At 42.7% G+C, this 243793-nt stretch overlaps 1 protein-coding gene and 1 pseudogene across 4 annotated transcripts; both read right to left on the reverse strand.

Moving 5' to 3' along the window:
* Positions 1-119411: 119411 nt before the first annotated feature.
* Positions 119412-230077, reverse strand: HUNK (hormonally up-regulated Neu-associated kinase). 4 transcript variants are annotated; one of them, XM_061627827.1, is made up of 10 exons: positions 229802-230077; positions 189549-189841; positions 175276-175331; positions 172683-172818; positions 169409-169536; positions 148134-148263; positions 140552-140720; positions 136286-136366; positions 124599-124770; positions 119412-123225 (listed from the first exon to the last, which is right to left on the reverse strand). In XM_061627827.1, the coding sequence occupies exons 1-10, from the start codon at positions 230060-230062 to the stop codon at positions 122558-122560; spliced, it is 2094 nt and encodes a 697-aa protein (XP_061483811.1). In that variant the 5' UTR covers positions 230063-230077; the 3' UTR covers positions 119412-122557. The 4 variants fall into 4 exon arrangements, with proteins under 4 accessions (XP_061483811.1, XP_061483813.1, XP_061483812.1 ...); XM_061627829.1 differs by lacking the exon at positions 229802-230077 and adding an exon at positions 193471-193583; XM_061627828.1 differs by lacking the exon at positions 229802-230077 and adding an exon at positions 190706-190804.
* Positions 215626-216713, reverse strand: LOC133385736 (elongation factor 2-like; annotated as a pseudogene).
* Positions 230078-243793: the final 13716 nt, after the last annotated feature.

Below are 243793 nucleotides of genomic sequence, written 5' to 3' on the forward strand. Positions count from 1 at the left end.
CACCGAGTATGATGCAAACTAAACCATTGTGGGGCAGTTAGCCACCAGCAATGTGCTCTTTGCCTCAACCTGACAATAAAACATGTAAGCTGTAGCCCATGAAGGACTCCGCTTCCGGCTCATAAAGGAGCTCACTCCTGTCCCATAAAGGACCCCGTTTCTCGCCCACGAAAGAACCAAGTTTTCACTCCAGCACCAAGTATGATGCAAGCTAAACCATTGTTGGGCAGTTAACCATCAACAATGTCCTGTTCTCCTCACACTGACAATAAAAGTTTAAGCTGTGGCCCATGAAGGACCCCGCTTCTGGCTCATAAAGGACCCCGCTTCTGGCCTATGCAGGAAACAGGTTTTTCCTCCAGCACCAAGAATGATGCAAACTAAACCATTGTGGGGCAGTTAGCCACCAGCAATGTCCTCTTTGCCTCAACCTGAAAATAAAAGATGTAAGGTGTGGCCCATGAAGGACCCTGCTCCTGGCCTATAAAGGACCTCGCTTCTGTCCCAAAAAGGACCTCGCTTCTGACCGAAGAAGAAAACAGTTTTTCGTCCCAGCACAAAGTATGATGCAAGCTAAACCATTGTGGGGCAGTTAGCCACCAACAATATCCTCTTGGTCTCAACCTGACAATAAAAGATGTAAGCTGTGGCCCATGAAGGAGCCTGCTTCTGGCCCATAAAGGACCCCACTTCCGGCCCATGAAAAACCAGGTTTTCACTCCAGCACCAAGTATGATGCAAGCTAAACCATTACGGGGCAGTTAACCATCAACAATGTCCTCTTCTCCTCACCCTGACAATAAAAGTTGTAAGCTGTGGCCCAGGAAGGACCCCGCTCCGGGCCCATAAAGGACCCCGCTCCGGGCCCATAAAGGACCCCGCTCCGGGCCCATAAAGGACCCCGCTTCGGGCCCATAAAGGACCCCGCTCCGGGCCCATAAAGGACCCCGCTTCGGGCCCATAAAGGACCCCGCTTCGGGCCCATAAAGGACCCCGCTTCGGGCCCATAAAGGAACTAGGTTTTCACTCCAGCACCACCTATAATGCAAGCAAAACCATTGTGGGGCAGTTAGCCACCAACAATGTCCCCTTTGCCTCAACCAGACAATAAAAAATGTAAGCTGTGGCCCATAAAGGACCTTGCTTCTGGCACATAAAGGACCCCGCTTCTGCCTTTAAAGGAAACAGGTTTTTCCCCAGCACCAAGTATGATGCAAATAAAACCATTGTGGGGCAGTTAGCCACCAGCAGTGTCCTCTTTGACTCAATCTGACAATAAAAGATGTAAGCTGTGGCCCATGAAGGACCCCGCTTCTGGCTCATAAAGGACCTCGCTTCTCGCCCTTAAAAGAACCAGGTTTTTGCCCCAGCACCACGTATGATGCAAGCTAACGCATAGTGTGACAGTCAGCTGTGGCCCATAAAGGACCCCGCCTCTGGCCCATGAAGGACCCCGCCTCTGGCCCATGAAGGACCCCGCCTCTGGCCCATGAAGGACCCCGCCTCTGGCCCATGAAGGACCCCGCCTCTGGCCCATGAAGGACCCCGCCTCTGGCCCATGAAGGACCCCGCCTCTGGCCCATGAAGGACCCCGCCTCTGGCCCATGAAGGACCCCGCTTCTGGCCCATGAAGGACCCCGCTTCTGGCCCATGAAGGACCCCGCTTCTGGCCCATGAAGGACCCCGCTTCTGGCCCATGAAGGACCCCGCTTCTGGCCCATGAAGGAACGAGGTTATCACCCCAGCATGAAGTATGATTCAAGCTAAACCATTTTGGGGCAGTTAGCCACCAGCAATGTCCTCTTTCCCTCAAACTGACAATAAGAGATGTAACTGGTAGGGAATAAAGGACCTTGCTTCTGGCACATAAAGGACCCTGCCTCTGGCCCATGAAGGACCCTGCCTCTGGCCCATGAAGGACCCTGCCTCTGGCCCATGAAGGACCCTGCCTCTGGCCCATGAAGGACCCTGCCTCTGGCCCATGAAGGACCCTGCTTCTGGCCCATGAAGGACCCTGCCTCTGGCCCATGAAGGACCCTGCCTCTGGCCCATGAAGGACCCTGCCTCTGGCCCATGAAGGACCCTGCTTCTGGCCTATGAAGGAAACAGGATTTTGCCACAGCACCAAGTACGATGCAAACTAAACCATTCTGGGGCAGTTAACCATCAACAATGTCCTGTTCTCCTCACCCTGACAATAAAAGTTGTAAGCTGTGGCCCATGAAGGACCTCGCTTCTCGCCCATAAAGGACCCTGCATCTGGCCCATAAAGGACTCCGCTTCTGGCCCATAAAGGACCTCGCTTTTGGCCAATAAAGGAACCAGGTTTTCGCCCCAGCCCCAAGTATGATGCAAGCTAAACCATTGTGGGGCAGTTAGCCACCAACAATGTCCTCTTGGCCTCGACATGACAATAAAATATATAAGCTGTGGCCCAGGAAGGACCCCGCTTCTGGCTCATAAAGGACCTCGCTTCTGGCCCATAAAGGAACCAGGTTTTCGCCCCAGCACCACGTTTGATGCAAACTAAACCATTGTGGGGCAGTTAGCCACCAACAATGTCCTCTTTGCCTCAACCAGTCAATAAAAGATGTAAGCTGTGGCCCATAAAGGACCTTGCTTCTGGCACATAAAGGACCCTGGTTCTGCCTTTAAATGAAACAGGTTTTTCCCCAGCACCAAGTATGATGCAAATTAAACCATGGTGGGGCAGTTAGCCACCAGCAATCTCCTCTTTCCCTGAACCTGACAATAAAAGATGTAAGCTGTGGACCATGAAGGACCCTGCTTCTGGCCCATAAAGGACCTCGCTTCTGGCCCATAAAGGACCCCACTTCTGGCCCATAAAGGATCCCACTTCTGGCCTATGAAGGAAACAGGTTTTTGCCCCAGCACTAAGTATGATGTAAACTAAACCATGGTGGGGCAGTTAGCCACCAGCAATCTCCTCTTTCCCTGAACCTGACAATAAAAGATGTAAGCTGTGGACCATGAAGGACCTCGCTTCTCGTCCAAAAAGGACCCTGCTCCTTGCCCATAAAGGACCTTGCTTCTGCCCCATAAAGGACCCCGCTTCTGGCCTATGAAGGAAACAGCTTTTTCCCCAGCACCAAGTGTGATACAAACTAAACAATTGTGGGGCAGTTAGCCACCACCAATGTCCTCTTTGCCTCAACCTGACAATAAAAGATATAAGCTGTGGCCCATGAAGGACCCTGCCTCTGGCCCAAAAAGGACCTCGCTTCTGGCCCATAAAGAAAACAGGTTTTTGCCCCAGCACCAAGTATGATGCAAACTAAACCATTGTGGGGCAGTAAGCCACCAGTAATGTCCTCTTCGCCTCAACCTGACAATAAAAGATGTAAGCTCTGGCCCAGGAAGGACCTTGCTTCTGGAACATAAAGTACCTTGCTTCTGGAACATAAAGGACCTTGCTTCTGATCCATAAAGGACCCTGCTTCTGGCCTTTGAAGGAAACAGGATTTTGCCACAGCACCAACTACGATGCAAACTAAACCACTGTGGGGCAGTTAACCATCAACAATGTCCTGTTCTCCTCACCCTGACAATAAAAGTTGTAAGCTCTGACCCATAAAGGACCTTGCTTCTCGCCCATAAAGGACCCCGCTTTTCGCACATAAAGGACCCCGCTTCTCGCACATAAAGGAACCAGGTTTTTGCCCCAGCACCAAGTATGATGCAAGCTAAACCATTCTGGGGCAGTCAGCCACCAACAATGTCCTCTTGGCCTCGACATAACAATAAAAGATGTAAGCTGTGGCCCAGGAAGGACCCCCCTTCTGGCTCATAAAGGACCTCGCTTCTGGCCCATAAAAGAACCAGGTTTTCGCCCCAGCACCACGTATAATGCAAGCAAAACCATTGTGGGGCAGTTAGCCACAAACGATGTCCTCTTTGCCTCAACCAGACAATAAAATTGAAAATTTTTAATTATGTTTTATTGTGTTTTTGTATTTTGACCTGTTTTATTGTGCTGTACACCGCCCTGGGAGCTTGTTGCTATGGGGTGGTCTAAAAATGAAATAAAACAAATAATAAATAAATAATAAATAAAAGATGTAAGCTGTGGCCCATGAAGGACCTTGCTTCTGACACATAAAGGACCCCGCTTCTGCCTTTAAAGGAAACAGGTTTTTCCCCAGCACCAAGTATGATGCAAGCTAATCCATTGTGGGGCAGTTAGCCACAAGCAATCTCCTCTTTGACCGAACCTGACAATAAAAGATGTAAGTTGTGGCCCATTAAGGACCCTGCTTCTGGCCCATAAAGGACCTCGCTTCTGCACCATAAAGGAACCAGGTTTTCGCCCCAGCACCAAGGATGATGCAAGCTAAACCATTGTGCGGCAGTTAGCCACCAACAATGCCCTCTTTGCCTGAACCTGTCAATAAAAGATGTAAGCTGTGGCCCGTAAAGGACCCCGATTCTGGCCCATAAAGGACACCGCTTCTGGCCCATGAAACAACCAGCTTTTCACTCCAGAACCAAGTATGATGCAAGGTAAACCATTGCTGGGCAGTTAACCATCAACAAGGTCCTCTTCTCCTCACCCTGACAATAAAAGTTGTAAGCTGTGGCCCATGAAGGACCCCAATTCTAGCCCATAAAAGACCCTGCTTCTGGACCATGAAACAAGCAGCTTTTCACTCCAGCACCAAGTATGATGCAAGCTAAACCATTGTGGGGCACTTAACCATCAACAATGTCCTCTTCTCCTCACCCGGACAATAAAAGTTGCAAGCTGTGGCCCATGAAGGACCTTGCTTCTGGCCCATAAAGGACCTCGCTTCTGGCCCTTAAAGAACCCTGCTTCTGGCTCATAAAGTACTTCGCTTCTGGCCCATAAAAGGACCGGGTTTTTGCCCCAGCACCAAGTATGATGCAAACTAAACCATAGTGGGGCAGTTAGCCACCAGCAACGTTCTCTTTGCCTCAACCTGACAATAAAGGATGTAAGCTGTGGACCATGAAGGACCCTGCTTCTGGCCTATAAAGGACCTCGCTTCTGGCCCATAAAGGACCTCGCTTCTGGCCTATGAAGGAAACAGGATTTTGCCACAGCACCAATTACGATGCAAACTAAACGATTGTGGGGCACTTACCCACCAGCAATGTCCTTTTTGCCTCAACCTGACAATAAAAGATGTAAGCTGTGGCCCATGAATGACCCTGCTTCTGGCTCATAAAGTACCTCGCTTCTGGCCCATAAAGGAACCAGGTGTTCACCCCAGCACCAAGTATGATGCAAACTAAACCATTGTGGGGCAGTTAGCCACCAACAATGTCCTGTTCTCCTCACCCTGACAATAAAAGTTGTAAGCTGTGGCCCATGAAGGACCTTGCTTCTGGCCCATAAAGGACCTCGCTTCTGGCCCATAAAGAACCCTGCTTCTGGCTCATAAAGGACTTCGCTTCTGGCCCATAAAAGGACCGGGTTTTTCCCCAGCACCCAGTATGATGCAAACTAAACCATAGTGGGGCAGTTAGCCACCAGCAACGTCCTCTTTGCCTCAACCTGACAATAAAAGATGTAAGCTGTGGCCCATGAAGGACCCCGCTTCTGGCCCATAAAGGACCCCGCTTCTGGCCCATGAAAGTACCAGGTTTTCACTCCAGCACCAAGTATGATGCAAGCTAAACCATTGATGGGCAGTTCACCATCAACAATGTCCTGTTCTGCTCATCCTGACAATAAAAGTTGTAAGCTGTGGCCAATGAAGGACCCTGCCTCTGGCCCATAAAGGACCCTGCTTCTGGCATATGAAGGAAACAGGTTTTTTCTCCAGCACCAACTATGATGCAAACTAAAGCATTGTGGGGCAGTTAGCCACCAGCAATGTCCTCTTTGCCTCAACCTGACCATAACAAATGCAACCTGTGGCCCATTAAGGACCCCGCTTCTGGCTCATAAAGGACCTCGCTTTTGGCCAATAGAGGAACCAGGTTTTCGCCCCAGCACCAAGTATGATGCAAGCGAAACCATTGTGGCGCAGTTAGCCACCAACAATATCCTCTTTACCTCAACCTGACAATAAAAGATGTAAGCTCTGGCCCATGAAGGACCCTGCCTCTGACCCATAAAAGACCTCACTTCTGGTCCATAAAGGACCCCACTTCTGGCCTATGAAGGAAACATGGTTTTTGCCCCAGCACTAAGGATGATGTAAACTAAACCATTGTGGGGCAGTTAGCCACCAGCAGTCTCCTCTTTGACTCAATCTGACAATAAAAGATGTAAGCTGTGGCCCATGAGGGACCCTGCTTCTGGCTCATAAAGGACCTCGCTTCTGGCCCATGAAACAAGCAGCTTTTCACTCCAGCACCAAGTATGATGCAACTAAACCATTGTTCGGCAGTTAACCATCAACAATGTCCTGTTCTCCTCAGCCTGACAATAAAAGTTGTAAGCTGTGGCCCAGGCAGGACCCTGCTTATGGCCCATGAAAGAACCAGCTTTTCACTCCAGCACCAAGTATGATGCAAGCTAAACCATTGTGGGGCAGTTAGCCACCAGCAATGTGCTCTTTGCCTCAACCTGACAATAAAACATGTAAGCTGTGGCCCATGAAGGCTCCGCTTCTGGTCCATGAAGGACCCCGCTTCTGGCACATAAAGGACCCCGCTTCTGGCCCATGAAAGAACCAGGTTTTCACTCCAGCACCAAGTATGATGCAAACTAAACCATTTTGGGGCAGTTAGCCACCAGGAATATCCTGTTTGCCTCAACCTGACAGTAAAAGATGCAAGCAGTGGCCCATGAAGGACCCCGCTTCTGGCTCATCAAGGACTTCGCTCCTAGCCCATAAAGGAACCACGTTTTCGCCCCAGCACCATGTATGCTGCAAGCGAAACCATTGTGGGCCATTTAGCCACCAACAATATCCTCTTTACCTCAACCTGACAATAAAAGATGTAAGCTGTGGCCCAGGAAGGACCCCGCCTCTGGCCCAGGAGGGACCCCGCCTCTGGCCCAGGAGGGACCCCGCCTCTGGCCCAGGAGGGACCCCGCCTCTGGCCCAGGAGGGACCCCGCCTCTGGCCCAGGAGGGACCCCGCCTCTGGCCCAGGAGGGACCCCGCCTCTGGCCCAGGAGGGACCCCGCCTCTGGCCCATGAGGGACCCCGCCTCTGGCCCATGAGGGACCCCGCCTCTGGCCCATGAGGGACCCCGCCTCTGGCCCATGAGGGACCCCGCCTCTGGCCCATAAGGGACCCCGCCTCTGGCCCATAAGGGACCCCGCCTCTGGCCCATAAGGGACCCCGCCTCTGGCCCATAAGGGACCCCGCCTCTGGCCCATAAGGGACCCCGCCTCTGGCCCATAAGGGACCCCGCCTCTGGCCCATAAGGGACCCCGCCTCTGGCCCATAAGGGACCCCGCCTCTGGCCCATAAGGGACCCCGCTTCTGCCGTATGAAGGAAACAGGATTTCGCCACAGCACCAAGTACGATGCAAACTAAACCATTGTGGGGCAGTTAACCACCAGCAATGTCCTTTTTGCCTCAACCGGACAATAAAAGATGTAAGCTATGCCCCCTGAATGACCCCGCTTCAGGCTCATAAAGAGCCTTACTTCTGGCCCATAAAGGAACCAGGTGTTCGCCCCAGCACCAAGTATGATGCACGTTAAGCATGGTAGGGCAGTTAGCCACCAACAATGTCCACTATGCCTCAAACTGACAATAAAAGATGAAAGCAGTGGCCCATGAAGGACCCGTCTTCTGGCCCATAAAGGACCCCGCTTCTGGCCCATGAAAGAACCAGGTTTTCACTCCAGCACTAAGTATGTTGCAACCTAAACCATTGTGGGGCAGTTAACCATCAACAATGTCCTGTTCTCCTCACCCTGACAATAAAAGTTGTAAGCTATGGCCTATGAAGTACCCTGCTACTGACCCATAAAGGACCCTGCTTCTGGCTCATAAAGGACCTCGCTTCTGGCCCTTAAAAGGACCAGGTTTTTGCCCCAGCACCAAGTATGATGCAAACTAAACCATTGAGGGGCACTTAGGCAGCATCAATGTCCTCTTTGCCTCAACCTGACAATAAAAGATGTAAGCTGTGGCTCATGAAGGACCCCGCTTATGGCTCAGAAAGGACCTGGCTTCTGGTCCATAAAGGAACCAGGTTTTTGCCCAAGCCCCAAGTATGATGCAAGCTAAAACATTGTAGAGCAGTTATCCACCAACAATGTCCTCTTGGCCTCGACATGACAATAAAAGATGTAAGCTGTGGCCCATGAAGGATACTGCTTATGGCCCATGAAAGAACCTGGTTTTCACTCCAGCACCAAGTATGATGCAAGCTAAACCATTGTGGGGCAGTTAACCATCAACAATGTCCTGTTCTGCTCATCCTGACAATAAAAGATGTAAGCTGTGGCCCAAGAAGGACCCTGCCTCTGGCTCATAAAGGACCTCGCTTCTGGCCCATAAAAGACCCCGCTTCTGGCCTATGAAGCAAACAGGTTTTTCCCCCAGCACCAAGTATGATGCAAGCTAAACCATTGTGGGGCAGTTAGCCACCAGCAATATCCTCTTTGCCTCAACCTGAAAATAAAAGATGTAAGCTGTGGCCCATGAAGGACCCCGCTTCTGGCTCATAAAGGACCCCGCTTCTGGCCCATGAAAGAACCAGGTTTTCACTCCAGCACCAAGTAGGATGCAAGCTAAAACATTGTGGGGCACTTAGCCACCAGCAATATCCTCTTTGCCTCAACCTGACAATGAAAGATGTAAGCTCTGGCCCATGAAGGACCCCGCTTCCGGCCCATAAAGGACCCCGCTTCTGGCCTATGAAGAAAAAAGTTTTTCGTCCCTGCACAAAGTATGATGCAAGCTAAACCATTGTGAGGCAGTTAGCCACCAACAATGTCCTCTTTGCGTCAATCTGACAATGAAAGATGTAAGCTGTGGCCCATAAAGGACCTTGCTTCTGGCACATAAAGGACCCTGCCTCTGCCTTTAAAGGAAACAGGTTTTTCCCCAGCACCAAGTATGATGCAAGCTAAACCATTGTGGGGCAGTTAGCCACCAACAATGTCCTATTTGCCTCAACTAGACAATAAAATATGTAAGCTGTGGACCATGAAGGACCCTGCTTCTGGCCCATAAAGGATCTCGCTTCTGGCCCATAAAGGACCGCAGTTCTGGCCTATGAAGGAAACAGGTTTTTGCCCCAGCACTAAGGATGATGTAAACTAAACCATTGTGGGGCAGTTAGCCACCAGCAGTCTCCTCTTTGACTCAATCTGACAATAAAAGATGTAAGCTGTGGCCCATGAAGGACCCCGCTTCTGGCTCATAAAGGACCTCGCTTCTGGCCCATGAAACAAGCAGCTTTTCACTCCAGCACCAAGTATGATGCAAGCTAAACCATTGTTGGGCAGTTAACCATCAACAATGTCCTGTTCTCCTCACCATGACAATAAAAGTTGTAAGCTGTGGCCCATGAAGGACCTCGCTTCTCGCCCGTAAAGGACCCTGCTCCTTTCCCATAAAGGATATTGCTTCTGCCCCATAAAGGACCCCGCTTCTGGCCTATAAAGTAAACAGCTTTTTCCCCAGCACCAAGTGTGATGCAAACTAAACAATTGTGGGGCAGTTAGCCACCATCAATGTCCTCTTTGGCTCAACCTGACAATAAAAGATATAAGCTGTGGCCCATGAAGGACCCTGCCTCTGGCCCACAAAGGACCTCGCTTCAGGCCCATAAAGAAAACAGATTTTTGTCCCAGCACCAAGTATGATGTTAACTAAACCATTCTGGGGCAGTTAGCCACCAGCAGTCTCCTCTTTGACTCAACCTGACAATAAAAGATGAAAGCCCTGGCCCAGGAAGGACCTTGCTTCTGGAACATAAACGACCTTGCTTCTAGCCCATAAAGGACCCTGCTTCTGGCTTATGAAGGAAACAGGATTTTGCCACAGCACCAAGTACGATGCAAACTAAACCATTGTGGGGCAGTTAACCATCAACAATGTCCTGTTCTCCTCACCCTGACAATAAAAGTTGTAAGCTGTGGCCCATGAACGACCTCGCTTCTCGCCCATAAAGGACCCCGCATCTGGCCCATAAAGGACCCCGCTTCTGGCTCATAAAGGACCTCGCTTCTGGCCCATATAGGAACCAGGTTTTCGCCCCAGCACCACGTTTGATGCAAGCTAAACCATTGTGGGGCAGTTAGCCACGAACAATGTCCTCTTTGACTCAACCAGACAATAAAAGATGTAAGCTGTGGCCCATAAAGGACCTTGCTTCTGGCACATAAAGGACCCTGGTTCTGCCTTTAAAGGAAACAGGTTTTTCCCCAGCACCAAGTATGATGCAAATTAAACCATTGTGGGGCAGTTAGCCACCAGCAATCTCCTCTTTGCCTGAACCTGACAATAAAAGATGTAAGCTGTGGACCATGAAGGACCCTGCTTCTGGCCCATAAAGGACCTCGCTTCTGGCCCATAAAGGATCCGACTTCTGGCCTATGGAGGAAACAGGTTTTTGCCCCAGCACTAAGTATGAAGTAAACTAAACCATTGTGGGGCAGTTAGCCACCAGCAATGTCCTCTTTGCCTCAACCTGACAATAAAAGATGTAACCTCTGGCCCATGAAGGACCCCACTTCTGGCTCATAAAGGACCTCGCTTCTGGCCCATAAAGAAACCAGGTTTTCGCCCCAGCACCAAGTATGATGCAAGCTAAACCATTGTGCGGCAATGAGCCACCAACAATGTCCTCTGTGCCTCAACCTGACTATAAAAGATGTAAGCTGTGGCCCATAAAGGACCTTGCTTCTGGCACATAAAGGACCCCGCTTCTGGATTATGAAGGAAACAGGTTTTTGCCCCAGCACCAAGTATGATGCAAACTAAACCATTGTGGGGCAGTTAGCCACCAAAAATGTCCTCTTTGCCTGAACCTGACAATAAAAGGTGTAAGCTGTGGCCCGAGAAGGACCCCGCTTCTGGCCCATAAAGGACACCGCTTCTGGCCAATGAAACAAGCAGCTTTTCACTCCAGCACCAAGTATGATGCAAGGTAAACCATTGTTGGGCAGTTAACCATCAACAAGGTCCTCTTTGCCTCAACCTGAGAATAAAATATGTAAGCTGTGTCCCATGAAGGACCCCGCTTCTAGCCCATAAAAGACCCTGCTTCTGGCCCATGAAACAAGCAGCTTTTCACTCCAGCACCAAGTATGATGCAAGCTAAACCATTGTGGGGCACTTAACCATCAACAATGTCCTGTTCTCCTCACCCTGACAATAAAAGTTGTAAGCTGTGGCCCATGAAGGACCTTGCTTCTGGCCCATAAAGAACCCTGCTTCTGGCTCATAAAGGACTTCGCTTCTGGCCCATAAAAGGACCGGGTTTTTGGCCCAGCACCAAGTATGATGCAAACTAAACCATTGTGGGGCAGTTAGCCACCAGCAATGTCCTCTTTGCCTCAAACTGACAATAAAAGATGTAAGCTGTGGCCTATGAAGGACCCCGCTTCTGGCCCATAAAGGACCCCGCTTCTGGCCCATGAAAGAACCAAGTTTTCACTCCAGCACCAAGTAGGATGCAAGCTAAACCATTGTTGGGCAGTTCACCATCAACAATGTCCTGTTCTGCTCATCCTGACAATAAAAGTTGTAAGCTGTGGCCAATGAAGGACCCTGCTTCTGGCCCATAAAGGACACTGCTTCTGGCCTATGAAGGAAACAGGTTTTTTCTCCAGCACCAAGTATGATGCAAACTAAACCATTGTGGGGCAGTTAGCCACCAGCAATGTCCTCTTTGCCTCAACCTGACCATAAAAAATGCAACCTCTGGCCCATTAAGGACTCCCCTTCTGGCTCATAAAGGACCTCACTTTTGGCCCATAAAGGAACCAGGTTTTCGCCCCAGCACGAAGTATGATGCAAACTAAACCATTGTGTGGCAGTTAGCCACCAGCAATATCCTCTTTGCCTCAAGCTGACAATAAAAGATGTAAGCTCTGGCCCATGAAGGACCTCACTTCTGGCCCATAAAGGACCCCACTTCTGGCCTATGAACGAAACAGGTTTTTGCCCCAGCACTAAGTATGATGTAAACTAAACCATTGTGGGGCAGTTAGCCACCAGCAGTCTCCTCTTTGACTCAATCTGACAATAAAAGATGTAAGCTGTGGCCCATGAAGGACCCCGCTTCTGGCTCATGAAGGACCTCGCTTCTGGCCCATGAAACAAGCAGCTTTTCACTTCAGCACCAAGTATGATGCAAGCTAAACCATTGTTGGGCAGTTAACCATCAACAATATCCTGTTCTCCTCACCCTGACAATAAAAGTTGAAAGCTGTGGCCCATGAAGGACCCTGCTTATGGCCTATGAAAGAACCAAGTTTTCACTCCAGCACCAAGTATGATGCAAGCTAAACCATTGTGGGGCAGTTAACTATCAACAATGTCCTGTTCTCCTCACCGTGACAATAAAAGTTGTAAGCTGTGGCCCATGAAGGACCTCGCTTCTCGCCCATAAAGGACCCCGCATCTGGCCCATAAAGGACCCCGCTTCTGGCTCATAAAGGACCTCGCTTCTGGCCCATATAGGAACCAGGTTTTCGCCCCAGCACCACGTTTGATGCAAGCTAAACCATTGTGGGGCAGTTAGCCACGAACAATGTCCTCTTTGACTCAACCAGACAATAAAAGATGTAAGCTGTGGCCCATAAAGGACCTTGCTTCTGGCACATAAAGGACCCTCTTTCTGCCTTTAAAGGAAACAGGTTTTTCCCCAGCACCAAGTATGATGCAAATTAAACCATTGTGGGGCAGTTAGCCACCAGCAATCTCCTCTTTGCCTGAACCTGACAATAAAAGATGTAAGCTGTGGACCATGAAGGACCCTGCTTCTGGCCCATAAAGGACCTCGCTTCTGGCCCATAAAGGAACCAGGTGTTCACCCCAGCACCAAGTATGATGCAAACTAAACCATTGTGGGGCAGTTAGCCACCAACAATGTCCTCTTTGCCTCAACCTGAGAATAAAAGATGTAAGCTGTGTCCCATGAAGGACCCCGCTTCTAGCCCATAAAAGACCCTGCTTCTGGCCCATGAAACAAGCAGCTTTTCACTCCAGCACCAAGTATAATGCAAGCTAAACCATTGTGGGGCACTTAACCATCAACAATGTCCTGTTCTCCTCACCCTGACAATAAAAGTTGTAAGCTGTGGCCCATGAAGGACCTTGCTTCTGGCCCATAAAGAACACTGCTTCTGGCTCATAAAGGACTTCGCTTCTGGCCCATAAAAGGACCGGGTTTTTGCCCCAGCACCAAGTATGATGCAAACTAAACCATTGTGGGGCAGTTAGCCACCAGCAATGTCCTCTTTGCCTCAAACTGACAATAAAAGATGTAAGCTGTGGCCTATGAAGGACCCCGCTTCTGGCCCATAAAGGACCCCGCTTCTGGCCCATGAAAGAACCAAGTTTTCACTCCAGCACCAAGTAGGATGCAAGCTAAACCATTGTTGGGCAGTTCACCATCAACAATGTCCTGTTCTGCTCATCCTGACAATAAAAGTTGTAAGCTGTGGCCAATGAAGGACCCTGCTTCTGGCCCATAAAGGACACTGCTTCTGGCCTATGAAGGAAACAGGTTTTTTCTCCAGCACCAAGTATGATGCAAACTAAACCATTGTGGGGCAGTTAGCCACCAGCAATGTCCTCTTTGCCTCAACCTGACCATAAAAAATGCAACCTGTGGCCCATTAAGGACCCCGCTTCTGGCTCATAAAGGACCTCACTTTTGGCCCATAAAAGAAGCAGGTTTTCGCCCCAGCACCAAGTATGATGCAAACTAAACCATTGAGTGGCAGTTAGCCACCAGCAATATCCTCTTTGCCTCAAGCTGACAATAAAAGATGTAAGCTCTGGCCCATGAAGGACCTCACTTCTGGCCCATAAAGGACCCCACTTCTGGCCTATGAAGGAAACAGGTTTTTGCCCCAGCACTAAGTATGATGTAAACTAAACCATTGTGGGGCAGTTAGCCACCAGCAGTCTCCTCTTTGACTCAATCTGACAATAAAAGATGTAAGCTGTGGCCCATGAAGGACCCCGCTTCTGGCTCATGAAGGACCTCGCTTCTGGCCCATGAAACAAGCAGCTTTTCACTCCAGCACCAAGTATGATGCAAGCTAAACCATTGTTGGGCAGTTAACCATCAACAATATCCTGTTCTCCTCACCCTGACAATAAAAGTTGTAAGCTGTGGCCCATGAAGGACCCTGCTTATGGCCTATGAAAGAACCAAGTTTTCACTCCAGCACCAAGTATGATGCAAGCTAAACCATTGTGGGGCAGTTAACTATCAACAATGTCCTGTTCTCCTCACCCTGACAATAAAAGTTGTAAGCTGTGGCCCATGAAGGACCTCGCTTCTCGCCCATAAAGGACCCTGCTCCTTGCCCATAAAGGACCTTGCTTCTGCCCCATAAAGGACCCCGCTTCTGGCCTATGAAGGAAACAGCTTTTTCCCCAGTACCATGTATAATGCAAATTAAACCATTGTGGGGCAGTTAGCCACCAGCAATCTCCTCTTTCTCTGAACCTGACAATAAAAGATGTAAGCTGTTCTCCATGAAGGACCCTGCTTCTGGCCCATAAAGGACCCCGCTTCTGGACCATAAAGGACCCCGCTTCTGGCCTATGAAGGAAACAGATTTTTGCCCCAACACGAAGTATGATGCAAACTAAACCATTGTGGGGCAGTTAGCCACCAACAATGTTCTCTTTGCCTCAACCTGACAATAAAAGCTGTAACCTCTGGCCCATGAAGGACCCCACTTATGGCTCATAAAGGACCTCGCTTCTGGCCCATAAAGGAACCAGCCTTTTGCCCCAGCACCAAGTATGATGCAAATTAAACCATTGTGGGGCAGTTAGCCACCAGCAATGTCCTCTTTCCCTGAACCTGACAATAAAAGATGTAAGCTGTGGCCCATGAAGGAGCCTGCTTCTGGCTCATAAAGGACCCCACTTCTGGCCAATGAAAAACCAAGTTTTCACTCCAGCACCAAGTATGATCCAAGCTAAACAATTGCGGGGCAGTTAACCATCAAGAATGTCCTGTTCTCCTCACCCTGACAATAACAGTTGTAAGCTGTGGCCCAGGAAGGACCCCGCTTCTGGCCCATAAAGGACCCCGCTTCTGGCCCATAAAGGACCCCGCTTCTGGCCCATAAAGGACCCCGCTTCTGGCCCATAAAGGACCCCGCTTCTGGCCCATAAAGGACCCCGCTTCTGGCCCATAAAGGACCCCGCTTCTGGCCCATAAAGGACCCCGCTTCTGGCCCATAAAGGACCCCGCTTCTGGCCCATAAAGGACCCCGCTTCTGGCCCATAAAGGACCCCGCTTCTGGCCCATAAAGGACCCCGCTTCTGGCCCATAAAGGACCCCGCTTCTGGCCCATAAAGGAACTAGGTTTTCGCCCCAGCACCAGGTATGATGCAAGCTAAACCTTTGTGGGGCAGTTAGCCACAAAAACGTCCTTTTTACCTCACCCTGACAAGAAAAGATGTAAGCTGTGGCCCCTGAGGGGCGCCCCGCGACTGGCCCCTGAGGGGCGCCCCGCGACTGGCCCCTGAGGGGCGCCCCGCGACTGGCCCCTGAGGGGCGCCCCGCGACTGGCCCCTGAGGGGCGCCCCGCGACTGGCCCCTGAGGGGCGCCCCGCGACTGGCCCCTGAGGGGCGCCCCGCGACTGGCCCCTGAGGGGCGCCCCGCGACTGGCCCCTGAGGGGCGCCCCGCGACTGGCCCCTGAGGGGCGCCCCGCGACTGGCCCCTGAGGGGCGCCCCGCGACTGGCCCCTAAAGGACCCCGCGACTGGCCCCTAAAGGACCCCGCGACTGGCCCCTAAAGGACCACGGTTTTCACCCCAAAACAAGTATGATGCAAGCTAAACCATCATGAACTACAAGAAAAACAACATGTCGTCGTCATCAGCATAAAAATCAACTGTGAAAGTAACAATTATAATAACATCAACATCATCATCAACATCAAGGCAACGTATAGATAAATAATAATAATAAAATAATAATAAACAAGTCAACTCACCAGCTTCAGCATCCTGGCCACCATGTCGGGTTCAGCTTCTCCGAAAAGATCTACGTGACTGCAGGAGCAGCAACATCATCATCAACATCAACATCACATCATCGTCATAGTTGTCAACATTGTCATTTACATCAACATCAACATCAACATCAAGAACAACATATCATCATCATCAAGAACACATCATCATCATCATCGTCATTGACATCATCAATATCAACCTCAATATCAAGGCGGGGTATAAATAAACTATAACATACTCATCATCAACATCACCAACAACGTCTACAACCACCCCATGAACATCATCATCATCGACAACCACAACAACATTAGCATCAATATCATCAAGATGAATAAACTATAATAATAATAACATCATCAACTTACCTTTGCAGGCTCACCCTCATCCAGCAGGGCGGCGGGTGCAGCTTCTCTGAGAAGATCGTCTTTGTCATCAACAACAGCATTAACAACATCAACATCAGCATCAACATCGACATCAACATCAACAACACGTCATTGTGATCGTCATTATCATAGTCATTGTGATAGTCATCAATATTGCCATCAACATGAACATCAACACGTCATCATCATCATCGACTTCAACATCAATATCAACATCATCTGAAACAATAACATCTTCAAGAAAAACATCATTATCAAGAACAACGCATCACCGTCATCGTCAACATCAACAATAACATCCTCAACAAAAACATCATCATCATCAACAACAACACGTCACCGTCATCTACATCAACATCAACATGAGCATCATCATCAACAACATCAAGGCGGGGCAACAACAACACGTCATTGTCATCATCATAGTCGTTGATATCCAGATAATCCATTTCATCCAGGAATCTCTGGAGCTGGGAGGCCACCACACGCTCTATTACCTTGCCAAGAAATGGAATGTTGGACACTGGCTGATAATTATCCATTATAGAGGGATCCAGGGAGGGCTTTTTCAGCAACTTCCTTACAACAGCCTCCTTTAGGCATACTGGAACTCTGCTTTGTTGTAGTGACGTATTAAACACTCCTCTCACCCACTCGGCTAGTCCCCCTGTGGTGCTTTTAATGAGGCAGGAGGGTCAAGGGTCTAGCAGACATGTGGTGGCTCTCACCTTTCCAAGGATCCTGGCCACATCCTCAGGCTGTATAAATTGAAAGGAATCCATTATTATTGGGCAAGCAGAAGCCAGAGGTACATCCCCTGAGACTGTATCAATAATAGTGTCCAAGTCGGAACGAATCTGAGCAATTTTATCTGCAAAGTGCCATGCAAATTCTTGACAGCGGGCTGTTGAGTAGTCTGGTATTACCCTCTCGAGGGCCAGAATGTAAAAGACACCTGACCACTCGAAACAGCTCTGCTGGACGGCTCCCTGCATACGCAAACATGGCAGAAAAGAATAATTTCTTTGCTGTCCGCACTGCCACGGAGTAGGCCTTCAGATAGGCTCTAGCCCATGTTCGGTCAGACTCACTCCGAGTCTTCCACCAATGTCATTCTAGTCCCCGTCTTATATGTTTCATCACTGCCAGCCCACCGCCAGGGGGCTGGTTTGGCTCCCCTCCATAAGAGGGGACACTCAGGAGCGATCATGTCCACTGCCCTGGCCAACATCAACATCAAGATCAACATCATGAACATCAACCCACTCACCAGCTTCAGCATCCTGGCCGCCATCACCATTGCAGGTACTCCGTGGATTGCACTCGTACAGCAGGGTGGAAGGTGCAGTTTCTACAAGATCGACGTGGCTGCATCAACAACAACATCATCAACATCAACATCATCAACATCATAGTATACTGGCAAATCCAGAAGTGCAGGGTCCCCTCATGATAGTCATGCCATGGGCCCTTGCTCGCTTGCTCTCGGTTGTTGTCTCCACACTCCTCATTCCTTCCCGTGTGTGCCTTCTCCCACAATAACAAAAGTTCCTAGAAGCCAATCAGCATGGAAGGGGAGCGTGTTAGTTACTGAGAAGAGACTTCGCAGTGGCTCTTACCTCCTTTTCATTCCGATTGGCTTCAATCAGCAGGAAAGAACAAGGAAGCATGTTAGAAGATTCTTCTCAATGGCCAACACACTTCCCTTTCATGCTGAATGTCTTGTAGGATGCTGAAGACATAGGGACCCTGCTCCCAAAAAGGTATGGGGTCTAAGACCCCCTGAGGCCCCATATGAATACATCCCTGGTCTTCAGTATATGACAAAAGCTGTACAGTGAAGGTGCTAGACACACCTCTACAGGGAGAGAATTGCACAACTTAGGGCCTGCCACAAAGAATGCCCTTTCCTGGGTCACCACCAAACATCTGAGGGTGATAGAACTACCAAGAGGGCCACTTCTGCCAATCTCAACACCCTAGAGGGTCTGTAGGGAAGGAGATAGGCCCCAAATATCTGGAAGACCAAGGCCCTGTTCACACGTTACTGTCAACGAGTGTACAGTCTGGGTACCTGGGTATACAAGTAGCTGGGCTGTACACTCATACAGTTATTCACATGTAACATTCAACCAGTGTACAGTCTATTATATACACATTTGCTGCCAGGGAAAGAAAATGGCTTCAATGACACTTATTAAATGCACTATTGAAGCAATTCCCTTTTACTGGCAACAAGGCAAGGCATGCTGGGTTTGTTATACTTCCTGAAACTGTTTCTTGCCAAGGGGTGCATTCAATAGAAAGTGTGTTGGCAGAAACAGGAATGTAGTTTTACTCTTTTCATTTTTCCTGCAGATTCTTAAGTTTTTAAAATCAAAACACCAACTTTTAAAAAGAAAATACTAACCTGTAACTATCATAATTATAGTTATTAAAATATTGCATTTTTCATTGCCTGTTACTAGAGTATGTATGGGTTTTGATGTAGGCTTTCATGGAACAATCCTATACATGTCTATACAGTCCTATAGAGATCAATAGAACTTACTCATAGATAAATGTGTGAAAGTGCAGACCTAAATATATTGAATATTTATATATGAAAATATTTTGAGGGGGCTGCAACAAAGACAAGCTGCTTAAAAGATTATGAACTGAAACTATTCTTCCAACATGGTACACCTGATTCTTTCTTCAGGATATCATGTGTTTTAATACACAAAACTGCACTCAGAATATAATTGTGGGAAAAATTCTTTATCGATTGGGATTTCAAGCCTACTGCTCCCACTGTAACATACTCTGTCCCCTGGAAAGCCTTTCCTGGTATTTGGGAAACAGGAAAGCTCTGGGCTGTAGTTTTTCAGTAGAAATGTTTGTAGCTCAGTATCAAAAAGTGATCATCAGTATCTTTTTTTAAGATCTATGTCAGTGGTTCCCAACCTTTATGAGTACGGGACCCCCTTTATAAGCTCAAAATGTTTTGTGACCTCCTCCCTCCAGGAAGGCAACTTGGCTGCCAGGAAGGAAGGGGGAAAGCGGCCTTTCCTTGCAGCCTTGCTTCTTTTTGCTTCACAAAAAGCCCTCTGAGTAAGGACATCATCAGTAGTGCTAGTGTGAGGAGAAGGCAGTCAGCAGTAGTAATTCCCTCTTCTTTCTGGTAGCTCCACCTCAGGCTCCTTTGGTGTCTGCCATGTATTTTAGAGGCAGATGCCTGCCTTTGGTGCGCCTGAAAGATGCTCTAGCACTACAGCAAAACTCCTCCCTTCTCATTTGGAGTAAGGAGGAGGTGTCATCTGCAGCGGCAGTGGGGAGCAGACAATGTCCAGGGAGTGAAGTCTTTTCAAAAATAATAATAATTTATTTATTTACTGTTTGTAGCCCCTTCCGGATTACTTCACACACCCCAGGTTGGGAACCACTGATCTATGTCATAATTATACAGCCACGAGAGTGGCTGTATACTACAGCCAGTGGGGATTTTTCACACTCCGCAATGTTAAATTGAAAATACCCCCCATGCCATTCTGATGCTTCCCATAAGCTCATTTCAAAACAAAACCTTACATAATTTAGTCCTGAACTCAGAAACGCTTGCTTAACAACACTGTCAATTTTCATGGCGATACACAATACAGTCAAGAGAGAATAGACAGTTCAAAGTGTAAAAGGAGAGAGAAAAACCTCAGAGCCCTTTTGGACTTTTTTCTCTGAGAGTTCTCATAATCTGTTGAAATTCATTAAAACTCAGCCATGTTCACAGAGTACCTGTAATCCTAATGCTGACGTTGCCCCATACTCTGACCTTCATCTATTGCAGTTTAAAAGTTGAAAAAAATGCCTGGTTGATTTTTAATTAATTTAAGAAATTTTGGCTGGAAGCCTATTATAGCGCAGAGCATGCTCAGTAAGAACCAGCTGTCAGTGTTCTAAAAGCCTCACAGCTGCTGGGCTTGGCTAGGCTAATAAGAGGGCCACACCCACACCAGACTTGATTTCACTTGAGTCAGTCATGGCTTCCCTCAAAGAATCCTGGGAAGTGTAGTTTGTGAAGGGTGCTGAAAGGAGGCACCTATTCCCCTGAAAGAATGGTTAACAGTCAGCCACTCTGATTGAAGGTCTGTGAGGGGAACAGGGCGTCTCCTAGCAACTCTCAGCACCCTTCACCAACTACACTTCCCAAGATTCTTTGAGAGAAGCCATGATTAGCTTTGAGCCATGGCTTTGAGAGAAGCCATGATAAATTCTTTTAAATTGTTTTTCAAAGATGTGTTTTAAAATTTGTATATTTGTTTTTAATGTTTTTAGTTATTGTAAACCGCCCAGAGAGCTTCAGCTATGGGGCGGTATATAAATGCACTAAATAAATAGATAAATAAATAATGATTATCCAAAGTGTAATAGAGGCCTGGTGTGGATGTGGCCAGGGACAGCTTTGTTTTAAATTTGGGTGGGAGGTAGGGTTGCCAGGTTCAGGGCCTGAGACTGATCCTGTATCTTTAGTAGAAAAGAAAACCAGCCAAGTGCAGGAGTTCTTGCAACAATGTAATGGGAAAAACTACAAGGTAGAATTCTCCCTTCCCCCTGCCCAACTTTGAAAGATACAGAAGACATCTTGGTTGCCAGGCCCAGCCTGGTCAGTTTTACCTATCCTAATCATGATTGCATAGGAGTATATCCAATTCAACTCAATCATACAAATGATCTACCTTTTCCCTCCTTCCCTTTCCTCTTCCTTCTTCCGCCTCCCCTGCCCAGTCCATCCCTCCTCCCTGGTCAGTTTTACCTATCCTAAGCATGATTCCATGGGAGTAAATCCCACTGAACTCAATAAACATGCAAATGACCACTGCCCTACAAAGTTGTCAAAATGCAAACACAATTTGGGTTGGTCTTTCATAGTCCAATCCACTTGCTGTGTAGCTTGGAAGAATTTGGTAACATGTGCCTCTGAGCATATGGTGAGTGGTGGCAACACCTGTAATCAGCCCAAATAATAGAAAGAAGATATGTCCTGTGCTGATCTTGTTTTAGCCGGGAGGAAGCAACATTATTAAGACAGCTGATATAGTTCAGATGGTCACTTTAAATATGTCTGATTTACTTTGCAATTTTAGTGAAGTTTCCTATAGGAAATCATTTTCTTTTGCTTTTGTTTCTATGAATATGTGAAGTACAGCAACGCTTTGCAAAATTTATACTAAAAAAACTCCAAACATAATTGTGGAATAATGGCACTGACTTCTGCAAAATAGTCTCCAGTGGACCTCGGAAGTGTCTCAATTTGCACAAGATAAAACAGTGGGAGGTGAAATATATTCTAGCAAAATGCTAGGTGTGCTCTATGTTTTTAATTGATCGTGAACACCTTGCCTTAAATAAAGTGGTTTAAACATAGCAGGCTGAAAACATGCATCCTCTTTTTTCCAACAACTAGAGTCCTTGCTAAAGTAGCAGTATATTGTAATCCCTCTGATGTTACATTAACCTGCAGTTTCAGGTCCAACTGTTAATGCACCCAAAATAGAAACAGACCATAACCTCCAGTTTGAAACAAAAAAGGCTATCTTCATCATCATATGACATTGACCAATAAAAAGGCTTTGAAATTAATACAAATAAATTTGATACAGATTTCTAGGATGAATAATGAGGGAAATAAAATTTTCTAGTTTAGATTCTCTGTAGAAACATTAGTAACACAGGAAAGAAGCAAAGTAAGAACACCACCAACAAACATACAAAAATATAATTCTCCATCTTTGGAGATGGCAGGTGTTGCCACCATTCACCATATGCTCAGAGGCACATGTTACCAAATTCTTCCAAGCTACACAGCAAGTGGATTGGACTGTGAAAGACCAACCCAAATTGTGTTTGCATTTTGACAACTTTGTAGGGCAGTACAATATATCAGAGAGGAGTTCAGGTCTCCTGCTCCCCTGGTGCATTCACTATAGCTGCCCAATTTCCCTGCTTTTTAAAGTTTGGTCGAAATATCTGTGGGCTATAGGTACATTCTTAAACCGCAAGGTTTTTTGCCTATTAGTGAATTTAACTCTGTGCATATATTTTGTGGCTTGCTCTGGTTGGTGGATCTTGGGTTTTTGTAATAATAATAATAATAATAAAATCAATACAAAAAACCTGAAGTCTAACTATCCTGATCTAGAGTATTAGATCCTGATCTAGTCTAACCATGAAGTATAACCATCCGAACCATACAGTATTTGCCACCCTGGGCTCCTGCTGGGAGGAAGGGCAGGATATAAATCAAATAATAAATAAACAAACAAAACATTACAACTCTACAAGGCAGGTTTGTGTTACCATAAAACCATGTGATGCAGCTACTTCTGACAGCAGTTTCTAATGGAGGCAGCCATTATCATGTGTTTGACCATCGTGTGTGTAATTTTGATGCACGACACTTGACATAGAAGGTAAGAGCTGCACAGAGATGAGCAAATCCACAATTTTTCTCCTCAATTTTTGGATACACAGTAGAAAGGTGACATTGCTTTTTTGAAAATGCCTTCTTTGGCAATGTTTTGAAGAGTCTTACCTCTGCTATTGTAGTTTCATTCTTGCAAGCACACCTTTGAACCATGCTACAACAACCCTGCAAGGTAGGCCTGTGCCCATACAAATGATTTAGTGCAGGGATGGCCAGAAGATAGACTGTAATCAACTGGTAGATCCCTGGGAGATTTGTAGTCAATTGGCAAGTGCTTCTGGCTTCCAGTTGTTTAACAATAGCAACAAAAGGGCACACATCCATTTGGAAATTTGACAACTGAAATTAAGAATACTTGTGGAAAGTAGGAATAGATCTATGTGTGGAAAGACTGAGCTCATCTCAGTTCTGATAACCCTGTGCTCAGCAGCTTCGCAGAAAAACCATTTTCTTTCATACTAGACGTATGTCTTTTGCAGCTGGCTGCAGTTGGTGGTTCTTGAGGTTCTAGTAAAACGCAGGGTGGATCCCTGACTCTGTAATAGCAGTGCTCTCTCAGTAATGGCAACATTGCCACTCACTGAATGAGACAAGGTGCCTGCAAGTTCAGAGCTGGTGACACCACCATCCTGCAGCACTTGGGCACACACCTGCAAGCTTGTGCTGCTTTCCACCAAAGTACCCCCAACTTGCCATCTCTCTGCCACTGCCATTCTCCCCCCCCCGCATACTTTGGACACATAATGAGAAGACATGATTTATTAGAAAATATAATAATGCTTAGAAAAACAGAAGGAAATAGAAAAAGAGGAAGGCCAAAGAAGAGATGGATTGATTCCATAAAGGAAGCCACAGACCTGAACTTACAAGATCTGAACAGGGTGGTTCATAACAGACGCTCTTGGAGGCCACTGATTCATAGGGTCGCCATAGGTCGTAGTGGACTTGGAGGCACATAACAACAACAAAACTTGGCTACATTTCTCTTTCTTGACCTTTAGGAGGAAACAGAAAGCACACAACAGAATTTACCTTACCATTGATTTCAATAGGTCTTAAAAGACCAAGGAAGAATAGTATAGTGGGTAATTTATATTGATTTATAGATGTACTGTAGTGTACAAGTTCTGCAAAGGCCAGTGTGGTGTAGCGATAAGAGTACTGGGCTAGGGCCTGGGAGACCTGGATTCAAACCCTCATGCGGCCATGAAACTTACTGGGTGACTTTTGGGCTAGTCACTTTCTCAGCCTAAACTACCTCATACAGCTATACTGAGGTGCTGTGTGTACGTATGCCACACTGAGCTCTTTGCAAGAAAGTTGAGACGTAAAGGAAATAAGGCATTAAATAAGATTAAGGCTACAATCCTTTGCATAATTACTTGAGAAATTATATATATAATTTCTGAGCAATGTGTTACCTAGCCATTAAGTTATTTTATTACTGCAGTTGTGATAGCAACTATTATTCATTACCTGAACAGGGGGTTAGAGCAAGTTTTGGAATCTATTTGTGGCACTATCCTGAAAAGTAGGTGTACTAGTAACAAGCAACAATAAAGTCACATAATGACACATTGAACATTTAACAGACATTATAAATTTTATAATATTTATTGATAAATCACCTAGTATTTAAAGGAAAGGATTGAATTTAGAAGTTAAAGGCTGTAATTCTATATTCACTTTCACTTCAGGAGTAAGCCCCATTAAACTCAGTGGGACTCACTTCTGGGTAAACATGGCTAGGACTGGACTGTTTTGTGAGCAAACACATAGGCAAACTCCCCTCCCTTTCTCTGCCCCCCCCAACTGTTCCTTTTAAGGGGCTAGAATCCTAATCCTTCTTACCTGGGAGTAACTCCCACCAAACTGAATGGGATTTACTTTAGAGTAAGCATGGGGTTAGGATTGTACTAGGAATGTAATCAAACTTAATTTTGTAAAAATTAACAATGCAAGTCCTTGCCTAGCTCTAGCTTCTCTGACAGAACATTTTCTTTTTTTAGGCAATCCTAACTCCACTTACCTGTGAGTAAGCCCCATTGAACTAAGTGAGACTTACTTTTGAGAAATGTTTTTAGAATTATATTGTGAGCCCTCAGGATCTCTGCCCTTCTCCCTCTTCACTAGCTTTCTGATTACTGCTTCCTTCTGCCCTTCTCTTTCTGACAAGTCTCTCACATTTTTAGTCACTCCATTTACCTGGGAGTAAGCCCCACATTTACTTCTGAGTAGCCCTTTTTAAAATTCAAATGTGAATTCTCCAAAGCTTTCCCTCTCCCCCATTTTTTCTCCTTCCTTCGCTCAAACTCAATCACTGCCACCACACAGAAGCACTGAACTCAATGGGACTTACTTCTGAGTAGACTTTTTAAAAATTGCAGTGAGTCCTTCAAAGCTCCCCCCCCCCCCCGGTTTCCCGCCTTTTTCCTTCCCTCAAACTCATCAGTTGCTTCCGGCTGTTCTCCGTTCCCTCTTTCTTGCGCTTGCCTCCATTTTAGTTTTACTCCTCTTTCCCGCTCCGTGATGTTTCCTTCAGCTCACTTCTGATTGGCTGCAGCTGCTGCTGCTAGAACAGAGGCTCAGGCTGTCACCGGGGAGAAAAACTAATTGCTCACAATCAGCTCCACGTGGACAGCATGCAGGGAGAATCACCACGGGAGCAGAAGATGTCTTTTTTCAGGGTACCTGTACACGTGGTGATTTTTGAAATCACCACGTGTAGACTCTTTCTCAAGAGCAGCTGTACCCAGGTACAGGTGGCTTCTACCTGGGTACAGAGTAACGTGTGACTATCCCCCAAGTCATTTAAACACAAGCATAAGCACCTTGCATCAGGCCCAAAAAGAACCATAGTCATCATCCTTCCAAAAATGCATCACTCTTGACCACTGAAGTCATACCATCTAGGGCTGATGGGAGTTGGAGTCCAACAACATCTGGAGGACACAAGGTTGCCTATCCCTGGCCTCAGAGAGATGCTCCAACCTAGAACTCTGTGGGTGACCACATGGGGGCACATGTGCACAGCGATGGGGGCTCCCCATTCTAACCCCTGGGAATCCCTCTGCCTTCTGCATCAATAGATTTCTACTAAGATGCGGTAAGGCCCAGGTTGAAAGTCTCACTGCTAGGAAGCAAAGGCAGAAAAATACCATCCCACAGTCCCACCACTGAGGTCACTCCCCACTGTAAAAAACAAACTGGAGGGGGAGGAAGAGGGGGATCACTGCAACATTCAAATTTCCTGAAGCATTGTACCCAAAGATATCCCCACTGCGCAAGTAATAATTTGACATTCAGCTCCACAGGCCATCTTGGCCGAGCATGTAAACATCATCATTAAACAGCCCCACCCTCCCGGCCTTGTGTCATACAGGTTGTTTCTCTAGTCACGGATCTGCAATCCCAGCAGTCACCAACCCCGTTAAAACCATCGCGGTGTCCTGTTGGCCTTTGCAGAAGCTGAATTAAACATTAGCAACTCTATTTGGGTCAGCCTCACGTTCCTATATAAGCAGAACTCTTCCAAGGAAAGAGAAAGGCTGCCTTTGACCAAGCGAGACATCCACTTACCAGAGACAGAAAGGACATTTGGTTCCTGACTGAACAATTAGGATAGCCTTAGAGTTGAACGAATAAGGCAGCTTTGGTCTGGGAAGAACGGGTATTAGCCAGAAGATGATACAGGGCAATCAGTTAAGACCAGGTTGAACACACGGCAACCACAGCAGAATTAAGAGTCTGTTCTCCAGCTGATTTTTGGTTTTGCCAAGAAAAAGCTGAGTCACACACTTGAGAAAAGCAACCTACCTTGTTCTGAGCTTCTAGGATTCTGGGGGCCTATGTTGATTGATCCTTGTTGGAAACTGGCAGCCCTCCAGAAGGTTGCACTACAGCTCCCATCATCATCACCCCTACCTGCTGGCCATGCTAGCTGCTGGGGCTGAGGGCCACTGGAATCAAACAACACCCAAAGGGTCCCCCACTACCTCTGGCATAGGCAAGATGAAACTAGATGGAGTAATGGCCTGGCTCTGTAGAAAACAGCTTTCTATGTTTATTATAATCATCATAATCATAATATAATTTATGTCCCAGCCTTCCACCTGAAGGAGCCCAGGGCAGCAAACATGAACAAAACAATTCATCAGAAAAAATAAAAGCACACTAAAAACATTCTAAATTGCCATTACAGTTAAAAAGATTCCAAAACACTGTTCCTAAAAAAAAACATCAAAAAACATTCTTTCAGCAGCGACCTTTGGGTTGCCAGTAAAACTCCAAGGGATGCCTTCAGGGTCTGGGGTCCCAGTTACAGAAGATATAAAGTTTCACCAAAGTACTCACCCAAGGACAGCAGGGTTGCAGATGTAGCACAGGCCAAACAAACCAAGGTCAAGCACAGCCCAGAGAAACAGTTTAGGTCCAAATGTGATCCAGAGACAAAGCCAGGCAACACTGCAAGGTCAATAACACAGGACATTCAGGCAAGACACAATTCAACAAGGCAGGAAGACTAACCACAAACTAGAGACCAGAAACCTGTGTTGCTTCCAAAATCTTAAATGTTCAAAGGGGAGGCCTTATATCCTCTGGCATTCTAAACCACACCCGAACCACAGCTGCAGATAGTGGAGGAGTATCAATCAGAGCTCGGAAAAGTTACTTTTTTAAAACTACAACTCCCATCAGCCCCAGCCAGCCTGGCCACTAGACTGGGCTGATGGGAGTTGTAGTTCAAAAAAGTAACTTTTCCAAGCTCTGGTATCAATTATTACTTACTCACTCCTTACTCATGAGTAGACCATCACTCTTCAGCCTGGACCCAAAGGTTCTTGCACCAGCACTCTAGAGCAGCCTTTCCCAACCTTTGGGCCCCCAGATGTTGCTGGACAACAACTCCCATCAGCCCCATCCAGCATGGCCAATGGTCAGGAATGATGGGAACTGTAGTTCAGCAACATCTGGGGACCCAAAGGTTGGGAAAGGCTGCTCTAGAGGATGCGGGAGGCAATTCCATAAGAATGTAAGAAGAGCCTGCCGGATCAGGCCAAAAGGACCCATCCAGTCCAGCCTCGTGTTCTCACAGTGGCCAACCAGATGCCCCAATGGGAAGACCGCAAGCAGGACCTGAGCGCAAGAGCACTGCCCCCCTCCTGTAGTTTCCAGCAACTGGTATTTGGTAGCATACCACCTCTGGCCATGGAGGCAGAGTGTAGCCGCCCACCCCCTCCTCTGATAGTTCCATGGGTTCATCATCAGGTATCAACCCAAAGGGGCCCTCAAGAGGGCCATCAGCATTGGATTCAGGGTGGGGCTGCCTGCTCCCCAAGGTCCTCAATCTGTGGAGTGTCTGGTTCATCCTCTGAGGACTCCATGTCTGGTACCAGGTCAGGGCTAGGCATGACAGATCCTGGGTGTGAGGAACATGATGCACAGCCACTGGACCACCATCCCTCCCATTTTCACTTTATCAACAACTGGCCTGGTATCCAAGATGGAAACCGCCCTGCCTCCTGCTCCATCTTGCAGCTCACAAAGGCTGCAACCCAATACATGCTAGTAAGTCCCATTGAACCTAGTGGAGCTTACTTCTGAGTAGACATATATTGGATTGCAGCCTAAGCTGTTTGTCCCTGACACACACACACTGCATCTCTTTATGGCTGCAATCTCATACGCATCCCTATTTAAAGAATAATTTAATTAAGTGGAACAAAATGTAATTAATTTTAATTGTTGATGATCATTTTCCCTTTATTAATAGATATATATATATATATCTCAGTGCCCAGTTAATGCTGTATAATAGGGTAATTAAATTCTCTTATAAGAACTAGTTAATCTTCAAATGCTTTGGATGTGGCAGAGCTCAGTGACCCTTGGGGGCTTTGTTTGAGATTGGGATTGACTTCAACAGGAATCAGAGAAGAGTGTCTCTGAACATAGGCAAAGTTAGGCACAAGAGTGGATGGGGAGGAGTGAGCAAAATGCAGTGGTGACGGGGGGGGAGGGGAGCCCACTTTCTTAAATCTTGGGAGCCAGGAATCGGGGCAAATCATTCCACTGCAGAAGCTACCATACCGACTCTCTCGCTTTTTCCAGCCCTGCTATTAATTTTAAACAACACCCAGAATGTTTTAAGACCAAGATGAGTGGTTCAGTTAGGTAGCTATAGCCAATGCCAGCCCAAGTCAGAGCAGACCCATTGAGGTTAATGGGCATGGCTAACTTAGGTTCATTCATTTCAATGGGTCTACTCTGAGTAGGACTTGGTTGGCTACAACCCAATGATCTTATAGATGGGAAAGGGCCTCTTTGGATGGCGTGAATTAGGGACCCCTATTCCCCCTTACAAAGGTACCATTCTTAGAGTGGCTTAACAGATATACCACCTTGGGATATGGAGGTTTTGTTCAGGCATCGCGGCTAATATGAATCTGAACAAGCAAGGATGGGGAACCTGTTGCCCTCCAGATGTTGTTGGACTACAACTCCAAACTTCCCTCACCTGGGGGGGGCTCATGGAATCCAGCAACATCTGGAGGGCCACAGATTCCTTGTCGCTGCAATTAACCTGTTATCTCCCTGCAACTGATGCCTTTTCTCCATAGGCATGTGAGCCAGGCTCTCCTGGCCTTATGGAAGGCTCTGAAAGGGGCTCAGACCAGAGCTTGGAAGATTACTTTTAAAAAGTAATAAGTTACAGTTACATGGCCCCCACAAAGTAGTAATTACCGTTACAATTACAATTGCTCTGAAAGTAACTGATTACTTTACTTTTACTCAAAAGACAGGAGGTGAGACGACTAGAGCGCCGGTGGCGGAAATCCCGCTCCGAAGATGTCCGGACACAGGTTAGAGCAGCAGTAGCTGCCTACCAAGTGGCAATAAAGGTAGGAAAGAAGGCTTTCTTTGCTGCCTCTATTGCGTCTGCGGAGTGTTGTCCCAGGAGGCTGTTCCAGGTGGTCCGAAGCCTGGTCGGTCCAGTTGCTCAGGAACCCTTGGAACAGTCAAAGGCCTCCTGTGACCTATTAGCAAAACACTTCGCTGATAAAATCGAACACTTACGGAGCTCGATCCCGCGCGCCGTGGACACAGTCGATGAACCAGAGTTGGCCAGTTGCAAGCTGGTAAATTGGGATCGGTTTCGGCTTCTCCCTTCTGAGGAAGTGGACAAGGTGCTTTCATCTGTGAAGCCAACCACTTGTCTTACTGATCCTTGCCCTTCGTGGCTCCTTGTGAGCTGCAGAGAGAAATTGGGCGAGGGGATCAAAGCGGTGGTAAACGCATCCTTGAAAGAGGGTGTGATGCCATCAGCCTTCAAGGAGGCAATTGTAAAGCCCATCTTAAAGAAGCCCTCCTTGGATCCCCAAGTGTTAGATAACTTCCGCCCAATTTCAAATCTACCATTTCTGGGCAAGGTCATTGAGCGAGTGGTGGCCAACCAGTTGTCAGCACACTTGGATGAAACGGATTATTTGGATCCATACCAATCGGGTTTCAGGACTGGTCACGGAACTGAAACAGCCTTGGTCGCTCTGGTTGATGATTTGAGGAGGGCATTAGATAGGGGAGAATCCACCTTTCTTGTCCTCCTCGATCTCTCAGCGGCTTTTGATACTGTCGACCACAGTATCCTTCTGCTTCGCCTGGAGGGATTGGGAATTGGAGGCACTGTATTACAGTGGTTCCATTCCTTTCTCTCCGACAGGTACCAACAGGTAGCGTTGAGGGAGGAGGTATCAGACCCTTGGCCTCTCAATTGTGGTGTGCCACAGGGCTCTATCCTCTCTCCCATGCTATATAACATCTATATGAAGCCGCTGGGAGCAATCATCAGGAGATTTGGGCTGCAGTGTCATCAATATGCGGATGACACTCAGCTCTATCTCTCGTTTAAATCTTCACCAGAGTTGGCTGTGGAGACCTTGTCCAACTGCCTGGAATCCGTGAGTGGATGGATGGGAAGGAACAAGCTGAAGTTGAACCCTGATCAAACCGAGGTACTACTTGTGGGGGACAAGAGAAGGTTGGGTGACATTGACCTGAAGTTCAATGGGGTGAGTTTACCCCTAAAGGACCAGGTCCGCAGCCTTGGGGTTGATTCCAGGCTGTCCATGGAGGCTCAGATTTCGGCAGTGAGCCGGGCAGCCTGGTACCAACTACACCTCATACGAAGGCTGCAACCCTACCTTCCTGTTCATCAGCTCCCACTGGTGGTACACGCCCTGATCACCTCTCGTTTGGACTACTGTAATGCGCTCTACGTGGGGTTACCCTTGAAAACGGTCCGGAAATTACAACTGATACAAAATGCGGCGGCTCGACTACTTACGAATAGTCGCCGCCGAGATCACATCACACCAGTGTTGTTCCACCTACACTGGCTTCCAGTTGTTTTCCGAGCCCAATTCAAGGTGTTGGTATTGACCTTTAAATCCCTATACGGTTTCAGCCCAGTTTATCTCACGGAGCGCCTTCAACGCCACCAATTATGCCGCCCGACAATATCAGCCACACAGGGCCTTCTCTCAATCCCGCCAACAAAAACAGCCAGATTGGCGGGTACAAGAGAGAGGGCATTCTCAGTGGCGGCCCCCACTCTTTGGAACTCCCTCCCACAAGATCTCCGGCATGCCTCTTCCCTAAATGTATTTCGGAAAGCCTTAAAGACCTGGCTTTTTCAGCAGGCCTTCGGGGTATCCGGGGAGGGTTAATCGATATAATTGTAATGCCTCCTACCCAGTTTTAATATTGTTGTTGTAGATCTATTGTTTTTATTGTATTACTGTATTTTATTAATTGTATTTTAATAATTTTGTAAGTCGCCTAGAGTGGCCATTGGCCAGATAGGCGACGAAGAAATTAAATTTATTATTATTATTTATTATTAATTGCTACAATTACATTTTAGTTTCTTTTTTTAAAAAAAATGCCTACAAGGTGCTGGCCTTGGCTGCTGCACATTTAAGTAGCCTAAAACAACATTAAAAATAAGCACACGCACAGAGGGTAGTAGATTTTTTTTTTATCCATAAGATTAACAGAATGGCATAACAGAATCTCACATCCCCTCACCCCATCCTCAGCAATGATGATACCCCAACACACATATTTTTTGTATATATATATTGCCTCCAGCTCTTTTCTCCTTCCACTCCTGTCAATTTTTAAACAATTGTTTTCTCCACCCTGTCTCGCTCTCCGCCTCCTCCCTCGGTGCCTCCTAAGCACCCATAGAGCATGAAGGAAGAACAACGCTGCACAGAAGCCCAATTTGAAGCACATGATTTTTATTCACAAATCAGTGGAGCTGAAGATCCCCCCCCCAAGAGATGCGCAAAAGTAATGCTGGAAACATTACAATTACTCCTCAAAAGTGATAAAGTTTATTTTTATTTATTTATTTATTTGTTTCATTTATAAACCGCCCATAGCGAATGGCTCTCTGGGCAGTGTACAAAAGGTTAAAATACAAAATCACAATAAAATCAGCCTACAAACAATGAACACAAGCAGGAACAAAAGAAAAGGGGGAAAATTTTTTTTAAATAAAGTTACTATTTGTTCTATTACCAACAAAATGTAATGAAGTTAACCACTCGTTACTCGAAAAAGTAGTAAATTACAAGTAATTCATTACTTGTAACTAGTTACTTCCAAGCTCTGAACCTGATCCTGAAAATTGGAGCCATCTTTCTGTATTTGATAAGTTGATATACCATAAACAATTTCTTCAAAGCTTCTTTTAAAATCCTTGGCCATTAACCAATTTACCCGAAACATTAATTGTACCATTGGTCTCACCTGAAAGGTGATTTTCATAGGAGGGGGGCCATCACTGTGGGGAATAGTTCCACCTATTGTGCGAAGGCAAGAATGTTTTTGAAGTCAAGACTAGGGACGTCATGCCCCTCCCACTCTCCAGTTCATTCGTAGCGAGTCTGAAAAGAGATATCTAAAAATAGAAGAACAAGGCCAACAGGCCCGCCAGGAAAATAGCATAATAGTTACATGCATAACAACATGACTCTAACATAACTACATAACATAACAGACTAAAAGTCTTGACTTCACTCTTACATTTAAATATAATAGCGTAAAAATAACATGTAACCCATTGATAAAATCTCTAATCATCCTCCAACTGGGAGGGTCGTGATGGCCCCCTCCTATGAAAATCACCTTTCAGGTGAGACCAATGGTACATTTTCCATAGGAGGTGGGCCATCACTGTGGGATGTACCAAAGCAACCCATATAGGGAGGGACCACCCACATGTTAATCCTCATTAAGAACCTGTTGCAACACTCGTCTGCCAAACGATGCATCAGCAGAGGCATAACGATCAATTTTATAATGCCTTATAAACGAGTGTGGGGTAGACCAGACTGCAGCCCTACAAATATCGGCAACAGGAGCATTAGTGGCAAAAGCAGCCGAAGTGGCAGCTGACCTGGTAGAATGAGCCGTTATACTAGCTGGAACTGACAGCTTCAGGGACTCATATGCTAAAGTAATGCATGCCCTTAACCAACGGGATAAGGTAGAATTGGATACTTTATGGCCCATAGACCTTGGGTGAAAGGATACAAACAGAGACTCCGTTCGTCGAATCTCTTGGGTCCTAGACAGGTAGGTCTTGAGAGCCCTCCGGACATCTAACGAATGCCAAGCCTTCTCGAGAGAATGGGTAGGATTCGGGCAAAAGGAAGGCAAAACAATGTCCTGGTTGCAAGGAAAACTGAATCGACCTTGGGACGGAAGGAAGGATCAGTCTTCAGCACAACAGAGTCCTTATGGAAGACGCAGAGGTGTCGAGCAGAAGACAGTGCGCCCAACTCCGAAACGCGTCTGGCAGATGTGATTACGATCAGAAAGAGAACCTTGAAGGACAGTATACGTAGGGGCACAGTCCTGATGGGAGGGCGTTGCAAAGCCTGCAGAACTTTAGGCAAACTCCATGAGGGAAACCGATAGACAACAGCCGGAGAGCGTAGGGCGACTCCCCTCAAAAAACGTTTGATGAACGGATGTGAGGAAATATGATCTCCAGGAGAGGACACTGAGAGAATGGATGACAGAGTAGACGCATGTCGACGTAGAGTGTTGGGTCGAAGTCCCATCATAAAGCCACTATGGAGAAATTGGAGCACCTGGTGCACATTGGCCTGGGATGGATCGTGGTGGTGGGACTGACACCACTTGGAGAAAGCCACCCAGGTATGTTGATAAATGCAAGTGGTAGATGGTCTTCTCGAGGCCAAAATAATATCAATCACAGCGTCAGACAGTCCAGCTGACCTTAAATGTCTCCGTTCAAACGCCACGTTGTTAGGTTGAGCCAAGTAGGGTCCTGGTGCAGTACTGGACCCTGGGATAGGAGGTCTGGCGTTACTGGAAGTGTCCAAGGATCCATCATTGACATTGCCAGAAGATCTGATCTGAAAACCACGGTCGGCGTGGCCAAAATGGTGCTATCAGAACCAGCTGTGCCCTTTCGGTTCGCGCCTTCCTCAAGGTTTTGGCTAACAATGGTATGGGAGGAAAGGCGTACAATAGACCGTCTGGCCACGGTGTTGTCAGAGCATCCACTGCTTCTGCTGTTGAGTCCAGGTATCGGGCAAAGTACCTTGGAAGCTGGCAATTGTGACTGGAAGCAAACAGGTCGACTGAGAGGGCGCCGAACCGACACTGGAGACGATGGAAAATAGCTGGATGAAGTTTCCATTCTCCCGGAAAGACCTGTTGTCTGCTGAGCCAGTCTGCTGTTACATTCCAAATCCCTCTGAGATGTTCTGCTTTCAGGGATTGTAGATGTTGTTCTGCCCAGACAAAGATGAGGGAGGCTAAGTCTTGCAGAGGACGAGACCTGGTGCCCCCCTGTCTGTTCAAATGTGATTTTACACACGTGTTGTCTGTTCGAATGAGCACATGATACAAAGGGAACAGAGACTGAAAATGACACAGAGCTAAGTGGACAGCCTTTAGTTCCAGCCAGTTGATGCTTTGAGATTGGTCTGCGTTGGACCAAACCCCCTGAACGTACTGGGAGTTGCAGTGGGCTCCCCAACCTGTGAGGCTGGCGTCTGTGGTTACGACGGTTCTGCGGGGTTCTCTGAACGACGTGCCCTTGGATAGGTGTGGAATCTTGGTCCACCAGCGGAAGGAGAGGCGCAGAGTGGGGCTCAAACGAACTTTGCGATGGTTGGAGCTGGCAATGACTTTTTGAAAAGGCAACAGAGTCCACTGAAGGGGCCGAGTGTGGGCTCGAGCCCAGGGCACAATGTGGATCGTGGAGATAAACATCCCGAGCGCTCTGGCGAGAAGCATGACGTCTGCGGATGTTTGTTGCATCAGGGACCTTGCGATGCTTGTGATGGCAGTGATGCGATCTGGAGCCAGGAAGACCATTGCCTGCATGGTGTCCAACATTGCCCCAAGACATAGTAGGCGTTGGGATGGTTGGAGATGGCTTTTGTCGAAGTTGACAAGCCAGCCGTAGGTCTGCAAAACATTGAGGGTGATCATTAAATGATGATGAGCCAGCTCTTCAGACTTGGCCCATATGAGCAGATCATCCAAATATGGGTAGATATGAACCCCTTGGGTCCGAAGGTAAGCCACTAGGATGAGTAGCACCTTGGAAAATACTCTTGGAGCAGAGGAGAGGCCAAATGGCATCGCTCTATATTGAAAATGTTGGTGGCCAAAGGCAAACTGAAGAAACTTTCTGTGGGCTATGCAAATGGGCACATGGAGATATGCTTCCTTAAGGTCAATAGAAGCCAGGAAGTCTCCTTCATGTAGACTCTCGGTAATGGAATGGAGAGATTCCATTTTGAATCTGCGGTATGATACAAAACGGTTGACAAACTTGAGATCCAATACCGCCCTCCAAGATAAATCTCGTTTTGGCACAGCAAATAGGAGGGAGTACACCCCTTCCGATCTCTCAGTTGTGGGAACTGGCTCTATTGCCGCTATGTCCAAGAGGTGATGTATAGCTGTCTGCATGATGTTGTGCCTGGCTGGTGCCCTTGGGCAAGGAGACGGGTGGAATCTGTCTGATGGGGTTGCCCAGAACTCTATGGTATAGCCATAAGTGAAGAGGTCCCTGATCCAGGAGACCGTAGTAAGGCGCAGCCATCGATCTCCAAAATTAAGTAATCTGCCACCTATGGGGAGGGCGTTAATACTACTTGTGTAGGCGAGGACCTCCCCTATATGAGGACGATGAGTTGCCCCTGCGCCCTTGGTACTGACCTCTGCCCTGGAAGCGTCGGTTCCAGGAGCCCCTGAATGCGTTGGAGTCATAGGGTCTGAAATCGCGGCCTCGTCCTCCTGGCCGCGTTCCTCGAAAGGGCTGGTTAGAACGAAAGGAGGGAAATCGCCTGAAGGGCCTGTGGTCGAAGTTCTTGACTGTGGCTAGAACCGGTTTGTGGGCGTCTTTTGGATCAACCAGAACTGCCTTTAGAGCTTCCTCGCCGAAGAGTAGAGATCCGGAGTAAGGAGCCTTGGACAGGTTCAATCTGGCCGCTGAATCAGCTTGCCAGTGGCGAAGCCAGAGGGTGCGACGAGCGACAATTTGAGTCGTCATGGCTCGTGCCCCTAATTGGGTGGCATCCAAAGTGGCATCGGCCACAAAGGCTGCTGTCTTACGTAATTTCAATAGTGTTCTTTTGAAGGCGACAGGATCAGGGTTATCATCCTCTAGAAGTTCATCCATCCACATCATAGATGCTCTGGAGAAGATGGAGGCTGAAGCGGAGGCACGCATGGCGAGAGCAGTGGCCTCGTGGTTCTTGCGGAGGGCGAAGTCTATTCGACGCTCAGTAATATCTTTTAGGTGGGATTCCCCTTCCCTGGGCAAGAGAGATCGTGAAACGAGGCGAGCGATTGGTGCATCTATGCCAGGGACATCTAACTTGGTGGCGAAGTCTGGGGCTAGGGCGTAAAGTCTGTCAGCGATGTTCTTGAAGCGTCGAGCTTTGAGTGGGTGGGCCCATTCTTCGGAGGCTAATTTGGCAATTGGGTCCGGCACCAGGATGTAGTGTTCAGTAGGTGCAGGGGATTTGAGGACCTTGGCCCCTTTGATAGCTGGAGCGGACGAAGTTGAAGGCGCAGTCTGGAGACCAAGGGTATGAAGTACCCTACGTGCGAGCGGTTGGTAATCTGAGGTATTGAACAAGCGATACGATGTATCCTCCTCATGATCTGAGTAGTCGCTCCAGTCGTCTCCTTCAACATGGTCAGTGAAAGTTAACTCCTCCGCATACGAGGCTTCGTCCGTACATCTGCCTCTGGCTACATCAAAGGGATCTGGTGAGCAGGAAGGATGAGCAGCATGGAACGCACGTTGGTCCATGTTGAGTGAGGGTATGGCAGGAACCTGTGGCAGTGACTGCATTCATGTGAAATAAGCCAGCATGGCTTGGAGTTGGGAGAGGAAATCAGGAGACAGCTGCAGACCAGATGTGTGAGATGTATGTGCCTGGTGAGCTATTGGAACAGATGTCTGAGGCGGTAAGCCAGAGGTAGGTTCGTTAGGCGAGCCGTGAGGGGGAAAGCCAACAAACTCTTCCTCGTCAGAGGCAATAGCAGGAGAATGGAAAATATCACTTATGTGTGTCTGTGCTGTGGTGGTTATTGGCACAGAGACATAACGAGGGCGCTTTGGTTTACTATGGCTGGAAAGATGTTTTGTCTTAGCCAGTGCTTTGGCATGTCTGGTCTTAGACGTGTTAGTATGTTGTGGCTTGGCTGATTGTGGCATGTCTGGCTGATCTGGCACCATGTGTGTTGATGGTGACATGCCTGGCTGTTCTGCCATCTTATATAAACCTGGGTGCAGTACACTGCCACGGAGGGGGCAGAATGTAAAGACCCGAACTGGCACAGTGTACTACCACGGAGGGGGTAGGATACACTGGCAGATGGCGAAATGCACTGCCACAGAGGGGACAGAATGCACAGAGGTATCAGCGTTAATATAATATAGGCTGTTTAGAATTGGCACACTCAGATTAGTGCTGTAGGCTGGGTTTTTGGCTTGTTCACGGCCCCATAGGGGGCAGGATATATAATATAAATCAGATTTAATACAAGTCAGCCACTGATATTAAAGCTCCAGCCTTGATAATGTAATCCAGCCACTAGGATTAAAACTCCAGCCTTGATAATGTAATCCAGCCACTAGGATTAAAACTCCAGCCTTGATAATGTAATCCAGCCACTAGGATTAAAGCTCCAGCCTGATAATACAATCCAGCCCACTAGGATTGGAGCTCCAGCCTTGATAATATAATTCAGCCACTATGATTACAGCCACAGTAATGTGTGTAAATCAGTCGTGCGTAAATTTGTCAGCAGCACATATACACAAACGTACGGATAGATAGCCTGCAGGGAAGGTATCCGATAATAAGGGGAACAAAAAAGGCGGGAAATTCAAACTCTGAAATAATAATAATAATAAAAAAATGGCGCCCGGAAAAGGAGCGGGAAAAAATGGCAGAGAGGGAAGAAGCAATGGCGGCCGTCGGAGGCGAACTGGAGGAAGGGCTGCCCAGCACGATCTCGCCAAAAACCGCAGTAGTGGCTCCAAAAAATCCCCGGAGAAAGCAGGTAGGGGAAAAACGGCAGCCACCGCAGAGGGAGCCGCCATCGCGGTCTGTAAAGCCCTCAGTGGAATTTAAACCACGTAGCGAGGGCGATCTGAGGCAGAGGGTTAACGGCGGGAGCCGCAGCTGCAAGCTCCCGCTGAGATCGGATAAGACGCAGCCGCAGCAACCGATCAGGGGGGGGGAGAGGTTAACAACGATCAGAAGCGATCAAAAGGGGAGAACCGCAGCCGCGGTCCTTGAGGGAGCCCCCTGGCTAAGGAGACAACAGAGCGGGGGGGGGCTAGAAACTGCCAAAACGAAGAGAGCCGCAGCCGCGGTCTCAGAGGGAGCCCCAGTCAAGTAAATAAAATAGATTAAATAGCTCTGAGGGAAGGGTGAGAAAGCCGCAGCCGCGGTCCCTGAGGGAACCCTCAGAGGCTAAACACAAAAAGAAAAAGAGAAAGGATTTAAAGACAAGTACACGAACAAATATGAGACTTAGCTAAATGCTATGTGAAATTCCAATCTTGTTCGTACGAAGGCAAGAATGAACTGGAGAGTGGGAGGGGCACGACGTCCCTAGTCTTGACTTCAAAAACATTCTTGCCTTCGCACGATAGGTGGAACTATTCCCCACAGTGATGGCCCACCTCCTATGGAAAAAGAATAATTTAACTTCAGGGTTTTTTTTAACTTCATTTGCCAATGACAAATATTATGTTATGCCTAATATGATATAATTATTATAAACCTTTTCAATTTTAAAATCCCATCAACTGAATCTGTCATTTAACCTTTCTGGTTTAGCTTCATAGTCCTCATATAAGTTCTTAGATAATAATGGTTAGATTAATTTGCTAGAACTATAAAACCTGCTTTCTGTTTTGACACCAGACTGGTGGTTTTAATCATGATATTTTCCTGCTTTTTTGTTTGTTATAATTGGTTTGGAGTTTTGTGTTGTTTTTCTTGGAACATTTGTTTGTATCGTACCCTGCTGGGAGATCTACTGACAAAGGGAAGGTTAGAAATATATTAATTAATTAAAGCATATGTCAAATACGTTAAATTCCATCTATCTCCTATCGTGTTGTGACCTACAATCCTTCCTGCTCCTTCACACCTGAAACAGGTGACTCCAAAGATGCCTGCCTCAGCTTTGGCCAGTTACGGACTGCACCACAAGCCTCAGAATCCTACCTCCTCCCTGGAAGTGGCTAACGGGTTGAATGTGGCTTATACCTGCGCGTTTATATGTAGTTATTAGCATTTAGAACCCTGTTTGGTAACATAGTAAAGACCAAGCATGCATGTGGGATTTAAAATAAATAAATAAACAAATGTTTATTATATTTACAGTATAAATTATAGATGTTATATCTGATATAGTCCTAAACTTAACCTGCCTACCTACCCATGCTAAACCCAACCCACACTTTCTACCTCATAAACTTAGCCACATCTAACTCCAGTAACAACCATCACACCAACTGTCACTTCCTTCCTTTTTTAAACCGTTCACTCACTCGCTTGTCCCTCCCTTGCAAACACTCCAGCCAATCACACCCAACATTCTATTAACCCTAACCTATCTGAACGTACGTTAACAGAAACAAACATTGTGCTTCCATCACAATACCATCCTCTCCATTTTAAACAGGAGGATAGAACTTGAACATACTAAGTTATATGCGGAGCATTTTTAAGGCAAAGTGATAAATGAGTTATCAAATGCAACAGCTTTCTCAAGTTCATAGACCTCAGTGAGGTAAGTCCATCACAATTGTCTAAACAACCTGCAGAAAGGGAAAAAACCCACCCAAAACCAAGCAACAGCCAGATACAAACCCCTTTTCAAAGGAAATACAACAAAAGTTGTACAACAATTAACAGAAACAAACACTCTGCTTTCATCACAGTGCGCTTCCCACAAAGAACACATGTGATGCTATAAAACGTTACGCTGACTTTCTGACTTCTGAGAAGCAAAATAATAGCAACAGGATAGAGAACACTGTCAAAAAGTGTGGCCTTTGTGAAGGAAATTAAAAGAAAGTTTTGCTGGCAAAACTCTCACATGAGGCCCCTAGGCACAAGACAAGCTCTGTGGAAGTGGGGGCTCAGGTACTTCATTCATGGCTGAAAACTGTAATGACCCAAGGAAGGAAGAAGAGAGCTGGCCCAAACTGGCACATGTGCCCAAATGGCACCTCCCTTGCTTATGGTGCATTGTATTTATTATTTATTTATTATTTGATTTATATCCCGCCCTTCCTCCCAGCAGGAACCCAAGACTGGTCAAGTTATTTTGGTACCTGTGGTCGGAAATCTCACAAGTGCCTCTCCCCCTCTCTGGCAATAAAAATACAACAATAATAAATTAAAGAGCTAATAATTTATTGCCTTTTCAAGACACCCAAAATGTGGTGCCTGAAATGGCTACCACACTCTGCCTAATGGTAGGACTGGCCCTGGGCAAGAGAGATAAATAGCAGAGCCCAAGTGAAGGAATAACTGGATGTCAATAAACTAACTGAAAATCAAGTGCAAACTAGACAGGATTTTTTTTTTTAAAAGTATAAATAGCCATTGCATTAGGGAAAGCAGGACTGGGTCTATGGAGGGCAGAAAGGGGGATCAATCCTCTCACCCCCACCCCATAATCGTAATAAAAATGCCCCCATGCTGCTGTTTGCATTAGGAGAAAAGCTTCCATTAACATTCACAGGGGCTTTGTTCCCAATGCAAATAGGTTTTCATTAGGACCACAGCAGTGGGGAAGGGTTAGACTCCCCTTACCCACCTGCCATCGTTCCATTTCTGTTCAGAAACCCCTATAGTGGTTATTTGCACTAAAAAAAGTGTACATTAAATGCAATTACACATTTAATGCCACATCTAATTTGACTCTGAAGGGAAAGCAACAGAATGAATAAAAGGGGGGGAGAGAGACCCTCACATAGGATCAAGACACAGAAGGAACTGTGTACATTTTGACTTGAATTGACTTCAGAGATAAGGACACTGTACAGCCAGATCACTGAGGCCAAGAGGAAGGGTGTAGTGCGTAAAGTCCATAAAATTGATTTGAAACAGCTGGCCAAATTCAAACCTTTAACTACAATTTTCTAGTCATATCTATTCATTATTTATTTTCTTTTTCTTGTTGTTATTTCAGATGTCCAAACATCTAAAACAGGTTCACTGAATACTGTGAGCCTTCTGAGCACCTTTAGGTATACATTTACTGTTGTAACTTTTTGCCACTTCTTCTACACACTTTGAGCAAACTGTTTGGGATGGTTTATACCAGCACAAGGATCTTCTAAAGCAGAGTGTCAGGATCCCACCTGCTGCCACCTCCTGTCAGGTCCCTCCAGTCAGGATCCTAGTTTTTATTTGTTTTCTCACCGGCTCTAGCACAGATCTCGCAAGATCCCACTGCTAGGCAGCACCACCAGCCACTCACAATATTGCTTTGAGACTTTGCCTTAGTTTCCTTCCGGCTTATTGTTATTTTGTGTCTGGGTGCACTTGCAGGCCACAATCCCCCTGTATCTTTGTCTATAAAGCATACAGCCCTGGGTTGCCCTGGATACTTGATGATACACTATCTCTTCACCGCTGGCACCATTTGATACTGTTTCTCCACCTTCGTAAATACCCTGCCTACCCCTCTGGTCTGTGAAAGCCCCAGCCAAGGGTAAACCAAGAAAATATTATACAGCCACAAGAGTGCCTGTATACTATAGCCAGCGGGGATTTTTCACATTCCGCAATGTTAAATTGAAAATACCCCCATGCCATTCTGATGCTTCCCATAAGCTCATTTCAAAACAAAACCTTACATAACTTATAGTCCTGAACTCAGAAACGCTTGCTTAACAACACTGTCAATTTTCATGGCGATACACAAAACAGTCAGAGAGAATAGACAGTTCAAAGTGTAAAAAGAGAGAGAAAAACCTCAGAGCCCTTTTGGACTTTTTTCTCTGAGAGTATAATCTGTTGAAATTCATTAAAAATCAGCCATGTTCACAGAGTACCTGTAATCCTAATACTGGCCTTGCCCCATACTCTGACCTTCATCTGCTGCAGTTTAAAAGTTTAAAAAAATGCCCGGCTGATTTTTAATTAATTTAATAAATTTTGGCTGGGACCCAATGATAACACGGAGCATGCTCAGTAAGAACCAACTGTCAGAGTTCTAAAAGCCTCACAGTTGCTGGGCTTGCCTAATCAGGGGGCCACACTCACAACAGACTTTCATTTCATGTGAGACAGTCATGGCTTCCCTCAAAGAACCCTGGGAAGTGTAGTTTGTGAAGGGTGCTAAGAGACTCCTATTCCCCTGAGAGAATGGTTTAACAGTCAGCCACTCTGATTGAAGGTCTGTGAGGGGAACAGGGCGTCTCCTAGCAACTCTCAGCACCCTTCACTAACTACACTTCCCAGGATTCTTTGAGAGAAGCCATGACTGTCCAAAGTGAAATAAAGGCCTGGTGTGGATGTGGCCAGGGAAAGCTTTGGTTTAAATTTGGGTGGGAGGCTACATGTGTCTGCTGTACAATAAAAAGGTGGGGGAAAGCCTGAAAAAGAATGATTCTGTTTACGTTTTCCTTTTGGAAAAGAAAGGGGCTTCCCTTCTGCCCAGTGCCCATCCACCCAATCTCCTCCTCTCCCACTCCCTGCCCCTTCCCTGGGTCAGTGTTGGACTATGACCTGGGAGACCAGGGTTCGAATTCCCACACAGCCATGAAGCTGACTGGGTGACTTTGGGCCAGTCACTGCCTCTTAGCCTCAGAGGAAGGCAATGGTGAAATCACCTCTGAATATCGTTTACCATGAAAACCCTATTCAAATGGTCGCAATAGGTGGGGATTGACTTGAAGGCAGTCCATTTTCATTTTCAAACATGATTGCATAGAAATAAATCCCACTGAACTCAAAAAATATGCAAATGGTCAGACCCACCCTCCCTTCTCCTTCCTCCTATCCCCTCCTCTTGCCCCTTCCCTCCCCCTTCCTTTGCTCCTCACTCCCCATCCCCTTCCAATCCCCTCTTCCCCCTTCCCCTTCCCCCTCCTCCTCCCCATGGTCAGTTTTACCTATCTTAAACATGATTGCACGGAAGTAAATACCATTGAACTCTATAAGCATGCAAATGATCAAACCTGCCCTCCCCTCCACTCCACCTTCCTTTGCACCCCTCCAATACGCTCCTTCCCACTCCCCCTTCTCCTCCCCCATGGTCAGTGTTTCCTATCCTAACCATGATTGCATAGGAGTAAATCCCACTGAAAATAAGCATGCAAATGATCAGGCCTGCTTTTCCCCTCTCCTCTCCCTTCCTCCTCCCCTGCCCGCTCCAGCCCTCCCTCCCTCACCCCCCCCGTCAGTGTTGCCTATCCTAAGCATGATTGCACGGGAGTAAATCTCACTGAACTCAATAAACATGCAAACGACCACATCTGTCCTCCTTCTCCCCTCCCCCTCCTGCCTGCTCCCATCCCAGTCCTCCCCTCTGCCTTTCCACCCCTCCCTCCTCCCCCTCATCCCTTCCCCCTCCCGTGGTCAGTTTCACCTATCCTAAGCATGATTGCCTGGTGTGTGTGGGGGGGTGTGGGTGTAAATCCCACTTAACTCAATAAGCATGCAAATGATCAATCCATTCTCAGCAAACTTGCACAGGATCCCATTTCTTACCTCCCGGATTAAAAAGCAGGGGAATTCACTAATACGCAAAAAACTTTGCAGTTTAAGAATGTACCTATAGCCCACAGATATTTCGACCAAACTTTAAAAAGCAGGGAAATTGGGCAGCTATAGTGAATGCACCAGGGGAGCAGGAGACCTGAACTCCTCTCTGAGATATTGTACTGCCCTACAAAGTTGTCAAAATGCAAACACAATTTGGGTTGGTCTTTCATAGTCCAATCCACTTGCTGTGTAGCTTGGAAGAATTTGGTAACATGTGCCTCTGAGCATATGGTGAGTGGTGGCAACACCTGTAATCAGCCCAAATAATAGAAAGAAGATATGTCCTGTGCTGATCTTGTTTTAGCCGGGAGGAAGCAACATTATTAAGACAGCTGATATAGTTCAGATGGTCACTTTAAATATGTCTGATTTACTTTGCAATTTTAGTGAAGTTTCCTATAGGAAATCATTTTCTTTTGCTTTTGTTTCTATGAATATGTGAAGTACAGCAACGCTTTGCAAAATTTATACTAAAAAAACTCCAAACATAATTGTGGAATAATGGCACTGACTTCTGCAAAATAGTCTCCAGTGGACCTCGGAAGTGTCTCAATTTGCACAAGATAAAACAGTGGGAGGTGAAATATATTCTAGCAAAATGCTAGGTGTGCTCTATGTTTTTAATTGATCGTGAACACCTTGCCTTAAATAAAGTGGTTTAAACATAGCAGGCTGAAAACATGCATCCTCTTTTTTCCAACAACTAGAGTCCTTGCTAAAGTAGCAGTATATTGTAATCCCTCTGATGTTACATTAACCTGCAGTTTCAGGTCCAACTGTTAATGCACCCAAAATAGAAACAGACCATAACCTCCAGTTTGAAACAAAAAAGGCTATCTTCATCATCATATGACATTGACCAATAAAAAGGCTTTGAAATTAATACAAATAAATTTGATACAGATTTCTAGGATGAATAATGAGGGAAATAAAATTTTCTAGTTTAGATTCTCTGTAGAAACATTAGTAACACAGGAAAGAAGCAAAGTAAGAACACCACCAACAAACATACAAAAATATAATTCTCCATCTTTGGAGATGGCAGGTGTTGCCACCATTCACCATATGCTCAGAGGCACATGTTACCAAATTCTTCCAAGCTACACAGCAAGTGGATTGGACTGTGAAAGACCAACCCAAATTGTGTTTGCATTTTGACAACTTTGTAGGGCAGTACAATATATCAGAGAGGAGTTCAGGTCTCCTGCTCCCCTGGTGCATTCACTATAGCTGCCCAATTTCCCTGCTTTTTAAAGTTTGGTCGAAATATCTGTGGGCTATAGGTACATTCTTAAACCGCAAGGTTTTTTGCCTATTAGTGAATTTAACTCTGTGCATATATTTTGTGGCTTGCTCTGGTTGGTGGATCTTGGGTTTTTGTAATAATAATAATAATAATAAAATCAATACAAAAAACCTGAAGTCTAACTATCCTGATCTAGAGTATTAGATCCTGATCTAGTCTAACCATGAAGTATAACCATCCGAACCATACAGTATTTGCCACCCTGGGCTCCTGCTGGGAGGAAGGGCAGGATATAAATCAAATAATAAATAAACAAACAAAACATTACAACTCTACAAGGCAGGTTTGTGTTACCATAAAACCATGTGATGCAGCTACTTCTGACAGCAGTTTCTAATGGAGGCAGCCATTATCATGTGTTTGACCATCGTGTGTGTAATTTTGATGCACGACACTTGACATAGAAGGTAAGAGCTGCACAGAGATGAGCAAATCCACAATTTTTCTCTTCTCAATTTTTGGATACACAGTAGAAAGGTGACATTGCTTTTTTGAAAATGCCTTCTTTGGCAATGTTTTGAAGAGTCTTACCTCTGCTATTGTAGTTTCATTCTTGCAAGCACACCTTTGAACCATGCTACAACAACCCTGCAAGGTAGGCCTGTGCCCATACAAATGATTTAGTGCAGGGATGGCCAGAAGATAGACTGTAATCAACTGGTAGATCCCTGGGAGATTTGTAGTCAATTGGCAAGTGCTTCTGGCTTCCAGTTGTTTAACAATAGCAACAAAAGGGCACACATCCATTTGGAAATTTGACAACTGAAATTAAGAATACTTGTGGAAAGTAGGAATAGATCTATGTGTGGAAAGACTGAGCTCATCTCAGTTCTGATAACCCTGTGCTCAGCAGCTTCGCAGAAAAACCATTTTCTTTCATACTAGACGTATGTCTTTTGCAGCTGGCTGCAGTTGGTGGTTCTTGAGGTTCTAGTAAAACGCAGGGTGGATCCCTGACTCTGTAATAGCAGTGCTCTCTCAGTAATGGCAACATTGCCACTCACTGAATGAGACAAGGTGCCTGCAAGTTCAGAGCTGGTGACACCACCATCCTGCAGCACTTGGGCACACACCTGCAAGCTTGTGCTGCTTTCCACCAAAGTACCCCCAACTTGCCATCTCTCTGCCACTGCCATTCTCCCCCCCCCCCGCATACTTTGGACACATAATGAGAAGACATGATTTATTAGAAAATATAATAATGCTTAGAAAAACAGAAGGAAATAGAAAAAGAGGAAGGCCAAAGAAGAGATGGATTGATTCCATAAAGGAAGCCACAGACCTGAACTTACAAGATCTGAACAGGGTGGTTCATAACAGACGCTCTTGGAGGCCACTGATTCATAGGGTCGCCATAGGTCGTAGTGGACTTGGAGGCACATAACAACAACAAAACTTGGCTACATTTCTCTTTCTTGACCTTTAGGAGGAAACAGAAAGCACACAACAGAATTTACCTTACCATTGATTTCAATAGGTCTTAAAAGACCAAGGAAGAATAGTATAGTGGGTAATTTATATTGATTTATAGATGTACTGTAGTGTACAAGTTCTGCAAAGGCCAGTGTGGTGTAGCGATAAGAGTACTGGGCTAGGGCCTGGGAGACCTGGATTCAAACCCTCATGCGGCCATGAAACTTACTGGGTGACTTTTGGGCTAGTCACTTTCTCAGCCTAAACTACCTCATACAGCTATACTGAGGTGCTGTGTGTACGTATGCCACACTGAGCTCTTTGCAAGAAAGTTGAGACGTAAAGGAAATAAGGCATTAAATAAGATTAAGGCTACAATCCTTTGCATAATTACTTGAGAAATTATATATATAATTTCTGAGCAATGTGTTACCTAGCCATTAAGTTATTTTATTACTGCAGTTGTGATAGCAACTATTATTCATTACCTGAACAGGGGGTTAGAGCAAGTTTTGGAATCTATTTGTGGCACTATCCTGAAAAGTAGGTGTACTAGTAACAAGCAACAATAAAGTCACATAATGACACATTGAACATTTAACAGACATTATAAATTTTATAATATTTATTGATAAATCACCTAGTATTTAAAGGAAAGGATTGAATTTAGAAGTTAAAGGCTGTAATTCTATATTCACTTTCACTTCAGGAGTAAGCCCCATTAAACTCAGTGGGACTCACTTCTGGGTAAACATGGCTAGGACTGGACTGTTTTGTGAGCAAACACATAGGCAAACTCCCCTCCCTTTCTCTGCCCCCCCCCCAACTGTTCCTTTTAAGGGGCTAGAATCCTAATCCTTCTTACCTGGGAGTAACTCCCACCAAACTGAATGGGATTTACTTTAGAGTAAGCATGGGGTTAGGATTGTACTAGGAATGTAATCAAACTTAATTTTGTAAAAATTAACAATGCAAGTCCTTGCCTAGCTCTAGCTTCTCTGACAGAACATTTTCTTTTTTTAGGCAATCCTAACTCCACTTACCTGTGAGTAAGCCCCATTGAACTAAGTGAGACTTACTTTTGAGAAATGTTTTTAGAATTATATTGTGAGCCCTCAGGATCTCTGCCCTTCTCCCTCTTCACTAGCTTTCTGATTACTGCTTCCTTCTGCCCTTCTCTTTCTGACAGGTCTCTCACATTTTTAGTCACTCCATTTACCTGGGAGTAAGCCCCACATTTACTTCTGAGTAGCCCTTTTTAAAATTCAAATGTGAATTCTCCAAAGCTTTCCCTCTCCCCCATTTTTTCTCCTTCCTTCGCTCAAACTCAATCACTGCCACCACACAGAAGCACTGAACTCAATGGGACTTACTTCTGAGTAGACTTTTTAAAAATTGCAGTGAGTCCTTCAAAGCTCCCCCCCCCCTGGTTTCCCGCCTTTTTCCTTCCCTCAAACTCATCAGTTGCTTCCGGCTGTTCTCCGTTCCCTCTTTCTTGCGCTTGCCTCCATTTTAGTTTTACTCCTCTTTCCCGCTCCGTGATGTTTCCTTCAGCTCACTTCTGATTGGCTGCAGCTGCTGCTGCTAGAACAGAGGCTCAGGCTGTCACCGGGGAGAAAAACTAATTGCTCACAATCAGCTCCACGTGGACAGCATGCAGGGAGAATCACCAGGGGAGCAGAAGATGTCTTTTTTCAGGGTACCTGTACACGTGGTGATTTTTGAAATCACCACGTGTAGACTCTTTCTCAAGAGCAGCTGTACCCAGGTACAGGTGGCTTCTACCTGGGTACAGAGTAACGTGTGACTATCCCCCAAGTCATTTAAACACAAGCATAAGCACCTTGCATCAGGCCCAAAAAGAACCATAGCCATCATCCTTCCAAAAATGCATCACTCTTGACCACTGATGTCATACCATCTAGGGCTGATGGGAGTTGGAGTCCAACAACATCTGGAGGACACAAGGTTGCCTATCCCTGGCCTCAGAGAGATGCTCCAACCTAGAACTCTGTGGGTGACCACATGGGGGCACATGTGCACAGCGATGGGGGCTCCCCATTCTAACCCCTGGGAATCCCTCTGCCTTCTGCATCAATAGATTTCTACTAAGATGCGGTAAGGCCCAGGTTGAAAGTCTCACTGCTAGGAAGCAAAGGCAGAAAAATACCATCCCACAGTCCCACCACTGAGGTCACTCCCCACTGTAAAAAACAAACTGGAGGAGGAGGAAGAGGGGGATCACTGCAACATTCAAATTTCCTGAAGCATTGTACCCAAAGATATCCCCACTGCGCAAGTAATAATTTGACATTCAGCTCCACAGGCCATCTTGGCCGAGCATGTAAACATCATCATTAAACAGCCCCACCCTCCCGGCCTTGTGTCATACAGGTTGTTTCTCTAGTCACGGATCTGCAATCCCAGCAGTCACCAACCCCGTTAAAACCATCGCGGTGTCCTGTTGGCCTTTGCAGAAGCTGAATTAAACATTAGCAACTCTATTTGGGTCAGCCTCACGTTCCTATATAAGCAGAACTCTTCCAAGGAAAGAGAAAGGCTGCCTTTGACCAAGCGAGACATCCACTTACCAGAGACAGAAAGGACATTTGGTTCCTGACTGAACAATTAGGATAGCCTTAGAGTTGAACGAATAAGGCAGCTTTGGTCTGGGAAGAACGGGTATTAGCCAGAAGATGATACAGGGCAATCAGTTAAGACCAGGTTGAACACACGGCAACCACAGCAGAATTAAGAGTCTGTTCTCCAGCTGATTTTTGGTTTTGCCAAGAAAAAGCTGAGTCACACACTTGAGAAAAGCAACCTACCTTGTTCTGAGCTTCTAGGATTCTGGGGGCCTATGTTGATTGATCCTTGTTGGAAACTGGCAGCCCTCCAGAAGGTTGCACTACAGCTCCCATCATCATCACCCCTACCTGCTGGCCATGCTAGCTGCTGGGGCTGAGGGCCACTGGAATCAAACAACACCCAAAGGGTCCCCCACTACCTCTGGCATAGGCAAGATGAAACTAGATGGAGTAATGGCCTGGCTCTGTAGAAAACAGCTTTCTATGTTTATTATAATCATCATAATCATAATATAATTTATGTCCCAGCCTTCCACCTGAAGGAGCCCAGGGCAGCAAACATGAACAAAACAATTCATCAGAAAAAATAAAAGCACACTAAAAACATTCTAAATTGCCATTACAGTTAAAAAGATTCCAAAACACTGTTCCTAAAAAAAAACACCAAAAAACATTCTTTCAGCAGCGACCTTTGGGTTGCCAGTAAAACTCCAAGGGATGCCTTCAGGGTCTGGGGTCCCAGTTACAGAAGATATAAAGTTTCACCAAAGTACTCACCCAAGGACAGCAGGGTTGCAGATGTAGCACAGGCCAAACAAACCAAGGTCAAGCACAGCCCAGAGAAACAGTTTAGGTCCAAATGTGATCCAGAGACAAAGCCAGGCAACACTGCAAGGTCAATAACACAGGACATTCAGGCAAGACACAATTCAACAAGGCAGGAAGACTAACCACAAACTAGAGACCAGAAACCTGTGTTGCTTCCAAAATCTTAAATGTTCAAAGGGGAGGCCTTATATCCTCTGGCATTCTAAACCACACCCGAACCACAGCTGCAGATAGTGGAGGAGTATCAATCAGAGCTCGGAAAAGTTACTTTTTTAAAACTACAACTCCCATCAGCCCCAGCCAGCCTGGCCACTAGACTGGGCTGATGGGAGTTGTAGTTCAAAAAAGTAACTTTTCCAAGCTCTGGTATCAATTATTACTTACTCACTCCTTACTCATGAGTAGACCATCACTCTTCAGCCTGGACCCAAAGGTTCTTGCACCAGCACTCTAGAGCAGCCTTTCCCAACCTTTGGGCCCCCAGACGTTGCTGGACAACAACTCCCATCAGCCCCATCCAGCATGGCCAATGGTCAGGAATGATGGGAACTGTAGTTCAGCAACATCTGGGGACCCAAAGGTTGGGAAAGGCTGCTCTAGAGGATGCGGGAGGCAATTCCATAAGAATGTAAGAAGAGCCTGCCGGATCAGGCCAAAAGGACCCATCCAGTCCAGCCTCGTGTTCTCACAGTGGCCAACCAGATGCCCCAATGGGAAGACCGCAAGCAGGACCTGAGCGCAAGAGCACTGCCCCCCTCCTGTAGTTTCCAGCAACTGGTATTTGGTAGCATACCACCTCTGGCCATGGAGGCAGAGTGTAGCCGCCCACCCCCTCCTCTGATAGTTCCATGGGTTCATCATCAGGTATCAACCCAAAGGGGCCCTCAAGAGGGCCATCAGCATTGGATTCAGGGTGGGGCTGCCTGCTCCCCAAGGTCCTCAATCTGTGGAGTGTCTGGTTCATCCTCTGAGGACTCCATGTCTGGTACCAGGTCAGGGCTAGGCATGACAGATCCTGGGTGTGAGGAACATGATGCACAGCCACTGGACCACCATCCCTCCCATTTTCACTTTATCAACAACTGGCCTGGTATCCAAGATGGAAACCGCCCTGCCTCCTGCTCCATCTTGCAGCTCACAAAGGCTGCAACCCAATACATGCTAGTAAGTCCCATTGAACCTAGTGGAGCTTACTTCTGAGTAGACACATATTGGATTGCAGCCTAAGCTGTTTGTCCCTGACACACACACACTGCATCTCTTTATGGCTGCAATCTCATACGCATCCCTATTTAAAGAATAATTTAATTAAGTGGAACAAAATGTAATTAATTTTAATTGTTGATGATCATTTTCCCTTTATTAATAGATATATATATATATATCTCAGTGCCCAGTTAATGCTGTATAATAGGGTAATTAAATTCTCTTATAAGAACTAGTTAATCTTCAAATGCTTTGGATGTGGCAGAGCTCAGTGACCCTTGGGGGCTTTGTTTGAGATTGGGATTGACTTCAACAGGAATCAGAGAAGAGTGTCTCTGAACATAGGCAAAGTTAGGCACAAGAGTGGATGGGGAGGAGTGAGCAAAATGCAGTGGTGACGGGGGGGGAGGGGAGCCCACTTTCTTAAATCTTGGGAGCCAGGAATCGGGGCAAATCATTCCACTGCAGAAGCTACCATACCGACTCTCTCGCTTTTTCCAGCCCTGCTATTAATTTTAAACAACACCCAGAATGTTTTAAGACCAAGATGAGTGGTTCAGTTAGGTAGCTATAGCCAATGCCAGCCCAAGTCAGAGCAGACCCATTGAGGTTAATGGGCATGGCTAACTTAGGTTCATTCATTTCAATGGGTCTACTCTGAGTAGGACTTGGTTGGCTACAACCCAATGATCTTATAGATGGGAAAGGGCCTCTTTGGATGGCGTGAATTAGGGACCCCTATTCCCCCTTACAAAGGTACCATTCTTAGAGTGGCTTAACAGATATACCACCTTGGGATATGGAGGTTTTGTTCAGGCATCGCGGCTAATATGAATCTGAACAAGCAAGGATGGGGAACCTGTTGCCCTCCAGATGTTGTTGGACTACAACTCCAAACTTCCCTCACCTGGGGGGGGCTCATGGAATCCAGCAACATCTGGAGGGCCACAGATTCCTTGTCGCTGCAATTAACCTGTTATCTCCCTGCAACTGATGCCTTTTCTCCATAGGCATGTGAGCCAGGCTCTCCTGGCCTTATGGAAGGCTCTGAAAGGGGCTCAGACCAGAGCTTGGAAGATTACTTTTAAAAAGTAATAAGTTACAGTTACATGGCCCCCACAAAGTAGTAATTACCGTTACAATTACAATTGCTCTGAAAGTAACTGATTACTTTACTTTTACTCAAAAGACAGGAGGTGAGACGACTAGAGCGCCGGTGGCGGAAATCCCGCTCCGAAGATGTCCGGACACAGGTTAGAGCAGCAGTAGCTGCCTACCAAGTGGCAATAAAGGTAGGAAAGAAGGCTTTCTTTGCTGCCTCTATTGCGTCTGCGGAGTGTTGTCCCAGGAGGCTGTTCCAGGTGGTCCGAAGCCTGGTCGGTCCAGTTGCTCAGGAACCCTTGGAACAGTCAAAGGCCTCCTGTGACCTATTAGCAAAACACTTCGCTGATAAAATCGAACACTTACGGAGCTCGATCCCGCGCGCCGTGGACACAGTCGATGAACCAGAGTTGGCCAGTTGCAAGCTGGTAAATTGGGATCGGTTTCGGCTTCTCCCTTCTGAGGAAGTGGACAAGGTGCTTTCATCTGTGAAGCCAACCACTTGTCTTACTGATCCTTGCCCTTCGTGGCTCCTTGTGAGCTGCAGAGAGAAATTGGGCGAGGGGATCAAAGCGGTGGTAAACGCATCCTTGAAAGAGGGTGTGATGCCATCAGCCTTCAAGGAGGCAATTGTAAAGCCCATCTTAAAGAAGCCCTCCTTGGATCCCCAAGTGTTAGATAACTTCCGCCCAATTTCAAATCTACCATTTCTGGGCAAGGTCATTGAGCGAGTGGTGGCCAACCAGTTGTCAGCACACTTGGATGAAACGGATTATTTGGATCCATACCAATCGGGTTTCAGGACTGGTCACGGAACTGAAACAGCCTTGGTCGCTCTGGTTGATGATTTGAGGAGGGCATTAGATAGGGGAGAATCCACCTTTCTTGTCCTCCTCGATCTCTCAGCGGCTTTTGATACTGTCGACCACAGTATCCTTCTGCTTCGCCTGGAGGGATTGGGAATTGGAGGCACTGTATTACAGTGGTTCCATTCCTTTCTCTCCGACAGGTACCAACAGGTAGCGTTGAGGGAGGAGGTATCAGACCCTTGGCCTCTCAATTGTGGTGTGCCACAGGGCTCTATCCTCTCTCCCATGCTATATAACATCTATATGAAGCCGCTGGGAGCAATCATCAGGAGATTTGGGCTGCAGTGTCATCAATATGCGGATGACACTCAGCTCTATCTCTCGTTTAAATCTTCACCAGAGTTGGCTGTGGAGACCTTGTCCAACTGCCTGGAATCCGTGAGTGGATGGATGGGAAGGAACAAGCTGAAGTTGAACCCTGATCAAACCGAGGTACTACTTGTGGGGGACAAGAGAAGGTTGGGTGACATTGACCTGAAGTTCAATGGGGTGAGTTTACCCCTAAAGGACCAGGTCCGCAGCCTTGGGGTTGATTCCAGGCTGTCCATGGAGGCTCAGATTTCGGCAGTGAGCCGGGCAGCCTGGTACCAACTACACCTCATACGAAGGCTGCAACCCTACCTTCCTGTTCATCAGCTCCCACTGGTGGTACACGCCCTGATCACCTCTCGTTTGGACTACTGTAATGCGCTCTACGTGGGGTTACCCTTGAAAACGGTCCGGAAATTACAACTGATACAAAATGCGGCGGCTCGACTACTTACGAATAGTCGCCGCCGAGATCACATCACACCAGTGTTGTTCCACCTACACTGGCTTCCAGTTGTTTTCCGAGCCCAATTCAAGGTGTTGGTATTGACCTTTAAATCCCTATACGGTTTCAGCCCAGTTTATCTCACGGAGCGCCTTCAACGCCACCAATTATGCCGCCCGACAATATCAGCCACACAGGGCCTTCTCTCAATCCCGCCAACAAAAACAGCCAGATTGGCGGGTACAAGAGAGAGGGCATTCTCAGTGGCGGCCCCCACTCTTTGGAACTCCCTCCCACAAGATCTCCGGCATGCCTCTTCCCTAAATGTATTTCGGAAAGCCTTAAAGACCTGGCTTTTTCAGCAGGCCTTCGGGGTATCCGGGGAGGGTTAATCGATATAATTGTAATGCCTCCTACCCAGTTTTAATATTGTTGTTGTAGATCTATTGTTTTTATTGTATTACTGTATTTTATTAATTGTATTTTAATAATTTTGTAAGTCGCCTAGAGTGGCCATTGGCCAGATAGGCGACGAAGAAATTAAATTTATTATTATTATTTATTATTAATTGCTACAATTACATTTTAGTTTCTTTTTTTAAAAAAAATGCCTACAAGGTGCTGGCCTTGGCTGCTGCACATTTAAGTAGCCTAAAACAACATTAAAAATAAGCACACGCACAGAGGGTAGTAGATTTTTTTTTTATCCATAAGATTAACAGAATGGCATAACAGAATCTCACATCCCCTCACCCCATCCTCAGCAATGATGATACCCCAACACACATATTTTTTGTATATATATATTGCCTCCAGCTCTTTTCTCCTTCCACTCCTGTCAATTTTTAAACAATTGTTTTCTCCACCCTGTCTCGCTCTCCGCCTCCTCCCTCGGTGCCTCCTAAGCACCCATAGAGCATGAAAGAAGAACAACGCTGCACAGAAGCCCAATTTGAAGCACATGATTTTTATTCACAAATCAGTGGAGCTGAAGATTCCCCCCCCCCCAAGAGATGCGCAAAAGTAATGCTGGAAACATTACAATTACTCCTCAAAAGTGATAAAGTTTATTTTTATTTATTTATTTATTTGTTTCATTTATAAACCGCCCATAGCGAATGGCTCTCTGGGCAGTGTACAAAAGGTTAAAATACAAAATCACAATAAAATCAGCCTACAAACAATGAACACAAGCAGGAACAAAAGAAAAGGGGGGAATTTTTTTTTTAAATAAAGTTACTATTTGTTCTATTACCAACAAAATGTAATGAAGTTAACCACTCGTTACTCGAAAAAGTAGTAAATTACAAGTAATTCATTACTTGTAACTAGTTACTTCCAAGCTCTGAACCTGATCCTGAAAATTGGAGCCATCTTTCTGTATTTGATAAGTTGATATATCATAAACAATTTCTTCAAAGCTTCTTTTAAAATCCTTGGCCATTAACCAATTTACCCGAAGCATTAATAGAATAATTTAACTTCAGGGTTTTTTTTAACTTCATTTGCCAATGACAAATATTATGTTATGCCTAATATGATATAATTATTATAAACCTTTTCAATTTTAAAATCCCATCAACTGAATCTGTCATTTAACCTTTCTGGTTTAGCTTCATAGTCCTCATATAAGTTCTTAGATAATAATGGTTAGATTAATTTGCTAGAACTATAAAACCTGCTTTCTGTTTTGACACCAGACTGGTGGTTTTAATCATGATATTTTCCTGCTTTTTTGTTTGTTATAATTGGTTTGGAGTTTTGTGTTGTTTTTCTTGGAACATTTGTTTGTATCGTACCCTGCTGGGAGATCTACTGACAAAGGGAAGGTTAGAAATATATTAATTAATTAAAGCATATGTCAAATACGTTAAATTCCATCTATCTCCTATCGTGTTGTGACCTACAATCCTTCCTGCTCCTTCACACCTGAAACAGGTGACTCCAAAGATGCCTGCCTCAGCTTTGGCCAGTTACGGACTGCACCACAAGCCTCAGAATCCTACCTCCTCCCTGGAAGTGGCTAACGGGTTGAATGTGGCTTATACCTGCGCGTTTATATGTAGTTATTAGCATTTAGAACCCTGTTTGGTAACATAGTAAAGACCAAGCATGCATGTGGGATTTAAAATAAATAAATAAACAAATGTTTATTATATTTACAGTATAAATTATAGATGTTATATCTGATATAGTCCTAAACTTAACCTGCCTACCTACCCATGCTAAACCCAACCCACACTTTCTACCTCATAAACTTAGCCACATCTAACTCCAGTAACAACCATCACACCAACTGTCACTTCTTTCCTTTTTTAAACCCTTCACTCACTCGCTTGTCCCTCCCTTGCAAACACTCCAGCCAATCACACCCAACATTCTATTAACCCTAACCTATCTGAACGTATGTTAACAGAAACAAACATTGTGCTTCCATCACTATACCATCCTCTCCATTTTAAACAGGAGGATAGAACTTGAACATACTAAGTTATATGCGGAGCATTTTTAAGGCAAAGTGATAAATGAGTTATCAAATGCAACAGCTTTCTCAAGTTCATAGACCTCAGTGAGGTAAGTCCATCACAATTGTCTAAACAACCTGCAGAAAGGGAAAAAACCCACCCAAAACCAAGCAACAGCCAGATACAAACCCCTTTTCAAAGGAAATACAACAAAAGTTGTACAACAATTAACAGAAACAAACACTCTGCTTTCATCACAGTGCGCTTCCCACAAAGAACACATGTGATGCTATAAAATGTTACGCTGACTTTCTGACTTCTGAGAAGCAAAATAATAGCAACAGGATAGAGAACACTGTCAAAAAGTGTGGCCTTTGTGAAGGAAATTAAAAGAAAGTTTTGCTGGCAAAACTCTCACATGAGGCCCCTAGGCACAAGACAAGCTCTGTGGAAGTGGGGGCTCAGGTACTTCATTCATGGCTGGAAACTGTAATGACCCAAGGAAGGAAGAAGAGAGCTGGCCCAAACTGGCACATGTGCCCAAATGGCACCTCCCTTGCTTATGGTGCATTGTATTTATTATTTATTTATTATTTGATTTATATCCCGCTCTTCCTCCCAGCAGGAACCCAAGACTGGTCAAGTTATTTTGATACCTGTGGTCGGAAATCTCACAAGTGCCTCTCCCCCTCTCTGGCAATAAAAATACAACAATAATAAATTAAAGAGCTAATAATTTATTGCCTTTTCAAGACACTCAAAATGTGGTGCCTGAAATGGCTACCACACTCTGCCTAATGGTAGGACTGGCCCTGGGCAAGAGAGATAAATAGCAGAGCCCAAGTGAAGGAATAACTGGATGTCAATAAACTAACTGAAAATCAAGTGCAAACTAGACAGGATTTTTTTTTTAAAAAAAGTATAAATAGCCATTGCATTAGGGAAAGCAGGACTGGGTCTATGGAGGGCAGAAAGGGGGATCAATCCTCTCACCCCCACCCCATAATCGTAATAAAAATGCCCCCATGCTGCTGTTTGCATTAGGAGAAAAGCTTCCATTAACGTTCACAGAGGCTTTGTTCCCAATGCAAATAGGTTTTCATTAGGACCACAGCAGAGGGGAAGGGTTAGACTCCCCTTACCCACCTGCCATCGTTCCATTTCTGTTCAGAAACCCCTATAGTGGTTATTTGCACTAAAAAAAGTGTATGTTAAATGCAATTACACATTTAATGCCACATCTAATTTGACTCTGAAGGGAAGGCAACAGAATGAATAAAAGGGGGGGAGAGAGACCCTCACATAGGATCAAGACACAGAAGGAACTGTGTACATTTTGACTTGAATTGACTTCAGAGATAAGGACACTGTACAGCCAGATCACTGAGGCCAAGAGGAAGGGTGTAGTGCGTAAAGTCCATAAAATTGATTTGAAACAGCTGGCCAAATTCAAACCTTTGACTACAATTTTCTAGTCATATCTATTCATTATTTATTTTCTTTTTCTTGTTGTTATTTCAGATGTCCAAACATCTAAAACAGGTTCACTGAATACTGTGAGCCTTCTGAGCACCTTTAGGTATACATTTACTGTTGTAACTTTTTGCCACTTCTTCTACACACTTTGAGCAAACTGTTTGGGATGGTTTATACCAGCACAAGGATCTTCTAAAGCAGAGTGTCAGGATCCCACCTGCTGCCACCTCCTGTCAGGTCCCTCCAGTCAGGATCCTAGTTTTTATTTGTTTTCTCACCGGCTCTAGCACAGATCTCGCAAGATCCCACTGCTAGGCAGCACCACCAGCCACTCACAATATTGCTTTGAGACTTTGCCTTAGTTTCCTTCCGGCTTATTGTTATTTTGTGTCTGGGTGCACTTGCAGGCCACAATCCCCCTGTATCTTTGTCTATAAAGCATACAGCCCTGGGTTGCCCTGGATACTTGATGATACACTATCTCTTCACCGCTGCCACCATTTGATACTGTTTCTCCACCTTCGTAAATACCCTGCCTACCCCTCTGGTCTGTGAAAGCCCCAGCCAAGGGTAAACCAAGAAAATATTATACAGCCACAAGAGTGCCTGTATACTTTTTTTTTTTTTTTCCAATAATTTTTATTCAGATTTTCATAAAACATACAAGACAAAATCATAAAACATTCAAAGACAAAAAACAAAATCAAAAATAGTTAAACAAAAAGAAAAAAAGAAAAGGAGAAAAAAAATAAAAAATAAAAAATAAAAAATAAAGAGTAAAATATTGACTTCCCATTTGTCAAAGATCAAATCAGTTATAAGTCTATAATATATAGCAATCCTGTCTCTTAAGTCATATTATAAAATCACTTTCCTCCAGTAGTTATCTTACTTAATCATCAAATCTCATAAACATTACTTTATTCTTTCCACAAAAAGTCAAAGAGAGGTTTCAATTCTTTAAGAAATATATCTATCAATTTTTTTTTTTCCAGATAAGCATATCGATTAATCCATCTCATTACTAATTATGATAATCTTATTGTCATAACCATAGTCAAAATAAACATTTCAATTAATCCATCACATCAGAATCTGTTAGGTTCAGTAATTTCAGTAGCCATTGTTCTATTATCTCTATTAGTTCCATTTTCCATCTTCCATCTTCAGTAGTCTTGTTAAGTCCAATAATTTCAATATCCAATCTTCCATTATCAGTATTCCATAATAATCTTGCTGTCAAAGCCATAGTCATATAATAAGAGTCTGATGGGAATTACCTCTATCCCAAATATTTTCTTGCCATCCATTCTGAATAAGTTGCTGAAATACTGCTGTAAAATCATATCTCTGTTCTTTTTTTCAAAATACACTGGGTCATCTCTTAAAAGTTTTTCCATTGTCACATGGCTGCAGTTAATTCCATAGATTTTCTCTATATTGGGCTCCATCACATCATTCCAGTCCAGAAGATAATCCATGCCATTGATAACTTTATCTCTAGAATCTTCATTAATTTCTTCAGAGATAACATTGAGTTCCAAACAATAGATTTTATTTCTAAAGTCCATAGACTCCAAATCTTGTTCCTGTTCCACGTTTGTTCCAATCTCCGGGATCTCCTCTCTCACAGGGACCCCTATTCCAGTCTCCAGGGTCTCCTCTCTCACAGGGACCCCTATTCCAATCTCCGGGGTCTCCTCTCTCACAGGGACCCCTTCCAGGGTCACCTCTCTCACAGGGACCCTTATATCTTTAATCTCCTGCTTCATTTTACTCAATTCAATTTTCGTTATCTCAATCTCATTCATTATTCTCTGAAACATAGTTATTTCCAGATTCTCAGCCACTTTCTTAATTGCCATTTTAAAAGAAAAATATAGGAAAACCACTTCTTATTTCAGCAACAATTGGGTTAATACTCCAAACTTGGTGACATCACAGTATAAACAAAGCAGACAGCCTTATCTCTCCAATAGTTAAGTAAACAAAATGCAGTTCCCAGGATCGAAGCAATTAATGGCAATCATCAAGAAACAGATTCGTCAAAATAAAATAGACCAAAAAGAGAGTAGTCTCAAAACAGTATAATATTTTTCAAAATAAAAATCTGGAATAGAAATCCCTCTTCTGTGTGTATCTTTAGAATGCAAATCCAGGACAGCTTTTTGCAACAAAAACAGAGATAAGCTATTAATTAGTGCGTAGCAGAGAGAAGTTACGGCTCCCCAGTGAGATGTCAAAAACCGATCAATCTGGCAAATCTCTTTTAAACAGCAACAATTTAAGTCAAGTAAAAGAAAAATATAGAAAGAAGGGTGCTTGCCTGTTAGTGCGTTCTCTCTTAGAAGATAAGATGAACGTTCGCTTTAACAGATAGAGCTTGCTGTTGAAAATCCGTCCCACCTTCGTCGGCTGGACCTCGTCCCATAAATTAATGAGATCTGGTCGTCCCAACAAAAATAGGCTTTGAGGTTAATCTCTTCGTTTCTCCCTACCCGGGAGAAGTTTAATCAGTCAAAAAAAAAAGAAAAAACTGACTGATATATCTGAATAAGCTTCTTTTGAGGCAGGAGCCCGTCTCAAAAGCAGGCACAGGCTAAGTCACCCTTCCCGGAAGTCAAGGGTAAACCAAGAAAATATTATACAGCCACAAGAGTGCCTGTATACTATAGCCAGCAGGGATTTTTCACATTCCGCAATGTTAAATTGAAAATACCCCCATGCCATTCTGATGCTTCCCATAAGCTCATTTCAAAACAAAACCTTACATAACTTATAGTCCTGAACTCAGAAACGCTTGCTTAACAACACTGTCAATTTTCATGGCGATACACAAAACAGTCAGAGAGAATAGACAGTTCAAAGTGTAAAAAGAGAGAGAAAAACCTCAGAGCCCTTTTGGACTTTTTTCTCTGAGAGTATAATCTGTTGAAATTCATTAAAAATCAGCCATGTTCACAGAGTACCTGTAATCCTAATACTGGCCTTGCCCCATACTCTGACCTTCATCTGCTGCAGTTTAAAAGTTTAAAAAAATGCCCGGCTGATTTTTAATTAATTTAATAAATTTTGGCTGGGACCCAATGATAACGCGGAGCATGCTCAGTAAGAACCAACTGTCAGAGTTCTAAAAGCCTCACAGTTGCTGGGCTTGCCTAATCAGGGGGCCACACCCACACCAGACTTTCATTTCATGTGAGACAGTCATGGTTTCCCTCAAAGAATCCTGGGAAGTGTAGTTTGTGAAGGGTGCTAAGAGACTCCTATTCCCCAATGGTTTAACAGTCAGCCACTCTGATTGAAGGTCTGTGAGGGGAACAGGGCGTCTCCTAGCAACTCTTAGCACCCTTCACTAACTACACTTCCCAGGATTCTTTGAGAGAAGCCATGACTGTCCAAAGTGAAATAAAGGCCTGGTGTGGATGTGGCCAGGGAAAGCTTTGGTTTAAATTTGGGTGGGAGGCTACATGTGTCTGCTGTACAATAAAAAGGTGGGGGAAAGCCTGAAAAAGAATGATTCTGTTTACAATGTTTTCCTTTTGGAAAGGAAAGGGGTTTCCCTTCTGCCCAGTGCCCACCCACCCAATCTCCTCCACTCCCACTCCCTGCCCCTTGCCTGGGTCAGTGTTGGACTATGACCTGGGAGACCAGGGCTCGAATTCCCACACAGCCATGAAGCTGACTGGGTGACTTTGGGCCAGTCACTGCCTCTTAGCCTCAGAGGAAGGCAATGGTGAAATCACCTCTGAATATAGTTTACCATGAAAACCCTATTCAAATGGTCGCAATAGGTGGGGATTGACTTAAAGGCAGTCCATTTTCATTTTCAAACATGATTGCATAGAAATAAATCCCACTGAACTCAAAAAATATGCAAATGATCAAACCCACCCTCCCTTCTCCTTCCTCCTATCCCCTCCTCTTGTCCCTTCCCTCCTCTTTCCTTTGCCCCTCACTCCCCAACCCCTTCCAATCCCCTCTTCCCCCTTCCCCTTCCCCCTCCTCCTCCCCATGGTCTGTTTTACCTATCTTAAACATGATTGCACGGAAGTAAATACCATTGAACTCTATAAGCATGCAAATGATCAAACCTGCCCTCCGCTCCACCTTCCTTTGCCCCCCTCCAATACGCTCCTTCCCACTCCCCCTCCTCCTCCCCCATGGTCAGTGTTTCCTATCCTAACCAAGATTGCATAGGAGTAAATCCCACTGAAAATATGCATGCAAATGATCAGACCTGCTTTTCCCCTCTCCTCTCCTCTCCTCTCCTCTCCTCTCTCATGTTACCAAATTCTTCCAAGCTACACAGCAAGTGGATTGGACTGTGAAAAACCAACTCAAATGGTGTTTGCATTTTGACCAATTTGTAGGGCAGTCCAATATCTCAGAGAGGAGTTCAGGTCTGCTGCTCCCCTGGTGCATTCACTATAGCTGCCCAATTTCCCTGCTTTTTAAAGTTTGATAGAATAGCTGTGGGCTATAGGTATGTTCTTAAACCGCAATGTTTTTTGCCTATTAGTGAATTTATTTATAAACACCAGGAAATAACAAGATTACTTAAGGTAAATATACGTATTATTTCATATAGTGTCACTCTTTGTGTTTCTAGTCATATATAATCTGCCTCAATACCAGCCAAATATAATCCAACCCACAACCAACTCCAACCCACACCAACTGACTCAACCAACAGAACTCTTTCTCAACTGTCATCCTCTCATTTATACCTTCAGCCACTCAAACGCTCAGCCAATCACAATACAGCATTCTCCAGCATTCTAACCCATGTACTCCCCCCTCTCACTCACTCTGTTTACCACACTTACCCTACAAAACCTGCACTTACCATATTTACAGTAAAATCTACATACAGGGACATCACACACAGCTTGGAAAAGTTACTTTTTAAAACTACAACTCCCATCAGCCCCAGCCAGCATGGCCACTGGATTGGGTTGATGGGAGTTGTAGTTCAAAAAAGTAACTTTTCCAAGCTCTGTTCTAAAGGTATGTCTGGAAAACATATCATTGCATGACAGGCTGAAAAATGTGGCCACTGGTGTCAAAAGCAATGCCTCTGATGAAGTGGACTCTGGTCCCTGAAAGCTTATGCCATAATAAATGTGTTAGTCTTTAAGATACCACAAGGCTCTTTAGTGTTTGTGTTGCAAGAGACTAATATGGCTACTCCTCTGGAAATAAGAATGTTACTCATGCTCATGAGATGGATGTATCCTGGTGTGCGTGTGTAAAACCTTCCAAGACTTTATCAGAACATTGAGCAAAGCTCTGTGCAAATCACCAGTGGCAATTGGACACATCTTTGGACTTATCTGCATTTCACGAGCAGAGCTACCACATTCATTCGATGGGAAAAAGTGGCATTCTATTAACATTCATAGGGGATTGGTTCCCAATGCAAATAGCTTTTCATTAGGACCACAGCAGTGGGGAAGGGTTAAAACTCCCCTTACCCACCTATCATTCCATTTCTGTTTAGGAGCCCTGATTAATCTTTGGATTAGGAAAGGAAAAGGAAAAGTGCATTCAGCCAGACCTGAGCATATGCCAGTATCAATCCAGCACATATAAACAGAGTACTAGTAGAATTATTTTGCCTGTGATTGATCAATGAATTGTATCCTTGGGCACAATATTCTTTTTTAAGATTTAGATGAGCACAGCAATGTCTCAAGATGAACGCAGTTGTCACACAAACATATCTGCTTCCAAACAAAAGTCTTGAGCTCCCCTTCCAGTTTTTTTGGTGACAGATTTACTATTGTTGGAAAATAGATCCAAATTTTATACTTCTGCAAAGACATAGACACATGCACCCATATCTTAAATGAATTATATTAGAACTAATCTTTGGGTATGTTGCATCCATATACCGGTGAAATTGAAAAAGCACAAATAATAAATATTTCAAGAAATAAAAGCAAATAACACAACAGATGGCCCCAAAGAGCTATGCTGAGTTTGAGGATTAAGCAGTCCATAACAAAAGATATAATTACAAATTGTTAATGTTGGTGTGTGTTATTTATTATCACTGAACAGTGTTCCCTTTAGCTACCAAATGCTTAAATATGTAGAAAATCAAGTTGTCCTCTCCCAGCTGCTCCTGTTTCAAGCTGGCAGCTGCACTGTCTCATCTTTTAAGATCTGCCAAGGGGTATTAATGGGCCACATTATGCCTATCATATTGCCAGGGAGTTTAGTTGAAGTCTTATTGTGGTATTAATTTGTTCACCTGCTATTAATTGGTTTTGCATTGTTACTGTTGTGATCTTAAAACTCTAGTGAGTCTGAAAAATAAAGGCAGGGCATATTACTAGATTTGCAAATAAATGTATAGTTAAGAACAAATGTGGAATGAAAGAATTGTGATGCCTACTTCTTTTAAAGATGACTTTAAACGATTGTTTGCGATTCTTCGTGCTACTTTCAACACTGTAGCTAAACCAAAAATATTTGTACTGTCCTCTGTTGTACTCACAAAATGTCATTGGCAACCACAGCAAAATAACTTTGCAATCCTTTTTGCTCCAATTAAAATAGAAATGTTTAAAAATGTGCCACAAGATCACATCCATAGCATACATTTAAGAAATATGACTTCCCCCAATAATCCTGGGAATTAGAGTTTACTGCTCATGGAGCTACAGTTCCTAGCACGATTATCAAATTACATTTCCCAGGATTCTTTGGGGTAAGCCAGGTGATTTAAATAAATGGTGTAGATGCTCTTCCTCCCTGCCCCCCTCCATGGCTGTCTGAAAGAGTAATAAAATTGCAGCCCATAATGAAGGGCTCAGGTGAAGAGGTGGATGGATCCATCATGACATCCATAGCTCTGTTGCCTCACACCAGCCAGGGCAGAAGGTGTGTATATGTATGTGTTATTAGTTTTCACTATGCTAGCTCCTAGCTGCCGTAGCTAACAGGTCCAAGGATTGAGCGCCACAGAGGATCCATGTGGCTTTGGATCCAGTGGAGGCCTCTATGCAGAATCCTAAACCTCACCCCATCCATCAAACACAGGTGTGTATGCAGGGTTGCATGAGTAGGTGACACGAAAATTATGGAATAAAGGTCCATCTGTGCTAGAAAGTTTTTAGATGCCAGTGCACATCATTTTTGTTTAAGCAAGAGTTTTGTAATGTTAAAGATATTGGGGAATATCCAGCCATAAATAGGCACTTTTACTTTCTTTGATTCCCTTGATTCCAGTGCAAGAGATTAGCACATGTTTACCTTTCTCTTTGTTAACATTGTAATCCATGAGACCTAAACATACTTAATTTTGACAGGACAAAACACAAAGTGTCACCAAACACCAGTACTAAGAAAGTTAATACATACATAGCACTCATACAGTTAAAGAAACAAAATCATTCCCATCTTTTCCTATGTATATTAATTTTTCATTTTTAATTAACGCAGACATAACGTATTTGCAAAAATCTGTGCTTTTAATAACCATTCTATTAATACTGGCACTTCCTTTGTTTTCCATTTTTCAACATTAACCATTCCATTCCTAATTAAACGATTTTTTATGATGTGGGTTTTAAAACGTTACTGTTGATTTTATTGTTTAATGTCTATTCATTCTGTATTTGGATTTTTGGAGGTGATAATGGTCTGGTAGAGACCATTTGGGTAAAAATAAATGGAGAAACAAATAAAACCGACATGGTGGTAGGTGTCTACTACAGACCCCCTGGCCAAGAAGAGGTGGTAGATGAGGCCTTTCTCAAACAAATCTCTGAAATCTCAAGGAGGCAAGAAGTAGTAGTGATGGGGGACTTCAACTACCCGGATATCTGCTGGGAGACAAACTCTGCGAAGCACAAAGCCTCCAACAAATTCCTGATGGGCCTTGCTGATAATTTCCTCTTTCAAAAAGTAGAAGAAGGAACAAGGGGATCGGCAATCCTGGACCTGATCTTAACTAACAGGGACAAACTGGTCATGGGAATTAAAGCGGTCGGTACCTTGGGGGAAAGTGACCACGTAATGCTGGAATTTGTGATTCTGGGGAAAGCCAAAGAAGAATATAGTCAAATATGGACCTTGGATTTCAGGAAAGCCGATTTTAGCAAGCTCAGGGAAATGATGGGTACGATCCCGTGGCTAGATAGACTAAAGAAAAAAGGAGCCCAAGAAGCGTGGGAGTTCATGAAGAACGTATTACAAAAAGCGCAATCGCAAACAATTCCAAAGAGGAAGAAAAACGGAAGACATCGGAAAAACCCAATGTGGCTACACGGAAGACTGGTGGAGGAGGTAAAAATAAAAAAGAGCATGTATAAAGAATGGAAGGAAGGACGCATCACCAAGGAAGAGTACCAACGAGCGGCTCAGGCTTGCAGGAATAGCGTAAGGAAAGCTAAAACCCAGAATGAGCTGAAGCTGGCGAGGGAAGCGAGGAACAACAAAAAGGGATTTCTCAGATATGTTCGAAGCAAGAGAAAGACCAAGGAAATGGTGGGACTGCTGCTCAATGAGGATGGCAAAATGTTGACAGATAACAAGGAAAAGGCAGAACTGCTCAACGCCTATTTTGCCTCCGTTTTCTCCCAAAAACGGAACAGTGTGCAACCTTGCATTGGTAGCAATCTCAGTAAGGGGTCAGGATTGCAGTTCAAGATTGATAAGGAGATAGTCAGGAAATACCTAGTTAACCTAAATGAGTTCAAATCTCCAGGGCCTGATGAACTGCATCCCAGAGTATTGAAGGAACCTGCTGATGTACTCTCGGAACCTCTTGCCATCATCTTTGAGAAATCCTGGAGAACGGGAGAGGTGCCAGAGGATTGGAGACGGGCAAAATTCATCCCATTCTTTAAAAGGGTAAAAAAGAAGATCCGGGGAATTACAGGCCGGTCAGTCTGACCTCAATACCGGGAAAGATATTAGAACAGATAATAAAAGAGTCCATTGGCAACTATCTAGATGACAATGCTGTGATTAGTAGGAGCCAGCATGGGTTTGTCAAGAAAAAATCCTGTCAAACTAATCTCATCTCTTTTTTTGATTGGGTCACTAGCTTAGTAGATGGTGGAAATGCTGTAGACGTCATCTATCTAGATTTCAGCAAAGCGTTTGACAAAGTCCCCCACGACCTTTTGATTAGCAAACTGGTCAAATGCGGACTAGATGGAAATACTGTCAGGTGGATTCACAACTGGATGGAAAACCGTACTCAAAGAGTGGTCGTCGGTGGCTCTGCTTCGGACTGGAAGGAGGTTTCGAGTGGAGTGCCACAGGGTTCTGTCCTGGGGCCGATACTCTTCAACATTTTTATCAATGACTTAGATGACGGGGTGGAGGGAAGCCTTATGTAGTTTGCGGATGATACGAAACTGGGAGGGATAGCTAACACAATGGAAGACAGGAATAAAATCCAAAGGGACCTGGATAGACTAGGAAATTGGGCTGAAATTAATAAAATGAAATTCAATAAAGGCAAATGCAAGATTCTGCATTTAGGCGACAAAAACAAAATGCACGGGTACAGGATGGGAAATACCCGGCTTAGCAGTAGTGCGTGTGAGAAGGACCTTGGAATTGTAGTGGATCGCAAGTTGAACATGACCCAGCAGTGTGATGCTGCGGCAAAAGACAAACGCGGTTTTGGGCTGCATAAACAGAGCTATAGTTTCCAGGTTGACGGAAGTAATAGTCCCACTATATTCTGCATTAGTCAGGCCTCATCTGGAATACTGCGTTCAGTTCTGGGCGCCTCATTTTAAGAAAGATATAGACAAGTTGGAGCGGGTTCAGAAGAGGGCGATGAGGATGATAGCCGGTATGGAGAACAAGTCTTATGAAGAAAGGTTGAAGGAACTTGGCATGTTCAGTCTGGTGAAGAGAAGGCTGAGGGGTGACATGATTGCACTCTTTAAGTAACTGAAGGGCTGGCACATAGAGGAGGGTACAGATTTGTTCTCTGCTGCCCCAGAGGGTAGGACTAGGTCTAATGGTTTTAAGTTGCAGGAGCGTAGATTCAGATTGGACATTAGAAGGAACTTCTTGACAGTAAGGGCAATTCGGCAATGGAATCGACTGCCTAGGGAGGTGGTGGGATCCCCTTCGCTGGATGTCTTCAAGCAGAGGCTGGACAGCTATCTGCGGGAGATGCTCTAGCTGTGGATTTCCTGCTGTGAGCAAGGGGTTGGACTTGATGGCCTACAAGACCCCTTCCAACTCTATGATTCTATGATTCTGTGATTCTATAAACTGGCAAAATGTATTATTATTATTATTATTATTATTATTATTATTATTATTATTAGTTATATTTTTATACCACCCGACTAGCATAGCTCTCTGGGCGGTGTACAGCAAAAAATACAAAATACATACGATAAGAATCCATAATAATACAACAAAAACACATATAGAATAATGAAAATCTAAAATCAATTACAGGAAATTTAAACTAGATAAGATTAAAATTAGATTAAAATGCCTTGGAAAAGAGGAAAGTTTTAACTTGGCGCCGAAAAGCTAGCAGCGTCGGCGCCAAGCGCACCTCATCGGGGAGACTGTTCCACAATTCGGGGGCCACCACTGAGAAGGCCCTAGTTCTTGTTACCACCCTCCGAGCTTCTCTCTGAGTCGGAACTCGGAGGAGGGCCTTCGATGTAGAACGTAGTGTACGGACAGGTTCATATCGGGAGAGGCGTTCCAGCAGATATTGTGGTCCCGCGCCGTGTAAGGCTTTATAAGTCAAAACCAACACTTTGAATCTGGCCCGGAAGCATATTGGCAGCCAGTGCAAGCGAGCCAGAACAGGTGTTATATGTTCAGACCGCTTGGTCTTTGTTATCAATCTGGCCGCCTCATTTTGCACGAGCTGCAGCTTCCGAACTGTCTTCAAAGATAGCCCTACGTAGAGCGCATTGCAGTAATCCAATCGCGAGGTTACCAGAGCGTGTACCACTGATGTTAGGTCCTCCCTGCTCAGATAGGGACGTAGCTGGGCTACCAACCGAAGGTGGTAGAATGCATTCCGTGCCACCGAGGCTACTTGAGCCTCAAGTGACAGGGAAGGATCTAAAACAACTCCCAGACTACAAACCTGTTCCTTTAGGGGGAGTGTAACCCCGTCTAGGACAGGGTGTATATCCACCATCTGGTCAGAGAAACCGTCCACCAGCAGCATCTCAGTCTTGTCTGGATTGAGCCTCAGTTTGTTAGCTCTCATCCAGTCCATTATTGCGACCAGGCAGCGGTTCAGCACATTGACAGCCTCACCTGAAGAAGATGAAAAGGAGAAACAGAGCTGCGTGTCATCAGCGTACTGATGACAACGCACTCCAAATCTCCTGATGACCGCACCCAACGGCTTCATATAGATGTTAAAAAGCATGGGGGACAGAACTGACCCCTGCGGAACTCCACATTGGAGAGCCCACGGTGTCGAGCAATGTTCCCCAAGCACTACCCTCTGGAGACGACCCGCTAAGTAGGAGCGGAACCACTGCCAAGCAGTACCTCCAACCCCCAGCTCCGCGAGCCTCTCCAGGAGGATACCATGGTCGATGGTATCAAAAGCCGCTGAGAGATCAAGGAGAATCAACAGAGTTACACTCCCTCCGTCTCTCTCCCGACATAGGTCATCATACAGGGCGACCAAGGCTGTCTCAGTGCTGAAACCGGGCCTGAAGCCCGATTGAAATGGATCTAGATAATCGGTTTCATCCAATAGTGCCTGGAGCTAGCTAGCAACCACTCGTTCCAAGATCTTGCCCAGGAATGGAACACTCACTACTGGTCTGTAGCTGTTGAAATTTTCTGGGTCCAGGGAAGGTTTTTTCAGAAGTGGCCTCACTGCCGCCTCTTTCAGACAGCCAGGGAGGAGGTTTGAGTACAAGGATTAAGGATACATGCTGTTGTGCACTAGAGAAGCAGTAATCTTGGATTCTCCCTGCCCCGCCCTCAAATTTGCGACAGGCCACCATTTCAAATGGTCAGAAGAGATCGCAGGGCTCCGGCATTCCCTATCCCCATTCCACTAAGATCAACATGTCAGATGCAGCATTGCCAATTTCTAGCTTAAAGCATTTTTTATTTAGACCTGATCTTAGCATTACATTTCCTTTCCTGCCTAGAATGAAAGGAAGAGGAATCTATTTTAGTGTTGTTTTTCTTCACTGAAAAGAATGTCATGTTCTGGAGTTGCCGTCTTTATCAACTGCAGAAAGAAAACTACCAAACACATAAGAAGCAGGCACAAATATATTGCATTTAAGAACTGCATTAACAGAGTTGCCCAAAATTGCAAGAAATAATCACAGCAGAGAAAAAATATGGCAACCAAACACCCATAAAATGCTAGTTGGAGGAGGGGCTTAAGCAGAAAAGGATACCAGATAAGGCCTCATCTGGATACATCTTTCTGTGACTGCTTTTGCTGTTGTAGGTCTGCAGCGCTTTCCACACTGGAGGCCAAGATTTATCCTGAAGAGCTAAGATAGAGTTCTTAGAATAATAAAGGCATATGGACTAAGGGTATGGTTTGTATTTTATTGCTTGCAAATGATGCAGCTGTTCTCTCCAGCCTTCTGCAGAAGGGAGGCACCTGTATTTTTTCATCTGACAAATATGTATGGCCCACCAGATATCCAATAATTTATAGGCAGACATCTGCTTTTTCCCAGCTGTTGTCAGAAAAACTTCTAACACTACCATTTTCTTGTCACTAACACAAAAATAACCATCAACCTCATGTTTAAAATCAAGCTCATGTTTAAAATCAGAGGCAGAAATAAAAGTTGGAGTATTTTTAGAATGTTTGCATTGCTCCTCCTTTGCTGACAACTGACTTCAGTGACAGTTTGTTGAGTCTCTGACATTTCTTCTGTGGTTTGCTTCTGTTGTGTGGATCTCATTTTGCATCATCCAAATAGCCCTGCTAAATTATGAACAGAATGGCTGCTTCATCTGTTGTATAAACAGAAGACTTTCTGCTTTGATGAAATGTTTCTATGGTTGCTTCTTTTCTGAAGGAACAACATTATAATGTCACTGGGAATAGGTGCAGCATAGTTTACTTCCAACAAAAGAAGTCAGTCACCTGCTTTTGCTAAGGATGTGCCTTAAAACCACATTTTTATTGGAATTGCTGCAGTTTCATAAACAATATCAAAGCAGTTTACAACAATTATAACACAGTAAAAAACACACAAAAATTAAAACAAATTACCAACTATTACAGAAAATGTTTTCTTAATTATCTATATAAGCCTGGTGGCAAAGAAAGTTTTTTAGCAAACCTTTGGAAATTAATATAGAAGGCGCCTGCTGGACATCTGTTGGAAGAGCATTCCACAGGAGCGAGCCAATAACAACAATGAAGGCTTGGTTTCACGTTGACGACAGATCAACTTCACCAACCGGACAACCAGTGACACTCCTACATCTCAGTGATGCTCTGTGACCCAGTTTTGCTCATGGATGTTCAGGTTGCTGCTGAACAGCTTGGATAGTGTGCCAATAATTCTCTTTCCTAGAAAAAGCAGATCTGCATGCCATGGAAACATCCAAGTTGGATGACCTCAATACATTCTAGATAGGTCTGCCTTTAAAAAGAGTTCAGCTCGTACAAAATGCAATGCCATGACGTTGGCCAGAATCTACTTCATAAATAGAGTAATATATTACTCTAATATTAAGTGCCCCCTTTAGGATGCACATCTTAACGTGGTGAGGGGGTTTGAGAGTGTTGAAGAAGCTGAGAGCAATGCCATCCGAGCTTGGAAAAGTTACTTTTTTGAACTACATCTCCCATCAGCCCAATCCATTGACCATGCTTGCTGGGGCTGATGGGAGTTGTAGTTTAACAAAATAACTTTTCCAAGCTCTGCATCAGGAGTCTAGACCAAGAGGCTAGACTCCTAGCAGGGGCACCCAAGGCGGAATGGTCAAAGCTGGGACACCAGACTAAGATGCATCCAAACTCAGAGGAAGGCAATGGTAAACACCTCTGAATACCTCTTACCATGAAAACCCTATGAACAGAGTATCCAAAATGCAACACGAGATAGTGCTGGAAGAGGAGACCCCCCAGGTCAGAAGGCACTCACCAAGCTACTGGCGGAGAAAAAAGGACAAGTACAAGTAACGCTGTGACTAATGATGCAGCTGGGTCAAAGCCGAAAGGAAGCCCAGAGGCTGATGTGCACAGATGCGAAAGGAGAGTCCGGAGTTGTATGATGCACACAATAGGAACATGGAATGTGAGAACCATGAACCAGGGAAAGTTAGAAATTGTCAAGCAAGAAATGGAATGTATCAACATTACAATACTTGGCTTGAGTGAATTAAAATGGACGGGAATAGGACATTTTCAATCAGGCAACTACAAAATATTTTATGTCGGAAATGAGAAATCAAGAAGAAACGGGGTTGCTTTAATAGTGAGAAGTGATGTAGCAAAAGCAATTAGGAGCTACAACACAAGGTCTGAGCGAGTCATATCAATGGGATTAAACAGGAAACCTATTAACATAACCATCATCCAAGTTCACGCTCCAACATAAAATGCAAAAGAAGAAGAATTGGAGAGATTTTACGCAGAAGTACAGGAGAAAATTAATCACACACCAAAACAGGATATGATGATAATCACAGGAACTGGAATGCAAAAGGAGGGAACAGAGAAGAACTAGGAATTGTGGGGAAATGGGGCTTAGGAGACAGAAATGAAGCAGGAGAAAGACCTATTGAATTCTGTGAAGCAAATAATTTGTTTCATAGAATCATAGGGTTGGAAGGGGACTTGTAGGCCATCGAGTCCAACCCCCTGCTCACAGTGTTCTTGCAAACACATTTTTTGAGCAACCAAAAAGACGACTGTACATGTGGACTGTACATGTGGACATCACCGGATGGCCAATATAGGAATCAAATTGATTATATAATTGGAAACAGAAGACGAAGATGGAGAAGTTCCATACTTTCAGCAAAAACAAGTCCAGGAGCAGACTGCGGTACAGATCATGAACTGGTCATATTGAAAAACAGAGTAAAGCTAAAGAAGACCAACAAAGCAATCATAATGCCAAAATACAATTTGAATAACATCCCAGAAGAATATAAAGATCAAATAAGGAACAGATTTGAGGCTTTAAACTTAGTTGACAGAAAACCAGAAGAACTATGGAGTGAAGTCAGAGACATTATCAGGGAAGAATGCAAAAAGACAATACCTCTAATTAAAAAGAGAGAAAGACCTCAATGGATGACGGAAGAAACTCTTAAAATGGTTAAAGAAAGAAGGAAAGCAAAAGCAAAAGGAGATAGAAACACGGTCAGAACCCTAAATGCAACAATACAACGACTAGTACGTAGGGACAAAGAGAACTATTACAATAGTTATTGTCTAGAAAAAGAAGGGGACAACAAAAAGGGAAGAACAGCCCTATTCCAAAAGATTAGAGAAATGAAAGGGAAATTTAAACCAGGGGTAGAGATGTTGAATAATCAACAGGGGAACTGACTGACCGAGATGAAATAAAAAGAAGATGGAAGCAATACACTGAAGAACTCTATAAAAGAGATGCAAGGATGACAGATTCATTCATGGAGGAACCATATGATGAAGAACCAGAAATTTTAAAATGTGAGGTGAAAGCTGCTCTTAAAATACTTGGAAGAAACAAATCACCAGGAACAGATGGCATACCAATGGAGTTGCTACAAGCTACTGAGACTGAATCTGTCCAAATGGTGACAAAAATTTGTCAAGAAATATGGAAAACTAAACAATGGCCCACAGACTGGAAGTGTTCAATATATATCCCAATTGTGTGGTAGGAGCATGTTGTGCCCCCTTTCGCAATGGGAATAACACAGCCAGACACAGGTTTATGGGTGAAGTAAGGCCACAACTTTATTGATAAAGAGTAAGTAAAGTGGGGTTGGCATGGCAGTAGGGCAAGGATCTGCTTCATTCTGGCAGCCCATGCTGGAGGAATGCTGAATCAACCAACAAGCAGTTGGGAACTACCCTTGGGAGTTGGCCCACTGTAGACCCAAGTGGGATGTGAACCCAAGGCACCTGTGGTCCTGCTGACCAACCAATGCGAGGGGTTGTGAGCTGGATGAAGCGGCGCCCCTCCCGAGCTTGGGGCATGGCCATCATGTACTTCCACTGGACTCCTTATGGGAGTCCCCCTTATGATTGAACTTGTCAAAGATTATCAATACCTTGGCACAGTCATTAACCAAAATGAAGACAATAGACAAGAAATCAGAAGACGGCTAGGACTGGGGAGGGCAGCTATGAGAATACTAGAAAAGGTCCTCAAATGCAAAGATGTATCACTGAACACGAAAGTCAGGATCATTCAGACCATGGTATTCCTGATCTCTATGTATGGATGTGAAAGTTGGACAGTGAAAAAGGCGGATAAGAGAAAAATCCACTCATTTGAAATGGGGTGCTGGAGGAGAGCTTTGTGCATACCATGGACTGCGAAAAAGACAAATAATTGGATGTTAGAACAAATTAAACCAGAAGTGTCACTAGAAGCTAAAATGATGTAGCTGAGGTTTTCATACTTTGGACACATCATGAGAAGACATGATTCAGTAGAAAAGACAATAATGCTGGGAAAAACAGAAGGGAGTAGAAAAAGAGGAAGGCCAAACAAGAGATGGATTGGTTCCATAAAGGAAGCCACAGACCTGAACTTACAAGAACTGAACAGGGTGATTCATGACAGATGCTATTGGAGGTCACTGATTCATAGGGTCGCCATAAGTCGTAATTGACTTGAAGGCACATAACAACAACAATATTAAGTGGGCTACATTTAAAAAGGATCATGAACAGGATGAAGATGAATAAACTGTTTCAAGCAGTTCATTGTATGGGAAGACAAGAGGTCCAATACACTACAACACTGGTTTCTCATTCATTTCTGGACACATTTCTGGTTGTGGTAATTACCTATAGAGACCTCAACAGCTGGGGCCAGGTTTTTTGAAGGTCTGCACACTCCTTACAATCATAATTGGAGGCTTATCTTTAGGGACATGGTTGGCTGAGACAGGGCCAGCCCCAGGCATGCTTGGGCCCTTGGGCATCAGCTTTCCCCAGGCCCTGGTGTTTGTGCATGTGTGTACACACACATATGCATGCACCCCCATGCACCCCCACCTACCTGTCGCCTGTCTTTTAGCATTGCTATTAACCAAGATGGCGGCAGGGACTTCAGCACCTTAGGGAAACCTCGGCCACCATCTTCATTAAGGGCAATGCTAAAAGACAGGAGACAGGTAGGTGGGGCAAGGGAATGGCAGGCAGGCGGAAGCTCCTGCCCTGCGATCCGCGGCTACTGCCCAGAGTGATCCCAGAGTGGTGGCCTGGAGAGCAAGAGTGGGCCCATGGCACTGCCTCCCACTGCCAGGCAAGTGGCTAAACTATTCCTCTTTTGCTAGGCTTTTGGATTCTTTTAACTTTGTACCATGCTGCTATAAATAGTTTAGTGTTGCTCTGGTTTTACAATCTCAGCTCCTTTCTATTTTATTGCTATATTATTTTGATTTTATTGCATATATTTTTAATCTGTATTGTGAGATGTCTTGAGAAATCTTTTAAGCCAAAAGGCAGGATATAAATCTTCTAAATCAGGGCTTTCCAAACTGTGGTCTGCAAGCTTCATTCAGATGGTCCAGTTAAAATTTGGATTCTGTGGAATTCTGTGGAATTCATAAGTGGTCTGGGGGTGAAAGAAGTTTGGGAACCACTGTTCTAAATAAATAATAACGAATAAATATAATCCAGTGGTCTGATGGATGCAGCTATAAAGAAGAATTAATATATGAGCCAGTGTGGCCACACTGACAGGTGCCATTCTTTGGTTATCAAGGGCACTGAAAAATGTGCCAATGTGGTCTCATGAATTGCCACTGAAGACTGAAATTGGAGTGGATGAGACATGAGGGAAACTTAGTATTGTCAGGATTTCTTTCTATATTCACTCATTAGAACTTCCTCAGAAGCACTTCTGAACTACCCAGAAGCCACATGTGGCTTCAGTCTCAGTATGGTAATTCTGAAATGTGCTCCAGATTATTATAGGATGGATGTACAGTTTTTAAAATAAACACCCCTTGGGACTAAACACTTCCCTAAGCCTAGTAACATCAGGTGTCAACATGCCAATGGAACATTTTTACATGTGTCAGAGTCATCCTAAGGAATATTTTAAATGTTTGCTTTCAGAGTTGAAAAGTTTAAGTGCAGCCCAAAGAATGACATGTGTTGAAAAGCCTGAATTAGAATTTGTTGTATTCTAACCCCCCCCGTCCCTCCACCCCCCCCCCCCGCTTTAAGCTGCACTTGGGTAGCATTTCACATCCATTATGTTTTCCCTTTCATCAGGATTGGTGAGTTACATTTATGCAAGAGCATTTGGAGTTAAATACACATTTTGTTTTTAGTCTGCCAATTTACAGTCATTGGATGCATGAATTAATAGTATTTAAGATTAATCCAATACAGTTTGATTTGTTTTTAAAAGTGCTTTTCTTCCAAAGTACTTTACTATAAGACATTAAACCAAAGTGTCTTTAGTCTGACTCTGGCAGGTATCCAAATAATGTTTATAGGACTTATGGGAGTTTTTCAAATGAGGAAAGGGATAAGCCTCCCTCTTTAGTGTTTATTCCCTGGCCCTGACAGTCAAGGGCGCAGGTATTGCTAAATGTTTGCCTACACAGACAGAGCTCTGCTATTTTCACAGTTATAGTTGGCAAACTACAAATGGAAGAACCTTGCTCTGTATACCCAAATCTCAGCCTTGTGTACTGTAAAAATCCACGTAAATGAAGAAAATGTACAATATAGAGGGTGAGAACAACATAATTTAAAAGGATTTGCTTTACACTATTACTCAATAGGTATATTAAGAAGAGGGATTCTATCATGTGACAATATTGTTACATGTGAATCCTTTTTTGGTCTGACTGGATTAACTTCCAAGTACATAAATTTAGTATTTCAGAGTATAGACACATCAATGTAGGAAAGATTTGTGACTACATATTTTTTTTAAATCAATTCCACTGTTTTAAGTGCAGTTTCATTTTTCAGTACCATTATTTATATACAAGTATGCATTCTACAGCATGGATTCTACACGTGTAGATACATTTCTAACTGCCCCTAGAAATCTTCTTTCCTAGAAATCTTGTGTATGTTAAAATGTCCAAAGGGGAAGTTCCTAACGTGTGTGGTTTGTCTCACTGTCAGATTGATGATCCTGGCTGCCACCACATATCTCTGTTTTGATCCTAGGATGCTTCAAGTATGGGAAGTGAAGGTGGAACCCTCACAGCCCAACATGCTACCCCATCTGTGCATTGGCTTTCTCTGTGGAGTCTGTTCTGGGATGCTGGCAGCTGTTATACGACAAAATCCATATCCCGTTTCAAGAGAAAGAGACAAAAATGTCCCATTTCCAAACTTTTCTTGTATTTTGGGTGCATTTGAATATGAATATGCAGAATATTAAACTTCAGCTTTCTGTTTGTTTTAGGGTTTTGATCAGCAGTGTAGTGGCAAATTCAGAGGTGCAGGGTCCCTTCATGATAGTCACAGCCACGCCTCTCCCTCTTTTTTTGCTACTGGGTTGAGAATGAGATCCTTGTTAGCCTTCTGCCACAACACCAGACATCCCTAGGAGCCAATAAGCATGAAAGAAGAGTGTTAGCTACTGAAAAGAGTCTTCTTAGTGGCTGATTCACCTCCTTTCACTCTGATTTGCTCTAATCAGCAGAAAAGGACAAGGAAGCATGTTAGAAGACTCTCCCCTTTCATGCTGATTGGTTCATAGGATGCTGAAGATATAGGGACCCTACTGGGACCCTCCCCCCCAAAGGTAAGGGGTCTAAGAGCCCCTGAGAGCCTGGATAACTATACCACTGGTTTTGAAATCCCTATCAGTGAGTGAATCAATGAGGCCTACAGCTGCAGTCCTATTTTTGCCTACCTGGGAACAGGATGTTAGAGAATTCTGACAATAATGAACATGAGAGCAGAAATTGCCAATGTTTGCTGGCATTTGTCCCATGTACAGAAAGGAAATCATTCTTGTTGTTGCTTTCAGTCCTCAAATGATATGTAATTTATTACTCCCTTCCCATTTGCACTGCATTTCCTTTGCATTGGAATGAATGGGGTGGAATAACATAATGACAACGTAATTATATAATTTATGTAATTAATTGTGTAAGTTACATAATTTTGCCACAGCTGACAGCAAGACAAATAACAGGTTTGAGTGGAAGATGAACTGCAGCAGAACGGAAACAGTGCCGCAAGCAATGAATAAGGGAAGAGCGGAAAACAATGCTAGCTTACATTCCTACCAGAAACTAAGCCCTACTAACTTCAGTGGGAGTTATAACTGAGTAAACACCTATAGAACTGTACTGTAAGTTTATTTACGGAGAGAGAGGATCGCGTTCTTAGACATTTACAAAGCGTATAGGGAACTTTCTGTTAGGGGGTCTCACAGGCATTAAATCAGGAGTGGGGAACAGCAGCCCTCCATAGATTGTTGGACCACACACCCCTGAGCCCCAACGAACATGGTCAATGATCAGGGAGAATGAAAGTTGTAGTCCAGCAACATTTAGAGGCCCACAGTTTCCCTTTCCTTGCATTAAATCTCTCTCTCTCTCTCTCTCTCTCTCTCTCTCTCTCTCTATGTTCCAGGCAGGAATATATATATTTCTTCCTGTTCACTTTATCACCACCTATTTTTATAACACTAGCATACCTTCACACAATGTCTACCCTTCAAGCAGCTTTCTTTTTTAAATGAAACACAAACAGCACTGGAATTATGAGATCATTTGTGTATCTCCAATTAAAAGCATGTATGTCAAACAGACATTTCAAAGGCACTTCCTGCATCTTGTCTCCAAGGACCAAATCACAGCAATTAGGCAATTATATAAGTCCCTTGAGTAAGCTGGAAATGAAAAGGTGAGTTTGTCCTCTACTTGATTAAATTTGTATCTATTTATTTTTTTAAGCCTGCCCATTTTCATTTCCTCAGCCATAAGTACATAAAACTCTTTTAATTTATACACACAGAAAATCTCTCAGGGTACATTATAAAAACACTGCATCCATCTTATATCTCACCAGAGCTAGAAGCCCTGAAGACTACATATAGATGCTACAATTAATGTGAAGTTCAAGTTTGCTGCAAGTCTTCAGGGTGCAAGAGGAAATCTAACACTCTCAGCTTCACCCCTTGGCCCTGATCTCAAAGGTGGAGCATCTACTTTGCATGCAGGTTGGATATACCCCCTGGGCCCTGTCTAAAACTCTGGAGAGCCTTGTCTGAAACTCTGCAGAGCCACTGTCAGCCAATACTGACTTAGATGGGCTATGGATTTGACTCAGGGTAAGGCAGCTTTCTATGTTCCTATTCCCATTGTTTCCACTGGAGACACATTGGCGCTGAAGGCACCTTTCCCCCTGGGTCCATAACGTATATTACCCCTGTCTATAATAATAAGGGAAACAACCATGTAAGAAAAGACCAGGGGATCCTATAGCAACTAGTTCAGCATTTTGTCTTCTGAAACTAGCCGTCCATTGCTGTGGAACTCTGGGCTTATCCACACAGGAGCCTAAGTTCGTACTAAAGACGCTGCTTTTACCATCATAGTAGATTTTCAAGGTACACCTCTTCTTGCTCAATGGTAGTTTCCAATCTGCTGTTTTCCATTCACACAAGTAGGTGTGCTTCTGGGAAAGATTAGTGTGACTTTCCTTTGGGCCCCGCCCCCCAATTTTACATGTTTACTCCCTCTGGAGTATTGATAGAAGGCAACAGTTCCCTCAACTGCAGTCCCCATGACTGTTTGGGCTTCAAGGCTGAAGCAGGGAGAGGCCTGGGCATGCAATTGACAAGAAAAGTGAAACTGACTAGACCTCATCTTCTTCATTGACCAAGCCTGAGTGAAAGGTGGACAGGGGGGAGTGAGTGAAAGGCAAAGTAGGCAGCGGCTGTGGAGCTTTTGCAGGTGGCAGGTGCAATGAAAGCATCCTGGGGAAAAGGCTGGGGAGAAAGGGGAACATGCACCCACCAGCAGGATGAAATACAACAGCAATTCTGATTAGCTACTGTGGAAACGGAGCCCATCACTGGTTACAAGGAGTGAAGGAAGGAAGTTTACTGGGGGAGAAAGGGGGAAAAGAAAGGAGGGCTGCAGCAAACTTCTATGGGGGAGGACAGAACAGTCAGTCAGAAGTTGCTCGTTAAGCTGCTGGAAACAAAATGGAATTCCTGGGAGAGTTACAGTGGGCCGAGACAGGGGAACAGCTGAAAGTGTAGATTCACCCATTCGCTAAAAAACATCAAAGCAAAGGGCCTACAAGGAGGAGCACAGCACAGCTGATATGGTTTTTCATTCCCGTTTCGCATTATCAGCAGATTGTGTTAATATGGATTTAAAGGGGAAATCTGAGTGATAGCTTCTGCTTGCCTGCAACGTCATGTGAACCATGCAAATTAAAAGGGGATGCAAGTAGCACCAAACACACAGTAAATCACCGTGTGGATGAGCCCTCTCTCCCAAGAGAGGTGCATGTGAGAGTTACACTTGTTGTTAAGCATTTTAGTGCCAAGTTAAAACTATTTTGTTTCAGAAGGTATTTGAATCCAGCACTTTTGTGGACAAGACCCCATTCCAGGGATTTGTGTGCACATGCCTACTGTATGTATACATTGTTATATCCTGTTTAGCTAAATTCAGTATTCTTCAAGGATAATTTGGGGAGTTGATTTCCAACTGGTAGGTTGTAGCTCACAACTGAGATGAAGTAGTATCAAGTTTTGTTTTGCTTTTGCTTTTTTTAAGAGAAGGAGAGATAGACAATGGGAAGAAAAGAAGCAGAGGAGAAAGGAGGGGAGAAGAATTAGTAGCAGCAGAAAAAGAAGGGTATGTAAATAACATTAAAAAAATTAAAAAGTGAGTCCTGTGTTCCAAACTGGAGTTAAGAATTGATCCCAAATTGTAAAAAAACTGAAGACTTGCTGGATTTGGAACAGGATTACGAAGAAAATAAAAATCCAACCAGGCAGCTCAGGATTTATGTTTTTATGTCTGCTCTTTGTATTTTCATTTCATTAGAAATAGTGTTTTATGGGTCATTCTTTGCTGCTGCTGCTGCTGCTGCTGCTATAACCGCTTCTACTTACTACTACAAATACTGGAGATATTATTACTGGGGACTTTGCAAGACAGTCCCATAAATAAATGGAAATTGACAAGAGCATAGTTGGGCCATTCCAGTTCATTTCAATTAGGTTTGTGCCAGAGAAGTCCCTGGTGTACTGTACCCACAACGTCTATCATCATTTGTTGCTCAGGCTACTTGAATTATCACTGCAGGTGAAGCAGGTGTTGATGCTGCTGAAATTCCATACCAGTGCATTATAAAGCTTTTGCTGAGAACTTGCATTTTATGAGCAATAAAATGAAACACATTAAGGAGTCTAATGTCGTAGTGTAATATTTTCAGCAGTATTCTTTCTCAGATATATCTGTCTGCACCAGCTTTGTATTTTATATCCCAGATAAATGATTTTGGTGAGGAAAGATACTTATGTTGCTCCTTGTTTTCTTACACTCTGATTCTAAATGCATTGAATGTGACCCAGCTAGAGTTAGTTGGACTTGTGACAGGCACATGTAACCTATGGTGTTGCTTCATTGACCGTGTGATCCTATGTATGGTGATTCAGAAGTAAGTCCCACAGTGGCATACTATGGTTATGGTCCTATGCACTCACAGCTGTGGATAAAGCACAACAGTATAAGCCAAACCCAACAAAGCTACACCAGCAAACACACCCACCGTGTCCCTGCATTGCGGTGATCTAATCGACATGGCCAGATAATGGATGGCTGTGGTGAAGTCACTTATTTCCAAGAAGGGAAGCAATTGGTGCACTACCCAAAATTGGTAGAAACGTAGGAAGCTTCCTTATACTGAGTCAAACCAATGGTCCATCTAACAGTATTACCTACACTGGCTGGCAGCAACTGTCTAGGATTTCAGACAGGGGACATTCCCCGCCCTACCTGGAGATGCTGGGGATTGAACCTAGGACCTTCTGCATGCAAAGCAGATGCTTTACCACTGAGCTCCAGCTGTCCCCTATGCTTTATGCCACAGATGCTGCCAGGGAGTCCATAATCAAGGCTAGATGTGAAAACACCTTGAATTTGCAAATGTGGTGCTTAAGGGAAACTGTAATCACATCCAGCACTGTTTGAATACCACCTCCATCATCTTAATCCACACATGCCACCTTGACCACTTTCAGTCTGCAGAACTGGCACTGTTACTGGTGCCACATAATATTAATTCTGCACTAGTAAGAAACGTCTCACTCTCAACCTCTGCCCTTTGCCCTCTGCCCTGTTCTAAGTGGTAGAGTACCTGCTTTGCATGCAGAAGCTCCTAGGTTCAATCCTTGACATCTTCAGGTAGGCCTGGGAATATCCCGTCTGAAACCCCAGAGAGCTGCTGCCAGTCAGTGTACAGAATACTGAGCTAGATGGACCAATAGTCTGCCTTTGGATAAGGCACCTTCCTATGTTCCCCCATGTAAACCAGATTTGGGCTTCCTATGGAAAAATCTGATGTTAAAAAAAGCTGTTGCCAATCACATGTTTGCAATATCCGAATGACCTTTTACTTAATATTAAGGCCTTGTCTGGAAGCACACTGACTGGCTTAATTTGTGAGGAAATGGATTAAATTGGTGGCTCCATTTGGATGCTGGCTCTGATGGTGCTTTCATCCCTTCCCATACTGTGGGGGGGGGATGAGTCTCTTGCATGGTGTGCGCATTTCTGAAAAATCAAATAAAGCTGAAAAACAAACCTCTTTCTTTGTTGTTGTTATGTGCCTTCAAGTCAATCAGGATTTATGACAACCCTATGAATCAGCAACCTCCAATAACATCTGTTGTGAACCACCCTGTTCAGGTCTGTGGCTTCTGTTATGGAATCAATCCATCTCTTGTTTGGCCTTCCTCTTTTTCTACTCCATTCTCTTTTCCCCAGCATTATTGTCTTTTCTACTGAATCATGTCTTCTCATTATGTGTTCAAAGTATGAAAACCTCAGCTACATCATTTTAGCTTCTAGTGATAGTTCTGGTTTAATTGTTCTAACACCCAATTATTTGTCTTTTTTTCAGTCCACGGTATGTGTAAAGCTCTCCTCCAACATTACATTTCAAATTAGTTGATTTTTTTCACTGTCCAACTTTCACATCCATACACAGAGATCGGGATCCTGACTTTAGTGTTCAGTGATACATCTTTGTCATTTTAAATGTTCACATTGTACTCCCCCTGGATTACTGTTTCTCAATTTAGTGTCTGGCCTGGAGAAAGAATGGTAGGCTATCATTCTTTTTAGTGTAATTATTACCACAAAAATATTCAGAGCTTAGAAGATTACTTTTAAAAAGTAATAAATTACAGTTACAATTATATGGCCCAAAAAAGTAGTAATTACCGTTACAATCACAATTGCTCTGAAAATAACTGATTACTTTACTTTTTCTCAAAAGTAATCACTACAATTACATTTCAGTTACTTTAAAAAAAAAAGTCTACAAGGTGCTGGCCTTGGCTGCTGCACATCTAAGTAGCCTAAAACAACATTAAAAATAAACACACATGTACAGAGGTAGTAGAATAATTCTTTTTATCCATAAGGTAGCATTGGTGGACTCTCTACTAATAAGGGAGGTGGGGAGGGAGGCAGAGGCCACTACTTAGATCTTTGCATGTCAAACCAAGTGCAACCTACCCCCACTCAGCTAGCAAGCATAATCTCTGTCACTTAACCACCTCCCGGACCCTGGGAGACTTCCGGGAAGGGTGATTCGCCTGTGCTGCCTCTGAGACAAGCTCTTGTCTTAGATGAAGTTTTTTCAGCTTTAATCAGTCAGAATGTTTTTTTTTTGACTGGTTAAGATTTTCTCCTGGCCAGGGAGAAACGTGAGATTAACCACAAAGCCTGTTTTTGTTGGGAGGACTGGATTTCATTAATTTATGAGAGAAAGTTCAGCCAGCGAATGCCAGACGGACTTCCATCAAAGCTCTTGCTGATTAAGCGACACGTTTATCTTTTCTTCAAAGAAAAACGAACTAACAGGCAAGCATCCTTCTTTCCATTTTTTTTTACTTGGTTTAAATTGTTGCACCAAAAAGAGATTTGTCAATGAATCAGCTATAAAGAACTGGGTGAGTTAAAAAATTTCTCTTTCACTCACGAAACTAAGGAGGAAAGAAATCGAAAAAAGCTTATCTTTGTTTTTATTGCAAAAAGCGGGCCTGGAAGTGCATTCTAAAGATATTAACGGAAGAGGGATTTTTATTTCGAGGAGGGGAAAAAAATAAACAAATTTGATTTATGAACTTTGGAGTATCATGTCTGGAACTATTTTTTTTTGGTCTATTTCATTTTGACGAATCTGCTTACTCACGACGCCACTAACTGTTTGAAGCTGGGAACTAAAGTTGTTTTGTTTTCCTGAATATATAAGAGATAAGACAGGCTGTATTGATGTCTGCAAGCCTGAAACATTAACCCAATTGTGGCTGAAATAATTTTTTGTTTTTGTGGTTTTAAGAATGACAACCAGGAAAGTGACTGAGACCATGGAAGAAATTATGTTTCAGAAAATAATGAGTGAGATTGAGATAATGAAACAAACCCTGAGACAGGGCAGACAGGAGATGAAAATTGAACTTAGCAAAATGATGCAGGAGTTTAAAAAAACAGGTGATTCTGTGAAAGAGGATTTTGATGGGATTAGAGATGAGAAAAGAAAAATTAAAGGGAAGATACAAGCCATGGAGACTGGAACAAATGAGGAATTGGAAAAAGATCTGGAGTTTACGGATGTTAGAAATAAAGTTTACTGTTTGGAATTCAACGTTGTCTCTGAAGAAACTAATGAAGATATTAGTGATAAAGTTATCAACGTCTTGGATAATTTTCTTGACTGGAATGATGTGATGGAGCTTGACATAGAAAAAATCTATGGAATTAATTACAAATATGTGACAATGGAAAAACTCTTAAGAGATGAGCCAGTGCATTTTGTAAAAAAGAAGAGCAGAGAAGTGACTTTACAACAATATTTCAGCAACATATTTAGAATTGATGGCAAGGACATATTTGTGAAGGGGGAAATTCCCATCAGACTCTTGTTATATGACTATGGCTATGACAGCAAGATCATCATGAGATACTGATAATGGATGAGTGGATACTGAAACCACTGGATTTAACAGGACTATTAAAGATGGAAGATGGAATTAATATTGATAATGGAAGAATGGTTATGGAAATTATTGGACCTAATAGATTCGATGAGATGGATTAATCGATATGTTTATTTGGATTATGGCTATGACAAGATTATTATGGGATACTGATAATGGAAGAATGGCTACTGAAATTACTGGATTTAACAGGATTATTGAAGATGGAAGATGGAATTAATATAGATAATGGAGGAATGGCTATTGAAATTACTGGACCTAACAGATTTGAATCAAGATGGATTAAGCGACATGTTTATTTGCAGAAAAATTGAAAGATATATCTCTCAAGGAATTGAAATCTCTTTTGGACTTTTTGTGGAAAGAATAAAGTAATGTTTATGAGATTTGATGATTAATTAAGATAACTACTGGAGGAAAGTGATTTTGTAATATAATTTTAGAGACAGGATTGTTATATATTGTAGACCTATGGTTGATCTGCAACAAATCGGAAGTCAACATTTTATTTTTTTTGTATAATTGTTTTTGTTTTGTGTTGTTTTTTTGTTTTTGAAAATTTGAATAAAAATTAATAATAAAAAAAACAAAAAAAAAACCACCTCCCGGACCCTGCCCTACCACCGACTAAGGGACAATCACCCAAGCAAACATTTTCCCCTAACATGCAAAAAAGTTAAAGTACTGCAAACGCCAGAGAGGGTGACGGAGGCCACTTTGTGTGCCAAGTGCAAACACAGTATACACACACAAACACACACACACTCTCTCTCACACACAGAGTCATCTTTCACCTCCACAGTTCTTTATCTCCATTCTGCTGCTGTCTCCTTCTCCTCCTTTATCCATGTTCTTGCCCTCTGGCTCCTTTTTCCCTCCACTCCATTCCTCACCACCACCATCCATTTTTTAAAACATTTGTTTTCTCCACTCCACCCCGTCGCACTCTCCATCTTCTCCCTCGTTGCCTCCTACCCGCCCAAAGAACATGAGGGAAGACTGATGCTGCACAGAAGCCCAGTTTGAGGCACATGATTTTCATCCTTCCTTGATAGGTTTCCGCCGGGCCTTAAAGACCTGGCTGTTCAGACAGGCCTACGGGACCTCTGGGGTGGGTTAGTTTTTAATATGGTAATATTATTATTATTGTTGTGGTCCTCTTTGGCTTTTATTGTATTTTTACTGTGAAGTTGTACGTTGCCTAGAGTGGCCGTTAATTCGGCCAGATAGGCGACTCACAAATAAAATTTTATTATTATTATTATTATTATCATCCACAAATCAGAAGAGCAGAAGATTTCCCCTGCTTTCCCCTCCAAGTAATGCCCAAAAGTAATGCTGGGAACATTACAATTACTCCACAAAAGTAATCAAGTTACTCCTAGTTCTGTTACAATCAAAATGTAAAGGAATTACCCACTCGTTCCTCAAAAAAGTAATGAATTACAGGTACCTTGTAACGTTACTTGTAATTAATTACTTTCAAGCTCTGAAAATATTTCATTCATATCTGGTCAGAAAATATATTTGTAAACTACCCTAAAAGTCTGTTCTCCATGGTCCAGAACCAGGGCCAGCGCCAAAGGATGGCCAGGTCGGGCCCTGGACGAAGGCCCTTGCGGCCCAGAGGGGCCTCTGAAGGGTTATGGTTGAAGAATAGCGCTTCCCTTCTCCAATCTGTGGCAGGGTCACTGCTGTGGATCTCAGGGACAGAGCTTCCAGGCCACCCGCCTGTTCGCTGACTCCACCTACCTCTCTCCTGTCTTCTGCTGCTGCTCTAGCTGCACGCGTAGGGCAGCCATCAACCAAGACGGTGGCAGAGGCTTCTTTAAGGGGCTAATGCCCCTATGGCCATCTTGGCTGATGGCAGGCATGTGCACACACGTAACTTACCGCACATGCGTGCCATCAACCAAGATGGCGGCAGGGGCATCAGTCCCTTAAAGAAGCCTCTGCCACCATCTTGGTTGATGGCAGCCCTACGCGTGCAGCTAGAGCAGCAGCAGAAGACAGGAGAGAGGTAGGTGGAACAGGTAGGAGCCACAAGCCTGAGGCAGGCTGGTGCCGGCACTGTCCTGAACATTCCATAAAATTTCCACTCAAGGATGTTGTTTCTTTGAAAGAGCTATTCATTTGTTTGCAATTCCGCATGGATAAAATGGACCTCCTTATTCGATAACATACTATTTGAATTTCTAATACTGGAATGCCACATAAATTCCTTCAAAGATGACTGTATTGGTTTGAATGAGAGTTTTTAAGAGCAAATGTAAGCACTTCAAATTTACTAATTCTTCTATTAACAACATTAACATTTGGCAAGGGTGTTTTTTTAAAAAAGTCTTTAGTATATTAATTTCTCATTGATGTTTTACCTGTTTTCAAGATTGCAGGGGAAGATTATTTGTTATGCAAGAATAGCACAGCTAGTCTTGGACCAGGCCCAACTGTCATTCTAAGGAACCGTATGTGCAACCATGAAAAAGCTGTGCTTTCACTATTAAGTTTCACACTGAACAATTTGGGAATGCTGAAGGCAAAACCAACTCAGGAGGACTCAGCTGAGATCACATGCTTGAATAAGTAGGGATTGATTTCAACAGAGGGCCTTTCTGTGCCTCTGTATAGCTCATTTCATCTAGACAATTTGCCCACTTTGATCATAGGAACATAGGAAGTTGCCTATAACACATTAGACTATTTGGGTGCTTCCGCACTGCAGTTAATTGTAGACTCAGTGCTGCACATGAGTGGAAGTTTTTTGCAGCATTCACAAGATATGGAACCAATTACCTAGAGAGGTAGTGGGCTCTCCTACACTGGAGGCATTCAAGAGGCAGCTGGACAGCCATCTGTCGGGAATGCTTTGATTTGGATTCCTGCATTGAGCAGGGGGTTGGACTTGATGGCCTTATAGGCCCCTTCCAACTCTACTATTCTATGATTCTAAGATATTAACATCAAAATGCCAGATTGCACCTCTTTTTTGTATGCTCCAGAGTTCCCTTTAACATGGAAAATCTGATAAGTGAGAAAAATAGTCACTGCTGGCATGGAATCTCCTGAGTGCAAATCTCTTTGCAGCTGAATTTTTTAAAAAAAACCACTTGAGCCACTCCCACCAGGTTTTACAATAAAAAAGGGTGGGGTTTGATTAGCGTTGTTTACTCCTGTTTTCACAAAAGAGTGGTGGAGATGCACTGGAACCAGCAGAACAGTGAGTGTGTTTTTACCCTAAGAGCTAAGTCCATTGGCTCTGCTGAGAAATCAACTGCCTTTCTCTCAACTTTAACCTATCAGTGGCCATTCCATCAGGCTGCAGCAGAGAGAAAGAATGGAAACAGGGCTATTTCTTTAGCTCCATTGAGAGACTGGTTGCCTTGGGCTCTATTTCTCTTCAGCGGCCATGCTGTCAGGCCACCTGAACAGTTTCCACCCCAGCTGGTTGTTATAAGAACTGTAACTTTATGAACTGGGTCCTGAGTTGGTTTTCCCCCCTTCTCCCTCCCCATCCCTTTTTCCAACATTGGACTAAGTAAGTGTCCCGTCAGCGCGAGGACTTCCGCTTGTGCAGTGGGACTTTGACCCTTTCTACTCCCCCACACCCCCCCCCAATATGTTCTGGGAGTTCTCCCAACCCTCTGGAGCAGTTTTGGGGAGAGTGTGGGGCACACATGGGGGAAACCAAGCGGAAATCCTTGTGGTGATGGGACATTTACGTAGCACTGCATTGGATACTACAATCCTCCATGTTGCATCTTTTAGAGTGCAAGCCTAAAGGCAGGAACTCTCTCATTTTGTGACTGATCTGTAAGCTGCTCTGGGTGATTTTTCACCTGAAGAGCTTAGTGAAAATGTTATAAACAAGCATATATAACCTTCTTACTCACGTTTTTATTTTTTAACTCAGTATTAGGAAATACATTGTTTAAACCCAGTATATTTCATATATGATCAAAACTCCAGTATATTTAAATCTATATCTCCCCTAATAGTCTGTATGGATCTAATTCCTCCTGCAGCTTTTCATTCCAGTAATAGGCAAATAATAGGCAAAAAGGCTAACAGGCCAAAAAAACCCTTACAGTTTAAGAACATACCTATAGCCCACAAATATTTCTATCAAGCTTTAAAAAGCAGGAAAATTGGGCAAGGGGAACATGGGACCTGACCTCCTCTCTGAGATATTGTACTGGCCTACAAATTTGTGAAATTGCAAACACAATTTGTGTTGGTCTTTCACAGTCCAATCCACTTCCTGTGTAACTTGGAAGATTTTGCTAACATGTGCCTCTGAACATATGGTGAATGGTCTCAAATTATGAGTGGTTGAGACCACTAACAGAAAAAAAGTCCGACAATGATCTGGATTTTTTTTCTCTTGTTTTACACTTTGAACTCTCAATTCTCTCTGTGTGTTTTCTGTATCGCCATGAAAATTTAGAGGGTTGTTAAGCAAACATTTCTGAGTTCAGGACTATAAGTTTTGTAAGGTTTTATTTTGAAATGCGCTTATGGAAAGCAGCAGAATGGCATGTTTGTTTTTTTAATGAACAAGATCCATTTTTTTATACATAAGCTTCTTAATTTTCACCTTTTGCATACTTAGCAACTGAAGTCCCAGCCACGGCTGCCTATCAGTGCTGCCAATAGTACTCTGGCTGGGGAGGAAACAGCTTTTCATGGATACTACTACATTCCCATGGGTGTTAATGCACCAGCCTGTAGCAGTAAAGAAGCAGAGAGATTTTTATCTAACCAATGTTTGATTTTCTAACCAATTTTTGCTTTTCACATCTATTTCAATGCAAGGTGCAGATTCCAATAAGCTTTCATGTCAGTGTTAAACTGCAAACATTTTACGTAGGAATGTTGGGGGTCCCTTTGCCCCTCTTCCTCCTCCTTGCATGATTTCTTGCTGAGAGCTGTATATCTCTGTAGTGCTCTGATGGAAATTTCCTTTACAGAGCTGCAGAACAAGGTGTCAAATCCTTCATAGAGATTTATGGGTGGCATCAGATGGCTTCATTTCATTGCTGTGGCAGGCTTTACCCAAGTGTCACATTTAAATCGTAATATGAAATCCACATTGACTTAATGCCAGCTAAGCAAAGAGCAAATCCTTTCTGCAAACAACGTCCTTAAATGAGCATATGAATTAGAGTGAGCAAAATGCCAGCTTAAATTGCAAGAGAAAATGGAAAAAATCATATATGATGTAATACATTTGCTCTGTGGCCTCCGCACCTCCGGGAGACAGTCTTCTAGCACGAGAAAAAAGATCATTGCAACTCAAGTCACCAGAGGATTCCCTGAATACTGTCTCTGGCTGGGTGGGACTTCGGGGAGCTGGAATGGGGAGAAGAGAAACACAAGCAGACTTTATTAATGGTTTAATACAGGCCTGTACAACTTTATGTCCCAACAAACTGAATGTAGCCCAATAGCTATGGTATTGTGGCCAGCTGGGGCCTGACAACCCTCAGTTTTTGCAGTCCAAAGCAGGCAGCAAAAACAGGAAGTGCACAGAGTCACTGGTGGGCTGTGTGTGCAATGTAGCCAGTCACAAGTTGTATAAGCTTTGCTTAATAGCAGCACACTTTTTGACTGCACTTCTCTACCCTCAGTGCCTTCTTGATCCATACTGCTTTCTAGTTTACTTTGTCTATAGTACCCTGATGTGCCAGTTAGCATATCGACCCTTAATCAACCTGCTCAAACAACTACGTCTTCATTTTGTCACAGTGAATTGGCAAGTGATAACATTGTTCAGATTTAGTTAATTTCCAGGCTGAAGGATGGATTTTTTTTTGCATGCTTGTCTTCACAGAAGGGCCTCTGCATTTCTGCCTCCAGTGACGTTTTGCGTGGGTCTCACAGTGTCCCACAGGCATCTGGTTCCACTGTGAGAAGAGGACCAGATGGGCCATTGACCTGATCTAGCAGGATCCTCTTATGTTCTTATGAGTTCAGACTCATGATGGCCCAGTGGAGAAGACAAGAAAGAAACAAGAATGCTTGTTGCTCCTTTCTTTCAGACTCTATGACTACATGATTCTATAATCTTATGTTCATTTTCATATATTTATATCATGCCTTTCTTCCATCACAGAACCCAAGGCAACATACATATGGTTCCCAGGCAATCACCCATCCAAAGAACTGGTGACATCATGTGCATTCAGTTGGCTGCAGACCTTTCCCTTCTCCATAGTCATACAATCCCAGTACATTCTTAAATGTTTAAAATTTGTGCCCTTTTTTCATTTCCCCAAGTATATTTTCTGTCTCACATTATGGGTCTCACAGCAATAGCCTTCCTTTATCATGAATAAAATTGCTATTACCTGTCCTGAGTCATTCTGATAGGGGTGAAATGGACTACACAATGAATAAATTATGCCTATAGCATTAGCAACATGCACTGCCATCCACAACAGACCACAGGATTTGTCCACATGTTGCAGTTTTCGACTGGCAAATTGTATATTTTGTTTTGTGTGAGCACTTGGAAACCTTATTCATTCAATAGCTTAATATGCTGTTATTCTTTCCAACAGGATTCTCAGAGAGGCTTACAATATGTATTTAAAATCCTGTTTTAATAATTAAAAATCATAACCAGTAAAAACACAATTAAGCAACTCAACATCAAGAGAAAAGCATTGGGCAGCAGTAAAATAAAAACTTTTTAAAGACTTGGGAAATAAAAAGTTTCACCTGAAAAGATGTCGGCCACCCGGTGAATCTCTCTGGGGAGAGAATTCCAAAGCCAGGATGCCACCACTTAGAAGGCCCTCTCAATGGACACCACTCACCCACCTCATCTCTAACTGCAGTAGCGCTCAGAGAAAGGCTTTTGAGGTAGATCTTTACACACAGACAGGCTCATGCTGTTGCGCTCAGGTTCCCCTTGCAAGCTTCTCACCGGCATCTGGTTGACCACTATGAGAACCAGATGCTGGACTACATGGGCCTTTGGCCTGATCCAGCATGGCTTTTCTTATGTGCAAAAAGGTGGCCCTTAAAATACCCATTTAGGGCTTTGAAGGTGTATCTGCACATAGAATTGTGCTAAGAAATAGACCAGGAGAAAGTGCAGTTGTTATAAGATTGGTGAGATATATTCCTAAATTTGGTCCCAACTAGTGTTCTGCTATATTTTGCACCAGGTGTAGTTTCAGAACAGTCTTCAGAGGTGCCTCCACATACAATGCATTGCAGCAGTCCCAAGGGATTGTTCCAGAGCATGGATTTCCACATTCTTCCCATAGGCACCTGGCTGGTCACTGTAAGAACAGGATGCTGGACTAGATGGGCCTTTGGCCTGATCGAGCAAGGTTTGTCTTATTTTGTCTTATGTTTATATTCCAAAAACTGGAGGGAGATTCCCAGCAATCAAGATAACAGTTTCCATTAATGAAACATTAACTAATCATTAGCAAGCTAAGACCCTAATAAAAGCTTTCTAGCATTCATAACAGTACACCGAGGAGTACTGGAGACAGGTAGGGAACCAGTTTGGGCCAAAGCTTGAATAATGGGCAGAGATGCACATACAACCCATGAAAGAACTCCTTTCTCAAACATGCAGATGCATCTCAAGATTTGTCGTTCCTGTCTTTGATTCCATACATAATGTGTTCTCCATTAGGGCCTTAGATTCTTTCCAAGTGGCAAGTAGACAGACAGTCTGCACAAAACTGGTCTATGAACAGATTCTTTGACTGCTTACATGGGACAAATCTCCCATGCTGCAGAATCATAGGGTGAAGAAATGGAAATAGAAAGCAGCTGCAACCTAGAAGAACTCTGGCTCTATCCTGCCCCCAGCAACAGTCACAGATATAAGTGTGAAGTGCAGTTGAAGTAAAACACCAAAACAAAATCTCCCAGGGGACTTCAAGTGCAGAACTAGTGAACAAGGGAAGTCCCCAGTTTCCTGTCACTATTATGACAAAACAGGCTGTTTAATGCTGCAACAGATTCATTTGGCATCAGGGGGAAAGTTTCAGGCAAGGGCAGAAGAAAGGAAGATTCCAGTCAACCTCTCCCACAGAGGAAGAGCTGCCAAGACTGCATGGGTATTGTACTCTCCCGCAATGGTTGCAGGCCTCTCCCTCTCCCTTTGATCTAGCAGCCAGTAGTTTGTTGGCACCCAGGGAGCTTCAGAGGTGCTGAAAGCTTTGAGTTGAGAAGGGCCAGTCCCACCACAGGCTTGGATCTTCCAGCTGCTTCAGATCTCATCTGACTTGAAATTTAACAAACAAGTATGTCAGGCCAAAAACAAACATTTGCAAAGCATTATTCTGTCTCGGCAGTTCAGGATGACAGTTTATTTTTAAGTTCATTTCAAAGCTTTTGTCTTTCAACATTTTTTGTTTAAATAGCTTGATGGAGATTTTTTTTTCTTTGTATAGCGGTGGTCTTGCAGCTAAAAAAAAGGATAATCGATTCTATTATCTGATTGGGATGTGCTTCTAAATATCCAAAGTTACCCCCTCACTTTGACATGGTTGGAACTGAGAAGAACCTTATAGGGTGGGGGTGGGGCAGGAATTCTATGTGTGGATTTTGTTCCAGACTCTGAGCAGATGGCAGTAATAATTGCCATCCGCTGCTGTCTAGTTCTTCTTGCTGATGTGCCAGCACAGATTCCCCTGGACCAACAGCCCTGGGATGCTTGCCTGTTCCATATTATTGCTTTTAGTGATGGGAGATCCAAATGTCTTTTATCCAGAGAGCATTCCAGGTGCAAGAAAACAACATCTTTGCAAGAGTCAAAAGCTACAACATTTTGTTGTTGGAAAAGTGCAATTTTGCCCTCAGCTAGAGTGTCAAATGTGACAAGTGTGTGGAATGTGGTCGTACAAATGTCATAATGGGCATTTATGAGATGGTGCTGATAACATCACTGGTAACAAGCAACAAATACACACACCATATTGTGAATTAATTTTAAGGGATTTTTTTAGAAGTGCAATGCCTTCCATTGTCTATACTGCTGCAATAGAGAAGTGTTCATCTAGCTCTCTTTAGAAAGACCACCCTTTTCTCCCCAAAAGAGTCTGGCCACTTTATTAATGGATTTGCTTTGGAGGAAACAGCCTTGCAGTAGGAAGGAAAGCTGTGCTGCTCTTTTCCACTTAAAAAAAAAGTTTGTTATGGGTACACTCCAGCTATGTGTACATTCCAGCATATAAGAACAAGTACACAGGTAATAACAATAACAATATCAACAACAATAATCCTCAACATAATGTTTACCAAAATAGGGAAAACAGTAGGTGAGACTCAGAGTCCAAAGGTCCATTGAGTCCAGCATTCTTGAAGACAATATCTCATTCCCACTGCTATGCAGAGATAGACTTCCTCTGAACCTGGAGGTTCCATATCACTATCAGAATTGATTGCCGTTAACAGAACTGTGTTCATAAATTAATCTAATTCCCCCTTTAAATCTATCTGAGCACAACCACATCTTGTGGCAGAGAGGTCCATAAAATCTTCATTTGTTGCGTGAAGAACTGCTTTATTTTGTCTGTCTAATATGATGGGCTTTGGATAGTTGGATAGTTAGCATATAGTATAGAGCTTATTGCATTCCGATTGCTAGGGAAATATGGTGTCTTCATAACCAAAATAGAACCTTGAGGTAAGACATGTTGACTGTGCAACAAACCAGAAACAAATGTGTATTTATTATACAGAAGAATCATGCAGAAAGGGCATTGGACACATGCATAAAATAGCATGTAATTTTATTTTATGTTTTTTCATAACTGCTGATTTTAGTTACATTTCAATCAATTTTAGGGGAACTTGCCTTTAACGTTCAATTTTATATTTTATGTAAACCACTTAGAGGTTATTGATGAAGCGATATATAAATCCTGTTAAATATAAACAAATAAAAATGCAGAGTTGAAAGCTCAAAACCAGAACCATCCACTGTGATACTGTTGTGACCACTCTGGGTGGTTAATAGGAATTATAATTACAAGGGACTGCAGCCAATACTAGTCCTAATCAGAGCCCCTTGACATTAATGGGCATGACTAACTTAGGCTCATTAATTTTAATGGGCCTACTCTGGGTAGGACTGAGTTGGATACAACCCTAGATCTCCACCTGGAGGTGATGTTTGTGCCAGAGTCAGCTGGCCCTACCATCAGGCAGAGTAAGGCAACAGATGTTGATACGTTGGGGGAGCAGCAATGGCAGCCAGGTGGAACAGCGCCAAGAAGGTGTTAAGAGGGCAGGACTGTGTGTGTCACATGGCCTGCCTGTGCCCCCTAAGCGAGCCTGCTTCCTTCCAGTGTGGTGGAGGATGCTGTCCCCATTCCCAGTGCTGAAGTAAGATTCAGCTACCAATGTGTTTGGTTTCTGTACATGGAATTTGGGGCGGGGAGCATCTTGTCCTTCATGTCAGTTGGCAAAATGTCTTGGCCTGGTCCTGCCCTTTATTTATTTATTTATTTATTTATTTATTGCATTTGTATACCGCCCCATAGCCGAAGCTCTCTGGGCGGTTTACAACAATTAAAAACATTAAAAACAAATATACAAATTTAAAAACACATTTTTAAAAAGTAATTTAAAAACACATGCTAAAATGCCTGGGAGAAGAGGAAAGTCTTGACCTGGTGCCGAAAAGATAACAATGTTGGCGCCAGGCACACCTCGTCACAAAGGTCATTCCATAAAAATCCCTGGGGCACCAATGGACAATCCAGTTGCTGTGACTCACTATTTCACTGCTCTCCTAGCCCTTTCATTCACCACCTATTTCAGCAAACAGAATTCTTTGCCCAAGCGTGGGTGGGAAAAGAGATTAGGTGGACAGGAAACAAAGTGGTTGTTTCAGACCTGTAAAGGGTCAGGCACCATTTTTGGGTGAAGACCAAGCATCTCTACCAGTAATCCACAATGGACAGTGCCACTCATGGAACAAGAATGAACACCACAATCTAAAATGTGATGAATGTATTTTCCTGCCATTGCACCTGCTGGTTAGAAAGAATAAGAATATATTGAATAGAAGCAGGAGCAGGATAGAGCCCTTTGGGGTGCCACATTTTGATGACATTGCAGTAAATGCTGAAGACATCAACAGCCTCAGACCCATATGCTTTGTGCCCCATCTCTGAAATCTGCATCTTCTGATGAAAAGAATTGGCAGCTTCTAGGCTTCTAACTAATAGCCTAACACTGCTTTGTTATTTCTGATTCTGGACTCTCGTGATCAAAAGAAAAACAAAAGGAGATTCTGTATCAAAGCTATCATCTTCCAAATACTTTTGTATTTGTTTAATTTCTTGAGTGTGAGTGATCCCAAAAGGACTTGCACTGTGTACGTAATAGTAAGCATATGCATATACATGGTTATAGGATCATGGCCAAGGAGATACTCATTTTCCCATATCTAGTTTGCATTTGCTGACAGAAAGTATGTATGCCTTTAAAGCAGTGTGCTGGGAGCTCTCCAGATCCTAAACATTTTATGATGTTAATTACATATTAAAAGGATTGGATTTGCAGACTGTTTGGTTCTCTGCCTAGCTGTGTCTCCAGCTGAACTGTTTTGCATTCTGTTTTATATCACCGTCTGGTGTTGTCAGTCTTGGTGTCCCAAATCACTGAACTCCAGGTATGTATCTGTCTTGTCTCATTCTGCTCAGGGTTACACAAACATTGTAAAGGTTGAAGGCCTTCAGTACAGACCACAAGGCCTGTTATATTCATCTGTGTGCATCTTGACCCAGAAGAAGACCCTTCAAGACTTTCAATAGCAGTGGGTCAGGAGCCACAGGGAGTCAGCACTGGAATTTTCATTTGGGCCTAAAATATTTGGCAATTTGACATATTACAAGCTCTCTCTCTCTCTCTCTCTCTCTCTCTCTCTCTCTCTCACACACACACACACACATTTAAACAAGCATCTACCCTCCCCTCTCTCACACATACACATATTCATTTAAACAAGCATCTATCAGGGCTGCACTCTGCACCAGAACCGTGTCTATCAAATGAATCCAGCTTCTGCAACTCCAGTGGGACTCAAAAACCATGACTGACACATAAAGGGTTTGGAGGAATGCTGCACACCATATGCAACACTGCTGTGCAGTGCATCTGTTAACACAACCAGTGGTAATGGCTGCTTTACCCAAAGCAATTGCAAAATCTGCAATTCATATTAACTCCAAGAAGAAAGGCATCAGGTTTGGGATTCTCTCAATGAATTCTAGGGCATAGGCTCAGGCTGTTTGGTGTTGCGCTGTGTGTAGTTGTGTTGCTTAATTTCGTTTAAAAGCAGCACCACAGCAAGCAGAAAGTAACAGCAGATGTTGAAATGCAAGTGTGCCAGCGTGTGCATGCGTTTGCCTAAGAAAGCAGGCTTTTACTCTGCATCAGCATCTCTGAGACTGGAGACTTAGTAAAATAAGAAAAGCTACTTTATTTATAGAAATACATAGTAGATAGAAAAGGCAAACCTAGTTCTAACTAACTAGCTAAGTTGGAGGCGTAACGCCCAGGCGCGGGAGTTAGCCCCATGCTAGGAGAGAGAGCAGAGACAAAGGGATGTCTCCTCTCTCCTGGACAGTCGGAGGACAAAGGAATGGAAAGAGCGGAAGGAGGAGGGGCAGATAAGCTTCCCTAAAGACGTAACAGTCTAGCGACAGAAGAAAACCAGTCAGAGCATCACAGGTAAAGGTAAACAAGCCTATCCATCTGGAGGATCCTAGCTCTATCTTCCCTCTGGAGCACAAACAAAAGAACAAAACAGGAGTTGCTCTTGCCCCACTTCCAACATTTGGGAGGCTTAAAGCTTTGTTTTACATCACAGAGTTCTCAAGGAACCTGTGTGGGTGTCATAGGACCACATGGGCTAGCCCTGTTGGTCCCACCACTGTGCCCAGCATCCATACCACCACTGTGCATGAGGGAAGGTGCATGGAAGAACTCTGTGAATATACATGGGCATGCATGCAAAGCCACTTCTCACAGGTACCCCAAGGCCCATCTCATGCATTCTTTGAATGTGTGACAGAGGTCAACCAGTGCCCCTCCCTGTGTGTTTTTTTCTCAAGAATTATGCTGATCACAGCCCTTCTCTTCTGAAGGAAAGGGACTTTTACTCCACTCAGTTGTATGGAACAAAGGAAAAGGGGCTGCTGTGGGGGAAAATGGGAGGCACCATTGCTCCCAAACCTGAGACCATATTGTCTAAAGTGTCTGGGTTGGGAGATTGTGCTCTTTGTGGTGCCCGTTGGGTTGGGCTGCCCTCAGTAACTTCCAGTACCCCTGAGAAAAGCTGGAAAATTGACGTGGGAAGTCTCTATTTAACCCACCATGCCCCCCCTGTAAATTTCAGTCATCCAGTTCATACCAGAGTAGCATGATGTATTATTTGACAATTTTGAATTTTGTTTTGTAACAGTGAATTATGTAACTTTTTTAATGTTGCGAGCCATCTTGAGCATAGATTAGTATGGAAAGGTGATATACAAATAAATCACCATGATAATGATGATGATGAGATCCAGCCACAGGATGGAAGCATCAACTCTGCTGCTCCAGTAGCAAAGGGACAACTCCCAAGTTCACTTATATACATTACAGGGCAAATATTGTTGCTGTGTATACTATGCATGTGCCTGCACAGGCACTATGAACAACTAAAGGTTATCTGCTAGATTTTCCATGGCTAGAGTCATGTGTAGTAATTCTTCCAAATACATTGGCTACAATTACATTTGACTTTTAAACACAAAATCAATTTATTAATAAGTTCCCTGAGACCCTGAAACTCAACTCTCTCCGATTAATACAGTTGTTCCAAATGAAGTTGTGAAACTTCTTTTACAGCACTGACCTTTTGCTTAATTTGATTTTATTTTCCTGGAAAAATGTGTTTCAGTAGACCTAGTCTATTTACATTTACATACAGCATTTTACTTAGTTCAAGATACTTGAATGCTCCTGATTACTACACAGGAAATTATTACTGGTACGACTGCTGGTGTGGCTGCTTTGTCAAGCACAAACATTCTGATGTGACCACAGAGGTCCAGTGCACAAGAGTTTTCCCATTCACTTTAACAGAGGTAGTAGCTCTACACATGCATCTTTTGAGCACACTGGGACCTGAGCTATTACCTGAGGCCTCTTCCAGACTGTCACTACTTTGTGGGTATGATTTAATTGTACATCAGCACAATTAAAGAGGATTTGGTGCTCCTGTGCAAAAACCCTGCTTACAAACAACCAACAGGAGATAATATTGAGATTATGTGAGATAATATTGATATTAATATTGATACTTTGAAAGGAAATATTGATAAAATTACCATTCTTAATACTGATATATTAGAACCCTTTTTTAAAAACTCCATTTTTGAAAATAGTTGCAGAAGTTCACTATCTGATTCGCAATGAAGTGAATTAAAGGAAAATTTGGCACCAAATCTGAATTGGATAGAATTCTAGCACATCCCTGATAAAAAGTGACATCATATGACCAGGCGACATCATAACCACCATGCAAATTTTGTGCAGACCAGGACGAATGCTCAATAAACATATTCTCTGCAAGAGCCCTCAGGTGAAATAAATGGGGAACCATGCTCAACATGGAAGCTCTATGAAAACAGAGCATTTGTGAAGTTCTGGATCAGGTGCATAAGATGAGAAAGGCGCTGACTAAATGGGATATTTTGCTAAACAGACAAAATGTCTTCTTGTGAAAAAGCAAACTATGTAGTCAGAGAAAAATAACCACTGGAGGAGTTCAGGGATTAGTCTTGGGGGCTGTTTCAGTTTTTTCATGAGTGACCTGGAAAAAGGAAGTCAAAGTGTGTTGATGTAATTTGCAGCTGACATCAAATCTGTAGGCACTGTGAATACAGAAACAGATTTGGAAGTTATGTAGGAGGAACTGGATGACCTCATGAACTGGAGTAAAATAAATGCGATAGTACTAAGCATATGTTATGCATCTGGAGACCAAGACTAAAAATGTGTGTGTATGTATAAGCTTGAGACGTACCAGCGGAAAAATCACATGAGAAGGAAAAGCATCTTGGGCTAGTGGTTGACCACAGTATAGACTATGAGCATTGTGTGGATGGGTGTTTTAAGACAGTTGAATGAAAATTCTGCATGAGTTCAGGTTTTCAAGAGCCTAGGGGCTAGTGGGCCCTCCTCCTGAGTACACTCACTTCCTCTTCCTCACTGCTGTTACACCCTGGCCCAGTGTCAGGGGTCAGGATACTTGGGCACTTGTTGGGGGCCAGAGGCTTAGAAAGGCCCATCATCAACCTAATCCTGCTGATAGTTCAGGACCATGCTATGGGCCCCCGCCAGTATTAGAGCTCTAACCCAGTGTGGTTACTGCTTGTTGCCTCCAGTCACACCTCTCAGCTCACCTCCCCCCCACAACGTATTTCACTGGCAAGCAGCAGCAGCAGCAGCAGCAGCAGCAGGAGGTGCTTTCCACGGGACCCAAGCTGGCGCTCGGCTCTGATCCATGGCAGCCACGTTCTGCCAGGAATTGCATTTTGGGTAATCTAACATGATGAGCAGCCATCACAGATGGGAGCCAAACACTGCCTGGGCTCTTGTTCAGAAGTGCCAGCAGCGGCACATAGCAGCTGCCTCCCCAGAAAGCACATCTGGTTTAGGGTGAGGTTAGTGACTGATGGAATTGGTGGTGGCAGCACATAACAGCACCATACAAGGGCCTAGGTTGATGCTGGGTGGGGGCCCATTGGCAGCATCATGTCAAGGGCTCACTGAAGTCATCACCGCTGGCTGCTGGTGCTTATTTACTTGTCCTCTCCATATGGGAGTCGAGAGAGAAAGGCAAGGCATGTGGAGGTTACTGCTCCTTCTGCTCACTCTGCTCCCAACTTACTTGCTCAGATAGGGTAGTTGAACAGGCAGCACAGGAAATAGGAGAAGAAGCAGGTCCAGGAGGCTCTGGGGATTGGTAGTGGGTCCCCTACTGGGGCACAGGCCTTGACTGATGCCCAGCAATGTCAGTCCCTGGTGCCATACCTGTTCTGCATGAAGGTAATTCAAATTCTGCATCAAGAAAAGATGGACATTGAAAAAAAAATGCTCAGGCTCCTCTATTGGGAACATGGGGCAATGTAATTATGCAAAAGCAATCTTATGCTACTCTCTCTGCTTCCCTCTCTGTCCCCCCAAATCCAAGATTCAAAAAAGATACACACCATCAGACTATAAGGCAGGACACAACAGCGTCTTCAGACATTGATCAGGACTGGTTCTGCTGTGAATTTCCCTCATGAGAAAAATAATTGGTCTGTATATCTTAGGGGAGTAGGGGCAGAGAGGGCAATGACATTTCTTTGTGCAAGAAATCCTTGAGTGTATAGCCAGCTTGGCCTTTTCAGCTGTTTATATAAGATGAAATGTCTGCATGCTCACTATCAAGACTGAGTATTCGCCGTACTTGATATATGTGTATTTAACATATTTGTTAAATGCATGTTTTGCATAATGGTACTTTGCTGACCCAGTGCTGACCCAGGGCCCAACTTCTTCCTCCTTAGATGTTCAGAAGCTGTTTCAGGAACATGTTGAACATCCTAGAAACTATAAGTAAACCTTGTTCTCCAAACCAGGAAGATGGCTGGCTGAGAACTGAAATTGCGATAAAGGCAACAGCAACAAGCTGAAATTGCGATAAAGGCAGCAGCAGCAAGCTGAAAAAGCAAAAATCCTGAAAAAGGCTGTTGCCTGGCACCAGCATCCCACATGTCTAATGGACAGAGTGTGTTGTGTCAAATGCGTACGTGTCAACCTGTAAGAAATTGGCTATTAATTGCACTTCTGTTTACTACAGAATCACAACCAGCACAGAGAAAGAACTAGAACCTCTAGGCAGTGATGGGGAACCTGTGACCTCCAAATGCCTTTGGCCTTCCTGGCTGGGGCTGATGGGAGTTGGAGCTCAACAACATTTGAGGGCCCATTAGCTTCCCATCCCTGCTTTAAGGCCTGATCTACACACACAATGGTGGTGAAGGTGCATAGTACTCAAGGAACCTGTAACTGAGGCAGAGAATTCCACAAGCACCTCCCTTCTTGGCAGTAAAAATATAGCAACAATACATTAAGCAGTTAACCATTTGCTGCCCTTTCATGTTGCTCTAGAGTCCTGTTTTACTCTCAGTTCATTGAAATGTTGGCCTTCTGTGAGTTGCTTTAAGACTACAGATTTACAAGAGTAAAAACTGAAAAAAACTGACAAACAAGAGGGTTTGATTCCAGAAGATGGTTGCTTTGAATTGGTGGTCTCAGTTTAGAGTAGATAAGGAATTCAGCAGGGCCTGCTTACTTTCTCACTAGCTCAGATCATTTAAAGGTCACCATGTATCTTGAGGGGAAATTCTACTCAATTCTGCATTCCAGAGATAACAATCCTGCTAATTGTATATGTGATGATCACCAACCCAGGACCTGGGTTTGCTAGGGGTTCTTTATTTCTCTTTTCATCTCACTTCAGCCTCTTGATCACATCTTGAATGTGTAAACAAATCAGAGCCTGGAGTGAGCAGAGCAATTTTTATCTCAAAATAATTGATCATGTAAACAAATCATGGGTGGCTACTGAACCCACCTATGAACACCCTCCCTAAACCCCCAACACTGGAATATGTAACTGATTTGCAATTCTGGAAACTGTAATACAAAAATAAATTATTTCTCAGAGAGAAATCAGGAGATTGATCCCCACCAAATAACATTTCCCACCACTGCATATCTATCACTGCAGGCAGAGATAATGGGTAATATTCAGTTGCATGAAGACAAATTCAGGTTGCAAAATTGTCATTTTTGGGAGGTCTTGCACCACAAACCTACTTCCCAAAAATACTGGTCATTTTGCAATAAGGAAAGGGACAGGAAAATGCACTGGAAAATGTGGGATAACATTTGCATGATGCAACATCATCTAACCTCCCCACAAACAAATTGGAATTAATGTTCGTTAAATAGCCAATGTTGTCTAATCTCTCCACAAACAAATCAGGATGAATACTCAATAAATAGGATGTCTGGAGGCGCCCAGGATTTGCTCCTAAAGTGAGTCCCTTCCTTCCTTCTCTCTAGTGATAATTACTGCCAGCAGTGATAGCGTGGGTACCCATTAAAGTACTAATAGCAGTGTCACAGGTTACTCAGTACATCTGTTGCTGGCGTGGCAGAAAAAGAGAAAAAGCAGAGTAATCTTGGCATGCAGCTGTTGGTGGCTGGCAGCACCCTCAATTTGAGACTTCTGCATATTCAGCATTCTGAGCAGGTTTATGCATTAGACAGAAGTGGGAAAAGAAGCACAAGTGAATTGTACTTCTAAGTTTGTTTCTTCTGTTGTAGTATGGAATGCGAAGCTTGCAGATACCAGTGAGATCTGTGAGCTCTAAACATCTTGTCACCAAGAGTGAAAATGGGTAGGAAGCAGATAGTCATTTGCACTTCTTTTTACCCTGCTTGTATGTAATTTACAAGCCATTTCTAACTTCAGAGACACCAATTGTATTGGTTGCTGATTAGGGAAAGGAGACTGGATGGGCAACAGGGATCTATCCCAGCTCTTGTTGACAGTGATCCCAGAATTATCATACTGATCTTTATGCTTTCTCAATGACAGGGTTGACCCACAACATTTTGCTTCCTGAGAGAAAGAACAAGATGGAAGCACCTCCTTAAGAATATAAAAATGTAATAAGAGACTTGCCACTGCTCATCTAGTCCAGCATTCTGTTCTCACAGTGGCCAACCAGATGCCTGTAGGACGCCTGCAACAAGTAGGACTTGAAGGCAACAGTGATCTCCCCACTTGTGATTCTCACTGATTGGCAGTGAAGACAGAACATGTGGCTAGTAGTCATTGATAGTCTTATCCTCCATGAATTTGTCTAATCCTCTTTTAAAGCCATGTAAATTGGTGGCCAGTGGCTATCCACTACCTACCACTTGTGGGAGCGAATTCCATAGTTTTGCTATGTGCTGTGTGAAGAAGCACTTTCTTTTGTCTGTCCTGATTCTTCCAACATCCAGCTTCATTGGATGTCCCTAGTAATGAGGGAAAAAAACTTGTCTCTATTCACTTTTTCCATACCATGCATAATTTTATACTTCTCTATAATGTCCCACCTTACACCCTCTTCTTTAAACTAAAACCCCCCAATTTTGTAACCTTTCCTTTTAGGTGAACTGCTGCATCCCTTTGATCATTTTGGTTGCCTTTGCTGAATTTTCCAGCTCTACAATTTTTGTAGTGAGACAAATCCTTTTTATGCTATAGAATTCACTCCCACAGGAGGCAGTGATGGACACCAACTTGGATGGTTTTAAAGGAGGATTAGACAAATTCATGGAGGATGAGGCTATCAATTGCTACTAGCCACAATGGCTTTGTTATCCACTGTCAGATGCAGTATGCCTCTGAATGCCACTTGTGGGAATCACAAGTGTGCTCAGGTCCTGCTTGGAGGCTTCCCATAGACATCTGGTTGGCCACTGTGAGAACAGGATGCTGGGATAGGTGGGTCATTAGCCTGACCCAGCAGGCTCTTCTTACGTTCCTATGAGGCGAACAGAACTGTATACAATATTCCAAGTGTTATCACACCATTGATTTGTTTACAGTTTTATTTTCAATCCCTTTTATAAAGACTCCTTGCAAGGCATTCACCTTTTTCACAGCTGCTGGACACTGAGTCAATGTCTTGATTGAGCTATCTGCACAAGGTCTCATTCCTGGTCAGTTTCCATTCCCATAATTGTTTATATGAATTTAGGATTTTTTTGCCCCAATATATATGATTTTACACTTGTTTACATTGAATTGCATTTGCTGCCTATTAATCCAATTGAAAGAGATCATTTTGGAGCTCCTCACAGTCCTTTTTGTTTTAACCAGCTCACTGCTCACCCTTAACTCTAGATAATGTATGAACAGGTCCAAAAGCACAGATCACAATCCTTGGGGGACTCGACTTTCTAGATCCCTCCATTGGGAGAACTATTCCTTCTTTTTGCTTTCTGTTTCTTAACCAGTTACTGTTTTTCATTTCTTTAGTTCCTGATGCATAAGAGGATATTTCCTCTTATTCCATGACTGCTAAGCTTACTCTTGAGTCTTTGGTAAGCTACTTTGTCAAAAGCTTTTTGAAAGTCTAAATACACAACGGGCTCATCTACACCATGGTTGACTGTGTGTTTGGTGCTACTCACATCTCCTTTAAATTTGCATGGTTTACATGACTTTACCGGCAAACAGAAGCTATAATGCAGTTTTCCCTCTGGAAATCCATACTAACTTAATCCACTGATAATACAAAAAGGGAAGAAAAAAAAGTCTTCACTCCATATCGCTAGTGCTTGCAAATGCTTTGCTCCAATGCTTTTATGTGGGTATGTCAGTCGTTCCCCTCTCCGTGTCCACTCTCTCCTCCTCCCTTTGTTCATTTTCTTTCCTGTAGGCTGACAAGCAACATCCAATTGCTCTCCTCCATTCTGCTGGCCTTTTTTTATGTTACAGCAAATGGTGCCTTTATTTTATTTTCCCCCTAACTTGTGCACAAAAGCATAACACTGCTCCAACAAAGATTTGTGTTTCAGCTGTATCCTACCAGGGAAAACACAGATATTTGCATTTCTGGGATTTTTTTAAAGGAACTAATTGCAGCTGTAGAGTAGACTGAGCATGCTTGGTCACTTTAGCAACCATAGGGAGTGGAAATGTATAATTAGAGGGCGAAGCCACAAGGAAAAAGCGAGACTAATCCTCCCCAGAGGAATGCCTCCTTGTGTGAATGGGAAATAGCGATTGGCAGCTAACTTTTGAGCAGGAACTACGAACTATGCAAATGAAAAGTGAAGGTAAAATAAGTGTATTTCCTACAAAGAAATGCTCCCATGTAGATGAGCCCAACGTCAAGTGGATCTCCTCTATCTACAGTATATGCTTATTGATACTGTCAAAGAACTCTAAAAGGTTAGCGAGACAGGACTTACTCTTGCAGAAGCCACACTGGTTCTGCTTCAGCAAGACTTGTTCTATGTTCTTGGTAATTCTATCTTTAACAATGCTTTCCATCAGTTTTCCCAGAACAGATGTTAAGCTAATAGGTAATTTCCAGGATCCTCCCTCTATACCTGTTTAAAAATTGGTGTTACATTGGTCACTTTCCAATCCTTAGGTATGAATACTGATCTTAGGAACAAGATACATATTTTTGTTAGAAGACCAGCAATTTCACATTTTAGTTCTTTGAGAACTCTCCGGTGGATGCCATCCAGACTCTGTGATTCATCAGTTGTTATTTTGTCAAAAAAAGACATAGAACGTTTTTCTTGTCACTGTTATTTGCCTCACCTCCTGCCAATCGGGCTTCAGGACTGGACATGGAACTGAAACAGCCTTGGTCGCCCTGGTGGATGATATGAGGAGGGCGCTGGATAGGGGAGAATCCACCTTCCTCGTCCTCCTGGATCTCTCAGCAGCTTTTGATACCGTTGACCACAGTATCCTTTTAGATCGCCTGGAGGGATTAGGAATAGGGGGCACTGTTTTACGGTGGTTCCATTCCTATCTCTCAGACAGGCACCAACGGGTAGCATTAGGGGATGAGGTTTCAGACCCTTGGCCTCTCAATTGTGGAGTGCCACAGGGTTCTATCATCTCCCCTATGTTATTCAACATCTATGTAAAGCCGCTGGGGGCCATCATCAGGAGATTCGGGCTGCAGTGTCACCAATATGCGGATGATACTCAGCTCTATCTCTCGTTTAAGTCCTCACCAGAGATGGCTGTGAACACCATTTCCAAGTGCCTGGAATCCGTAAGTGGATGGATGGGAAGGAATAGGCTGAAGCTGAATCCCGACAAGACCGACGTGTTGCTTGTGGGAGACAGGGGCAGGCTGGGGGACATAGACCTGGTGTTCAATGTGGTAAAATTGCCCCTAAAAGACCAGGTCCGCAGCCTCGGGGTCATTCTTGACTCCCAGCTGTCCATGGAGGTTCAGATCTTGGCAGTGAGCCGGGCAGCTTGGTATCAATTATATCTGATAAGGAGACTGCAACCCTACTTTCCTGCCCATCTGCTCCCACGGGTGATACATGCCCTGGTCTCCTCTCGCTTAGACTACTGTAATGCGCTCTACGTGGGGTTACCCTTGAAAATGGTCCGGAAATTACAACTGATACAGAATGCGGCGGCACGCTTGATTAAGAACAGCCGTCGCCGTGATCATATCACTCCGGTGTTAGTAGATCTACACTGGCTACCAGTTGTTTACCGGGCCCAATTCAAGGTGTTGGTATTGACCTTCAAAGCCCTATACGGTTTCGGCCCTGTTTATCTGAAGGAGCGCCTCCAGCATCACCAATTATGCCGCCTGACGAGATCAGCCACACAAGACCTTCTCTCGGTCCCACCAGTTAAGATAGCGAGGCTGGTGCGGACCAGAGAGCAGGCATTTTTGATTGTGGCCCTCACCCTCTGGAATTCCCTTCCTTTTGACCTTCGCCATGCCCCTTCCCTGATAGGTTTCCGCCGGGCCTTGAAGACCTGGCTGTTCAGGCAGGCCTATGGGATCTCTGGGGTGGGTTGCTTTTAATATTGGTATATTAATTATTGTTGGTGGTTTTCATTGGTTTTTATTGTATTTTATCATGTACATGTACGTCGCCTAGAGTGGCCGTTAATTCGGCCAGATAGGCGACTCACAAATAAAATATTATTATTATTATTATAAAGTTAGTTCAGACACAGGGATCTGCCCTCTATCTTCTGCTGTGAAGACAGATGCAAAGAATTAATTCATGCTTTTTATGTTTTTAGTAATGTGCTCTTCAAATAATCATTTAGCATCCCTTATTGTCTGCTTGTATTTCTTTTGCCAAAGTTTGTGTTCCTTTTGTTCTCATTTTGACAAGACTTCCATTTTCTAAAGGAAGCCTTCTTGCCTCTAACAGCTTTTTTGATTCTGCTTGTTAACCATGCTGACATCCTGTTGGCCCTGCTGGTACCTTTATTGATCTGTGGTGTACAGCTGAACTTCTAATATTATAGTTGTAGACAACTACTAAGCATTTTTGAGAGATTTTACTCTTTTGACTTTGCCTTTCAACTTCCTTTTTATTAGGTATCCTCTTTTGAAGTCATATGTGACCATGTTGGGTTTTCTGGGCAGTTGTCAATTTACATATATATTGAATTTGATAGCACTATGGACCCTGTTCCCAATTGGTTCAGCAACACTTACATCTGACACCAGGTCCTGGACACCACTTAATAAAGTCTAGGGTCATTGCCTTCCTGGTCAGTTTCACAACCAACTGTTCTAGGGCACAATAATTTAGGGTATCTAGACATTTTACCTTTTTGCTGTGAGTGGAACCTACATTTACCCAGCCTATGTGAGGAAATGCTTATATATTCGTGCCATTTATTAATTGATACTACTATTGGAACATTTCTATATGCTTCTACACTGCTGTACATTTACTATAAATAGTATTCTATCATTTTATTCACATTTATAACTGTATCTTTAAAAAATATATAAGAAATGTTCTTAGTATTGAAACTAACAGAAATACAGTGTTTGAGACAGCCATGAATGTTTATAGCTTTCTCCATGTTTGTTTGTAAAACAAAGCAAAGTGTCTGTTACATTGCTTGTATGTACTATAGAACCAGCTAGTTGCCCAAGGCCACTGATGACAGAGTGGTCTATGCTATGATAACATGTAGTGGATTTGTGGATGTGAATGAATTTCTCTTTCTATGGCTTATGGCTGAAACTGGAGGCTTGGAGGCACTGAAGGTTATCCAAATGAGAATTACTAGGGAGTGTCTGAAAAACATGAAACATAAATAATTCTAATGCAAGTCTGAGTACCCTAGAAGAGATCTCATGATCAGCACCCTGGATAGGCACCAGGTTGGTATAAGAGGAGATGCAGTCCTGAGAACACAGATGTGCTTGCTACAATTGCCAGCTGACCGACTGATGGATGAGATACCGAGGTCAGTGTAAATATCAAAAGAACATTAAAACATTATCTGACTATAAAGATACCCCAGCTTCACCAGAAAATTTGAGAAGTTTTCCACCACAGCCTACCACCCAAGGCTCCTGTGAGCATGCCACCTGCTTCTCCAAATCTCTTAGCTACAGTAACTGGCTGGCCCCCAGTTACTTGTGCTTGTGTGTGAGTATTAAAGATCAAAACTATTGGGGATATCTAATTCTGCATGCCACCATTCCTGCAATGTGTGACTCACAAGAGCACCTCAGGATGTGTCAATTGGATATTTTTCAACAAATCTTTTACAACCTTCTATATTGTGGTCCCAACACTCCTCCTGCTTGTTCCCGCTATGCACTAGCTTGATCACCCAGGAGTAGCTTTGGGTTAATTAGTAAGACCTAATTCCTGGACACTACATGTCAAGCCTGCCCCTTTTGGCTAGTTGGTCTCTGTGTCCTTTTTGATGTACAGAGCAACACTACGTCCAGTATGCCCTTTCCTGTTTTTCCTATAAAATTTGTGTCCAGTTAACTGTGTCCAATTGGTTCTCTCCATTCAGCCAGGTTTCTGTTATGCCCACTATCCTCTCCTGTATCTTTGCCCTTCCATGGACAGAAGCTGATCGGACTGGCAGATGAATCTTATTTCAATACTGGTTGATGGGACAGCATCCTTCACCACACCTGAGGGCAGCAGGCTGGCTTAAGAGACACAGGGCAACCTGCGTGGCACACAGCTCTCTTCTTCAAATTCTCACAGCCACTCACTCCCCACAGAGTTCAGCATCTGCTGCCGTAGGCAGCTACCTCACTGCCTAATGGTAGGGCCGGACCTGCTCAATAGCAGCAATAGTAGTATGGTACAGATCCACCATCAGAGTACAGAGTTTTACTTAGAGCACTCTCTAAAACAGCCGTGACAGGGGCTGCATGGTGAAGCCATCACATAACTAAAAATTTTTTTAGGTGTTTGGAAGTCAGTTTTATGACTGCTGTCACACATATGAACATTACAATGGTCCTCTTCCTGCTTACCTGTCAGTATGTGGCAACTGTGAGTGAGGCTGTGTACATACCATACATATAAAGCACATTACTTTCCTCAAAGAATCCTGGGAAATGTAGTTTACCTCTCACAATTTCCAGGACTCTTAACATATTAGAGTTCCCAGGATACTTTGAGGGAAATAATGTGCTTTAAATGTATGGTGTGTATGCAGCCTGAGGCACAACCACATTGTATGCCAGAACATTTGCTCCAGCCACCATGCCAAAAACCTTCTGAAAAGGTTAACTTGAGGTGACTCTTACATAATAGATTTGTGGAAAATGTGATAGTTCAACCCTGGAACCAGGGCAGGGAATAGTAAGGTCACTAAGGTGGGATTTTCTGTGCCTGCACATATTTTCTGCACCTCAGTAGCTGATTACCAGGAAGGAAAAGCAGCTGCAGTAGCTGCAAAGATATTGAGATCATATGCATCTATGTAACTGCTTCAAAGTTCTATTTACAATCAAGCAGTATATAAATTGTTAAATAAAAAATTAAAAGGGTATATAATAACGCACACAGCATTTCCCATCAGCATCCATTTTGAGTTGCCAAGCCCATGCTCTCCCTAATTGTTATCTGACATTAAGGCTGTAATCTGTCAATATATGTTTAAAAATAGAAATTCATTATCTTGCAGTTCTGTGGGTGCTAGAAGACAGCAAGACAAATGTTTCAATTGCTTTCCAAATAGTGCTAGTGAATGGCGGTGTAGAGTATTTAGGAATGCCCTCTGGTAAAGAAGCCTATCGGATGAAAGTCTGAGGGCTCATCCAGACGACTGCAAAATGTGTGACATGCGCGCTATGTGTGTTTATTATTTTTCGGTAGTCCAAATGACGTCACGCGCTGTCACGCATTTTCGCGGGTTAAATCTGCTCCTTTCAATACCGGCAAAAATGCGATTTCCTGTTTGAAATCGGGAATCATTGCTGTGCCACAAAAAAGTGTTTTTTTCCATTGGGAAACAGCGAACAAAAAGGCAAAGTGAGGACTATCAGCTGACAAACCGAATATGGAAACCGTGGATTATCCCGCTCCGTTTGGATAAGCCCTGTGACTTAACCTTTTTGTGTGCTTCTGGTTCTCTGATAAGCTGTTCAAGGGAACTCACCAACAAACTGCACGGGTGATGTTTAGGGAAAGCAGAGTTTAATCCGACTTAATGCTTTTTTAAGGAGAAACTCATGCAATCTCCAGTAGTCTTAAATCACCAGGGATTACTTTAGGCTTTGAAGAGCAATGAAATACTGTCCCAGCTCTTTAGTAAGGAAGGTTTTAAAGTTCTTATAAAAATCTAATCAGATTGTGTCAGCTGTACTTTGGAATTTTTAGTTTGGCATAGACCATAGATGAGGAATCAGTGACTCTCTCATTATGGGACTCCAACTCCCATAATCTCTGACCATTGATCCTGCTGGTTGGAGCTAATGGAAGTTGGAATCCAACAACATCTGGAGGAGCACAGGTTTGCTGTGTTTGAAATAGACTGATGTGTCACATGCAATTCCTCATTCCTGGTTGCAGGCCAGCTCCAGACACTCTTGGATGAGACCAATTATCTGGATCCATTTCAGTCGGGTTTCAGGCCTGGTTTTGGCATGGAAACAACCTTGGTCACCCTGTATGATGACCTTTGCCAGGAGAGAGACAGGGGCAGTGTGACTCTGTTGATTCTCCTTGATCTCTCAGCGGCTTTCGATACCATCGACCATGGTGTCCTTCTGGGATGACTGGCTGAGTTGGGAGTGGGAGGTACTGCTTGGCGGTGGTTCCGCTCCTACTTGGCGGGTCGGCTCTAGAACATGGTGCTTGGGGAGCATTGCTCGGCACCCTGGACTCTCCAGTATGAGATTCCGCAGGGGTCAGTTCTGTCCCCCATGCTGTTCAACATCTACATGAAACCGTTGGGTGTGGTCATCCGGAGCTTTGGAGTGTGCTGCCATCAGTATGCTGATGACACGCAGCTCTATTTCTCCTTTTCATCTTCATCAGGTGTCAATGTGCTGAACCAGTGTGTCGTTGCGACAATGGACTGGACGAGGGCTAATAAACTGAGGCTGGGTGGTTCTTCTGACGGGATGGTGGATGGGGTTGCACTCCCCCTGAAGGAGCAGGTTCGTAGCTTAGGGGTTCTCCTAGAACTATATCAGTTGAGGCTCAGGTAGCCTCAGTGGCACGGAGTGCCTTCTACCAACTTCGGTTGATGGCCCAGCTACACCCCTATCTGGACAGGGATAACCTGGCTTCAGTTGTCCATGCTCTGGTAACCTCAAAGTTAGATTACTGCAATGCACTCTACGTGGGGCTGCCTTAGAAGACAGTTCAGAAACTGCAGCTTGTGCAAAATGCAGCGGCCAGGTTGGTAACAGGAACCAGATGGTTCAAACATATAAAATTGATTCTGGCTCGCTTGCATTGGCTGCCTGTATGTTTCCGAGCTCTATTCAAAGTGCTGGTTTTAACCTATAAAGCCTTACACGGCTTGGGACCACAATACCTGATGGAACACCTCTCCCGACACAAACCCACCCGTACACTACGGTCAACATCAAAGGCCCTCCTCCGGGTGCCTACTTGGAGGGAAGCTGGGAGTCTGGCAACAAGGGAGAGGGCCTTCTCAGTGGTGGCCCCCAAATTATGGAATGATCTCTCTGATGAGGAGCACCTGCCACCAACACTGTTATCTTTTCGGCGCCAGGTCAAGACTTTCCTCTTCTTCCAGGCATTTTAGCATGTGTTTTTAAATTGTTTTTTTTAAAATGTGTTTTAAAATTTGTGTATTTGTTTTTAATGTTTTTAATTGTTGTAAACCACCCAGAGAGATTCAGCTATGGGGTGGTATACAAACGTAATAAATAATAATAATAATAATCCAGCTAGAGACATACATGCAGAAACCTGCTTCCATGAGTGTACGGCTCCAATTCGATTCAAGCAATTGATTCAATAGGCTCAATTGTTCCTCACCATTGTGGCCAAAAATAAAAATAAATGCCAGGGTCGTCAGACAATCTATAAATATATTGTGCTGTTCACTTATTGTGTCATCAGTTGAACATCACCAAGAAAACAGTTTCATCTCCAGCTGTAACTATCTCTGATGCCCAAGATAAAAGAACGGGGAAAGTAAGTTGTTCTGTCTCTAAAGATTACAGGAAATCAGAGATGAGTGTAAGAAATTGAACAGCTATGTTGCTAGGTTATGGATTGTTTTCTTATGACAACAGTGAACTTGAACGCTAATATTGTGCATTAATATAGCAGCTTGGCTCATGTTGAACAAATATATATAATTTCTAAGATTTTACAGAACCTATTCTGGGACAATTCATCAAATGTGCACATAAAATTCCTGTAATTCTGCCAAAGCTCAATAGCCAGGAGTGATGTCTGTGCATACAGCCAGCACTAGTAATGTTAAAAGATGCTTAAAACAGTATCAGTTTAGTTTAATTTTCCCTGAGGAGCAGTTTTGGAAATTCTATACATTCACTAAGGTTGAGCATCACCTCATAGTGAGAAGACACTGATAAATTCCACTCTTATCCACAAATGCCAATAGGGGTGTAAGATTTTTGCACTTTTAGTGATTAGATTTGTTTTCATGATTAAACAGTTATTTCATTTCCCTGTTCATTGGCAACAATTCATATTGTAACTTATATTCGTTTTTGTTGGTCTCTTTCTCCTTTCAGATATTTTTGTTGTCATCTGTGGAGGTTTGGGTGTTGCATTGTTCCAGGCAGACCCTGGCATCAGCATGTAGCATGGTTTGACAAAGAACCTATTGAAGCTGACACCAGCACCACTTTATTTCTTTTTTTAAAAAAGATAAGGGGGGCCAGTGCTGAGAGGAATAGCCTGAGGTGAAGTGACTACAGCAGCCAGCTGTATGGATGGATTGAATGGGAAGACAGGATAGAAGTTCATGAAATAAATTATTGGCTCAGTGCATACAAGACTGAAAATGCTTACAAACTGAACTGGTGATGTAGTAATTTCATTGTACTGTACTCTTTTAATTGCATTGTGAGCTGCTTTGGAAGGACTTTGGTTCTGAAAAGTGACATAAGAATCATTTAAATAATGCAAACAAATAAATGAAGGGGGTTATCCGATACGTAACCCACCGGTGGACCCGCGATAACTGCAGTCCCATGCACACTTCCTTCTGAGCAGGCATGTACAGGATTGCATTGTTGTAGTGTCAAAGCTGTAGGCACAAAAGTGCAATTTTAAAGCAGAATGCATATTACTGTAATATTTACCAATTATACCAAGACATAGCAACACATGACGGACATAGAGAAGGCTGAAAAACCATTTCCCCCCTTCAGCTGAAGTACTTGTTCTTTATCCACAGCTGAAAATCCAACACAACCTGAAACAGCATGAAAAAACAACAGGCCCTGTGATAATGCCACACGCAGCATTTGTGTACAGGCCAGAAACCTGTACCATCAGACCACAGCAGCAAACTAACTTCTTTATAAATATAACTTAAAAGACAGCATTTCCTGCTGTGCCAGCATGTTGCTATGCAAACCACTTGGGGATGGCCTCCAGCACAGTAGCCTGCTCCAAATATTTTCTTTCACTTTGGGGAAGCTTTTCAAAACTGTCAGAGTTGCTTCAGCATCTGATTGATGCTTCCAGCAAATTTCCTCTGCCCAGTTGTTGTTTCTGTTTTGTATGTTTGTGTTGCTCCAAGCATGTTAGGTGGGGCAGATTCAGTGAATAGAAGAGGAATTCTTTCAAGGGTACCTGCTTCCTTGGAGGGGTGGGAGGAAATTCCTTTAGAAATTGTTTCACAAGGAAATAAAGGGAGTAAAATGTATTTTCATGTGTGTCAAAGTCCTATTTTTGTAACTTTACTTCCTGTTTTAATCTTGTTTGACAGTGATTCAGAGCTAGTTAAAACATCTGACCTTCCTGAATGTCCATTGATTGTTCACATCCTGGCATGCAGTCTCATTTTGTGCCACACGAGATGGCACAAAGTGTAACTTACTTCCAGTTAAGTGTGCACAGGACTGCAGCTTTAGCTAAGCTCTGAGACTGGGTTCCACAGTAAAAAAAAAACCTTAACCTGTTCCTGTATAATGTGAAAACCAATAGTATTGCTTGCATTTTCAAGCAATCTATTTCCTAACCGTATTGCGTGAAAATGTCAAGCAACTACAATTAGTTCAGGTTTATTAAATGCAACTTCATATAAACTAAACAAGAGCTAAGACTTTGGGTGCTTCCAAATGACCCATTTTTTCAACATTCATCCCTATTTGTGTGCAGGGAGTTTAGAAGATATTTGCTATTTAATGAGTATTCAGATTTATTTGCTGGAAGGTTAGATGACATATCAAAGCAAGTGTTATTTCACATTTCCCAGTGCATTTTCCTGTCACTTTATCGCAAAGGGTTCAGTCCTTTGGGGAAGTTGGTGTGTTGCACAAGACTTCCCAATCAACTATTAATTGATTGCACAACCAGAAATTGCCAGTTTCTGATTGAATCCCACCTGGAAATAGCAAGTCTTGAAGAGCCCTTGGAGATAAAAAGGAGAGATCTGTGTCAAAGAAAGAGTATCTGATGTAAGATTTGACGATCAGTGATTTACTGAGTTTTCAGTTTAATGCTTCATCTTTGCAATCTCAATTCCGTTCTAATTTCCCAGACTGCATTGCTTTGGGACACAACATTTAAATGGCATCTCCTACAACCAGTTGTCATCTGCTGTTGTCACCACTAAGTGAATAAAAAACCTACATTCACTATCTCATTACTTACAACGTCATGCAAATTATGAGCTTGTGTTAAAAATAAAGTGTATCCTTGATGCTTAACAGCACAGGACTACAGGCTTTAAGATGCTCCAATTTGCCTCCCACTAGAAATCAGTAAACTGCAATGGTTAAAAATGGTTGCGTTTCAAGCCTATTCACAAGAATATGAGAGAGCATGTAGAAGACAACACATCAAAAGATTCTGTGACTGAACTGCTCTTACAGATATGCATTTATTATGTTGTGGGAGCTTGTTTCCTCATTGAAAAGCGACAACACCAAACTGTTGAACCAATCCCACAAAATGTTTTCACATAGCCTTCAGTAAAGTTGAAAGAATAGCACTACTGCAGACTTCTAGTTCACAGGAATTGTACTTTTTTTGAATTTGGCATGTATTATATTATTCCAGAATTTATAATAATTTTATAGTAAAAAGGGTAGTACATAACTAATTAGCCATTTCACCAAGTTCTAGTATTAGGGTAACAGTAACAGCAACAGTGAATAGCGTCCACAGGAGAAAAGCAAGCATTCATCAGATAAAGGAGTGCCCATAAAGATGCAAGAAAGTCTACTTCCTCTAGGCTTGCATGCCTCAAACCGCTTACTTAATGAGTTGTCTCATTGAGATGAGAAAGACTGCTGTTCATCTTTATCTGTAAAAGCCAGTTCCTTCTGTCTCTGTCACCCTCTGAACTGTCATGTTCAGAACGCGCGAGAGAAGGCAGACAACTGTTTTAACTTCTTCTCAAGCTAAGAACCAAGCTGAAAGGGGGTAGGAAGTAGACAATGGGTGTGTACACACAGCAGTGTAAGGTAACTTGATGTATCCCACATGTGTGCATGCTTTGTGTTGTCCACAGGATGTTGTCCTCATCCAAGTGGTAGCCCACACTTTCCCCTAATTTACTTTGGATTTTCTTGATTTGGGGATAATGCAGTCATGGGGGGGGGAGGGGAATCCAACATAAAACTGCATGTTACCCAAATGTGAATGCACTGAAGCACATTATACAGGCAGGGTTTTTTTGTTTTTTGTTTTAAATGTGTGTGATGTTATACTGGGTGCCATCTATCACCACACCCCCTGCTTCCATTTGCTTGTTTTCTGGGGATAAACAACCCATTTTGTTTCTATTAGCCCAAAGGAAAGGATAAAGTATGCAAGTTTCCACTGGTTATTGCTGAAGGTATGCTCACAGTATTTTTAAAATGGCTTGTTTTGTATGCAGAACTGCTTTTAATTGTAACTAGGGGTAGTTTTTGTGGCATATGGTTGGTTGTATTCAACAGTGCAAAGTCGAATGTTCCATCTGCGCAAAGATTTTTCCTTGTGCAATGGAAACCTCCCCCCCCCCAAATCTGTTCTGGGGTTTTCCCCAACCCTCCAGAGCAGATCTGGGGACAGCACTGGGAACATGCAAGGGGAGGAGAGGGGGAAATCCCCTTCTGCTAGTTGAAGTCCTTCCGCTAGCACAAGAATTTAGTTGAATACTGCCCAATCCTTTGAAGGTTTTTTTTTTTAAATGAACATGGTTTATAGACCTGAGATTTTTCTGAACCACAAGGGAAAACTGAAAGGGACTAAGTCAAGCAAGCAATGACAAATGGTCCACAGCAGAAGACACTTAAACTTTAGGCCTGCCATCAGCTATATTTCCACTCATCTAGTGTTTCTCCCTGTGGCAGAAGTTAATTAGCGTAAGCAAATTTTACTTTACCATACCTTAGGGTCCACTTAATGACTAACTATTTGTATCATAACAGCGGGGAAGCAGCAATATGTGCAAGCTATTTGTGTGAACTGGCTCACCATAGGTTAGTCAATTTCTGCAATCCCAAGTCCCCCTTCCCCCAAAACTGGGAACATACAAGTTAAACTGAACCACAAGGAAGTTGCTTACATAGATGACTTGCCATGAGGAGCTGTCTTGATATGATCACCTTTCCAAGTGGTCATGCATGTTGTAGAGTGCCACTACAAGCTGGACCTATAGTGCCCTTCATATTCAGAGCAGAAAGAACTGGAGACACGCCTTACTACAGGACATGGCACAAGAGTTTGGTCGAAGGAAAAAGTTCTTGATATAAAATATATATACTGCTGTTATTTTGTTTCATGGTTTGTTATGGACTGGAGACTGTATCTTGGGAAACAGATAGTGAAAACTGCAGTAATCAGAAAAAAACCCTCCCAGATGGAATCCCCATACAGTTCACATGAATGGCACCAGAACAGAGTGTAGTCAAGCTACAAACCCAACAATGACCCCACTAAGTCCATTTGCATGTGGGCTGCGGGCAAGTGTGAACCAATCCTTAGGAAGCAGCTTGTAGGCATACACTGTTATACTTACCATTGCAATATTAATATCTTATAATAAAAAAGATTAATCAACAATGTTATTTCATTCTGCGATTACATGTATTTACCATTTGTTCACAAAAAATACAGCTCTTTCTTGCTTCCCCCAACGTTCCATTGGGTTTCAAATAAACCTGAGTTGATAGTTCAAGTTAGTATTTGCAAGACATTCAGATACAGAAGTCTGAAGCCTGCACAGGATGGTACGTCAATTATTACCACATTAACAACCTTATCATTTTCTATGGTTAAATGCCACCCAATCAGTTTTATGACTTTGCAAACTTCAGAATATTTTGGGTTACTTTGGGGACATATTAGGCGAGAGGGTTTTTTTGAAAGCATGGCTGAAGCACACACAAAACATGCCATAATCCCAATATGTTTTTTGTTTACATTAGTGGTTCCTAAACTTTAAAAAGGTGATGACCTTGGCAGACCATTTTTCTGCCTGTTATAGCAATTGCAATGCGCTGCACTAGATGCTGTGTATTTTCATTGCTTCTTTTATTTCCTATGTTGTATTTTATTGTATTGCAATTTGCATTCCATAGAATTCAAACAGTAATAAAGAAAATACAATGTAAGAAATACAAGATGCAATAAAAATACAGTTAAAAATCAAGATAAATATTTAATGTGGACATGCCACAGACCACCAGAATGAAATTTCCATTTGGGAACCCCCAGTTTACATTATTGAACTGACAAGCAGTGTTTTAAATATGATCAAATTTATAATGCAGTTTGGCTTGGGGGGGCGATGCTACATGGGTGAAGATGTAAATAAAATTACCCAATGGCACGGTTATTAGAGGTTCATAATGTAGGAGTCTCGCGAAAACATGACCTTTTAAAATGAGCGTTTGTAGTCTGAAAATCCCTTATTTGGACAAAGTTCAGCAGACCTAGGAAATCTGAGGCAGCTGCAAATGGGTGATGGTGACTAAGAATTCTGGCATTTCCCCATTTTCTAGACTTGAACTTGCTTGTACATGATTGGTGCCTAAACATTGATTCTGACACATAAATGGGTATTGTTCTTGCACTCTCAGGAATCTAAAATAATTCTAGCCATTCAGGCCTATGCCAATGCCGATATTCATTTAACACAAGCACACCACGAAATGTTAGAGCCTAGCCTGCTCTCACGCTATTTTTTAAGAGAGTTCTCACAAACAGCAGACTAGATATTAACATTTTATTTGGACTGTAAAACTGCAGATTCTGTGCATGGGCTTATAGGATGGAGTGGTCTTCCACACAGCCCACGTAGAAACCCAGCATGTCAGGGAGACGTCTATGCTTTTACCCTTCTCCCTGCCACCTAGTTGTTTATGTGAAGGGATTTTTTTTGTCATAAAGAGGATCATTAAGTCATGTAAAGTCCCCACTTCCAATAAGTGATATAGCTTCAGAAACAGATTTACCATTTCTTTTGCTCTTTAAGTGAATTAAGGCTAACCACAGTTTACTGAGAATAAGCCAGCAAGGAGGTTCCCAGAGAGAAGATTACTGCTACTTTGCTCACAGGGATCTCCGTGCTGCTTTGGCTCAGTGTTATGTTTGAACCCAGGCTCCTGGTTTGTCTTCCTGCAGAAGAAACATGAACAGTACGCTATAAAACAAACCTTGGCAAAGGATCAGAGGTTTGTCTGAAGCTTTAAAAATCCTGAACTTAGCTCGCAGCAGCAAGACTGGAGGAAGTACAAAGCAGCTTTGAAATTCTCTCTGGGAACCCACATGTGTGTTTGCAGGTGATAAACCATGGTAAACCATGGCATTATGTGTGAGTTGGGCCACAGTCCATAGAGTTGAGTATAGTACCATTTCACAGTTACACTTGTAGAAATGCAATTTCATGGACCTTAAATGCAAGGGAGTTTTTGGTACAGTCACTGGATTACGGTACCACCATCTTTGATAACAACTGCTCTCATGAATGTACCTATTTATTTCTAATATAGCATTACAACTGATGGATAAACATGCTTCTGTCTTGGGTGTGCTCATATACAAGCATGTGGTTCCCATTTCAAGAAGGTTACAGCCAAAGAAATGCTGGTGCTCTTGACCATTCCTGCTCTTCAGTCCTAACCTTTAAGAAATATTTGGAGGAGAACTGAGATTGTGTGTGTATCAATAGCATCTCAGCTGAGAAAAATGATTACCTGATCTTTCTCTTTCCTAATGAAGATGTCAAATGCCTTAAAAACAAACCCTCAAATAATTCCTCCCAGTCTTCTTATGATTTGTCTTTTAAAAAGGCATTAACATCTAGATATTATGTATGCAAACGAAGAGGGGGAGCATGTAAATCATTAGTGATAATCTACCACTGTGCTAGTCTAATGTTAATAATGATCAACAATCCTATACACAAAAACCATAGAATACTCTTTGGTTAAAACCTTGTAAATTCATAGCAAATTATTTGCACAAAATCCCCCTATTTTCTCATTCAGACATATTCTTTACTGTTGAAATAAAAAGAGCTGCAGAGTACAGAACATGTTTGCCTTTTAAAGAAGTTAATCACAGTTTGTAGCACTACTAATTTTTTGATACCAACTGCATTACCATTTTTGCCATTTGCAGATGGCCCTGGAGCTAGCAGACATGTCCTTTGATAACTCTTCTTAATGCAGTGCAGAGTTTCTCAGCAACACTTTCAAGCATGTCCAATACTGTTTTGCTAAAACTGACAAGTGTACATTTTTTCTAAAGGCAGTTTCACAGAAATGGTACAACTATACAAAGAAGAGATGTCCAAGTTTTTTAAGCACAATATTTAGAAATATGCACTACTATCTCATGATGAGAAGAAGAGTGTGAACACAAATTTCCTTATGGCCAAACTAGTTCTGAGATGATGATGTCCCTTTCCACTAGCATCTCTTAACAAATGAACATTTTCTTTAGGAAAAATATTGAATGATTTTAGGAGTTGTGGAATTATTAGGCAGCAAAAACTGCTTCAGTTATCAGTGTCTTGTTCTAGTTTTTGTGCTTTTACTCCAAGTTCTTTCAGGTCTGTTTCTTCTTCATCCTGTCCATGAATTAACAGAGCACATTTGCTTGAGAAACATGGAAAAACTCTGTGTCCTTAATATTTTTCCTGTCTTTCAGTAGTATGACCAATGATTGTGCCTGTGAAACAGCAATAACTATTGCCTGACAAGTCCATCAGCCATAGCTTTCGAACTAGAGGGCCCATCCAACGAATTCCGCTTTCATTGTTCGATCAAATTGTTAGGAGCGGTGATTGACATAAACGTTTGTGCAATATTAGGACACTGCCAAAAAGTATCTATTTGGGAACATTATATAGCTCTTCAAAACCAAGCAAGTCTTTACATCACTTGAAATATTTGGCAAAGGCCAATCACACTAGTCAAAGACCACTAAAATATGTGGCCTTGTGATGTTCTTATTGGATGTGGTAACTACCGTATACAGAGAAAACATTATGATTGTAAATTTTCACTATATTTATGGAAAAGTCCCAGAAACCAGCAGAACACATATTTAGACTTCCAGAATAGTCACCTCAGCACTGGCCATTTATAGGGTCCATTATATTGAATGAAATTTGTGTTGGGCTCATTTGCTGCAACTGAGGCATTCTTGCTTCCAGTGTCTTCTCTGTTGGTGATCCTACGGACTGATTCCTTTTCCGCATCATCTGTCCAATACCCATCATGGGGAATCGACCTCTGCTTTTCACACAGTTAGGGCTCCCTAGAGGAGTAGAGATGTTATTTAGCTGGGTTGGAGACACAGCTTCCTCTCTAAAAGAACTGCTCTTTTCATCATAAGTGAAGGATAGTTGAGTGGGATGAACTGGACTTTTAGTAGGACTGGGAGAAGTTCCACCTGGCTGGAAGAGTGGAGACAATGTCCTTTCACTGGAACTTCTCCGACCAAAATTTACAGGTGAGCTTAGCATTCGATACTGATGTGTGGGAGAAATTTGGTCTATTTGGTCTTCTCTGTCACCAGTTTCAAAAGAATGTACAATGTTCAGAATTAAAGGAGAATCCAAATTCTGGCTGCCAGGGCTGGAGGGTTCTTGTTGAGGTGAATCTTGCCGTTTCGTGAGCCTTGGAGTTCTTGGAACAGGTTGCTGGATTTCAAGATATTCCAAAGAATAGGAGGTGACACAACCCGTCTTGGCTGTTGCCGATTCATGGAAAGGGCTCAGTCCACTAGGAGAATCTATAAAACAATACAAGACGACTCTGTCAAGGCCATCGACCCCCCCCCTCTCATTTTTACTTTTTTTGTCTACTTGCATTTAGATTCATTAGTTTCCTCTTTCTTGTGTTGCTCTATCCAATTTCTCTTCTAATCACACATGTGCATGACATGCCTTCCTAAATATTAAGATTTTCCTCACATTAATTGGTGGCTTCCTTGATTCCTTTGATTACTCTGTTCCAAGTGCACTCTGTTCCAAGTGCTAGACAACAGGTGGCCATGTCCCTTCCCAAGCTAATCAAGCAAAACCACAACCCAGGACAACAGGAATATTAATTGTGTATTTAAAAAATTGAGGAAGAATAGAGAAAGGAAACCTCTTTGAAAGTCAGTGATAATTCAATCATACTTGAAGTCAGAAAACAGAACATTTCAGAACATGCAATTACCCCAAAATGCAATTTGTCTTTTGGGAATGTGTGTAGTGTTGCAAGACAATTCTCTTAACTGCTGTTTCACAAATGATACAGCAATGAATGTGTATTTATCACTGCACATATGCAAAGTGGCTAGACCTGACTCCCTGATATGTGTATCAGTGCAACAGACCTAGTTACAAATAATATTTTCTAAATGTATAACTAGTTTTTACATGTACATGTAAACAATATATGTGTACATGAAATAAATGTAAGATATAGAATGGACCTCAGCTGCCACCATGCCCTTACAGCTACTCTTTATGTTTGGGAAGGACACACCAGACTGGAATGGAATATAAAATCAAATGGATGAAAAAGAACGTGAGTGCAGGACAGGAGCAAAGTTAAAAGCCATACTGTGTCACTTGGGGGTGGGGCAGTAATCTAAGGGCATAGTTCTGTATCAATTTACATGTCATGGCTTCCCCAAGAATCCTAGAAATTGTAGTCTGATGGGAGTCCTGAGAAAATTATCAGCACTTGTCTGATTACAATTCGGAGGGTTCTTTGGGGAAGCCATAACAGTTAAACGGATATACATGTCAATGTTCTATACTTGCCCCCTTGCACAACCTGGAATTAGGATTCCCTAGAGGGAGTGAATGTCTGTAACACAAGTTTAAGTTTGCTATCCTATGAATATTTCCCTGGAAATAATTCCCATGGAACATAGTGGGACATACATCTGAGTAAACATGCACAGAATTGCACTGTAATGCTGCAATCCTATATGTACTTATCTGAGAGCAATTTCCATTGTACACAGTGAGGCTTACTTCTAAGTAGACATATACAGGATTGCAGTGCAAGTCTGCAATACGCCCTAACTTGTGTAATTCTCTCTGATCTGCAACTTGCAAAGCAGACCTAGAGTATACCAACAGTTACAGAGAAGATGCTTCCATGTACCTTTCTCTGATGCACCACCCTGGTTAGCTTTCCGATCCTTCAGCAGAGCTTTTGTATTTTGTATCTGTGTCATAAGGCAGGAGGGTGGTTCTTTGAAGGAAGGGGGATTTTTCTCAGGTTTCTTCAGAAGCGGGTGAAGAAGAGGTTCTTCTTTTGTTTCTTGTTCCTTGACCTTTTTGTCCATCAAATTTAGAAACACATAAACAAAAAAGTTTGGTTGTCAGAAGCGGTTTCAGGAAGCTTTAAATACAGCTGAAGTAAAATCGTTGCTTTTTAGCAGTCTTCAAAGTTTGAAAAGGCAGCATTAAGTTAATAGAAGCAAGTTCAACATTCTTTTTTTCTGATTACTTCAGAATGGTTTCAGGAGACTCATCTACTTTGAAATGTGGGTCAAACTAGATGTGATGTCAGCAGGCCCAGGAGCCAGAATCAGTTTGTCACCAATTCTCTATAAAGTAGGAGTGAGGAAGAGTTTTAAAGTGCAACAAGCGTGGGCAAGAGGAAGGAGATGAAGCCTTTTCTCCAGAATGTCTCCAAAGTTGTTTTTCTCCTGTTGGGGTTCCTTGCATGAAAGAAACCACAACTGGAGAGGGAATTTAGGGACAAAAGCACATACAGGGGAAGAATTCAGCCCTAGCCATGCTCTACGTCATCTTTGTCAAAAGTATTTTGGAAGTCCAGGTATATCCCATCTATCAGATGCACCCGGCTTTGCAAGGCTTCAGCAGGACCTAGGTTGGGTGAGTCATGTCTAGCTGTACTCTCATAGCTTCTTATGATCGCTTTTGTGGTCAAGTGCAGATACCCAAATACAACTTTCTGTACCTTCTGCATCTGTAAGATGTTGTAAATCACTTCTACTCCAATCTCATAAAAGCTTACAGTAATATTTTTAAAGGTATCTGTTCTGACCAGACATGAGACCTGGGTGATTCCCTCAACCTCTACTGAGAGGAATTAGAAGACTGTGCCTCCAGTCAAGCAACTGTGCAGCATTCTAGCACATCATCTCGCACGATGCAAACTACAAACATTTTGGAAAACAGGTGCAACTTATTTTAAACCTAATTTATTTAGGTATAACTTATTTATAAGTTAGCTTTTATTATAAATAACTAGAAGCCTGCAGCCAAGAATGGGCTGGTTAGTTTAAATTAGTACGTGAAATTTAGCTTCACCACCACCTGCTACTTCTGGGTCCTCATTACCCCTCCCCTCTAGCTTATCAGGTCACCATGCCACAGCAAGAAGAGAAGCCACAACAGGCAGAAATCCCATCACAATGTAGACTCTAGGCCAGGGGTGGGAATACTCAGGCTCAGGGATCAAATGTGGCCCTTCAGGTCTCTCTATTTGGCTCTTGAGACTCCCCCTCAATGCCCTTCTTCACATTTTCATTGAGTATTTTTGCCTGGCTGGAAAGTCTCCTTAAAACTTTGTTACTGCCTCTCGCTTGTCTGAATGGAGGAGAGGACTGTGTTGTGTGTCTGTAGACACTAACCTACTGTACAAAGGTAAAATTTACATTTGTTGCTCTGCTCACTTTTGTCTCTGGCCCTGACCACTGTTTCCTAGACAGAAATGTGACCCACAGGCTGAAAAAGCCTCCCTACCTCTGCTTTGGGCCTAGTAACCCTGTGTCCCCTTTGGATCCTTCTTATACCTGCTTTCTTCCTGCCTGCCAACAACAAAGCTCATTTTGCCCATATCCTACTTTCAACTTTGCTTTCTTTTTTGTGCAACTCCCTGTCTCCACCACCCAATGTTTTTTATTGGATTCCTGGGATTTTCTTCCTCTTCCTTTAGCCATCTTGTCTCTTGATCTGCCTCCTTAGCATTCCCGTCTCCCTCCCTTGAGTTCTCCCAACCTTCCCTATCTTCGTTCATCTTTTAGTTCAAACTTTCTTTTTCTCTCACAGAGATGTATTTGTAACACTCTATATAACAGCACCACAGAAGAGGAAATCATTTCTGCAAGTACTAAAATTAATTCCAGGCACATTGCATATGGAAAGGCATCATGGACTGAAGCAATATGCTTGGAGCAGCCTTCCCCATCTCTGAAACCTCCATACGATTTTGGACTACGACTCCCATCATCCCTAACCATTGGCCACACTGGCTGGAGAGAATGGGAGCTGTAGTCCAACAATACTTGGCAATCCACGGCTGAGGAAGCCTAACTTAGGGTGTATCACCATGCTTATGTAGTATAATTATTGAAACTATCATCTGACAGCGGGTTCTCTGAAAATGAAGGTGTTATCATGGGTACAGCCATTTTTTCATATGCAAGAAATATCTCAGCAGCATTATGTTGTGGTAATTTAATTGCCTGGGTGAAATGTCCAATGATTCTTTAAAATACAGATTACTAATATGCAGAATTACTTGCTCATTTGCTCCTAACCAAGCAGAAACAACAGTTCAGTGGTAGAGCACATGCATTGAATGCCGAAGGTCCCAGGTTCAATCCTTGGCATCTCCTGCTAAAAGGATCAGGTAGCAGGTGATGGGAAAGATCCCTGCCTGACTCCACGGAGAGTGGCTATCAGTCTGTGTAGATAATTCGGGGCTAGATTGACAAATAGTCTGACGTGATATAAGGCAGCTTCCTATACTCTTACATAAAATCCCACAAGTAAACTTTACATTTGGGGAATATTCCTCAGTTAGATCTGTAAGACCATGATTCATCTCGTCCATCTTCCTGTTGTCAACCAGCCAGGTGACTCTAAACCAGCTTCTGCAACCTGGTTCCCTCCAGATGTCTTGGAATGCTGACTGGGGCTGGTAAGAGTTGTAATCCAAAACATCTGGAGGGCATCAGATTGGAGAAGTTGGTTTAGAGTCACCTGGCTGGTTGACAACAGAAAGCTAGACTAGATGGATCTTGGTCTTACAGATCTAACTGAGGAATATTTCCCAAATGTAAAGTTTACTTGTGGGATTTTATGTAGGAGTATCACGTCAGACTATTTGCCAGCATTCACAAGCAGGGCACAAAGGTGACAGACATCTCTTTTATATCACCTCAAATCCAATGGTTCCATTTGGTGGGGAGGGGGGGATTAGGGAACATGACATTGCAACAAATGTTGAGGAAAAGACTGATATCTGGGTTTGCAGTTGGGCGCTAATATCCCAGGGCTGCCTTGTACGTATTTTGTGGTCTCACTATTTTGCTTTCTGTGAAATGAACATTGCAGCAACAAATATGCAGGCAGTTTAATCTAACCTAATCAATTTACTAAACATAAGAACACAAGAAAAGACCTGCTGAACAGGGACAGTACTAGTTTTGGATGGTTACCTGACATAGTGTTGCCAATGGAGCCCCCCATCCTTCTGTGATGCCCATTCCTCCCTGTGCTTAAGTGGCAGCAGTGCTGCTTCTGGGTGAGGGTGAGAGTTGAGTGGCTGCCTCGCTCTGATTAGCATGATGTGGCCACCACCTTTTGTCTTCCAAAATGTAATTCATTTCTCTGTTCATGCAAGTTCCATTTAAGTATCACGAAGAACAGGATAATCTCTTAGTAATATACTGGGCTGGGACAGATAGGAGCAGCTTTGGATGGGTGAAACTGAAGGACTAGATTGGCAAGATGGGTGGGACTTGCAGCTTCCCAGCTTTTTGGATGTACCACCCACTGCTGATAGAAATTAACATAAATTAATGGTGCACCCAAGTATCAAGCATAAATTATGAACCAAGAAGTGAAAACCACTTTATCCCTCCCCCAACTGCTATTTAAAATTGAAGGATTCTAGAACTGCAAGGCTAGCATCTGGTCAACTCTGTGACCCATGTTTATTGAAGGGGATTCATATCCTCCAAGACAAAAGTAAGCACTATCAATAGTCTAGAAATCTAACAATTGATAGCAATTGTCATGTTATCAACTTATGTGAACCTGCCATGTCTAGCTCTGATTTCACAGGTAAGGATGCTGAATGTGAAGTTCAGCAAGCAAAAAGGAAGTAGAAGTAAATACAGTTTGTCAGACTAGAGGCTATGAGCAGTATTACCTAGTAGAGAAGTACCTAGGATTCTTAACACCATTAATATTTTATGTAGCACTTTCAATGTAAAATGTGCTTTATAATTTTATCCAATCCATCCTCAAGACAAGCTTGTGATACTAGTCACTATTATTCCCATCACACAGATGGGTGAGAATATCTTACTAAAACCACCTAGTTTGGATTACAGTATCTAGTGGACAGAATTTTCTGTTTCATCACCCCCCCCCCATTTTTAAAAAGATGCTGAAGAATTTTCCACAACCTGAGGGAGAGCCCTAGGAGATGTCTGCCTACATCTTCATGGTAACACTGATGCACTTTCATGTATCTCTTACATTCAGAATAGCTCTTTGCAAGTGGATGTCCACAGCTGCAAGCTAGACTGAAAGGGATATCTTGTCTGACTGTAGTAGCTGAAGAACACTGAGATGTGTGTCTTGTACACATGTGTCAGGCCCAGGATGTGACTCAGGAACCAGACCAACGGCTGTAGTTAATTCGTGTTTTATTAGGGTAATGTCCAAACAAAGACTGCGCTTTCTCATGAAGCAATACAGGGATACAGGTCCTGCGGCATTGGGAGAAAGTTGACAGAGCAAGGGACTTCTTCCCGCCTGTTCTTTAAGAAGGGGCCAAACGGGCGCGCAATCTTTCGCTCCTCCTTAACTGCCCCTCAGGTACTGCCCGCCTTCCCCCCCTTCTCTCCTGTCTTTTCAACCGTCTGCATGTGCGCGGTGAGGGGGGAAGCATCACCCCCTCCTCTTCTGAAGTTTCCGATTCCAGGATGGGGGATAGGGGAGGGGCTGATGGTAAACTGCCTCCCCGCTTTTCGGCTGTGAGCAGCCCTCCCTCTTTCCCCTCTTGCTCTGAGCCTGAAAGAGGGGGAGGCGTGAGAATGTCCAGGGAGGGCTCAGGCTCCCCGTTGCTAAGCGACCTTATCACTGGCAGTTCCTCTGTTTCGTCTTCGCTCCAAAGGGGGGAAGTTCCTCCCCCTTCCCTCTGCCATCCATCCGAATACTCTTCTCCCAACTCTCCGGGATCCAGCTCCCCGGGATTGGAACCCCAGCTCTGCCTTCCGACACCATCCCCCCTCCCAGGCTGTGCCCCCTCCCCTTGTCTGGCTTGGGACGGTGGGGAAAACGTTGATGGAAAAGTTTTACCAATTCTGGAGCATGCACATCAGCTGCATCTTCCCATGATCTGTCAGCCACCCCATAGCCTTTCCAGTGAATCAAGTACTGCAGCTTGTGGCGTCTGATCCTGGAATCTAAGATCTCCTCAACTTCAAACTCAAGCTGCTCATTTACCAGGAGTGGAGCTCCGGGAGGTTCCTCCGGCCGTAACTCACTGGGAGGGGCGGCTTTCGTTAAGAGGGATCGATGGAACACAGGATATATTTTAAACATGTCAGGCAGCTTCAGTCGGTACGCCACAGGATTGATTTGAGTTTCTATTTCGAAAGGACCCACCCTCTTGTCTTGTAATTTTCTACATTTGCCCGGCATCTGGAGGAAGCGGGTGGACAGCCATACCTGGTCTCCCGGTTGAAGGGGGGGGGCTCCTTCCTGTGCAGGTCAGCAACTCGCTTGTACTCCGTTTTGGCTTCGTTTAACTGCTGTTTCAGTGTCTGTTGCGCCGCTTGCAATTCCTTAAGGAAGTTCTCAGCTGCCGGTACCAGCATTCCTTCTGAGCTGCTTGGAAAGACTTTAGGATGGAATCCATAATTAGCGAAGAACGGGGTTTGTTGAGTGCTGGAGTGCAGAGAATTGTTGTAGGCGAACTCTGCAAAATGCAAATATGATACCCAGTCAGTCTGTTGATAGGACACATAACTTCGTAAATATCTTTCCAAAACGGCGTTCAAGCGTTCCGTCTGCCCATCTGTCTGGGGGTGATGGGCGGAGGAGAGTTTTAATTCCGTCTGCAACTGTTTCCACATTGCTCTCCAAAATTTGGCTGTGAACTGAGTTCCTCGGTCTGAGACTATGCTGTTTGGCAATCCATGCAGCCGGTAGACTTCTTTTATGAATAACTTGGCCATTTCTTTAGCCTCTAAGGCCCCTGCGCAAGGAAGAAAGTGTGCCATTTTGGTAAGTAGATCCACCACTACTAAGATGGCTGTCATTCCTTGGGACTTGGGTAGATCAGTTATAAAATCCATGGAGAGGTCCTTCCAGGGTTCGTGTGGGACAGGCAATGGTTGTAACAGTCCTGCTGGTGTCCCTGTTTGTGTTTTTGTCCGCAGACAGACAGAGCAGGACTTTACATAACTCTCAATATCCCGACGCATTTTAGGCCACCAGAAGTCCTTGGCCACGTTCTGAATGGTCTTGTAAATCCCAAAGTGTCCCGCTGTGATGGAATCATGACACTGGCGTAGGATTCTGAGCCTTAATTCCCCTTCTGGCACATATCTGGCGGTTTTGAACCATAACAATCCATTTCTCCAGTGAAAGGTTACTTCTGAGTCTTGACCTTGTCCCTTCTCCTGCTGATATTTTAGCATGTCTGCATCTTCTTGTTGTGCCTTTTTGAGTTCCTCTTCCCATGAAGGCTGGCATACTCCCAACGTTAATTTCTCTGGCGGGATTACGTACTGAGGCTGGTCCTCGGATTCACTTTCTTTGTATTGTGGCTGTCTGGATAAGGCATCCGCTCTCTGGTTTTTGGCTTGGGCATGGTAAGTAATCTGGAAGTTAAACCTAGTGAAGAACTGGGACCATCTTATCTGTCTCTGGTTCAGCTTTCTGGCGGTTTGGAGGCTTTCAAGATTCTTGTGGTCGGAGCGCACTTCAATTCGATGAGAGGTCCCCTCTAGGTATTGTCTCCAGTTTTCAAAAGAGTCCTTGATGGCCAGCAGCTCCTTCTCCCAAACTGTGTAGTTCTTCTCTGCAGGCTTTAACTTCCGAGAGAAGTACGCACAGGGGTGCAGCTCCTTCCCTTCTTGGTCTAATTATAGCAGGACCCCCCCGATGGCAAAATCTGAAGCATCTGCTTCCACTACGAAAGGGCGGTTCAGATCAGCAAAGCGCAGAATGGGCTCAGTAGCAAACCTTCTCTTCAGCTCCTCAAAGGCCTCGGTGGCGTTCTCTGTCCATTGAAACTTCTTCTTCCCCCTTAAACAGTCAGTCAGAGGAGCTGTTAATTTGGAAAACCCTGGAATGAACTTTCTGTAATAATTGGCAAACCCCAAAAACCGTTGTACATCCTTTTTGGTGACAGGTTGGCCCCAGTCCAATATGCAGCTTACTTCCCCTGGGTCCATCTCCACGCCTTCCGCTGAGATTCGATATCCAAGGAAGTCTAGAGACTTGAGGTCAAATCCACATTTCTCTAATTTAGCATACAGGTGATTTTCTCTCAGTCTCTTCAACACCGTCTTCACATGCTGGTCGTGGTCTTCCTGGTTCTTTGAGAACACCAGGATATCATCTAAGTAACAGATTACATACGTGTCCAACAAGTCTCTAAACATGTCGTTTATGAATTTTTGAAAAATTCCTGGCCTTCCACAAAGCCCGAACGGCATGACCAGGTATTCATACTGTCCGTAAGCGGTCAAGAATCCTGTTTTCCATTCATCTCCCTCCTTCATTCTGATCAGATTGTACGCTCCTCTCAAATCCAACTTCGTGAAGATTTTTGCAGAGCGCAGTCGGTCCAGCAACTCTGAGATCAGGGGCAGCGGGTAGCTGTTGGGGATGGTGATCTGGTTCAATGTGTGATAGTCGTTACAGGGTCTGAGTTCCCCCCCTTCTTTTTCACAAACAATAGTGGCGCTCCAGCAGGGGATTGTGAGGGGCATATGAATCCTCGCCTCAGGTTTTTATCCAGGAATTCCTTCAGGGCCTCCCTCTCATTCTCTGTGAGACAGTAGATTCTCCCTGATGGGATGCTGGCTCCTGGCACTAGGTCAACCGCACAGTCGTAAGGGCGGTGGGGGGGTAAAGTCTCTGCCTCTTTTTCATCAAACACATCTTTGAATTCTTCATACTTTGGCGGCAGGGTCACTTGCTCGATCCCTTGCACTGCCCCCGCTAGGGTGTTCTTGATTCCTTCAGGTTGACAGTTCTCCTGGCAATACTGTGAGGTGAACCACACCACCGCCTCCTTCCAACTTATTTTGGGTTCATGCTTTGCTAGCCAGGGCATTCCCAGAATCACCTCAAAGTTCGAGAGATCTGACACGTATAGCGAAATGAACTCTTCGTGCCCAGGGATTTGAAGTTTCACTTCCTCCGTGGCTTGTGTCACCCCTCCTGACTTCAGGGGTCTCCCATCGATAGTCTCCACAGCTAGGGGAGCGTCCAGTTTCCACCGGGAAATTCCATGACGCTTGACTAACTTTGCATCAATAAAATTTGTGGAGGCTCCACTGTCAATTAAGGCAGTGGAATTAAACACCACTCCTCTGGAAGTTGTAATCCGAATAGGCAAGACCAACACCCCCTTTGAGGGAGGTTGGATCGTTGGGGGGCCTTTATACAACGCTGCCCCCAGTCCACCGGCCTGCACGTGGACTGGGTGTTCTAGTTTCCCGACGGCTCAGCTTTCCCCCCTTTTAGTCCACAGTCTCTGGCCACGTGGCCCGGCTTTGAACAATAAAAGCATAAACGTTCTCGGCGGCGTCTTTCCTTTTCTTCTTCCGACAGTCTTGGCCTAGCCCCTCCCTGTCCCTCAGTTGCATTACCTGCCATCCCTGCAGTGGGAAGGGTCTTGTTGCGGGATGCCGAGGCTGAGTATCTCGGGACCTCCTGCTTCCTTTCCAGGTGCCTTCCTTCCATCCGGTGATCTATCTGTAGGCATAGCCAGATGAGCCCTGGTAGGTCAGCGGGGGGGGAGGTCCTGGCCAACTCATCCAGGATTTCAGCATTTAATCCACTCCGGTACATAAACATCAGGGCGGCGTCATTGTAACCAGTTTCCTGGGACAGAATTTTAAAAGCGTTAGTGTACTCGGAAACAGTCCCTTTAGCTTGCTTCAGAGCGCCTAGTTGCCGCGCTACTGTTTCAGCCCTTTGCAGGTCTTGAAACATCTCTGTCATCTCCTGTATAAATCCTCTGTACCTTCCTAAGACAGTATCCTTTCTCACGAGATACGGAGTCACCCATTTTGCAGCTTCTCCCTCCAGGAGGCTAATCACGAAAGCTACTTTAGCCCCATCGTCTGGAAATTCCGTGTGCCTGACATCCAGATATAACTCACATTGAGCCACGAAGGTTGCCAACTGATCACTTTGTCCCGCGTATTTTGGGGGCAATCCAATGGGAACCTTTACTACGGCAGCTGGAGGGGCTGTTCGCATCTGGTCTATCGTGACCTTCAAGGTTTGATTATCCGTCTTCAGCGCCTTGACTGCTGCTAGCAGGGCTTGAACATCCGTCTGCAAATCAGCTACCTTAGTCCTCAAGAGTTCCACTTCTTCCGTCTCAGAAGTGGGGTTCGTCCCCCCCGCTGCTCCCTTTGACATCTTGTCCCAGTCAAGTGAAGAGAGCGTTGAGGGTGATTTAGGTGGCTCTGTCAAGCTGTCAGGCCCAGGATGTGACTCAGGAACCAGACCAACGGCTGTAGTTAATTCGTGTTTTATTAGGGTAATGTCCAAACAAAGACTGCGTTTTCTCATGAAGCAATACAGGGATACAGGTCCTGCGGCATTGGGAGAAAGTTGACAGAGCAAGGGACTTCTTCCCGCCTGTTCTTTAAGAAGGGGACAAACGGGCGCGCAATCTTTCGCTCCTCCTTAACTGCCCCTCAGGTACTGCCCGCCTTCCCCCCCTTCTCTCCTGTCTTTTCAGCTGTCTGCGTGTGCGCGGTGAGGGGGGAAGCATCACCCCCTCCTCTTCTGAAGTTTCCGATTCCAGGATGGGGGATAGGGGAGGGGCTGATGGTAAACTGCCTCCCCGCTTTTCGGCTGTGAGCAGCCCTCCCTCTTTCCCCTCTTGCTCTGAGCCTGAAAGAGGGGGAGGCGTGAGAATGTCCAGGGAGGGCTCAGGCTCCCCGTTGCTAAGCGACCTTATCACTGGCAGTTCCTCTGTTTCGTCTTCGCTCCAAAGGGGGGGAAGTTCCTCCCCCTTCCCTCTGCCATCCATCCGAATACTCTTCTCCCAACTCTCCGGGATCCAGCTCCCCGGGATTGGGACCCCAGCTCTGCCTTCCGACAACATGTCAATATGAAATGAAACAACCTAGAGGCCCCTAAAACATGCTACAAACACCTGTTGGCTTCAGCTACATGCATGTACTGATGATGAAGTGTCACACTAAGCCAGAACGTAAGACAGAATGGAATTTGATTTTTTTCAGGCACAATGATGAAATCCTTATATGAGCAGAATATCCTAAAAGAGTCACATTCTTTCTATTAATATTTTGTTCTGATATTATCCCTCTGTTTTACGTACACACACACACACACACACCAATCAGCAAACCAATGTGAAGTAATAATATTTGCTTGCCCAGGCAGTTTAATTAAAAAAGCAACAACCTCACAGTTAATACTATGGTTTTAAAGCAATCTTTGAAATCTATTATTTTTTACAAGTTCTGCAAATTATATTACAGCTATGAATGTTTGCACTAGTAGAGTTACAGAAGCAGAAAGGGCTGATTAACTTGCTCTCCTTCAAGAACAGAGAAGGACAAAAGTGGCTCCTTCTTTGGATTGCTGCCAGAGAGAAACATCATGTCCTAATGAGGCTGCTAAACAACACAGAATCTGAGGTTGACTTCTATCTCTCCCCGCCCAACTATCTATTAATGGTTTATGCTGAGCAGTTCATCATTTTTAATTTTAAGGTATTTTTACTGTATTACCTCTATGAAAGAATGAAGAGGGAATTCTCCTCTTGACCACAATGAAAGGATGACTAAAAATTAGATTCATGGGTTAAATCTTCTGGCTCCCTGCTCCATTATCTAATTATATAATATTCAAAATAACCTGTTTCCTGATTTACAATCCATCTTGCACCCCCATCTCTGAGTGAATTCATATCAGCATTGCCTCGGTGTACAATTGCCCCATGGGATCAGCACCATTACTTTGAGCTGTAGCCAAGGCTGATGATCTGCACTGAAGAGCTGAATTATGGCTCTTGTGATAATGTATATGGCCTCAAATACAATGGTTCCACTTAGATGGGCAGGGGGGCAAATCAGGGAACATGACATTACAGCAAATATTGGGCAAAGTGTCATCTGCCACTGAATTATTCCCTATCCTGTATCTTTTTTTGGAAATGCAGATTGTCTCTGTAAATGAAAAGAATAACAAGCTATTGTGTATTAGCAAAACTTAAGGATTTTTAAAAAAAAGAAACATACCAACAACATTTATATTTTGACTTGTATTGACAATGTTTTTAAAAATGAGACATTCAACAGTAGTATAGTATTGACTGGAGATATGATTCCTTTTATGATATATTTAGCATTTGCCAAACAGAATTCCTGCCCCTCTCTTCCAGAGATTACCAACCATGGTGCCTTGACATGTTTTTGTAGTGTGTCACTTGATAACTTTCTCTCAAATAGCCGTACTTCACTAGTGCTCTGGGCATGGATTGCATTCTGTGTTGAATGAAACCTTGTCAGTTGTAATAACAAATGGAAATGGCCAAATTCTCGTGGTTTCAAATAATTATAACTAGAGGTTTACCTCATAGGAATCCTTGTTTGACTTGTACTTTTCTATCCGACATAAATGGTTCATATACACATTATCAGGAATGTCTGCCTTCTGGAAGAATAAAAAAATAAATGTGAGATATAGGTGGGAAAAGTAGAGAACAAATTAGTTCAAATAGTTAACTAATACAATTACATCCACTATTTCCATTCTAAATATCAGGGCGAGCAGAAGATAAATTGGGATCTACCAGTTGATCTTTGGGTCTTCTGACCCCTATTTGTCTTAACATTAGCAACATCTAAAAAGCTTCCTCCCTGCCCCCAAAAATGCCTGGGATAAAACCAGGAGGGGATTTTTGTCCTGGACCGAGCATATGCTCAGAAGTACCTTGCCTTCATTCTTAAAATATCCCTCCAGAACCACTATTTTCCATCTTGTTGCAGTTGGTAGAGCTCAGGGTTTTAGTAAAAGAAATTAAAGCAGATCTCTCAAAGTTTCCCCATCCCAATTATTATTTGAAAGCTTCGTTTAATAACAACCACGTCTACTAAGAATAAGTCTGATTGAACTCAGTGGGGCTTACTCCAAGTGGGTATAAGACTGCAGCTTCAATCTTATGATTTTCCTTTAGAAACCACTATAAATAGCCAACTACACATGATTTTAAAACGTTTCCTTCCCAAATATAATCATAACCAGAGATGTATTTCTTATTACACACACAAAGTAATTCCCTTCGGGTAAAACAGAAACCAATCAGATGTTGGAGAACAAGTACTAAGCATGGCACTTAAATTATTTTTAAAATACAACTGTTGTCTTGATGTTTAAACTAAAAAAAGTCTCTATGGCATCCTAATTCTCATCACACATGAAACACCCAAAGGATAGAGGGGTAACAAGAAACTTCATTAATTTCACTTCTAGCTATGTATCAGAAAAAGAGACATCCATCATTGGGCTAAAAAGGCTAACAATCTGAGGCACAATTCATTCCAGATAATCTTTAAGGTAGCACTGCTGAGAATTTGGACTTCTCAAAGAAGACAGATAACAGAGAAAAGTGTTCTTCATTATTTACAGAACTTTCCTAGTATCGAAGAAGATAAAGATTGTGTCCTCTCAGTCATGGCTGACAGCTATTATCGGTTTCTTTAATCTAACAGTTTCAGATTGGGATGACAGAAACTGAGTTGTCTTGGTGAGAAAATAGTCAACATCTGATGAATTCATCATGACTACAGAGTGTTGGTGGGTGTTCTTCTACACTTGTATCAATACAGGCTCACCAAGCAATCTGGGATCATGGTGAGTTATTAGGACAATAGCTGTTTTGCTGTAAGCGCAATAAACCAGCTTCTGATACCCCAATTAGTTTTATAAATCAGTTGTCATACTTTTGGTCTGACACCTACACAGAAGAAAAAGGACTATTTAAACTTAGGATTTTCTGTGGACTTCTTCGAACAGGAGAAATTTTTAAAAAAATAAATCTAATAAAACTAAAGCTGGTGACAACCCCACCCCCACTTCTTGCCAATACGACTGCAAAATGTGGAGAGCAATCCTAATGAGGGGTAAAGGAGGTGCAGAGCAGTGGATTCACTGCTACAACTACATCCATGCCAGATGCTGCTAGCCATGATGGAACTTGAGGGAAGATTTGTTGTTGTTTTTCCAGGTTGGCATAGCCAAAGTCCCAAGAATGGGGCCCATTGGCAGATCCTTGAGGTTTTGGAAATGTCTGGCAGTCCACCTTGATGAGCTAGTTTGGGAGTTTCCTACTTGCCAGTGGCCTTCCTCTCCATCAGTAGAGGCCAATGATGAGACAAGTAGACACCATCCTAATCAACCATCCCTCTTCCCTTGGCCATTGATTAATTATTTAAAAATCTTTGTGTTGACTAAAAAAGTGCCCCTAATGAATCAGCCCACATTTTTTAAAAAAAGTTAAATATTTAATATAAGTATCACAAAACTATGAATGACACATACAATTTTAGAAACTGTATTTATTTTCCTTTATTTTATTTGTTCAAATGCCAATTTAGTAAACTGATTAATCAATTAATGCTCATATGATTCATTAAGGTTTTTTCCATAGGGGAGAGCCCTAAATGACAAGTATTGCTACCTCTAAGAGTGCCAATAAATCTAAAGCCAAAATGATGTGGACATTGAGAAACATGAGGGAGGTACCAGCGTGCTTAGACGAACTCTGATGTTTGCAGAAATACAGAAGTAATAATACTAAAAAAAAAAAAAAAACCCCTTTGAGATTGAGTTTACACAGCAACCATAGAGCATTAAGTGTCACCTGGAGAAGAAAAACAGGGAGTGGAGGGGGATGGCTTGCTTCAGCCCTTTATAATTTATAGTCTCTTGGAGAAGGGCACGGTTGCCTGGTTGGCTGGCAACCTAAACAGGAGTCCTCCTCTTAGGAAGAGCAGTCAGCAGGGCAGCACCAAGGACCTGAATTCTTGGCAATGGCGTTACTGCCACTGTGGGAGCAGCAGTGAGGTGAAGGCAGCACAGGCAAACTGGCAAGAGCTGGGATTGGCTTCACTGGCACATACCCCAACCTCACTGCTGTCCTGTCCCAGTAAGCAGCAATGATACTGCTGCTAGGAGACTGGTTCTGTTGCCCCGCCCCGCCAGCGACTCCTGCCACTTACAAGTGGTGATATACTGAAAAATGTTATTGCAGGTCTGACTGGTAAAGACCCACTTTCATAAAGCAGTCACTGTATCTGGAAAATGTCTACTTTTGCACATGCAGTGCTAGAGCAATAGTTTCAGTGCAGATCATAAAATCTCTGTCCCACCATGGAACTCCTCCTCCCCCTGATGTCCATGGGAATTCTATGCAGGAAGTGAATGTAAAGAATGGAACAGATATCTGTCCTGAAGGAAAACAAGTAATAAAGATTTATTGCTTGAGGTCATAGGCGAGAACTGTTTTGTTTAAATGGCTTGTGCTGTGGACTAAAAGGGCCAACAAGGTCAAAAAATGCTCTATAGGCTTCTACTTTTCAGTGCCACTTTTAAAAACAACAAGTAAGCTAAAAGCACTAGGTTGCTTTGACTTGTTCCCACTCACAGATCACATCATTTTATTCCTTGTTCTTTTCCAACAGCAATATTCTTGTCACTAAGGTCAGTCTAGAATACAGTTAAGCCTCTGATGCCCCTGGCTTTGTTTCTGAATAAAGACGTTTATAAGTCTGTGAACATTTACTTCGGAGTAACATGCATGAAACTCAGTGGAACCTACTTTGAAGTATGCCTGAACAGCATCAATCTGAAAGGCTCCTTTAAAGTTTACCCTTCCTTATCCTCAATCAGAAACTTTGCATTTGAAATATACAAGCTATTTTTCTTAGACAAAAATGTATCTCAGATCTTCAAATTTCTCAAAATATTATCACTGTCAGTCAATAATTAGAGGTTGCTTGGAAGTAATTCCATTGAAATTGGTGGGAATGACTTCCAAGGAAAAACTGATATATGTAGAAAATGATATGTCTACTTTTTTAAAAAAAAGATGTTATAGCAAGTTCTTTTAAAAGAATTACACAATTAAATTATTTTCTTTTGGAAAAATATTGCAAGATACATTGTCTGCTTAAAGAGAAATATACTATCCCCCCATTATAATACACCATTAATTGGTTATTCATGCTGATCAATCTTTTGTCTGATTAATTTGCAAATGTCCATGTGATAAACAATTAGCATCCAAATATTTATTTTTCAGTTAAACCCTACCAGTTTTGCCCTCACCACAAGTGAGAATTACAGCCTGTTAACACTGTTGCATAGAACACAGCAGGAGCCACTGAGAATCAATCCAGTCATTTTGGGTTCTGTTTCTTGGTCATACTAGAGTATGACAGAATTTTGGGAGAAAATGACCCTGGAAAACTGATTTTATATAGAGAGATTTCACAAGTGGGATCCCCAGCAAAATGCTCCAAGTATGCCAGTCAGTCAGTCCTTCTTTCAGGATACTCCATTCCATTCCCCTCCCCTAATTCTTTGGGCTTCCCTGCAACAGACTCTCAGTAATCTGTTGCCACTGAACATGCTCAGTCCCCACTGGCCTTTTCTTCCATTTTTGCTCTCTTAATTTTTTTCCTCAAAAATATTTTCTACTCCTGCAAATCTGGGGGTTCCCCAGAGTAAGTTGATAACCAACTTCTTGTTTTTCAATAGCCCCATTTTGGCTACACAGCCATCATGACTCAGTAGCTAAGTGCCCTGTTAAAGAGATTTCATTCCAGCCATACTTACTCTGAGGCCCGCCAAATAGCGCTCTAGCTTCTTATTAAGCAGGATGTAGATGGCAAGAGTGTGGCAAGCCCTGTTAGAGAGGACAGTATTGATCACATCACTGTTCTTATAGCCAAGCTTTTCGGTCATGTAGAGCAGCACACTTTGGCTGATGTCTTCTATGTGAATTCTGCATAAAGAGAAATGGGAACACGTTATTTTTGTCTTTTCCCAGGGAAAGCATCAGTCCTCCATAGTCATTCCTTCTCATTCGCTCCACCCCCATCATCTACCCATTCAAGGAAATCCTGTAGACGGGAGCCTGCTCTACATGCCTAGGCTTCCCCTGCAGTATAGAAACCTGATTGTGTAGAAGACCCGATTCCCTCCACAGACATGTTCCACAATGCACGGATAGCAGGAACATTACTTTTAATTGCTTGAAAGGGCACAACTGAATAGGTTAACCTTTACTGTTAAGTTATAACCATGTAAACCAAGCTGGGAATGAGCTGAATACAACCTCTAAAAACAGCAAGCATAGCCTTTGAAAATACCATCATAACACCAGAAACTCTGCATTGTATTAAGAGATTTTCAGATTACCTGAAGCCATAATGTCAAAATAGGTCTTCTGTTTTGTATCATTTCCATATTTACACCAGTGTGTTGTTATGGCTAGAGTGCTGGAATAGGACCTGGAAGATTAAAAGCCATGAAGCTCGCTGGGTAACCTTGGGCTAGACACTCTCTCTCAGCCTAACCTATCCTCACGGAGTTGTTAAGAAGAGGGGGAGAACCATGTACGCCACCTTGAGCTTCTTGGAGGACAGATGGGATATAAATGTAATAAATAAGTAAATAAATAAAATACCTTACAGAATGCTCTAGCATGTGAGATGTGTTTGGATGTATTCAAAATCTGTTGTCATGATTCAGTCAAAATGAAGCACTTTTAAGCCCGATTGCTTTCAATTTGGGAGAATTAAGGAAGCCAATGGGAGGGAATTAAGCATCTGATGAAATTTTCCATTAAAATCAAACTACAAAGCTTAAAAATACTTGATCCTGGCTGTATTTGTAAATTTTGAGTAGGATATGTTTCACATTATGATCATCATCTTTGAATATAGGGATAATTCATAAAAATATCTATGGACTTTACAGCCCTTCTGTGTCTGTTATTACACTTTCTTGATAGTAAAAACACAGGCAGTTGTTTCTTGTGGCATTCCAAGTAAAATATCAATAGTTTTTTGTCTTTACAAAATTGCTCCAGTGACAACATACTTTAAAAAGAAGCCATAGGGAACTATTTTGAGGGGAAATATATCGGCAGCTTGTATTTTCCCCTCATATTTTCAGCTTTAGAATACCAGCAAGACCAATAAAGGCACTAAACTGTAAAGCATAAGTACCATATATAACGTTAAGTGCCACAGAAGTAGCACGGCAGGAATGGCAGCCTTCTTGAGAACCTAGCTTTGATTTGTTCTCATCTTGGGCCAAATTCAAAGTGACAATAATTGCACCTTTGCATTTAACAAATAGCACCCACTTATAAGGATCACAGCTGATGGGCAGAGGTTTAATCCTCTGCTCCTGATGAAAATGGCTGCTTCAAAGCTTTTATTTACACAGAGAGGAAGGTTCCCATTGGCGCCACAAGATGTGGAGATAAAAGGGAATTAGACAAATTCATGATCTGTCAATGATGGGTAAATGGAATGTACAGAGGCAGAGTACCTCTAAAAACCAGTTGCTGAAGGACAAACAACAATACTGCTTGGGGCTTCCTAGAAGCATTTGGCTTGTCACTGTTGGAAACAAGATACTGGACATGATGGACCTTTGGGCTGCAATCCTACACACACTTGCCTGGGAGTAAGCCCCACTGAACTCAATGGCACTTACTTAGAGTAAATATGCATTGGGTCTCATGCAGTAGGGCCCTTAGGTTATAACATTAGTTTAAAAACTCATCTGCTCCACACTTTTTGTCTGCAGTATACAGCATTTAATACTAACTGCTTCAAACATTACAGTTTTCTCACATAGAAAGAACTTCCACATTGGACCACATTGGGTCATCACATTTTATTGCTACATATTTGGGGGATTGGATCCATTTTTATGCAATGAAAGAGATGTTATGTATGATCATCATGTGCAATGATTTACAAACACAATTCACTTTTTTTCCTATCCGCAAGTGATATTTTGCATAGAAAATTTGTGACATCTAAAGTGCCCCAGAGAATAGGCAGCAGAATAAAAATGCTTTGGCAATGATTTATTTCATCCTCTGCCATACTTTCAAAAGTGGTCATTTTTTTCTTGCAGTTTGTTTACTTTTATACATTTTGCTCACTTTTGTTGGCTAGAAGCAGCCAACCCATGAATTTCTTGGTAATCACAATAATGTTTATATCCATCACATAAAATCTGAACTAGAAGCTTAGAAAGGTACCAGCCTCCTCGGCTGTATTAATATCCATCCATGTGTTACATAACCCTCATTACCATAGTAACTAGCACCTCACAATTATTAACGGTTTTTATCCCCACAAAACCCTTTTTGAGGTTGGGAAACATCCTCCTCCACACTACAGGGCTGGGACAAAGGCACTGAGAAAGCAATGTGACTTGCCCAAGGTTTCACCAGAGATCTGGGGCTGATCCTAGCAATCCTAAAATCAGCTGCAGAATACTAATCATGCTCCATACTGCTAAGGAAATATCTGAGTATGAGAAGAATGAAAAGTGAAAGGAGAAATAGCAAAGCAGCAAAGGCTGCAATCCAATACACACTTGCCTGGGAGTAAGTCCCATTAAACCCACTGGAGCTTACTTTTGAGTAGACATGTATTGGATTGCCGCTTAAGAGTGAGAGCTGAGTCAGATAGTCCTCAGTTCAATTTCCCTGCAGCTACAAACACACTAGGCTGTCTTAGACAAGCCATTTTTCTTTCAGTCTCAACTCTCCTATCTCCAATGCTGTGATGTTGATAGCGGTCTACCTTACAGGATCATTTCTGTGCTAATTTTCAGAAGGTTGCATTAGTCATAGAATCATAGAATTGTAGAGCTGGAAGGGGCCTATAAGGCTATCGAGTCCAACTCCCTGCTCAATGCAGGAATCCAGCTTAAAGCCTACCTGACAGGTGGCTGTCCAGCTGCCTCTTGAACACCTCCAGTGTTGGAGAGCCCACCACCTCTCTGAGTAATTGGTTCCACTGTCATACCGCTTGAACAGTTAGGAATTTTTCCTGATGTTCATCTGAAATCTGCCTTCCTGTAACTTGAGCCCATTATTCTGTGCCCTGCACTCTGGGATAATCAAGAAGAGATCCCGGCCCTCCTCTGTGTGATAACCTTTTAAGTACTTGAAGAGTGTTATTACAGCTCCCCTCAGTTTTCTCTTCTCAAGGCTAAATATGCCTGGTTCTTTCAGTCTCTCCTCACAGGGCTTTGTTTCCAGTCCCTTGATCATCCTTGTTGCCCTCCTCTGAACATGTTCTAGTTTGTCTGCATCCTTCTTCAAGTGCAATGTTCAGAACTGGACAACATTAGCTCTTCTCCAGTCATCTGACAGTTCACCCATCCTCCACGATTTTGCAAAGATAATAGACAATAGTTCCAAGAGTTCTTCAGCCAGTTCCTTCAATACTCTAGGATGCAGTTCTTCAGGCTTTGCAGATTTGAACTCATTCAAAATGATTAAGTATTCTGTGACCATTTGTCTATCCATTTCAAGCTGCAGTCCAGCTCCTTCAACTTCATGTTTGTCAGGAGGGTCCATAGACCTTCTCTTGGGCCAAAGTAGAAATTGAGCACTTCTGTCATCTGTTATTTTGCCATCCTCATTGAGTAACTGTACTACCAGTTCTTTTTTCTGTTGTTTACTATGGATGTACCCGAAGAAAGCTTTTTTTATTGCTTTTAGCATCCCTCACTAACCTCAGCTCATTCTCAGCTTTAGCCTTCCTGATGCAATCCCTGTAATTTTGTGCTACCTGTCTGTACTCTTCCTTTGTGGCCTGGCCTTCCTTCCACTTCCTTTATGTGTCCTTTTTTGTTTTCAGGTCATCTGTAAGCTTTTTGTGAAGACAAATTGGATTCTTCTGCTGTCTTCCACCTTTTTTCCTTGTTAGAATTGTTTGCAATTGTGCCTTTACAGTTTCCTTTTTTTATAAACTCCCACCCACCTTGGACTCCTTTTTTCATTAGGGTCACTTGCCATGGAACTTTACTTATCATTGTCCTGAGTTAATTAAAATCAGCTTTCCTGAAGTCCAGGGTATGAAGTCCTGAAGTCCGCTTTTGCTTCCTTTAAAATAAGAACTCAAGTATAACATGGTCACTTTCCCCCAGAGTTCCCATAACTGCCCCTTCATCCATTAAGTAATCTCTATTAATTAGAATCAAGTCAAGGACAGCTGACCCTCTAGTTCCTTCCTTCACTTTGTAGAAGTTATCTTCAATACAAGTCAGGAATTTCTTGGAGGGGCTGTGTTTGACAGAATTTGTCTCTCAACAGGTATCAGGGTAATTTAAGTTCCCCATTACTAGTACATCATGCCTCCTCAAAACATTGGCAATTTGCTTTGCAAAATTTTCATCCTCATCTTCTTCTTGATTGGGTGGTCGGTAGTAGACTTCAACCACCATGTTCCTTTTATTCCTTGCCCCTTTTATTTTAATCCAGATACTCTTGGTGGGACTACCAAGATCATCCTCCTGTATTTCTGTGCAGGAATATATATTTTTAACATGCAACATGACTCCATCTACCTTTCTATTCCTTCTGTTCTTTTTGAACAATTTATATCATTCAATCGCTGTATTTCAGTCATGGGAGTCATCCCACCAAGTTTCAGTTATACCTATCAAATAGTATTTACCTTCCTGTATTAAGAGTTCAAGTTTGTCTTGTTTGTTTTTCATCCCCTGGCAATTAGTATACAGACATTGAAGACCATGTGATTTACAGTCTGGCTTCCTTCCTACATTTTCACGAAGACTATTACTAGGCCCCATTAGAGCTGTTCTCTCAGTTACTGTTCATAAGCCTTCATCAATCATCTCCCTTCCCCTTAGGATTCAGTTCAAATCTCTCCTGATGAAATTCTCCATGCTGTGGCCAAACACATTCTTTCCAGTCTTTGTGAGGTTTAACCCATCATTTGCCACCAGTCCATCTTCTAGGAAGTTTAGCCCATGGTCACAGAATCCAAATCTCTTGGCACCACCTTCACAGCCGTTCACCCAAAGTATTTTTCTTTCTCTTTCTACTTCTCTTCTAAGTACTGAAAGGATGGATAAGAAAACTATCTGGCCCCCAAACTTCCCAGAACTTCAAAGTCTGATGTGATTTCTTCATAGTTCCACTTGGCAGTATCATTTGTTCCCACATGGATGAGAAGAAAGGGATACGTGTCAGTGTGCTTTATAAGTGATGGCAACTCTTCAGTTGCATCTCTAATCTGTCCTCCAGGAAGACAGCATACCTGGCGAGTCCATGGATCTTTTTGGCATACTTGGGTTTCAACCCCATGCGGTTGCGGTCCCATTACTACTGCTAGTAGTCTCCCACTACTACTGCTCTTCTCTTCTTGTTGTGGGGTGTGGTTTCATTGTCTCTGTTTGACTGAGATTCAGCCTGTCGCTCACTGTCATGCAGGGTCTGCTGAAATTCTTCTTCTACAGGTTATCCTCCAGTCTCATCCTCAAGTGCCTGAAAGTGGTTCCATACTTCCATTGGTGCAAGATGTCTTTAGCTCTTCTGTTCCTGTCACCCTTTTTCCACAGTTTCCTCCACTTCATTGCTCTGCTTCAACATGCTCCTATACTCCTACCTCCTGTGCTTCTCTCTTTGCTGCTGTTGTTCCAGTGTTCTGCCTAAGAAGTCTTTGTCTTCTCTTATAATATTGAGTGAGGCCACCCAGTCCAGGCCTCTCACTTTTTCTCTCAACAGTGCTACAGCTTGCACTTGTTGCACATGTACGCCACACTATTCTCAGGTAAGAAAACAAACATTGCACACCTCTAGTCTGTTGCAACTAAAACAACAGAGACCTGTAGCACTTTAAAGACTAACAAATTAATTTATTAAGCTTATGCCTTAATAAATACATTTGGACTCATTACTGCAACAATGGATGACCACTTGAAACACATGATAGAAATGACAAGTGTTCTATTATTTGATAGCATGGGCTCTTCCTTCAGTTGCATCAATACTGCAATATGCCAAAAGTCAAATAATGCTCTGATCTGGCTTGCCAGTTAGTAATAGCCTGCTTTGGAATACAAGTATGTCTAGCTTGTAATGCTTGGGTGTATACTACAAACTGAGTAGCAGTAGTGACTGGTGTGGTAGGGCAGAGCCGCCCTCCTGTCACTGGCTTCATTGCAGCTCCTCTGGATGGGGCAGAGTGATGGCAAAGTCAGGGCTGTGAGCCAATCCAGTTCTCCCTGCAATGCATCTGCATAGCCCTCACCTTGATGCTTCCCAGACTGCCCCAGGTAACTGCAGGGATGCCAGTGCTGGGAAGGGCAGCTCTGTGGCCCTGCCCCACCATAACAGCTGCTACTATCAAGCATCATTTCCCTCAGATTTCTGCACATGCAAGGTCATCATTGAGGCTGGCCAGGGTTGTCAGGCATGCACAAAATATTATATTAGCTCCTTACTCTTGTGGAAATTCTCAGTGATCACTTTGAAACTACATGGACTACTAAAATATGCTGTTTTGCTGGCACATATGCAGAAGTTCATTAACCCTTTACTCTTGATTAAACTTTCATTGATGCAAGACTGCACAACCAAGCAGCCTTTTGTTTGACAAGGGTATTCTCTGAGTCAATTCTCTTGATTTCTTTTTTGCAAATGTTTTATATGGCTGCTGTCCCTCATCCAGTCTCTTGTTCCCAAGTGTTTTTCTTTTGGGAGAAAGGTAATGGTAGCATTTCAAAACTGCTCTTGACCATGACTGTGCTGGGAACTACAATTCTTAGGGGACAATAAAGCTCACATGCCTGGTACTATCACCATGCATGCACCAACATTACAAAATAAGGCTGCGAGCACACTAGTCACCTACAGCAAAGTGTTTCCATTGGCGACACCTGGAGGGGCAACGGGTTGATCTGCCGATCAGTTGCAAAACGTGTCTGAAGTGAATGTAAAAAAACACACAGTCAAGTTGCTCCCACCAGGTTTTACAGTAAAAAGAACCAGGTTTGAGTAACGTCGTGTGCCTCCTTTTTCAGAAAAGAGAGGTGGAGAGGCACTGGAACTGGCAGAAGCGTGTCTCTACCCTGAGAGAGATCTCTTAGAAAATATACAAGCTTTTCCTAAGAATTCTCCAAGATCATAAATGCCAAACCAAATCAAAACTGAGACAAGAAGAATTTACCCATTGTTAGGGCTTATGCTGAATTTGCAGGATAAACGTGTGTGAGAGAACTTTTTTAAAAGCACAACTTTTCTGGTTTAGTCAAGCAGCCCTTTCTCAGTCAAGCAACTCTAATGACTTCAGTGAAGCTTTATCTTGTTAGCAGAACTGCCTTATCTTGCTGTCTGTGTTTTTCTCATTACCTGTTTGGATATGTGACATTATTCAGAGCATTGCCATTCTCATTAAGCCAGCGATTTGCTAAGGCTTGCTGGATGTTTGGCCTCTTTGCAGGATCTGGCTCTAGCAGAGACCGTAGGAAATTTACAGCAGCTGCAAACATATTAAGATAAAAAAGGTGTTATATGCTTTGCAACTTGATTTAGAAGATATGTAATTACAAGCAAGTAACCTGACCATTACCCCAAAATGTCTCACTTATGATATGAACAGTATTCAGTATGAACTAGAGAAGCACATTGTGTCAAATGGACTGCACACAACCTCTAGAAATGCTGCAAATGTGGGCTACTCCATTTACATATATGGACTAAATACTGTAGCTCCATGAGTACATCTTATGAAGCCACTTTAAATTGAGTCAGGCCATTGGACTATATAACCCAGTACTGGCTACTCTGACTGGCAGCATCTCTCCAGGGTCATGGGCTTTTCTGTCACCTAAACCTTTAAATTGGAGATCACAAGGACTGAACCTGGGACCGTCTGCATTTCTACCATTGACTATGATACTAATCCCCATCCCTTTGTAAGCATGTCCTGCACTTATTTATTTAAAAACCTTATATAACACTTTTCAGAACAATTGTTTCACAAAGTGCTTTTGCAATCACTAAAACATCAATAAAAATCATTAAAATAAAACAATACAACAACTGAATCTGATTACAGTAAGTAAAATAAACAGACTAAGACTAACACCAGCCCTGGACACATGCCCCAACCATTGTAACCCAACTGCTGACCTCATATTTTAATCCCCAAAGACCATTCTAAAAAAGCGTATCTTCAGAGCACGTTTAAAAGAGGTCAGGAACATGTTTGCCTGACTTCCTCCAGAACTGAGTTTCAAACATGAGGGCCACCTCGGAAAAGGCCCTGTTCCTCATGCCTACCAGCCGAACAGATTTTGCTTGGGCATCTCAACAGGGTCTCTGATATAGACTTTAGGGTAAGGTGGGCTGGTGTGAGCGCAGGTAGTCCCTAAGGTAACCTGATCTCAAACTGTTTAGGGCTTTAAAAGTTATCATCAGCACACTGAATTAAGCCTAGAAACACTCTGGCAACTAATGCAACTTGCAAAGTATTGCTATAACATGATCTGATTGTTGGCTCCAGCCAAAAGCTGTGCAGCCGCTTTCTTCATCAGCTGTAGCTTCTAGGCTGTCTTCAAAGGCAGCTCCAAATTGCAGTAGTCTAGTCTGTAAGTCACTAGTGCATGAATGAAAGTGGGAGAATCTGATTTCTCCAGATAGGGTTATAGCTGATGTAATAATTGAAGTTGTTAAATGTGCCCCTGGCCACCACAGCCCACCTGAACTTCTCCAGTTAGCACACAGTCCAGAAGCACACTCAAGCTATGAACTTAATGGTCCTGGGGGAATGACATCTCATCAAGGATTGGTTTACCCAAGGTTCCATTGACGTAAATGGGGCAGCGACTGCTGCCAAGGAAGTGCTGCACGCATATGGAAGCTCCTACTGTAGATAGCTTGGTTGGGATCAAAGGAGTATAATCCAAAAGAAGAATAAGCAGACAGAAGAAGAATAGAGTTAGGACGTGATAAGAGAGGATAATTTGAACGCAATAAAAAATCTGATTAGATGAGATTTTTGTGGACTCCAGCTACTTTATTATACAGTCACAAGAGTGGCTGTATACTATAGTCAGCATGAATTTTTCGCATTCCGCAATGTTAAATAGAAAATACCCACATGGCATTCTGATCCTTCCCATAAGCTCATTTCAAAACAAAACCTTACAAAATTTATAGTCCTGAACTCAGAAATGCTTAACAACCCTCTAAATTTTCATGGCGATACACAAAACAGTCAGAGAGAATCGAGAGTTCAAAGTGTAAAAAGAGATAAAGAAAAATTCAGCCCCTTTTGGACTTTTTTCTCTCAGAGTGATCATAATCTGTTGAAATTCATTAAAAATAAGCCATGTTCACAGAGGACCTGTAATCCTGTTACGGACCTTGCCCCATACTCTGACCTTCATCTTCTGCAGTTTAAAAGTTTAAAAAATGCCTGGCTGATTTTTAATTTAAGAAATTTTGTACTGAACTCAATGATAATGTTGGGCATGCTCAGTAAGAACCAACTGTCAGTGTGCTAAAAGCCAAACTCACAGCTGCTGGGCTTGGTTAATCAGGGGGCCACACCCACACCAGACTTTGATTTCACTTGAGACAGTCATGGCTTCCCTCAAAGAATCCTCGCAAGTGTAGTTTGTGAAGGGGGATGAGAGAAGATTCTTATTCCCCTGACAGAGCTCCAATGGCCCGGGTGGTTTAACAGTTAGCTGCTCTGACTGATGCTCTGTGAGGGGAACAGGGCATCTCCTAGCAACTCTCAGCACCCTTCATTAACTCCATTTCCCAGGTTTCTTTGGGAGAAGCCATGACTGTCTAAAGGGAAATAAATGTCTAGTGTGGATGTGGCCAAGGACAGCTTTGGTTTAAATTTGGGTGGGAGGCTACATGTGCCTACTGTAGAATAAAAAGTTGGGGGAAACGCTGAAAAGCAATGATACTGTTCACAATGTTTTCCTTTTGGAAAGGAAAGGGGCTTCCCCTCTGCCCAGTGCCCACCCACCCAATCTCCTCCCCTCCCCTTCCTGCCCTCATCCTCCCCCTCTGCCTCTCCCCCAGGTCAGTTTCACCTATCTTAAGCATGATTGCACAGGAGTAAATCCCACTGAACTCAAAAAGCATGCAAGTGATCAAACCTGCACTCCCTCCTCCCTCCTATCCCCTCCCTCTTGCCCCTTCCCTTCCCTTTCTTTCACCCCTCCATTCCCCTCCCCATCCCCTCCTTCCTCCCCCTCCTTCTCCCCCATGGTCAGTTTTACCTATCCTAGGACTATGACCTGGGAGGCCAGGGTTCAAATCCTCACACAGCCATGAAGCTCACTGAGTGAGCTTAGGCCAGTCACTGTCTCTCAGCCTCAGAGGAAGACAATGGTAAACCATCGTTTACCGCTTACCATGAAAACCCTATTCATAGAGTTGCCATAGGCCGGAATTGACTTGAAGGCAGTCCATTTCATTTTCAAGCATGATTGTACGGGAGTAAATCCCAATGAGCTCAGTAAGTATGCAAATAATCAAACCGTCCCTCCCCTCCTCCTCCCTCCCATCACTTCCCTTTTGCTCCTTCCCTCTCCCTTCTTTCCCCCTCCCCCCTCCAATCCCCTCCTTCCCCCTCCCCATCCTTCTGCTCCCCTCTCCCCTTCTTTCTTCCCTCTACTCTCCCCTCCCCTTCCCTCATGGTCAGTTTTACCTATCCTAGGCCTGATTGCTCAGGAGGAAATCCCACTGAACTCAATAAGCATGCAAATGATCAGACCTGCCTTTCCCCTCCTTCCCCTCTCCTCTCCCTTCTCCTCCTCCCCTGCCCACTCCAGGCTTTCCTCCCCATGGTCAGTTTTATCTATCCTAAGCATGATTGCATGAGAGTAAATCCCACTGAACTCAATAAACATGCAAATGATCAAACCTGCCCTCCTCCTCCCCCTTTTGCCTGCTCCCCTCCCCTCCCTTGTGGTCAGTTTTACCTATCCTAAGCATGGTTGCAGGGCAGTAAATCCCACTGAACTCAATAAACATGCAAATGATCAAACCTGCCCTCCTCCTCCCCCTTCTGCCTGCTCCCCTCCCCTCCCTTGTGGTCAGTTTTACCTATCCTAAGCATGGTTGCAGGGCAGTAAATCCCACTGAACTCAATAAGCATGCAAATGATCAATCCATTCTCAGCAAACTCGCACAGGATCCCATTTCTCACCTCCCAGATTAAAAAGCAGGGAAATTCACTAATTATCAAACTTTAAAAAGCAGGGAAATTGGGCAGTTACAGTGAATGCACCAGGGGAGCAAGAGATCTGACTTCCTCTCTGAGATTTTGTACCGCCCTACAAATCTGTCAAGATGCAAACACAATTTGGATTGGTCTTTCACAGTCCAATCCACTTGCTGTGTAGCTTCGAAGAATTTGGTAACATGTGCCTCTGAGCACAACAAAACATTGTCTTTTTTTTTTTAATAATTTTTATTCAAATTTTTCCAAAAACAAACAAAACAAAGTCAAAAAGACATAACAATACATCAACAAAAAATGAAAATAAAATAGTTGACTTCCGATTTGTCGCAGATCAGCTATAAGTATATAATATACATCAAACCTGCCCCTTAATGTATACATACAGAGTCCCTTTTCTCCATAGGCTGTCTTAATTAATCGTCAAATCCCAGTATCATCATTTTATTATGATCTTTCAACAAAAAGTCTAAGAGAGGTTTCCATTCCTTAAGAAATGTATCTGTCGATTTTTCTCTAAGTAAACATGTCAATTTATCCATTTCTACTAAGTCCATTAATTTCAATAACCATTCTTCCATTGTTGGTGTTGATTCCATTTTCCACTTTTGTGCATATAATAATCTTGCTGCCGTAATCATATACAATATTATTCTTCCATATTTCTTTTCTATTTGTTTATCCATAAAACCCAATAAAAAAAATTCTGGTTTTGACTGAATATTTATCTTTAGAATTTTTTGCATCTTCCTACCTATCTGTGCCCAAAATGATTTTGCCTTTTTACATAACCACCACATATGATAAAATGATCCTTCTTGTTGTTTACATTTCCAACAAACATTAGAAACATTACTATACATTTTTGACAACTTTTCTGGAGTCATGTACCAACGGTACATCATTTTATAAAAATTTTCTTTAAGATTATAGCATAGTGTAAATTTCAAACCTTTTTTCCACATATTTTCCCATTGATCCATTTGTATGTTATGACCAAAACTTTTTGCCCACTTTACCATACACTCTTTTACTTGTTCTTCCTCCATATCCATTTTCAATAAGAGTTTATACATTTTCGCAATTATATTTTCATCATTTGTACACAATCCTATTTCAAAATCAGATTTACTTATTTCAAACCCATACATTTTCTTGTCCATTTTATATCTTTCTAACAATTGTAAATAGGCAAACCATTGAAAACTATATCCTTCCTTTGTCAGTTGTTCTCTCTCTTTCATTGTATATTCTCCATGTACATTTTCTAATAGTTCTTGATAAGTTAACCATTTCTCTTTTCCAGCCATTTCTCTTCTATAAAACGCTTCTTGACTTGAGACACATAATGGTATTTTCGAATAAAACCTTGGTTTATATCTATTCCATATTTTCAACAGAGGACGTCTTATGAAATGATTGTTAAAGTCTACATTTACTTTTACTTTGTCATACCATAGATATCCATGCCATCCCCACTTCAAATTATGGCCCTCCAAATCCAATAGTCTTTTATTCCTCAATAAAATCCATTCCTTTATCCAGACTAGACAGCAGGCAGCAAAATAAAGTCTCAGATTTGGTAATCCCAGTCCTCCTCTTTCTTTGGCATCTTGTAGTAGTTTAAATTTAACTCTTGGTTTTTTTCCTTGCCATACAAATTTAGAGATATCTTTTTGCCATTGTTTAAAAGGTAAATCAGAGGATATTACAGGTATTGTTTGAAACAAAAACATCATTCTCGGTAATACATTCATTTTTATCACAGATATTCTACCCATTAATGACAATTGTAGTTTATCCCATCTTAGCAAATCTTTCTTAATCTCTGTCCATAATTTTTCATAATTATTATGAAACAACTTTGAATTTTTATTTGTCATAATGATACCTAAATATTTCAACTTTTTCTCTATTGTAAAATCTGTCTTGTCCATTAACTCTTTCTGTTCCCTTAAAGTTAAATTTTTCACCAACATCTTTGTTTTTTGATTGTTGATCTTAAATCCTGCTAACGGTCCAAATTCTTTTAATTTGTCCATCAATACATTAATTCCTTCCAAAGGATTTTCTAGTACAATTATCAAATCATCAGCAAATGCTCTCAATTTATATTCTTCTTTTTTTATCTTTAATCCCGAAATTCTTTTATCTTGCCTTATATCTCTAAGCAGCACTTCTAAGACCAAAATAAATAAAAGGGGAGATAAAGGACATCCTTGTCTTGTACCCTTTTGTATTTCACATGAATCCGTTAAATCTCCGTTAACAATTATCTGAGCCTTCTGAGATGTATAAATCGATCTAATCCATTTTATAAAATTGTCTCCAAAATCCATTTGCTCCAAAACCTGAAACATACATTTCCAATTCAAATTATCAAATGCTTTTTCAGCATCTAAAAAAATCAAAGCTGCTTGTTTATCATTTCGTTGTTCTAAATATTCCAAGACATTCAAGACATTCCTGACGTTGTCACGTAATTGTCTTTTAGGTAAAAACCCTGATTGATCTTCCTGAATAAATTGTTGCAATATTATTTTCAATCTTTCTGCCAAGATCATTGTAAAAATTTTATAGTCATTATTCAATAGAGATATTGGTCGATAATTTTTTGTTTTAGTTAAATCTTGCTCCTCTTTAGGTATTAATGTTATATTAGCATTTTTCCAACTATCCGGTATCTTTCCCTCTTGCAGAATAAGATTCATTGTAGACTGTAAAGGTAGTAAGAGTTCTTCCTCCAAACATTTATAATACATTGCAGATAACCCATCTGGTCCTGGTGCCTTTCCTAATTTAATTTTGTTTATAGCTTCAGATATCTCTCTTGACGTAATAGGACCATTAATAGCTTGTCTCTGAAAGTCTGTAATTCTAGGCAAATTCTGTTTAGATATATACTCTTCTATTTTTTCAGATGGAATTTCCTGACATTTGTACAATGTTGAATAATATTGATGAAAAATCTTTTTAATTTTTACATTATCTGTCAACGTCTCATCTCCTTCTTGTATCTTTAAAATGATATTTTTTGGCGTTCTTTTCTTAATTTATATGCTAACCATTTCCCAGGTTTATTTGCAAATTCAAAAGTCCTTTGTTTAGCAAAATTTAGTTTTCTTTCAGTTTCTCTAACTGTCAGCATTGATACTTGCTTCTGTAACATTTTGATTTGATTTACAATAGAAACTTTAGTTGGATTCTTTTTCAATTCTTCCTCTTTTTGTTTTATTTCTTCCAAGATTAATTGCATTTTCTGTTGTTTCTTTTTTTTTAATTCAGAGTTACATTTAGTAAGATATCCCCTCATAAATGCCTTACTTGTATCCCAAACGATATTTTCACTTGTTCCTTTATGTAAATTATGTTCAAAAAACTCTTTTAATTTCTTCTTACATTCTTGTACTACTTTGTCATTCTGTAATAAAGATTCATTTAGTCTCCATCTAAATCCAAGATTTTTCTTTTTTAAAGTTAATATCACAGGGTTATGATCCGAAAAAGTTTTTGGTAATATATCCATTTTAAAAGTGTCCTTCGCTAAAATTTTAGACATCCAAATCATATCAATCCTCGATAATGTTTTGTGTCTTTCTGAAAAATAAGTAAATTCCTTTGCGTTATCATTTATATATCTCCAGGTATCCACCAATTCTAAATGTTCCATCAGTTCAAAGCAAATCTTCGGTAATTTACCCTGTGTCTCTTTGATATTTTTTTCAGAAAGCCTATCAATTTTTGGTGAGATTACCCCATTCCAATCACCCATAACGCACCAATGGTCATATGAAAACTCTGACAATTTTTCCATAAGTCCTGTGTAAAACCTTGTTTTATCTTCATTGGGGGCATAGATACCCACTATCAAAATGTTTGTACCCTGTAGAGTAATTTCGACCCCCACAAATCTACCACTATCATCCAGTAATACCAATTTAGGAAGCAATTGTGGGTTAATGTAGAGAACAACTCCATTTTTTTTTTTTGGTCCAGCCGAAATAAATTCTTCACCCAAATTTTTACAAATCAAATATTTGGAATCTTTCTTCTTAATATGAGTTTCTTGTAAACAAATTATATCCAATTTTAATTTTTTCAAATAATGAAACACTTTCTTTCTCTTCTGCACCGTATTGGCTCCATTTATATTCCAAGTTAGATATTTGTAATCCATCTTTAAGAGTGTATTTTAAAATGTGCCTGATGCTCCTTTTAGTCCATCATCTTCCTTCCCTTCCTCTGCATATTTTGTTGACTTTGTTCCCCAGGAATTATATCCATATCTTTGAGTTTATCTTCATTCATATCTTTTGAAGCTTTTCTCAAGAAGTCCCTTGCTTTTTGAACAGTATTCAATCTATATTTCTGTTGTCTGAATGTAAAGATCACTCCTTCTGGAACATCCCATCTAAATTGAATTTTGCGTTGCTTAAGTTTCTCTGTAAGGAAAGCATATTCTTTTCTCTTACGTAAAAGTCTAATAGGAATTTCTTTCATCACCAGTATTTCCTTACCATCAATTTTAAAGGTATTTTTAAAGTGTTGCTGTAATACCATATCTCTGGTCGTCTTCTTTATAAAATGAACAAGCACATCTCTTGGAATTTTATTCATTGTTGCATATCTGGAATTAATTCTATACACTTTATCTATTTCAAATTCCATCCGATCTTCATTCAAATCCAGAAATTTTACTAGAGCATTAACAATTTTATCTCTGATGTCTTCACCTGTTTCCTCAGGAATTGCACGGAATCTCAAACAATGTTCTTTATTTTTCATTTCAGTCACAGCCATATAGTCCAAGTTTTTTTCTAATTCCAGATTTAATATATCTGTTCTATTCTCCAAGATTTGTACCTTTTCTTTAGTGTTTTTTGCATCCTCCTTTATTTGCCCAATTGTCCCTTTAATCTCATCCACTTGTGTTTTAATATAGTCTTTTATATCTGTCAATTCAGTTTTCATTTCCTGTTTTATATCATTAATCCCTTCCATTATTTTTTGAAACATATCTGGGGGTATAACCCCTTCCTGTGGATCAGTAGAACTTCTTCTTCGCTCCTGGGTCTTAGTTGCTTTTTTAGTTGTCATTTTCAAGAGAAGCCTTTAATTTCTGATATTAATCACTGTTCCAAAACCTAGAGGCAGTCTATTTCTTTTATTTTCCTCCACCAACAAAAAAGTTAATATTCCAGGCCTGTTATTGAAGTCCAGCCAGCACAGCACAGTTCTTATCTACATCCAAGAATGCAAAACAATTCTGGTTGCCAACACCAAACAATTAGTAACATATACGAGCAGCAGATTCGTCCAAAAAGAAATAGTCCAAAGAGAAAAATAGTCCAAAATATAATAATTACCTCTCATCCGTTTTTAAACTTTAAAACTCCAAATTCAGGCCAGCTTTTTGTCGTAAAAAAAGTATATAAGTTGTTTACATTTTCTTTCTTCCTTAATTATATTTAAAAGAGAAAAAGTATGACTCACCCAGGTTTCTCAGTTGCTGATTCGTAAACAAATCCCTTTTATTGTAGTAATTTAAGCCAAATGATAAGATTTAGACAGAAGTAGGCTCGCTGGTTAAGAACGTTTTTTTTAAGAAGAAAAAAAAAGAACGCTTCGCTTTTTTCCAGTACAGCTTGCGTGGAAATCCTGACTCCGTCTTCAGCCGATCGGCATGCCTTCTTATCTCAGGAATTTCCTGATCAATTCCAGCCGCCGACAGCTCAACGAAGTCTTGTGGAAAATCTGATCGGTTCTCCTATACCTTGGAGAACATTTAAGCCAGTCCAAGATTCCTCTTGGCTGGCTTTTAACCTGAAAAAAGCTTCCTCTGAGGCAGAGCTCCCTCAGAGACAACCACCAGCCAGCACTCCTTCCGGGAAGCCGGCAATTAATCACAACAAAACATTGTCTGATATATCATTCATAATTTGTAAAGCATGTGTACTGTAAATTAAATTTTTTAGTAAGTTTAATAGTGCAAGTGTGATGTAGATCACTATAATTATAATTTATACATGGGAAACAAGGCTTAGAAATAGTGATGTCTTAGCCTAGGCAAAGAAAACAGCTAAGGATGGATACGGGCTCTCACTTTCCTGGTCAATGCCCAACTGAGTTCTAGATTAACTCTTTAAATACGTCTTTAAAAATTAAATAAAATGTACACATGTAAGGCTTCAACCCTAAGCAATCTGGTTTGTAATTCCTATGGAAATGAACGGCACTTACTATTGTGTTAGGGTGAATCTGATTCATGCCCAAGACAGCTCTATGTTGATACAAATGGTTCACACCATCAGTACTAACGTTAGCTTGAAGCATGGTAATTTCTGCAAACATTTTTAAATTAAATGTGTTGCATCTAAGCTTAAATCAAGAGTCTAGCGCTTTCTTCTGTGACGTAAAAAAGGGTCCAATCTTAAAAGCGTCATGTGCCCTTTTAAATTAGGTTTCTTTTTTAAAAGAAAAAAAATGCCTCTAGTCAGTATCTGAGCTACAGAAAGACTCAGCAATACAAAATCCAAGACTGTGATCTCTAAATCCGGTGGGATAAATCCCTAGTCTCTGACTGTATAATTAAATGTGTGCTCCGCAAGAAATTAATGAGGCTTTGCACTCAGCATAATAACTAATTTCTGCTTTCATGTCACTTGCACCAAACAGTCATCACATGCAACTGTCTTCAGTGGCCCATCTGGTCCCTTCACTAGTGACTAGAGGAAACATTTGGAGAGAGTGCCAAAATAATTCTGGATGAGTTCCACAGCAAGTGCTTGGAAAACGTGACTACAGCAATACTTCCCCTTCTGCTATAAAGAACATAAATTCAACTAAAAGTGTCAGGTTTCATGTATTTCTGCAGCTCACGTGTGAAGAGAGCAGTTCACAAGGAAGACATGCTACAGTCTAAACAGTCTGTGATTTTCCTTTACCAAAGAGAAGATAGATTTGCCTTTAAAAAGGCTACCATCTTCAGTCACATTGTCACCTAATCCTCTCACAACTGTGCAAGGGTATTCCCTTAGCCATATTCATGTCAGGCAGTGATGTTAGACACTTCCCATATGAAATCAGGAAAAGGAAATACTTGCTCTTGTTCCACAACAAATCAGTGGCCAGGAAGAGAAAAGGTTTTGTCCAATAAATCAGGATTAGGTTATACCTGTGCAGAGTAAAGAGAGATTTTTACAGCATGGCATCTGCACTGAACATCTTGTAGGAATTGTATTTTTGCTATACCGGGCCTGGAGTTTAAGACATATATGATGTCAAGGAAAGGTTCACATGTTGGGACCTGAAAATAATTCATGTTGGTGCTTTTCTTGGGGGGGGGGGTGAATTGTAAGTGGGGGGAGGACATGATGCCTTTCACCCTGTAAGGCACCAAAGGGAGAGAGGGTCTCACACCAAGATCTCCAGCAGCTGGTTTCCAGTACTGTCTTGCTTCCTGCTCCACCAGCATTCTGAGTCTTCAGAAGGCCAGGAAGACGAGGAACAAGGAAAAGGGTGTCCTCTAGGCTGCAGCTCGCATCTGAAGAGCCAGGCAAGCCAACTGGGTCCCACTACACACTATAAAGGCTTTGCAGTCATGTCAGCTTGCCAGTATGAGCAATTTGTCTTAAGAATGCACACACTGCCTACTCTCCTGCTTCCTTTTTCTTGACTGCTGCCTCAGATTGTGACCCATGTCTGCTTTTGACCTTGCATCTGCTTCTACCCCTTCCATCCCTCTGGAACTCATCTTTCTGCCTGGCTGTAACACTGTGCTCGCTTCTGGATCTTTCGTCCACAACCGGCCAAACTTGTCCCTGACCGCCATGTCACTTGTCCCTGGCCAGTTGGTATTCGTCTGCCAAATCTGTTGCCTGACCTCCTGCTCATCTGTGACCATATCGATTGCCCTTCTGCTCCTTGCTCACCCATGCTTATACTGAACCCCAGGTGCATCCTGTCTTTGAAATAGGAAGAGGCCTGACAGGCCCCTTCCTTCCTGCCGTAATAAATTCCAATCTCCTCTGCCCCTGTGATCCTTTTGGCAGTGAAAGGGCAAGGACCCCTCACAACTTAAAGGTAAGGGAGTTGGAGGACACTGGATCCAGAGGATGCATGGGAGGGTATTTTTCCAGCAGCTTGAAAGCAACACACCTGCACCACCTTCAGCCCTTACCAGCTTTTAGTGGTTGGAAGAGAATGTAAAATACATTCATCTTGCATCAGATGTGAAGTGCACGTGAATGTATTTTGGGTCACTTGTCCTTTAAACAAGAGGGGGCATGAGCCATTCCTGATTGCCACTCCTAAGCATTTTAAAAGGGCAAGTATGAAAAAGCTTGCTGAGCTTTAGACTCACGACAACCCTTTCCCTCTGCAGAGGTGGGGGACCTATTAAGTTGGTCCGCTCCCGGAGGCTTATGGATCCTGTTGCTTTCCAGAGCGCTCTGGGAGTTTTTCCGGCTGATAGCACTGGCGCTCCTGTCGAGGCCATGGTCGATCTGTGGAATGCGGAGATGACCCGGGCCATTGACATGATCGCTCCCGCGCGCCCCCTTCGGTGCAGAACTCAAACAGCACCGTGGTATACCCGGGAGCTGAGAGTGATGAAGCAAGAGAGAAGGAGGCTAGAGTGCAGGTGGAGGCAAACTTCTGATGGATGTAGTCATTCTTTGGTGAGTGCTTCCACTAAGTTGTATGTAAAAGCGGTTAGGGCGGCAAAAAAGTCATATTTTGCTGCCACCATCAGATCATCTCTTTGCCGCCAGCGGAGCTTTTTAGGGTGGTACGAGGGCTTTTACATTCTGGCCCTCCTGATACTAAGGAAACATTGGAAGCCCGCTGCAACGAATTTGCGGAGCACTTCCAGGACAAGATTGCTTGCATCCGTCGGGACTTAGACTCTGATGTTATGACAGATGACTCCACTGAAGTGTCCACAGCGTGGCCTTGTCCTTCATTGTTGGATGAGTTTCAGTTGGTGCAGCTCGAGGAAGCGGACAAGGTGCTTGGAATGGTGCGGGCGACCACGTCTGCCCTTGATCCTTGCCCATCTTGGCTGGTGAAGGCCGGCAGGGCTGTAACCACTGGCTGGGCCAAAGAGGTGATAAACGCCTCCTTGAGAGAGGGAGTAGTCCCTGGTAGTCTCAAGGAGGCAGTAGTGAGACCTCTTTTAAAGAAACCTTCTTTGGACCCAGATATTTTGAACAACTATAGACCGGTGGCGAATGTCCCTTTTTTGGGCAAGGTCTTGGAGCGGGTGGTCGCCGGCCAGCTCCAGGCGCTCTTGGATGAAACCAATTATCTGGATCCGTTTCAATCCGGTTTTAGGCCCAGTTTTGGCACTGAAACAGCCTTGGTCGCCCTGTATGATGACCTTTGTCGGGAGAGGGACAGGGGGAGTGTGACTCTGTTGATGCTCCTTGATCTCTCAGCGGCGTTTGATACCATCGACCATGGTATCCTTCTGGGGAGGCTCGCGGAGTTGGGAGTTGGGGGCACTGCTTGGCAGTGGCTCTGCTCCTACTTAGCGGATCGTCGCCAGAAGGTAGTGCTTGGGGAATATTGCTCGACACCCTGGACTCTCCATTGTGGAATCCCTCAGGGGTCGGTCTTGTCCCCCATGCTCTTTAACATCTACATGCAGCCTCTGGGTGCGGTCATCAGGAGTTTTGGAGTGCGTTGCCATCAGTACGCTGATGACACGCAACTCTACTTCTCCTTTTCACCTTCTTCAGGTGAGGCTGTTGATGTGCTGAACCGTTGCCTGACCGCGATAATGGACTGGATGAGAGCTAATAAACTGAAACTTAATCCAGACAAGACTGAGACACTGTTGCTGAGCTCTTTACCTGCCCAGATGGTGGATGTTCATCCTGTTCTAGATGGGGTTACACTCCCCTTGAAGGAACAGGTTCGTAGTTTGGGGGTCCTTTTTGACCCTTCCTTGTCGCTTGAGGCTCAAGTGACCTCGGTGGCACGGAATGCGTTTTACCATCTTCGCTTAGTAGCCCAACTACGCCCCTATCTGGACAGTGACGATCTCGCCTCAGTTGTTCACGCTCTGGTAACCTCTAGACTGGACTACTGTAATGCGCTCTACGTAGGGCTGCCCTTGAAGACCGTTCGGAAACTTCAGCTAGTGCAAAATGCGGCAGCCAGGTTGTTGACGAGGACCCGCTGGTCTGCGCATATAACACCTGTCCTGGCCCGCCTGCACTGGCTGCCTATTTGTTTCCGAGCCAGATTCAAGGTGCTGGTTTTGACCTATAAAGCCTTATATGGTGTGGGACCAGAATACCTTGTGGAACGCCTCTCCCGATATGAACCTACCCATTCACTTCGTTCAGTATCCAAGGCCCTCCTCCGGGTACCAACTCATCAGGATGCCCGGAGGATTGTTATTAGATCTAGGGCCTTTTCTGTGATGGCCCCCAAACTGTGGAACAGCCTACCTGAGGAGATACGCCTGGCGCCTTCGGTACTTTCTTTTAGGCGCCAGGTTAAGACCTGGCTATACTCCCAGGCATTTTAATGTTCAATGTGTTTCATTTAATGTTTTTTGTTTAACTTGTTGCTGATTTTATTGTAATTTTATTGTAAACATTGTATTTTAATCTTGTTTTGTTCACCGCCCAGAGACCTACTCGCTATGGGCGGTTTAAAAATGAAATAAAATAAATAAATAAATAAAAGTGTGCACTTCACATCAGATGCAGTGCATGTGTATTCTGTACCAGTATCCTAAAGTAGGAAACTATCTCACATTAATAGGACTTGAGAACATCCCACAAATCTCTGTAGTATGTGTGTTTTAGTTTAGTTTCATATGCTCAAGTTAACTGACCGAAGGAGAGCAGGGAAGGTTAAGTGACAGCTGGAAACACTTGTTCCTTGCGAAGTGTGTGTGGATCAGAGATGGTTTGGTGTGGAGAAATGCTGTATATATATGGCTCTTTCTGGTTTTTTTTGAAGGAGAAATGTATTCCGAGACCGCTGTGATTCTCATGAGGCCTTGTGTTGTTATGTTGTTACAAGCTTGCTTAGCAGTGGCTGCTTGGTGACAAGTTCTGAGAGGAGGGAGAGACATGATCGCTTTGAGATTTTATTAGATGGGGCCTGGATCAGGTGAATTCATTCTAATTGGTCTGGGTGACAGCAGACTCTGATTGGCTGGAGGGTCTCTAGAGACCATTGAGAGCTAACTGTCAGTGAGAGAGTCAGTCACGATTGGGGAGAGAGTGAGTTGGTTCTTGAGGGCAGTATGAGGTGTAGACCAGAGTAAAGCGGAGAAGAAAACTCAGGCCTAGATATTACCTTATTAATATTTGTCTGGGAAAGATCAAGGGAAGGGAGCCTGTAACTGAGCAGGTCTGAGAAGCTACCCTGTAAGGCCTTACCAGTGGAAGATGACACAAGAGAGCTGTAAACTGTCCAAGCAGCCCGAAGTACAACCAGAGGAGCTTGGGGGACCAGAGGCAGATTGTCCCCAGTAGTTGGACTGGGTTGTGGGGGTATTTGGCTGGGATGGAGGTTTAGGGAAATTGGCCTGAGGTAAAACCACTTAGAGGTTGGTGTCAGAATCTGTCAACAAGCACCTTTAAGACCAGAATATAAATGTCAGTATTCCATTATGTACACAGCATCCCTTTAATTAACCAACAATCTTAAAGTTCATCCTGTCTCTAGTGTTGGTGTCCATCTCAAGCTTTTTTAAAAATGTGTTTTTAAATTTGTACATTTGTTTTTAATGTTTTTAATTGTTGTAAACCACCCAGAGAGCTTCGGCTATGGGGCGGTATACAAATGCAATAAATAAATAAATAAACATGCAACAGATGTTCAGTCTACCTTTTGAAACCACTATGGCAAAATATGGAGCCACTGTTCAGAGCCAAATGAGTGGCCACCATGCATTTATTAAGCTGTAAATATTTCAAGATGAACAAAACAATCTAGAACTGCTTCCTGTTTGGGTGTGCAAAATAGTTAAAGGTCACTTCCTATGTTACAGTTTTCATTCACGTGAAAGTTTTCACTCCTGCGAGCAAAACTAATGCTGGAAGAAAAATCCATTGCTTTTGGCCTATTTATATCACCATACTATTTATTTATTTTATTTTATTCGTTAGTTGCCTAATGCCAAGTGGCCTTAATTTAAAACAAGAATTTTAAGATAAAAATCAATACAATCTAAAACTCTTCAATACACTAAAAGAACACAGACATATCTAATGACCAATAAAAGTTTAGAAACCCACCAAATAACTAAACAAATAATTAGGACAGCGCACATCAAGGGCCAAAGGCCTGAGTGAAGAGAAAGGTGCCTGACATCTAAAGATGGATAGAAATGGCGACAGGCATGTCTTGCTGGGGAGAGCTTTCCATAGTCAGGAGAGCACCAGTGAAAAGACCCATTCTTGTGTTGCCACCCTCCAAGCCTCCCATGGAGGGGGCACACGAAGAAGGGCCTCCATATGTGTGGATATAAGTCCTGCCTCTAATATGGGAGTGGATTTGCTGCCATAGGCCTGTAGTATGAAAAGTGGTCCTGACTTGGGCTAGTTTCATGTCTGACAACACTGCAATAAAACATGTTGTGGAACAAAATTCATACATAAACAAAAATTACCCCTTGCTCCACTTTGGCAAGTGGTTGAGAGCAGGTAATATGAAAATAAATTCAGAAATATAGGTCCTCCATTATGGCTGCCTATCTTGCTATACGTAAGGATTACCACGGCACGGCTTCACAGGTATTTTCCCTGCTTCTTGCTCTGGTAGAAACAAAGAAACTGCGCTGCTGGGGGTGGGAATGATGCGTCACTGAAAAATCTTGTTCTGACATTGGTCCCGCCCATGTGCACTATGTACTTGCAAGCTGAAGTCTCAGACAGCATGAATAACAAAATCCAAAGGGCAGATGCACACCCAACATCTGAGAAATGTCCTGAACACATGTGCTCTTCAGAAAAACCACTTCAATTGCTCCAAGTTTTTGCGACACAACAGGATGAAAGGATAATTACCCACTTAATTGGGATCTAAATCACCAGAAAAATTCAGATGGCATCAAAAATTGGTTTCCAAAAGCAACCAAGGTGTCACAGGTCAATAAGCTTTGGAAAAGGAGGCCCAGTATATCTACACCCTGGTGTATCCCACCATATTAAGCAACTCTCATGTTTTGCTGGCACTAGCTAAGCCATTTATCCCAGAAGTGGGCAGACTTTAGGCTTGTGGGATCTACTTTTAAAAAAAATAAAACTATGAGGTCCACCAACTGGAACAAAGTGCAAAAAAGTGGCCCAGACGGAGGCCATATTTTTAAAAAGAAGGATAGGGTACTTCAGAGCACATGTTCAGTCCAGGATTCTTTGTTTAGGGTGGTGGTGGGGAAGCTTTTAGATGTTGCAGCCTTTCACATATTTGGTTATATCTCCTCTTTATCAGAAGAACATAAGAACTGCTTGCTGGATCAGGCCAGTGGCCCATCTAGTCCAGTATTCTGTTCTCACAGTGGCCACCAGATACCTATGGGAAGCCTCTAAGCAGTCATTCTTGACTATTGGCCATGCTGGCTGGGGCTGAATGGAGTTGCAGTCCAAAGCATCTGTGGCTAGCCCTGGTGTAATACAATTGTTACGTAAGGATCTAGCATAATTGCTGTCTAGGCTGCCTGCCTATACAAAATGAGCTAACAATGTCAGCTGGCAACTGAAACAGCATTTTAAACTAGCTTGTTAAGGCCTCTTCCATTTTTACCAAGTTTGCTGTAAGATGTGTAATGTTTCTGGAGTATTAATGATAAATAAATGCCAACATTTTATTTAATTCCTCATGAAGTGGGCTAAATGGACCGTACACTTGCATGTGATCAAGATACCATTTTTCAGAGTTTTCCCTAGGATAAAAGCAGCTATGTTGAAGCAATAAATCTGTGGCATATGCATTTTGAATAAATTCTGCATCAAAAGCAATTTCAAACAGAGAAGAGGGAAGGCTTGAAAATAAAATGGATGCATGGTTAAACCTCAGTGCTTTATATGAACAATCCTTTTGGAGGTAATTCCACTAACCCTTACTTTGCTGCAGATAGAGTACATCTGAAGCTCAGCAGTCATAAAAGGAGGAACCATGAATTAGTCTGAGGTTACAATCCAAATTCCACAGCTCTGGAATTCAGCCCATCTAAAATCAACAACAGAATGGCAAAATTTCCTAATAGGCTTTGTGGAAAGTAATCTTCAAGAATGAAGACTGAACAACCTACAGAAAATGTGGCTATTCATTTGACATATAATTTGGTGGTGGTGGTGAAATATCAAATATAATTGTCAGGGGCTCCTGGGTTGAGATCTAGCTTGGTAAGCTACTACAGACTACATGTGGTACAGCACTGGCAAAAAGTCTCAGGTTGAACTCCTGGCATCTCAAAGCAGGGCTGGGAAAGACTTCTGTCTGAATCTATGAAGGCCTGCTGCTAGTCAATCTTGATAATACTGAGCTACATGGACCAATGGTCTGACTCAGTGTAAGGCAGCTTCCTGTGTGCTCAAGTCTCAGAGCTCTATTTAAGCACGGAGGAGAATAAGGGTATGCAACATCAACCCTATTTTATCACCCTGTTTGTTTAATCTATATGCAGAACATATCATATGGAATGCAGAACTGGACCGAGATGGAGGTGTGAAAATTGTAGGGCGAAATATCAATAATTTAAGATATGCAGACAATACCATACTACTAGCAGAAACCAGTAATGATGCAAAACAAATCCTAATGAAAGTTAAAGAGGAAAGCACAAAAGCAGGACTACAGCTGAACATCAAGAAGACTAAAGTCATTAACCAAAATAGAGACAATAATCAAGAAATCAGAAGAAGGCTAGGACTGGTGAGGGCAGCTATGAGAGAGCTAGAAAAGGTCCTCAAATGCAAAGATGTATCACTGTACACTAAAGTCAGGATCATTCAAACCATGGTATTCCTGATTTCTATATATGGATGTGAAAGTTGGACAGTGAAAAAAGTGGATAAGAGAAAAGTCAACTCATTTGAAATATGGTGTTGCAGGAGAGCTTTGTGGATACCATGCGAAAAAGACAAATAATTGGGTGTCAGAACAAATTAAACCAGAACTGTCACCAGAAGCTAAAATGATAAAACTGAGGTTATCATACTTTGGACAAATAATGAGAAGGCAAGATTCACTAGAAAAGACAATAATGCTGGCTAAAACAGAAGGGAGTAAAAAAAGAGGAAGACCAAACAAGAGATGAATTGATTCCATAAAGGAAGCCACAGACCTGAACTTACAAGATCTGAACAGGGTGATTCATGACAGATCCTGTTGGAGGTCACTGATTCATAGGGTCGCCATAAGTCGTAATCAACTTGAAGGCACATAACAACAACAACATTAAGTAACATTGCAAGTACTGCCCTAATGTTGAACAGGTAGAAACTGTGTAGCAGGGAAGAAATTTGAATTCCTGCAATGAAAGTTAACAGAAACTTGCCAAAAAAATATATTGTTACCACACCAGGCTGAACTGTTTACTCTTTTATGGTGTAAATCTTCTGACACCGCAGATGCCCTTAGTACAAAAAATAATTAAAAAATACCCCACCTCAAGCAAACAAACATGCTGCTGAACCAAAAGTGAAACTTTCCAATTACTTCATTAGGACACTGAAAGCTACAGACGCATGCAAACATTTGAAGAATTGGGCTGGTTGAAGTACTAGTTTCAACAGCTCCCACACAAAACAAAGCAAACAGAGTTAAGTTAGTTCTAAACTACTTACAGCTAAAGTAGATAAAGAGTAATTAAGGAACAGCTTCATAACCATCATGGCTCCAAAATGCTAATTTATAGTTTGGCACACCAAAGACACCTCAAACAAATCCTATGGGTTATTCTCACTGTAATCACTGCTAATCTCTTAGTGAAAGTAACCAGAGAATGTGAGAGGTGAAATCTTGTATCTAGGGCTGTGCAAAATTTTTCTATATGAACTTTTTTGCAAACATTAAGTATCTTCCTGTGTGTGAAAACACTCCTGAAGATGAATTGAAGGGGGTGCATGTTTGTGCATGGGGCAAGATGTTTGGGTGGGAGGGTTGTAGTACTTAATTCCTTTCTGAGGTTGTCCAAGGGGGGGGGTGTTCTTTTTAAAAAACTTTTTCTTCAAGACAAGACTTTGAAAGCAAAGCGTACACCTTGGCCAGGAGCCCAGCAGCTGCATACTTTGAAAATGACTTACAACTGCTCTTGGGAATGCACTATATGATGAAGTTGTGTCGTTAGGGGCATTGCACAGAGAAAAAAAGATGGTTTTAAAAAACGGCCAGCCCTCAGTCCACTTCATGAAAAAATCTGTAAGTAGTACAACCCTGTCCTAAAAGACAGAAAACATTCCCACCCACACCCATATACAAATGTGCTCAAATGTTCCCTCCTATTTTTGTTTTGGTAAACTGGTCTAACGAAGAAATGGGGGATGGGGTTGCACTGCCCTATTTGTATATGACAACATACACCATAATCATAACATACAAAAGGCTGGCTTCTCTGAGGCCAACAAGGATTTTGCTAAAGAATCTGTTCCAAACTTTCAGTGTGGTATAAAGCAGTTAATGTACTTTGCATGTAACATAACTGCTCGCTAGAAATCTGCATATGTATCAGCCTATATAAGTGGCAGAATATGAGAAATTTCCAATGTGAAAAATAACAAACATCCTAAATGTATTTAATATAAGCTGAAAGTTCCTGGGTCCCAAGTTGCTTATTGTGCTAGTGCATGGAGCTTTCCCAAGAAAAAATGCCTCAACTGCATAATGTTAAACGAGAAGAAACAATGACAGGCTCTAAAAGAAAGCCATTGTTTAATTCTCCTGAGCTAAAAAGATAGAGATGGATGTTTAGGAATGTGCAAGTGGAAAGGATTTAGTAACACATAAGAGCAGTATGATTTATTACTCCTGTAAATGTGTGAAGGCTAAGGGAGGCAGGCTTCCTCAGAGCTCGGTCAACCACCCAAAGTAATCTTTTTGTAATAATTCATTTCTACAGTGAACTGGGTTAAGTGAGTTTTAAAACATCTTGACTGCAAACCTGCACAGGAGGCAATCTCAGTGAGATCAACAGAATTTATTCTTGAGAAGCGCAGCTGAATGGAGGAAGACTGAAACCCTTAAGTCTTCTGATTAAACACACACAGAGACACATACACACCTCCTATCAAGTGTGCCATTAGAGGCCAAACATGTTCATTCAGCAAATCTATTAAAAGTCTGCTCAAAGCCCCTGCCCATAAGAAACTAAAGGTGTAATGCACAACATTAAATATGAGGGCTGTATGGACTAAAAATGAAGTAGCACTTTAATAACTGCATTATTTACCTGTGGAGAGCTGAGTAGGGAAAGGATTCATTTCTTTGTCTACCATTTTCTGGTACAATGCTCTCAGACTGAATGGTTCCACAGTAAATGGCAGTGTCCCAGTCAGCATCGCATACATATTCACACCACTGTAAAAAGAGGAGTGGTGAGGAAAATTATTAAAACAAGCAAACAATTCCACTACAAACAGGGCAAGGCACACAATGATGTATTATATTTACTAGTCTATGGTTATATCTTGAGGAACAAATATGAAAATATAAAGTTACCTTTGATCCATATAACCCATCAGTGTTTATTTTGACTGGCAGCAAGTCTCTAAGGGTTCAGGCAGAAGTCTTTTCCAGCTTTGCTACCAGAGATCCTTTTCACTGGAGATATTAGGGATTAAACCTGGGACCTTATACATGCAAAACATGTGCTCAAGCACTGAGTTTTGGCCCCTTCCCACAGGAGCCAAAGCCTCATGTTCTCTATATAATTCAGCAACAGTTGGATCCAGTTTTAGTCATGTTTAGAGTAAGCCCAATGAAACCAATGGACCTTAGGGGTGGAATTCAATGCTAGTCCTACTCACAGTAGAACCACTGAAGTTAATAAACATTACTAACTTAGGCTCATTAATTTCAATAGCTCTGCTCTGAGTAGGACTTAGTTGAATACAACCCTAAGGCCACATTCACACCGTTCATTTATTCCACTTTAAACAGTCATGGCTTCCCCCAAAGAATTCTAGGAAGTGTAGTTTGTGAAGGGTGCTGAGAGTTGATAGGAGACACCTTGTTCCCCTCACACAGCTGCTGTTGTCAGAGTGGGTTAACAGTCAGTCCCTTTCCCCAGAGAACTCTGGGAATTGTAGCTCTGCGAGAGGACTAGGGATCTCTTAACCAGAGCTTGGAAAAGTTACTTTTTTTGAACTACAACTCCCATCAGCCCCAGCCAGCATGGCCACTGGATTGGATTGATGGGAGTTACAGTTCAAAAAAGTAACTTTTCCAAGCTCTGCTCTTAACAGCTGTCAGCCCCCTTCACAAACCACACTTCCCGGATTCTTTGGGGGAAGCCATGATTGTTTAAAGTGGAATAAATGTATGGTGTGAATGTGACCTAAGTTAGCATGGCTATGTCTGGATTCAACCAAATATTATTTAGGCTCCCTTCATAAGCATGTGCATGTGTGCACACACATGCAGACACACACAGTAGCATGGGAGTCACTTTGTTATCATGCAATCCTTTGTTGCTGGGAAGTATGTAAGAATTCAAATTGGTGTTGCCTTTTGGTGCCTTTTCTTCCCTTCCTAGTAGTGTGGGATTGCACTGCGAGAAGGCATGTTTGTGAAGAAGACCTTAGAAATTATGTCAGTGGTGGGGAGGGTTTACATTTTTCTCAGTTTAAACATCCTGCAGTTTCATTGTTGTGAAAATGTGATATTTTCCTGAAAGATGTGCTACCTGAAACAAAGATTTCTGGATCCCCATGATAATCTCTGTGATATTTTCACAACAGATGAGCTATATGGAGGGAAGTCATCCAGATCCACCACAAGAATCTGCACAGTACTGCACTAAAAAAGTGCCTGTAATCTACATAAATCTTCAGAGTGTCTGCACTGTTGGGACCTCCAATGGAGGTAGAAGAATTAGTTTTAGTAAATTTAGTAGTTTAGCTTACTGTAGATTGCTCAGTGCTCTGTGCTGCATGGGTTTGGGTTTACCTGAGAGAAAGCGAGCTTTTATCTTCTTTTAAATCACTCAGACTTAAGACTTGGTTAAGACTACTTTATTAATAGAAATACATACTGGATAGGAAAGGTGCTACTTCTATCTAGCTAACTCAGCTGGAGACTGCAATGACCATGCCTGGACATCACCCTTCATGCTAGAGTAAAGGAGACAAAGGGAACATGGCTCCTTCTCCTCCAGTGGTCAGCAGAGGAGAAACAGGAAGGTGAGTCAGAGGTGTGAATATCTCCTTAAGACATATCAGTTTACATGGAAGGAAGACAGACAGAAAAGATGAGCGCAGGTCAGTGGCAGCCTAGCCAGCTATGAGGACTGTCTCTCTCTCTCTCTCTCTCCACATGCAAAGAGGACCAAATGGGAGTTGCTCTTGTCACACTTCTAACATGCACAACTAGTTTCTTGAGATATAAAATCTTATATAGCATGAAGAGTCACATCTAATTATGCAAAAATTAATTCTGATTTGAAAAGTTCACAATGTAAAGGGGTACTTCAGTTCACTGACATGAAAATAGGATTTATTTGTGTGTACAGGGACCGTGTACAGGACTGATTCACACACTGTGCTGCTCCCATGCACAAAGCAAATGCAAACCCCCAAGGATTAACAAGTGCATTGTAAGATAGATGAACATGCCATGAGACAAACTGTATCGTTCCTTAAATTAATTGGTGCAGGATGTTATTGCCTGAGTAGGTTAAAGGGCAATACAAAAGAATGATGGCATTCTCTCTGCTTGAATTCATGTCGCAGTAAGAGCTCTTCATTCTGCAGCTCCAGCTTGATGTGGATGGGTAAACCTACATATGAGCAACCAATTAAGAAGCAGTATGACAGATTCAGTTTTGATTTTCTTAGAGCACAGATGCCATAAATTGGGTTTCAACATATAAAGCTCTCCAAACTAGCTGTTTGCAAACAAAAGACAAAACTAAACAAAAATCTCAAGTAATAAAACGAATCTGTGCTCTAAATTGCAGTGAGGCAAGTAGAATTAATTCATATTTCTAGATAAGGAAGTCTGAACATTTCTTGAAACACATTCATCTTTGTGGTACACTGGAGTCTTAGGTTTTCAACTGCACAGTCAATGAAAAAACTCGTATCACTTCCTATAAAAGCAAATTATTTTCTAAGTTTCTTCAGATAAAGACATCTCCTGTTTCATTGTAGTGCTCTAACTACATAGTCCTGGGTAACTTCTGTGCCCTGCTTCACAAACAGCTCTGGACTGCAGTTTGTGACTCCTAAAGGCCAAGATAAGCTACACACTAGACAGCAATTACTTCAGGGAATGGACTGTATCATTCTATGTTTGGAAGGTTCTTAGCACATAGCAAAGTGACACCAATGCTAACATTTACAGTCATCAGCATTGTAATCCATTTTCCAAAGTTATGTACTTTTTTTTTTTTTTTACTAACAACTCCAATTAGAACTTTATTCTACTGTTTATACAATGGTCAAACAAGAAATAGCAAAAATAAAAACCTCACACATGTAGCTTTTTCAATTATAGTAACTCACATGGACCAAACATCTATTTTGGGACCATATTTTTTTCTTGCAAGAAGCTCTGGTGCTGCATAGGCGGGGCTACCGCACTGTGTGCTGAATGGATCAGAGTAACCCAAGATACTTGCACAGTTGCTCAAGCCAAAGTCTGTGGGGGAGAAACGAAAGCTTTAAACACTGCATTCGAGCAGGAATAATCTCAGAAGATTATAACAGATGCTATTGGAGGTCACTGATTCATAGGGTCGCCATAAGTCGTAATCGACTTGAAGGCACATAGCAGGTATTGATCCCCGACTAATTAACATTTCCCACCACTCAATGTCTATCACTGAAGGCACTGACAGTGGGCGGTTTCAGACTGTCACTATTTTGGGGGTGGGATTCCATCACATTCTAGTAAATTCAGGTTGTGCAATTAGACAACCTTGCATAACAAACCTGCTTCCTCAAAGATCAAACTTTTTGCAATAAGGAAAGTGGTGGGAAAAAGCAGTGGGAATAACACTTGCTTTGACACAAAGTCATCTAACCTCCTGGCAAACTAATCAGAATGAAAGCTCATTAAATAGCAAAAATCATCTAATCTCCCTGCAAACAAATGTTCTATAAACAGGTTGTCTGGAAGCACCCTAAAGCAAGGGCCAAATGGTTCTGGAGCTTTTTTTTTTTTAACCATCAAGTTTACTTGTGTATATAGTATTTGACTGGGTCTACATATATATGTCAGCTTTATGTATTATTGTGTAAATAATAAGAAAATTATATTCTTTTAAACCCATCAGATGTTATCAGAGCAAATTTACAAACCATCTTCTCTTGCTTAGCCATTGTGTTGTTGGATAATTCTTCAATGTGCTCTTGATTCCTACCTCTTACATGGAAAGTTACTCTTACGTTTCCCCAAGGCTACTTAGACAAATAAAAAGCAAATAATTAAAGGGATGTGTGTGTGTGTGTGTGTGTGTGTGTATCTCCCCTTAAATGTTTTACACACTTTAAGCATTCAGAAGCAGTTTCATAAAGAGCTTTGTGTATTTACAATGTCTTATTCACTCTTTTTCTAGCCTAATTTTAGGTAATAATTTTCATCACCTCAGAGGTGATGAAGCCTCTCTCATGAAGTAATAGTCATCTGGCTTCTACTCTGCATCCAAACTCACTGCTGCTAGAAAATGTGTAGGCATAGAATTAAATACATAAGCAGATGTTCTTGTAAGGGGAATAATTTCCTTTCAATGCCCACAACTAGCATTAATGGGAGTTATAAACAAACAGTAAGATAAGATGAGTAATCTATGGTGTCTGCAAAATTTGGATAAATAGTGCTCTGAATGAAGTTGATAGGCAGTTAAGCAATTCATGGGCGATTGACAAATATTATATATATAAAATTTTCAACCATCTCTTATAATTTTACAGATGAGTATGCCAAACATATAGAACACTGGGAGAAAGCCATGGTTTTGGATGATTTCACAAGAGACTCTTCTCTGTTACTGTATTTTCTGTGGCTTTGCAATAATGTCACATTGGATCAAATTAGTCATGGTCAAATATTAGATTCTCTGCACTTAAAAACACCATGCTTCCAGGAGAAGAGCCTAGACGCTGCATTTGTCTATGGCAAAAGTAATGACGGGGGACTAAGAATACTCTTTTTTATGACTATGTTTCTACACAGGTACAGGAAAACAAGCATCCACTGCATCAGTCAAATTAATTTTTAGGGACTATTATTCAAATTAAAAATGACCTATATTGCATATTGTATTATTTTGTAAATACAATATTGATAGCCCTTGAGAAAATGCCTTTTATTACGTGATGAGGAAGTGGAGCTTACTAAAGTCACCAACAGGTGAGAGTCTGTTGGTACAGCCTGTCCCAACCCTCACAGGCGAGAGACTGTAGGGGAGCGTGTACATTCTAGGTGAGAGATAGGGACAGCTTGACTGATGGTTTCTGTTCCTTGCTGCAGGTTAATTAACATTCGTAACATATATCCAGTGTGATTGATTTGTACTTTGTGGTTTTGCTATTTTATATTATTTTTATTCATTTATTGTATTTTTATTGCATTTTTGTTTTAGGAAGTGTTTTATTTGTTAATGTTATTGTTGTGAGCTTGGTAGTTGGAAAAGTGGTATAAAAATGTAAATGTACTGCCTTCAAATCAATTCCAACTTATGGCGACCCTATGAATAGGGTTTTCATGAGGCTGAGAGGCAGTGACTGGCCCAAGGTCACCTAGTGAGCTTCATGGCTACGTGGGGATTCGAACCCTGGTCTCCCAGGTCATAGTTCAACACCTTAACCACTACACCACACTGGCTCTCATGAAAAGTGGCATACACATACACAAATATTAAATCAAATCAGGTCAAGGTGTTTCATTTTCAGTAACATGTTTAAGGTGGTGTGCTAGTTATCAGTGTTCATTGAATTTTCCCCCCACATGCTCAGAAGATCACAGGATCTTAACTACTTTTGCCACGTTTCTCTTACAAAGCACCATTACAAATTGCCACATGGCGTGTTATGGAACATCTTCCCTTATATTATCACAAATATATCAAACAGGATTGCTACAAGAGTTTCATACCAATAAGCTTGATATTGTTGTCTTCATCAAGCAAGAGATTTTCTATCTTCAAATCTCTGAAATATACAAACATGTTTAATGAGAATTCAAACTATCAAGTTTTTTATATTTTCAAAGTTTCAATAACCATTATTATTTTCCACCTGTATCAGATTGTTACTATGATCTTAATTTTACAATATAAAATATGGCTTGATAATATTTTCATAAAAATAAAAGACAGGAACTAAACTGCTAATAATGTGTATTATTTTTATACAACATACACACACACAAACACATACATGATATATATTATTTCATACAACTCAGGTGATTGTCTAATGCAGGGATAGCCAACATGGCACCCTCCATATGTTATTGGACTCCACCTCCAATCAACCTCAGTCAGCATGGCTAATGATGATAGTGCTGTAGTCCAAAAACACCTGGAAGATACTATGAAGGTTACCCCAGTACATTACACAAATGGGGGCACAATCCATCAAGAAGCTCTACTGTGCAAGCCTCACTGAAATTAATGTGAGTTGTGCCAGAACTGTGGCGGCACACTGTAGTGGCATTTTCCTACTTTGTAGTATCTGTCAGTAAATTGTTCTAATAAGCAGAGATATGAAGGCCCAGGAAAAAACCAAACAGAAATATTCAGTGAAAAAACATTTTCCTTGTTTTTTAAAAAAAATGAATTATGAAATATTTTCTTTTACAATAATGAATAAAATATTCACATATTTCCTCCCCCAAAACGATTTCAACAACTAAGCAACAAAAAGACTTAAGACCATGTACAGTATCAGATCATTACAATTCCAGTATGCCAAGGACAAGAAGTCCTCAGTTATATAGTGAGAGCACAATGCTCAAATGCAAGAACAAGATGCATCTTTGCCTCTAGGAGGCACTGTCACTGTCACAAGAGAAGGATTCAGTGCCTTCTGTGCTTGTGAGCTTTCTCTTATTGGCACAGTTGGTGAATCTATTTCTGTCCCCTTGACTAGGCCTCAAAGGATTGGGAGAAAGTACAGAGGAACACAAAAAATCAAAAACTGATTGTGATAGAGAGAATGATATTGATTCAATTTCATGTAGTATTCATTGAGTCTTGGTTCCCCAGCCTTCTCTTCTTCTCAGCTCTTTCTATGGAATGCTTTATGTCTGCTCGACACTGTGGAGGGCTGCAGGAGACATAATTTTCAAAATACATAATTTCATTTGTTTCTTTTTAAAAATATGTTTTTAGGTGTTCTATTGCTTGGGCTCCTTTGGGAGGAAGGGTGGGATAATTTTTTTAAAAAAATAAGTCAATAAATATAACCTTGATGGTTTCCTCTGTTTTTATTGTTTTTCCCTGCTCCTCATAAACTGGCAAAACCAAAGAGATGCTAGATTCTTTACAGTTCTGCAGCTTGTAGCGCAATTGGTAACAAAAGAGTAAAAAAAATCAATATGTTAATTATTTTATGAATAAACAGTACTTTTAATATACCAAACATAATTTTATGGGCAAACATGATTAATTTTATAATAATTTTATGGGCAAACTTTGCATAAGCAAAGTGACTTTCGATTTGTAAAAGGTGCTAAAAAAAAGTATTCCATATTTTTCCATATTCAAATTTCAGTTTTTCCCCTCAAAAACCCAGAAAAAAAAACATTTTTTGTCATGGATTCAAACTTTCTGCAAATTTTACATCTCTACTAAAAAGCCAATCTCCATTTGAAAAAGCATGAGAACTTTTTTCTATCCACCCCACAAAACATTTTTAATGATTATGTATATTTGATTTATGCATTTGAAATATATTTACTGCGTCTAATCTTCTGCTTGAAAAAGAAGTGCAGGTATGATGAGGTTGAAATTCATATATCACCATAATGTAAATGAAAGAGAAAAAATAGTTCATTAACTTCAGAGCAGAGTTGGGGATATTTGTGACCTTGTACAGTTAATGTGGATTCCTAAGGCAAGGTAATGGAATAAAAGCCAGCTTTACATTTCAAAAGAAAACAAATCTCAGCACTGCAGAATTCTGACAAACAGTGCAGCAGCAGTCAAACTACTTGTACTTAAAATCAATAGGGTGAATGCTTCAACAGATCAAGCAATAGATGCCAAGAAACAAAATCTAGGATGCCTGAAATAATTGAACTTGAGGGTGCCATCAGATAGAATCATAGAATAGTAGAGTTGGAAGGGGACTATAAGGCCATCAAGTCCAACCCCTTTCTCAATGCAGGAATCCAAATCAAAGCATTCCCGACAGATGGCTGTCCAGCTGCCTCTTGAATGCCTCGTGTCGGAGAGCCCACTACCTCTCTAGGTAATTGATTCCATTGTCGTATGGCTCTAACAGTTAGGAAGTTTTTCCTGATGTCCAGTCGAAATCTGGCTTCCTGCAACTTGAGCCCATTATTCTGTGTCCTGCACTCTGAGACAATCGAGAAAAGATCCCGGCCCTCCTCTGTGTGACAACCTTTCATGTACTTGAAGAGTGCTATCATATCTCCCCTCAGTCTTCTCTTCTCCAGGCTAAACATGCCCAGTTCTTTCAGTCTCTCCTCATAGGGCTTTGTTTCCAGTCCCCTGATCATCCTTGTTGCCCTCCTCTGTACCTGTTCCTGAGGATACTTTCAAATGTTTTTGTTACTATTATTTCCACAGCCCCTCTAATGTTCAAAATGCTTTACAATCATTATCTCTGTCATCTTTATAACAGCCCACCTGTCCTATTAATATTACCTCTTAGAGCATGGGATGCTGCCAAAAACGCTTCAAGTATTTTACTCCCCTGCCAGCATTTTGTTGTATGCAGAAAGAAGCAGGGCCAAGCTAGATGATATGTAGATTTAATGTACAGGTGTTTAAAAATGCAGATAGTATCAGCTCCATGTGATAATAATCAGGATTGCAACAGGCATGGAAGGGAGAATTTAACCCTTTCCTCCCCTGATACAGTCCTGGGGAAATATCTCTGTTCTGAAACTGCTATCTGCATTGGAAGGAAAGCCCCCATTGGCATGAATGTGAACTTTCCTCCCAAGCTGGTGAATAGCAACTTCAAAGGAGACACTTGCAAGTTAAACGAGGATGTTAAAACGTAGGCTGATGCTGTGCCCACTTCTCTATCAGCATCTGCAAATAGGCTTCATGAAATCGAAACAGCTAGTCATGGAAAGTTAGAACTTCAAAAAAGTTTACACAATATCAGATCAGGATGGGCTATATATCTCAGCAATGCCTGAGAGATTATTAGAAAGTACTTTGCTGACTGTTGACAACTAAGTGAATTGGAAGTTCCAACAAGCAAAAAAGAACTATATTGCTGTACCATTATCTATGAGGAAAGAAATCTTTGATCTTATATACCAAGAACATAAACTCTAACCAAATGCCATGAGTTAACCAAGCAGACAATATGGTGACCTGGTAAAGAACAAAATCTTAACCTGCAACTCTTGCAGAAGAAGTAAATCAACACAATGGAAGGCACTTTGAATCACTACACCCTTAGAAAAGGCTAGCAGCTGACCTGTATGAACAGGGTAGTCAGCATGATTTGGTTGTCATGAACTACTGTTCGAAGTTTACCAAGATACTCCTTTTGCCTTATATTTCCTGCTACAGTGTTGTTGCACAACTGAAGAATACATTTGGTCATAGTGGCATTCCAGCTGAACTTGTGACCAATTGTTGTTGTTGTATGCCTTCAAGTTGATTATGACTTATGGAGACCCTATGAATCAGCGACCTCCAATAGCATTTGTTATAAACCACCCTGTTCAGATCTTGTAAGTTCAGGTCTGTGGCTTCCTTTATGGATCATTCCATCTCTTGTTTGGCCTTCCTCTTTTTCTACTCCCTTCTGTTTTTCCCAGCATTATGGTCTTTTCTAGTGTATCATGTCTTCTCATTATGTGTCCAACATATGATAATATGTTTCATCATTTTAGCTTCTAATGACAGTTCTGGTTTAATTTGTTCTAACACCCAATTGTTTGTCTTTTTCGCAGTCCATGGTATGTGCAAAGCTCTCCTCCAACACCACATAAATCTTCTCTTGACATTACTTCAGTCTTTTTGATGTTCAGCTGTAGTCCTGCTTTTGTGCTTTCCTCTTTTAACTTTCAACAGCATTTGTTTCAAATCATTACAGGTTTCTTCTAGTAGTATGGTATCGTCTGCATATCTTAAATTATTGATATTTCTCCCTCCAGTTTTTACACCTCCTTCATCTTGGTCCAATCCTACTTTCCGTATGATATGCTCTAAAATACACCTCTGTCTCACACCCTCTCCCATTGGGAACCAATTGGTTTCTCTATATTATGTCCAAACAGTAGCCTCTTGTCCAGAGTATAGGTTGTGCATCAGGACAATCAGATGCTGTGGCACCCCCATTTCTTTTAAAGCATTCCATAGTTTTTCATGATCTACACAATCAAATGCTTTGCTGTAATCTATAAAGCACAGGGTGATTTCCTTCTGAAATTCCTTGCTCCGTTCCATTATCCAACGTATGTTTGCGATGTGATCTCTGATATCTCTTCTCTTTCTAAATCCAGCTTGGACATCTGGCATTTCTTGCTCCATATATGGTAAGAGCCTTTGTTGTAGAATCTTGAGCATTACTTTACTTGCATGGGATATTAAGGCAATAGTTCAATAATTACTGCATCCCCTGCGATCCCCTTTCTTTAGAATCGGGATGTATATTGAATGCTTCCAGTCTGTGGCCATTGTTTAGTTTTCCATATCTGTTTTTTTTTTTTGTCAAAGTTTGGACAGATTCAGTCTCAATAACTTGCAGCAACTCTATTGGTATGCCATCTGTTCCTGGTGATTTCTTTCTTCCAAGTATTTTAAGAGCAGCTTTCACCTCACATTCTAAAATTTCTGGTCCTTCATCATACAGTTCCTCCATGAATGAATCTGTCATCCTTGCATCTCTTTTATAGAGTTCTTCAGTGTATTTATTTATTTTATTTATTATTATATTATTTATATCCCACCCTTCCTCCCAGCAGGAGCCCAGGGTATTGATGGTATTGCTTCCATCTTCGTGTTATTTTATCTCGGTCAGTCAGTGTGTTCCCTTGTTGATTGTTTAACATCCCTACTCTTGGTTAAAATTTCCTTTTAATTTACAGTAGCACTGTTCAAGTGATTCTGAAGAGTTTATAACATTGACCATACTACCACTATCCCTCACTACCCTCAATCAAATAGTGAAGGAAATAGAGCATTATAGAATGCAAATAAAATCTTTTGACAGAATGAGCCACACAGAGCTCTTTTAAGGTACAGGTCAACACCACTGATGGCTCCTGCACAAGCCTATAAAAATTGCTCTAAGGAAGATAACCCACCAACACTAGCGAAAAATCTCTTTCCAATGAGGCCTAGAAAATGTTATCACTTCAGACCACCAAACTAGGTCAGGTTATGAACTTTTCTATAACTGGGCATAATTCAGTGCAAGAGCTACCATATTTAGAGCTAGGAGAGAACAAGTGTGTGTGTCTATATCAAACTTGATGGAAAAAAGACATGGTAGAAACATCCAGATCATATTCTGTTGAGACTTAATATGGAATAAGTAACAGAATTTATGATATCGTCTTCATAATCCTTGGAAGGCACAATCACCAAATGCACAAGTAGTACCTGAAAATCCAAGTACTGAGACTGCCAGAGCCATTTTGCAAGATTGGCAGTGATGTTACTACTCAGATTGTCACTTGTTCATGTTGGATTACTTGGAAGTCTTCAAGATTTAGAGATGAGTGACTGAACACTCAAACTACCAGATGTTTCAACAGTGCTGACATATTTGCTCCTTTAAATAAAATGGGGGGAGGGGGAGATGTGTGGATAACGCCATTATATGGTTTAGTCACTCAATGCCACTGGTCTTAGAAGTATTTGAATAGAATCAGAAGTTTCCTATGCCTGTTCTGTTTTTGTTGCAGTGACAATAAAGTTTTTCATTTCATTTTTAATTTGTATACCGCCTTTCTACATCACTGCACTCAAGTAGTAATCATACTATCATCCTATAATGCTACAAAATACAAAACAATACAAAAAACCTTAAACAAATGTTACAAAAATACACAATAGTACATATACAAGTGTTGCACCAATATAAACTACTAATAAATAAAACGCGTATCAGTTCCTTCTACTTCTAACATACACACCCTCTCAGGCTTCTGGTTCTCACCCAGGATTCCATCCATCCATCCATCCTGGCTCTCACCTAGGACCCAAACACAGCTCGCCCCCAGAATCTCACAACAAAGAAGGGTCCTGGGAACTGCTTACATCATCATCAAAAACTACTTACATCATCATAAAAACTTGAAGCTTGTTTTTATGAACAGACTCTAAGGTAGATGGCAACTCATTTTTGCCTGACTTCCTAACTGGTGTGTCCTCTAAGCCTTCCATGACCGGCCCTAATGGAGGAAACATGGGCTGTTACCAACCAGAAGAGACAGTTTGGCAACACCTAGGCTATAAATACACTAGTCGCCAGATCAAAGCATTTCCATTAGCCACACCTGGAGGGGGAATGGGTTGATGTGCCAATCAGTTGTGAAATCTCTTTAAAGCTGAATTTAAAAAAACTGCACTTGAGTTGATCCCACCAGGTTTTACAGTAAAAAGGGGCAGGGTTTGACTAGCATTGTGTACCCCCATTTTCAGAAGAGAGAGGTGGAGATGGCAAAACAGTGAGCGTGTTTCTACCCCATGCTGCAAGGAATACGAAAAGGTAATTCTTGGTCCCACGTTACACGTGGGACACAAAAGCCAAGAAATAGTGGCCAGTCCAAGGTAGTTTCATGGATGAGCAGCATTCAAACTTTGGTCTCCTACAACATAGTTCACAAAATATAGAAACATGTATATTTTCCCATCTCCAAAGCATTGCTAATGATCTTAATAACAAAGTTCAAGAAGGTGATATGCATCTAGTGACACAATGAAAGAAATTGTGGAAAAAACAGATACACAGGAAGCTGTCTTTGCCACTGGTACATTATTAAATTCCTTTCTTTGACATTCTGACAGTAATTGCACTGAATAGGATTGAATTTGGTTAAAATTACTTTAAAAGGGTTGTTGAGAATTTCCTGTGGGATGCTACTGCAAGCACCAAGCCTTTAGCTTCATTGTCTTTGTTGTTCTTACTCCCTTAGGAGGCTTAATATTCATCCTGTTTTTGACAATATGAAGGGCTCTGTAAATATCTTCTAAAAAGAAAAAGCTTCACCATATAATTCCATTTGGGATTATTTTCTTGCTGTCAGAGGAAGAGACAATGATTGCTATCCAATTCAGATTTGAGCTTCTTGTTTCTACAACTTAAAACAACCACACAACCACTGCCAAAAGTTTACAGGACTTCTCAAAATGACAAATGATATACCCCACAGAGGCAGGGCAGACATTGGAAATGACTACTTGGCAAGAGTTTTTGGTTATACAGCTCACTACCCAGAGGATTGATGAATACTGGTGAATGGGCATCAGGTAGCCATCAATAGTGGTTTACAGAACACTGGCCATGTTTGCAGATCACACTAAGCCAAATCATGTCTTAGCATGAACATGTAGGCTCCTGGATGCTCCCCAATCCTTTTAGCTCAATGTGGAGTGGAAACTAAATGATGGTTTGGCTTAGTGTGTTGTCCAAATGTGGAGTTATGAGTCAATCTCTTTTATCCTTGATCATGATCTTTAGGCAAGAACAAGCTTAACCATGATCCCATGTTTGGATAACACGGTAAGCCAAATATATATATAAGGACCGGGGAGGAGCACAGGGTGTGTGTACTCCTCTCTGGGAGCCAACATGTTTGTGCAGTCCTGGTAAACCATGGTTTGGCTTAGTTTGACACATGAACCAGGCCACTGTAGCTAACAATGTTAAGGAGTTTTCACTTTCAGGTCAGGCACTGAAACCGACAGGAAGGGCCAAAGAACAAAACCTTCTTTAGTAGAAGAGTTGGAAACCATTATCTTCTCTTTAACCTTAAAATATATTTCAATCCGGTTTTAGGCCCGGTTTTGGCACTGAAACAGCCTTGGTCGCCCTGTATGATGACCTTTGTCGGGAGAGGGACAGAGGGAGTGTGACTCTGTTGATTCTCCTTGATCTCTCAGCGGCGTTTGATACCATCGACCATGGTATCCTTCTGGGGAGGCTCGCGGAGTTGGGAGCACTGCTTGGCAGTGGCTCCGCTCCTACTTGGCGGATTGTCGCCAGAAGGTAGTACTTGGGGAACATTGCTCGACACCCTGGACTGTCCATTGTGGAGTCCCTCAGGGGTCGGTTTTGTCCCCCATGCTTTTTAACATCTACATGCAGCCTCTGGGTGCGGTCATCAGGAGTTTTGGAGTGCGTTGTCATCAGTATGCTGATGACATGAAGCTCTATTTCTCCTTTTCATCTTCTTCAGGTGAGGCTGTTGATGTGCTGAACCGTTGCCTGACCGCGATAACGGACTGGATGAGAGCTAATAAACTGAGACTCAATCCAGACAAGACTGAGACACTGTTGGTGAGTGCCTTCCCTGCCCAGATGGTGGATGTTTATCCTGTTCTAGATGGGGTTACACTCCCCTTGAAGGAACAGGTTCGTAGTTTGGGGGTTCTTTTCGATCCTTCCTTGTCTCTCGAAGCTCAAGTGGCCTCGGTGGCACGGAACGCGTTCTACCACCTTCGGCTGGTAGCCCAGCTACGCTCCTATCTGGACAGGGATGACCTCGCCTCAGTTGTTCATGCTCTGGTAACTTCTAGATTGGATTACTGTAATGCGCTCTACGTAGGGCTGCCCTTGAAGATAGTTCAGAAACTTCAGCTAGTGCAAAACGCAGCAGCCGGACTGTTGACGAGGACCAGCCGGTCCGCGCATATAACACCTGTTCTGGCCCGTTTGCACTGGCTACCTATCTGTTTCCGGGCCAGATTCAAGGTGCTGGTTTTGACCTATAAAGCCTTATATGGCGTGGGACCGCAATACCTTGTGGAACGCCTCTCCCGCTACGAACCTACCCGGTCACTTCGCTCAGCATCTAAGGCCTTCCTCCGGGTACCAACTCACCGAGAAGCCCGGAGGACAGTTACTAGATCTAGGGCCTTTTCTGTAGTGGCCCCCGAATTGTGGAACAGCCTCCCCAAAGAGGTACGCCTGGCGCCTACGTTACTATCATTCCAGTGCCTGGTTAAGACCTGGCTATGCTCCCAGGCATTTTAATGTTTAATGTTTATTTATTTATTTATTTTGTTTCATTTTTAAACCGCACATAGCGAATAGCTCTCTGGGCGGTGTACAAAAAGATTAAAATACAAAATATCATAATAAAATCAACAAACAATAGTAAACACAAACAAGGAACAACAGAATATAAAAGTTAAAACACATTAAAATGCCTGGGAGCATAGCCAGGTCTTAACCTGGAGCTGAAAAGATAGAAGCGTAGGCGCCAGGCGTATTTCTTCAGGGAGGCTATTCCACAATTCAGGGGCCACTACAGGAAAGGCCCTAGATCGAGTAACTGTCCTCCGGGCTTCCTGATGAGTTGGTACCCGGAGGAGGGCCTTAGCTGCTGAGCGAAGTGACCGGGTAGGTTCATAGCGGGAGAGGCGTTCCACAAGATATTGCGGTCCCACGCCGTGTAACTTTTATATTTTGTTTAATATAGTATTTTGTTTTGTTGCTTGTGTTTATCGTTTGTAATCTGATTTTACTGTGTTATTTTTGTATTTTAACCTTTTTGTACACTGCCCAGAGAGCTATTTGCTATGGGCGGTTTATAAATGAAACAAATAAAAATAAATAAATAAATAAATATTACAGAACTATTTTCTCATCAGTGAATTCAAGAGCATAAAGTTTTAAGGTTCTTCAGTAATTACCATTCACTACTTTTATCAATTTTCATTAACATAATTCATGTTGATTGGGTGACTATATTTCATTGCTCCTCTCCTTCGATCTAATTATTTACCTACTTTACCCCACAAGGAAAAATAATGTGCGATAGTACTTGCTGAATAACATCCCTGACAAATCTGATTTTGTTGGTTTTGGAAGTATGCCCCAGCCCTGTTCATGAGTATATACTATAAAATGTACAGTAGCTAGAAATTCTAGCCCACAAGAAGTATCATGCTTTGTTTATTATCAAGAGAAAATGTGAACACCTACAGATCACAGATGAGGTCTGAGTGCTGTTATTTTTAGAGTGGATTTAAAATAACTTCATTGCCAACTGCACTTAAGGCAAGAATTAATTGCGATTTTCAAAAACATGGATTTAGCACTCCCTTTTGAAGAGTCCATTATGAAAGGACAGCAAACTGTATGAATTGATGGGTGACACATAGTGCCTGCACACATTTAGAGCCTGCCCATAAAGTAATTATATACTCTTGGTTGTATATTGTGGCGTGCAACTAAAATTACATAAAATAAAAAGTGTATCTTTTAGCTATTTAGATATATATGCTACTTTTCTGCCGTAACGTGTCTCAAACTCGATTACAGTCAATAGTTAAAACACAATGTAATTAAAAAACACTTAATCAGTATTATTCTTAAAATTAGCACATCAAGAAATAATAAAAGGCCTGATATAAATAATCAACGACCTGAAACTCTTAACAGAACAAGTATGGTAGCTTTCCCTTGGGAAAGAGTTTCACAGTACAGGTACCAGCAGTAAAAAGTCCTATCATTGGTAGAAGACAATCTCTCCACAGTAGAGGTAGCAGTAGAGGAGGGATGGGGACCTTCTGGCCTCTGGGCCCTCAAGGGCTCCAATGTGGCCCATGAGGCCATTTCCCTCAAACCATGCCCACCCGCTGACATCACTAGTGATATCACCTGATGGGCAGATAGACAGGGTTTAATCTTGCCCTGGCTGTATGATCCGGTTCCCAACAGGGAACAAGATTGCATAGCCAAGGCAGCAGGATTGAATCCCTGCTCACTGAGCAAAAGATTAAAGCCCTGTGAAAAAGTGCCCTTTGAAGCAGCGCACACCCACACAAAGAAGCTTTCGCAAAGGCTTTATGACAGCTCCCCACCCCATCCCCATTTGCAGAAACAGCAGCACAGGGGCTGCCTTACAGTCTCCACAATCTGGGAGTTAAAAGGGAAGAGGGGAGACTTGGAAAAGTGTTTTCCAAATCTCCCTGCATTTCCCTTTAATTCTGCATGATCGAAGACTTAAAGTGGGAGAAGGGGAGACATGGAAGAGGCTTTTACAAGCTCCCCCTCCCCTTTTAAGTCCCCAATTACAGAGAATTAAAAGGAACGTGTGAGGAGACTTGGCAAAGGCTTATACAAGTCTCCACCACTCCCTTAAAGTCTCTGCGATCAGGAAGTTAAGGGGAAGCATTTCCCAAGTCTCCCCACATTTCCCCTTTAATTCTCCATAAACAGGGACTTAAAGGGGGAGGAGGGGAGACTTAGAAAAGCCTCTTCCAAGTCTTCCCTTCTTCCCCTTTAAGTCCCCAATTATGCAGAATTAAAGGAGAATGCGGGGAGATTTGGAAAAAGCTTTTCCAAGTCTCCTCCCTCCCCCTTTAAGTCCCTGATCATGGAGGCGAAAGTGATTTTGACAGGTGGGCGCCCCTGCCTTCCTGGCAATCATGTAACATCATGATGTCAAGGGATTCACAAGTCAAATTTGGCTTGCAAGTTAGATCCTGGTAAGGATCTAGCTCATGGAGCCAAAAAGGTTCCTCATCCCTGCACTAGAGGCAGCATCTCCTCAGGGGAACTTAATTCATGGAGGATATATATAGGAGAAAGTGCTGCTTAAAATATACCAGACCCACATCATTTAAGCTTTAAAAATAAAAACTAGCACATTTGAGAAGTGTTTTGATTGTGCGTGTGTGTGTATATATATATTTCCTGTTTTGTTTACTACAGCCCACTTTACAAGTAGTGCTAAGCCAAACCATGTGTCAGCTCTACACTGCATCAGCAGTGTCCGGGGGGGGGGGGGGAGGCTGGAAATTCCTGGGACTTTGGCAGGGAAGGAAAGTCCTTAGCCAGCAGTCGGGTTGTAAATCTGCCAGGCCTATCCGAAGCATACTTGCCGAGTCAGAAATCCAGAAGCGAGGTCAGTGGAGGTCCGGGATCAATTGCCAAGGAGGTCAGTCAAAGAGATGCTGCAGGGAAACTAGGTCTACACAAAGCCACGCCTGACGTTGCAGTCAGCAACAAGCTGCAGCCAAGGTGTGCCTTATAAAGAGCAGGATGGACAGCAGGTGTGAGCCCTCAGCGTTTGGGCCTTAAGGAGACAGGCCTGCCTCTCTTCTGCCTGACCTTCTGCTGTCTACGTTCTGCAGGTGAGGGGGGAGTATCCTGTTCACTGTCTGTGTCTGGCTGCAGGGCCTCTGCTGTCCCTGGGGTGCTCTGCAGCTGAGGGGCAGAAGGAGCTGGATTCTCAGGAGGCTCCTCCGTGTCTCCTGCTGCTCCTGGGTCTGCTGCTGTTACTCCCGAGTCGTCCTCATCTGAGGAGTCCACTGACGGGGCCATGACACCATGGCTTCACATGAATGAGAAAATGTGCAGGTTCCCAGAGTGAAAATTGCAGCAAATGTGTGTTCCTCTCCTGGTTTCGCTGCTGCACTACTCAGGACTAAGCCACAGCTTGCCTCAGCAGTACCTGGGCTCCCCGAAACAAACGACAAGCAGTAAAATAAAGCACAAACCTTGGTTAGTGCTCATAGTTTGTCTGGAGCAAGACAAATTGCCAAGCCCTGAGTAGCACAGCAGGATTGAAGGAGCAGGACTTGGGGAGGGGTGCAGCAGCTGCAATCTTTGCTCCAGGAACACATGCTTGTTCAAAGTTTGGCTTAATGTTTCATGTCATCTGAGTCAATTTTCAAGTATGTAATTTTCTTATTTTTTATGTTTAACCAATACAGATCGTAGAAAATAAGCTGCGCAGTTAGCCTCTGGTAAGAGTCAGGCTGCAACATTCTGGACTACCTGAAGTCTCTGAATGAAGGACAGCCCCGCATAAAGCATGTTACAGTAGTAGTTACAGAAGAGTGTGCAAAACAGTGAGCAAATCTCTAGAAAGGGGCACCACTGGCATATAAAATGTATGATTAGCACAACTGTTATTCATACACTGATATTTAAATAATACTCACCTAACACCAGGAGAAAAGAAGAGGTGGGGGACAGAAGTAATTAACAGGATACTTAACACTGCATATATATTTAAATGACCATAAACACAGAGATACTGTATTTATATTAGATTCTGCACAAATTCAAACTTTAGTCAAGGTTGCCATATCAGTGTCTGTGGGTGCTAAACACCACAAAAACTGAAGGGCTTGCACAGTCGACACCAGAGCTTCTGGGGGACACATACTGGTTAGGTGCAACTGATCTGTGGCTCTCTGGTAGGTGACCACAGCCATGACCATTTAGAGAACTGCATATCTCTTTCATGCTTTCCAATGTTTAATACAGCAAGCATTCATCTACTTGTGGCAGAAAAGCAGCTCTCAGAGACAGACTTGGGACTAAGACCATTTACAAAGTTTCATATAATTGAATCAGTGACAAGCTGAATTGTCAACTGAATTACTTTTAGTATACTTGCACAAGACGTGAAATAGAGAGGAAATACCATAGTATTATTTTACTGGTGCAGAATGCAGTTACCTGGATGCTTGCTGGGGTCAGGCATTCAGAACACATAGAATCTATATTGTATCAGTTGCACTGGGCCCAATTTAAAGTATTGGCATTGACCTTTTAAGCCCTGAACAGTTTAGGACTGTATTATGTGAATGACTTCCTACACCCACAGAAACCTGCCTGGCTCTTACAACAGGACTCAGAGGACCACCTCGTAAGCCAGCTATCAAGGTATTTTGATTGGTGGGCACTAGAGACAAGGCCTTTTCATTGGTGGCCCTACACCTTTGGAACGCCCTCCCAAGAGATAAATGTAAGGACTCTTCTTTATTATCTTTTAAAATAGGCTTTGAAAACTTTTCTATTCCAGTCCTACCTTTTACTTAAAATGCTGCACTGGATTTTTACCTATTTATATTATTGCTGGTTTAAGTTTAAATGAGCTCTTTTTTGAGACCTGTAGTGGGTTTTATTATTAACTGCTATTGCTTAGCTTTTGAAATTTCAGTTAGATTGCTTTTATTAAACGGTTGTTTAATGATTGCTAAATGATACTTGCAACAATTAAAGTTATTGTAAGCCTCTTACCTGTGAACCACCCCTGCACGATGTAGATGCTCAACTGCTAAAATAAGCTGCTGGATATATTTACGTGCTTCATGCTCTTCCAGTCTCTTTTTCTCATAGATTTTGTGCATTAAGTTGCCTCCTGGGCATAGCTCCATAACAAGGTAGTAACTGTTTTCAGTTTCCAAGATATCCAGCAGCTGAGCAATGTAAGGGTGTCGGATCATTTGCTGGATCTGTCCCTCCCGCCTCAGATTCTTGGTGACATAGGTGTCCTTTTTGGCTCTTTTCTTATCAATAACTTTCACTGCCACCTGATGAGAAAGAAAGACATATCATAGTTAATACCATTGTAATTTTGGCCAGTGTACTTTTTAAATTAACGCATCTCCTTGCTTCACAATAAAACAGAACAGGTGGGGAAAATATACTGTATCACCTGCCTATCTACAGTAAGCAAACTACACTTATTTCTAATTCATCTCCCTAACTCCAACCATATAATCATAACATTAACCTAAAGAATAAAAAAGAAAAGAAATAACTAGAAGAAAAAGAGAGCGCTAAATTATACGAATAGAATCCTAATCCTCCAGTGATGCACCTAATATGTTTCTAAATATTATATCCATTTTTAAAAGTACCTAAGGTCCTACCTACATCTATGGTATCTGTTTTAAACTGTTTTTAATATTGTATTTTCAATTGTCGTTACCTGCCCTGGAACCTTAAGAACAGGTGGTAACAACAACAACAATAATAAAGTTACCCCTAAATGAATTACTAATTAAGTATGTCCAACACAATCAGTTGTATTAGAAGGAATTGTGATTTCCAAGCAATCTATACTAAACATTTGGCTATTTGCAGAACCTTTAAAATCACAAATATTAAATATGCTAGCTATTTACCATGTTTCTGATTTACACAAATAAGTAAATGTGAAGCATTCAACAAATACCTTTTATTTACAATTGTCTTCCATGTTGATTTTAATTCTCTCTTTAATTAATGAGCATTTATATTTATATAAGTAAGCAGATTTCCAGGTCATCAGCACCTGCTGATGTTTATTACGATTATTTGTAGGATGAACAGCAGAAAAATTACACTAACAATCCTTTTCCTCCTTCTGGCCATCTTTCGTCAGCGTTCTATGAGGAAGGGAATGATTTTACCTTGCAAATGAAATCTATTAGCTCACTGCTCATTACTGCAAAGACAACTGTCAGCTTATTAGGGTGAAGAAGGGAACTCAGTGTTTTTCATGTTGGTCAGCTTTGCACAGAAATCTATTTAAAAGGTTCCTGCCTACACAAAGCAAAGTCTCAAATGGGAAAGACTCTTAGGTCAGTGACAGAGCATATGCTTCGCATGCAGAAAGTCCCAGGTTCAATGCCCAGCATCTCCGGATGCAGCTCTATTTGTTGGGGGGAGGGGGGCTAGTCAAAGTGTCCTCTGGTGGATCAAACCCTCTCCCACTGCACCCGGGCAGGCCTACGTAGCTACAGTAGAAGTGATTCAAACAGCACTGATAGCCTGGTTCTACCTAACCTTTTAATTTTAAATTTCCTATGATGTCTCAGAGTGACACTAGGTTCATGGCATTGTGGAAAATTAAAACGATGGTTAGATACAGTCACCTGACACTTCTTGGAATTTGTAGAAATTATGTTTCTTCTAGTATAAGATCTTTACCCAAAGCTATCATTCCAGTGTCAAGTCTAAATTACACTAACAATACTTTTCTTAGCAACTTGAAAAACTGGAAAAGTGTGATAACCTTCACTGTACCTACATTTAATAACAAAGTTCTAACTTCAGCATCACCCTGATTTCAATGTCCCTTTCCAGAAAAATGGCTAAGGCAATGACAATAAACATTAATTAAAACAAGAAAGTAGCTCTCAGAATGAGCACCCAGGATAAAATCGATAGGGGGAAAAAGAGTGCATGAAGTGCTGATGTGGAAGACTCAGTGGCAACTTGTACTCCTGGTGCTACCACTTTCCTATTCCCATTAATGAATGATTACCCTCTCTAGGTCCAGTGTGAAAAGCTGCCTGGGGGAACTAAGGGAGAGGGAATGGGCTGACCAGCTGACAAGACCTGCAGATTTGAGTCATAAATTAGTTTCACTTGATAACACAAGAGTCAAGCAATGCTCACAAGGCAGCTGCATGATGGAACTGTACAGCGTGTTAGTGCATTAACACTCTCATAAGTGCCTGGAAGCAACATACCACTGTGTTGAAATATGACAGTTTGGTTGTAACTTAAGACAACATTGAAAACTGGAGCTTCTTTTACACTATTAAATATGGAGCAAGGGTAGATTCAGATAACCAGTAACCACCGTAAGGTGGCCATTTTTAAAGTGTGATATGTGGCAATTCTAATAATCACACAGAAAGGTTTTTAAGCAGCTCCCACATCGTTAACTGTCATCTGAATCCACCCTTTCTCAACCAAGAAATTAAATGTGCTTTCTCCCTGTTAAAGTTAGAACAATAACTCAGATGAGCATAATGTGTTTAAATAAGCCATCCTTCAAGATTAGTCTGCTGAAGACAAATTAATTCATGCATGTTGGAAGGTTGTTTCCTGTTGGTAGAATAGGAAATATCACTTGCAGGAGGAATGAGTACACTGGTGTTTCCCAGGACTGAAAGACACAGGAAGAAACACAAATCTGTTGTTTGAAGTGATTTATGAATCACATCTTCCCCCATACCAAATAAGTCATCCCCACTTCATTGAATAGAATCGCTTACTGCTGAACATCACTGCAAGGTGAACTACACATTACATGCATGTAACAGAGTCCGGCCAGTTTTTTAAAATGAAAAACAGCCTTAGGAGACCGTAATCTGCATTGTTTTAAAACGTGTTTTATCATATGACTGCAAATCATAAAAATGTTGTGAAAGGCAATAAATTAATAAAATAATTTTGATGGGAGGATGCTTAACTGGCTGTGGCCAGTGGAGGCAACCATTGGCTAGCGTACAGTCGAGAAGGGGACCATCACACATGGCTATCTGTTGAGAGACAGTACTGCATGAGTGGGGCTCTCTCTGTCCTTTCCCATGTGCCTCTGGTCTTTCCACAGCACAAGGTTGGCTGCCCTCCCCATCACTTTCTCCCAGGTTGGTCCACCTGGGTGCTTAATACTTTCACCATTTACAGTTTCCACTTCAAAATTGTCCCACCAAACTTCTCCTCCTCTTTCACTGGGCTTTCAAACACAACTATTATCCTGTTATTAGGGCCAATAAAAAGTCACAAAAATGTGGCAAACTTTACTCTTAATCAGGCAAGATATTACACAAAGCAGGAGATGGTGGAACAAGGAAAACAAGAAAGTACAAAAATTAGACCAGATGTTGTAACCATGAGGTCAGCTTGTAGTTTAAGATGGAGACTGCAAGCTTAGTAAATTTCTCTCAGGTGCTATAAATATCAGATCACACACCTAGGGAGATGCAATGTCTGTTTCCCCCATTGTCTAAGAGAATAAAACATGGCTTGTAATCCAGATTGGTCCCATACCTTACATGATGCAGGTTCTTGGGCAGGCAGAGAGCAGAAGTAAAGAAAAATCATTATTTTGGCAAAGCCAGAGGATATCCCATGGGGGAAAAGCAGCTGGGGTGGGGGTTTGCAATCAGAAAAACATTGAGCAGGGGAAGATTAAACATTCATTCTTATACAGAGGATTGGTTAAAAGAGCAAAAAGAGTGATGTACAAAGAAGGGACAGCTTTAGTAATTGTTGCCATTTTTAGATGAGACTTCCCACCCCAGAGCAATATGATGGGAAAGTGTTAATCCTTTAAAGAAATAATAAATTAAAAAAATTTAGATCACACACAAGAATTGTGCATGTATCATACATGATAATTCAATTACAGGCAATGTTCAATAAACCACATTCCACTCACCAATCACAATAAAATTTGAAGAACTATAGAAGAATAGTCCCACTGCCCCAATCTTAAAGCAGATAAGACACAACCTTTTATAGGTATGTAGGAAACTGCCTTCAACCAGGTTACAGTATTTCCCCATTTAGCCTGATTTTGATTACTCTAACTCAGGTGTGGGGAACCTTGGCCTTCCAAATTTGTTGAACTACAACTCCCATCAGCCCCAGCAAGTTTAGACAATGGCCAGGGATGATGGGAGTTGTAGTTCAGCAATATCTGGAGGGCCAAAGGTTCTCTACACGTACTCTAACTGGCTACAGCTCTCCAGCAGGCTTCATTAGCCTACTCAATGGTGATTCACCTACAGAGCTACAGAGTGGGAATTATCTGACCTACGTTATTGACCAATACATGTTCAAAGACTTGGTAAACTATTGTAAAGGAAAAAAATACGAATATAATAGTGGGTAAACAATTCATTGTACTTTCCACCACAACCCTTTTCATTTTTATTTATTTATTTGAAAACATTTCTATACCAGCAACATTAAGGAAAATATCGTGACAGTGAACAGCATAAAATCAACAATGAAATTACATCTTTAAAACTAATACAAAATATATGACAAATCAGTAGATCAAATACTACATCAACACAGCTAGACACCTTCTCATGGAAAGCTTGGATATACAGGTGAGTTTTAAGAAAGTACATAAATACCAATACTGTACATGCCTGCATAATGTTCAATGGAAATGCATTCCAAATGGCAGGGGCCACCACACGAAAGGCCCTGGTCTCAGTAGACATAAGACAAACCCTGGGAGGATACAGCATCCTCTCCTGAGGATTGAAGTAACACGGAAGGGGTATACAATGTAAAATGTTCACTCATAGATCTATTGGTGTAAAATGGGCTTCAAAAATGTGGTTGGTAAGATTGAATAACCACCTCATGGGACATCCTAGCTGTTTTCTTATTCAAACCCATCTGGAACATTTGCTAAGCAGTGGGGAAAGCACAAAGGCTCTCCTAACAACAAAACTACAGAACCCAACAAAGTTTTCTTCCACCAACTGTTACTTTTCATTTCTCAATTTTTTACGATAAACTCAATTAAAATTGATTACAAAATCAAAGTATTAAAATGTATTAATGGCAATTAAAATAGAAGGTGTAATAGCTGATAAATGAATGAAACCATATGTCTACTTAGCTCACTATGTGTGTTTTCCCCTTTCACACCCTAAAATGGCACTCTGGGTGCTTCCAGACAGGGGCTGAATTTGGAAATGGATTATTTAGGTATCTCAAATGGATAGTTGTTTTTTACTAATCAGATTTTCCCCGGAAAGGGAAGATCCAGATTAAATGGGGGGGGGGATATTAGATGACATTTTGATGCCTATGATGTCGTGAGGATGCTGCAAAGAACTTGCATGCATGAGGAGCACTGATCCCACACTAGGCATCCATCTGAAAGCATCCTTACACAATTTCCTAGATTCCTTTACAGCTCAATCCTATGCATGCCTACTTGGAAATAAGCCTAATTCAGTTTTATGGGGTTATTCCCAATGGAAATCAACTTTCCATGTGTGGGTCATACCCTATTACCAGCTTTTGCCCACTAGACTACTTTTTGTGCACAGCTGCCTATTTCAACTGCATCACATTGCTTTGATGGGGAGGGGGGTAGAACTAAAAGTAGCACTTTTGTTTCTAAAAGTATGGTGTGCTAGTACATTATAAATGCACAGAGCTTATTAATTTTGCATCACTATTCTGTTGCAAGGTTCAAGTGGGTGGGGAAAGACAAGCCTGGATTTTTAAAACAACAACCACCACCACCCCTTGGCTTATTCGGCTATTTTTCTTTAATCCTATTCTTTGCAAATGCCCCATGGTGTTGGGACCTCCTTTTTATATGCTTTATGTGTAACTTTGGTTTTACTTCCAGTAAATAATTCAAGTCCTGGCATTTGTAAAATATCCTGCCAGTGGGAAACAAAACACCAGCTCCCACAATTAAGTTGGGAAAAAGCTTTAAAAAGAAAAGGCAAGTTCACTGTAAGGCTGAATTTCAATTGCATGCAAAATTACTGAAAGGAGTAGAGTCAAAATCTTTATACACAGCCTACTGTTTATAGTGTGACTGTCAATTTCTCTTTACAACTTTTCCTGAAAAGTCCCAGTCTTCTACTTAAAGTGCACTTTAATCTGAATAAATACAAATGTAACTGGCAATGTCTTTTACAAAACACCCTGGTAATATTTGCCAGTAACATGTTGTTTTCTCATATGACAAATCCAAATCTCAATGATTAAAGGATGCCAGTTTACTGTTGTCAGTGTCCTGCAGTGGGCATAACTCTTCCCTGCAGTGCCAGTGAGGTTTGCACTGGTACATTGCTTTTTTTGGGGGGGGGGGGAATATCCCAGCTGATGCTTGAAAAGCCCAAGATAATTTCTCCATGGCTTCAAGGATCCTACAAAGAGGTCAGTGGACTTCTCCAGGAACTGGCATGAACACTGCTGTGTGGTGCCAAAAAAACTTCCAACTTGTGTATGGCTTGAAGACCTACAATCCTTTGACTGTAGGAGAGCATCCAGAGAACAGGAACTAAAGGGAAAGAGACTCAGGTTCCAGAGGATGAAGCAGCTGAGGAAAGGACCAAGAAGCCTTGGACTGGAAGGGATAAGCCACTGCCTTCCTGTAGCTTGCTTACAGCAATAACCTTCCATAAAAATGGCTTTTCACATTTTCACCAAAAAATTAGTAGGCTGCAGTTTCACCAGGAATGAACATAATGCTGAAGGCTGCAATCCTAACCTCTGCCTCTGCCTCACCCACCCACTCAGAGCTTGCCTCACATGTGCACCTTCCATCTCCATATCTTCCTCTGCATTCCTCATTCACAGGTGCCATTTTCAATGTCTTGTTCACAATATTTTTGCCTGGATACAATGACTTGTACGCTGGTGACTTGGAGTCACTGGAACAGACCAGAGGTGCTAATTACAGAGTGGAAGGCTAGCCTATCATAGAGTGAAAAATACTTTCCTTCTCACCAATGTCCTGGCTAATGGCATCCAACTGGAAGCACCTGTCCCTTGAAATGTCCAGAAAAATAAAGTGAATTTCTCTCCAAGGTTAAATATTGATTACTGCAAACAATTATACATGTTATTTGCCCCCCTGCCCCTGCTGTTTGCATGTCAAGCTAAACTACACTTCATGGGTTACTGCAAATGTGGAGATCGCTCCTACTTTGCTCCATCTTTAGCATGAGTGGGAGTAACATACCACAACTCTTGGCTTAACATTACAGCCCAACCAGGGGTTGGTGCTTGTTTTACTCAAACAAACCATGATTGGAAAGCCAAGAACAAATCTTCACATCACAGCATGGTTGAAACAAAACAAATCACAATCCCTGATTTGGATGCAACACTAAATCAGGGATTAAGGTTTATTGCTTCTGCTCACACCTAGGGGAGGAGCAAAGCAGGAGTCTCCTCCATGTTCACAGTAAACCATTAACTATCCAAGCTTAACTATGGTTTACTGTAACATGCAAACACAGTCAATGCCACAACTAGTCATAGAAACATTGTCAAGTCAGGATTCCATTATTAACCAGCTCCTTAGTAAAAATGTGTCTCTGAAACGGTAAACCATACCTTTCTGAGTAGAACCACACTGCAGATTAAATGCACTATAATAGGGATAGTGTTTTGCATAGGTTGCCCAACAACTTGGGACAACTTGCCCAATAACCTCTCATTTCCTCCCTTCTCTTCCTTCTAGAAATCCCCATAATTAACTAGTTAGTTGCTATTATAGTACTCTTAGTAACTTTATTTTCTCTAAGAGCTTTGATTTGTATCTGTTGCTCTCTGAAAGCCTTACAAGGGTATTCCTTTACCCAGACTTAATCATTCCAATAACACATGCTTAGCTCCTTTGCATTTTTGTTAGTGTGCTAGCAGGAGCAGTCTCACAATGGGCTGTCCTCTGGTGGTGTAGTGTCAGGGGCAGCATGTGAAGCACCTTCTATCATCTGAGTTAAATTCCTTCAAGCATTTGTGTTCCAGAAGGAATTACTTCCTCAACACATAAAAGCAGTGAGTAAATGTATAGACACATGTCCTCAGCAAGCATGGTAACAACTGTTAATTGAAGGGAGAGAAGAGTGGCTTACCACTAGTAAAAGGTCTATTCATCCTCTCCCTATGTAGAATAGCTGGAAAGCAGGGATAGAAAGGAGAGAAAGGAGGATGCCCACAGAAGACAGTTCACTCCTCTCACCAGTGAACTAGGAAAGCCAACAGGAGAGATAACAGAAGATAACATAAAATCTCGTTCTCATGCACACTCTTTCTTTGGCTTTTCCAGATATCTGTATGTGGCAGAGAAGAACACAAAGAGATCTGACTGCTATTTCCCAACCAAGAAAAGTAACAAGGAAAAAGGTATAAAAGCACGAGGCAAATGTTGGTGCTCTATGGGGTGGCCCCCCTGCATTTCCAAGCCAGAAAACGGCTTGGGGAAAAAAAGAAAAAATATGAGAGAGACAGAGGGCTCATCTACATGAGAGCATTTCTTCATAGCAAATACTGTTTTTATCTTCGCTACTGATTTGCACCATCTGCAGTTCCTGCTCAATGGTAGCTGTTGTTGTTGTTATGTGCCTTCAAGTTGATTACAACTTATGGCGACCCTATGAATCAGTGACCTCCAAGAGCATCTGTCATGAACCACCCTGTTCAGATCTTGTAAGTTCAGGTCTGTGGCTTCCTTTATGGAATCAATCCATCTCTTGTTTGGCCTTCCTCTTTTTCTACTCCCTTCTGTTTTTGCCAGCATTATGGTAGCTGCCAATAGTTTTTTCCCATTCACACAAGCAGACATTCCTCTGGGAAGGATTAGTCTGGCTGTTGCCTTGTGGCCCCACCCTCTAATTATACATTTCCATTCCCTCTGGTTGCTAGGTGACCAAGGATGCTCAATCTGTTCTACCAGATGTAGTAGGTTCCTTTAAAAAAAACCTGGAAATGCAAATGTCTGTGTTTTCCCTGCCTATGGTTGGTAGGATATACCTGAAATACAAATCTTTGTTTGAGTAGTGTTACGCATTTGTGCACAAGTTAGGGGGAAAAGAAAATAAAGGCACCATTTGCAGCAACATAAAAAAGGCCAGCAGGAGGGAGGAGAGCAGCCGGAAGTTGCTTGTCAGCCCACAGGAAACAAAATGAAAGAAGGGAGGAGGAGATACTGGGCATGGAGAGGGGAACGATTGATACATCCACCTAAAAGCATCAGAGCAAAGCATTTGCAACCACTACAGAAGCGGAGTGGAGAGTTTTTTTCTCCCCTTTTCGTAATCAACAGATCGGGTTAGTATGGATTTACAGGGGGGAAATTGCATGATAGCTTCTGTTTACCAGTAAAGTCATGTGAGCTATGCAAATGTAAAGGAGATGTGAGTATCACCAAACACACAGGAAACAACCGTGTAGATGAGCCCAGTCATGAGAGATATAGACAGACAAAAGCACACAAAGAGTTCTGTTTCAGGTGCACTCCTCTGCCATATATATATGCACACCTTTGTCCTTCTAAGCTGAAAGTGGCTGGAGAAGATAAAAGAGAAGATGTGCACACCAAAGAAGATTTTTTTCTGATTTTCTTCCATTCCCACTCCATTTTGTTCTTCCAAGCTAGAAAAGGCTCAGAAAAGCAAGAAGAAACAGGCCATGTAAACAACACATTTCTCTTTTTCAGTTACTTCTCTCAGAAGCCAAGGAGGACAGAGTAGGTTGGCAACAGGGGCCAGATTGAACCACAGGCAATCAGTTGCTAAAATGTACTCCATGGGCATAGCCAATCCTAAAAGCCTTCAAACACTGTTGACCTCATCTGTAATATTTTATGAGGATTAATAGCAGCTTTTCACAATTGACCAGTGACTATGTCCAAGTTCTCCCTAGCGTAACAACACTGACTTCAAAAGGGCTTCTGTCAGGGCATGTTTTAATTAACAAAACATTTATACACAAAAACATGACTCCAAGAACAGGCATACAACCTTATATATCATAAAGATGTTAAAAATACAAACACACAAAAACCAGATGTGATTTTTTTTAACAAGAATTCACCTGGTATCAATTTAACCAAAACATTGGAATATTTCCAACACTGGCCATCCACAACTAAAAGAATTCTGTGTGGAGAGAGAGAGAGAGAGAGAGAGAGTTTGTATGGGGTAAGAGGAGCTCACTACTGATGTCCAATGCAGCCTTTCCCAACCAGTGTGCCTCCAGATGTTGTTGGACCACAACTCCCATCAGCCTCAGCCAGCATTGCCAATGGTCAGGAAAGATGGGAATTGTGGTCCAACAACATCTGGAGGCACACTGGTTGGGAAAGGCTGGTCCAATGCCTAACACACTGCAAATTTGTAATCAGATTATCCCAAGAGGGTAACTACCTGCTACATGTGTATCAGTTCAGCCTCCTGTAGAACACTGTGGAAATTGCATCTGAAAAAACATTAATATGAATTTCCTAGAATCTGGGTTGGAATTGCAGTCAACAGACTTTACCAGTAAATACCAGTTTCCTTATTCCAAACCTATTGCATAGGGTGACAGTTTAAAATAGACTTGTTACTTAAGTCTGTAAAGGAAAGAACTGATTGCATAATAAATAACGCACAGGTGACTGACTGCATCTCAGCAGCATGGTGCTTATCCTGACTTAACAGTAAGCTCTTTAGAATTTCCTGGCACATGTTTAGTCATACTACATTAACAAAGCAATAAACTCTAATTTCTGGATGTGTTTTGAAACAACATACGATCTTTCAAATTTGTCAAATGTGAAATCTAGCTGGGAACAACAATTTAGCTAAGTATTTTATTTTTATATTCTGTAAAACACAACCTTTCAAGGGTTACATTTTACAGATTTAATATAAAAATAATTTCACCACATTAAACATTATTTTGTATCACAAGATTCTGTCCTTTTTCAAAATTCTGGCAGTTAGTCATGTTTTCAGCCAATCATGCCTGGTTGCTTGGGTTGAATAAGAATGGCTTCCAAGTGAACAGGCATGGTGGATCTGTGCATTGGAAGGTTTTGTTCCTCATTCAGTCCATCAGTGTGATATAAATGACTGACACAGGTGTGTGGGTGGGCAAGCTAGTAAAAGTATTTGTGATCGTATTTGCAGGGCTACAAAAACCAAATGCATGGATAGGGAATTGTTGTGTGTGCTACAAAGGTTTGTAGAACCTCCCCCACTTCTGATCAGAGTTCCTATGCCAATGAACAAGGTGTACCCCAAACTTAAGGACCTCTGGGAGGAACCTTGGATTCAGCCAAAGGAGTTTCTATGAAAAGAGGAACTGGGGCTTCAAATGTGGAACCCCCTGGCCATCCTCTTTGGATATCAACTGCAATATCCAAACACCATTAGGATTTTCTCTCTTATTCCAAGTTGTTTGTAACCTTTTGATAACATTTCATTTTTAATGGGACTCGGAAAAAGTTTTAAAACTGTGTTTAATCATTTACAGGCTTCTATACCAAACAGTAAACCAAGTATCTAGGCGGTAAATAACACATCCATAACACAACTAAAAATACTTAGCTAGAATGTTGTTCCTTACAAGATTTCACATTTGAGAAATCTTTAGCTCTTCACACAGTTCCTACAAACAAAGAATCACTGACCATCTGAGAGCTTCTTTGCAGACTGCAACTAATTTTGCAATTAATGACAAATTACAGGCAAAAGAGGACTGAAAGGAAGCTACAAGGAGGAATCACAATTCTTACTGCAATATGGAGATATTCATCTCATTTACTCTCCTTGGAAAGAACATGTGTAACAGGAAACATATGTCAGAGAACCAGGACCATCACCTACACTGACCAGAAAGCTAGCAGAGGGCTTTACAACTAATAGCATTCTTCATTCTAATTGTGTGCAAAAAAATGGAGAGTAGAAAGAAGTGAGCAAAGACACAGTATTATCATTTTTGCAGTGTTACTCATATAATTCCCCATCCAATTTAATTAAGGGGATTCTTTTTTATAGTCAGGACTTCCCTATAATTCCAAGAGCTGCCACAGAAACCGTGCCTGGCTAGATGATATACAGTAAAGCCCAGGTCATTTTATTGAGTTTATTTATTTTATTATTTATTATTTAATTTATATCCCGCCCTTCCTCCCAGCAGGAGCCCAAGGCGGCAAACAAAAGCAGTAAAAACATTTTAAAACATCATAAAAACAGACCTTAAAATACAATAAAACAAAACAACTTTAAAAACATTCTTTAAAAAAGCTTTAAAAACATCTTAAATAAAAAGGGTTAAAAAACCTATTGTTTAGAAAACAATTGTTTTTTAAAAAAACATATTAAAAGCAATTCCAACACAGACACAGACTGGGATAGGTCTTAACTTAAAAGGCTTGTTGAAAGAGAAAGTCTTCAATAGGTGCCGAAAAGATAACAGAGATGATGCCTGTCTAATATTTAAGGGGAGGGAATTCCACAGAGTAGGTGCCGCCACACTAAAGGTCCGTTTCCTATGTTGTGCAGAATGGACCTCCTGATAAGATTGTATCTGCAGAAGGCCCTCACCTGCACAGCGCAGTGATCGATTGGGTATATAAGGGGTAAGATGGTCTTTCAGGTATCCTGGTCCCAAGCTTTGTATAGGGCTTTGTACACCAGAACTAGAAACTTGAACTTGGCCCAGTAGCAAATGGGCAGCCAGTGCAATTCTTTCAGCAGTGGGGTGACATGTTCATGATACCCTGCCCCAGCGAGCAGTCTTGCCGCTGCACTTGCACCAGCTGCAGCTTCCAGACCAACCTCAAGAGCAGCCCCACAGAGCGCATTACAGTAATCCAGCCTGGAGGTTACCAGTGTGTGGATAACAGTGGTTAGGCTATCCCGGTCCAGAAACGGCCGCAGCTGTCTTATCAGCCAAAGCTGGTAAAAGGCTCTCCTAGCCACGGAGGTCACCTGGGCCTCTAGCGACAAAGATGGATCCAGGAGCACCCCCAGACTACGGACCTGCTCTTTCAGAGGGAGTACAACCCCATCCAAAGCAGGCAACTGACCAATCATCCAAACTCGGGAACCACCAACCCACAGTGCCTCCCTCTTGGTAGGATACAGACTCAGTTTATTGGCCCTCATCCAGGCACCGGTCCAGGGCTTGCACGGCCTAATTCAGATGTTACGGAGAAAAAGAGCTGGGTATAGTCAGCATAGTGCTGACACCTCGCCCCAAAGCTCCTGATGACCGCTCTCAAGGGCTTCATATAGATATTAAACAGCATGGGGGACAAGATGGTACCCTGTGGCACCCCACAGCACAACTGCCAGGGGGCCGAAGTCACCCAATGCTATTCTCTGAGAGCGACCTTGGAGATAGGATCAGAACCACTGTAAAACAGTGCCTCCAATACCCATCTCACTAAGTCGGCCCAGAAGGATACCATGGTCAATGGTATCAAAAGCCGCTGAGAGATCAAGTAAGAGTAAAAGGGTCACACTCCCCCTGTCCTTCTCCCAAGAAAGGTCATCAGGGCAACCAAGGTTGATTCAGTCCCATAACAGGTTTGAACCCAGACTGGGATGGGTGAAGATTATCTGTTTCATCCAAGAGTACTTGCAATTGCTGCGCCACAATACTCTCAATCACCTTCCCTAAAAACGGGGTATTTGCAACGGCTCGGTAGTTGTCACAAACCAATGGGTCCAGGATGGGCTTTTTCAGGAGTGGTCGGATCACCGCCTCTTTCAAGGCGGCTGGAACCACTCCCTCCCACAATGATGTGTTGACCACACTCTGGATCCACATGGTCAAACCCCCTCGCCAAGCTTCAATAAGCCAAGAAGGGCAAGGGTCGAGAGGACACGTTGCTGGCTGCATCATCACAAGCACCTTGTCTACATCATCAGGCCGCATCAACTGAAACCGTTCCCAAAGATTTGCAGCAGATGTTGCACTGGACATCTCACTGGGGACTACAGTAATGTGGAGGGGGCATCAAGACTGCTACGAAAGCAAGTAACTTTACCCTCCAAGTGCCTTGCAAACAATTCACAGTGGGCCTCCGAAGGGTCTAAAGCTCCATTTCCTGGAGCTGATGTCAACAGACTCCTGACAATGTGGAAACGCTCCACCGAACGGCTACTTGAGGATGCGATGGCGGCAGAGAAGTGGGCCTTTTCCGCCCTCACCGCCACACAGTAGGCACGGTTATGATGTTTTACTCGTGCCCGATCAGCCTCATAGCACGTCTTTCGCCACTTGCGCTCTAGCCGTAGTCTAGCCTGTTTCATTGCCCTTAGCTCACTGGTTGTACCAAGGTGTAAAATGGGCTCCACAATGTCAGAGAGGGCGCTTGGGGGCAACAGTGTCAAGAGCCCGACAGGCTTCGCTGTTCCACAGTGTGACAAGGGCTTCAACAGGGTCACCTGCTCTATCTACTGGGAACTGCCCCAGGGCATTCAGGAATCCAGTGGATTCCATTAGGCTCCAGGGGCGGACCATCTTAATCTGTCCACCACCCCTGCAGGGAAGGATCGGACCCATAAGTCTAAACTTCACCAGGAAGTGGTGTGACCATGACAATGGGGTGACATCAACCCCCCCATCTCCAGACCACCCCTTCCTCCATCTGGAGCAAAAACCAAGTCAAGGGTGTGCCTTGCCCTATGCGTCAGGCCACTGACAACTTGAGACAACCCCATGGTCATCATGGAGGCCATGAAGTCCTGAGCCGGAACACTAGAGGCAGCCTCAGCATGGACATTGAAATCACCCAGCACTATCGTTCTGGGCTCCTCCAACACCACAGTTGATCAAGGGCCAATTGCAAAGGAAAACAGGATTACAAGATCTCACTCATATACAGTGCGCATATACTGCTGTCCTTCCACTGGTCCACTTACTCACCATTCTACTCGGCCCGCTGCTGTACAAAATTACAGTGTTGCTGACTGCAGTAGACAGGAAGAGGGAAAAGAGGAGTGAGAGAGGCAACATGAGCTCCAACCTCACTCTGGTGCATTTAAAGATATAGCCACCATTTCTGGATGAGGGCCTAGAAACCCCAAAAGGAAAAGCCAACATATAGCTGGTGAATGATGGAATTATCTATACTGTGGTTTAACGCTAACACACATATAAGCTTATCATTCATTTGCTACATATATAGTCCACCTTTCCTCCAAGGATCTCAAAGCATCATGTATACTTTCTCCCTGTTGTCCTCACAACAACTCTGTGAGGTAGGTTAAGCTGAGACAGGGACTGCCTCAAGGTCACCAAATGATCTTCATGGGTAAATGGGGGGTAGTAACGAATCAGAGAACCACAGAGCTCAGTCCTGGGCCCAGTGCTCTTCACCGTTTGTATTAATGACTTGGATGAGGTGCAGGGAATGCTTATCAAATCTGCAGATGATACAAAATTGAGACGAATAGCTAATACCCTGGAGGACAGAAACAAAATTCAAAGTGATTGTGATAGGCTGGAGCATTGGGCTGAAAACAACAGAATGAAATTTAACAGGGATAAGTGTAAAGTTCTACATCTAGGAAAAAGAAACCAAGTCACAGTTACAAGATGGGGGATACTTGGGCTCAGTAATACTAAAAGAGAGAAGGAATTTAGAATTATTGTTGATCACAAGCCACAAGTGTGATGTGGCTGCAAAAAAGGCAAATGCTATTTTAGGCTACATTAACAGAAGTATAGTTTCCAAATTCAGTGAAGTACTAGTTTTCCTCTATTCGGCACTGGTTAGGCCTCATCTTGACTACTGTGTCTAGTTCTGGACACCTCACTTTAAGAAGGATGCAGACAAATTGGAACAGGTTCAGAGGAGAGCAACATGGATGATCAGGGGACTGGAAATAAAGCACTATGAGGAGAGATTGAAATAAATGGGCATGTTTAGCCAGAGCTTGGATAAGTTACTTTTTTGAACCACAACTCCCATCAGCCCAATCCAGCGGCCATGCTGGCTGGGGCTGATGGGAGTTGTAGTTTTAAAAAATAACTTTGTCCAAGCTCTGCGTTTAGCCTTGAGAAGGGAAAACTGAGGGGAGATATGATAGCACTGTCCAAGTACTTGAAAGTCTGTAACACAGAGGAGGGGCCAGGAGCTCTTCTCAATCATTCCAGGGATAAGGACATGAAATAATGGGCTCAACTTACAGAAAGGCAGATTCTGATTTAACTTCAGGAAAAACTTCCTAACTGTTAGAGTGGTACAACAATGGTACCAATTACTAGGGAGGTGGTGGGCACTCCAACACTGGAGGCCTTCAAGAGGCAGGTGGACAGCCACCTGTCAGGTATGCTTTAAGTTGGTTTCCTGCATTGAGTAGGGGGTTGGACTCGATGGCCTTATAGGTACCTTCCAACTCCACTATTCTATGAAGATTTAAATCTTGGTCACCCTGTTCTACCTGACATTCTAGCCATCACAAACATATAGACATTCTAGCCATCACAAACAGATATAGACAAGCACATATAATAATCACAGTGCACAAGACTAGATACCTCAAAGACAGTGACTGCAATAAAAACAGTCCTCATGAAGATTACACTTTTGCCAGCATTTTTACAATAGCTAAAGCAAATTAGGGGATGGGGAATGTTCATATTCCAGTAGAATTTCTCAACATTTTCAGTATGTCCTATTTAAAAGCAAATGGTTATTAATCCAGCAATTTAAGCATTTTCAACTGTTGTGGAACAACCATACAATATACCTTGTTAAGTATTTCTAGGACTGAATCTCATTAAGGTTCTATGAAAGCCAAACTCATGGCTGGTAACTCCTGCAGAAAAGATATGGAACTGTATTCCTCCTTGTATACATATTTCAGTTGCACACAATTGATTCAAAAGGTAAAGCAAGATACACATTTCACAGGAAATGTGCCTGCCATGGCAGCATGTAATTTTTTTAAAAGTTCTATGCAAAATGACTGGTCACTGACAGATCTGACAGGACCTGTTACACAGCTGTTTTTAGAAATGGCTTGCTTCATTCAACACCAACCTGTCAAAGGTTAACAGGAATTTCCAGCTTTCTATGGAGTGCTTGTTCTTCCCACACAAGCCACCCCTGCATTCCCAAGGTTCTAAAATACACAGTGTAGCAGCTGTTTGCTTTAGAAATACAGTCTAAAAACAGTGCTTTCTATAAATAAGACCACTGCTAATATTAGTCATTGTATCTTCACAAAAACCTGGGAAGGTTTATCTTTCAGCAGCTGCTTTACACTGACTGCTAGGTACTGTAATTTAAACAGTTGATTTCATACCAAAAAAGTGAAGAATTAAGCTTTTAAAGCACCCCCCATAACAATTATGAAATGGATAAACAGATTTCTTAGTGGGCTGAAATCAAGGCAAACTTTGTAATGACAAGATTTATCCTTGATTGCAACTGCTGAGCTATTCAGGCTTTGGCACAAGCATTCTTTAGCCTCAGGAACCAATCCTTCAAATAACAAACAGGTGTACTAATTTTGTCATGTAACATTGAGCTATTGGTCAACATTCACAAAATGTTCAAGGTGGCATACGTGGTTCTTCCCCCAACCCCTTTTATCCCAACTGTGGGCTGGCTGAGTAGAAAGAGAAGAGTTATTGTCACCCTGCCCTGCGACACTAATCTGTAGCAGCAGGGTCTTCAGTCTACTCCTGCCACTATCCATTACTCACAGCTGCAGGTGAGAACAGAATCAGGGTGGCAGGTGTTGTCAATCCACACTACAACGGCTGCCGCTACTGCTGCATGGAACATTAATACAGTCGTCCAGAATACATGGGCCAGGTTTCCAATTCTAGCTACACATAGAGACTTCTATACGGCTGTCACATTCCAGCAGGAGTTTGTCTATTAACAAAGAATAGTGGCACTGGATTCCTTCCTGACTATGAAAGATTCAGGAGTCTGAAATACAGATGGCACAGCTTTGGTAGGAGAGAATTTGCTGTTTGGCATGGTTCCATGCATCCTTTGACCCAGCTTTGCAAGTAGTACCATAGAAACCTATGGAACTTCTATCTCTTTTCTTGAAGAAAGAAAAGAGACAACTTATTGAACTCACCTAAAGCTCATAATTTTATTTGCAAGATTAAAACCTTACATTATTTCATTACAATATTACCGTAAAAATGACTTCCTGCACCTGTTACCAACTAATACATGTTTCACTGCCTCAAGCATCACTATATTTGTTTTGGCTAAGGAAGCTATAGCATGCCCGATAATATGAAAGTGATGGCCAAGAGATGTCTTAAACAGAATATAAAACAAGACATATAGCTAGAAAAGAGAAGTTGACCTAGATAACCTTTGTTGAGCTTATACTTCTTTTACAAACTGTACACATCTTATTTATAGAATCACAGTTTCATTACTAAGGTATGCCTGAAGGCAGATGGAGTACCCTATATATTTTGGGGACCCAGGTTAAAATCTAAAAATGTTGTATGAAGATAAAACCTTGGTTTGACAATCACTTTGGCTTGCAGACAAAAAAATACCCCAATTCTAAATAAAACTCATTAAATGAAACTCCTAGCAGAGGAACCCAAGGCAGAATGGTCAAAGCTGAGACACCAGACTAAGATGCATTCAGACTCAGAGGAAGGCAATGGTAAACCTCCTCTGAATACCTCTTACCATGAAAACCCTATGAACAGAGTATCCAAAATGCAACACAAGATAGTGCTGGAAGATGAAACCCCCAGGTCAGAAGGCACTCACCAAGCTACTGGGGAAGAACAAAGGACAAGTACGAGTAGCACTGTGACTAATGATGAAGCTGGGTCAAAGCCGAAAGGAAGCCCAGAGGCTGATGTGCACCGATGCGAAAGGAAAGTCCGGAGTTGTACGACGTACACAATAGGAACATTGAATATGAGAAGTGTGAACCAGGCAAAGTTAGAAATTGTCAAGCAAGAAATGGAATGCATCAACATTACAATACTTGGCGTAAGTGAATTAAAATGGATGGGAATGGGACACTTTCAATCAGGAAACTACAAAATATTTTATGCTTGTTTGTTTGTTTAAATTTTATTGCTTTTAGCCAATGGCCATCGCAAATACAAATACAGATGAGGTACACAAAGTGATAAAAAGAACGTTAAAAATCCGGGTTAGTGGCCAACAAATTAGGTATGGCAATTGTCATTTGAATATTGAAAATGGGCAGCGCGTAATTTCTTCGCTGCCAGGGCATACTTGGCGACTAAAGTGGTCACATGATTGCAATTATCGATTAAAAGCTCCACCACTAGCTCCTGGGGACATTTGGCAGAGGTGGAATTAATAAATTGTGCCAGAAATTTCTGTCTGGGACCATCGTATAGTGGGCAGTGTAACAAGTAATGGATAATATCTTCGACAGTGTTACACCCTGCAATGCATTTCCGCTCTTCAGTAGGAATACCTTGATACCTCCCTGCTAAATAGGCAGAGGGCATCAGTTGGAATCTCAGTTCGGAAAATGCTCTGCGAAGAGAGGGATGTGTAAGAAGGTCCAAGTACCCTGATCTAGCATGATTTAGTTTAATTTGAGGGTACCAGATGGAAAAGGGGGCTAGTACGATAGATGCCTGATCTTGGCCTATTGCGCAGTCAAAGACCCGACTCCTATGGGCTTGTGGGCTAAAGTTTGAGAGCTTGCCCAATGAGATGTTGTATTGGGCCAACAATTCCTGGCTAGTACAGATCCATCCACTCTTGGGCGACTGCTCGAGCCAACAGAGTTTGGCGAGAGAGTTGTCAGGCATATGAATTATTCTGCGCCAGTATCTAAAAAAGGCTAAATTTATTCTAGCCGCGAGGGGAGGTAGACCAAGTTCTGCTCTAAGATGAGCTGCAGGGGTTCCCGAGGGAAGCCCTAAAACCTGTCTCATGAACTTGTTTTGTATGGGTTCTAACTCTTGCTTAGCAGATGCTTCCCAGAGTTCAGCCCCATAGAGTATGGAAGCCACTGCCTTGGCAACAAAAACCTTAAGCAATGGGGGAACCAATTGTCCGCCTCTGCCATAAAAGAACCTTTTAAGTTGAAGTAGTGTTCTGGTGGCGGTAAGTTTAGTAGCCCTAGCGTGAGGTTTCCACGAGAGGTTTTCACTAAGGCAAATACCCAGGTACTTGAATGAACAAACCTGCTCCAGCAAATGACCGGCAATTGACCAGCTAGATGGTTTTCTCTTGTTACCAAAACTCACGATCTTGGTTTTGCTGTAATTAATAGTCAAGTGGTGCTCCTTACAATAGATGTTCAACTGAGTGAGCATCCTTTTTAGGCCAATCTTATTTAATGAGAGCAAAGCCAAGTCGTCGGCGTAAAGCAGAAGGGGAATTTTATGGCATCCGATTGAGTGGGGGAAAAAAGACGGGGAGGCCATTGAGGAAATAATATCGTTTATAAAAAAAATTAAATAAAAAGGGCGCCAAAATGCAACCCTGTTTCACCACTTTTTCTACCTTGACCTCCCTGGTAAGCAGGCCCTGGGGACCCAAGCGCACTTGTAGTGTGTTCGCCTGATGAAGGGCACGGATAAGATGCAGCAATCTCTTATCGATATTAGTCTGATCTAATTTTTGCCAAAGTAAGTCCCTGTCTATGAGGTCAAAAGCAGCAGTAAAATCTACAAAGGCCACGTACAAAAGTTTGTTTGGGCCTTTCGTGGTCTTTTCTATAAGATGTTGGAGTACAAATACCTGGTCAATGGTACTCCTGCCTTTTCTGAACCCTGGTTGCTCCTCATAAAGGATGGTACATCTAGACTCCCAAGTAAGGAGTTTATTTAAAAGGTACCTTCCATATAGTTTAGAGGTAATGTCTAAAAGGCTGATTGGCCTGTAATTTCGCGGGTCCGTGGGATCACCCCTCTTGAAGATGGGGACACTATGCTGGATCGCCAACCTAAAGGAATTTCTCTGGTGGCGTTGATGTATGAGAAAAGGGAAGCCAGCACTGGGGCCCACCAGTTTGGGTTAGAAAGAAATACCTCAGGGGGAATTATGTCCTCTCCTGGGGCTTTCCCAGAATTAAGTTGGGAAATTAAATCAAAAATTTCTGATGTGGACACCAGAGGCCACAATGGGAAGGTGGAAATGCTAGAAAAATGGGAAACCCATGTTTCAGGGGAGATTGATGGATCCACTCGAAGGGTAACACTTGTTCCATTTTGAATTAATTCCCAAAATTTAGACATGTTACCTACTCTCAAGGCCGTATTCAGAGCGTTCCAACTAGCCTCGCAGAAGGACCTTTTTTTCTGTCTAATTATGGTTTTATATTCTCTATGGCTTTTTTGAAAAAGCCGTATGGCCTCCTCTGAGCCCTTGTGGGAGAGCATTCTACTTAATTGATTCAATTCCTTTTTCTTGGCCCTACAGTCCTTATCAAACCAAGACCGGGGATGATTCGAGCCTCTGCTCACTAGAGACGATGTAACCTGCGGTCTAATTTCTCTGATAACGTCCTGATAAGTCCTCAGGATAAAATCTGGGTGGTTGACAGTCTGGGATTTAAGAGAGAGGTGTTTATTTGAATCCAGAATCCGGCCTATCTTAGAGTCAATTTCTAGAGACCATTTAAGGCGTCTTGTCCCTTGAAGGTGGCCCTGCGTCTGTACGTCAGACATAACGATAGGACTTGAGTCTTGATGTCGTAGTTGGAGGCTTAGAGGAAGATGATCGCTTTCTACTCTATTCTCAATAGACATGCTCGATAAGGGGAACGAGGGCAACAGACCCAATGAAGTAATCGATGACACTTGCGCCTTTCTCCGAGACATACGTAAAGTGACCCCTAAAACGGTCCAAGTAAGACCCATTCAAACAGACTAGATGGAATTTGAAGATTAACTTGGAAAGGGCGTGCCCATACCTGTTAATTTTCTGGTCCTGGGAGAGGCGAGGGAGGCTGGTAAGGTCATAGTGCTCAAGACATAAATCATTCTCCATTGGGAGACCAGCCCCCATCCTGGCATTAAAGTCTCCGCACATAACGAAAAGATGGGCAGGATAGTCAGTTAGGAGCTTTTCGACAAAGGTCTCTAACTTGGGCCAGGGCCCCAACTCAACCTTGGGGGAGTAAGGCGGGATATACATGTTGACGCAAATCAGGGGGTTCACCCTGGGTCCCTGGATGGTAAATGCTTGACATGTATGTGGCAAGGGGTACGAACCATCGAAACCTGGACATCCAGACTCAAAGAAATTAAAACGGCTAGACCCCCCACTACCGTGACCATGGTAGGTGGCTTTTACTGCCGGTCGATCCCAAACCCTAAAGCCCTGCAACCAAAGGGAGTTAGGTTCCTGATGCCAGGTTTCCTGTAAACAAATAATATTAAAGGACTGTAAATAGGAAATATAGTCCAGGTTGGCAAACCTGCGATATTCCAGGAAAGCAATTTTACGAGGTTAGATGCATTCTCATCGGCACCCAAGTCAATCTTCCTTGGTGTAGACTGAATGAATTATGCAGGAAATGAGAAATTAAGAAGAAATGGGGCTGCTTTAATAGTGAGATGTGATGTAGCAAAAGCAATTAGGAGCTATAATGCAAGGTCTGAGCGAGTGATATCAATGAGATTTTATTTATTTATTTATTATTTTATTTATATCTCGCCTTTCCTCCCAGCAAGAGCCCAGGGCAGCATAATGGGAAACCTATTAACATAACCATCATCCAACTCTATGTTCCAACAGCAAACACAGAAGAGGATCTGCAGAGATTTTACACAGAAATACAGGGGGAAATTGATCACACACCAAAACAAGATGTTCTGATAATCATGAGGGACTGGAATGCTAAAGTAGGGAACAGAGAAGAACTAGGAATTGTAGGGAAATGGGGCTTAGGAGACAGAAATGAAGCAGGAGAAAGACCTATTGAATTCTGTGATGCCAATAATTTGTTTCTTGCAAACACATTTTTTGGGAAACCAAAGACGACTGTACACGTGGACTTCACCAGATGGTCAATATAGGAATCAAATTGATTATATAATTGGCAACAGAAGATGGAGAAATCCCATACTTTCAGCAAAAACAAGACCAGGAGCAGACTGACGTACAGATCATGAACTGGTCGTATTGAAAATCAAAGCAAAGCTAAAGAAGACCAACAAAGCAATCATAATGCCAACATACAATTTAAATAACATCCCAGAAGAATATAGCAATCAAATAAAGAACAGATTTGAGGCTTTAAACGTAGTTGACAGAGAACCAGAAGAACTATGGAGTGAAGTCACAGACATCATCAGGGAAGAATGCAAAAAGACAATACCTCTGTTACAAAAAGGAGTCAGGCCTGAATGGAGGCCAGACTGATAGGAACTCTATATTCCCTAAGATGCCAATAAGGAATAGAGACGAGACCAGAGTACCGCAAATGTTTGCCTTTATTGAACCTTTGCAAAGGGAGGGCCACTCTTAAGTGACTCTCCAGAATTGCTGACAGCCATCATATTTATAGGCTATAGATGCGTCACATACATATCATTAGAAATGCATAGCTAATCAGAAATACATCATTGTTTGATTTCTCAGTATCTGTCTATTCTGGTCCACTTCTCTGTTCTCCCTCCAAACTTCCTCTATCCTTGACCTTTGGTCTGGTAAGCTGGGAACAACATTTTTAATTGCAAATGAAGCTGATAAGCAGAAAAACTCCCGTACTTTTTCATAAGGGAGGCAAGCATATGTTTCATTTAACATTATTTGATTTTATTCCACTATAACATTTTAATTTTAACTCATTACAACATTTGCCCCTCAGATACTTTCTTAATTTCTAAAATAAGAAAGTATCTTCTTAATTGTCAATGGTGGCATAAATGTTTCCTTCTCCAGTAATAACTGACTGGGGAGCATAAACAGTGTGGTTCCATACCTCTTCATGAGATGGTGCCATTTCAGTATAATCTCCCTGTATTTCATGCAAGGCTAGTTGCTGATACATCATTAGTTGGGCCTTTCTTTTCAAGACCCGAATAAGCATGCCAGATACACAGGATATGATACATGGTAAGCACATAAGAATAAGGAATATAATGCAGCCAATAACAAAGACATGCTTCAGCCAGGTCCAGTTTGGCAGCCAGCTGGTAAGCCAATCCCAGCTTAGGCCCTTCCATTGCTGGTCACCCACATACGCCGTTATTTCTGCATGGTCTACCAATTGATTAATTACCTGTGATTCATCTCCAATTTCAACACAACACTCACCGCTCGTGTTTAAGGTGGCGCAGAGCCCACCTGAGCTAGCAAGGAGCAGGTCGAGGCCCTGCTGGTGGATAATCAACCTTTTACGTATTTGCTCAGTTTCTTGTGTTAAGGTGCGTATTGCTTCACCGGTGGCATTAGTAACCACTTCAACTACAGCTTGTAACCTTAACAGGCCATTTGTCATAGACCTAGCTCCAACAATTCCAATAGAGCTCCACGTCAATAGTTTGTACCCATCAATCAAGTCTTGGGGGGTCCAGACTTTACTTCCCCAATTATGATTTCCAGCATGTAAAGCATGCCTTTTGTCTCTGGTATTAGTGTATAAGGGCCTGAAAATGTGTTGCCCTTTGGGTTTAACGTTGATATTAGGTATTAAGTACGCCACGTAACAGCTTCCTCTCCAATCAGGGGGCAAGCATGTATACGCAGTGGTTCCACAAACAAACCAATGATGTCTAAGTGCACATTTACCCAAGGGCCATATCTGTGAATGATGGGCTTGCATAGTTCCATTCAAATGAGATTGAAAACCATGCTGTGGGGCAAAGTACCAGCTCATGAATAATGGCTCAGTATATATAGGGCCACTAGCATTGCATCTAGTTACTCCTGGGGCTGTAGGGGCGCAGGTTTCTATCCCCTTTCCCATCCGAGCTCTGGCATACCAAGAGTCAGAGGCTATATACACCTCAGACCAAGCTTGGGGTTGATCCCCTTTGTACCACCTAAGCATAGTGGTTTGGTCTGGTATGTTGGTAGTCCAGCCATTAGCACGACATAAGGTTAACCCATACCATTGCCAATAGTCATTAAACCCTGTGTGGCCACAATGACAAGGGGGGTTTCTCTGAAACGTGTACCTCATGCCTTGTGGTGTGCAATTGCATCTGGTCTTATTGATGTGGGTACTATTATAGTGCAAATTAAGGCAAGGGATTCCCCCTGGCCACTTTTGCCATGGGCCTCTCTTATGTGTGTAAAAACAAGGAGAATGCCCCAGCAGGGGCCCTGTCCCATCGTAGTTTTCCCAACACCACAAGCCTTTCCTTCTTTTGACCTGCACCTGGTCCCCTCGTGGCCAAGTCTGGTTGTGTGCTGGACGGTCCACAGCCAACTCCAGTATATTAAGCGGGAGAGGATATGGTGGAATTTGGCCATGCTGCACCTGCAAGGGGGAGCACACCCAACAGCTAGTGAGCTTGAACTGGCTAACCACCTCCTGTACCAGCTTTAGGAAGGTGTTAGTTTGTGTTAAAGACCCATTTCCGGTCAAGGGACGCGCCCATGCCGGAAGTAAAATGCAAGATAAAGCAACATAATAAAAAGCATACATGCTATAATAATGGCAATGCATATGTAGTATGGATTAACTATATTCTGAGCAGCAGGATCAATAGCTAAGTTTGGGGCGTTCTGCGGAGACGTAACTTCAGGCCCAGACCCGGAGCTGTCTGCGAAAGCCACTTTTCTTCAGGGGTCTTCTTCCGCCCCTCACCTGTTGGGGAATCCTTGGCTATTCCCGTCTCTGGTTCCTGCACCTCGATAGGTGCGGCTGCTTTCTTGACTCTGGTATGGTGGATCCACTTGGCCTTGCCGTCAATCTTTAGCGCTGCGTCCGTGGTCAACAGCACCTGGACCGGTTGGCTCCACTCGGGTTGGAGCGTTTCCTTCTTCCACGTCCTGATCCGGACCCAATCTCCTGGTTTGAAGGGATGAATGGCGGCGTCCAATGGCAATCTCTGGAACTCTTGAGAATATCTGTAGAGTTTAGAAAGAACAGACTGCAGGGCAATAACATATTCTTTGATTACAGCATCTCCCACTATTTGGTTTATTTCAAGAGGCTGGGTCTTGAGAGCCGCCAGTACTGGCGGTCTCCTCCTTCTTGAAGTTCATGATTGCATCAAACACCTTGAAGATGGGGTCCAAGATCAGCTGGCAGAAGGTCCTCGGCAGCTTCTTCCCATCTGGGCTGGTGACAGACTTGCTGAATTTTCCAGTGGCTGGGTCAAAGTATCTGTCTCCCCACAGCTTCTTCATCATGTCCTCTACTTTCTTGGCACGCTCAGCCGCGCTCAGCTGCCCTTCGCCCTTGGCGGCGAACTTTGCCACGTACATCTCGGCAAACTGCTTCAGAGTGAAAGCCCAGCCATGCAAGCCAGAACCAAAGCCAACAGTGCCCAGAACTGGATCGATCATGATGTTGTCCATGGGGCCGCTCTCGCCTTCCCCATAGGTGGAGATGATGACGTTGACGTTCTCCACGATGCGCTGGAAGGTCTGGTACAATTCCTCTGGCTGAAGCTGCAGTTCCAGCAGAGCCCGGTCCATTTTGTTCATCATCAGGACGGGCTTGATCCTCTCGGCAATGGCCTGGCGCAGGACAGTCTCCATTTGGACACACACCCCGGAAACACAATCCACAACCACCAAGGCACCGTCGGTGACACGCAGGGCAGCGGTGACCTCCGAGGAGAAATCCACGTGGCCGGGGGAGTCGATCAAATTGATCAGGAAGCCACAGCCATCTTTGCTTGATAAACGCCAAGTCGTTCTCCGAAAGCTCGTAGAAGAGGGAAATTGCCGTAGACTTGATGGTGATGCACCTCTCCTGTTCATCTTTCCTTGTGTCAGTGAAGCGGGTTTCACCAGCACGGGCAGAGGCGATAATCCCAGCTTTGCAAACCAGCGAGTCTGTCAAGGTAGATTTCCCGTGGTCCACGTGAGCGATCACGGACATGTTCCGGATGTTGGCCTTCTTGTCCATGATGGCCCGGATCTGGTCTACGGTGAAGTTCACCATGTTGGCGGATGGCGGCGGATTCTGCGGGGACGGGTGAAAGGGAAGAAGGGGGAAAAAAGGCCGGCAACAATGGCGGCGGCTCCGGCTGCCCTGTCTCGTTGGCAGGGGCCGAGCGGGCGGAAGAGCGTAACTAAAAGTCTCTGGTTGTCAGCCGCAGCTGGATCAAGGGGGGTGTATTTCCGCATGGTGTCCTGCAGTCGCACAAGAAAGGAAGAAGGGTCTTCCTCTTTGCCTTGTCTAACCTCATACAATTTGGGCATGTTGGTGGGCTTAGGTATGGCGTTCCGCAGCCCATGAAGAATGAGGCGGCGATAATTTTCAAGTTCAGTACTGCCACCAGGTGAAGCATCCCAACCCAAGTCTCTTTCTGGCATTATGAGAGCCATGGGTGGCGCGCCTGCTCCCGCTGCTGCTCTCTCTGTCTCAGCAAGCCTACGGGCCTGTCCCATAACCAAACTCTTTTCCTCAGAAGTTAGTAAAATGTTCATTAGGGTTTGGATATCTGCCCAGCTGGGATGGTGGCTAACAAATATAGATTGCCACAGATCGTATGCTTTCCCAGGGTCTTCTCTCAAGGGGGGTGTTTGGTTTTTCCAATTGAACAAGTCAGAGGTTGTGAACGGGACATAGACGTAGGCTATACCTCCTTGTCCATCAAGGACTTCGCGCATAGGGGCTTGAAGATAGCTATTGCCGCTCCTATGTTCTCTGTGATCCTCTCTCTGGCCAGTAACGTCTTGTGCCACCTTTTCTAGAATCTGGATTCTCTTCTGTCTATGGGCCTTTTCCTCAGGGGTGTTAGCTGGACTGTTGCGGATTTCATGGGCATATTTATGGAGAAAGGTTGGGCTTTGTCCCGTTAGGCACAGGGAGCATTCTGGATTTGTATTGAAGGGGAGCGTATTCGGGGCGGCTGGACTTGAAATGCTTGCTTCCTGTGAGAGTAGCAAGGTTCTGCAAGTCTCTGGTGGCTGTGGAGGATCTGGTAGGGTTTTTATGGGAGCTTGAGGCAAAAAGGGATTGTTGGGTCGCTGTGGAGATGTTTCCACATGGCTTTGATGTATTGGTCCTGATAAGCCTGACAACGTGCTAAAAGGCCTATCCAGGTTTATAAGCTGTGGAGGTGGGCTAGTGGGCCCTGATCTGTCCTCACCCGGCGGTTGTCTATACGGTGGTGGTTGTCTGTATAGTGGGGCACTGGGTGAAGACTCATCTTCTGTTTGTGGCAGCACTGGTTGGGCTGGCTTGGAGATGGGGCCTCTTTGCATCATGATTCTCATTACAATTGGGGAGGGTGGATCTCGGTCTAGCTCTTGCCACATCAAGGCATACTGGATGGAATCATGCTGCTTCTGATCTGTGAGCTCTTTCAGAACTTTAACTATTGCTTGGTAGTTAAAGGTGCCCTCTGGGGGCCACCCCGTCCCCAAAGTGGGCCACAATTTTTGACAGTAAAATATTAACTTGTCTCTTTCTAGTGGATATTGAGTTTCTGCCTGTATGATATCGAACCTGTTGAGGACAAGCTGTAGTGGGGTGTCCTGTTGTCGACTCTTCCCTAGCCTCTTGTTCCTGGCCTTGGAACCTGCTCCTCCCATCCCGGGGGCTCTAAAGAGGTCTGTTTAGGGCACAACAACAGTCACGGCTTTCGCTTCGTTCGTTTCCCGGCCTTTTCCCTCGCGGGAGAAAGGAAACGCGGTACTAGAACTCCACTCTCGCTTCGAGGTAATTACCACTGTGGATACGCCTCGTCTCAGTCACACCCACACACTCAGCACTCCCCTCCAAGGTTTGATTTATCCTCACCTGTCTTCTGGTGCTCTGCTTGATCCGCTTGCGCTGGCAATCAGAAGGTTCTGGTCTCGATTTGCTGGAGGTCCGCTGACGATACTCTGCTGCCTCGGCCGGCCTGGCGCAGGCCCGGATGCAGGCCAAACAACTTGGGCCTGGAGCGCTCTCATCCAACTGTCTGCAGCCCCGTACGAGACAGCAGAGGTCGTCTGAGGCGGATACTCCTGGCTGGGCTACGCCAGTTTTTGTTACAAAAAGGAGTCAGGCCTGAATGGAGGCCAGACTGATAGGAACTCTATATTCCCTAAGATGCCAATAAGGAATAGAGACGAGACCAGAGTACCGCAAATGTTTGCCTTTATTGAACCTTTGCAAAGGGAGGGCCACTCTTAAGTGACTCTCCAGAATTGCTGACAGCCATCATATTTATAGGCTATAGATGCGTCACATACATATCATTAGAAATGCATAGCTAATCAGAAATACATCATTGTTTGATTTCTCAGTATCTGTCTATTCTGGTCCACTTCTCTGTTCTCCCTCCAAACTTCCTCTATCCTTGACCTTTGGTCTGGTAAGCTGGGAACAACATTTTTAATTGCAAATGAAGCTGATAAGCAGAAAAACTCCCGTACTTTTTCATAAGGGAGGCAAGCATATGTTTCATTTAACATTATTTGATTTTATTCCACTATAACATTTTAATTTTAACTCATTACAACACCTCTAATTAAAAAGAGAGAAAGAACCTCAATGGATGACTGAAGAAACTCTTAAAATGGTTAAAGACAGAAGGAGACAGAAACACAGTTAGAACCCTAAATGCAACGATACAGTGATTAGTATGTAGGGACAAGAGAACTGTTACAATAGTTATTGTCTAGAAATAGAAAAGAACAAAAAGGGTAGAACAAGAGCCCTATTCCAAAAGATTAGAGAAATTAAAGGGAAATTTAAACCAAGAGTAGGGATGCTGAATAATCAACAGGGGAACACACTGACTAACCGATATGAAATAAAAGGAAGATGGAAGCAATACACTGAAGAACTCTATAAAAGAGATGCAAGGATGACAGATTCATTCATGGAGGAAGCATATGATGAAGAACCAGAAATTTTAGAATGTGAGGTGAAAGCTGCTCTTAAAATACTTGGAAGAAACAAATCACTAGGAACAGATGGCATACCAATAGAGTTTCTACAAGTTACTGAGACTGAATCTGTCCAAATTTTGACAAAAATGTCTAAAGAAATATGGAAAACTAAACAATGGCCCACAGACTGGAAGCATTCAATATAATCCCAATTCCAAAGTAAGGGGATCCCAGGGAATGCAGTAATTATCAAACTATTGCCTTAATATCCCATGCAAGTAAAGAAATGCTCAGGATTCTACAACAAAGGCTCTTGCCATATATGGAGCGAGAAATGCCAGACGTCCAAGCTGGATTTAGAAAGGGAAGAGGCACCAGAGATCATATCGCAAACATACGTTGGATAATGGAACGGACCAAGGAATTTCAGAGGGGAAAGAAATCACCCTCTGCTTCATAGATTACAGAAAAGCCCTTGATTGGGTAGATCATGAAAAACTATGGAATGCTTTAAAAGAAATGGGGGTGCCACAGCATCTGATTGTCATGATGCGCAACCTATACTCTGGACAAGAGGCTACTGCAAGGACAGAATATGGAGAAACTGATTGGTTTCCAATTGGAAAGGGTGTGAGACGGGTGTATTTTATCATCCTATTTGTTTAATCTATATGCAGAACATATCACATGGACAGTGGGATTGGACCAAGATGAAGGAGGTGTGAAAATTGGAGGGAGAAATATCAATAATTTAAGATATGCAGACGATACCATACCAGAAACCAGTAATGATTTGAAACAAATGGTGTTGAAAGTTAAAGAGGAAAGCACAAAAGCAGGACTACAGCTGAACATCAAAAAGACGAAAGTAATAACAGAAGATTTATGTAACTTTAAAGTTGACAATGAGGACATTGAACTTGTCAAGAATTATCTATACCTTGGCACAGTCATTAACCAAAATGGAGATAATAGTCAAGAAATTAGTAGACGGCTAGGACTGGGGAGGGCAGCTATGCGAGAACTAGAAAAGATTCTCAAATGCAAAGATGTATTACTGAACACTAAAGTCAAGATCATTCAGACCGTGGCATTCCCGATCTCTATGTATGGATGTGGAAGTTGGACAGTGAAAAAAGCGGTTAAGAGAAAAGTAAATTCCTTTGAAATGTGGTGTTGGGAAAGAGCTTTGTGCATACCATGAAAAAGACAAATAATTGGGTGTTAGAACAAATTAAACCTGAACTATCACTAGAAGCTCAAATAGTGAAACTGAGGTTATTATACTTTGGACACATAATGAGAAGACATGATTCACTAGAAAAGACAATAATCCTGGGAAAAAACAGAAGGGAGTAGAAAAAGGGGAAGGGCAAACAAGAGGTGGATTGATTCCATAAAGGAAGCCACAGACTTGAACTTACAAGATCTGAACAGGGTGGTTTATAGCAGATGCTCTTGGAGGTCACAGGTTCACAGGGTCGTCATAAAGTCGAAATTGACTTGAAGGCACATGACAACAATAACAAAAAATCAATGCCACATTTGTGAAAAAGGAAGACATGCATTCCCGGAGATTCCAGGAGCTGAGAAAGGTCCGGTTCGGAATAAACCTCCCCCCTGGGATAAAAACCAAAGAAATGATGAAATTTTAAAAGGGGTAGGCCTAGAAGTAGGCATTGTGAGAGCAGGGGCACAGGATATAAATTCAGAAGAGCAAAATTACCACAGGCCTAACCACAAGTGCCAAAGACACTTGAAGAGAGACACTGCTTACAAGTGCCTGTACGCTAATGCTAGGAGCCTGCGAACCAAGATGGGAGAACTGGAGTGCTTGGTCTTAGATATAGTGAGCATAACCGAGACCTGGTGGAATGGAGAAAACCAGTGGGATACGGTTATCCCTGGATATAAACTATATCGGAAGGACAGGGAAGGACGTATTGGTGGCGGAGTCGCTCTATACGTGAAAGAAGGCATTGAATCCAGCAAGCTCGAAACCCCAAAAGAGGCAGACTCCTCCACAGAATCGTTGTGGGTGGTGATACCATGCCCCAGGAGGGACTTAATACTGGGAACGATCTATCGTCCCCCTGATCAAAATGCTCAGGGAGACCTGGAGATGAGATATGAAATTGAGGAAGCATCCAAACTAGGAAATGTGGTAGTAATGGGTGACTTCAACTACCCGGACATAGACTGGCTGCATATGTGTTCCAGTCATGACAAAGAAGCAAAATTTCTAGATATTCTAAATGACTATTCCCTAGACCAGTTGGTCATGGAACCGACCAGAGGGATGGCAACCCTGGACTTAATCCTTAGTGGGGACCGGGACCTGGTGCAAGATGTAAGTGTTGTTGAACCGATTGGGAGCAGTGACCACAGTGCTATTAAATTAAACATACATGTAACTGGCCAATTGCCAAGAAAATCCAACACGGTCACATTTGACTTCAAAAGAGGAAACTTCACAAAAATGAGGGGATTGGTAAAAAGAAAGCTGAAAAACAAAATCCAGAGGGTCACATCACTCGAAAATGCTTGGAAGTTGTTTAAAAACACTATATTAGAAGCTCAACTGGAGTGCATACCGCAGACCAGAAAAGGTACCGCCAGGGCCAAGAAGATGCCAGCATGGTTAACGAGCAAAGTCAAGGAAGCTCTTAGAGGCAAAAAGTCTTCCTTCAAAAAATGGAAGTCTTGTCCGAATGAAGAAAATAAAAAAGAACACAAACTCTGGCAAAAGAAATGCAAGAAGACAATAAGGGATGCTAAAAAAGAATTTGAGGAGCACATTGCTAAGAACATAAAAACCAACAACAAAAAATTCTATAAATACATTCAAAGCAGGAGACCATCTAGGGAGACAATTGGACCCTTGGATGATAAGGGAGTCAAAGGTGTACTAAAGAACGATAAGGAGATTGCAGAGAAGCTAAATGAATTCTTTGCATCTGTCTTCACAGTGGAAGATATAGGGCAGATCCCTGAACCTGAACTAACATTTGCAGGAAGGGATTCTGAGGAACTGAGACAAATAGTGGTAACGAGAGAGGAACTTCTAAGCTTAATGGACAATATAAAAACTGACAAATCACCGGGCCCGGATGGCATCCACCCGAGAGTTCTCAAAGAACTCAAAGGTGAAATTGCTGATCTGCTAACTAAAATATGTAACTTGTCCCTTGGGTCCTCCTCCGTGCCTGAGGACTGGAAAGTGGCAAATGTAACGCCAATCTTCAAAAAGGGATCCAGAGGGGATCCCGGAAATTACAGGCCAGTTAGCTTAACTTCTGTCCCTGGAAAACTGGTAGAAAGTATTATTAAAGTTAGATTAACTAAGCACATAGAAGAACAAGCCTTGCTGAAGCAGAGCCAGCATGGCTTCTGCAAGGGAAAGTCCTGTCTCAGTAACCTATTAGAATTCTTTGAGAGTGTCAACAAGCATATAGATAGAGGTGATCCAGTGGACATAGTGTACTTAGACTTTCAAAAAGCGTTTGACAAGGTACCTCACCAAAGGCTTCTGAGGAAGCTTAGCAGTCATGGAATAAGAGGAGAGGTCCTCTTGTGGATAAGAAATTGGTTAAGAAGCAGAAAGCAGAGAGTAGGAATAAACGGACAGTTCTCCCAATGGAGGGCTGTAGAAAGTGGAGTCCCTCAAGGATCGGTATTGGGACCTGTACTTTTCAACTTGTTCATTAATGACCTAGAATTAGGAGTGAGCAGTGAAGTGGCCAAGTTTGCTGATGACACTAAATTGTTCAGGGTTGTTAAAACAAAAAGGGATTGCGAAGAGCTCCAAAAAGACCTCTCCAAACTGAGTGAATGGGCAGAAAAATGGCAAATGCAATTCAATATAAACAAATGTAAAATTATGCATATTGGAGCAAAAAATCTTAATTTCACATATACGCTCATGGGGTCTGAACTGGCAGTGACCGACCAGGAGAGAGACCTCGGGGTTGTAGTGGACAGCACGATGAAAATGTCGACCCAGTGTGCAGCAGCTGTGAAAAAGGCAAATTCCATGCTAGCGATAATTAGGAAAGGTATTGAAAATAAAACAGCCGATATCATAATGCCGTTGTATAAATCTATGGTGTGGCCGCATTTGGAATACTGTGTACAGTTCTGGTCACCTCATCTCAAAAAGGATATTATAGAGTTGGAAAAGGTTCAGAAGAGGGCAACCAGAATGATCAAGGGGATGGAGCGACTCCCTTACGAGGAAAGGTTGCAGCATTTGGGGCTTTTTAGTTTAGAGAAAAGGCGGGTCAGAGGAGACATGATAGAAGTGTATAAAATTATGCATGGCATTGAGAAAGTGGATAGAGAAAAGTTCTTCTCCCTCTCTCATAATACTAGAACTCGGGGACATTCAAAGAAGCTGAATGTTGGAAGATTCAGGACAGACAAAAGGAAGTACTTCTTTACTCAGTGCATAGTTAAACTATGGAATTTGCTCCCACAAGATGCAGTAATGGCCACCAGCTTGGACGGCTTTAAAAGAAGATTAGACAAATTCATGGAGGACAGGGCTATCAATGGCTACTAGCCTTGATGGCTGTGCTCTGCCACCCTAGTCAGAGGCAGCATGCTTCTGAAAACCAGTTGCCGGAAGCCTCAGGAGGGGAGAGTGTTCTTGCACTCGGGTCCTGCTTGCAGGCTTCCCCCAGGCACCTGGTTGGCCACTGTGAGAACAGGATGCTGGACTAGATGGGACACTGGCCTGATCCAGCAGGCTCTTCTTATGTTCTTATGTTCCCTGAGATTCCTGCCATAAAAATATTGGTTGCCACTTTGTATATAGCTGTTAGCATTTGATAAACCCAATATGATAGGAAGAGCCAATGGAAGAATAATTGACAGTAGAGGAATAGAATGGAATGTTGGGCGGAGTTAGAACAAGTGAGATGCAGAGAGTGGCTGTTGGAAAATGTCAACTGGCATGCAGAAGAGGCTGTTAGAGAGACAGAGAGAAAGTGGGAATGAGATGAGAGGTAATGAAAGCATGTTAGGATAGGATATCAGAACTATGAGCATTCTATATAAAATGACTACTTGTTCTGGATGTTATGTTGCTTAAGTAAATTATACAGCCACAGGAGTGGCTGTACCTATAGCCAGCATGGTTTTTTGCATTCCGCAACGTTAAATTGAAAATACCCCCCATGCCATTCCACTGCTTCTCACAAGCACATTTCAGAACAAAACCTTACAAAACTTATAGTCCTGAACTCAGAAACCTTCTAAATTTCCATGGCAATACATCAGAGAGAACTGGGAATTCAAGGTGTAAAACAACAGAAAAAAACCAGACCTCTTTTGGATTTTTTTCTGTCAGAGTTCTCATAATCTGTTGAAATTAATTAAAAATCAGCCATGTTCAAAGATTACCTGTAATCCTATTACTGACGTTGCCCCATACTTTGACCTTCATATTCGGCAGTTTAAAAGTTTAAAAAATGCCTGGCTGATTTTTAATTAATTTAAGAAATTTTGCGTTGAACTCAATGATAATGTTGGGCATGCTCAGTAAGAACTGGCTAATCAGGTAGCCACACCAACGCCAGCCATTTATTCCACTTTGCTTCCCCCAAAGAATCCTGGCAAGTGTAGTTTGTGAAGGTTACTGAGAGTTAGGAGACTGCTATTCCCCTTACAGAGCTCCAGTGGCCAGTGTGGTTTCAGTCACTCCCTCTTCTGAGGATTGTAGCTCTGTGATGGGAATAGAGCCTCTCCTAGCAACTCTCAGCACCTTTAACAATCTACACTTCCCAGGAGGCTTTCCTCCCCATGGTCAGTTTAACCTATCCTAAGCATGATTGCATGGGAGTAAATCCCACTGAACTCAGTAAGTGTTGAGCCTCCGCTTTCCCACGAGGGCCAGGGAGGGGGGAGACATGAGTTCCAGGTTCCCCAGCTGTCAGAGGGCGCGGAAGACCAAGGAATTGTTGAGTCTCAGCAAGACCTTGGGAGGGGGAGTGAGTTTGACTCCGGGCCAGTTCCCACGGATGGCGCGGCCTTGGAAGCAGAGAGCGTGCCGCCCCCCAACAGGTTGGAGGAGCCGTTGGAAGATGTTCCAGAGGGTGCGGTGACTCCCCCTTTACCAAGTGTTTCCCGGGATGCCTCGAGCGCGTCACCACCCCCTGACCTCGAACCAGTTACTAAGGAGACGGTTCTTTTGGACGAGCCGTTGGAAGCACACACCCCGTCACCCCACTCTTGACGCCGCGAGAAGCGGACAGGACAGAGGCAGGACTTGCGGAGGAGCCAGATATTACGATCTAAAACTTTCCCTACTTAAGCCTGCAGCTCTCTGGGTTAAGTTGCTGAGTCAACTTTCTTCACACATTGCAAAGCATGTCTAGAGTGCAGTTAGGGACTTCTGGTGAGCTAGCTTAGAGATTTCTATGAAGCGTACCGCTTTTGATGTATCCATTACTTTAATAAAACACGATTTGATTGCACCTGCGTCTCAGCCTCGTGAATCCTGCTCTGAACAGGACAATAAGCATGCAAATGATCAATTCATTCTCAGCAAACTGGCACAGGATCCCATTTCTCACCTTGCGGATTAGAAAGCAGGTAGATGGAAAAGGAAACAGAAGAACAGAGAGTAAGTGCCTGTTCTAAGACCTTATATGAGATAACATGAGGCTTAAATTATGCAGTCATAATCCAATCCCCTGTTGTCCATAAATAGGACTGTCACCCAAAAACACTCTTATCTGATTAATTGTATGAAACATAGTCATTAATTAATTGCTGAACTGATTAAATCTAACTTAATTTGCACATGAGAAAATAGGGGAAATATTTTTATTTTTGATGATGCAGTGGGCATAATCTTAGAAGAGACATTCTGTTTTTTCCTCGCAAAGTATGGAATGCTTGCACTATGTAGTTTTTATAATTATTTATATAAAAAAACAAAATTTTCTAAACATAAACCACTTGATTAATCATGTGCACTTTTTTCATTGATAAAAAATGTTAATCGATTAATAAATGAATCATCTAAATACTGCAGCCTCAGTTGAAACATTTCTATGCCATAATGACCTCTAAACTTGCTGTTCTTCAAACAACAGCACTACACCTATTTTCTCTTGCTATCTCCAAGAGATAGCTTTCATCGCTGTTGTTTTTAACCTCTGTTCTTTCAGAACTCTTCTGATAACAAGGGCATGACCCAACATTTCAAAAACAGAGCACCAGTAGACATGAGATATGCATCAGATATGAAATAACGTGTTACCTGCCTCTAATAATCCTATGCACATTTGCTTGGGAGCAAGCTCCACTGAGCTTGGTGAGATTTACTTTTCAGTAAACATGTACAGGATCAGGCTACTTATACAAAACAAGCAATATGATGTCTTATTGTACTACCATTTGTTTAGTAATATAAGTGAGCCTTCAAATGGCATAAAACTTAATGAGGCAGACTGAAAAGTCTCAATTTTTAGCTAAATGCTGGTTACAAAGGCAAACTAAAGCCTGATCCTATAAAGATTTACTTGGTTCTACATGGCTCACTTCCAGGTAATATGCACAGGAGGGCAGTCTATACAGAAATCAATGGTCTTAAGCATACCTAATATTCATATGTGTATGTATTATTTAATTTATATTCTACCTTTTAGGGAAAACTCCCAACAGGTGGATTACAATACCTAAGAAAACAATATATTCAAATACTTAAAAACAAGACATTAAAATTGAAAACAAACAGCAAAAAATCAAGTAAAATATTCACTAAAAGGACTAGTAGTTTATGATCATGATGTCTGCTTGAAGGAAATCAGAGGGGCTACATGCACCTTATGCGAGAAGGAATTCCACAGCTGAGGAGTTACTGCTGAAAAAGACTAGTCTCTGATAACCACCAGCCTGATACCTCTCAATGGCAGGCCACAGATCAGGGCCTCTAATGTCACACTCTGATCAAAACATGGGTTGGTGAAGATAGTCCTTCAAATAAATTGGGCCCAAACCATTTAAAGGTTAAGAACAGAATTTTAAATTGAGCCTGGATATAGGCAGCCAGAGAATGCAACTGGTGCTAAATAGGTGTTAACAAGAGCAGAGCACTTGGCCCCACAAGCATCCTGGTGGCTGTGGTCTGCACCATTTGGAACTTCAAAGACACCCCACACAGAGAGTATTGTTAGGTCCAAACCCAACACGCAAGCCGCCCTGTCTCCCCAACTCGCTTATTACACCCGGGAAGAGTGCGGAGCTGAGTGCAAATGAACCCACTATCAGAGATCAAATAACACGAAACAAAGCCTTTGCAAAGGGGACCCAATAGTTAGGACAAGTGAACTATAGTTTTTTCAAACACTGGGGATTTTAATTCAAACACAACAGTATGCACCTGAGGTCAGGTTTACTTTCTCCGGTTAGGGTCTGGAATATGTGGAACGCTGGGAGACAGGATCTGGGATTTGCTTGAGAATAAGCCCCATTGGACTCATATGACTGTGGCCTTAAAATCACTTCAGAGAGAACTAATCACAAACACATCAGCACTTTAATTACTTAAGATATCTGGACCACTGGGTTACACATCAGTTACCCAAATCCAGTACCCCGTCAAGTATTAACAGACAAAGCTGTTTGGTAAATGAGTTTGCCAAATGTTCTGGAGTTGTCAACTTGAAATCACTTTTCAGAGTTGTCCTGGAATGGTCCTACTAATTTTCTTTACACTACTATTTCAGAGCAAGTGGTTTCAGTGTTGTTACTTGTGTCATACAGTAGTGAGCAAATCTGCATGTTTGCAAAAGGATCAACAACTTTAAAAAGTCTGTTTCCAACTGTCAAACAGCAAAGAAAAGCTATTGCAAATATTAGGTATCCTGATTTAAAGCAGCATATCTGGAAACAAAAGCACAGGAGCATTTTTTTTCAAAGTCATTATTACATTATTACAAACACTCAGTTTTGCCAATTCCAAGGACCTTTCCAAATGATTTTAGTTCAATAAACATGTTATTACCCATTTGGTATGCCAAGTCTAGACACAGTCTCTATCTACTGAGATTGTTTTTGTGGGATTATTGCATTTTCCCGCAATATTTTATTTTATGTATCTGGGAAAATGCAATACTTTCCCAAGCTAACATATCTACTGCACCTACTCATTATTATGAACTTTGCTGTGGCCAGGCCACCCAACTTCCTCTGTGTTTATTATTTTATTCTGCGGCACTTAAGAGACTAACAAATTTATTGTGGCATAGTCTTTCTTGAATCAATGGCCTCTAGTCTGGTTGGCCACTATGAGAACACAATGCTGGACTAGATGGGCCTTTGGCCTGATCCAGCGGGATTTTTATGATAGTATGAAAACGTATGCCACAATAAATATGGTGCAAAGCAATCCTATGCATGTTCACACAGGATAAATCCCACTATGTTCAAAGGGGCTCACTCCCAGGTAAATGCGTACAGAATGCAGCCTTTGGACACATGCACAGGATTGCACTGTTAATGTTTCAAAGTGCCACAAGACTTAGACTGCAATCCAATACACGCTTACCTGGGTCCCATTGAACCCAATGGAACTTACTTCTGAGTAGATATTATTAGGTTTCAACCATAGTCAGTGTTGCTGCAATAGAGTAACACAGCCGCCCCTCTGGAAATTATTTCTTTTATGTCTTTGGTGGCTGCATTATCTTGGTGTATCTCAATACTGGAGTACCCACCGTGCCCTGCGTTTTGTTGCAAAAAATAAATAAAAGCAAGGCGGTATTCCTTACTGTTGGAAGAACCCCCACTCAGGTTTGGGTGGGGGATATATCTTGGCTGCACGCTTCCCTATTTGCGTGAAAAAAGCCAGCGCTAGAGCACTCGTCCATTCCTACTACAAAGGATAGAAAAAGAACCGGAGGAAGACGCGTCTGGCGAGCGGAAAAGTAGTGAACAGCGGCACCTGGGGGCGAATTACTGACGGCAATGTGGGAAGAGGCGCGTGAATGGGATGGGCAGTAGTGACTGGCAAGGCGGCGGAGGCGATCCGCTTCACTCGGGACGGCAGATAACGGAGGCGAAACTGAACTCTGTCCGTGGGGAGGACGTGATGGTGGGGCAAAGCAGCCATAAGCACGCGCTAAATTAGGGGACTGCCTCAAGCAGTCCGGCTCCCTGAGAAGGAAAAATAAAAGGTGGCCTCCCTGAAGACTCGCGCGGGGCCGCCGCAGGGCGACAAAGCCTGACTCAGCCCATATGGCGGGAAAAGTACCCGCGAGAAGAAAAAAAAGCTGCCCAAAGAAGCGGGAAACGGGGTGGACGAATGGCTAAGTACCTTTTCTCCGGTCACAACGTGCAGCCCTTCCCGCACTTTGGCGAAGGAGCCCTCGCCCAACTTCCTTCCGATCAGGTAGTTGCCGACGCGCTTGGTGTGTTGAAACTCGCGGAGGCGCTCCCGGGACGCTGCCACGTTGACCCAGGCGGCCAGGAAAGTCCCCTCCGGGCTGAGGGGAGGTGTCGTGGGTTCGTCGCCGCCGTCACCGAAGCTCACCGCTGGGGGCTCGCTCAGGAGCCCGTCGCCAGCAGCTGCCGGCATCCTGCTGCTGCTAGTACAACCGCTGCAGCCCGATGCAAAGCCTGGGGCGTCTTCCCCTTTCTTGCCTCTGCAACCGGCACCCTCGCTGAGCCGCCGCACCAACGGGACTAATGCAAAGCTCGTCTCTCTGTCTCTCCAGCTGCTGCTATTGCTGCTGCTGCTCCCCAAACTCAAGTCTGCAGCACCAGACTGCCAATGTGATCGGCACCCGCGAGTCCACGTGGGGACCCGACGGCGGCTTACTGCTGAGGCACTTTGCTTCTCAGTGAAGTAATGTCAAGGCAAAGAGCCAAAAAAAACCCAAACCCCGCTTTCCCTACAGGATCTGGTTGTCTTGATGGAGATCTAGCAAGATTCCCACGCCAGTAGGAACTGGCCAGCGGCGACGACAGTGAAGGTCTGTGGCCAGATAAGGCGAGCTTCGATGCCGGAGCTGTGCATCACGTTGAAGAGCGAGCCTGAGCCAGCTCCTGCAGATCAATTGTCTCCGTGGAAGCTAGTTGGCTGCCTTCTCCTCATTGGATCTGTCGATCACTTTTCCCCTCCCTCTTGTATCGTGCCTAGCTGCCTCTTTCTCTTGTTGCTTGAGGCTCCCTTCCCCTCTTGCGGGGAGGGGTCAGGAGAGGAGAGGGGGAGAGAAATGCTTCATTCAGGCCGAATTTGCAGTAATTTAATCCCACCACTGTTGAGAACAGATGCAATAAAAACCCGACATCAGCCGTGATCCTTTAGAAATTCGGGTGGCTCCCCTGCCCCCCCTTTTAGTATAAAGCAGATTCAGCACTAGCGCCAAACTGCATCAAGGAGCCCCCTTTTCAGAGTTATTTAAATAAGACGCCGTCAATTCACGAAGATGCTGCATTTCTCTCTATAATTAGGACAATCAAGCCGTGACTGGCGCTCTGCGTGACTCCTTTCCCCACCAAAGCTTGGTTTTTTTTCCCCAAGATCTTTTATTCCTTCCCCAATAATAATTTTTATGTTGCTTTCTGCACCGTTTGTGCCTGAAAGCACTTCACTTTGCTTTCACTTCTTTTGCTGGTGAAATGCGCTCCAGAGCTCAGATCGTGACAGCCCTGCCAAGAAAAGCATAGATGTTCTCCACCTCCCCTTTCTGTTGTTAAGAAATTGAGGCTGAAAATGCAGTTACCTTGGCAGCTTAAGAAAAGGAAAGCCCCACCTTATACATTATTTTTATTTAGAACTGTAGCTTCCATTTTATGTTCTCAGCCTCTTGTTTTTAACTCCCAACTGCAGCTTTACAAATCATTAATACCACATCCTTTATTCTAACTGTTGTCTTAAAACACTCTATGCTGTTCCATAATATAACTTTTGATATAAATTCAACTACAGAGACTATGAATAGTCAGGGAATTGAGTCAGAACTATCATGTGTGCTAGGCAAACTCATAAAGAATACCAGCGGCCCAGAAAGAACAACTATAAGCTGCAAGTCTTCAACCAGTTGTGTGATCCTAAGGTTCACTTCACACTTGCAGTGGTAAAGAGCCTTCCTATGGGACAGTGTCGTGCCACAGGAGTGCATGTGAAGCAACCATGTGGGCAGGGTCATAGTATGGGTCTTTCTCATCCTTTCCACTGTAGCCACTGGGCTTCCTGAAAAGCATCTCCTGAGGGTTAGGAGAAGTAGTATAATGGCACATTCAGAAGTACAAGGTCCCTTCACGATAGTCACAGCCACACTCCCTCCTTTTTTTGCTACTGGGTTGAGAATAAGATCATTGTTAATGCCTTCTTCCACAACAAGAGATGTTCCCAGGAGCCAATAAGCATGAACGGGGAGAGTGTTAGCTACTGAAAAGAGTCTTCTCAGTGGTTCACTCACTTCCTTTCACTGATTGGCTCTAATCAGCAGGAAAGGACAAGGAAGCATGTTAAAAGACTCTTCTCGGTGGCTAACATACTCCCCTTTCATGCTGATTGGCTCGGATGCTGGAGATGTAGGGATGCTGCTGGGACCCTACTCCCAAAAACGTAAGGGGTCTGAGACCCCAGACAACTGCATCCCTGGTTGGGAGATCCTCGGGAAAGGTCTGGGATATGCCATGGGGTTCTTCAGTAATAGGGAGCAATCAACAAAAATTAGGCAGAGGCAGCTTGTCTGAGCAACATCCTGCTAATGCAAACGGCACCCACCCAATTTCCCCTACAATACCACCACATCCTAGGCTTTTCCTGAGAGTCACCTGACTATCAGGAGTAGCTTTTTTGGAGATGCAGGGGGCTGCAGTGATAGGAGGGACAGGGAAGGCCCCTTTGCATTACTGGACTTCTGCTTATGGAGCTTTGGCTGCAACTCATAATTAACTGATAATTTGCTGTCCTTTAATGGTACCCCCAAATCTGCTACCTGCCATCTTTATCCAAGAGCATTTTGACTCAATAAAGCCTCTAATCTTTTCTGCAGACGTTCTAATTGCATTGCAGTCCATACTGCAATTATCCTCAACACTTTCTGAAATTAATAATTCCATAGTTTTGGAATGAGTGGTTGCAGGCCAGCTCCAGACACTCTTGGATGAGACCGATTATCTGGATCCATTTCAGTCGGGTTTCAGGCCTGGTTTTGGCACAGGAACAGCCTTGGTTGCCCTGTATGATGACCTTTGTCGGGAGAGAGACGGGGAGTGTGACTCTGTTGATTCTCCTTGATCTCTCAGCGGCTTTTGATACCATCGACCATGGTATCCTTCTGGGAAGACTAGCTGAGTTGGGAGTGGGAGGTACTGCATTGCGGTGGTTCCACACCTGCTTGGCAGGTCGCCTCCAGAAGGTGGTGCTTGGGGAACATTACTCGGCACCCTGGACTCTCCAGTATGGGGTTCCTCAGGGGTCAGTTCTGTCCCCCATGCTGTTCAACATCTACATGAAACCGTTGGGTGCTTGGGGAACATTACTCGGCACCCTGGACTCTCCAGTATGGGGTTCCTCAGGGGTCAGTTCTGTCCCCCATGCTGTTCAACATCTACATGAAACCGTTGGGTGCGGTCATCCGGAGCTTTGGAGTGCATTGCCATCAGTATGCTGATGACACGCAGCTCTATTTCTCTTTCTCATCTTCTTCAGGTGAGGCTGTCAATGTGCTGAACCTGTGCCTGGCTGCGACAATGGACTGGATGAGGGCTAATAAACTGAGGCTCAATCCAGACAAGACTGAGATGCTGCTAGTGGGTGGTTCTTCTGACTGGATGGTGGATGTCCAACCTGTCCGGGATGGGGTTGCACTCCCCTTGAAGGAGCAGGTGCGTAGGTTGGGGGTTCTCTTAGAACCATCTCTGTCGCTTGAGGGTCAGGTAGCCTCGGTGGCACGGAGTGCCTTCTACCAACTATGCCCCTATCTGGACAGGGATTACATGGCTTCAGTTGTCCATGCTCTGGTAACCTCCAAATTAGATTACTGCAATGCACTCTACGTGGGGCTGCCTTTGGAGACGGTTTGGAAACTGCAGCTTGTGCAAAATGCAGCAGCCAGATTGGTAACAGGGACCAGACGGTCCAAACATATAAAACCAATTCTGGAGGGCGGCAACAAGGGAGAGGGCCTTCTCAGTGGTGGCCCCCAAATGCTTCTGATGAGGTGCGCCTGGTGCCAACACTGTTATCTTTTCGGCGCCAGGTCAAGACTTTCCTCTTCTCCCAGGCATTTTAGCATGTGTTTTAAATTGTTTTTATTTTGTTTCAAATTTTTAAATTGTGTTTTAAATTGTTTTTAAAATATGTGTTTTAAATTGTTTTTAAAATATGTGTTTTAAATTGTATATTTGTTTTAATGTTTTTGATTGCTGTAAACCGCCCAGAGAGCTTCGGCTATGGGGCGGTATACAAGTGCAATAAATAAATAAATAAATAGTTTAAAAAAGCTTTCTATATCGAGTTTAAAAAACCCAAGGCTGAAATCCTATGTAATCTTTCTTTGGAATTAATCCCACTTAACATGGACAACTTACTTCTGAATAAACATCAATAGGATTGGGTTGTAAGAATTTAATTTTCTTCTCCCAACTTAGTCCAGTGGTAAGTCTGGTGGTGATTTAACCTTTATTACCTTCTCTGCTGATACTGCAGAGTTTTGTATATTCACACTTTATAAGCGCTAATAGTATGTATTTGTTGTGCATCTTGAAGATGGCAATCCTCCTCCATCTTATCCCCAAAAGGCTGAATTTGGTTCCCATTACCTGATTTCTGATTGAGCACAGCAGCCTAAATAAGGAACTGAAGTTTACATCCCAATGCACCCCATTACAGTCTTGTCCCCTCCATAAGATACCTTCCCTACAGTATAGATTTCCCCCCCTGCTTTGGGGGAGCTTTGCAGTTGATATTGCCCTCATGAAGATTTAATAGATTGAAGCACTACTTTCCATCTGCCCAATGACTGCAGGCTCTCAAATTCTTTATGGTGTGCTTAGATCCCATGCACATTGGTTATACTATGTTACAAATATATTGCCAGCCTACCTGTTACATCAAAGAAAGAAAGTCATCATCTGTCCTTACTGATCCAAGGCTAATATGTTAACTTCAGACTTTTTAAATTCTTTAAAAAGGGATCTAGGGAGGAACCTAGAAATTGAAGGTCAGTTAGCTTAACGTCTGACCTGGGAAAACTGGTAGAAAGTATTGTTAAAGATAAAATAACCAAGCATATTGAAGAGTGAACCTTGCTGAAGCAGAGCCAGCATGGCTTCTGCAAGGGTAAGTCCTACCTCACCAGCTTATTAGAGTTCTTTGAGAATGTCAACAAGCTTATAGATAGAGGTGATCTGGTTGACGTAGTTACTTGTACTTTCAACAAGCTTTCCACAAGGTACCTCACCAAAGACACCCGAGTAAGTTAGCAGTCATGGAATAAGAAGAAAGGTCCCCTTGTGGATCAGGAACCAGCTAGGAAACAGAAAGTAGGAATAAATGGACAGTTCTCCCAATTAGGGTTGCCAATTCAGAAGCATCCCAAACCCTGAGATTTTAGGGGTGGGTCCAAGTGATGTTATTAAGCACAATACATTAAGCATCAACCACAGTTGCTTGCAACATACAATTCAAACAAAAATATTTCTCTGATTGGAAATTAAGATAGAAATCTTAGCTAAAAGATGGAACTTGGGTAGGAAACATTTAATCTAGCCTACTTGCTTCTGGCAAGAAAGGTTTAAGTGCCCTCAGGCCAGGCCAATCTCGGGAAGGCCATTGTAGGAAGAAAGCCTAGTGTTGTGGAGATGTTAGATAGGAGCACTCAGGAGTAAAGATGGATGCCCCTGAAGGCTGCAATTGTAAACACGCTAAGGGACTAAGCCCCATAGAACTCAACAGGACTTACTTCTCAATAGATATAGTTTGGATTGTGCTGTTGGTAAAGCTTGATTAGGAATCATCTGCAAAGATATCCATATCCAAGCAGAATAGGCAACCCCCTGCCTGGAATGCCCTGCCCTTATCTTTTAACGTGGCTACTCCAAACTTCTTTATAGATTTGACCCTTCACTTCAGAAAAAGGTCTGAGAAATAAGTAAGAGTAAGAAGATTCTCTACCCTTTTCTGTATATTCTGTGGGCTGCTATAAACTCACTTGGATGGCAAACCCAATTCCAGTGAGTAATAATTGACAGAGAGAAAACACACATGGTTTGGTCTACCTTCACAGGCAGCAGTATGGGAACAACAATTGCAGCCACACTTCCAAATAAGTAAACTCTCTTTTACCACTATTGGGCAAGAAACAAACCATCATGCAACCAACAAAGTGCATCATCAGTGGGTTTAAGGAGGTTGAGCTGAGCACATGGAACTGCAGTTGTTGCTTCTATGGATGTAAGGAAGTGAGGTTAAAGCAGAGCTTGGAAAAGTTACTTTTTTAAACTGCAACTCCCATCAGCCCCAGCCAGCATGGCCACTGGATTGGACTGATGGGAGCTGTAGTTCAAAAAAGTAACTTTTCCAAGCTCTGGAAAGATAAATGAAATGCAAATAAAATGAAATGCAATACCATACCAACCACAACAAGATTCCTATGAGTAAGGCAGAACACTCGGCATCCCACAACCAGTCAGGATTCCTAACCAAAGACCAAAACTAAAAAAATCCTGACAGCCAGTCAGTCAAGGTCACAGAAATCCCCATGCAGCACAACCTTACCTGGGGGGTGCAGTTAATGCAGAATGCTGCAGCACAATTGCTGACATGAGTGAGACCCTATCAGCACATAATACCTCTGCTCTGAAATCTGCACTGGTTGCTGATTTGCTACCAGGCCAAGTTCAGCCGCACCATATCAAGTACTGTTGTGCACCGCCCAGAGAGCCTTCTGGCTGTGGGCGGTATAAAAATTGAATATAATAAATAAATAAATAAATAAGATGTGTCTTTCATGTTACGGGTTCCACATAGTACTTGTTCTGCTCTTGTAAGAAATCAGTCCTGTAAAGTGGCAGCACCTACGCTTTGGAACTCCCTGCCTATTGACATTAGGCATATGCCTTCATTTGTACTCTTCTCATCACCTGATAAAATCATTTTTGTTTAGGCAAGCCTATCCAAGCATGTAGAAGCTATTATGTTTTTTATATCTGTTTTTAACTCGTTGTTGGTTTTATTATTTTGAATATTTTAAAATACTTGTCTTTAACTGTTTTTGGCAATAATTTTATTGTTTTAATTCCTTCTATAAACTGCTTTGAGGGTTTTTACAATAAAGCACTATATAAATGTTGTAAATAAAATACATAAATAAATTTTGGAATTGCTGTGGCCCTTGGGTCTCTTTCCACTTTTAGGAACAAAGGAATCTGCCTTATACTGACTCAGGCCATTTGGTACTGCATAGCTCAGTACTGATGACATGAACTAGCATTCGCTCTCCAGGATTCCAGGCAATAGTCTTTTCCAGAAATTGAATTTTGTACCTTTGCATGGAAAGCATATACCCTACCACTGAGCTACAACCCTTCCCGTTTAAAAAAGGATCCATTAAAACGGTTCTTTTCAATTCACTAATGAATGCACAGCATACCTATGGCATATCCACACCATTCATTTAAAGCATATTCAACACACATTTGAAGCACATGAATCCCACCACAAACTGTAGTTTATTAAGGGTGGTGAGAACTATAACTGTGAGGGGGAAACTTCACTTCTCAGGATTCTTTAGGGGAAGTTATGTGCTTTAACTGCAAGTTGGATGTGCTTTAAATGTATTGTGTGAATCTACTTCATAAACTTTGCCTGCATGTAAATCGTTTTAATTAATTTTTAAAATGGAAATCAGCAATAAAGTGTGCTGGGTGACATGGGCTTCTCACCATCTCTCAGCTTAATCTTCTCCTCAGGATGGAAACAACAGAGGGGAACCATGTCCACCCCAAGGAAGAAGTATTTTACATACTTAAAATGTAGAGGAAATAATAATCTACAACCATAGTGTGAAATCAAATATTTATTGGGACACAGTATGAAGAAATACATATATCGGCGTAACTGTCAAATATGTTTATTATTTACACAACATGTAAATATATTTATAGTGCAATCCTATGTTTGTTTACTCAGAAGCAAGTCCCAATGTCTTCAGTGGGGCTTACTCAAAGTGGTAAGAAACTTCATTCTCCCACGTGACACTTTAAGCTGTTTTGCAACTGTTTATACTTGTTTTTATGGTTATTGGATTTTAAAGAGATTTATTTCTTATTGTGAGCTGCCTTGGTTTCCAGTCACCAACCCTACCTCACAGGTTGTTGGAAAGACTCCACACACACACACACTGGAGATGTAAAAATACATACACCCCATATAATAGTTTATTGTCAAACCAGTTGGGCATTGCAGAACATTTTTTATAAAATCAGTTTCCTACATAATAAAAGCAGTGATAACTAATTAAGTCCTGCCTAATTGCTTCCAAAATAGGATTGGAGTGGGAGAGAAAGATTTACAACAAAAACACAATTCTTTGCTATGTTCACTCAAAAGTCCAATTAATTTACAGCACAATCCTAACCATGTCTATTCAAAAGTAAGTCCTATTGAATTCAGTGGGGTTTACTCCGGACATGTGGGATTAGCATTGCAGCTTTACTGCCAGAAAAGTGAGTATTGGATTAAAGCTTCATATTGGGAAGGTTTTCCAAACACTGCCCTCTTCAACAGCCCAGGAAAATTTATGCTTGTTTGACTCTTGCACACAAGGGCGAAAAAAACTGAATTTTAATACTTACTCAGTTTATGAGATTTTCAGATAAGCTGGAAAAAATTTTTTCTGGAATTGCAATGGGGTCTAGCTACTGCCTGGAGGTCAACAAATCACAAACCAGACTTCACTTATTGGCTACAAACCTGAAAGGGTGGGGTTAGAGCAGCCTGCTGTGAGCAGATTTAACAGAAGTTGTGGGAGGGGGCAGCTGACGGTGTATATCTTGTGAACCAGACCACCTAGAAACTTAATTTTTTAACAAATTAAAGTGGAGAGTCTGGAGATTAAGGTGACTCTCCCAGACACACAGAAAGGACCCCCAAAATCCAGAGTCTCCAGGTGAAAATCGGAGACCTGGCAACCCTACTCCCAATAGAGGGCTGTAGAAAGTGGAGTCTCCAAAGGATCAGTATTGCGACCTGTGCTTTTTAACTTGTTCATAAATGATCTAGAGTTAAGGGTGAGCAGTGAGATGGCCAAGTTTGCTGATGATACTAAATTGTTCAGGATTGTTAAAATGAAACGGGATTGTGAAAAGGACCACTGAGTGAACGGGTGGTAAAATGGCAAATGCAATGAAGTGTAAACATTGGAACAAACTATTCTTAATTTTACATATATGCTCATGGGGTCTGAAACGAACCAGGAACAAGACCTTGAGGTCATAGTGGATAGCTCAATGAAGAGTGCAGCAGTTGTAAAAAATGCAAATTTCTTGCTAGGATCATTAGGAAAGGTATTGAAAATACAACTGCTGATATCATAGTGCCGTTATAGAAATATATGATGCAGCCACATTTGGAATATTGTGTACAATTCTGATCACCTCACCTGAAAAAGGATATTGTAGAGCTGTAAAAGGTTCAGAAGGGGGCAACCAAAATGATCAAGGGGATGGAGTGACTCCCCTATGAGGACAGGTTGCAGCATTTGCGAAAAGGTGAGTAAGCAGTGACATGATAGAAGTGTCTAAAATTATGCATGTTATGGAGAAAGTGGATAGAGAAAAAGGTTTTCTCCCTTTCTCATAACACTAGACTTCATGGACATCCAATTAAGCTGAATGTTAGAAGATTCAGGACAGACAAAAGAAGCACTTCTTCCTACAGTGCATAGTTAAACTAAGGAATTCACTCCCACAAGAGGCAGTGATGGCCACAAACTTGGATGGATTTAAAGGAGGATTAGGAAAAGGCTATCAGTAGCTACTAGCCATGATGGCTATGCTCTACCTCCATAGGCGGAGGCAGCATGCTTCCAAATACCAGTTGCTGGAAACCACAGGAGGAGAGGGTGTTCTTTGCACACAGGTCCTGCTTGTGGGTTTTCCATGGGCAACTGGTTGACCACTGTGAGAACAAGATGCTAGACTAGATGGGCCACTGGCCTGATCAGCAGGCTCTTACATTCTCATGTAAATATGTCCTCATATAAATATGTATTCTCATGTAAATATGACAGCATGCCTGTTCTCTGACATCACCTGTTGTGACATTTGTGTTGCAGTTATTGTCACAAATATGCAGATAATATCAATGCAGTATTGTAGTCTTTCATATTTGGGAAGTTTTAAAAACTCTATTTCACAAGCAAATATATTTTAGCTAATGAAAAATGTGGCCATCCTGTATCCTGGATGAAAGTGCAGAAAAGCCCACCTGACCATTTTCATGAAACAGAATAGTGGCACAGAAACAAGCAGACCTTTCAGAAGTATTCCAGATGGGGAGAATGTTAACTTTAATAAAGATTGATACATACACACTAGTGAATAGTTAAGATTTCGAACACTAAATCTATGGCCACATCTACTGTTGTATGAGTTTACATAAAGACTGTAAAGAGATGATGCATTTAGGAATAGGTGTACAGTAGGGCCCTGCTTTACAGCACTTCACTTTACAGCGTTCTGCTAATGCAGCGGTTGTCAATTGCAGAAAGGCCCCGCTCTTACAGCGCTTGTTCCGCTTTTACGGTGTTTTTTTGCCGTTGGGCGCCATTTTGGTCAATGTTAGTCAATGGGTTCCGCTTTACAGTGGTTTTCACTTTATAGCGGGGTTCCGGAACGTAACCTTCTGTATGAGTGGGGCCCTACTGTATGTATGTGTATCCAGAGAGATGGCCAAATTGATTTAATTGGGTAATTCACTTTGGGAGAGACAGCTATGAGTCAAACAAAAATATGAAAAGCATTTTTGGTATAAACCAAAAATGTATGCTTTTTCTGTTTATTTCGGGTCCTTAAGTGTCTATATTTTAACTCGGCACACACCAGGAGCTCTAGAGCTAAAATGAAAAAGCAAAGAAGACAGAGGACAGCCTTGCTGTGCACCTCTTTGCTGTTGAATCACAGCAGAGATCCAGTCACTGGAAATCACCTTAGAAACTGGTGATAAATATAACATGTTGACACTCTTAATAAAAGTGATGGGGAGAATGAACGCATGAATGGTGGATACTAATTTTTTTTTTTTAATCTGCATCCTAGGCAGCTGGGTATGAGGAACTGTTGATTAGAGAGCCAAGTGAGCAAGTGAAGCCAAAGTTGGGGGGGGGATGGGAGCAGAACCTTCCCTACTAAATTAAAAAGAAAACTTTTTTGACTGCAGTTTTTTAGTATAGATTATTTTGTTAGCAGAAATAAGCTACATTGAAATGCAATTTATTTTGGAATGACATGATATTTGAACTCAGGTACAATATGAAAATAGATACAGACAAAGGACATTGCTAGGTATTTAGAAGGTGTGGGGGGACATAAAATTTGCATATGCTAATTAATGGGTCCAAATTTAGTCCAACTTTCAGAGGAGGAGGAATAAAACAAAGTGGCTCTTGCTCTTGGGGCTTATTCCTTGGTAAGTGTATAAGATTGCAGCCATGTGGCACAACCCTGTGTATGTTTTCTCAGCAGTAAATTCTTCTGATGTCAATGGGATTTACTCTCTAGTAATTATGTTTAGGATTGCATTGCAGCTTAAGTGTTTTTCACAAATTCTCTGACAAGATTCTTAATGCATATACCAACTAGTTTATCTAGTTAAAATTTTTAGAAGTGAACGAAGAGGATGTATGAGATACTGTAAGAATTAAGCAAAATGAACATGGAAGCAATCTTTTTCCAATATATTGATCTGGTGCTCTAAAATAGGAAACAATCATTTTTCTCTGTCTTCCTTCATATACAGAGAGACTTGCAAACTAGTTTTTCAACAATGATTGTGTGGCAAATCCCAGTTTATTTCCTGCATTTGTGTTTCTGTGAGATTCTCATCACTAATGAAGACACCAGAAAAATTAACTGCTGAGGGATACAGGTATGAGCAGCATGCTTTATTATTGTGCTGGATTGTGCAGCTGTGGCAAGCTGAGCAGGCCCTAGCCAGCTGGGGAGGACTAGCCTCAGAGGGAGGCAATGGTAAACCCCCTCTGAATACTGCTTACCATGAAATCCCTAGTCATAGGGTAGCCATAAGTTGGGACTGACTTGAGGGCAGTCCATTTCCATTTTTGATCCTTGCTGTGGTACATTTATGAGTATCCTCTACTACAGTGCATGTGGCAATAGTAATGATAATAAATGGAGAATCTAGCAAAGATGTTAATTAAAGAGTACATGTGCAGATAATCTTAAAGTTTGTACAGAACAAAAAAACTTGGGTAGGCACACTCATTCTGTGGCATTCATTCCATAACTACTATTTTTCTAAGGTGACTATGTGACTGCATGAACAAGGAGCATGTAGAAAGCTCATTTTGCTGTCAAAATATGTATTTTTGAGGCAAGATAGTCAGAAGAACTATGGGTTGCAAGCCCTACTCAGAGTAGATCCACTGAAATTAATGAACATGACTAACTTAGGTACATTAATTTCAGTGGAACTACTCTGAGTAAAACTTAGTTGGCTACAACCCAATGATTATCCACAATTGCCGCCAGTGTTCAGGGGTGGTGAATAGAATGCTGGGCTGTGAGCAGGAAGAGAAGCAGCTTTGAATTGTCACTCAGCTGTAGGAAGCTGGCTAAGAAAATAGCTTAACCTCAAACAAACTGTAATAAAAGCATATGTTACATCAGAAATGCTAAGGAAGATACTCACATTCACATACAGAAGGCCCTGAAATCATACATGCATACACCCCTGGGAAAATCACATCGACTTTATGGTGGCCTTCCTTTTTAGCTTGCTTCTGTATAGAACACTATATCTCTGGCAATAATTAAGATAGACGAATTAATAAAAACCTGTGAAAGAGCACACTTCAAGCTTCATATTGATATGTAATATGTTGTATTTCCACAGAATTCTAGATTAATTGTCACTAAAATAAGTTATTTTGTTAAGAATAAAATAAAAATAAATGAACACTAATATTTTTCCATGGAGGGATCTACATACCAAATGCCTTCCTAAAATGTTTAGGACACACTTTTCTGTTCATTTTGGTGTATACAGCACAGTCCTGATCAAGGAGAATTCTTAAACATATGCATTATTATTTTGGATTATTATATACATACATAATAAATACTTCAAATACACACTGATACTTCTTTGAGTTGAGATCAATATTTTATAAACTAACTAGAATCATTTGACCCAATGTATACAGAAGTGTAATGTACACAAATGTTTAAGAATTGCCATAAAAAGTTGAAATGAACTCATATTGCTTTAATTACAAAGATATTGAAAAGATTTAATATTCCTGCATCAAACACTGTTTAATTTTAAGTTCATAAATTATTGTACACACAAACATAAGTGTAAACCATAATGGCCATGATGCAATCAAAGTTTCAAAAAACTGGGAAACCAAGGGGGAATCTGGAATACATGCAAGTTTTATGGTTCCTAGAATTACTAGCCCCATATGGCCACTCATAAGGACAAACAACAAACTGAGGCACAACCCCTGGGCAGAATAAGAGGCACAAATGCAACATAAACATTTTCACCATTCAGAGTGCAATCCAAGGGTGCTTCCAGACATTTGCGATTTTCAGGTGTGCGGCTATAGTTGATTGGCAGGTTTTGCCCAACAAACTTGCTTCCTTAAAATATCAGACTCTTAGCAAGAATGGCAGGGAAATGCTCTGGAAAGTGTGGGATAACACTTGCTTTGATACAACACATCTAACCTCCCTGCAAACAATTCTTATTTTACTTTAAAGAGTCACGCGTCGCATCCACATTTAAAGCACACACATTTAAGGCACACTTAAAACACATGGCTTCCCTGAAAGAATCTTAGGGACTGTAGTTTACCCCTCACAGAGCTACAATTCCCAGCACCCTTAACAAACTACAGTTCCCAGGATTCTTTGGGAGAAGCCATATGCTTTAATTAAATGTGAGTTAAATGTGCCTTAAATGTATGTTGTGGATGAACCAACGGCTTCTCCCAAGGAATCCTGGGGTGTATAGTTTGTGAAAGGTGTTGAGAGTTGTTAGGAAACCCTATTCCCCTCACAGAATCCCCAGAGCTTCCTGGGAAGAGGGATTGACTGTTAAATT

Source organism: Rhineura floridana, chromosome 5, assembly GCF_030035675.1.
Source record: "Rhineura floridana isolate rRhiFlo1 chromosome 5, rRhiFlo1.hap2, whole genome shotgun sequence".
NCBI classification, from domain to species: domain Eukaryota; kingdom Metazoa; phylum Chordata; class Lepidosauria; order Squamata; family Rhineuridae; genus Rhineura; species Rhineura floridana.

What these genes read in the sequence shown, in the direction of transcription:
- HUNK (XM_061627827.1), bottom strand. Translation starts at nt 230,062, where the DNA reads ATGCCGGCAGCTGCTGGCGACGGGCTCCTGAGCGAGCCCCCAGCGGTG. An exon ending in AAAATAGATGTTTGGTCCAT is followed by an intron (nt 169,537 to 172,682) that starts GTGAGTTACTAT and finishes CTCTTTTTACAG; the next exon opens with TGGTGTGAATATGTATGCGA. An exon ending in CAAACAAGGATTCCTATGAG is followed by an intron (nt 124,771 to 136,285) that starts GTAAACCTCTAG and finishes ATGGACAAAAAG; the next exon opens with GTCAAGGAACAAGAAACAAA.